The 219,506-nt window shown below is 34.5% G+C and overlaps 3 protein-coding genes and 1 long non-coding RNA gene across 11 annotated transcripts; 2 read left to right on the top strand and 2 right to left on the bottom strand.

The window, feature by feature from the left end:
- The first annotated feature begins 18,998 nt into the window (after positions 1-18,998).
- Positions 18,999-30,588, top strand: LOC102808188 (uncharacterized). The gene is made up of 9 exons (XM_006820075.3): positions 18,999-19,109; positions 20,486-20,950; positions 22,416-22,877; positions 24,193-24,636; positions 25,379-25,831; positions 26,504-26,968; positions 27,528-27,989; positions 28,211-28,406; positions 30,080-30,588. Exons 1-9 carry the CDS (start codon positions 19,016-19,018, stop codon positions 30,096-30,098), a joined length of 3,060 nt encoding a protein of 1,019 aa, XP_006820138.3. The 5' UTR covers positions 18,999-19,015; the 3' UTR covers positions 30,099-30,588.
- Positions 30,589-31,700: 1,112 nt separating this feature from the next.
- Positions 31,701-176,438, bottom strand: LOC100370078 (tensin-1-like). 8 transcript variants are annotated; one of them, XM_078011753.2, is made up of 29 exons: positions 176,108-176,438; positions 95,024-95,138; positions 94,312-94,349; positions 74,457-74,495; positions 68,157-68,198; positions 67,837-67,895; positions 67,605-67,663; positions 66,863-67,011; positions 66,454-66,576; positions 64,756-64,820; positions 64,192-64,391; positions 63,860-63,920; positions 63,472-63,544; positions 62,211-62,337; positions 61,089-61,268; positions 56,957-59,723; positions 45,740-45,927; positions 45,116-45,342; positions 43,198-43,501; positions 39,287-40,721; positions 38,628-38,779; positions 38,134-38,217; positions 37,707-37,835; positions 36,781-36,954; positions 36,078-36,164; positions 35,569-35,737; positions 35,306-35,374; positions 34,892-34,930; positions 31,701-34,759 (listed from the first exon to the last, which is right to left on the bottom strand). In XM_078011753.2, the coding sequence occupies exons 1-29, from the start codon at positions 176,276-176,278 to the stop codon at positions 34,612-34,614; spliced, it is 7,473 nt and encodes a 2,490-aa protein (XP_077867879.2). In that variant the 5' UTR covers positions 176,279-176,438; the 3' UTR covers positions 31,701-34,611. The 8 variants fall into 8 exon arrangements, with proteins under 8 accessions (XP_077867879.2, XP_085351651.1, XP_085351652.1 ...); XM_085495525.1 differs by having other exon boundaries at positions 45,740-45,843; positions 67,605-67,666; XM_085495526.1 differs by having other exon boundaries at positions 43,312-43,501; positions 67,605-67,666.
- Positions 176,439-184,148: 7,710 nt separating this feature from the next.
- On the top strand, positions 184,149-188,178 carry LOC102808311 (uncharacterized). Its single transcript, XM_006820076.3, has 6 exons — positions 184,149-184,272; positions 185,394-185,436; positions 185,617-185,650; positions 186,113-186,195; positions 186,594-186,659; positions 187,908-188,178. Exons 1-6 carry the CDS (start codon positions 184,179-184,181, stop codon positions 188,056-188,058), a joined length of 471 nt encoding a protein of 156 aa, XP_006820139.2. The 5' UTR covers positions 184,149-184,178; the 3' UTR covers positions 188,059-188,178.
- A 3,876-nt stretch (positions 188,179-192,054) lies between these two features.
- On the bottom strand, positions 192,055-193,362 carry LOC144357709 (uncharacterized). Its single transcript, XR_013421693.1, has 2 exons — positions 193,314-193,362; positions 192,055-192,185 (listed from the first exon to the last, which is right to left on the bottom strand). It is a non-coding gene; the product is annotated as an uncharacterized LOC144357709 (long non-coding RNA).
- Between the last annotated feature and the right edge of the window lie 26,144 nt (positions 193,363-219,506).

The following is a 219,506-nucleotide window of genomic DNA, read 5'->3' on the forward strand; positions in this document are numbered from 1 at the left end:
GATGCGCAGTAACTTATATAAAGGTATAATATCAGGTGATTTTATACAACCACATTGAATATCATACATCAATGTTTCGCGTGCAAGTCTGTCTACCATTCCAGATAAAATGAAAAATGTTCTTATTAATCTTTTTCTGAAATATCCCTTGAAACACAAGTCATTCTCATCAAGAAATCAAACTTAGAGACAGCTGGACTTTTAACAATTCGAATTTTACCCAAAAAGTTTAAAATTTAAAGTTATTATCAAATTCTCTAATGGTTCAGTGTAATTTATTGTTGCTGCCCGTTTATTGTTAATTGGCTGAGTTAGCCAGTTTATGCCAATTAATTTAATGTTTCCGTGTTTCCAGTTATTAATCCAAATTTGTAGTCCTGGTGAATTGTGAAATCTTGGGTTGTCGTCAGCACGTGGGCCGGTCAAGTCGTCAGCAAAATAGTCTTAACATGTTCACTGTCTACCCGAATATACGTACATTTTGAATTACATCGAATGGCAACTAAAGGAGTTTCAAACGCTAATACAAAAAGGGCGCGGTGAACGAGGGTCACCTTGACGGACCCCCCCCCCCTCCGGAGATTGAAATAACCAGTTGTGTGCCCATAATCGATAACCGAGGTCTCAATGTCATTGTAGTAGGTTTTAACCTTATGAGGGATATTCAAAAATTGAATGCATGAAAACATTAATAAAGGTAAATCAATTCAAGCGAATCAAATGTTTTTTTTGGAAATCAATCGCAAGCAAAATACTTGGTACGCCTTGTTCATCGTCATAGTTTCATCGAACATACGTTTATTTGTATTGGTGTCGATAATGGTATCTAGTGTTTTGCTTTATTCGCACAATGAGCGCTGAACTTGACTAAACTTTCTACTTTTCGCGTTGTTGCCTACATTCGTCTTTTTATGTATAACAATTACAAGTATTTTAGACACAGTGCGCCATAATTGATGAGATCCTGCCAAAATGTGTGACACGACAACCTCACTGCTTTAGATGCTTTCCGTCTTTCTTGCTTACATTATTACATTATATGGATGCCATCATGGTACAACAATTAAAATAAAATGTGTGTGCTTGGTACAACTTTCTTGCTCAAAAGTTGGGCGTGCTTCATGATGTCTTCATGACTAAGATTCTGTTCTGTGATCAAGTGTTTGGCTCCTCCTTCACGACCATTGTGGCTATTTATAAATATGCTAATTACTCCAGTTGTGAATAGAATTATTTTATATGCGCATACCTCCATGATATGCGTAATAGACGGAGGTCAAGTAGCCACACCCAGACGACACACTTCAGACAAGTTCTTTTAGTAGCTCGTAGACGAACCCATAATGACCCAAATACCCCCTGCACATACCACACCTAACAACTTATAACAATCTAACATGTTTACGCATTTTGGAATTCATGTACCCAACGCTACGCCCATGGCGTCTCAATCCCCGGTATTGTTAAACCATCGATGAGGGCGCCATCTTATATAAACCCGATGACTTCGCTATGAATATAATACAGCCGATCGTAAATAAAGTAAATGGACTATAGTTTATCAATTCCTGATCGATAAGTCCATGATACTGTTTTAACGATGTTTGCATCAAAGTGTGTTAAAGGGCGACAGTTGTCGACGTAGCGACGTACACACGATGTACAATACATTGTTTGTTTACATGAAATTCGAACACGCGTCAGTGGTTTTTGGATGATGCGCTATGGAAATAAAAATTATCCCAGTACTAAACACAGTAATTTTCACCGTCAACGAGTTTTCAAATCCAATCAACTGCACATGCGCACTAAAGCACCACGATATAACCTCATCGTGGCAGATAGGAATCGAGTCGGTCCTAAAGAAATACCTAAGTGTGTTGCGCGTAACTAACATTCCCCACATACCCGATTAACCACTGTCCCTCTATCCGCCCGGGTTGCAATGAGTGCGTTTAATCATGTAGTTAGCTCTATGGTTTAATTCCACAAGATAGATTCAACTGAAAATGTATCATTAAAGGATGCTTGCTTTCTGATTACACGATGCACTTTGTATATTGTGCGTGTTCTTGGCAAATATAAGTAGTGTAAGAATCATGATAAAAAAGGATCTTTTCTGTTATCATTATTTATTTACGAAGTGTCCACTACATAATATAGCACAAGATGTAATAGACTTGAAAGCAAACGAAACTGCTGCAATTAGCTGTAACTCAATCAGTTCACTGAGATGATAGTATATTATCTAAACACACCCCACTCAGTATCGCGAGATGCCTTTACTGTACATTGCATCACATCTAAGCGTCCAACAATCCCATACAGGTTGTCTTTGCTGAATTAGCAACATCCTGAATTAGTAGCTACATTACAAACTGAAATGGTGTCACCCGGTAATCACAGCCGCGTATATTTCACTTCGTAGGAGTCTGAGAACCACAAATGAAGAACCTTTGTTATAATTGTCCCTACTTTCTGTTTGTTGCGCTGAGGTATGTGGCGGAATATGTGTTTCAGCCAATCAATTGGGCATACTATTCTTTTATATTTGCTTTTCCTTTCACAACACCACAGTCACCTTGAAATCTATTCGACCGGAGACGATAACGACCGACGTGGTAGCGTCATTTATCCAACAGGAGTCATCGTACGTGTGTATCGCAATGAATAACGGGTCAATGCTAGAAATCAGAGCTCCAACTCCTACAATATGATGGTTTAATTTCATGGCAACTAACAAAAAAAACGAACGCGTTTTCTTAAACTTGATATTGTGTTTTCGGAATTTAGAAGAAAATAGAGAAAAGCAATTCCACGAGTCCAACGACAATTGGTTGGTACAAGACGATCAAACGTTATTGTTGTAATATTACTATAACGGCTGGCTATGGGGAATTGTATTTATAATTTGTTGGAACTTACTGTATTTGCAAGTATTGATTGACCTCCCTTTATGACCTCGGGCGTTGAAAATGCCATTGCACAAAAAGAATATATTGAATGCTCTAGCGAGTCTGTATTGAAAGGCGTATCTCCCATTGAACGCGGTGGTCATTCAAAGCTGTCACAGGGTGTATTCCTGTACAAGAACAGTTTATTGCTGTTTATGTGTTATTTTTGCTTCTTCCATCTAAGACTGGAGATCGTAATCTGCTGGTCACTAGTTGTCGGTTGTTGTATTGCTGTTGGAGTGTCAGCTGAGGTACTGTGTGTGACAAAAGGAAAAGGTCTGTCACGCCCAATGCTAGGCGATCCGAACCCGCTGACGTACTAGTCACTCCGTCGCCAACGCAATGTCGTGTCGCTGTCGAAATTAAATTCAGGTGAGAATTCCGAAATCAAATTTGTACATTATACGGTCTTAATATCTCAGGTGTGTTATGTATACGAAATCGTAACAGTGTTTGGTAGTATGTGTTACAGAAAGGTGTGTATAAAAAGTGACACTGTTACTGATATACTGTTGAGTGCGTGTGTACACGTGTTTACAACTTACTGTAAGCATCGATTGTATCGACCTCTATACATTAGTTCGTCTGCCAATACGGCGTATGTCAGACTAGTTTCATTGAGTGGGGTCGTCATGTATATGGCAACCTCAACTAACAATTAATTGATTTCAGGGAGTACACCCCTTGAGGGCGCTTAGATCAACGATTATAGGCAATCAACCGGTAACGCAACACACACGGACTCAGACTGAAGCATGGCATGTTTGTATTGTAAACTTAACTACTACATGCGACCGACCCGCCCGTGATTTGGGTCATGCTAGTAAATTTGTTTTGTTTGTTTGATCACTTGATGTGGTGATTGGGCACGGATTATATAATCACGTTACTCGGAAAAGAAATGCTACCACGTACCACACATCATAGTAACAAGTCTGTGGGACGTAGGCATGCGTACTCTGTCAATGTGCACTGTACAGTGAAAGTAATAACTGCCAGACTGAACTGCAGAGAAATTCAAACACCGTGATTACACGTCACAGAAAGAAGGATGCTATAAGTATATTTACATTGACAGTAAAAGTAACCACTATCGGTTTATAAACCAAGATGGCAGCTCTCATTGAAACAGGTCGAAGTCTTGTCACATATTGGCTGTCGTAATAAATCTTAATATTGTAAATTAATGAATAATTTATATTTAAATATCTCGAATTTAAAGAGAAACAATCCCATTCATGTATCAATTCGCAAATTCCGTATATACTACTACCGTGTGGGTCATACAAACCACTTGTTACGATCATGGTTTTCCTTCTATACAGCGAAGTGCATCAGATACGCATGTACAGTACGTCCATACTTATGTTGTGCTGGTATATTGTTGATGGCGATGTCCCAGGTAGATAGTTACATTCATTCTTCCAGGTTGAGAAATTTACAGGGAAAGTAATTTGTTATAATATTACAGCCAACTAATAAACCTTATTGGTCAGTCACGGTGTTATTGCAAAAAATAATAATCTTGTTGTTAAAGCGAACCTAAATGCGGTCTTAATTTATAGTTGTGTATATAGTTGTGTATTCGAAATAATATTGCAGTGGTTTAATTTTGTTTTAATTATAACTGTAGCTTGGATAGGCATTTGAAGTGCTCGCAATTAAACACCATGGAGGCCATTCATGGAGGGGAATAAATAACGAACGAACATGATTTTTATATATAATTTTCTATAAAAATGTGCAAATTGGGGGGAAACCTCGAGCGTGTTACCAGTGATACTGTATGTTACTATCCATTGTTATGCAAATAAGGGTCAAGGAATAACCATTGTCAAACATTACTGTTCAACAACATTAACTGACTGATTACAAATAAGCTATAGTTCAAGTGCGTCTCATAAGGCACAATACACCATCAAATATATATGAACTTCGTCTAAGCTTCCCCAAAACAACATAGTGCAACCATGGAGGTATAAACTGTTTATACATCCATGGTTCAACAAACTTCATAGCAGTGCTATTTTTTAATGTTTCAAACTCATTTTGAGTAACATTCCAACGGACTTCAGATTTTAAACAAATCCAAGAAAAAAAATGCGTCTCTTCTCACTACTTTAACTAGTAATCCAAATGAATTAATTGCCAGAAATTAATTAAGTCAACAACACTGCTCGTTAATTTAGATTTCCCAATAGATGAGATGGTTAGGGCAACTGACACTCTTTACTAGTAGTTGTTCCTTCACGTATGTTTACCGTTGCGTATAAGAAGCCCACACCTTTCCCTAATATTGATTTATTCTATTCATTCGTCTCACCCATACAAATAATTGTTCACTTTTAGACCGTCCACTCTTCATTCAAAGGAAGTTTCCCTGTGAAGAGTTGTATATACAAAGCAAGGATCGTGTTTAACCCACGCCAACGCCGTCCATAGAAACGAAACAAGTACGCTACCTGATTATAAGTTGCTTGTCGACCGCACCCAGTAAATTTGCATAGGTATGTTGACACGATGGCTGGAAAACAACAAAACGACGAAAACGCAGTGCAGTGACCGATTGTTCCACTGTGTTCGTTTCTACCTCAGACCACTTATTTTAGCGAAGGTGGAGTTTCTACTCGCAGTATGATTGTTAAGAGTACAACGCCCTCTTTACTGTAAATTCTATACTGGGCGTGGCTTGAAATACATGTGTTGTGCAATATAATTGTAATCATGGTGAGACGTGGTTACCGTACACAATATTGGAAACATTGATATACAAGTTGTTCGATTTCAAATTTAGGTCAGTTGGAATAGATTATTAGGAGGCCCATCGCCTAGTTAAATTGATATTCATTTCTCTTTTAAAAAATCCTTTATTAATAGCATACATACCTTACAAATGTATGATCTATGTACTAAATTTGAATGAAAACTGACAAAGCATGTCCAAAATACGACATTTTCAAAAAACAAGATGGCTGCCAGTCGGCCATCTTTGATCCAGTTGTGAAATAAATCATCATGGACATGTATCCTAACATGTATAATCTATGTACCATCCCCGTGTGCTCTATTCTGTAAAACTTGTCATTTTAGCTTACATTTTATTTTAGCTTATTTAGCTAATCGATAACTTTGCTATTTCAAGATGTAGCTATAATAAATTATATTCTCACAGTGAGATTGTTGGTACTTAAGCTAAATTAAAATTATGTTAATTTATACATTGAGTCAAATTCGCCAGAAATTACTTGTACCTATTTCAACATGTTTACATTATGTCGTCGTTTGCCACGCCCTCTAGCGGTGGCTTATTTGTAGTCCTGTGTTTTCGTTATGACCGATAACGCCATTAAATTGCCATACTCTCCATAATATTTGACATTTTTCTCTAAAAAAGTATTTATAGTGAGTAAAAGAACATTCAGATTAAATTTAAACGATTAGTGCTACATTAAGCGAACGTATGAGAAAGCATCTCTCCGTCCACGCCCAATAAAGTATAACCAAAACAAAACTTCAGAGCACACTCTAGCATAGTTTTTTTTTTTTTTTTTAATAAACGCAATTATTATCCGTGTTACAGAGCGTAAAAGAAAAAGATGGCACAGAGAATGTAGAAAAAAAATACAATGATTCAATTGGGGAGAAATTCTTACAGTAATAATTGCCTATGCTACTTAACTTCAAGTTGAATACAAGATGACAACTAATCATGCATTTTTGATGGAACTTCAAAATTTACTCATTTGCGCTGCTTTGGTAATAGTGTTACGGCGGAGATTTACCGGCGGTGTTCTCTTCATAAATAATGCAAGTTATCGGCCATCTGCTCATCCATGAATATCTGAACAGTCATCATAATTGCAATCTCTCTGTCCACGCTTACCTGAACACTTATGATTTGAATCTATCTGAACAGTCATCATAATTGCAATCTCTCTGTCCACGCTTACCTGAACACTTATTATTTGAATCTATCTGAACAGTCATCATAATTGCAATCTCTCTGTCCACGCTTACCTGAACACTTATGATTTGAATCTATCTGAACAGTCATCATAATTGCAATCTCTCTGTCTACGCTTACCTGAACACTCACAATTTGAATCTATCTGAACAGTCATCATAAGTGCAATCTCTCTGTCCACGCTTACCTGAACACTTATTATTTGAATCTATCTGAACAGTCATCATAATTGCAATCTCTCTGTCCACGCTTACCTGAACACTTATGATTTGAATATATTTGAACATTCATCATAATAGCAGTCTCGCCGTCCATGCTCGCCTGAACACTTGTGATTTGAATCTATCTAAACAGTCATCATAAGTGCAATCTCTCTGTCCACGCTTACCTGAACACTTATGATTTGAATATATTTGAACATTCATCATAATAGCAGTCTCGCCGTCCATGCTCGCCTGAACACTTGTGATTTGAATCTATCTAAACAGTCATCATAAGTGCAATCTCTCTGTCCACGCTTACCTGAACACTTATGATTTGAATATATTTGAACATTCATCATAATAGCAGTCTCGCCGTCCATGCTCGCCTGAACACTTGTGATTTGAATCTATCTAAACAGTCATCATAAGTGCAATCTCTATGTCCACGCTTACCTGAACACTTATGATTTGAATATATTTGAACATTCATCATAATAGCAGTCTCGCCGTCCATGCTCGCCTGAACACTTGTGATTTGAATCTATCTAAACAGTCATCATAAGTGCAATCTCTATGTCCACGCTTACCTGAACACTTATGATTTGAATATATTTGAACATTCATCATAATAGCAGTCTCGCCGTCCATGCTCGCCTGAACACTTGTGATTTGAATCTATCTAAACAGTCATCATAAGTGCAATCTCTCTGTCCACGCTTACCTGAACACTCACAATTTGAATCTATTTGAACATTCATCATAATAGCAGTCTTGCCGTCCATGCTCGCCTGAACACTTGTGATTTGAATCTATCTAAACAGTCATCATAAGTGCAATCTCTCTGTCCACGCCTACCTGAACACTTATGATTTGAATCTATTTGAAGTCATCATAAGTGCAATCTCTGTCCTCGATTACCTGAACACTTATGATTTGAATCTATCTGAACAGTCATCATAACAGCAGTCTCTCCGTCCACGCTTACCTGAACACTTATGATTTGAATCTATTTGAACAGTCATCAAAGCTGTAACCTACTTTAATGCTGTGAGGTTTAATTTCAAACAAACACATTTTTAGCATGGCGCTGGGGGGCACAGGTAGGTTCTATTTGTAATCTTCCTGTGTCTTGGCATGTGTGGGTTTTCCAGTCTCTACTTTTTTATTGTTTTGTTCTTGTTGTTGTTACAGTTTTGTATTTTAAAAAACAAAAACAAAAATGGAAGCAAACAAATATTAAGATTATCTAGAAATCAAAATGACAAGGGGTGATATAAGAGTGATATCTGCAAATGTTAATGGGATGGGAAATTACAAAAAGAGAAAGAAAATTTTCTATCCAATCAAAAAGCCAATATTGTCATGCTGCAAGAGGTCCACTGTACACACAAAAGTGAATCATTCTGGACAAAACAATTCAAAGGCCACATGCTATTCTCTCACGGCTCAGAAAAAAGCAGAGGGGTAATTACGATTTTCAGAAATGTTGATTATGAGATCAACAAAATTATATCAGATACCAATGGTAGATACCTAATTATTGATACATTATTGAATGGGGTTAATTTTTTGCTTATACAATAGCTACGCTCCAAATGATGAACAGCACTATGTACTTTTTCTGAACCATCTTAAAAATGTTCTAGGAGACAATGTACTAGATGAAAATGCAAATGTCAAATGGGGAGGTGATCATGATGTGGTACTGGATGCAGAAAAAGACAGACAAGGGGGAAATCCCAGAATATGGAAAAATTCATTAAAAAGTATACAAAACATAATGGAAACATTTGGTTTGATTGACATATGGCGGGTGAGGAACCCTAATACTAATTCCTATACCTGGCAGAGGCTCAACCCATCAGTAATACAGAGTAGATTAGACTACTACTTAATAAATAATGACCTTCAAAACTGTATTGACTCAGCATCCATACTTACATGGCCACTCTCTGATCACTTCCCAATAGTACTCACTATCAGGTTCGACAGTGAAGCAAAAGGGCCTTCATATTGGAAACTGAACTGCAGTTTATTGAAAGATGATAAGTACACTGAGTTCATCCGAGACCACTTCCCGGACTGGATGAACGAAGCTAATCTATTGGGTGATCCTCGATCCATTTGGGACTACATTAAATATAAAATAAAAATGTTTACTATCCAATTTAGCAAAAAGAAAGCCAAAGAACGCAAACATAAAATCAACATGTTGGAAAAAAAGTTAGAAAGCCTACAAAGGGAACTAGAGGATCATCCACATAGAAATGTAGTGCAGCAGTATGAACAAGTCAAAAATGATATACAAAAAGAATATAATAAAACAATTGAAGGATGTATAATCAGGTCACGTTGCAATTGGCATGAAATGGGCGAGAAAAACACAAACTATTTTCTACAATTAGAGAAATTCAATGCAAATAAATCTCAAATCAATAAATTGATAAGAACAGATGGATCTACTGCTGCAAAACTACCAGAAATAAATCATGAAATTAAATCATTCTATGAAAAACTCTACCACTCAAACAGAAAAATTGACACAAAATTAGCAGAAAACAACTTTTTACAGGCAGACAATATTCTAAACTGAATGAAAATGTGATGCAATCATGTGAAGGTCCCATTACCTTGGCCGAAGCCACTGATGTTATGAAATCACTTGTCACCAATAAATCCCCTGGGAATGATGGACTGCCATGTGAATTTTACAAGGAATTTTGGTCACTAATTGGTCCTCTGGTTGTAAATTCTCTAAACAAAGCATATGAGGTAGGAGAACTCTCTCCATCTCAGAAACAAGGCATTATTGCATTGATACGGAAAAAAGGGAGAGACGCTAGATATTTAAAAAAAACTGGCGGCCAATAACACTTCTAAACTGTGACTACAAAATAGACTCCAAATGTTTGGCAAAAAGATTGGAAAAGGCACTACCAGAAATTATTAATGAATCTCAGACCGCATTCGTAAAAAATCGCTTCATAGACGATGTTGTTCGTCTGGCTGAAAGCATACTAGATTACACAGATGAAGACAACTTACCTGGCATCCTCATAACCATTGACTTCGAAAAGGCATTCGATAGGGTGGAATGGAACTATTTGATGAGTTCATTGGGGGCATTTGGATTTGGTAATGGATTTATGAAATGGATCAAAGTACTGTATTCTAACATAACAAGCTGTGTCATGAACCGGGGGACTGGTACTGGATACTTCCCTATTGGTAGAGGAGTACGCCAGGGAGATCCCATTTCACCATTTCTTTTTATTATTGCATTAGAGCTGTTTCTGATCAGACTATGATCCTCTGGAAATATTAAAGGCATCCACATTGACAACACTGAAATTAAAAACGCTGTGTTTGCTGATGATTTGACTTGTTTTTTAAATGACACCAAATCTATAGCAAATCTTTCCTCCCTACTAGATGCATTTAAAATCATTTCTGGTCTATCCATAAACCCTGACAAATGCGAAGATGGAAGGATCGATTTGATAAATCAATGAAAATTTCATGGACTAGTTTCGTGAGGATCGTAGGCGTGTTTCTATCTTATGATAAGAAAGTAGCAACAGATCTAAATATAGCTGGACCATTGCAAAGTTTGAAAAAATGTTTGAACTTCTGGAAAATGCGTCAATTAACACTACTTGGAAAAATACAGATCATAAAAGCCCTTGGTATATCACGTTTCCAGTATATTTTAAATATAGTGGATATCCCAAAACATAATTTAAAACAAGTCAATAAACTTCTGTACTCCTTTCTTTGGAATGGACCAGACAAAATAGCAAGACACACCATCACGGGTGAGACAAAGGTTGGTGGTCTAGCAATGCCAGATATTTTCGCAATACAAAAAGCTCAACGTATTAATTGGCTGAGAAGATTCTGTGACAACTCTTTCTCTCACCCCTGGAAATTATTTTTGTCTCGTAAATTACACACGGTGGGAGGAGTAGATGTTTTACTGAAATGGCATTATGATTTGAAATTCCTTCCGGCCAAACTCTCCCCATTTTTTCACAATATGCTTAAGACATGGATCTCGCTGCGATATGAACCACATGAACAAGAATTATCAATTAATGACTGTATTTGGAATAATGCTAAACTTTTGATAGCACGAAAGAGTTTCTTTCATAGAGATATGTTTGATGCTGGTCTGATGTATCTTGGCCAATTGTATAACAATGGTAGGTTACTGCAGTGGGAAACAGCAAAACAAAGTTTAAATATTTCCAGTCACTGCTTTTTAAAATGGTATGGTATAATTGCCGCGCTCCCGAAGGAATGGAGAGGGACTGTTAACACCTCTAATTTTAGACAACCTCAAAACGAGGAACATCTGTATCTTACATTTTTAAACAAATCTTATCATTTGAATAGTTGCAAAACCAAATATATAGCAAACGGAATTGTTTCCAAATACTTTATACCCCCTAGATGTGAATTGTACTTTACTAATCTATTGGATGAAGTAATCAATTGTTGGGACAATATATATATAGCAGAATATTCATACTAAATATAGACACAAATTTGATGACACAAGTTTCAATGGAAACTGGTAAATAATATCCTATACACCAATGGAAAACTATACAAATTAACTCCCCCTAGAGAAATATCAGCAATGTGCAGCTTTTGTAATGCAGAAATTGAGTCGATCCTCCATCTCTTTTGTGATTGCGATTATACTAAGGCATTTTGGGAAAACTTTAATTATAAATGGGGTATTCATATTGGCCTCAGATTGAGATCATTGTCAAACAAAGATATTCTTCTTGGAAACGAGGATTATTCATTACTACTGAACTTCCTAATAATTTGTGGGGAAAAAAATATTTATACATGTAGAAGGAAAAAGCAAAATCCTAATTTCACACATTTTAAAAACTTTATTCAGGAGATTCAATACACTGAATATATTATTGCAAACAAAAATGGCAAATTAAACTCGCATAATAGGAAGTGGGGTGAATACCTAAAAAAAGATTGTTTCAAGAAATAAGCAATTTTTTGAGCCATAACCCATCTCTGTATACTACTTGTACTTATTGTAAAATAATGATTTTGCCGCCATGTTGTCTTGTCTACCAGTGACCACTGGGTAACTTTATTTCTCAAACTGAACGTAGATGTCAGTATTACATAATGGTATTACATGCTAAATACATAGCTTCCATGTAACATACATCACATGCCCCTTTTCACTTGATACTTATTATTTATGAATAATGAGTTTGTACACAGTTTTGAATGGTATACATGTGCTTACAATACTTAGAATCAGTCCTTGGACTGCATACACTAGATCACATACAAGACAGTATTTTAATTTGTTACATAACTTGAACATCAAAGAAAGCAAACTCACTGAGAACTATTTTAAATAACATTATCTTTAGAACCTTGGTTTGCAAAATTGACCTATCAAAATAAACTTGGTTACGCTTAAGGAATTCATGTGATCCTTTGTAGTATAAAAGTGATGGTTTGTTTTTATATTACAGTGCAACAACTGTTCAACTAGTCAATACATAATACAAATTAACTCATAACAGTTAACAATCATTTGCAAAAAGAAAACATTACAAGTTTAACTGGGTTTTCCCTTTTGACACTCTACCACTACCAGTAGTAATGTCTTGTCGAACCTTAACATGTTCATATTTTGTTTTAGTTGGAATGTTTCCAACATTTGTGCTACTTGATAATTTATGTTGAACCATTTTGTCATTTAAGTCTGAAATTGGTTTATCGATTGTTTCAGGCGGGTCTCCATCATCAAGCAATTCTGCTAGTGGTGGGACTTCACATGTTGGGTACATGTGTCTGCAATTTCTTTTGTACAATTTTCCTGATGTAGTTTCAACAAGCACACTTCTAGGCTGTGGTAGTGTTTTCTTTACCACACCATATTCCCATTTATTCCGAGGGTTTCGAAATCTTACAGACTGTCCTGAAATCGGTTGGCGAATGTTATGGCTTGCTGTGCGGTCATAGTAGTATTTCTGCTTGCACTGCCTGGCCTTTAATTTATTCAGCATAGGGGGAACAATGTGAGGTTTGATCAGGTTTTCAGCAGTTGGAAGTTTTGATTTGAGAATTCTGCTTTTTAACAACTGACTTGGGGCAAAACCATCTGTTCCATCTAAGGGGGTGTTCCGGTATTCTAACAATGACATGTACGGATCTTGGCCAGCTTTAAATGCTTTTTTCATTAACCGCTTCACAGTTTTTACAGCGTTTTCTACTTGGCCATTTGATTGAGAATAACCAGGACTAATTTTGATATGATGGAACTCCCATTGGCGAGCAAAATCTTTATACTCCTGGTTGTCATAGCAGGGGCCATTGTCACTGATTACTGTATCCGGAATTCCCTCTCTGGCAAACACAGATTTAGTTGCTGATATCACTGCATGGGCAGTTTTGTTTGGAATTCTGATTACCTCCGGAAATTTAGAATAGTAATCTATTAAGATTAGGTAATTTTCTGTTCCTATTTCAAACAGGTCGGTGCCGATTTTAGACCATGGGTGGTCTGGTATTTCATGCGGAATCATCGGTTCGCATGGCCTTTTACTGCGAAATTCCATGCATGTAGAACATTTAGAGACTATTTCTTCAATTTCGCTATTCATACCTGGCCAAAACATAATTGATCGAGCCCTTTGTTTAGACTTTACTATTCCTTGGTGACTTATGTGTAGTTTTTTAATGATTTCAGGGCGCATACTTGAAGGAATTATCACTTGATTGTTGCGAAACAACAGCCCATTAGAGTAAGTGATTTCATCGCGAAATGTATGAAAAGGTTTAGCTTCATCCGGAATGCGTGTCCTACAATTTGACCACCCTGAAAGGACAAGGTTAATGACCTTTATCAAGGTGGGGTCATTCACGGTTTCCTCTCGTAACATAGCTAGTTTCTGGTCAGAAATGGGCATTTGATTTATGATACTTAGAACGTCGTTGTCATCATTGACTTGTGGAGGAGCATCCATTAATGGGGCTCGACTAAGCATATCAGGTACAAACATGTCTTTCCCTGGTTTGTATATGACTTCTAAGTCGTATCTAAGGAGAGTCATGCGCATGCGTTGTAAACGAGGGCTAAGTTTGTGCAGCGGTTTTTTGAATATTCCAACCAGTGGTTTATGATCCGTCTCCACTATAGTTTTAGCTCCAAATATGTAGTCATGAAAGCGACTGCAACCAAAAAGTATAGCACTCATTTCCTTTTCTATGGGTGCATAATTTGTTTCAGCATTATTGAGCCTCCGTGATGCATACGCGACTGGTTGTGAATCTTGGCTAATCATAGCTCCCAACCCTTTGTTACTAGCATCAGTTGAAACCGTGACAGGTTTTTTAGCGTCATAATATTTAAGTACGGGAGCTTGAGTGGCTACAGTAATTAATTTGTTAAAGGCTACGTCATGCCTATCTTCCCAGGTCCACTCTATGCCTTTACCAAGTAGCTCACGTAGCGGTGCTGTGAGTGCAGACAGGTTTGGCATAAATTTAGAAAGGTATACCATGATACCCAGAAACGTTTGGAGATCTGATTTGTTTTGAGGTTTAGGCATTTCTGTAAGAGCTCTAATTCTACCTGGACTAGGTTTCAGTCCATTACTTGTTAGCAGGTGACCTGAAAACTCAACTTCCTCTACACCTATCTCGCATTTTGGACCATTGAACTTTAACCCAGATCTTTGTACCCTTCTCAGAAATTGGGCAAGACATTTGTCATGTTGTACATTACTATCTCCATACAACAACATGTCGTCTACTATAACTTCAAACCCTTCAAGACTGCCGAATTCCTCAACCATTGCTCTCTGCCAAATTTCCCCTGCTGAACTAATTCCAAATGGCATCCTTTTGAATTTGTATCTCCCCCAGGGTGTGTTAAATGTAGTCAATTTAGAACTCTTTTCACTCAACCTGAGTTGCCAATATCCCGAGGTCGCATCAAATTTTGAGAATACCTTAGCGTTTGGCATTCTTGTTACTATGTCTTCCAGCACGGTAGTTGGATAGTGCTGACGACAAATCGCTTTATTTAATTCTCGCGGATCAAGACACACACGAACTTGGCCATTTTTTTTTTATGACCGTGGTAATCTGACTAACCCATTCAGTAGGTTCAGTGACTGGTTCAATTACATCCAGTTTAACCATTCGTTCCAACTCAGTTTTAACCTTATACCGTATTTTGTGGGGTATCTGGCGTGGTGGCAGCTGCACTGGGGGAACAGTGGAGTCAACCTGAATATCATATTCACGGTTTTGCAAACACCCTAACCCTTCAAACAGATCCTTGTTGTGTCCAAGTAATACTCGTGCCTCCTTGCTTGCTTTGTGACCTACTAGGGGACTTGATTTAGTGTTAGATTGAGGCATATTTATATTATTATTTGTCATACTATCAGATGAAGTAACATTCTCTTTCTGAACAGCAATGCTTGATTGTATTGTAAACACCCTTTTCAAAAGACCAATACTTTCACATGTATCTCTGCCAAGAATTGGTACAGCGGTATCTTTGACAACTTGAAATGTAATAGGAATAGGTTGGCTACTTATAACTTTGCCATTTGTATCAGATCTATTCACCTTCACTTCTAACTTTACCTGCCCAACAGGCTTGATAATATGATTGCTATAGGACCTCAAAGTGATAGTAGTGGGCCGTATTTTCTTAGCATGGTTTGGTAATGATATATATATTGACTCTGGGATAATATCAACCTGTGACCCACTATCTAATTTAAAATCTATACATGTACCTAAAATGTCACAACTTTGTGACCAGTCTTTTGCTTGTTGTCCAGCTTCAGTTTCTAAAGTTCGTACACTTGTTATGTCATCTATGGTGAATGGAAGTGAATCTTCATCACTGGTATCCTCACTGACTGTGGTCTGTTTAAATACTTGTTTCTAGAGCTTCGAGAACTTTTTGTTGACTGTTGTGTTTGTTGAGTACCCAAGTTGTAACGCCCATTGCTACGACATTTACTGGCAAAATGGTTGGGTTTACCACATTTTCGACAAGTTTTGCCCTGTGCGGGACACTTATCCACTTCATGTTCATATGGACAGTTGCGACACTGATTTTTATCAGATCTTAATTTATTTCCAGGCTTATAATTTGACCTCCAACGAGACTGACTTCTTTCTGACGTTTTCATTTCATGCACGTCCATTGAGCTGATGGTATCATTTAGTGAAAGAGATTTCATCTGATCAACGGATATTTCTGCTATTTTGCATGCGTCGATTGCTTTTTGCAAGGTCAAGTCGTCAGTTCTGAGCAATCTTTCTCTCACCTTCTCATTTCTGATTCCACAAACGATACGATCTCTTAAAAATTCGTTCGCCAAATCCGGGGGAAGGCTACAGTCTTTCAACAATGTGCGCAATGCGGTCAAATAGTCCGTGAACGTTTCGTTTATCTTTTGATGTCTTGTGTTAAATAAGTAACGAGTTACTGTGATATTCTTCTTTGGTTCGCAATAACCAGCGAATTTGTTTATGACTGGCTCGATTTTCTTCTTATCATCGGCGTCAGTAAACTGAAATGTTTCAAATACCTGTTGCGCTGCGATCCCGGCAACATGGAGGAATGTGGCGACTTGTACTGTCTTGTCTTTTTTATTCAGTTCTGCTGCTAGAGAGAACAATTCCCAGCTCCGTCGGAACTCCTTCCAGTTCTGTGCGACGTTGCCATCCAGGCTAAGGGACACTGGGGGTTTCAATTGTATGTTCGAGAGTGCCATTTTATCCGTCAACTTCTGACACCATGTAAAATAATGATTTTGCCGCCATGTTGTCTTGTCTACCAGTGACCACTGGGTAACTTTATTTCTCAAACTGAACGTAGATGTCAGTATTACATAATGGTATTACATGCTAAATACATAGCTTCCATGTAACATACATCACACTTATCATTTCATTAGATATACTATGAATGTATACCACTTGTACTTATCACTGTCAATAAATACTGTAATAGATAGGTAACACTGATATGTAATTATTACTTGATTCCAATAAATATAATAATTTTGTCTTTTGATCTATAATCTAACTGTAACTTAAAAGGCGGTGGTCGTCGCGCAGCGCGTGTTCGAATTTCATGTAAATAAACAATGTATTTTACACGCGTTGTATACGTCGCTATGAGTCCCATATCGAACAGGGCGCGGCGCGACGACTGCCGCCCTTTAATGTTAGTAGACGACGAAATTGACGCAAATATTATGATTTGAATAATGGTTATTTGCAGTGATCGATGACGTCATACACCAGTAAATTACTTTTACGGAATGGCGCCCTCACACAACCCCTTGACGTTAGTGCTGTTCCTTCTTTTCTCCTGCTTTCTGAGGAACTGTCAGGCTGCCACAGCTGGTAAGTACAACTTCCGAGGGACTTTGATGGTCAATTATTGGTTCTAAAATGAGTTGAGATTATTTCATTATTTCACAGGACGTCAACTTGCAAATATGACCAGGGAGCTACAGTATACATTGTAGCTGCAGTTCTGTAGCCCTCTTGGTTTCGTCACAGGAAGCCCAGGAACTATGATCAACTGTACGCACTCCCTATGAGCGGGGGGGGGGGGGGGTGTATCGGCTGATATCTAGTGTAAGAAATAGACAAGGGATGAAGGCTCCAGCCAGCTCATATTTTTTAAACTAGAAAAAACTGACGAACAGAATAAAAAATAAAATCTATAAATAATACCAGGTTGAAGATTATTAGTTGCTCTTTCAAATTTCGCCAAAGCCTTACCTATATTTTACCTATATCTGCAGAATGAATCAAGCAAACTACACAAATTGACTTCATTTACGAATACTTAACGGTTTGCCGGATCGCACGGCACAATTGGAAGCGAAGAACCAATCACAAGACTGGTTACGAACCAGTTGAGGCTAACTTCAATGTGGTTCGTAACCAGTCTTATGATTGGTTGTTGACAAATGCTGAACAGGCCACACCTCCAGGACATGTATTGGGGGGGGGGGGGGATATAAAATTACATTAGGAGGCTTGTGTTTTAGGATTAAGGTTTAGGTTATGGGCTTCAGGAACTGTTTCCACATCAAAACATATTGATTGATCAATACAATCATTATCATAGTTTATAATGTTATTTGGGTAAAGATACAATTAATAGGTATCAGGATTATTATAGAAATCAGTAAAAAAATATATAATTTTGTACATTTGTTTCTAAAATAGTATCGACAAACCCATTCCCTGCTTTCTCATAAGTATTTATTAATTTCAAAATTTAAACTGCTTTGGTGGTTTCTATTGCCCAATGAAATATCATTTGATTTTTTTTTCAAATGATGCCATTTGGCACTGTGCTCTATTTGGCTGGTTGGATTCAACTATCATTGAAATTTATATTTATAAAAATAAAGTACATGGGTTTCTTGTGTCAATAGTATACGCACAATTTATACATTTCACTTTTTTTGTGCTTTTTTTCAGACCTTGAAATAACGTTTTTTGTAGTAAATGGATTTTTCGATAAAATTCCTTTAGGAGTGGACGTTCCAATTTCACCAACAATTGATTTCAAGAATCTTGGGCCAGATGCAATCTTGATATCAAGTGTTCCACATTATAGTATCAAGGCCTATTTCTCAAACACTGGTGACCCCAACACTGCCACCTATTGGCAGCATGTGGGTCCATTGCTGCTGAGTTCGTATATATCAGATTTATTCAAATCAGCGTTACCTGTCGGATTTTCAGTGGGTGGAACCAATTCAGATGCCATTATAAGCATCCCTCCAGTTGACTGTGAATACGTTGAATATTTATGTTTGGAGGTTGTCTTCAATAATAATGCAATGTACAATGATCCAAATCTGGACAATAATATAGCGTGTGCGCAGTTTGGACCACGATCTGAACAGAAAATTGGAGAAATAGAATGTTATATTGGTAAGTGTTATACCATAGATTATATTGTTGCGTGTAAACCATGAACTAATTTCAGCACATTTGTATTTGATAATAAGATCTAATATTTTTTACCTTGCATGTACCTTTTTGATATTATTCACCACGATGTATCCACAGTAACAATTTTGACAATGACAATTTTGTTATGCAGATCATGGTTTACACAGCATGAGATATGCTACCAAGGTTTATATGTGCAATTACGATACACTACATGATTCTTTAAACTGCCATGTGTTGTACATCTATTTCACCCAGGTCAAAACTCAATGCATACTTGCCATGCACCATATTGAATTCTTAGTAGAGTGCAGTGCATTGTGGGAAAATCAATCTATGATATCAACACAAATCTGATGCATGCATGCATGGCATCACCGCCTTGTACCATATCCTATGAAATATACAAGTGTGTACATTTATTTGGTGAGCAACAATTCTCCAACATTCTGTTGAAAGATATTACATGTACCAACAACTTGCCCAAATGTTTATTAAAAAAACGATTAGCCGAAAAATGGCTGAAAATTAATGAATATTCTTTTTTTGGAAATGTTCATTGTATACATCCCATCATTACCCAGGACAACACATGCTGACTTTAAGGTAATTTGCTACCATTAATTAAATACTTAGAAATTCTCAAATCCAGCAAGCGGGTTCAGTTACTGTCATGTTCAATACTGTAAAATACTTTATTTTTTTGCTGAAGGGATGAATAAAAAAAAAATCCAGCGATTATACCTTTTTTCCTATATTTCACATTCAACTCATCAAAAATCAATGAAAATTAATTACATACAAAACACCCAAAAAATCTTTTCAGCAAAAATTAATTCCAGCAAAAATACAGTATACTAAAATAAATATAAATGGTCATTAAATTAATTTTTCTACAAATTATCTTGAAAATTGAAATGTGTTACGTACGGTAGTTTACAATTAGTTCCTGTGTCAAAAACATGTCGTCATTTTGTAAAAAATTTGATCGGTCAGCTATTCTAAAAAAATGATACTGGGTATGTCGTGTTATAAGACAAATAACAATTTGTGAATTTTCAATATTAGTATAAGTTATCCATGGAATAATGTGTTTACATGGAATCCTATGGAAAATGCTTTTCAGATTATTTTGCTTATGTTTTCTTGAAAACACATCCTTTTTCATAAAAACTTTAAATATGTATATGAAGCATTACACAACAATTTTTGAATGATTTACTGTGATCTTTTTTTTTCATGCTTTAGTGGTAGTGAAATACCTTAATTAAGGTTTCCCAAAGTTGCATCGTGGGTGATTGATATTATTTTACAATTTATTAATGGCATTTACATATTTGTTGTTCATCTTCTAGATCTACAGCTAACCAGTCTAACAGTCTTGAGTCCATTGTCGCTGTCTTACACGCCTGGGCTACCTTCCATGTTAACCGTACAAACACACATCAAAAACGGGGGATTACATTCTATACAAGAAGCTTCAGCCGGACAACATAATTTCGCTCCAAGATTCTACCTCACAGATGGCGACACGTTAGCGACTTCCACATTTAACATTATACAAAGTGATCCAAATGTCTATTTTGATATGGCCCTCTTGCCTGACGAAACCATTTTACTGCCCTCGTTTCAGGGCGAAATAGTTGTGCCATTAGATCATACGTTATGTACTCTTGTAACGCATTTATGTGTGGAGATAATGCTAGTACGACCTGAATATGTGGATATAATAGCTGGAAATGAAATCCAATGTCTGGAACTCATAGCTGTGGATCAGGGCGGTGCTGGATTTAAACTCGGATGCCCAGTGGATGGTTTAGGTATGTGCAGTACCAGTAGTGTTTTAACAGTATGTCACCAGGATTCAGTAATGATGTGCAATTTTTGCCAGTATGATATTTTTATTTGAAAAAAAATGCCAATCGTCTGATTCACATGGTTTTGCAGAAGCCGGTGTTTTATGGCCGTCTTAACAAACCTGCGCATTGGGTATACCAATCAATCAATTTCAAATTTAAATCAATGAATTTTGTCGTCTTATTACATGCTTATCTGGCAAAAACATGTGACTTAACGCTCGATTTACCATGAAAACGCACCAGAACATACCAGTTGTGTTTTATTATTGGCAGTTAATACAGGTTTATAGTTGGAATTAGTATATTAACGTTGAGACAGGCAGATAAATGGATATAACGTGCAAAAATTCTATTTTGATATATGTGTCATGAGATTGTTATCATTCTAGCTAAATACATGAAAAGACATCAGTTATCACTCAGCGTGTTCAAATTAACAAACACATGTATGGAACTCCTATTGAATGCAATTCGATGTTATGAACATTAACATATCAAACTTCATTGTTGTGCTTTATGATTCTGTTAGTTCATGAGATAAAGTGAGGTATTGTGAGAAGCATGCAGTGTTGATACATTCCGAGCTTGGAGCGGAAATCTAGTAGGCAGCAGTGGAGAGAACAGTGCACGCACAATATGTTTCGGGACATGCACATTATTGTTTTGAAATATGCAAATTTATGTGGGAGACTACTATCAAACATAGTACGATTTGCCTTGTTGAATTACGGATTCAAAATAGATCTTAAACTGCAAATGGTGGATTTAGTACTGAGTAAATATGAATCTGTATGTTAATTAAATTTGTGAACAATTTTAAATTTGTACAACTATCCACATTAGCAAGGATCATCAAAGACTGTTGTTATTATAGAAGATTAAACAAGATTCCATCTTACTGACTCGCATCTCACTGACTCACATCTCACTGACTCACATCTCACTGACTCACATCTTACTGACTCACATCTCACTGACTCACATCTCACTGACTCGCATCTCACTGACTCACATCTCACTGACTCACATCTCACTGACTCACATCTCACTGACTCACATCTCACTGACTCGCATCTTACTAACTCGCATCTCACTGACTCACATCTCACTGACTCACATCTCACTGACTCGCATCTTACTAACTCGCATCTCACTGGCCGAAAACGTGTAAAATATAAGTCGGAATATTAGGTTATTGTCAATATGGATTATGGTCATAATTTCATTTGTGGATTTGGAGTTTCGCTCTCTGCGCCATTATTTTTTTTGAACTGTGGGTAAAAACATAACGCCGAGGGCAAAAAATAACATTGGGTCAAAAGATAATCTCTTTTGAAGATCAAATATTGCAAAATATTACCACAGTTGAAGCAATAGGAAACTAGTTACTCATATGATCATTGTTATGTAAATTTTTTTTTTGCAGACATTGTTATGGAGTCTTTCCAAGTATATGAACCTTCAAATATCCTGTATGATATTGGGGCATCTATCACTATTACCATGGAAACCACTTTCACCAACTTAGGTAGTGAATCCATCCCAGAATCCTCAACAGACAGCAACTACCAATTTGAGTTGGTTATAATTGATCATATTTCCGATATCAATTTAAGTTCAGATTCTGTACTGTTTTTCCTTGACACATCCACGGCCACAAACCTAGGAGCTGAGTTGATCTACGGACTTCCTGGTGTTACTGTTACACCGCTAGTTGCAACGATAACACTCCCTAAACTAACCAGTCGTTGCCGTGCTTTTCAAAGTATGTGCCTAAAAGTGTTGCCACAGTTACCATATATTGATGTTGATCTTAGTAACAACTATCACTGTCTCACTTTTGATAACTCAAACGCCGGTGAGAAGACATGTCCGGAGTTGGATGTAGGTGAGGAAGTCTATTTTCCTTTAAATCTTGTATTTGTCAAATTAAGTTCATCATAATATGCACTACAAATAAGAATATATATTGAACATGGTGGACAAAACATTCAGTGAGTCAGTCACAAGTTGTATTCAATGCATTTGCATACTGTCTTTATGGGTGTATTGCAGTATGTCCATCATAAGCTAATTATCATATCAGCCATCTTGGAAATATTGCATCATCATGCCTTATTTAGTATTTTCATTCCCTAATAAGGTAGGATACATCTATCAGCCATCTTGGAAATATTGCATCATCATGCCTTATTTAGTATTTTCATTTCCTAATAAGGTAGGATACATCTATCAGCCATCTTGGAAATATTGCATCATCATGCCTTATTTAGTATTTTCATTTCCAAATAAGGTAGGATACATCTATCAGCCATCTTGGAAATATTGCATCATCATGCCTTTTTTAGTATTTTCATTTCCTAATAAGGTAGGATACATCTGTCTGCCATCTTGGAAATATTGCATCATCATGCCTTATTTAGTATTTTCATTTCCTAATAAGGTAGGATACATCTGTTTGCCATCTTGGAAATATTGCATCATGATGCCTTATTTAGTATTTTCATTTCCTAATAAGGTAGGATACATCTATCAGCCATCTTGGAAATATTGCATCATCATGCCTTATTTAGTATTTTCATTTCCTAATAAGGTAGGATACATCTGTCAGCCATCTTGGAAATATTGCATCATCATGCCTTATTTAGTATTTTCATTTCCTAATAGAGTAGGATACATCTGTCTGCCATTTTGGAAATATTGCATCATCATGCCTTATTTAGTATTTTCATTTTCTAATAAGGTAGGATACATCTGTCAGTCATCTTGGAAATATTGTAGCATCATGCCTTATTTAGTATTTTCATTTCCTAATAAGGTAGGATACATCTGTCACCCATCTTGGAAATATTGCATCATTATGGTGGAGGCCAATGTACAGATGTCTGTCTGTCTATCTGTCCAGATGGGTCAAATCTTGTTCCATTAGTTTCTCATTTCTGGGGCATTGAAGTGCAGTTTGGTACACAGATACTTTGTTATGAACTCCAGATCTGATTATAGATTCTTGTAAATATATGCATATAAATTAACTAATAATTGCAGTAAATGTCATATTATCTGGTGATGCTAGCCCTAAGTGTACACATACCAACATACTCCAGATAAAGTATCTCAGTTATTTAGAGTTGTTTTCTGAAAATAAAATTTGAAAGTTATATTTTTTTAGAAAACTCATATTTTTCCTTCTTTTGTATTTTTAGATATTTTATCTGCAAACTTAGATGTGTCCGCGGCACAAGACAATTATCCAATTGACCAGGCTGTGGCTGCCAGTCTATCCTTCACTGCTACAAACCGTGGTCCTGGAAGTATCCCCGCTGTGATCGGATCCCAAAATAATTTCATAATTGAGGCATTTTTAACTAATGCAGACAATCTGGAGAATGCAACTATTCAGATTAAAATTCCAAACTTCAATATTCAGTCGGACCAACTGCAGCAAGAATTTGCCATCAGTGATACCATCCTGTTCTCCACATCATCCATGCAGATTACGATACCTTCTGAGTACTGTGATGACATCTCGCATATCTGTACGAAAGTTACCATACCAGATTCTAGCCTATATACTGATATTATTCCTGAATTGGCTGATACATGTTTAGCATTCGAAGGCAGTGCCGGGAATATACACTGCTATATAGGTAGGTGACCTTATAAGGCCAACACTGGAACAATATTTCTGTATATCAATGTGTATTTCAACAATTGGCAATCTCCAATATTCAGTTGATTATATTGAAAACAGCATCCAAGCTATTCTGAATTTTGTATGTTGATTTTTGGAATGAATGGTCAAGGCTGTGACCACCTGTCCATAGTGACCAGCTTTATATAAAGATCACCTGCCAGTATGTAAAAGCCACTTGTCTAAATGTGACCAGTGACCACACTTTTGGCACTGGCACCAGTTTGGTCAAATAAACCTGAGTATAAATGCCAAAATAATGAAAGATAATTACATGTTTAGTGTTTTACAATTTAAATAAAACGAACATGTTTATTTTTATTCATTCATTATCTGTTGCTAAATTGCCTCCTTAAACGGGAAATGATTGTAATATTTTTATGCACAATTTCATTAATCAAGTCTCATTCAAAGACTGTCTATAAAGAACAATTGTTGTATTCACTACACAGGTTTTAATACCCATTGATATTTGGCAGTATGTACATAAATTTAGTAGAAAAACTATAAATACTTGCAGTTACACATTGGTATTAGATGCATAGTCACACATGAATACATAATTTAATAATGAATTTTTTTACATGTACTGATATGAAATGTGTGTTTTTCATTGAAATACAAATTTCTGATTATGGTCATTGATGAACCACTTACTAGATTTGCTTTTTTCAACTGTGTGTTTTTTGTATCCTTAGATCTTGCTGCCACTGATCTTGACCTTGCAGTGACCTATGATTTGACCTATGACCCTGGATATCAACAGAACATCTACTTACAGCTTTCTGTCACTAACCTAGGGGGATTGACCCTAGTGGAGTCTATTGACTATAACTTCAAACCGACCACTTATCTGACAGATAGTGGACAATTTGAAAGTGCTACAGTTTCGATCCAACAAGATGATCTTGGAACAACGTTCAACCCGAGGATTAATGGAGATTCATCTGTGAACCTGCAGGAATTCCCAGTGTCTGTTACCATACCAACTGTGAAGTCTGAATGTGAATCGATAAGCTATCTCTGCATAATGATTGACCACAATATAAACCATTATACAGATATTGATTCCAGTAATGATGACGCATGTATTCAGTTTGGTGAAGTGAGTGCAGGGAATGCTGGGACTTTTTCCTGTAATATTTTGGTTGGTGAGTCGCTATTCAAATCAGTATTGTCTACCAGTCAGGAATTTCTAATTTCATATTTTCATTTAGTTAACAAGTTTCAGGCGTTGATGGATTTGGTTAAAACTTTTTGAGATCTTATTGCACAGTATTTTTTTTGGTGATATGATCCAACATGGCTGACTTCATCGAGCAGAGTATTAAAGTCATATTACAGATTGCGCATCATCGACAATATCAATTTTTTAATGGCGTCCGCGTCAACTTTTTTCTGAAACGTGCAAGTCTGGTTGCTTTGATAATTGATATAAATGTACCTCTGGTGGACCTCTGTCAGATTTTGTGATGATATGTTCAAAACTCTAATTTTGATGAACATTTTCGTCATTTTTGATAAAAAGTAATATTCTCAACTTTTTCTTGAAACTGCAAGTCTGATTGATTTGATATATAATATGTAGGTATCTCAGACAGGCCTATTTTGGGTTTGTTCATTTAGTTATGATTGTAAATATTTTTTTCGAATTTCAAAAGGAGATATTGTTCGTCATTTGATGTGACAGCTAGTATTAGAATTATTATAATATTCCTAATAGTGATTTCTAGATATGAAACTTTTGTTTTGTGTAACCTTTCCAACCATGACATATTAATAAACATCTTCTTAATTAATTCATAATCTCTTTAACCTTACAGATCTTGAGGTTGACAACTTAGCATACACACCAACCCAAGATATGTACCCATTTGACACAGTGGTGCCAGCTGACGTCACGCTTCGAGTGACCAATCGCGGCTTCGGGCAAGTTCCCCGAGCTCGCGGATCAGACGTAAATTTTGACGTGAAGACCTATCTAACAAACTCTGGCAACTTTGAAGATGCCACAGTGAAAATTGAACAACCAAACTTAGACATTGATGTTGTACAGCTCCAGCAGCAGTTGTTGTCAGGCATAGGAGAAGAAATTGATCTCTCATTTTCAGTGGATATTCTGGTACCAATTCAGAACTGTCAGAGTCTAAGCCATATTTGTTTTATCGTGACTCTCCATAATGAAGATAATTTAGTGTTTTATGATGACAACAGTGACAATAATGATGTGTGTATAGAGTTTGGTCCAATTCAAGAGAGTAAAGCTGGCAAAGTTCTTTGTTTTATTGGTCAGTAATTTCATGACATTATCTTGTAATTTTCTGATCACCCTATGATCATTATACATTTTTTACGTTTCTCAAAATAGAATAGCTGCACTTTTTTTAAAGTATTATAAACATTTTAGATTAAAATTGCAGAAAATTCACAGCAGCGTGCAGACAGTAGAACTAGAATTTTGTAGTTAAATATGAATACTCTAAAATATGTTGAACTATAGCTACTAAAATTTATAAAATATATAATCTTTATTTAGCCAATATGCCTAATTGTAATTTTTACATGTCTGGAGCTGTTTCTCAGAGATGACTATGCCAATTTGGATCAAAGTTGGTATGATGATCAAACTAATATGGATGACTGGTGGCCATTTTGTTTTTCATGATACCCATGAATGCAATGAACATTTCTGTTTAAATTTTGTACAAAGACAGTATACCAATAGATACATCAACATGAACAGGGACTGTATCATTAACAATGACTTGTAGTAAAATAATTATTGTGATAATTGGGGTGAACAATTATATCACACAATAAAATTTAAAATATTTTGTTTTGTTTCAGACATTGCTGCTATTGATCTTGAGATACAACTTGAATCGTCTAACACCTTGACCTATGAACCTGGAAAACCATCACAGGTCATGGTTCAACTCACCGTCACCAACTATGGTGGGCTCGACCTCACAACAGCGCCTTCAGGTACATACAACTTTGGAACACAGGTCTTCATAACGAACACCGACAACTTATACACTGCAAGTGTGAAAACAGAGCAAGATCCTCCTGAGAAAATTTTCATGCATGAAGTAGGAGCTGGATTTATAGTTATTCTGCCCATATTTGCGATAAATATAACGATACCAACAGATATAAACTGTCTGAACTTGAAATACCTGTGTCTGCTATTGAATCATAACGTATACAGATACATTGACAGGAATAGTTTAAATGATTTTGTATGTCTGGAATTTGGTTCGGTAAAAGCTGGAAAAGCGGGAAGACTACCTTGCAATGGCCTTCCAGGTAGGTTTACTATTTACTGTGGTGAATGCAAATATATATACATATCTACCGGACGTTTTCTCACCTTAAATGAAATAAACCCTATCTTTATTTTCTATTTTACTAAATCACACTTTTTAATTTGTTTGAACAAAACATTCCTATTATCATTGTGACATACATTTTATCAGTTTTGTTGCTAAAGTGTTGTATATCATTTACTGAAACATTTTATTTTCCAGAACCAATGACAACACCTAAGCCAATCACACAAACTCCTTTAATATTTGAAACATTTCGTCCTGCAAACTGGTCACATGGATATGGTACTGGTAATTTTGGCAGACTTGAAACTGATGGATTAGCTCTTCATTATGTCATGATTATCACTACGCTGGTTTTCATCACTGTTATCGTAGCTGCTGTAGTTCTCATAAAGTAAGCATATAAATTCTGTGACAAAGACTATGCAAACGTAAATGCCTTTGATTTGTATTAGCTTTAAATCTGACATTGTTATATTGACACTATGTTGGACATTGTTGCACTGACACTATGTTGTACATTGTTGCACTGACACTATGTTGTACATTGTTATATTGACACTATGTTTGACATTGTTGCACTGACACTATGTTGTACATTGTTGCACTGACACTGTTGGACATTGTTGCACTGACACTATGTTGTACATTGTTGCACTGACACTATGTTGGACATTGTTGCACTGACATTATGTTTGACATTGTTACATTGGCACTATGTTGGACATTGTTACATTGACATGTTTGACGTTGTTGCATTGACATTATGTTGGCATTGTTACATTGACATTATGTTTGACATTGTTGCATTGACATTATGTTAGACATTGTCACATTGACATTATGTTTGACATTGTTGCATTGACATTATGTTAGACATTGTCACATTGACATTATGTTTGACATTGTTACATTGGCACTATGTTGGACATTGTTGCTCTGACACTATGTTGGACATTGTTGCTCTGACACTATGTTGGACATTGTTGCACTGACACTATGTTGGACATTGTTGCACTGAAACTATGTTTGCAATTGTTGCACTGACACTATGTTGAACATTGTTACATTAACATTATGTTTGACATTGTTGCACTGACACTATGTTGTACATTGTTGCACTGACACTATGTTGTACATTGTTGCTCTGACACTATGTTTGACATTGTTACATTGACACTATGTTTGAAATTGTTGCACTGACATTATGTTTGACATTGTTGCATTGACATTATGTTGGACATTGTTGCATTGACACTATGTTGGACATTGTTGCATTGACACTATGTTGGACATTGTTGCTCTGACACTATGTTGGACATTGTTGCACTGACACTATGTTGGACATTGTTACATTGACATGTTTGACGTTGTTGCATTGACATTATGTTGGCATTGTTACATTGACATTATGTTTGACATTGTTGCATTGACATTATGTTAGACATTGTCACATTGACATTATGTTTGACATTGCTACATTGGCACTATGTTGGACATTGTTGCTCTGACACTATGTTGGACATTGTTGCTCTGACACTATGTTGGACATTGTTGCACTGACACTATGTTGGACATTGTTGCACTGAAACTATGTTTGAAATTGTTGCACTGACACTATGTTGAACATTGTTACATTAACATTATGTTTGACATTGTTGCACTGACACTATGTTGTACATTGTTGCACTGACACTATGTTGTACATTGTTGCTCTGACACTATGTTTGACATTGTTACATTGACACTATGTTTGAAATTGTTGCACTGACATTATGTTTGACATTGTTGCATTGACATTATGTTGGACATTGTTGCATTGACACTATGTTGGACATTGTTGCATTGACACTATGTTGGACATTGTTGCATTGGCACTATGTTGGACATTGTTGCACTGACATTATGTTGGACATTGTTGCACTGACACTATGTTGGACATTGTTGCACTGACATTATGTTGTACATTGTTACATTAACATTATGTTTGACATTGTTGCACTGACACTATGTTGGATATTGTTGCTTTTTTTTCTATATGTTTACATGTACATTTTCTCTTTGCAGATACTGCAGAAAGAAGTGATGAAATTTATAACTGGTTTTCAATGAATTGGAAAAAATGGTTGCTTACAGTGAACTGGAATTAATAAATTGCTAATGTGTCCTAACACCAACAGTGAAATAAAAGTGTTTTATTTGGCAACAGAACATCAAAATATAATAACAATAAGAAAACTAAAAAGAAGGAAACAGTTAACTATCAATATTTGAAACTATTGTATTGTTATATTAGGATGAGAACAATAAAAATGTGACAATTTACACAATTATAAGCTATGAGGAAGGTAAAATAATATAATAAAAATTTTACATTTGCTCATTGGTGGAATAACCAATCAAGACGTCATGCTATAAGCACCAAATATATAATGTAATTAATTATGTCACACAACGATGGGCTGTGGTGGGGTTTATCCTTATTGCTGGTAATTAAATTTATTCATGTTGAGTTTAATATGAAATTTAACTCTAAAATAATATTTACAGTTATTAATAAACTTTCTAAAATGTAATGGGAGTCACAGTTTTTCAGAATTGTTTAATGTGTGTATTACTGTACGTGTGATTCTCTTCATTTAATGTCAAACTGAATTGCCTCTTCTATAAAATATACACTATCAATGCTATGCCTCGGGTACCACGTTTATGATCGACAACGATAGACTGAGAACTGGTCGGCCATATGGTGGCGTTGCTGTCTTGTGACAAAAATCCATTACTGAGTTTTTTCACATATCTGTTAGTCAATATAATGGCGATAGGCTTTTAGGCCTCAATCTGTGGATTGTCATGACAACATGCATTGTTATCTGAGCTATTTCTCGAAAATCACAAGTATTATTGACAATTGTGTTAGTAACAGAGTATATGTGATTGGGACGCTGACCCAAAGAAACTGTTTCGTAAAAAGCTCACCTCTTTTTTGTGCTGATAATTGTTATATTTTGTCTGATTAGCGATCCTAGACACGCATATATATCTGTTTACGTACATCAGCGAAGCGCATGACACTACATCTTGGATTGACCTTTGTATGTCATCGGTCTCTGCACACGATGCCATTCAATCCGTTTTTTTACCTTCCAATAACTACAGTCGGCCAATGCTTCAGTTACCTCCAAGCTGATCAATACTTCCAAGCTACCTACCAGCTGACTAAGGTTGGTCAATATTTCCTCTACTAACTAACGAGAAGGAACAGCAACGAACTGACAGGCCATGCTTCACAGCTGTGCGCCAGCTGGCTAAAGTCAGTCATGTAATTTTGTCTTTACTTTAGGATGGAATCAAATTCTCACTCTAACCTTGGCCACTGCTATGCGACTGTTCAGTTCTATTGATGCAAATAAAAGTATAGTTCTGGCTGTAAACACGTTTCCTTCAAACTATCTTTATTGAATCACTATTAATTTGTCTGTTGGCTCCAAAATTAGGGTTCATTTCGAGAAATATTAAAGAATTATAAGAAAAAAGTGTAGGAAAATGTTCACAAGAAAGTCTTGTGGTGAAAAGGCTAATAGGAATCAAACTAGCGGAGTTTATCGTGATAACAGATTCCAGTTTAGGGATGTGTGCATTTCTGTTTGTCAGTAATAAAGTAAATAAAACTCTCACAACATATGCATTTACAGATACTTAAAAATTTATTGATAAGAAAATCTGCTATTGCCATGGTAATTGTTGCTATGTGGTTATGGTTTCCATGGTAACTAGAATACCACATATATGTAGATATATATTTTATCACTAAAACTCATAAAATATGTTTTAAAACTGTAAATACTGGTATTCATGTTTTGAATTCCCCACAAACATAGAATCAGTCGCCAGTGTGAAAACCCCTCCCTTATTTCTAAAAAAAACACAATAACAGAGCATTGTATTACAGTGGATTATCTTTAAGCGAAAAAAAGGCAGTTGCAATGTGAAATCTACGTTTAAGTATGCAGACTTTAAATAATTAAAAAAAAGCATTATATTTGAAAACATACATGTGACAGCAAACTGGATAAAAATGTGTGTTTAACTAAAAAATAAATAATATATATTACTCATTAATAAATGTATATAGCAAAGCAACTAAAAGCCCCCTTTGCATCGTTGATAAGTGAAATACATATTCACTGTGAATTGCAGCCCACTCTTATTTAAGCAGCCATGTTGAATTTTATTCTAAATAAATTCAAATTATTGTGGTTTCAAAGTTTTTTATGCAAACAAATTTCTCAAATCCACCATTTTTTTATGTTTACAGATTCATTAGGTTTCTGATTTCCAAAACAAACAAACAGGAATTGGTAGTCATACATGTGCCATTGGAAACTAAGTGTTTTCTTCCAAAACACATAATTTTGTGTCCAACTGCTACAGTTCTGACTTTGTTGAGCACTTGAAATAAATTGTTGTCAAAAGATCAAATTGGAAATCTCCGGTGTATCCCAATGCTTTGAACACTTTTATGGATTTGCCGAAATGTTTGTGCAATACCCTCTGGTACTTCGCACATTTTATGGACATTTGAGAAATTTATTACTAGGTAGTTGGTACTCATTGAATTTCCAGTTGGTTGCCATGTATCAATACATCTGGTGAGCACTGGCAAACTTAAGTATTATTTTATGTTTCAGAGGATGATACTTCATCCCACTTTCTCACGTTTTCATTGAAAATATAATTATACATAAAATCATAATGGTATGGTATTAATTAAGCGAGTAATGATAAAAGATTAAAATTACAGTGAAAAACACATTATATAATTTTTGTTCCCCTCCAGAGATCTTAGCACCATTAAATTCTAAATATACATAACAAAAATAAACAAAAAGCGTTACAAGTCGCCAAGTGAATGATTCACCGCCACATTCATTTGTACGTCTTAATGGAACACCCCTGTGTTATCAAATGTACGATTCACCACACCACGTCTTTAAATTAAAGACCCCAAACTGGTAAATGTGCAATTGCTGAAGGCACAATGAGTAATTTTTAAAAGCTTATAATAATACTTTTCAATAATTATAAAACACTGGTGAATAGGTGGGATGACGTAGCACTATTTTGGTAGCAGAAAATCACTTCTATCTACACTCCTTATATGGAGCTAATTTGCATATACCCATGATGCATAGTAGATTCGCATGTACCTCCATGTTTAATCAGTCTATCATAAATCAGATATAGGCTAAGGAGACTTGACTCCCTAACTTGATAAAGCAAATCATTAATATTAGATATGCAAAACAAGTGATTAATTATGTGTTATTTGTTACAAAATATAGACTATGTGATAAAAATAAATTGCATTTTTTAATTACGCTGTCACAATACAAATTATTGCTTCCATACAAAGGTAATGCAGAATACACTTCCAACCCTACAGTTCTATTTTTTTTTTTTTTGCAATTAAAATTGAAGACTACACAACTTTACAAACAAAAATGTCACAAAACACCAAATGTTCTGAAACTGAAAAATAATAATAATTTGATCTCTCTTTCCAGACTGTGCAGATGTTTTATTTTCCCTGTTTAAAAAATACAGCATTGGTAAAATATTTATGAAATAATTTTCTTCAGGAAATTTGAACTCAGAACGAGAATCAGAAGTCTAACAAAAAAAATCAAAAAAAAATTTCTGATTTGGATAAGCATTTCAAATAACATAATATACAACTTTAGCAAGTTGCCAACAAAATTGTCAGATTTTTATTTCCCCCATTGATGATAAAATATGTCCAGTTTCATAATTGTATGTATAGAGAGCCACACTTGAAATTAAAATGAGGTCATAACCTGAAAAATGCATTTATAATTCAATGCATAACCAGCTAAAAATATAAGTATTAGGGAATAAATCTCTAGATACAGTTACAAAAATACCATCTATATATGTTCACAAAGTCAAATAATCAAATTCAGAAAAGTTGAGTTTCTATACAGAGATACTTACAAATTATACTATTAGTATGTTTGGGATTAAACAATATATTTATAAACATACTACATTTTTAATCTTTTTATTCTTGCTTTTTAGATAAAAAACAAATCTTTGAAAAAAAAACAGGCTGTCCGCCATTACTATCCCCTTTCCGGCTAGAATCATCCATCATTTGGTTATTTACAAAAAAAAAATCTTTTTCTTTTTTTTATTCTGACAGAAAAATAAAATACTGTCATAATTGTCATGGTTATTTTATAATCGTCATTGTATTATAGTTTTATATTCATTATCGTATTAAAGTTTGTTTATAAGTTGTTTGTTTGTTTGTTTGTTTCTCTCAGTTTGTCACGACCAGCCCTACATTTGTACTTTGTGTTAGTTTGCATATTTCATACCAGTACAGGCTGGTTGGAATCCAATATTGAAGCTTGGAGAGCTCATGACAGTGATTACAGGTTTGAACTGGTTTCATCAAGTATAACTAGTCTGAACCGGTTTTATCCAGTATTCTATTACTAGTTTGAAGTGTTCGCATTCAGTATCCAACTACTGGTTTCATCCAGTATTACTGGTTTGAACTGGTCTCATCCAGTTTATTTATGCTGTTGAGAACTTCCAAGCATAATCTTTGTTACAAAGTTGACAATTGCAGATGCTGGCTGCTCAGGCTCATGTTCACAAAACAAATGACACAAGTTGTCAGTCAGACTTCCTGGTTTTCGAGCAACAAACCCAAAGATCCTACAAAATAAAAAAAGACACAAGGTTACTTAAAATAAAACAGCCAAAAATATTCATGGCCAATAAGGTAAAATGGTTTCACTATAAAGATATTTTTTTCATCCATTTTATCACCACAATAAAACAACTTACTTTGCATCAGCAACAGTTGAATCTTCTGTCCTTGGCCACCTTAAAAAATATAATATTTCACTTAATATTTATAAATGATGAAATATAATAATTATGCACATTTTTAATCCCCCAGTCATGAGAAATCCAAAACTGTCACTATGACCATCAACCCATTTTTTAAAATCATTTTTTCGATTATGGATGACAATTGATTTCACTATCTGAGTGATTAATTTTTACTATAATATCAACTTTGTAATATTTCATGCGCTCCATTAAACTAACTGAGCCTAATTTGTCAAAGCAATACACATGTAGACACATTTTCATTGGATAATAATGTTATCCAGTGCAGTCCTTGAAGGAGAGAGGGTGATAACAATAAAGATAGAGAATAAAATAAAAAAAGAATAAAAAGTACTAAACACTTACCTCCTGTTTTCTGGATCCATTCCACAATAAGTGACATTATTTACCGCATAGTGACGCCTGAAAAATAACCTAAGAAACAAATTTTATACACAATTATTCCAAAATTTTAAAAACCGAAAACACATGAAATGCAAACAAATTTGTGTCTGTTTTTTTTAAATGTTTGTCCCCTAAGTTGTTGTGATTGGCAAGCATTTGCACTTTATGTCTGTGTATTTGCTTTTTGCTATAATACTATCTTCAAATAAATTTAACTAACTCACTTTTTCTCATTATCTGTAAGCGTGATTCCCTGGTAGTTAACTTTGAAATGAACTACTGTAGTTTTGGGACGGGGTTTCTTGAGCGCCACTGCTGTCATTGCCTTGCGGACAGCATTCGGGCCTGTTAACGATTCCATCTCCTCTGAGTGCAAGTATAGTACATTACAGGCTGTAAAACAACGAATACAAAATTTGGTTATCGATTACATGTGTTTGAATGTATGATATTCGCTTGATTAAACAGAAATACACAACTGTACATGTATACAAGTCAATTACATCAATTGTATACTTGATCATTTAAATAATATTTTTATCGGCCCACTACTCATATTTATGTGATTATGCTACTAATAATAGAGCAAATATCACGATAAAACCAATGAAAGGTTTTGAATCTAAAAATAAACAGAAATTACTGCACTAGTGTGATGTCCTGGATTGTAGTGTGAGTTGTGGAGCTATTAAAATAAATTGTACAGTAGAGTATACCTAGCCATGTAGCTTACCTGCTCCCTGCGCCAGCAAAGCTGAGGGAGAGTGAGGAATATCAGATGAGCGAGGGCTACTAGCTGCACTGCTTGGGCCAGATGGATCTAATAAAACAATAATAATAACATTGTTAGTATATATTATGGGCTGAAGAATTGAAGATCAGTAATGCGTCTTAGAATTTCACATTTTTATAATAACATATGTCACGATTACGAGATCTAACTAAAATTATGACACAATGTTTATGTGTAAAAATCAGTAGTTGATACAAAGTAGATTAGATTGAGTGTTAGCAGTAATATGTTTATAAAGGTAATCTTGCTACCAGATGTTCCACAATTATATCTTTACCTATAACCCACTCTTTGATCTAGATTTTTCCAACTGTAAACCCAATTTACACGACACCCACTTAATCCAATTTTCTCCATCTGTGGAAACCAGTTCACCTAAAACCCAGACTTGAATACAGATTTCTCCACCATTGGGTTGAATTTAATTGAAACACACTCATCGATCCAGATTTCCCCGATTGCAAAACGCATTTAACTTTCAAAGCATCAAGTTCTTGATCACTTATTTGGATTCAATAATTGAAATTGTGATAATTTTACAATTCGCATGATTTCAATTGATATCTCTTTTTCACATTAGTTGCATATGCTATTTTTATTTTAAAACTCCATACTATAATAAAATGATCTAATATCTACTTACCAACTTCAGGCAACAACAGTTTGCAAGGCAAAGCTAACGGAGTGATAGAATGTTGATACACTAATGCTGACAAACTACTGAAGGTAGGCTCATTGCTGCAACCTTTCAATCGCACGCCGTGCGAATTCGGCTCTATCAAGAAATGCCGCACCAGTTCATTTGATAAATCACCATCTAAAAACAAAAGTTACATTAATTATCACAATCGACACTAGAGGGCAGTATATACTAATAATTTCCATCACAAAAGTTTTGAATAGTAGCATCGTGACTGTGCTATAGGTCTCATGCCACTAATCAACCAATGACCGTTTGTAGCCCTCAATTTAAATGCCTTGCAAGAACCAATGACATTTTTTAATATTTTTTTTCTCAGGTGCCCTCCCTGTTTGGACCAAATATGGTCTTTTGTTTACTACTTAGCGGCTGTGTACCTGTTGGTTTATTCTGTCTGTATTTGGATATTCTAATCTTGGTGTTTTTCCAGTGATTTCTCAAGGTGCAATAGAGTAGGTGTGTCTTGTTTACCTGAGATTTGCAAGAGTTTGAGCTGGCCAACATGTTTTTTTCATGTGGTTGATTACTGGCATGCTGATTTCCCATTTTTGAGCTATGTTTTCAAGTTTGCTTATCATTTTCCTATAGCAATCTCGTCATATGTTAACATTGTCGTCTATGAAGTTTCAATTAGTAGTATGAGCCCTATAGGCTGTTTAATAAATCACCCCCAAAAACAAAGTTCATCATAACACTTGACACTAGAGGGCAGTGTTCGTCACTGAAAAAATAACTGCATAATGTAGCATTTTTGCAAGTAGACATTTTTGAATATTTAAAACAGGACATTAATGAATCGCTCAGAACAATAAATTTATTTCACTAATTTTGATGAATATTTATTTTAATTCAAACATTGTTGGACTCACTCTTTTTGTTCTGCATGACACTTGGTGGTGGTGTGGCTACTTTCAGTGCCAGGCCAAAGGCACCTGGAAAGGAGTTACTATCTCGTACAATGAACGATCCCGGTGGCCTCTCCTTTAGAATGGCTATGGCTAGAAATAAAAGAAAAAATTAAACGTTATATTATAAGACAAGAGGTGACATATTCCAAAATCACTTGTGCACTTGTGACACATGTACATGTATACACCAGTGCACTAGTCGTAGAATCCACATATGTTACCAGTCACCAACCTGAACAGTGATATTACATCATTTGTACAACTTATACTCCAATGTAATAGATTAACAAAATTAATATTTATTCCTGGAAAAAATACCATAGTTACTAAGTGTCAAATTTGTTTAAAGAGAAAAGTGAACATTGGTGTAATATAATAGCGTGCTTACCTTCATCCCTGGCGATGGTTGGTTTGTACCAGTAACCGGAAATGTCTTTTACAAACATGGGATGCTTGTGTATTATATCGGAATCTATAAAATAGAGATATGATAATGAAACAACATAACATGGGTAAAACAAAAGTCAAACTTTGTTTTCTCTCTGTATCATAACTGCTTATCTTGGAGATATCCATTCACAATTTTCAATAAGTTAATGGTACCCCGAAATATGATACATTGAGAGGGCAAATAGAACCAGCCAGTCTCACCTGACAACTGTTTCTATGGCTATGTACCTTTCCACTAAAAACTAGATTTGCTGTTAATATTTGCATATTACCCACGTAAATTTAGTGTAATGTCACAAAGAATGGGGCAGTCGCACATTCGTCCCCATGGTAACTATCAGTTGATATAGCATAATCAGAATAGCAGCTGTAATGTGAACCACTTTAATTTTCCCAAATGTTCGCAACTCAGTTAAAATTGTTACGACTCACCACCGAGGGAGAAACCGCTACCACGGGATGACATAGGGTGATAATACAGACTGGCTGGTGAACTTCTACCGCTGTCATTGATGCTACCATTGGTGTAACTTCTAACAATGCCACCACCACTACCAGGAGGTTGTGGTGAGATGCTCCGTTCACTGTTGAAGTGAAACAAATCAATTTTAAATATGAACCTTACAGACACCCGTGATCGAACAATACTTCAAACTTGTAAATCAATCGGAAAAAATTTTCTCACACCTGCCAGATCACATTTTAGAATTTTCTTTTGATATGATTTGCACCAAAAATAACTTCCTAAGTGCATACATAACCATTGTTGACTGTTGATTAGTATCTGATTCAATGTTTGCAATATTTGCTTTGAAATTTCTGTATTTTGTACATTGTTTGAAGGACATTCAAAACGAGTATAAATGCTTTGGGCAGAAAAAAAAAGAAGAAAAAAAATCATATTTTTTTCCCATTCAACATTAGAACAAACAAAAATTATTAATAATCCCATGATGAAGATTTGTTATTGTCTGATCTAACCATTAAAACTAATGGTAATACAAGAAGACTGCAAACACAGTAGTTGCCACTTCCACTATATTGGGTTCGCATATGTGGTGTTCTAGCAATAAAGTGACTTATTTCCTCACCTGCCAGTTAGACTGCCTCTCCCATGAGATGAGCCTGGTGATACCATCTTCCTGGAAGTGCTACCTAGCACACCAATGATGTTCTCACCACTCCCTCCAGAACCTATTTGTGTCATGTTTGGGCTCTTCTGTTGATCAGCTGCATTCCCTCTGTTATCATATAACGTATTATATGTTGTATTCTGTTCTACAGTAGTCAGTGTAATGTTTCCGTGCCCTGTTGGATTTCGCTGATCCGGACCCTTTGATCTGTCGCTGAACGTTGTATATCCCGGTTGGTGATTGGGTGCACTGCCCCTACCTTTCGGCATTTGCTGTTGAGGGCGGGACCGATCGCTGTAAGTAGGGTAAATATTTTGTGGTGATTGATGAGGGGCATGCAGTTGCTGTGGCTCTTGTTGCTGTTCCTGTTCCTGCTGTTTATGTAACTGCATTCGTTCCTTCATCATGCTGTTTGACGTCGGGAATGGCAACGTTGCCTGCTCGTATGCAACTCCAGAGTTGTTCTGTTGCGGGCTTGCACTAGAATCACTGGGTGTGCATGTACTTGTATCCTCATCGATATGCAAAGTAGTAAAATGTTCTTGTCGTGTGTGACCAGGACTGCCGTGTTCATTATGCGGTAAAATATTCAAGTGTTCTTGCTGCACATGACCGGGTCTGCCGTGTTCATGATGGGGGGACACTGTAAAATGTTCTGGTTGTGCAGGACTTCCATGCTCATGGTGTGGTTTCTGTGTTGATAAAGATCTGGGGGCACTGTCCACATGCTCATGAGTTGTTTTCTGCATATGTACATGCATAACAGTTCCGTGAGGTAGCGCATTGTGACCGCCAACAACACCTTTTGAAGGATCTTGCTGGCTAATTTGTGGTTGGTACGATACTAATCCCTGGGAAGCTATTTGGTTGGGCTCTGCAGCTGAAATAGTTGGGTAGTTCTGATATCCCGGTGAATGTTGTTGTTGCTTGGGCGCTTCCATATGTTGCAGTTGACGTGGCAGTGACTGTTGTTCGGCAATATTTAATGTTGGAACAGGCGCACCCCCTGGCATGACCTTCTTCTCGTATGTTTGTGTTTCTATATACAACTCCCTCATTGGCTGTTCTTGATCTTTATTGTTGAGGGCAGCTCTCTGATCCCAAGTCATCATGTACGGTTGACCATTCGGTTGTTTTGAGGAGCTGTGTTCATGTAAAGGCCCACCATTAATAACAGTTTCCAATGGCTCTCCTTCTCTCATTTGGTGCCTATATTGAACCTCTGTGGATGAACCATCATTTCCCGGTGCATTTCCAGGAAGCGACTGCTCGTAGCCTCGTGCAGTGTTCGGCAATCTATCCTGAGTGGACGTCGCAGGATACATGAATACGTTATGCCTAGCATGCTGATTGGTTGGTTCTTGTTTTGATGTTGGAAAGTAATTTGTGGTATCTAAAACAAAAATTGAAAATGTGTTATTCATCTATCTTTGTTTTGTAACAACATCTAAAGCTTTATATTTTCATCAGCTGCTTTGATTCCGATAAAACCAAACAAATTATGGTGATATAGTAGCACTGAAAACATTTTGTTCTAAATTCCAGTGGGACTCAAATAAGTCACCCAGAAGATGCTACAAAGTCACTAAGAAAATGCAACAAAGACAGACAGGATAAGCAACAAAGTCACACATAAAATGCAACAAAGTAAGACAGATGGTGTTATCAGATGTGTACATTTCAAGGTGATATGGTTATACAAGTTCTTAGTAAAATTCAACCAATCATGATCTACACTAATAAAGCACTTGTATGTCATCAAACACTATTGCTGGAAACAAATCATATTACAAACTAACAATTACATTACAATTTTTTTTTTTTTTACCTTTTTTCTCTATGAGTGGCATATGTGCTTACATGTACTAACTAAGGTATATGGTCAATTTCAGTTGTATTTTAATGATTCAACATATATTTCTAATGTAATTTCTAATGTAATTTCATGTGCTTTTCTTTTGTTTCTTTTGGGACACGTGCTTTGAAAGGATGGTGGTCGTTGAGTCATGTATGAGCGACATCATGTGTTGATAAACATTGATTTTGAAATCACGAGTACGAGTTTTGACCTGTGTGCGGTTTGAAAAAATTATCGTTGATGAATCCTTCAATATCTTCCAATCACCCAAAAAAATACCTCATTAAAGTTTGATAACGTCTCTGTTTGTACACGCTGGTGTACAGTCAAACTCTCCATCATTGTTTATATGAGACCAATATCTTGCGCACACACGGCACAATGACCCTCGGTTTTTAATAGAGCAAATACAGTAACTATTTAACACATGGACATAATATCCCACTAACTGTGAGTCTTAATAAACATTTTTCAGAAGATTACAGAAATTACTAATAATGTGGTTAAATCTGTGAAAAGTCACTATAGTTGACTTTGACTTTGGTCACATTTCATAATTTTTTGAAACGTTTTTTAAGGCTTTTAAACACGCAGCTGGAGAGAAATTACATCCATTTGGACCAAAATCACCAAAGAAATTATGAAAAAATACTTTTTTGTCAATAAATGTGCAAAATTTGAAGATGGCATTCTAAGAACTAAATGCCAACACACATTTCATCAAGTAGGTTCAGATAGAAAGAACAATTACAGATTAACAAGCAATAACAATGAAAACCATTATAATAAATACTTAACCAATAAATAAAAAATGTATAATTTATAAATTATAATTACAAATATAAACTTATTTTTGTTTAAATTATTATTATTTAAAACAAAAATAACTAAACTTAAAAATTTACACATACATGCTCTATAAACTCTATAAACACACAACAAAAATAACAATAAGTTTACCATGCAAAACTGTTGAAAACAGTTCTAGGAAAAATTGTGAAATTAAAAACAAGATTGGATGGAATAACTAAAAAAAATCTGAAATAAATGTTATATCCCTATTTCCTTATATATCTAACAGTACCTCGGAATCAGATATAAATCTGATAAAAAAAACGAGGTCAAAAATATGTTTGAAATTTTCAAAAGGGACATTTTATATACAAGTGTGTAATCTGATATCATTCAAAATCTAAATAATAAAGACTACAGGAAGAGTTGTGTAATTACTGAACTATTCCCAACCAATTACAAAACTGTAAGGTGATAGAATTACCCAAGAAATGGATCAATGTCAGTTACCGTAGTTACAGTGTGAATTCGCGCAACCTATCGTCATTGTAGTACATGTATCTGCACTGTGCATTTACCTTATTAGCATACCCATTTATTGTTTTCCACCATACGCAAACGTTACACATAGTTTTGACAGATGTTTGAATTTACTAACTTACCTGTAAATAGACTGGTTTTTTAGGATATATCAAAACAGTTATCAACATGAAAATAATTTTGATGACAGTGCAGTTTTGGGACAGCTTGAAACAGCAAATTTTGCAAATACCGTACATAAAAAATTTTTACATAATCAAATTTAGCCGTAATATTATGTAATGCACTGTGAGCTGCAAGACAAAATTAATAATTTGTTGCTAGTAAGGCAGGATCGCAACCTAGTTGTTGGCATCTCTTGGCATAAAGTCTCAAGCACTGCATAGGTAGCATTTACTTTGATCCATTTCATGTGAGTATACATGCATTATTGTCTATATCACTGACATTGTACAAGTGCTGTGCTGAACATTACATTGCTGTGAATGTCACATACATGACACAGTTAAAAATACAGACAGTGCAGCTATACTTGACATACAACTTGGAGAGATGCACTGGTGACGAACTACGACGAATCACATCAATTATCAAACGTGCAGGATGAACCAATCAGACCTTTGACACCAGTGACGTGCAGTGAAGACATTCTGTAAAAAACACTGCAAAACAAACATACCTATTGTCTTGGTGACTGAATGAGAAACTGATGAGATGGTTGAGGTGGGGCTTTTACAAGTTACCATGGAAACAGGGACCTCCGTTCTCAAAGTTCCCCTTGGTTGTCTCATACCTGCTGTGGAGTTCAATGGAGCTTTGCGTTCTACGACAGCAATGGGAGTCGTAACCATGTTAGCATATGGTGTGCGGGGTACCATGCTTGGGGTGACAGGAAATTGTGGCGTTGTCCCGGTGATATCTTCGTCATCTTGCACAGTTTCTGGCGATTTTAATCCACTCCTCTTGTCCCAATATTCACTTTCCTGAAAATAAAAGTTTAGGAACAATTTCTCAAAAAAAAGCAGTAGCCAGGATTCAGTAGGCAAGGAAGTTGAAGACAATTACAAGTTGAGAACAAAACTAACAAGTCATTGAAAATGACACAGTTCCCGTTAAGTTCTCTTTGTGCTCGTCATATTAAAGCGGAGGGGTTGTCGCGAGCGTGTCCTTGAAACTTGAGTTCCAAGTGGCGTATACAACAGATTGTTTATTTACATCAAAACACGTGTTTTGTGTCATAGTAATATGGCCAAAATAAAAACAGCCGTTATTCAGCCATCTTTGATCTGATTATGAAACACACTGATATGTATGATGTATGTGCCAAATACGAATGAAAATGGTACATAAATTGTAGAAATATAGTAGTAAGGCCAAAAAGTCAGATGGCTGTCAATCGGCCATCCTTTGAAACAAATTGTCATGGACATGCATCCTAACATGTATAAAGTACATGTATGTGCCAAATTTGAATGAAAACTGACAGAGCACGTCCAAGATACCGCATAAAAAAACAAAAACAAGATGCCTGCCAGTCGACCATCTTTGATCCAATTGCGAAATAAATTGTCATGGACATGTATCCTAACATGTATAATCTATGTACCAAGTTTGAATGACAACTGACAAAGCATGTCCAAAATACAACATTTTCAAAAAACAAGATGGCTGCCAGTCGGCCATTTTGAATCGAATCCCTAAACCACTGCATGTGCATATGTCCCACATAAGGTACAAGGCACATGCAAAGAATGAACAGAATCGGTCCACAGGATTCTGAAATATGACGTTGGATAGACTGACGCACGAACAGACGGACACACGGACAGACTCAGGAACTCATGGACGGTCGGGGACATGTATCCTAACATGTATGATCTATGTACTAAATTTGAATGAAAACTGACAAAGCATGTCCAAAATACAACATTTTCAAAAAACAAGATGGCTGCCAGTCGGCCATCTTTGATCCAATTGTGAAATAAATCATCATGGACATGTATCCTAACATGTATAATCTATGTACCCAGTTTGAATGAAAACTGACAAAGCATGACCAAAATACAACATTTTCAAAAAACAAGATGGCTGCCAGTCGGCCATTTTGAATCGAATCGCTAAACCACTGCATGTGCACATGTCCCACATAAAGTACTAGGCACATGCAAAGAATGAACGGAATCGGTCCAAGGGATTCTGAGATATGACTCCGGACGGACGCACGGACACATGGACGGACGGACGCACGGACACACGGACACACGGACGGACGGAGACCGAATTATAAGTCCCCGTTTTCGGACTTCGTCCGAACGGGGACTAAAAACACACAATGTATTCTGAGTATTGTCAAGAGCAACCAAGTTAGTCCACTATTGAGAAAAAACATTAAATTATTAAAAAAAATAATAAAATAAAATCATTCCATATTTTCACAATTTTTCAAATTTCATTGATTATGATTATAAAAAATGTAGAATTTGGAATTATTGACCTAGTGAAATCACATGCTTATTGAAAATATAAACACCAACAGTGACAATGAATGCCACTATTCCTTGTGACATTCATAACAAGTGAGACGGAAATCAACGTACATATTTGGGTTGGCCACCAGGATTTGTTATTAACATTTCAAAGGAAGGGCTGCGAGCACGTCTGCGAGGAACTTCTTCTCGTTTTGGTGCATATCTGTTGTACGCACTCTGTGAATCGTATCCACCAGCACTTTTTGATCGCTGCACTGGGTGTGTTGGCGGTTGACGTTCAGGTTGGCGTCCTCTTTCATATTCTAGTTCTTCTCTGATTAACTGTGCGTGGTAACCTGTTTACAATGAAATGAAATTAACATCACTCTTCAAAAAAAAATGTTGTTTGAATCTCACCGGCGTAAATGTTTTGTAGATTGGAGTGAATAATTTTTTGAAATTTCACTCACAGCCAAATGACCCATATAAAATGTATGATACTATGCCTAACATGGGGGTCCACCATCAAATACAATGACCACCACCCTTTTAAGAGATGTTTTCATCCCAAGAACTAAAATGCAAAATTTGTATTATTTCAAGGCTGGCGAAAAAATTCACACCTATTATAATTACATGTAATTTACGCTGTGCTTTTTAAGATAACACACGATTGGCTACTCGAATCCCACTACCTAACCAGTGAGCCAATCAGAAAGTACATGTTAGATTTAAATTGGATGAACCACTCACCTGCTACTCTATTGCGGACCAAACCAGTCAGATTGGGCTCTTCTTGCTGTGTTTTAGCAGACACTATATCATCAGCAGGCTGGCTTTTATGTTGATGTGACGACCTATCAGATAACAGGGTAGAGTGCTGTGACGTGCTCTCACTGAAAGCTGGCAGGTAGCCGCCTCGAGGAGAAATATTTTGCGGACTGAGCGAAGAAGAAAAGAGAGAAAGATTCTGAGAATGCATAGTAGAGTCAAGTTGCTCAGTTTGCGAGTATGTAAGCTCATATGGAGAGGGCGCTCTTACATTTTGATTAGCTACTGAGTATGATTCTTGCGTTGGAGAAAGCGAGTTTTGTGAATAGTAAGAGGCTTGAGAGATAGACATGGCATACGTAGGGTTAGTTAAAGTCACAGTCGTCACCGATGGGTTAGACTCAACAAGTATTGGTGATGCAATTGAGTGAGCACTGGCTTTCTGAGATGGTGAGGTTCCTGCTATGGTAGAATAGCCATAAGATGCTGGGATTGAGGATGGCAAGCTGTGGTTGGGTGCAGGTGATTGGCTTGACTGTGGCATTACAAGGTATCGTGATAATGAAGGCATTTGGCGATTGGGCAATTGTGAAATTGAGTGTGCATTTTGATTATACATTTCCTCATAGTATTCTTGCTTTTTCTCTGGTTGGCGTGCAGCGGCAGGCAGCGTGTGATGTGTGCGTGATGGGCAAGTAGTCAATTGATGATTTAACGACTGCACAATATCTTGAGAGGGAAGTGCACGTTGATGGATATTCAATGAATGATGACCATGTGAGATTGATGGATGGTATGATGGTGAGTTAGTATTATTAGGATATGGGGATGATGTGTTAGTTACACTGTAGTTGCTATGCACTGATTGGTAGGATGGACTAGTGGTTGGAAACTCAGCTGATGAAGAGATAGATGAGGAAAGAGTAGGAAGAGTTGAATAGAGATGTGAGGATGGGAAAGATGATGATGGAGTTGCACCCGACTGGAGAGAAGTTGCTGAAATGTCCCTAGGAACGGATGATGAAGACAGAGGTGTGAGAGTTGAAGAGGAGTACTGTGATGGGGAGGAGAAATGACTGGATTGGTAGACAGGAAGTGATTCACTGATCAGCCTGAAAATATCAAAGAAATGAAATGAAATGAAAGACAATAAAACACCCTTTCTTACAGATATTAATGAGGACTACAGAAAACAAAGGTGATAACACATGTTGCATGCTGGGAAACTACAGTACGGCTTTTCACTTCCCAATTGTAGATTTATCATCATACTTGGGTCGTGTAGTCATTATTGTAACTTTGGCCATAAGAATGGTGCATTCATTGCATTTCTATAATCTAAACTTATTGTGATTTTGGAGATCACTCTTGTCTGAAATACATTCTTCCATGAATAAATGAACACATAAAACAGCGTCCGGATTACTTTCGGAAATTCCGTCGCATTTCGGAAAGTTTTAATTTTCAAAACTTTTGAATATTTATTTGTGCTTTTAGGTTAGTGAGGAGGTTATAATAATTTTTCATTTCACTTTAACTTTGTTTTTTACACCCCTCAGACCCCTTTAAAAAGTCACTTCTGGCCATTATAATGGCCAATATTTTCTTAATGGCCAGAATATTGACCAGAATTTTTTAAGTGGCCAAAATATTTACCAGTGTTTTTAAAATGGTAGTTTTAATGACCCATGTTTTTTATACTGGTCAGAATAATTACAATTGCTTTTTAAATGATGAAGTTGATGACATTTTTTTTTTTTGATGGGCAGTATAATGGTCATTTTATTTTTCATTACATACATAACATGACCAGTGTTCATGTCACTAATATAATGGCCCAGAAAAAAACCTTCTACCTCGTGTGAGTCAATATACATGTGGGAATTTATTTTTTCAAGTTTCACTGGCGCTTGCAAGTACACTTAAATGAAATTTCGCGAATAATGCCTCGATCCCCAGTGAAATTTTATAGTAACGCTGATGCCAGTGACTGCTAGTGGACTACATAACCTGCAGAATATTTAGATGGTGTTGAATCATAGGACGATTGCAGTACTGCAACTGGCACATCAAGGTATGAATTTGTAATTATTTTACCATTTTACAATGACTTCAATACAATATTAGATACTTTTGTTGTTGTTTATGTAACAGGATAGTCTTTTGGGGCTTTCGTTTTTTTTCTTCAAAAATTATATAAATTAAAAAACACTGTGGCATTTGCTTTATGTACTATCATACCTATTTTTTGGAAAAAAATAAATTCGCAAGTTTTTGTTCAGTTGTGGCTCACTGTGTAAGTACTGTTTCATTATCATTCATAATTGTCAAACAACAAGCTCAAGTAGGTGTTAATGAGGATTAGCTCCTGTTTGTTAATACAAGAAAAGTATAAACAAAGGTTATTTCCAGCTCCTGAAATCTGCAAAAAAACATCAACGTAAATTTTTTTCCATTCATGGCAATGTTTTCAAATTATTAATATAATTTAACTGACTGCAAAATGTTTTTTTTTTCAAATTTTCAAAGATTATGTATATTGTTTTTTTTTCTCTTCAGACAATACCAGCAATAGTGTACTGTACATTGGGAAATCTCACTTAGTAACCATGTATGCACTATATATATTATTCCCATAACGTCAAATACCATACAGAATCCCTTTTTCCTGTAAACTAGTATAGATGATATATGCCCACAGTGTGCAACAGTTCATTTTCTTTGCGCACAAAAAAAAACTCCCATACTCAAAATAACTTTTAATTTAGCATGGATTTAAACTAAATTTCAATTAAATCTAATATTCTTTGCCCATCTTTGAGCCCAATTTGATTTGAATGAGTTGTAGAGATCAATATAAAAGGGAAGTGAACCTAAATGTATGCGCCTAAGGAAGGAATAAACAGAAGACACTTATTAGTAGTATTCAAGCAGAGCTCTTTAGCAAAGACTAAGAGGTCCAATACCTTAGCCTGTGCTAGAAAATATTTGCATAAACACAGGCTAAGAAATACTAAGTACAGAGTAAAATCTGGTCAGTCCAGAGCCTTAGCACAGGCAAAACAAAACATGCATGAGCGCTTAGTTCGGCTAAAAAAACCAATGTATTCAATGTTCATTTAGGAGATTTACTACTATATTCATAACTTTTTATTTCGGTGTGCCATTTCCTGCATGACAATCAATGTTAACACATATAGAGAGATTTACTCAAGAAAAAAATGACCTGATGATGAGACTCTGTGCTACTTCCTGTTATTCTGCAATTTGCACTTTCTGAATTTGCTTTGGTATTGTTTTATAACTGTAGAACTAACCTTCCTAGTTCCTCTAATTGAGCAATCATAGTTAAAATTCCTGAAGATTTTGCCTATTCTTAATAAGTTTGGGTGTTCCTTACCCCGTGCTAACCATCGTTTCCTTCTGTGCATGAACTCAAACATTAGCTTACGAGATTAGCTTAGATCTTAGCCCGTACATTGTGTAGCATGAACACTACTATTGAAGATCCAGGGGGCAAATGGGTGAAAATTAAACAAATTATGATGAAGGTGCAATATGCAGTCAGTAAAAGTCCTGACCTGGGTCAGTCAAATTGATCAAAACTTGGACAAAAAATATTTAGTCTACTGTGGAATACTTTATTTTCGCTGGAATTAATTTTCGCTGATTTTTGTTGAGTTTAATATGAAATATAGGAAAAAAAGTGTATTCGCTGGATTTTATTTTCACGAAATCATCCCTTTAGCGAAAATAAATTCCAAGCCAAAATAAAGTATTCTACAGTGTATAACGGGAACAGGGGCATGCTACTGTGGGTATCTCTTTTAAGTAACCTTAGTTATAGTCCTCTACTAAATTAACACCTTAGAGAAACTGATAATAAATCTATGTCAACACCAGTTACATCCTCCCCTGTTTCATAAGCCAAACATGGCTGCCAGGGAGTAGCTACACAAAATGAGACAATTTTGTGGTTGGAATATAATCAGAAAAATTAAATTTGATCAAAACTGAATAGCCAAGTCCATTCTATTGATGCGAGTGAAACTAAAAATTAATAGTTTTTATTCCACTATGAAATCAGGAAAGGCAAACAAAAATGGTAAGTTTCTCTGCAAGGAAACAAAACTGCCTAAAAGTAAACAATGACCTGTCAAAATTTGTGTCATAACAAGTGGATTTTTCATCATATTTAGAACAGATATAGCATAGTGCACTCGTTATACACTGACCAATGGGAATACTAGTAAAAACTGTTTCAGATGTATAAATCTTCTAGGGAGGTTATAACCCACATTGTACATAGGAAACTTGGATTTTCTTTTGTCTCAGACAGAAGTTGCATGTCCCTGTTTTTTAAGGTCCATGCTTAAATCATAACCATCTGAATATCATTATATCATTTTTCAAACTAAACTGTTTTTATATTTTTAATATCATTTTCTTGATTTTGAAAAAAAATATAGAAACAATATTACACTTACCATAATTACTCTATTAGTATTAGCAGCACATGCGCTTAGGTAAATTACAGGGATCTTCAATGGTCGAAATAAGTAATATTTTCATGATTTAGTATCCACAAATGTAATTTTAGAGCAAATATGGTATTGTATTGGATCATAATTATAATACAATTATTTATTTTGTAAAAGTACCAGGGGATCGATGAAGTTGTACATTCATGGTAGCATTCCCATTGTGGAGGGACTCTATAATTTTGTATGTACACAGCTTCCTACTTTGGGAGACAAAATCATGCAGCTGCATTGTTACATAACATTCTTTTGTCTCTTGTCTTGTGGGAAGTTAAATCCCCCTATTGTTCTCAGAAATTAGGTTCCTAAGTACAGCAATGTACTGTCCTAGTCTCTCAAGAGACAAACTGTGTGTATATATGGCACAACCCCTTAATATATTCGGTTAGGAAACAATTTTATTTTATTTTATTCTGTTGTCTAGATGCATTTTTCGATATTTATATTTTTTTCAATCAGAATGTACAGGGTATCATTTTTTTTGGAAGTATATCTGAGTTGCATAGGGGAGAAGATGTCATTTTATCGATATTGCTATTTGTGAGGACAGAAATATGCCAGCATACACAGACACCACAAATTTTTGTTTCCAAAATTGGTTACAAAGTGTATTAATTAAAAACTGGTCATTGTAAACTAATAGCAAACTGAATTATTTTTTGCAGATAATGACAATTTAAAAAAAGGAAAAAACTATATATGGGACGTAAGAAGTTGAAGAACCAGAATTTATGGACGTTAAGGGAAGAAAAAAGTTTAACCAGTATTGATAGATGCAATGGTTTAGCATTTACATGTTTATCAGTTTTACGCTTGCACACAGATTTTCCAAGTTCCAAGTGTGTAGAGTCACTGTACATTGCTTTTCTATGTTTTCCCTCAAATAAAAGTGACATCTTTCAACTGGTATTTCAAGATTTTCAGCTATCTTATATACTGTGGAATACTTTATTTTCGCTGGAACTAATTTTCGCTGAAAAGGCTTTTTGGGTGTTTTGTATGGAATTTATTTTCACTGATTTTTGATGAGTTTAATGTGAAATTATTCCCTGGATTTTATTTTCACGGAATCATCCCTTCAGCGAAAATAGCGAAAATAAATTCCAAGCAAAAATAAAGTATTCTACAGTAGTTCTTCTTGCTGACCCTTTTGTATACACCCACACTCCCTCCACAGTCTTTCATCTTCTTAATAATAATTAACAGGAAAATATTATTGAAAAAATCTAGCAGAGATCAATAATAGGAAAAAAAATTGACACGCCTACATCTTGGGGAAAAAAATATTTTACACTAGAAAAAGAATAGCACAAAACAAAGAGGAGAAAAAACATTTTGCACAGTCCCCTCCTTAAGCTAATCGCCTCTCAAGAAAACTTGATAAATATCTGGAGGAGTATGACATTGCAAACCTAAAATACTATTATCCACTAAAACAGTCTCTATGGCTGTGTACTACATCAAAAACAAAACATGGCATACTTTTAATATTGCTTACATATACTTGTTTTGTCTAATGTTTTCATTAATTATTCAATTTCTGTACTTCATGTGTTTGTACACTGAGCTGAATAATTAAGATGATGTTTTGAAGCAATGTTTTAACCCCCTCCCTCCCCCATATGACTTTTTTACTTTGCAAAGCTGTACCTCCCAGATCTTTAGTTGTTTATGCATAGACAGTCTTTGGTTATAAATTATTTACTTTCCAGTCATTTTTTGAAGCGTAAGCCTTTGTCATACTTTCGGCTGTGGTGACTGTCACTATGCTTTTGTTTCCCTTTGGTTAGCTCATGATGGTTAGCTAAACATATGAACGTCTTGTTAAAAATCACACTTGGAAGTAAGAGTTTCTAATGGGATAGCAAGCAATCTAATATATTCCTGAAATTGTTAAATTATATATAGTGTTATCTGGAAATGTAAAAATAAACTTCTAGAAATGTGTTATTCAGTTCAAAAAATAAACTGGCTGCATGCAGAATCTCAGAGAAACAATTGCATGTACATGCAGGAATAGACGGATGTTGCAGCAGCAGAAGTTTGGGCCTGGACATTCCAGTCGCATTTTTAAAATGATTTTAAATAATGTATGTATTCTTAACAAACTGTTACATGAGAGGGGGCAGAGCATGAAATAATATTTTAGTTTTGAAAACTATACAAAGATGTGTGTTCCAGTTCAGTAATTCAATACCTTTGATGAGCCATTATTAATAGCACACTAAGGGTTAGATTTGAATAGATTCCTAGTGAGATTAGTGCATTCTTAATTCAAAAAAACTTAAAAAGTTTTACTGCTACTAAATTATACATATGTTTGGTATAATTTATTGTAAAACATTAATGTTATTGTGAAAATAGTTTTATACAAAACAGTAAAAATTTGCCAAAATCCTTGTATGTGTTGCCAGTGATATGCTAGTTTCCATTGTTATTTAAATGTACTCATCAGGGAGGTAATCCATTACAAAACATCACTGATCCACAGTAGTCTGGTTTCAGGCTACACCAAAAATTAAGTCACAGTCCTTAGAAGGACTTTGACCAAGTACAGGCTAAGATTTAAGCTAATCCCAAATGTTTGCATATCAGCTATACGCAATTGTGTTCACTCACAGGAGGGCCCAACAGTTATAGCGCAGGCCACAGTCTTGAGGGTCTGTGCACTGGCTAACACCCAAACTTGTTTCCCAAGGGAGGCAGCAATTATGAACAAACAATTAAACAGCAATGGTACAGTGCCATAACTAAACCAACCACAAATTATCGAACCAACCACCATATATTTTTCTCCTTTAATATTTTTTTTTCATTCCTTTTCCATGTTTTATTGATTTATAATGCTTATAATGTTTCGTTTTAAACCATTGTGGTCCTTCCAATACGAGTTTGCTGATAGTTGATAGAATGGAATTTTTGTGACGTTGATTGGTACACTCAGAAGCACAATATCACATGTGCAAATTTACATTACACCCCAAAACGGCATGTGCGCCCATGCGAAACACCATATCTTCGACTTCTGGAAAAGTTGTCTACGAGTATCCCACCAGTCATTACTCCGTACACGCTTCCACACTGATTGGGTCGCTGTAGTAGAGCATACAACAACTGCAATTTGGTTCGCTGTCTACGACATGCACTAATAAAACTCTGCATTCTGTAACGCCGTTATATACTGTTCCTGTGCATCCAAATAAATCGGTCCATCTTCGCTCGTGTTCCAGAGTACGTCGCTTCATAAATTTTAACGAAAAATGTCAGCAGCAGAAATTTTGCGTTCATAAACAGCTGCTTAACAAAGGTCATCTCGCACCGACTGATGGCGCCCCTTAGCTCGTGCTAGCTGGACTGGCCCTCCCAATGCGTGGACGCAATTGGGTCTAGTCAAAATGCAAACATCAGCTTAAATCTTAGCCAGTACTTCATGTAGCATGAACACTACTATTGTCCAGCATTATAATACCGTGAACAAACAAACGTACATGCCATTCACTGCTAAGTCAGCTAGCTAGCTACACACATGGAACTCTATGCTAGACCCCCCCCCCCCCCCACATATAACTCACTTACTGAACCACCCAACACCATTTTGTACACATGCAGTAGTCGTGGAATATTTTCACAGATATTTTTCATATCGCATTAAACCATTCATAATAGAGAAAATAGCAGAATATAAAAATAAAGCAGAGCATCATGGGTATTTTTAGTTGATTGTGTCTAAGCCACTTTAAAATCACCTTCCATCGACCCTTCAACATAAACTTCTACAGTTTATAAGACACATTATGAAAAGTTAGGGACAACGTAAAAAGATCGATGTCGGATAAAAAAACTTATTTCCTTTAGTTTGGGAGTGGGGGGTTTTGACCTCAAAAAGTTTCCATCCTACAAAAACGATTTTATTTTTTAATGAAGTCAAAACAATCTTGGAGTATTTGTAGTTGTTGTTTTTTTCTATCCAATCATGGACAGAAATAACCGAAAAGGGAAAAAAAAACAGAAAAATGGTTTGGTTTGAGTGTCAATCTGTGCGTCAAATGAGGTGCATTTGTAAAATCATTTTACACCCACCCGACAATCAACTGCTATGCAATACTACTGTCCGATTATCAATTTGTATTTAATGGTGAATGTAGTCTGACGCCATGACCAATATTTATCAATTAAGTTTCAGTGGGGGGTAGGGGGGTTTGGGGTTTGTTATCCGACATCGATCTTTTGACGTCGTCCCTTACTGGTTAAGTATTTCAATGTAAAATGTTATAGTTTGGGTGTATTTAAAGACTGAACTTTAGTTTTTTGTCATTATTAAAATGGGAATTTTGTTTATGTTTGAGCTTAACCCCACTCATAAAGACATTCTTTTTTCGGATTAATAACTCACTGTTTATGTGACTTTTTTTTGTGGAAAGTCAGTTGCTGAGTATTTTGGGGGTTGCACACTGAATGTTCAGTAATGAATGTCTTGCTTGTTTGTTCAAGCACCGTCCCTCAACGGTGGTTCAAGGTATTATAATGATAGACATTGCCTTTATAAGAAACAGGAAGTAGTACAGAGTCTCATTGTCAGTCCATTTTTATCTCAAGAATAATGTCACAGAATGTGCTTGTATTGATTGTCAAGTTCAGTATAGTTATGAATAAGAATAGTTATGAATATAATAGTTAAATTTACGAATGGACATCAAGTACGATGGTATTTTGGGTGATCAGCCTGGGCTCATGTTTGCACAAACTTTGTTAGCGCCTGTGATAGGGTCTAGACCGTATTTTGAAAACAGGTCATCTTCTATGTTCAATAACCTATTGCATTATACTATATATTATTAAGTCAACAGTATCAAGTGCATGATCTGTTGTGATTTTAAAAAAATTAACCCAAAACTTCATATTTTTTCAAGATATATAATTCCATATTTCAAATTTGTCAAAATCTTGTATTTTACGTTTACCTACAATTGTACTGGCTTAAAATTGAAGCAAACTGAAGCGAGGGAGGAAAAAGAGGAGAGCTGTCAATCCCCATGTGCCATTACCGGGTATATCTGTGACATGAAAAAAAAAATGACCATTTTATTCATGTAATGAAAAATTAAATGATCATTATAATACCCATTAAAAAAATAGATTGTCACCCACTCCATCATTAAATAAAAAAATACTATTATTCTGACCAGTGTAAAAGTAGTGGTCATTATAACTACCAGTTTGAAAATACTGGTCAATATTTTGACCATTAAAAAAGTTCTGGTTGATAATCTGGCCATTAAAAAAATAGTGGCCATTACAATGGCCAGAAGTGACTTTTCAAAGGGGTCTGAGGGGTGAAAAAAACAGAGTTAAAGTGAAATGAAAAATTATTATAACCTCCTCACTAACCTAAAAGCACAAATAAATATTCAAAAGTTGTGAAAATTAAAACTTTCCGAAACGCGACGGAATTTCCGAAAGTAATCCGGACGCTGTTATAAGTTTTTCTATAATAATTTTTAAAAGCTGTTCAAGACCTGTTGCCAAAGACACACTATGAACACTTTGATTGAAATTAACAAATTATAGAAAAATCATAAAAATGTCTGGAATGCTGCCCCAGGATATTGGCAGAAAAAATGACAAACATCAACTTTTTGTGTTCATTTCATTTAAATAATATGCTATAATGTAAGTAGAAATGGTTCCACATGACTTTATGCCATACCGCATAGGAATTACAGATAGTATTAGTGACAGTGTATAACAGCTGTGATCACCCACATTTATGATAGATATGGGACTACACATGCACAGACAGTTGTATCAGAAGTTAACATAGACTTCATAACAGTCTCGACATAAAAAGCCATTCCAAAGATTGAGATCAAAGAACATTGCAAGAGTAAGAAGAATAGGACTTAAACATGTATAACTTTTTCCATGGTAATTTAAATTTTTTAATCTGAATCCTGTAGGAAATACTGTTATTGGTGTAATCTTGTATTCATTTATTAATAATGATCAATTTTACTAAAAATGTAATTAACACATTGCCTGGTAAAAGCCTCCATGTTTAACGAAAATTAATGGGTAAAAATTACCTCAGCAGTAGATGGTTTAAACAGGAATAAGTGAACCTCCTTATTTTATAATAGACTATTTCTTGTTTATTGAGATCTCGTATTATACAATAAATTGAACCAAAAAATGGAATAATCAAACATTGTATGTGGCGTCAAAACGTCATTTGGGATTGCACAAACGTGAAAGTATTTTTTGCGTCTTGGGTATTTTTTGCCTAGTAATATGTTGTACACATTTGACGATGGTCAATTATGTCAAAGTAACGATATCTCAAATACAAATTCCTCTCAAAAAAATTGATATTTCAACATTAAACTATTAAAAAAGAAAGGAGTTAAGGTTCAACTTCAAACCAACCGTTTTTTGTGGCAAATGTTTGATCAACGACGTTAGCGCATTACTTGAAATGAACAGAGTATCACTTATTAACATAATTTCACCATAAAGTTGCAAATAAATATTAAACAATAAATGTATTTTTTCTGAATATATTTATAATAATGATATTCACTGGCCATGGCTCATGAGTCAGAAGTGAAATTAATAGTGTATTTGTAGAAATTCCTTGGAAATAATTCATGTTTTTGTTTACCTTGATGAAGGTGGTGGTGCTGAAAACAATCTTCCGTGGAACGGTGAGGCGGTGACTGGTGCTTCAACAGGTTGTATCGTTCTCGGTTGTGAGAATAACAAGCCGTTATAAGGATTTGACACCACTTGTTCTTCCGCAATCTGTAATTCTCTGTTTGGTACAGTACTATCCATGGAGGTAGGTGTGCAGACTCGACCAGAATCGGTTCTTCCCAGGCGAGGACTCGGAGGTGGTAACTTTGTTACATTTGTGTTCATCTCATAAGGTGAGTACGGTCTTGTACTGTTGTTTGTTCCTTCACTTCTCTTAGGCGTTGGCTGCATCCCAGGTCGATTTTGATTATGCCACGTTGTTGTTGTTGTTGTTGTTGATTGTTTACCCCAAGGATGGACTAGTGATGGTGAAGTTGGTCCGCCATTATAACTATTCCCTGGACTCAGTTGCATTGTAGAGTCCTGTAACGACAACGCTAACGCTTCCAAATCATCCAAATTAATATCATCAAAATTAACATTAGAAGGCGACTGGAGGTTCCCTTGACTGGTAAGTTTTGATTCACTAGGTCTGACTTGAGTTTTGAAAGAATCACTTGGATTACTGTTTTGAGAGGTCATTGGCTTGTGCTGCTCTTCTGTGTATGTGTAAGTAACAGTTTGATGTTGATGACCGGCGGGTTGACTGGTTGATACAATCGGGTAATGGCTTTTATCTGTAAGAGTGGCATAGTGTTGTCTTTGACTGTCTTCCAATGGAGGAGAATTTTTCTGCTGTCGCTTCTCTTCAAGTTTTTTCTTCTGCTTTTCCAGCCAAGTCAGGTTGTCATCTGTTGTATGTGATTTAGCCGGTTCTTGCTGTGGATGACCTTCCAGTTGCTGTTTCTGTTGTTGGTACATAGCCTGTTGTGACATCTTTTGTGGTTCAATAACTCGCTGCGGTGAAATTTGGTCATACTGCTTTGATGGCGAATGTTGTCCAGACGCAATATGTTCTGGTTGATGCTGATGTTTAATCTCATACTTAGTATGCATACCATACTGCGAGTTATTGATATTAGGTCGTTGACTCCCAACAGCTGGGGGATTAGTTGCAGCCAACTGACTCTGTAAAGGATGGACCCCAGACGAACTGGCTGGTGAGCTCTGATTGGCCAGGTGGTGTACGTCAATCACACCAATTGGTTGATTGTGGTCAGATGATGAATGCACTTGAACAACCCTGGTGGTTTGTGCGTTCTCTGTATTGTATCCGGGGGAGACACTTGTCACGTGACCCGGCGATCCAACCTCAGCCCCTGGTGGGTGTAGATGATAGGGATAAACTTCAGAATCTGAATTTAAAGTTTGATCCATTGAAAAGGCTGGCTTTGTTGGATGGCGAGTGTGATTGTTACCGGTAGCAACAGCTGGTGATGTTCTTTCATTTGTTGTAGTGTACTGTAGAGTATGGATGTCATGCCCGGATGGATGGATCACCTGCTGACCAGATGGATGCTGCACCGAATGGGCTGTCTGATGACCAGGACTGGACTGGACATGATGGCCTAAGTGCTGATCGGAGATGTTGTGATGGTCTGACTGTTGTCCAGGAGTAGACTGTACAGTATGAATTACATGTTGACCAGAGATGTGCTGACCTGGATGAGTTATATGCTGACCAGTTGCATGCTGGTTGGAATGACCCTGACCCTGGGTAGAATGACCAGGCTGACCAACATGCTGCAAGTCAGTAACTTGTCCTGGGCGATGATGGTGATGGACACCCACAAGGTGTTTGCCATGTTGACCATCTGTTGTTTGACCTTGATGGTGCATATGTTGTATATTGGTTGAATGATCATGGGAACTGTGGTGTTGAACATGATCAGGAAGTTGACCTTGAACTCTGTGAGTGTGTTCTATGGGACCAATTTGCTCTGTACGATGAAAATGTCCAGAATGACCAGAGTGGTGTTCAGTTTGTCCAGGAGCACCATATGATTGGTCACTCCTATACTGATTGGGTATTTGACCGTCAACATTACTATAGCCATGCATAGCAAAATCTCGCTCAGTAGGACTGACATTGTTTATCATTTTCCCACTGGACTGGGATGAAGCACCGTAAGTTGGATTTGTTACTTCACTCAGTGAACTGAATGAACTCGTCTGCGGTGGACCACTTGTCATGGAAGATGTTGGAGAAGAATGAGGGTAATCCTGAATCTCAGCATATGGATTCTCATCATCGCGGAAGCCACGGTAGCTGTGCTCCCTAGGGTAGTTCCGATTATCCTGCGAAAAATTGCCTGACGCTTGTGGACTAGTATGATTTTGCTGTTGCTTCGTTTTTTCTAGAGATGGCGGTTGAGATATTTGATCATCCAGACTATTAGCATGTTTATTTCTGTCTAATGTTCTATGTGTATAGTTCCATGTTGTGTTCGGTTGCTGCCGACTGAACCAGGTTTTTAATGTGTTCGGCTTTGGTCCTTCCTTATGCACACGTCTTTTGATTGTTTCTGTAGGAGACTGGACAGGCACCAGACTCTTACTTTGTGGGCCTGGTCCATTTTGGTTGTTTTCAATTTTCAGACCATCCATAAAATCATTGACTTCCTGGTCTAATTCTAAGGTCATTCCGGGTCCACCATGTCTGTGCGTCTCAGGACCATTGGGTATGTTGTGTTTACCACCTTTCTTGGGTATTTGTGCATAAAGACTCCCATCTACAGGGCCGTGGGTATGAATAACTTGAACTTCACCTCTGCCATCAGATTCATTGAAATCAGCTACAATATAAAATGAAAGAAGTTAGTCGTAATACACCACAGATAGCCAAGGTGAATACACCACAGATAGCCAAGGTGAATACACCACAGATAGCCAAGGTGAATACACCACAGATAGCCAAGGTGAATACACCACAGATAGCCAAGGTGAATACACCACAGATAGCCAAGGTGAATACACCACAGATAGCCAAGGTGAATACACCACAGATAGCCAAGGTGAATACACCACAGATAGCCAAGGTGAATACACCACAGATAGCCAAGGTGAATACACCACAGATAGCCAAGGTGAATACACCACAGATAGCCAAGGTGAATACACCACTTGTTGAAAGCATTCACAGATAGCCAAGGTGAATACACCACTTATTGAAAGCATTCACAGATAGCCAAGGAGAATGCACCACTTGTTGAAAGCATTCACAGATAGCCAAGGTGAATACACCACTTGTTGAAAGCATTCACAGATAGCCAAGGTGAATACACCACTTGTTGAAAGCATTCACAGATAGCCAAGGTGAATGCACCACTTGTTGAAAGCATTCACAGATAGCCAAGGTGAATGCACCACTTGTTGAAAGCATTCACAGATAGCCAAGGTGAATATACCACTTGTTGAAAGCATTCACAGATAGCCAAGGTGAATGTGAAAAATGGCATCTGATATATTAAACTTTCTCACCACTAGACTTTCTCTCCTAAATTTGACTGCACTTTTTTTTTATATTCTTCAATATTTAAGGAAATGAACCTCAATTTTTAATTTTTTTGTTCTAATCTTCTGAAAGTGCGGACTATAAACAGAACTATTTTGTGAATTTGTGATGAAAAGAGAAAATTGGTGGTGAAAAGTCTTTCCAAACAAACAGCATAGCAAAAATTTGACAAGATGTGTGGTTAATTTTTGTTTTACCATTAATTGAAGACAATCACCAGTATAACAATAAATCAAAAATCAACTATTTGATTTAACATCTACCAATCAACTACTGGTCACTGAACTTAATCGTTTACAAAACATATAAGACTACCAATGACTCAACTAGAAGTAAGGAAACAGACATAGGTTTTCCAGTCTGCCTACCAATCAGATTCCAGTTTTCACATCAATCCATCCTCTACCAGTCAATCAACTACCAGTCAGTTGAATACCTGCCAATCAACTAGTCAATCAACTAACCAGTCTACCAGTTAATCAACTATCAGTCTACTAGTCGAGCAATTATAAAAAGTGTGAAGGGAAGGTAACAAGCTACCAATTTGCTAATGGAACTACTACAATTTAATAATTCATTATACTTCTGTAAGACTATTCCAATCAACTAAATATAGCAAAAACTGTATTTGCAATAAGCCAGTCACCTTCATGTTCACTGTCCTCTTCATGTTTATCAAAGTTTTCATAGGAATCCCACTTCATGAGGGCTGTGTCCGAGTGATCCACTGGTACATGTGGGTTCACAATTCCCTCTAGACCCTGCAGTTTCTCTGCTGTGTCTGAGAAAATCAACTCCAACTTGCAGTAATCTGGAAACCTGGAATCTGTGGAGAAACAATCAACAGGTGATTTTCTACTCACTGTGAGACTTTACGTAATGTGTGAGAGTCACAGTCCATTTATCTTCTGCAAAAATCAAATGATTTACCCATTGAGATACCCATACTTCATCAAAATTAATCATCATAAAATGTGTACATACATTGCATGGCATGGAAATACCCAAAAAATATACTCTCACGTCGTCACATGTCAGGAGATGCTTTGACACCACTACCATGCTATGATCTTTGTTTTTTTCTTTTTCACATTTGATTTCATGTATAACACAAGATGTCAAAAAGGGTTTGGTATAGAAACATACATGTACATAGGTTTTTTTGTTATCCTCCCAGCCAGCACCCCCCTCCCAACCAAAATGAGTTTTTTGGCATACGGTACTCACTGAGGGTACGGGTCAACCCCTTGTTCAGTTTCAACCTGAGCTAGGATTTGAACTTGGGATCTACAAATCATTAGTCCAGTGAAACAGACACTCAAATACAGGTAAATGGCAACAAGGGAAATATTTAAAATAGTAACTGTACTTTTTATGAGTTGTAGCAAAACAATCTTCTTATGTGAAGTGTATTCAATTCGTGGAGCAATATAAGATTGTCTAATTTCACAGCTGAGATATCAGCAAAACATAGCCAGTGTATGGAAAAACTCTCTTTGTAAAAACTTTGCTAGTTGTTTAAACTTGTATAGACAGCAACGATTATTTTTATTTATAGTAAGTAAACTTTCCAATTTTGAATAGTCATCTCAGCAATATGAAGGTACATAACCTTAAATACTTTCTCTAATTCATAATAAGTAAAAGCACAGTGATACTGTGATATGACATATGTATGGTTTGAACTTTTTTAATGACAGCAAAGAATACTATGTAGTAGTAAACTTTCCATTTTGATAAGTCAATTGACCAATATGGATTTACATACCCTTAGAAGCATCATCTAATTCATATTTGGTAAAGGCAAGGTGATACTGTGATATGGCACATGTATGAAACTGACATCGAAACACAACATCCCGAGAATTGGCTTGACTTCTGTGATAACACTTGACCTATTTGAGTAAAGAAGAACCAAACATATAAACTACAAAATGACAAGAGCATCCAGGATGTAGTTCTAAACACGTTGTTTTTTTGCTCTAAGTAGTTATAATATGACATTACCAAATATGTGTATACAGTGGAGAAGTACTCATAAGATATAGTATGTTCTCTGTCTTAGTCATGGTGCTAGAAACGTAACCTTTAATGTGTACAATCAGAGGTACATTACTTGGGGTTTGCAACTACGGTGACATGATACCAAGATCTCGTTACAATCTCGCTCTCGCATAAGCGTTCCAACTCAGAAAAATGCGAATACGCATGCCTGAGGTAACTAGGATGTCCAGGTGGATCAAAATAGCTGCTCACGATATGACAGATTACGAGAACTATATTTTCTGTACATTTTCGATGTATTACATTTTTCACTACGATAGTGGCAAGAAAAGTTTTATTTTTTCATTACAAACCTTGAACATTGATATATATCATGTCAGAAGGTCGTAGCCTCAGTCTCGCTATCTACAAGATGAGACTTGAATGGGATCTTGACATGATGTCAACATACAGTACTATGCGAGTTGCAAACCCCAAGTAATGTACCTCTGGTACAATCTATGTCGTTTGATTATCGTATTTAATCTATTAGTATCGCATGTACTTTTATAAATGACAGGGAGGTATCTCAAATGATTCAATATATAATACATTGTAAATGCAAATTTTGGTTTATATACACTTCTTTAGAGATGCCATTATTTGATAAACACTATGATACAACTGATGTTTTAACCTTTTCACCACCAGACTTTCTTGCCCAACTTTTTCTTCACTTTTGTATATTTCTGGAAATGAACCCTAATTTTGGAGCCAACAGACAAAATTTGAGTCAATTTTCAATTTTGACAAAAAAATGTTTGCTACTTTTGTCCCAATCTTCGGAAGGAAAATGTAGACTATAAATGGGACTATTTTGTGAATTTGTGATGAAAAGAGATAATTAGTGGTAAAAAGGTTAAGTAGAAACTGGTATAGGATTTAAAAAAAAAAAAACAATTCTTCAGATTGCTGCATCTTGAATATGAATTTGTTATCAATCATCACGTGTTTCTATTATTCACAACAAGGAATATAAAACTCACCAACACGTCACCTCTGATCTGTAATGGTGGGTCGATTACTACTCCTAATTTTCCCATATTATTTGTCAATGTACTGCGAACAACAAAAAAGATTGTGAACTTGAAAACAAGAACATGAATCCATGAATGTTTAAGATTATTCCAGCACACGTGTGCATACATATACCAATGTTGTGATTCTATCAATCCTCAAAATTATCATAGACAGATTCTCATGCTTTGAACTTTCGCCAACACAAATATTTTGAATTCATAGATATATTAAAAAAATATTGATATACGAGAGGGAAGGAGAGGGAGGCAGGCAGGAGACGGTCTGTTTTTAGATACTTGATACAGCTGCAAATACATCTAAATTTGATTAAAATCTTGCATAAATTATACTTACTATACACCTGAGGTGAATGAAGGCTGCATGGATTGGTATATTTTAAAAAATGGCTGACAACCTAGAATGCAAATATAAAAACGCAGATATTAAATAGATGCCAAAAAATGTACCACACATACACCACAATGATAAAATAAATTGATTATGGTTTTGGCAAAGTGAATAGCATGATAATAATATGACAAAGTTATGTGTAGCATGATTATGATATTGCAAAGTTAGGTGAATAGCATGATTATGATATTGCAAAGTTAGGTGAATACAATCAAATGATATTGTATAGTTAGGCAAATAGCAGATTATGGTATGGTTAGGCCAATATTACATACCTCCTTTTGCATCAAAGTTAGGGACTCCATGTAGTACAAGATAATGTAGATAAAGTGGCGCATTATTGATTTGTATCGCTCCTGACAACAATCCCGAAAAATAATTCACATATCTCATTTGAGATGACTCTGTTGCAGAAAATAATTTCTCATCAAAGAAACGTTTCAAATTGAATCTCTCGGTGTTCTGATTTCCATTGCTGTCAAAGAAATTAAAAATAAAATTAATTTTTCTAATCCTAGTTTATTCAACTCTGAGCAGTGTTGGACATGGCTACAGTACTTAACAAGAAGCATGCACTATAATACATCAATAAAACAGGAGCATGTACTATAAAATAAAATAAAGGATACAATCAGGACACACAGTCAGATACATTAAGGTTAGGGTGAATGTGAAACATTGATGAAGGCTGTTTTGGTTGTGAGAACCAGAAATGTCAACTCTCATTGAACTTCCATCGAAAAACAGTCACAGACAATGACAATGCAATAACATATACCGGTAGAAGATGGGCTGAGAGACCATTGCCCCTAACCTCTGACCCCTGACCCTGTACTCACCCATTGCAAATTATAATGTACTGCATATATGCTGCTATGACAACGCCTAGTCTACCAAGACCTCCCTGCAAGAGACAAAAGTCAAACAAACATCATTTATTTTAAGTCCCAAATCAATATTTTGAATTTTCTATTAAACAAACATTTAATCAACAGACTGAGAAACATCTGGAAAAGATATCACTTTGACCTTTATATGACATACTAAGTTCTGTGTTCCCAAGGTAACAGTTGCTATAGCAATGTGACATCCAACATCATTTTGTCATCAATATAGAACAAATGAAATACTTTTGTTTCTTGGAAGCAACCTCTGCCAACTGACAGGCATCATAGTCACTGGATACAAGGATAGGATGACGAGATAATGAACCTAATCCTCTCTATTTTGAAAACAATTTTTTTGTAAGGGATGGAGGGCATGCTTGTATTTTGGATTCAAGTCATCATGGGTTTATTTAATTTTGTTTTTTCTTCCTCCGCCTTTTTTCAACAAGCTGTCTTGAGAAAACTGCTGGAAGGAATGTGATATGCTCGACTTTCAGAATTTTGATTTTGATTTTGGTTCGGTAACCACATTAGATAGAAGTTAAATCGGAATATCATTTTTGTACACATTCTGTGGGTCTAGGAATTCTCAACTTTTTGTTTACTTTATTGGGATATTTGTTACCTACATTTGTATTTCACAAATGAAAACTTTAACGTTCACATGACTTAAAAATCTTCTTTTGAACTAATGAACAGATATTTTTTAGCATCTATGTTAAAGCACACTATCGTTGACCTTTTTGCAGTTTATCATATGTTTTGACTGCCAAATTGGATTTTTTCTGAATAGGAAGAAGTTTTTTTAATGACGCCTCAGTTATCCTGTTTCTTGAAATTTATCATGTTGCATCAAAACTTCATCAGACAGTAAAACAAATAATTTAAGTTAGTCGCGTGATTGCAATGTCATTTTTGATTTTAAACAAAAATGACCAAAAGTTTGCTCATTTGTTTATCATGAATGCTTCAAGCAATCAACTTGATATTTTGTACATAATATGCATGGCCATAGTCACATGGTTTGGCAGTCTTTTTTGATTTTTAGTGATAAAAAATTTGGGGGATGTGTATTTCATGAATGTGAGATATGGGTCTCATATAAACACAGATGTCGTTTTTGACTGTTTCGCACACCAACGAGTACAAACTAAGAGGTTACCTAGCTACATGTATAATTAGGTATTTTATTTGGGGTGATTGGAAGGTATCAAAAAAGTTGCTGGGAGTAATTTGTGCAAGTGTGCCCAGGTCAAAACTCGTACTCATGATCAATGTTTATCAACACAAATGTCCAACATGCTTGGCGTGACGTATACCACCCTTTAACCAATCACCTTGCTATTTTACATGTAGCATCTTTTAAGAGAAATAACATATATCAGTGCATATATATTAAAGCATTGTCACCTTCAAACTTTGACAAACAAAATAACTAAAACTACTCTGTATACTGTGGAATACTTTATTTTCACTTGAATTCATTTTCGCTGAAAAAGGTTTTTTGGGCGTTTTGTATGAAATTTCACTGATTTTTGATGAGTTTAATGTGAAATATAAAAAAAAAAGTATATTCGCTGGATTTTATTTTCACGGAATCATCAATCAATTCCAAGCGAAAACAAAGTATTCTATAGTATTTAATTTTACCTTTGTATGTAGAACAACTACATTATGTGGGTCCATTGACAGCCATGATTCTATGGCTTTACAGGTACTACACAGTTTTTCTAATGGAGGAGCTAGGTGGTCTGGCCATCCCAAATCAAGTACCTAAGGAGTCAAAATAATTTTGTTAGATAACAGTAGACGAGATCTACAGATCAGGATTTCAAAAAAAACTGAAGACAATGATTTGGTGCTGTTTGGAAACAGGTACATGGAAACTTAGGTAGAAACAACCACCACCCATCACCAATCTCCAGAATACACTCATACATACCTATTTTCAATGAATGGTTTCTCCCTCACACAGAACAACATTAAGGTCATTCCAAAATGTCACAAATAATGAGTGGTAATCATGCAGAATGAAGGGGCACAATCTGATCAAACTTACCTGATTATTTAATTTCACAAGATCACATCTTTTTTTCGATAAATTTATAACAAGATATTTTTCTTGATGTCTGTTTTTTAAAGTTCTAGCTGCATCTTTTAAGTTATTCCTATAAAGCAATTCATGACCACTAGCTGGAAAGGATAAGGCTGTGAAGAAATTAAGATTTATTACATGATCTGATTGGTCAGTTCCAATCACATGACAACTGCTCAATACTCTTATTGGTTCATTTCAATCACATGATTCCAGGCAAGGATTATTCATTCTAGATCAGCTATCTTATTGGTCAGTTTTAATCACATGGCCACTATCATCACTCATGCTTACTCAATCTGCCTCAAAAAAGCACAAACAAAAACGAAAAACTAGAAAATTCAAGTTCAAAACTTGACATGAGGTGTTGTACTACATATAATAAAGATAAACTATGAGTTTCAACTCAAAATATTTTAATATGCAAGGATAAAGAGACATTATCAAATGTTGGTCCCACACCAGTACTGCAAAACCATTTATTCTCACTGGCATTTACTTTCACTATTTTGATATTTTGAGCAATTTCACCGAGTTTTAAACTTATGAACTGAGTTCCAGTGCTATTGCACATATTCACATGAATTAAATTTAGTGTATTTTACTTATCAACGAAAATAGCAAAAATAAAAACCAGTGAATAATTAATGCATTTACAGTAAATAACGAAATTATTAAATTGCTATTAAATGATCATGCTACTCACCAATTATTCGATCAGTTATGTAAATAATATCAAGTTGCACAGAGTCTTCATTTTCTCTCCTACTAAGAAAGTTTATGAACCATTATTATTTTGTGTTTGTTAGAAAACAAACAAAAAACTAAAAATATCAATTGCATTTTTTCTTTTTTACATTTTCATTTAACAAAACAAAATCCTTTTGTGAAATCTACTTCGATATAGGTGCAGGAAAGTAAACTTGACAGTTACTTACGAGGGAAGTTTCTGCTGCGGGTGTGTCATGACGTCTTTCTGTACTGTCGGGTTAGTCTGCTGTGAACATAAAAAAACAATGAATAAAATTATAACAAATGTTTGTTTAATTTATTGTCTAATTGGTTTTACAAAAAAAACAACCATATAATGACCTTTGCTTGGCAACTCTGAAAATTTGGTAAATTAGTTACGGAAGTTAGTAAAATAAAATGCCCTGAAAACAAACATCGTAGTCCCCATTGAATTAGATAAAATACTGTGTTCGCAAATAATAATTAAAGTAAAAATTAAATTTCATGCAAACAATATAAAACTCACCATTCTTAGATAACCATGCTTGGCAAGCCGTTCATTACTTGGCTATTAAAATAAAGCCAAAATAATAAGAGTTAGTATTACATCTGGTTAGTTTCAGGCGGACTACGCTGGTATGACAGGATACATGCAAATTAGTAGTATTATAAGCAGGAAAACACCACTGCAAAAGCATCCATTCTTGGGATAAGAAAATCATTGGAAATAGTGGGCTAGTACATTTGAAAAAAGGGGGGTTGAAAAAAGTATTATAAACAGTGGACTATTCCCCATTCTCCAAGGTATACAAATCAGTAAAACACAGGAAAACCATGAGGTCATATGGTGTGAATAGCACATGTACTTTTGAATAAATAAATACATTTTTTTTTTCAAAAATGTAACAAATTGATATTCATTTTTTTTTATTTTCCACACAATATTAACATAATAATTTACAGACAGAAAATTCACATTTATTCATTTGTTAATGGTGAAACAAATGGACCTAAAAACAAGCTATGCTAATTGGCTTCAAAATTAGAATGAAAATCACAAACTATTGCTGATCATGATGCATTGTGGGAAGAGTTGTGAAAGCACACATTGGAAATGGAAAAAATTCATCATTGAACAGAAAATGGAACAAGTTACCTATGACAAATACATGTATACTCTGTAAAACTACAACACAAAGTTGAATTTGAATCATGGTCATCAAATTTAACACACACTTTTTACATCAAATTTCACCTAAAATGATGCCATCCATGAAGCTACTTATCACCATGGCAATAGGATTGATGTACTGAAGTGGTCAACTCAGCAAATGTATTAAACTTAATGGTTTAAGCAAAGTGACCAGTAATAAGCATCACAACAAGACTTGTGTCAAGCAAGAGGTAAATCATCACAATCATCGAGCCAGTGTTTTGGGTTGGTATTACTAACTATATAGAATTTCCTTCTCAATTTCCAAACCGTATCCAAAGCAAAACATCTGATTGAACATAATCAGGTACATTCCATCACAAAAAAAATACAGGCTTTGCGGCCAACCATTTTACTGGATTCCTCAACAGGGAGAAGCGCAATTTCAGCAATTACTTTTCAAAACAAGCTTCACGGTACATTACTTTACTAGTGTTGATTTCTTTAAACGAATGAGAGAAACCCAAGCAATTTAAGGTCTAGTTTCAATCCCTTTTTTTTATTTTCTTTTGGACAATCTGTGCAGCTCAATTGACACCAGCGGGTCTTTGCATGCATTATTGTGTAAACGATATAACTCAATTAGCGGTCAGTGCTTACTTTACGAATTAAAACGATGCCAAGAGTTTATATTGTAGGGAAATACAATTCAAAAGCATAGCAGCAATTTAATCAGAACCCCCCCCCCCCACACACACACAAGCTTTCAAGCAGTTTTTCAAAACAGTTTCTGACAACAATGCATAAACAGTGCAATAGAAAATTAAACAGTCACTGCAATGTCATGTTTTCAGCTATTACTCAATGTCAATCACAACAATTTTAATGAAATTGAATCAATGGAGAGAGTTGAAAAGCTGCGATTCAATACATGTAACACATATTTTTTTTTTTGGGGGGGGGGAGGTAATACTTCAAAAAAGATCAGAACTACAATGTACATCATCAGAGTGAAAGCTCAGACATCTGATTGTCAGTTTGTTTTTGAAGTTTCAACTATGGTAGTAGAGAATTAACATGCCATGTTTTATAACATGGAATTCCACTAAAGTATTTCAAGCACCCTTAAGAATATATGTTTTCACTGAATTTTAATTTTAGGTTATTTAGGGCCATTTGTGAGGAAAACATTTCACGGAAGCTACCAGTGAAACACTGCCACACAATATGACTTGTGAAATTCATACAAATTTTTGTGAATTTTGTAAGTCACTGAAAATCATGAAAATTTACTTAGTGTCATTGACTTTCAAGAAAATTTTTCTGCACAAATGCCATAAAATACTAAAATGGTAAAAATTTCATGGTTTGCAGTATGTCCCATTTTATAAGACTTTACAATTTTCAGCAACACCACAAGAACACATGCAATGATGCAAGTGGAACTAATTGACAGGAAAATTTACATATCCTTAAAAGGAATGCAAGTTGATTATCTGTCACCATGAATAGCTCAGATCTGCTTTTATCTACATTATACATTTGTGTTGCAAGTATATGTGTTACATGTTAACCTTTTCACCACCAGTTCTCTTTTCATCACAAAATAGTCCCTTTTATAGTCTGCAATTTCCTTCAGAAGATTTTTGAAAAAATAGGCAAATTTTTCTGTAAAACTGAAAATTGACTAAAATTTTGTCTGTTGGCTCTAAAATGAAAGTTAATTTCCAGAAATTTTGAAGAATACAAGAAAAAAGTGCAGAAAACATTGGGCGAGAAAGTCTGGTGGTGAAAAGGTACAGGCACAGAAATACTCTAAAAGTTTTGAAATTTTGTTTAACTATAAAATTCTATAAATGTCACACTGCAATAATATTTCAATGTTAATATTTCAAAGTTTTAATATTGTCGTCACATGAAATGTTCTTTGGCTCCAGGACACCATTGAAAGCAACTGAAGGGCCATTGACTTTAGAAAGCAAGACGGGCATTAGCGATAACTTCCAAAACAAGAACTTGACCAAGTTGTCAACAAAACCAACAAGAGCATTCCAAGGAAGCTTTACAACCGATCAAATGTTGCAGATTTTTTATATTGGGGCAACTGAACAAAAGTCAATTCCAGTGGAAGTAAAAATGCCATAAACAAGGTCATATCCATCATGACAAAAAACCAAAAACAAATTTATTTTTGCAAGCTGGTTACACAGTTTAGTTTCACCATACTACATCTACTTTTTAAACTATTAAATGAATTTCCATTTGAGTAGGATAAATAATTATTTTAATTCTGTTCAAAGTCTGTTTATATTAACCCCTGGCTTTATCCTAAACTATTGAAAAATGGCCGCCACTGAAATGAAAAATGAATAAATATAGATCAATTCAGAAAACAAGCAATATTCTTAAAAAAAACAACACAAGTTAAATGAAACTGTCAACTCCCGAGAGGTTCATACAAGTTTGAGCAAATGATGAAAAACAAAATCTTTTTTTACTTCACACTCACCTGAAAACATGCAAGACTACATGTACCTCCAGAACTCAAAATCAAAAGTGTTTTCGTTGAAGAAAACGCAGGTCAATCGTTGATGTTCCCAAGACTATTCATGGGTCAGATTACAAATTATTGATTAGAGCGAAACCTTAGCTTTAGAAGAAACACTTCAAGGGTTCCAAAGACTTGTGAGAGGCTTGTATGTATGGTTAACAACTCAGTGTTCTAACATAGGGCAACAGTTGAACCATGTCCACTGACAGATCTCAAGATACAGCCTACTTTGTACAGTATGAACTTTGACCTCTACACACCACCCTCAAGTAAACCTAGATACACTATTTAAGTTTTCTACTCTCGGTGCAACAAAGGTATTCCCTTTATTTTTATAAATTTCATAATAGAAACTGAATCGAGATGTTTTTATTGGCCAATTGAATAACATTTGAATGATATATTGCACTCTGTGGTCAGAGATTTTCTGGTTTGATTCAACTACTATTGAAATTTATACATATTTATAAAGATGAAGCAAACGTCTATGTTGCACTAGGAGTACAATAAGGAGACCATCCATTTGAAAGCATGGGAGGTGTTTGAAAAAAAATTGCAAGCTAAACACAGAGAAAAATAAGGGTAGCAGGGAAAAGAACAAGACTAAATTAAGGAATGCGAGAAAAGATGAAGATGATGAAAAGTGGAAAAAAACAAACTTGCTATTTACTTATAATCCATCAAGATTATCACTGTCATTAAACAAATCCATTTAAACATAAATCTGTAATCCTAATCCCACGTTATTAATACCATGTGATATTTATCACTTTTTATATTTCTATGACAACTGGCTGCAAGTATTGAATATTAGGTTACTGGTTAATGATGACAAGAAAAGTCTGACACAGTCAAGATGGTTCATATATTTTTGTAAGCAAGTATATGTTAACATAATAGATGGCTGAGTCATCCCAACATATGGATAGAGGGAGAAAGGAATATAAACTTTTTTTTATACCAATTCTAACATTGAATTAAAGACACTGTATTGTGTCAAAATTGGTTCCATTTGTCACATTGTTTACTTGAAAGTTGAAATGTGACAACTATGATATTTTAATACTATATTTGCGCTAACAGAAGCAATAACAGTAGACAATGTTAGCATAAATGAACCAATGTGAAGTTACAGTACTTAAAATAATATCCAAAACATCAATTTTTTGACGAAAGCAAAGACGATACTGTTGAAAGTATTTTCATCTGCAATACTTTCAGACCTATGAGTAAGTACTGTACATGCATTAATTATTCACTGGGTTTTAATTTCGCTATTTTCGCTGATAAGTAAAATACACTAAATTAAATTTACATGAACATGTAAAATAACAATAGAACTCATTGTATGTGGGAATCCTTGACAAATTCATGAAATAAAATGTAGTGATTTCGCTCAAAACATCAAAATAGTAAAATGTCAGTGAAAATAAATGGTTTTGCAGTAGAAAAGTCTTTATTATAAAGCACAGTGAAAAATTAAATATGAAATGAGTTGTGCATTTTATTGCTTTTTGATATACATGTAGCCATCTTATTATTAGAACACTTTTAAGGAAAATTAAGGTTTATCTCATTTAGACAATATCTTTGAATTTTGAATGAAAAGACAAACGTTTATTTCAGCTTATTCGCTACTACATTGTATAAAGAGTAAATACTGTGAAATACTTTATTTTCGTTAAGAATTAATTTTTGCTAAAGAAATGATTCAATGAAAATAAAATCAAGCGAATATACCTTTTTTGAAAATAAATTCCACACAAAACACCCAAAAAGTATTTTCAGTGAAAATTAATTCCAGCTAAAATAAAGTATTTTACAGTACGATATTTGTAATTAACAATGTGCCACATTCTGATGCCATTGAAAAACAGACATGTTTGCTCTAATAGAGGAGAATCACTAATAGAAGCTAAAATTAGATTAAAATTAGATTTATTATATATTGGGTCATTATTTTATTTGTTATTTACGTAAGCAGATGCACTACAGAGTAATCAATGATGCTGCACATATTCAACCACCACAAGATTCCAAAGCAGGTTGTGCAATTTTGTTTTCAGGATATGAAACCATACTGTCATTCCAATCTAATGAAATTGCTGCCAAATATTCAGGTCAAGTATTCGCTAACTATGCAATGAGATGTCAGATGAGACAGAGAGAGTTAATAATCATTCAGGTCAAGTACATATCCTGGCACATGACTGTGGTCTATCTTAAACTCATCATCACCACCTGGAATTAGTCATTAAATTATAAACCATATTAACCCACCAGTATCTGAATACAGGTAAATCCATGTGCTTGGAAATAGCAAAACCATTAAATGGAAACTAACAAAAACTGACAGTGGGAAGCACACCAGCTGTTTCCCTACTTCACCATGTAGTATTTTGTTTACTGAAGACTTTAAATATGACAGAATATCCCTCCTGACTTTCTTTTATGCGCGAGTTAATTCCTAAATCATTACTCGGACCACAGTCCCTCTCTACACAAATGTATCTATAATAGATGGACTGTGCTCGGATATAATCATAATTTTTCCCTACAAGAGATTCTTTTGCTAAGTATTCATTTTCAAAACTCACAAATGTGATTTAACTTTATCCAATGCTTCCACATTTAGTATCTTGAGAGACATTTTCGTAAGTTTTGCTTGCTGGGACAAATAAGCCAGGTTGGTTTTACATGTCTTTAATTTTTTTATGCATGATTACAAGAGAAACAGGACATCAGGACAACAGGACATCATGGTAGCCAGATACATCAGAGATCAAGATACCAAAAAATCAATAACTTGTTTTTCTCACTGTATGACAATGCCAGTGTGACTTGATTATTATTAACACTGAGCACCAAAGACAACTTCACAAACCAATCACAAAATGGTCCCATTTCACAAAAAATATTGACAAAAATTTCAACTTTTTTGATCAAAAACTTGAAGCGACATCACATTTATGTTTTTAGGTCGAAAATCAAAATTTAAATTCAGTAAAAATTACAGAAAATGTGAACCAATTTATACAAATTCAGACGTGAAAAAAATTGCCTTATTTTAAGCAAGAAATAATTTGGCGCCCAAAGGAATTATAAATAATGTTTGTACTTACCAACTCATAATTAACTGGCGGCACACAGGTAGTCATTACCTGTAAGACACAAGAAAAGCATTCATTACTTCATTAAATTCATAACAATAAATTTACAATAATTCATACAAAATAAAAGTTGGTAGTATTTATGTGGCAAATAAAATAAAAAAAAAAAAGTTATTTCAGTCATATAGAATATAACCATAACAACATTGACGATGCTTGAGTCTGGAAAACACATTACATAACAAATTTTACTGATACATAATATCGTTTCCCACGATAAACTCATAAATTCATTTTATATATGGAATCTAAAATTTTATGAATTTTTCCTTGACTTGAATAGTTTATCAGTACCTGTATATCCACAGGTCTAACAGCTGATTTCGCACCTATATTTTTGGGTATCGTTATTTCCATGAGTTAACAATACAACAAACAGTGGTATATATATATACATATCAGTGTCTATTAAAGGAAATCATCCACCCAACATGTGGCGCTGACTAGGAGGCTATACACAACAACTTTAATTTTAGGAGTTCCATAACAACTTGAAATACGATTCCATGATACAGGGGCCCCATAGAGGGAGACAGCAGGCCTGAGTCCAAAGTATCCACAGCAAGGCTTAAGTGAAGACATATAAGGAACCAGGAATATCATTACATGTTACATTCCGAAGATACCAAGGAAGGTTTAACTTGGTATACAGAAAGTGACGTGGATGAGGGAAGAGACATTCCCATATAATGGCTAAAAATACACCGGAACAAAGCAATTGGTAACAGTAGGACTAATTTTGGAAAAAAAATCGTGCAGGGAAAAATAGAATTAGCCGCTGGGCTTTTGTCAATGAACTGCTGTATATTAAGTTCATCACAATCCTATCACTCATTACGAAAGAATTCCCACTGCACAGCTGAAGAAAACCTTTAAAAAAAAACGTAGGATTCCAGTCTCTAAATTTTCATTGAATCTTATTTTCATTTGCTCATTATTTTGAATATATGAATTGCTACGATGAACGTATCGAAAGAAAACATGTAGTGTCATTTCATACAGTGTACCCTTATTAATTAAACATGTTGAATTGAATCAGGAATATGGTGTGATTAAAATGCGAAATCTACAGAAAGATGCAAAAAGTGGGAAATCACTGATTATAACCTTGAAAAAAAATTGATGGGTTGATTATAGAATGACGTAAACTCTTTTAAACCACCAAATTTTTCAAATTTGCTATAAATAGCCTACATCCTGGAAGTACACAAGAATTAACAGCTGAGATTTATAACTTTTCATTTATAGTCTCCAGAGGGGATTTCTGAATTACAAAATTAGATGCCAAACAAGTAATACAATATAAATAGTGGAATGTAAAGCCAATTAAATTGGTCAATTGGGATTAAAAGGAAAATAACTGATTATAATAATAAGTGATCTCAGGGAGTAATGTATGGTGCATGGAGAAATGTCCGGAGTATGGAGAAATGGTGGGGCATGGACTAATGTCCGGTGCATGGAGTAATGTCTGGTGTGTAGAGTAATGTCTGGTGTGTAGAGTAATGTCTGGTGTGTAGAGTAATGTCCGGTGTGTAGAGTAATGTCCGGTGTGTAGAGTAATGTCCGGTGTGTAGAGTAATGTCCGGGGTGTAGAGTAATGTTCGGGGTGTAGAGTAATGTCCGGGGTGTAGAGTAATGTCCGGGGTGTAGAGTAATGTCTGGCGCATGGAGTAATGTCTGGTGCATTGAGTAATATCTGGTACATGGAGTAATGTCCAGTGCATGGAGTAATGTCCGGTGCATGGAATAATGTCCAGTGCATGGAATAATGTCCAGTGCATGGAATAATGTCTGGCGCATGGAGTAATGTCTGATGCATTGAGTAATGTCCAGTGCATGGAGTAATGTCCAGTGCATGGAATAATGTCCAGTGCATGGAATAATGTCCAGTGCATGGAATAATGTCTGGCGCATGGAGTAATGTCTGATGCATTGAGTAATGTCCAGTGCATGGAGTAATGTCCAGTGCATGGAGTAATGTCCGGTGCATGGAATAATGTCTGGTGCATGGAGTAATGCTCAGTGTGTAGAGTAATATCTGGGGTGTAGCGCAAAATCGGCATCAAATCTGGTCCATTACCCAGCATGCAATCTTTACAATGAGGATCGACGTACATGTAGATTACACACCTTTGACTTGCATATATAATCTTAACTGTGCTGCGTCCGATTCAATCATGTAACAAAATGACTCAAATACCAAAAGCCTTAGGGAGCCAGAGACTGTTTTAGAAATCAAACTATTTGTAGAATATCATATACATTTGTATATCTCATGAGTGTTAAAATAGTGTTGAAGGATACATATGGCAATATTCTGCAGATACAGTAAATCAGAAATATAATTCCAAGTGGATCAATGCATGTTATAATACCCATATTTCCTTAAAATAGGCCAGCACTCAAAATTATTAATATTTAAACCGTTTTGTTGTAATCAGTCTTTTCATTTAAATATCCATAAAATAACTTACGAATAACTAATCATCCGTCAGTATTCCATCTACCAACCTGGACATTATCAAATCCAAGTTCTTGACCTAGACATACTTGAGCCAAATTGACTTACTATTTGTTTTGATCAAAATGACATTTAATCAATCTTCAATTGGTCATTCAGTACTATGTGTTGCCAGGTCTTGTATTGCTATGAGAAACCAAATGAGCCAGCAATGCAATAATTTTCCATATCGTGCTCAGCCCTATTTGGACAAATACATTTCTTTTATAGATTTAAAGCGACATTTACTTTGAACGGGTTCAAGCTAGTTACTGGTATTTTGCGTTATCACTGCAAATTTGTTTTAATTTTGACATATTGTGGGACTTGCCTTTGTAACACATCGATTACATTACCTATAATAGTACAACTACCTGTCAGATAAATAACGATATATTTAGAGTTTAAGAATTCAATAGAGGTTCTTGTTAAAAAGAGTTGAACGAGTATTGTCAAGCATAGAAATGCCAATCCACACATTCCTTAGTTTTCTAACTCTACTGATCCATACGATATTTAGAAGCAAAAGTTGATATTGAATCTCCCTCCCCCAGAAGAAGCTTCCCCCAGTATTCCATCTCTATCAATCAATAAAATATCAAGAAGCAATTTTTGATGATGCCCTCCCAAAAAAGTTGAAGAGGCACCCCTTAGTGGACTGACTGGATCCTTAAGACTTCAACTCAAGCAACAATGATACTAATTAACCCCCCCCCCTCCAACAAATTGTTGAAGAAACTGTTGGTCCCTAAGATTTCAAGCAGCATTGTAACTAATCCCCACCCTATCCCCCATAGTGGCATCCCTTAGTAGACTACCTGGATTCCAAAGACTTCAAACAGTATTGTTACTGAAGCAAACCTCTACCAAACACTAGAAGAGGCAGCCCTTAGTAGACTGCCTGGATCTCAATGACTTCAAACAGTATTGTTACTGAAGCAAACCTCTACCAAACAGTAGAAGAGGCAGCCCTTAGTAGACTGCCTGGATCTCAATGACTTCAAACAGTATTGTTACTGAAGCAAACCTCTACCAAACAGTAGAAGAGGCAGCCCTTAGTAGACTGCCTGGATCTCAATGACTTCAAACAGTATTGTTACTGAAGCAAACCTCTACCAAACAGTAGAAGAGGCATCCTTTAGTAGACTGCCTGAATCTTCAAGACTTCAATTCAAGCAATACTAATTAACTGATACTAATTAATGCCCCCCCCCCCAACAAACTGTTGAAGAAACTGTTGATCCCTAAGATTTCAAGCAGCATTGTTATTAATCCCCCCCCCCCCCAGTAGACTGCTTGGATCCCAAAGACTTCAAGCAACATTGTTACTAAAGCAAACCTCTACCAAACAGTAGAAGAGGCATCCCTTAGTAGACTGCCTTGATCCCAAAGACTTCAAGCAGCATTGTTGATCTTGATTGATTGACTGGCCTATCACATTTCAAGGTTTTAAATCAGTCTTATCAATTGATCTACACATGGTATTGCACAACACTTGTTCATTTACAGCTATGCTAACCTATCCTGTGATTTACTGACTGCAGGAGTTAGTCATGTGTCAAGGCTGCACAGATGGATAGCATTTCAACTTGCAATAGCTTGGAGTGTGTCCATCCTATTCACTGATGGAAGTGAGACATGATCTGCTGACGTATTCCACAATATTGCAAAACATCGGCTAATTTTGTATTGGAGAGTCACGACTTTGCTGTTGTGTACAGCTGATATAGTCTTCTCCATCCAGTAACCATAGTAACCTTCTCTGTCGCCCTGCCCATCCAGCCCTAATTAACCAACTATCATACCCTTTCAACCCATTCTATACAAAACATTCAACTTTCTGTACATCTTAAACAGTTGTTTTTAACTGTTTCAGAATCTTAAATAGCATAATGATGTTAAAGACATTCAGAAAAACAATTTAATCTTGACTTCTGTTCCTAGAGAATCTCTAACACGATTCTAACAGACTTCGCCTGGAGCTAAACATTACTAAGACAAAATTCTTCTGTGTATGCAAGTGAAAAGTTATTCTTTATATTAAAAATGTATATATAATATTCAGATTATTCTATTTATTTGGCAGAAAGCAATCTAGAAAGCCCACACAAAGTCTTGAGAAGTACTGGAATATCTGGCCAACGTCACTTAACGCTTTGTGTGTGGGTGAAAATATGAGACTTAGAAAAACGCAAGTATGAGAACAATTCCAGAAATGTATTAGTCAGCTGTGACACTCACGCTAATAATATTACAGTAGCCAACCAGTTGACCTGATATGCATGATAGCAAGATGTAAAAACAACAAGGTGGTAGTCAGTGCTTTTCTTTAGAAAATGATCATAATTGGAACTGTTGTTAGTATTTAAAGTTGTCTGTGGGTACAGCTGCTGGTGAAGTGACTTAGGTGAATACAGGGGACAACACCACTTCACAAAAAATTCTTAGGGTACAGAAGTGCATAAAAGAAAGGTTGAATGACAATTACGTCACTCAGACTTTCTAGTTGATCTAGGCTTACTGTATTAAATCTATTAGAAGTACATCTCCAATAGAATCACATACAAACCAAAAAATCAATAACTTATGTTGACCATAGAGACACCTCTGTAATTTACATGCGAATGCGCTACAAATAGAGCAAGTACGCTAATTGTTGTAGAAAACTAATGGTTAGCAGCTTTGGGAGAGAAGAAATTGATGTCAACTGAACAACGTAAGCAACAATGTATTATATAAAGACAAGATATACAGTATTAGTGGATGGAAATATATACTAAATTTCTAAAGTTATGAAAAAATTTAAATTCTGAAATTTCTCAAGTATGCATCCAATCCTGACAAATTGTCTGAATCTGTGAAATACAGATTAAAGCAAACCATAGAAACGAAAAGATCCTAAACAAGTAAATAGCAGCAAACCATAGAAACGAAAAGATCCTAAACAAGTAAATAGCAGCAAACCATAGAAACGAAAAGATCCTAAACAAGTAAATAGCAGCGACACAAATCTGAATTCTTCTAAAATTCAAAAATGTTTGTAAAAGTTTAGTATTTTTTTTTTAATGAGAAAAACACTCTTGCGATATACAAATATTTGTGATGTAGTTTGTTTTAAATTTCTATATAAAGGTCACCAGTGTGGAGTAGGAATCTGGCCTTTGAAATTAAGGGACACATTATGTCGACGACACATACCCAAGTCAAAATAATTTAAAATTAAAAACTCATTACACGTTGTAATGTATTATCATAGTGCTGGGAAATAAGTCCGCACAGTAATAAATTCTTTCTTTTCAGATGCAGAACTTTAAACCGAATAGTAAAAAGTGTACTCTGAAAGTCTTCACATCTCCATCATGGAAACTCCAAGTTGTATTAAAACATTGCTGGTATAATAATATAAACATCTGTGACAAGAGTTGAAATCTACAGACATCAGAAGTGATCAACTGTTGACAGTTCACATCACAAGACTGAGCAAGAAGATTCTTCTATCTAACCCACCATCAAAGTAAATCTACTGAAACGCTTACCAAAAAATTCTGACATACCTTTAGGTGCTGTTTTCAAAAACTTTAGTCACACAAAAAATCCAGAGTTTAGATTGAACGGAGAAAAAAAAAACACAACGTTCTAGACTGAAAGTAAACAGCAGCTATGTCTCCAACTGTTAAATCAGGACATCACATATTTACAGCGAACTTCAGCTTCTTCTATGAGACCTCTGTTATGTACAGCCAGCTATGAAAATGAATTCTAGGTCATAACACTCTCTCAGCTAAGCCTATCCTGCTATCCACAGCACAAAACAAGCTGTAACTAAAAACTGAGCCAACATAAAAATATACTTGGTTTTAGTCATGCCAGGATCAGCCTATGACCTGTATGAAACAGCTGAGTGTAAAATAAAGTTCCAACGAAGGGCCTAGGAAAGGATTTCCATAAGGCATAATCAGGGGCATGTCATTCACTTTTTGGGGGTGGGCTAGTTTGAGAACTTTCAACGACATTCTGGGAACATATATCTAAGAAACTTATTTCTGAAATGTTGTACTTGTGCAAACCATCACGGATCTGAATTTTTGGAGATACTCCCATTGCATAATTATTGTTTCTTTTCTACATTCATGGTTATGTTTAAATAAACTGATCCAGGATATTTAAAGGGTCAGCTAGAGGGCCTCAAGGGGGAAAAAACCTTCTAGGCAAGTCTGATAATTATAGAATGTCAGACTGAATATTTTCTCTGACGTAAATAGTTAGTTTGCTGGACATAACTTTCTCTCTTTAAAAACATTATAGTTATAGTGTATCAGTTAAGAGAATTTAATGGTGATTTATACAAAAGAGTAACACTTTTTCTTTCTCAATTATTACTTCTTAGAAACTTAACTGTAAAACATGCAGTCACATATAGAAAGTAAAGAAGGGTAGAGCAGGAAAAAACTTATGAAAATGTTTTTATAACTTTTCATGCAGATATTATGTAAGTATAATGTAAAAATGATTAGTAGCTCCATGATGTCATTTAGGTGGAATTTTCTGCTTTCAATGACATGTGTATATAATGATTTTCCAATCACAGCAGTTAATCCTATTTCATCTTAAAATGTTAATCCAATTTAAATTTCACCATCCTACAGACAAATTAATGTACTCTTTTTTAAAAGAAACGGCATCCGAAATGCCAGCATTTGATAGCAATAGAAATATGTTTCCAATATCACAAACATTATTTTGTTTTTACCAAAAAATGTCTTATTTTATCATTAGAATTTACCTTATTGTCGCTATTTTCACAGAGGGATTCATTGACAATAAATATTACAAATATACCTTTTTCCCTATATTTTACATCCAACTCATCAAAAATCTTTGAAAATTTCCATACAAAAAGTCTCCAGCTTAATTCCAGCCTTAATAAATCATTTCACAGAAGTGTATTTGCCATATTAGTAGGGAATGCACATAAAATGTGAATAATGTTGGTGTGTCTACAGTTAGAATAAGCCATGTTTTAAGGATTCATCATACAATAAATCCAATTTTTGAGTTATGTGCATTTCATTTTGAGATGCGTTTCTAATAGAGCCAATACTGTTTAGGCATATGACAGATTAAAAAACAGAATGAATAAAATCCGGACACAGTTTGAAAATGATAGCATGTTCGCACAAATAACTTGCAATCTTTCGAAGAAATGTAACAAATGTATCAGTACGAGTTCATCATCCAGTACGTGATGACATTACAACACAACTTCCTATATCTCACAATAAAATGCCAGTTATGTAAAACACTAACGTATCTCTTATTTTTATACAGTAGTAGGAAATAAAGTCCAGCAATGCATGTTTTTAAAATACAAATTATATACATATCCTTCTAAATTATTACTTTTGAAAAATTTACAAATATACATTCAGTCATGTATAAAATAACCAGTAATTTGAAGACAATAAGGCGACAGGCAATTTATAGCTCTTTATACAGATATATGGAGAAGGTTTGGATGTGTAATTGAGGTGGTATTTTAGCTCCATTTCAGCCCAACGCCATGTGTTTATAACAATGCCCACATCATAGCTGTAATCCTATTCCATTGAAATCTTATTTTCAATTTTTAGAAATGTACAGACAAATTATTGCACACACAGAACATTATTTTTCAGTATTAGAAACAAATTTTCAAAATCATTTTTTTTTTAAATATCAGTCCTTCCAGAAAACTGGAACGCAGTTTGGAAATGACAGCTTGTTCACAATAACCCACATTCTTCACAAGCAGCAATGTATCATATTCCTATACGTGAGAAGACAATATGGAGCAGGATACATGTACATCTCAGTATAGGATGAAAGTAACTATTACAGGAACATTCTTTTAATAGAAGTAATAATTCAACTTTATACATCCGGACACCCACATATACATGTACATTAATATATCAACCACACTTGTTAATCAGTCGTAGACAAATTTTCATTCAAAAACATTTCCCAAATTTATTTTTCATCAGTATGAAAATGTTTACAATATTATCAAATCTGATCTGAATCTGATGAATTGTATCGCATGATTTTTATTTTCTTTTCTTATGCAATGTTATTTAATTTGTACTATAAATTGTTATTATTTTGAAATGTTTTGCTGTTTTTTACTACCTACATTTTATTTTGTATTATTTTTAACTATCGTCACCTTGTGGACTTTCACAATTAACAAAGTTTCCAACAAATAAATAAGAACTTAAAATATATAAAAACGTGAAAAATAAATAATTGAATACGAAAAAAAATTCCAAACTAATATCTTACTTTAATCAGATTGGATATTATCCAACCAGATGTGGATTGTAAAATTTGATTAAAACTGACAGTTGGCAAGAAACCACTAAATGACAGATAATCTATACAGCAAGAGAGCATTTCAAAAATATCCATTCTGTGAGTCAAATTAGCATCAAGATTCAGATTCAAATTTGGATTCAGTAGTTTACAATATTGGATTCAAATTCAATGTTAAATATGAAGAAAATATAATATTGATCTTTTCCAACTTGTACATAAATTAAATTAGAATTTGGTAAACCTCAATCTTAATGCAAAAGTTTTTCTATAAATTTCTGAAAGTTTTAAATCAAAATTTCAATAGGTGTGAATAGATAAGTAATTTCTGCAGGAGACAACAGTTTTTAAAAGTGGTGCATCTGCAACAATTTCTGACAGAAACAGGAAAAACATTAAAAAAACTTTTATAATAGTATATGCATTGAGTACGCCTGAATAAACATATTTGATCACCGCAAAACAAAAGGGAATTTGGTCATTCCTGACCCTGTGTGTGTTTGTGCCACAGATATGAAGTGCGAGAGAAAAGCATTCACTTTGGATGTGTTTTTGGTGGATCTAACAGGTAATGTACAAATGTAAAGATTTTGCTCATCCAATATTCTCATTATTCACCTCCGGCCATCACGCTAAAGATATCACACAAAATAGCGATATAACCACCTACATGTATAACCATTATTGTACAACAGATATACATGAAATGTATTATCACTAAAGTATGCAGGTATGCAGACACTCCCAAAGGATGCATGCATAATTGCGTATATTAATGGTATGTTTTCATCCAGAGATGCAGTGTGTCTAAACTATCAAAAGTATAAGAACCATCTATTATCACTGGGTCTAATCTCTAAAAATATCAACTCTATACCAGACACAATAAGGTAACATAAACCCTAAGTAATTTTAAGTAATATTTTGAAGAGTGAAAATGTATGACTGTCTCCATCCTAGTTTCTTAAGAATCTCATCCAACAAATTCAATTGGCCCCCTACTACCAGCAATGAAAATATCAGATCATTTACAAAAAACAGAAAATCGTTGATGCAGTAAATCAGCTGAAATTAGTATTAATTAACTGTGACCTCTGAAAGCAACTATCCAAAACAAAGAATTAGTATTAATTAACTATGACCTCTGATAGAAAATATCCCACACAGTGATTACAGTGATCCTGCCAAGACATGCTGAGATGTTCCAGCTGCTGGAATTAAGTTTAAACAACAAATTTAAAAAAATAAACGATTCCAAATATCAAATTTCAAATTAAAGAAGAGACATCTCCAGATACAGATTATCATTCAAACTCTATTTTAAAATTTATAATAGCAAGAAAAAATTAGATTCCAATAAATTCAAAAAATACCTATTTTTATAAATGCACATGATTACCAAAACAAATATTTTTTCTGACTCTATTGAAAAAAAGATAACAAACAAATTTTGAAAGATTCTAGTAAGAGGACTGTCTTTTAAAAGAATACTAAGCATAAATTTCAAAGTTTTGAAAGTTCACGGTTTAATTTTAATTACTTGACTTCTTACTGGTAGATCAATAACACTTCCAAGAATTGTCAATATCATCTCTGTGTCAAATAAAGTCAGGTGTTTCATGCTCAACACCGAGCCGCTTTCAAGAGTCGCATTGAGTAAGAGTTTCAGAAAATATGCAAATTAGTCTAAGAAGTTATATAAAACTTGGTGAGTTTAATAAGGTTAAACATTTATTAACTCATCTTAATAACTACTAGTAATTATTAATTATTTTAAAAATAATTATTTAATTTTTAAGGAAGTGTTAACGTATAAGAACTCCCCAGTTATAACAATGGAAATGCTTGTTTCTATATATCTGGTTAAATTTTTAATGATTTATAAAATTATTAAACCCCAATGTGAGAAGAATAAAAGTTGCTCTATAATGATGACTTGGTAATATTTCTAGAAATTATTTGATATTATGAAATGCGATATTATTGAAAATGTTGATTACCGTAGCTCGTGCCACGCCAACTATGGAAATGTCGGCAATAGTTAAAGCTAGTGCTTCATAACTCAAGCTTCTAACTCCACCCTAACTCACTTCACAACTCATACCATATGCCATCCCAGTCAGTATCTTAAAATATGCTTGGTATGTCAGATTCGTAACCATCTTACCAGGATCAGATTGGCTGACTTTCCAAACTCATTACCATATGTCAAAGATTAAACTGAAGTTCAACATCCAGTTCTCCAAAGAATCAAAACACATTTTCAATTAAATATCCAACAATTAAGTCTTCTTATCCAGAGTACAATAATGTGACCTCTGACTTTTCATAGCCACAGACCTTGTTTGATTTTTTTGAAATGTTTTACATTATTCTGCTACTGCCACTTTCTAAATTATGATCCAAATATGTTACGACTTTGTGATCAATTTTGATGAACAATCTCATCTTCTGCATGGATAATTCAAATTAATTCATTTATTTTTTCAGATTAAATACAGAATTTAAATTTTGATGGAAAACAAAATAAGTCCAAAAAGCACACAGACAATTCAAATTCAGCATAATTATTTTGATGGCCAAAAAAGCTTACCAGTGAAAATAATTTTTATATCATAACTGGAAATATGAAATAATACAACCACTCAAAACATTATTGAATCTGTCAAGTTCATTGAATGAATGTGAGCTGTTGCTAGGCAACTATACATTTAAAGACACAACTACAATCACAATGATGAACTGACTCTCCTTAAACTCAAAGTTTAAACAGGGACACCACTCATCAGACTAATACGATGTGCTTACTAGATTTAAATATCCGTGGAAGAGATAGTATTTTGATATTGATTAAAATCACAAATAATACAACACAACTAACAGCAATGACAACAAAAAACCAGAATCCCAATTAAAAACATTACAACTATGCGTCGTGGTAAAATATTTGTTATTAACTGCTTTTATTTCATGAGACAAATTTTCATGAATATCACATATCAGTGAAAATCATGAAATCTTGCAGTAGTGGAAATTTTCTCTGGGGTCTTACGACATGGAGTGTCATTAACTTTTGCTGTAAAATCGTCAAATTATGAATATTCCTAGCAGTAAAACTTAAGCGGTTTACGCAAGTCTCCATACACATTTCCTGCTCAGCTGTCAAATAATGTAAAATAAGTAATATTCATTTTAGTTTAGTTTTAGTGAATTTAATGTTGCATAGATACTAGGTTTTAAATTCAATGGGTTGTCAAGGAAACAATACATTCTATTGATAACTTATTTACTTTTAATATCTCCTGTCAGCGAAAATAAAACCAATTTGAGAAAATAACTATACAGTGATATTCACAATTAATATTTACACATATTGCTGCATAAAATAGCATCCAAAGGAATTCCCAATTGGGAAAAAGTGAATATTAATAATATTGTTTTGACACAACACTGATTTTTTATCAAGTTGTTTGTATCTGCTGATAGCCAGTACCTATTTAATTGTCAATGTTACACAAAACTATGCGTATACATTTTCAAAATTAGTTTTGTGACCACTATACGTGTTCACACAATTAAGCAACCATGCTAATTTGTAAAATGATTTAAGTGCTCCAATTAAAATGTTTAACTTTAATGGCAAGTTAATTTTCTCCACAGTATGTGTCGACACCTGTAAGTCATTATAATTTATGTCCATTAAAGACAGAAATTAAACAAAAAGTACATCAAAATATAGCGAAAAGTAAGCAAGTACTTTTAGTCACTACAATACTAATTACTACAGAACGGCATTAATTTATAAAATGGCCCATAAGAATAAAATAAAGAATATCATAAGGGAACCTAAACAAAATCATTGGACATAAGGCAATAGCTTTGATGCCTTTATGATCATCCTGAACTTCCAAAAGAAATGCCCATTTAAAATTTTTTTTTCTTCAAATTTTTGTGCCAGGTGGCATTCCCACTGCTGGCCTTCCTGATGTTGCTAGTGCAAACCAGTCTCCCAAGCCTATCGTTGGGTGTTATATAGTGCTGAGTAAACAGTTGCCTTGGGGACTCAAACCCAGGACCTTCCTATAAATGCAAGGCAAACATACTAACTACATGTACAATCTGATTTATCGTGATGTAATAATTTTGTAATTGTTTTTATTATTATTATACATCTTATTTTACATTATGCAACACTTTTAAAAATATGCAAGCAAATAAGTAATAAATTGAAATAAAATAAAGTGAAAGAAAAAGTATGATAAAAATAAATACTGTAATTAAAAACATATTTAAAAAAAAATAAAAAAAATAAAGCCCAAACTAGGATCATATTTTAATCAGTTGATGCTAAAAACTGTTTCAGTTCTGACAAAGAATATATTTTCATAAAATTGTCAGTGGTGAGAAAATTACTTGATGTGGACAGTAAATGTGAATCCATACATATATTATATTAAGAGCTTCTTGTATATTTATTACTTAGATAAACCGACAAAGAACCCAATTACAGACCAGCAAGCTTCGACTCTTAGGAGAGCTTAACAACTCAAAGCATGGACATCTGCTAAACCGTTTTTGTAACTAGAAATTATCAAAATTTCATAATTATGAAGGATTTGCAAGGTCAAAATTTTGCAAATATTATTTTGACTTGCTGCTTTTAAGATGCCAATGAAATATTTCATTAATTTTCAGGACTCATGGAATTTGTGAGAATTTTTGCAAATGTGCATGATTCATTGTAAACAGGTTTATGCTTACCTAATAGGGGAGATGAACCCCAATACTCACAATCTCGCGTGCTCACATGAACTAATATTTTCAGATATGTGTTTGTTTTGTACTTAATTTGATTAATGGGATGCAAGACTGTGTGACAATTTCATTCCATCAAAATGACCAGCTATTTCAAGCCAATCCCTTCAGGCAGAGTAAAAAAAAAAACGAATTTTTTTGCCTTAAAAACTAAATTCTAAAATATTACCGGTACCGGTAACCTTTCAAGACATGACTAATCAGGCAACTTAAACAAGTCATTGAAAATGACACAGTCCCCGTTAAGTTCTCTTTGTGCTCGTCATATTAAAGCGGAGGGGTTGTCGCGAGCCTGTCCTTGAAACTTGAGTTCCAAGTGGCGTATACAACAGATTGTTTATTTACATCAAAACACGTGTTTCGTGTCATAGTAATATGGCCAAAATAAGAACAGCCGTTATTCAGCCATCTTTGATCTGATTATGAAACACACTGATATGTATGATGTATGTGCCAAATACGAATGAAAATGGTACATAAATTGTGGAAATATAGTAGTAAGGCCAAAAAGTCAGATGGCTGTCAATCAGCCATCCTTGACCAGATTTTGAAACAAATTGTCATGGACATGCATCCTAACATGTATAAAGTACATGTATGTGCCAAATTTGAATGAAAACTGACAGAGCACGTCCAAGATACCGCATAAAAAAACAAAAACAAGATGCCTGCTAGTCGACCATCTTTGATCCAATTGCAAAATAAATCGTCATGGACATGTATCCTAACATGTATGATCTATGTACTAAATTTGAATGAAAACTGACAAAGCATGTCCAAAATACGACATTTTCAAAAAACAAGATGGCTGCCAGTCGGCCATCTTTGATCCAATTGTGAAATAAATCATCATGGACATGTATCCTAACATGTATAATCTATGTACCAAGTTTGAATGAAAACTGACAAAGCATGTCCAAAATACAACATTTTCAAAAAACAAGATGGCTGCCAGTCAGCCATTTTGAATCGAATCGCTAAACCACTGCATGTGCATATGTCCCATATAAAGTACTAGGCACATGCAAAGAATGAACGGAATTGGTCCAAGGGATTCTGAGATATGACTCCGGACGGACACACGGACACACGGACGCACGGAGACCGAATTATAAGTCCCCGTTTTCGGACTTCGTCCGAACGGGGACTAATAACGAAATCAATTGAATGTGGATTTTTGAAAGCACTACGGGAGCCTTGGGCTGATATACCCACCAGAGTCAACCGAGTCTTAACCCTAATTAAGCTATAATTAACCTAAGATTTAACCTTATATTTTTACCTGACATGTTACCGTGAAAATGTTACCGGCTCCATAAAGGGACACATCATTTTCTACATTATAAGGAAGCGATCATACTTTTGGAATTTGAGTTTATAATACTGAAAGTTCCATGTGTCAATTTTCAAGATTGGATGACGTTTGTGAGGACATTTCACAAAAGTCATAGTACCCAAGAGAAATTCTCACTGATACAAAATTTCATTATTTTCTCTAAAATTTGACATTTTACAGTATATGATCAATTTTAAGTCAAGTAATCCTGTTTGCAATAGTATTTATTGAAATTGATACTTTCATTTTAATTAACACTGACTATGCAAATAACAGTGTCTGTTTTACCTTGGGTATGGTATTCATCACTGATATTTACCGCCAGAATTTTTTGTGCAACATTATGTATATATCGGTACTGATTTTTTTTTTTTTTTTTTTTTTATTATTATTATTTTGGACCAAATTTACTTAATTTCTCATTGGCTATGGAGTCTTGAAAATTATTTTTATCTGCAATGAATGTGAACACCCTCCCCCATTTGTAAAATCTGCATTCCCTAGTGTTAGTTTAATACTGATATGTCAAACTTTCTGTAAAGATTTTGAAATGTCTTCACAAAACTTACAATTGTCTTACAAAATTAAATTACTTTACAGTATACAACACGTGTAAAACAGTTTGTTTGTACACAATATCCCATGATGCAATATTCATTCTGAAATGTCAAATATTCAGAAAGATTTGAAATTTTCTGATGTGTGGTGACACTATGACCTACAGTATAAACTGTAAAGCCAACTAATTTAAAAGCAGCATACAGGTTATCAATCAGAATCGTATCATTCTGTAAACATTAAAATATTCTGTTTCGTCCCAGGAAGCAATCCTTCATTCTATAATCACTTCACAAACGGAAATGACACCGGATAGCTGAAATCTGGAATCAATCCAGGTTATAACCAAATTGAAATCAAAGTATTTTTTATGATTTCTTTGATAATTATTTACCAAATGTACCATTTACTGCTTACAGGTCTTAACCAAATTTTTTTTAAATTGTATGTATAAGTAAAAACAGTATTTATATAAAGTGCATTTCAATAATTTATTTGAAATTCACCAACATGTATTCTTATAATAATATCGTAAAATTAAGGAAATAAACATCAGGTGAGACACCAATGCATGATATTTTCTACAGAAATCGCCAATATACGACATATTGGCTGTTAATTTACAATAGGTGGTGTGGTGCTCATAAAAAATGTAAACTAGCTTTCAATGACTTTAGCATAAAAACAAGGTTTGTGGATTCAAAAGTTTGATTTGAGTTGACTTACTATGAAATCATATACACAAGAAATGTCTCTCACAAAATAAAACTGATACAAAATGTACAATACTAGCTACACACAGAACCCATGATTGGGACACTCAAGATCTAATCCTACCTGGGGCTGAACACCATTAAGGAACAGATGACCGCTACTCTGGGTGAATATAGCACAGACCCAATGGTTTGTCAATGAAGGCAGATATTCATTGACAAACAGATGCACTTTAATTGGTAAAGGTACAAATGTGCTTGTATTCGACTGGACCTGCCTGACCCCAGGATAGTGCATTAAACTTTCCATAATGTCTTTATGACATGAAGATGGTCACACAGCCCTGTCACGTACATGTAATTCAAAACATGGATTTTTGAATAACACAGGTCAATCACTGGGAAAATAATTAAATCACCAACAAAAGTAGCATGCAAATTCTAAAGCCAACATTACGTGCAGAAGCAGAGTTTTTTTTTTCTGTTAAAAATAAAGTAGTACTAGACTGATGATTAATTCATTGATAATGTTTCTAGTACTTTCTGAGAGAAAGTTCCAACACTGTAAGAGCATGTGGAGAAGACAAACAAACAAACAAACAGTTTTCATCTTATAGCAAGATTTTCAAACAACAAATTTGATTGTATTTATTTACTGAGCAGATTAAAGCCTCAGGCCCTTTGAATGAAAAAAAAAATGTTTAGGATATTTTGAAAATTCCTGCAGTTTAAATAACATCTGATGATCGAGAAGATATTGCAGCTTGTCTCAAACCAGATGGAATGACGTGTCCATATGTTCTAAGTGCATAGAACTGACACTCTGTGGTCAGGTCACTCAGCGTAAAAGGAAGTGCAGGTGATCATGCATGGAAATTGTGAACAGATAATTATGTTTCACATGTCCAGCTGAGTTCTGACCTTAATACCAGAACATTAATTAAATTGCAGCAACTAGAAAACTCTGTCAAGTTCAGCATAGTTTACGAAGACGACCTAATAATGAATTCTGCAAATAACTGTAATTGGTACAATCCAACAGGAGGTCATCATTCTTGAATGGAGCCCCAATGGCTGTACAACATACTAATTAATTTGAAATAAATTGGTTCAATGACAAACTAATTGAAATGAACACATTTTTTCAACATAACTTGGAAATTCCAGAATCAAGAACATCCTGTAATGTCCTCCAGTAGGAAATAATGTCATTCAGTCAGTGAGTTAGTTAAAAGTTAGTTTATAGCCACTCCCTCCCTCCCTCACTGCCTTCCTCAGTCACTCGCACATTAACTCAGTCAGTCAGTCAGTCAGTCAGTCACTAACTCAGTCACTAACTCACTCACTCACTCACCCACTCACTCACAACCTTCCAGAGAATCACAGCAACTCTATCAATCTGTCAGTCAGTCAATCACTGCCTTTCACAGTAACTCCCAAAGACAGTCATTCACTCGCTCACTCTCCAGTTGCTCTGTATCAAAATTAAAAAAATGTTTCCCACAATATACTAACACCAAAATGTAAAGAATCCAGAACACATCTTTCTTTACTACATGCATACATGTACATGTAGTTGTATTGCATATTTCCATATGCCCTATAACCTGGGGGGGGGGGTCAATCAGTAATGCATGAACTATCATAATGCCTTAGGGGAACCTGCTACTAGTACATACATGTATGATTACATTACATAATACAGGCACATATGTACAGTAATTAATTAGGTGATGGGAAGATTCAATCTAGGGGGTCAATTAAGAAAACAACCTACGGTAATTGATTACAAACCAAGATCCTATTCACCCACATTCTCCAAGGCATAAAATAGCATAACAACAGTTTAATATATTTTGTAAAACACCAAATATATATATATATATATAGTATATAGTACATAGTACATGTATATAGAGTGTAGAGTCACATTTCTTTAAATGAAATTTTTTTTGTCAAATCTTAAGTTGATGGCATATGTTCATATTTAAGAAAAATTCATTATCTCCACATATGGAACCTATATTGAACACAACCTGTATTAACCATTTAAATCAGATTCACATATTAAATTATTAACTATATTAACCTACCAGTGTCTGGTTCAAAACACTGTGTTAAACACTTGCATTCCTAAAGCAATTTAAACTTTTTTTATGAACACATCTGACACTTGTTAATAACTAGTTGTTGTATTTTCTAACTTGGTTTGTTTTTCTTATTTCCCGATGCATGACTGGAAAAACACAACTCATCTACTAACAAACGAAAAAATTCCTTAGGAGAAATGATCCATGGAGGAAAAAAAATTGACTGATATCAACACTGAAACACCGCCCTCAATAGTCGGGAAATGGACAATCAGAAGGTGGAAATTAATATGCAGGACACTAAAACCTAGTCATAACAAATTTTTCTCAAGCTGAGTTATGCAATAGTCCATAAAAGTTTTGTGGGAAACCATGTAATCGTAAAAACCATGTTGAAGTCACCTGCTGACTAAGCCACTCCAATTCACACTAGTTCTGATTTTACATCTACCAATTAAAAAGCCTGATTTATGTATTTTGTGACAAACATAAAGCGACTACATAAAACTCTTTGATGTGTTTCATTATCCTGAGAACAATTTTAAGTCCTTTCAATAAATAAGCCTTTTTTTTATGCAATTTATTCACTGCATTTCAGGGTACCGGGGTAATAATACTTTATATTAAGCAATTTTCTGAAGTTGACGATTTGGTTGAAAACGAGACCCAACAGTCGTTCAAAACAATTCTATTGTTGTTCATTTACAGAATTGTAAATTTGATAACAGGATTGGAGAGTGACACATTTTGAGTTTGGAATTAAATCAACCCAAAACGTCAATGTCCGCTTGAAAACCATTCTTTCAAGATAAAAGGTCGAAAATGGCAATATCTGCTGCAAATGATGACACAGACATTCTGAAATGTATAAGTCGTATATTACACAAGCTGTCAATGTGTTCATATTCCCTACCACAAACCACAAAGATATGTACAAGGGGTTATACCAGTAATACAATCAGCACCGACAATCTGGTTATTCTGAACCACAAATAAATCATTTAGACTATGTTCACATGTAGTTATGACAGTCAAAATTGTTTATCAGACACCAGGGAACTTTCAAATTATACCAGTCCTGCCAGAAAGTCACCCTGCATTAAAGTTTATTTTACAATACTACGTCTTACTAAGCCCCAGAAAAACTCAACATTCTGCTGAAACACAAAACAAATTTCATTTTTTGTTGCACTATCTTTATACCAGCTATCAGAAAAGAATGATGTCCAACTTTATCATGAAATAATATTAATTAATAAAATTGCATTTTACAAATTTATATCGAAGCAGACCATGCACGAACTGATACTAGACCACAGGGGATGCAAGTTTTAATTTGTATCAGCCCAACTGGAAAGTTACCAATCTAGGGCATATGGACTGGCATTAATTTCACTGGCTGTCACTACGGTGAAGTAGAGTTACATAAAAGTTCACTCACCTTGGATTCACACTTCTTGTGGCAGGCATATTTACACACTGTAATACAAAAAAAACATACAAGTAGCAGTTAATCAAAATATACCATATAATATCACAATATAATTGCTGACAACATAAGTTACTAAACCTGGAGAAGATAGAGCACTGCCAAAACTTGTGTACGTTCTTTTAAGAGAATGGGGTCACCTCATTGAAATACAGCGCCCTCTATAGGCAATGCTGTAAATGACTACCCAATTAATTTTGATCAAATGATGACATAGGGAAAAATCAATATTATTACTGATCTTAATTTCCTACAAAGGGAATCAAATGTGTAAATTATCCCTTCACAATGAAAACTATGGGTGCTGTGGGGGTTACTATAGAGAGAATAATATTAATATTTATACATTCAATACAGAGACAACAAAAAATGATCATCCATAAAAATGTATTTCATTGTAATTTGTATCATGCTGCAAAACATTTCAAAAATTCTTTATACCCTGAAAAATCAGTAAAATCAAGATTGGGAGATGCACAAATATAAACTTTTACGATAATACAAAGTTTGCACTAAAAGTATCATGGTCACTTTGACCTCAATTATAAGTTAACATTATACGTAACAAGTAATGTATTTGCACACAGACTTGGCAGTGTTCTTGCAATACTACTCCTAGATTATTCACTTTCAATTTTACAGATATTTGTTTGTTATTGCTTACCTCTACATTGTACAGCGTCGCTCCATATAATCTGTTTACATAGATCACAGTTTCTGGGATGTCTGTAAGATTTGATTCTAAACGTGTGACATTGAGAATCTATAATATCCTGAGGCTGAAAGAAAAAAAGAAAAGAGAAGTCAGAATCAAATTGTTAATTTCTGCCAGTGTTCTAAAATGAAAATATGATTATTTATATGTATGTCTGACAAAATGCAGATTTTCATAGTTTTGCTAGCTGACTGTACGAGGTAGAAGAAATGAGATGTGAAATTGAAAGCCAAATGGTTTCCTGGCAACAACAATAGCGCTCCCTACCATCCAATGTTGAATTGGGTTTGTGTCAACTTATAACTACACCTTGTGCACATACAATTGAAGTCTTACTTTGACTTGCAATTCCAGAAAAATGAAATGGGGATAAGATAGTGTGATATGTAAGCAGATTGAGGCGTTATCATGTTTTTAGAATGACACACTTCCTTTCACTCTGCCTGTTAAAAGTTCAATACATGACCTTTTGGCATTGGTGGTGGATACGTTTCCTGTCCAGGTGAAATGAGACATTACCAAATTATCCACTACTATTCATGAGTGGGGAAAATGGTTATTGTTGTCTTTATCTTGAAAACCGCAAGAGTGATTGCTTTTATATCTGATTTATCGCTCCCTTAGTTGGACCTCTAACAGATGTGTATATTTTGTGATATCTTTAAATTCTCGTTTTCCAGTTAATGGAAATACTATTGGGAGAGGAAGGGGGGGGGGGGCGGTAATATATTTTCAACTTTTTTTTTGAATGTTTTTGTGCCAGGCGACAGTTCTCGACATTGAATGTCACTGCTGTCTCTCCTGATCTGTTTTTTTTTTATATGCAAATTGAACATGCAAGTGCTGTCACATAGTGCATTTTTGCCACAGAAGTGTAGTCATCTTTCTATCAAATGGTAATTTAATGCGCTATACTGGCATAACTAGGCCCAATCAAACAAGTATTTTTTTCTCAAAAATATAATCATACTGATAATTAATTATTTGTTTAAAAATATTTCAGAGAACAGCACAGAATATTCCATTGTGTAATGCAGCACTGCAAACCGTGGGTACTTATACTTTTAAAAGTATTGTGTTCATCACAATGCATCTTAATATTGGACACATGTAATGACAATCTGTATTATACAAGCATTTTGTGTTGTATCAATTTTTGTCAGTTACCGAGCTCACATTCATATGACAAACTCAGACAAACTTTTACTTTCACCACACCATGTATTAGTATACTCATTCATTCTTACTTTTATGTATTTTAGAAAGTTCCCAGATTCATGCTTCCACACACATTGAAACAAATAACATTTAAACAAAAAATCAAATGAAAAGTCAAAACGATATACATGTATATGCAATAAAATTTTATGATTTCAGAGAACACAGTTCCCCTAGCCTGGTAATTCATGTATGATTGAAGTCTATTACACAATTGATAGCCATATGTGATATACATGTATCACGTCTATTTTTAGGTCCAGGGAGTGGTAGGAGTGGTGCTTAAAAGTAGAAAACAAGAACTACAATTGTTAAAGGGATTTAATGCAGACTTATCAAAGATAGACATTGCAGGAGTACATTGGTAAACAACGGTCAACCTATCGACAAGCTTGTACTACTAACAATGTGATTACTAGACTCCCTGATAAATTATAATATAAATTATACTATCCAAGATTGGTATCCGATTCTGTGGATATATTATAAACTGTATTAACCAGCCAGTGCCTGTCAAGTGAGAGTTTTAGTGCAGTGCGTTAATCATCTTTCTAACATCACAAAAAAAACTTTTAGTGTGCACAAAAATTAACAATAGAACTTACTCACTCACTCACTCTCTCTCACACACACAGGGTAATTACAATGTAAAAGATAAAAATTCCTGTGAATGTTAGAGACTCTCTGCAGTATAAAGACTGACCCATCCTTACAGTCAGAGTAAATATGTATACCTTACACCTACAATTGTGAGATAGAATTAAAATAGTACAACCAACCTTGAATTCAGATTGTATTGTGTTTTGTGTTAATGGGTCAAGGGAGGACGCTCCCATCTTACGATTACACCCATTGAAGTTAATCTAGTGCTTTGTGGGATCCAGACATCGCTAGTTAAATATAAATGTGTTTTTAAACAAGCCTTGCAGCCTGTCTGCTGATAGTGTGCATAACATTGCAACTAGTAGTTTTCAAAAAGGCATCAGAAATAGTTATTTGATACAAAATTGACAAAAAATATTCAGACAAATTAGAAACCTTAAAAAAGCAACTTATATGTTTTGCTCACTATTTTTGTACAAAAACGACTTGTTACTTTTTATAAAATTAAACCCTAATCATTTTACTTGTTATTTTCTGTCTCAAACGGGATTATTATCTATCATAAATAGTTGACCTTAAACTAACATATTATGCATCGTGTTGATCTACTGTGTAATGTCATTCAAGTAACAGTTTTAATATAAACCATATACTACTGCATGTCAAATATCTCAAACCATTTTCTGTTCACTACGAGATTCAGTGTTATGTGTAAAATGGAACGTAAAAACAGGACAAACAACAGTCACAATGTTGTAGTGGTGTAAAATATCGCACAGGATTTAACAAACGGAAAAGTATTTCGGTATTTCCATACTGTACACATTTGACGATGATCGATTTTGCTTGAGTTAGTATACTTCAACATCATAATGGGCCTTTAACTTGAAATGAGCCATTAAATTTAAATAGGCATTTAACTGAAATGAGCCTTTAATTTGAAATGGGCCTTTAACTTGAAAGCTTTTGAATCATGTAAAAAATTAACAATAAAAAATTCACAGAAATACCACAGATTTTAATCACCCAGAAATGAATTTATGTTTCTGTACACAATTTACTAATGAGTTGGGAAGTAAATTATTTATCTCTATTTATTTTTAACTGAATGCGCAAAAAATGAAGCATGCAGCAGAATTACAGTTTGTGTAAAAATTTGCGCTAACTAAAAAATTGGATCAAATTGATAAATAAACTGTCACTTTCCGGTGTTGGTAGCATGTATGAAAGAATAATGAAGAAATTGTATGGGTTATATATAAGCCATGTCAACGTTCCCATGATTTTATGGGTCAAAGGTCACCAAATAGGCATAAAATGATAAAAAGGCATAAAATTATAAAATCTGCCATTGACATTGAGTATATAAATAGAGAACATTGGGATACTAAATAAATAAATAGCAAATCAGGATTATCACCTTTGAATGAACTTGAGTGAAAAATTGATTTAAATAGTTGCATTAAGTATCGCAGACACCAGCTAAATTTAGGTTTAATCACAAATTATGTAGTGTTACTTTATACCACTTGTTGACATAGTATTCCTATCTATAAAGCACATGTTGTTCCAATCAACTTCTCAACTTGGGGCTCTGATTAAGGGGATTCATAAAATGTAGGGACAGAAATATGATTGTAAATAGCTGTGAAAAGTGAAATATTGAAGGATTTACTGCATATACGGCGAAGCAGAATTTTGTCTCAGATAGAATATATTAGTCTGGAAAGATTTGCTTCAATTGTTTTAAAAATTTATTATTCAAATTCTGAATATTTTGGTATAAAGATTGTTGAACATTTGACCCCCCAGTAAAAGGACATCCGGGAACCAATTCAAACATTGATATAGAGGGACAGATCATGTAATTTTCAGGGATGGGTAGAAATAATACACATAATGATTAAACTAAAATTAGTAGATTTGATGAAAAACCTGGGTTTATTTGAAATAATTCAGTGGACAGCCCCTTATAATCATCTTGCCCTATCACGGCTACAGAAATAGATTTCATGTCATAATCTTTAACATGCAGTTTATCGTTGTCGGAAATCGTAAAATCTTGATAAGAGCTTTGTCAATATTTACATGTAACGCAGTCGGAAGTAGAATGAAAACAACATAAAGAGAGTATGCAAGAAGAGAGAGGAAAGAAAAAATAAAATAGACATATTTAGGGGTAAAATTAATTATCAATAAATATTTATTTATTACGGTAATTAATTAATTAATTAATTAATCAAATTATTGTGAAATATTTTAAACCTTTTTAATTCATGAAGAGACAGATCAACATAAATTCAGTAAGAATCGTGAAATTTTGCGGCCGTGAAAATTCTAATGGTCTTCTTATGACAAGAGTTACATCGACTTTCACGGAATTTTGTCTTGACAAATTTCTTTAACTTATCAAATCATAATTAATTCCTAGCACAACATTAAAAAGTATACAGTATTTTATGTGTAAATGCAATTTAATTTTGATAGGCGTAACAAAACTGCAAAAATAGCATTTACAGAGGTGAATTTTCTCCTTGTTTTTAACTTGAAAGGACTAAAAATAAATTATTTGCAATACACCAAAATTACTGATGACATCATGATCACATCAAAAACAGAAACCAGAAACAAAGACAGCAGCATGAATTTGAGACAGTTCAAAAATTAGTTATGTACATTTCAGATAGATACATGTATGTAAGTACATATAGTTCCCTTTGTTCTTACCTTAATTAAAATATTTTAATTTAAATATGAAACGAGAACAGATCTTAAATATGGTTTTACAAATCATCACTGTAAACAATGTACATTCCAAGAAGGTTCAAAAACATACAAATACAGATTAATAAAGTTGATGTTAATTGAAATCTACCAAGATATAACTCAGAATGAGCAGCAATTCTTCAAGATTAAGTTATTCAAATAACTTTGAAAGTAATACCACAGGACATTTGATTGACGTGTAACTGAACTCGTGAAAAGTCACAAGTCTGCGCTAAAAAAGTTATTGTTACCTTATAGGGAACTATTTTCACCACATACTGGAAGTTAAATCGAGTGTTGAGAACCATCGACATAGCGTCCACATAGCCATGGCAAGTTAGTAACAAAGAGGTGGGACTCAACGCTCCCACATAAGTACGTACGTAAAGTATTAGCAAAGATATGATTGGGTATTTTTAGAACGGTAGTTAAGAATGCGGAAATTGGATAGACGTGATATTATTAAAGCATGCACTGCAGGTCTTTCAGTAGGCATAACAAACAAACTACAGAAGGTGTCCTACTGTGCGTACTAGTGGACACACACAACAAAGGTTTTGAAGACAGGATATGTCGACCTCACCAACTCCCATACTCAGTCTTATGTATATCAACCAATATTTAGGCACTGGTAGATTAATATTTATGCATAGAGTATTTTGCTTAGCATATGTAATTTGATAACTTTTTATGGCAATATATAGGCCTATTAAAACCCTTTGAATGACATAAATTTTGCACAATTTTGTGTATTTTACTATAATAATTCTTTTGTTAATTTGGAACTATATAGACATAATTTCCAAAAAAATCATTCAAAGGGATAAAGAATTTCTAGACAATATTGTAAACGTACTGATCTGTTCAGTAGACATTATTAAACTTATTGACCTATGCTGCAGATAATATCAAACTTATTGACCTATGCTGCAGATAATATCAAACTTATTGACCTATGCTGCAGACAATAACAAACTTATCGACCTATGCTGCTGACATTATCAAACTTATTGACCTATGCTACAGACAATATCAAACTTATTGACCTATGCTACAGACAATATCAAACTTACTGACCTATGCTACAGACAATATCAAACTTATTGACCAATGCTACAGACAATATCAAACTTATTGACCTATGCTGCAGACAATATCAAACTTATTGACCTATGCTGCAGACAATATCAAACTTATCGACCTATGCTGCTGACAATATCAAACTTATTGACTAAGACTACAGATTATCAAATTTATTGACCTATGCTGCAGACAATATCAAACTTATTGACCTATGCTGCAGACAATATCAAACTTATTGACCTATGCTGTAGACAATATCAAACTTATTGACCTATGCTGCAGACAATATCAAACTTATCGACCTATGCTGCTGACAATATCAAACTTATTGACTGAGACTAGATTATCAAATTTATTGACCTATGCTGCAGACAATATCAAACTTATTAACCTATGCTGCAGACAATATCAAACTTATTGACCTATGCTACAGACAATATCAAACTTATCGACCTATGCTGCTGACAATATCAAACTTATTGACTGAGACTACAGATTATCAAACTTATCGACCTATGCTGCAGACAAAATCAAACTTATCGACCAATGCTGCTGACAATATCAAACTTATTGACCTATGCTGCAGACAATATCAAACTTATCGACCTATGCTGCAGACAATATCAAACTTATCGACCTATGCTGCTGGCAATATCAATCTTATCGACCTATGCTGCTGACAATATCAAACTTATCGACCTATGCTGCAGAAAATATCAAACTTATTGACCTATGCTGCTGACAATATCAAACTTATTGACCTATGCTGCAGACAATATCAAACTTATCGACCTATGCTGCAGACAATATCAAACTTATCGACCTATGCTGCTGGCAATATCAATCTTATCGACCTATGCTGCTGACAATATCAAACTTATCGACCTATGCTGCAGAAAATATCAAACTTATTGACCTAGCATTATCATAGCCCAAGTTGCTATTGGCCAAAGCCGCAGACTGAAGCCAATAACGACCACTTGGAGACACAGTCTTGATATCCACCACTGGGGATAGTATTTGAATTAAAAAGGCCTCAGGAGACAATGAATCAACCGATTCCGCAGATAAATGGCTGTTGACACATTCATGTTCCAATATCAACTCAGGCAAGATTAATATTTATAAATTTTCATGTATTAACCAATCAAAGCAACTATGTTTTGATGGATAATAAGGAGTAATAAATCACTAACCTTATTAATCCACCAATGTTTGTACATGAACAATACAGAAAGTATTAGATCACAGACACGCAATGGGGCGTGGGGTCAATGCACTGTATATACAGCAATATTATTATAATAACTCAGACTTAAGGAACTGATATCAATGACTATTTGTTAACATGTTGCACCAGTATTGTTATTACAGGTGTGTAGAACCACAGTAAACGTATCCATTCCCTGGTAACTCAGAAAACTATTACATGTTCACACATATACCATGGATATAAGCAACTTCAAATGGTTTCACTCAGTACACAAAAAATAGCCATTAAAGCCCACAAAAAATAAATAAATTGTTCTGGTTAGTGAGCATATCGGTTCAAAGGTACTGCTCACAACTTTTTTTTTCTGGTTTTTGCCAAAATTACATAAAAACAGCAACAACAAAAATAAAACATGAACAAAACGTGCATCCCACAAATCTTGAAATAAGAATACACATTGGGTAGGCATTCCTGTAAGCATGTTCTATGGGAATCCCTGAGGGCGGTAGACAACTATAGCGAGATTGCAACATCACTGATAGTTTATACATGTAATGTGTTGATAAAGGTAAATGTGGGTATATGCTAAAATTGCAATCCCATCAAACCTCATACAACTTCTAAGACATTAAATACATTGTACTTTTCAGGCTTTTAAGGAAACTTCAATAAAATTTTATTCCAGTTCCTTTTTTTGTAATTTTATTGTAGTTGGGGACATTTTTCCACTCTTTGTGAACTTTTATTGATATCCTGTCTGCTTCTCAGCTATTTAAACTACTTTCCAGCCATTAATCTTTTCACCACCAGTTCCCTCTTTCCATCACAACTTTTTTTGAGGAAAAACTGAAAATTGATTCACATTTTGTCTGTTGTCTCCAAAATTAGGGTTCATTTTTAGAAATATTAAAGAATACAAGAAAAAAGTGCTGACAAATTTGCGTGAGAAAGTCTGGCGGTAAAAAGATTAAAGACTGACAAGTCATTTGACCAAGCATATAGGCTAGCTCTAATCAGCTGTGAAAAAGTCATATATTATGGTCAACAGTTTTTCACACATTACATTGAACACCTATCATTTGCTGGTACACCTATCATAGATGTGTTTTTGTACATTGTATGTCTATAAAAATAACTGAATCATGAAACCAGTCACTGAATCCATAAATCAAAGTCTCCAATTTTACAAAAGTGCTATCCCAGTGACATCTAGGTCTGTTTGAACCCAAGCACCTGTAAGCCTAATTTCTCCCTGAAGTGAAGGATTTTGGGCCAGTGGTTTAGACCTCCCATTAAGCCTCCTGCACATTCCCCAAGGAAGGTTGTCGAACCACTTCTAGTATTTAATCTCAGAACCTACCAATCCTAGACCTGGCAACAACTACTACACTAACATTGATTTCAGGTTTTCCAGTTCAGATTCTCTCAATTGTTTGATTTTATTCTGATTACCAAACATAATTTAATCATTAGAATAATTAAATTAAAGAAAATTATATTATCCTTGCTATAACTTTATTATTAATTAAAAAACACAACTTAACTTTAAATGAATCGTTTAATTTTTCCTCTATTGTACAAAATTATAAAGTCAGCATACTGCTTCAACTCAATTCCAGTGACATAATAGAAAGCTTTGCGACTCAAAACATTACTTAATAATAGGCATGGACGAGACAGGCTGACATGTTCTACTCCAATTGATAAGCCTCAACTGATAATCAATGGAGTTCTTAAAAAATGTAAATGCATGACCTACTCACTGGGTTTTCAGTACTTCCGCTGAGATATAAAACCTCACAATTTAAATTCACATGAACACGTAAGATAACAATAGAACTCATCGTTCCCGTGGCAAATTTGTGAACTTATAACCCAGTGAATAAGCTCAAAATATCAAAATAGTGAAATTAAATACAAGTGAAAATAGAATGCTATAGAACAATTTAAGTCAACTCTTGTAATGTAATAAAATACTGTATTCTATTCACACTACACTGAAAAAACTTGTTGCTAACAACTTCTTTATTGCAATAGTATATTTTGGGTCTAGTATACGACTTACATTTACATGTATTAGTATTGGTATGCCTCAGGAACATATGCCACATTTTAATGATCTAGTAATACAATAAATTGTTGATATGTGAGCTGCCGCTATTTTATTCCTTCATTGCCTCCGGGGAATGTGAAAGCGTTAATAAAATTATTATTGAAGTTGTGCTTCTAATAGAGCAATCATGGTAGTGTGAATTACGTGAAACACTGGAATAATACAAAATATTCAAACGCTCTGATTCACATACTTTGGGCAAAGGATTGACCCCAATTCCTTACAACGATGTTACTATACCTAGTTCTTTACAAACAGTTTAAATCTTAAAGGTCAATACCACCACACAGCATTGCAATGTATATAGATTGTACATCATAATACCACTAACAACCCTCAATATTGAATTTAGGTTAGAGGTCATATTCTCAAGTACATAGGAAGCAAGGATGGGAGATATAGGGGGATAATCTGGTAGATTATCGAAAAATAACAAAAGTAGACAATTTCCACTCTGTACCTGTGTGCTCACTTATTTCTGGTTAACTTTCACCACTTTTTTTTCATCAAAAAGGACTTTTTTTTTTCTTTTTAGATTACAGTTTTTAAATTTCTTTTTATAAGACCCTTTTTATCCTTTCCTAAGAATTTTATGCGTCTAATAAATATTATTATCATGTAGTTTACATTATTTTTAAGGAGGCACGAGGACGGATATTATGCTCGACTTCACTGACCTTTAAATTCCCACAGTCGTGAAAACGCAGCAAACAAACATGAATCACATTCCAAACAAAAGAATTATAATTTGCTATTCCTGTTTGTTTACCGCACACAATTAATATCCGCCGAAAGTGAAAGAAATTAACCTCATAAACCAGTTGAACACTTGACGATAAAAGGATAGATGAGGAATTGAATTGACCATTCACGTAATAGTTACCTAACATTGGAATGATTTCATGACTCAATATGTATACACAACTAAAGTGAATTACATAAAGAGAGTTTAGGACAGGGTTAGGATTGCAAATGGATGGATGGATAATGGTACAGTAAAATCTGTATTAGAAGCCACATCCCTAATAGAAGTCCACCCATTCATTTTGAACAATTGAGAACCAATAATTCACCATTTCTTATATGCGTAGGTGCTCTAATAGAAGCCGCGGTTTCTAATACACATTTTACAGTAATAGTAAAAATACATTGTACAAATAATGGCATGTAACTTGTGATGATAAGATTTTCAAAGTTTTCAAAAGTGGTCAAAATTTAGGAAACCACACAAACAAAAGTAGCAATGTCTGTTTGAAAAAGAATTGGTGAATAATATTTCTATTTTTAATAAACTTACAATGCAAAAAAATATTGCAAAAAATATGTTTGCATAAATTTGAAAGAGATAAGCAACCAACATGTTCAGGGTTGGTCAAGATGCTAAAATGACCACTGCACTGCACTGCACTGCAGACACACTCCCAATAAAAAAATTATTACAATTTAACAAACTGTTCACTGAAGTGTTATCGTTTGCGCAATCACTACATAACACAGCACTGTATTTCATGGTGTTGTGTACATTGAAATACAGGATATATTTCATAAGTACAGGTATGTAAACTCTAAAATTTACCAGCCATAAAGAAATTTATCTGTGTATACACTTGTGTTTATCAGGTGTGTCCCAGGTGAGCCAATATAGCGCTATTAAAACCATTGTCAGTGTTGACATTCAACACAAGTCAACAAACACTCCTAGCCGTTAACACACAAACATAACAGTTTGTTTTCTGACACATAAACTTGTAGAAAAAGCCAACATATATTGTTTTAAGTTCTATTTTTGGAACAGAACGTTGAGCCTCCATTACTGGATTATATTGCGAAAAATAATAATGGACTTAAGTTACGCCCTTAAAAACACAAAATAAGAGTATGTTTCATTTGGTGAAACTGGTTCACGACTGGACTTATATTTAACCAATTGGGTTCCAAAGTCAACTTACTATTCATAATTTTAAAACCCACATATTCCATAATTTTGAACATGACTTGTAGATAAAATAAAAAATTATCTGGTCCAAAGTTATCAAAAAAAATTACATGAAAATTTTGATATTTCAATTGAGCTAGTATATTGTTGTCTTGGAGGTCATGATACTGTAAAATACTTTATTTTAGTTAGATTAATTTTAGCTGAAAAGTGTTTTTAGGTGTTTTGTATGGAATTTATTTTCACTGATTTCTGACAAGTTGAATGTGAAATATAGGAAAAAAGGTATATTCACTGGATTTTATTTTGACTGAATCATTCCTTCAGCGAAAATAGCGAAAATAAATTCCAAGTATTTCACAGTAGAACAATACCAAATGCTTTTAACAATATACCCCCCCCCCTCCACGAGGTCAGCCACAAATAGCCAAAGACAAGAACGATACACACTACATAGCATTGGATTTTTACAAACTTCAGTTTAAAATGAAGGCACATAAACGCAGAGCAGAATTTAAAGGTCATTTTGAAAGCAAGACACCAGTACATAAATCAGAAGACAATGAAAATAAAAGCTGTGATTGTGCATGAAGAGAAAAATAAATCCTTGGGGAGGTTGTTGGCATGGTAGAATACACAAAAACAATTATAAAGCAAAACAGTTGAAAGAAAGAAGGCGTCTCAGAGGTGATAGGTGGAAAATTCACTGCACATCGACAATCAATTCTCAGGTCACTTGCGCAACCATGATGAATAAGACTGTTTTATGAGATCTGACACATGCAAGCTAAAAACGTAGTTTTGCTGAAAGTTACAGTGCAAGAAACAATTTCTTGTAATTTTTATTTATTTTTAGGCCGATAGAAATTCTAATTCCTTTACATGTGTAGGCAGTCAGGTTTAATTGAAAATTTTGATATTGCAGCATAGGTAGCACCCAAATCTGTAAAATCCTCAACGAGTCCACCATACATCAGAACAATACAATATTTGCTCTATTAGTAACACAAGTGCTCAAATGATGAGTTCAAGAACAAAATAAGTCATATTTTGATGAACCGACATATAATTGCAATTTCAGGTGTATATGTGTGCATTAATTCAACATGCGTTTATATATAAATATAGCAAATATCTCTGCTGGAGTCTTTAGGACAAGAGGAAGTGCCAAGGTCATAAATTTATTTAAATCATAAATTCATCAGCATTTTATAGCCACAATGTTTTCCAGTGTATTCTGAATTAATGTCTGTGTGGAATGCAAGATGGCCACTTGTTGCACCATTCATCACAATGTGATCTTTTCACTATATTTTCATATTCCTACACCACTTTCATTAACCCTTTGAGCATCGCTAATGAAAATTGTCATCACCTATAAAATGATTTGGTATAGTCTGGTCCATGATGAAATGTTGATAAAAAATGTCAAACCTTTTTACCAAAAACCAAAATCAATATTTGAAACATTGTCCAAAATGATGATGAAATTCAGTGACAATTTGGCAAAGGGAGAAAATATTAGCATTGAATTTTGAGCAAAAAAAATTTCTGGCGCTCAAAGTGTTAAACTACTGTGGATAAACATATCACAATCAAAAGAATATTCTCCAATTATTATTGTAAGATATTATCAAAATTTAAACCAAGCTGGAATCAACTATAACTATTTGTCATACAAAGTTTTTTTTCAATATGTCAGACAGACAGAGCAATAATGCAATTGGGAAAATCCTGTTTCCATGGACACATATTTTGCTACACTTTCTTAAAAATCTGAAATGTAACTAGTACAATAATCAGAAAAAGAGCAAAATGTGGAATGCTTAACTACAGTTTAGAATACTGTAAAATGACGTATCTACACTCATTCCAACATTTTGAATTTTAACCTATGAGAGGAAACTACATGCACATCAACATTGAATGTGTTCTCGGTTATTGACGTTGTTTCCTTTGTTGACAGTGCACTAACGCAAACGTTGGCAGAGTGCAAAATGTTTTATGTTGTCATTTTAGACTTATCTCTTAGAAAAAGATGTATAAGAATAAGATTTATGATGAGAATGCTGCAAAGTGTGCACTCAGGCAGTATGGGAATGCATCAACCTCTGCTACATGTCGTTGATATATCGTCATACAGATTTCATGACTAATTTGCAATATTCTTTGTCATAATAACCTCATACCATAAACAATAAAACAATTAAGATAAATCTTCTCTTAAGAGAGTTTGAAAAAAATTCAAATTTTACATTACTGGATATTTAAAACACATTTTTTGGAAAAATCATTTTCTAGCTGTATTTTAGGATTGAACCATAGTAATGAAAGTTGTATACAGTATACTATAGTATACTAATTTCGTTTTAGAATGATTCAATGAAAATAAAATTCAGCTTTTTTCCTATATTTTACATTCAACTCGTCAGAAATCAGTGAAAATAAATTCCATACGAGACACAAAAAGTCTTTCCAGCGAAAATTAATTCCAACTAAATTCAAGTATTTTACAGTAGTTTAACAAGTGGTGGCCTGCTGTCACAGTATAGTTCCAGGTAACACATGCATCTTATATACGAGTTCTCAAGAAAATGACATCTTTATAAAGTGCCTCCAAGCACAGATTTGGCACTTGTATAAAGTATCCAGTGCGTATACTATTTAGGTCAAAGTTCACTTTACCTTCTAAGGGTGACATGCATACCTTTGTTGAATAAACTCAGCGTTAACTCTCTCTACCTGAGGTTAAGAGCATACACTTCTCATTACAATGATTAAACGCAGCAATGGATTGAGCCTATTAACCCATACTTGTGCCAACTTTCATGCCAATTCTCAGAGTTAGTGTCCACTGACATAACCATAGACTACAGATGAGGACCAGTGTACACTGCCAAAAGTATTGCAGTTGGTGGTGACCTTTGACATGACCTATGACCCAGCAAATTTACAACTCACTAAAGCCTCCACAAGGCCAGGTGACGTGAAGGAATGCTTTAAGTTTGTTACTTTATAAAAACATACAAGATTAAAAACATTTTTCTTACGTTCAAATTTTCAGCTTCTGTTCGTATAAATTTCGCTCTTCGTGTGGATAAATAAGAATCTTTCCAACTTGCTACAAAGACAAAGAGTGCATTGTGGTTTGTCAAATTCCACGCTAAAGAAATGGACGTGAATTGCATACCAAGACGTACATTTAACTTTCTAAACAAAGTAAACATAAACGACAAACTGTGAAAACAACATAGTCTGAAACAGTAAATTATCACAGAACACGAGTGGGACTTCCACCTGGGCCTCCACGATGATTGAAACTAAAAAGAATTAAGTCCTGGATATATATCAATTTAACAGGCAATAAATAATGAAATTGGCATCGTTTTGGGGGCTTTGCTTCTTCCTTTAGGCAATTTTCCCATCCAAGATAACTGTGTTTTAATTTATGCATATTTTTATTGTATTGTTTTTATAGTTTCTTTAGTACTGTTTTTTAAATACCTACTTTTCACCATCACTTCATTTACCATTGTAGTTATAGTGCTCCCCATTCTACCTTGTAGCTTTGCTACCTACATATACTAATAAATTCTTTGTAGTGAATACCAATGTATCTACCAGCAGAGCTACCTCTACTATATATATAACATTCCTGTATTTACACTTCTTTGGGGACGCTGCTTCTACCGTTAACTCTGCAGTCGCAGTCACGCTGCTTCTACCTGTACTCTGCAGTCGCAGTCACGCTGCTTCTACCTGTACTCTGCAGTCGCAGTCACGCTGCTTCTACCTGTACTCTGCAGTCGCAGTCACGCTGCTTCTACCTGTACTCTGCAGTCGCAGTCACGCTGCTTCTACCTGTACTCTGCAGTCGCAGTCACGCTGCTTCTACCTGTACTCTGCAGTCGCAGTCACGCTGCTTCTACCTGTACTCTGCAGTCGCAGTGACGCTGCTTCTACCTGTACTCTGCAGTCACAGTCACGCTGCTTCTACCTGTACTCTGCAGTCGCAGTCACGCTGCTTCTACCTGTACTCTGCAGTCGCAGTCACGCTGCTTCTACCTGTACTCTGCAGTCGCAGTCACGCTGCTTCTACCATATAGCATTGTAGTTGCAGTCATGCTACATCTACCAGGACATCTCATTTACTAATTTTAACCCATTTTTTTACAGGGATGATGCAGAGTTATACTTTTCTTTATACATTTTACTATTCTGATACATTTTTAGAAACTCACCGTATGCTCACATCTCTCTGTTAGTTATTGATTCTTCAGTGCAGCTTAGGTGGGATTCGGTGAGCCCCCCCCCCCCCCCCCTTATTGGCAATAAAATATTTTTCATCGTACCACAGCGTCATGAATAATGGTATTGGCCATGAGGAGAAAACTTTTCAACAAATAAAAACAAGAAATGTAATTCGTTTCAGTCGCTTAATTCTACCCCTAAAACACAAATGACTGAACCCTTGAATAACAAGTTACATAATATAAATCTGCCAGGTTCTCACATACCCGAATCAAAAAATCATTGAAATCATACATTTAAACATAAAATACTGAGTATCAGATTTATTTATTTCATACTAGATTGAGATGCCAACAACTGAACCATGACTACCGGTACATTGAAATTCTACTATTTCAAGTATTTTGAGGGGATTTTCACAAATACATTTGAAAATCAGTAATTAACTATAACTAGAGAATGCAGGTATCACCAATGGGGCAGTGTGTTCACATTCATTGCAGAATATTTTTTAGCCTCCATAGCCAATGAGAAATTAGGTAGATTTGGTTAAAAATAAATGAGGAAAGCATATATTTTATATATTGGTAGTATATTTTAAAAATCCAAGTTATTACACCAAAATTTTGGCTGGGGTAAAATTAGGAATGACTACCATACACAAGTGACAACACATACTATTACTTGCATAGCCAGTGTATTAACATAAAAGTATCAATTTCAACAAACATTGTTGCAAAACAGGATTATGTTTTTTTTCTTGTCTTATAAATTGATCTAATACTTTAATGTGCATTAATTATGTGAATCAAATTTTTGTGAATTTTGTTAGTCAGTGAAAATCGTGAAATTTGCTAGCAGTAATAATTTCTCTGCTGTCCTATTACAAGGCTTATCAGCAACTTTCATGATATTTTGTCTGCACAAATTCCATAAAAGTACCCCATTGTGAGAAAAAAAAATTGTCCTGGAACGCTTTTTTTTTTTTTTATTTGTATCGTTTATTGTCGTTCATATTTTGGCAGGACCAACCACCAATGACCACCCCTTCCTACCCAAACATGTGATGGACATTGTTCAAAAAGACGCCGACTAGATAAATTTTAGTTTACCTAATAAGCTTAAACCATTGCAATGAGATTACTTATTTATATCACCCCTGCTGTTGCGTGCATTATGTGCAAGAATTTTGCAAAAACTAAAAAAAATTATTTTACAAGCGTTGTTTATGTAGCATGGGACCCACATCATGGTGCTTTATTTGGAGATTTGGAGCATGCAGTTGGGTAAACTAAATCTTGAGGAATGAATTGCAAGATTCTGACAAACACAAAAGATAAGCATTTTGTGTTGAGCCAGCAGTTGAGTAGGATGTCTGAAACTGGTGAATCCAGGCGGTAATTGCCGGGATCAAGAGGATGAAGGGAATAGAAAGTGTGCACTACAAAATAATAAATATGTTTATATTACACATTCTGATCATAAACAAAAAGAAAAGCTTAACACATTTTATTTTTGGGTGAGATCCAAATTCCTGCGAGTCAGGAAACCATAATAATTAGGATCTTTATAAAAAAAAAACAGAGTCACATTCACTTATTTCCTTTCCCTTGATAAATCAAGTTTTGATAACTCACTTAATACCATATGACGTTTGTTTTTGGAAATGCACAATTTGTGTAAAAGTTGGAATTGTTAACACATGTAGAACAGTAATTATTCAGTCCACATTGTTGCATATGAATAGTAACTTCTAGGTATTTCAACATCACCTCTAAGACTAAGGTTTCAAGTGATATAGAAACTAGTACAATTATCAGCGTTTTAAAATTATAGCAGAAAAAACGTTTGATCACCCCACTAATAATAACTGAACAAATTCTGGGCATCACTTTTCTATTTAAACCTATTTTAACTAATTTCTTGGCCATGACAAAAAAGTCGTCCTGAAACCCATAAAACAGTAAATTTATTCTGCATGGTTATATTGACTGACAGTAACTAACATATACATATATAAGCAAAGCTAAGAATCATGGGAAAGCACTCAAAAGTAAATATCCTGTTTCACTACACGCAAGCCACACATCAATTTCCAATATTTGTTTAATTTTAACAAATAAAAGTATAAATATCAAATACCAAGTAGGGGGGGGGGCTTTCCCGTAATATTCTACAATCTGCTCAGGTGATATTTCTGTTTTAATGTATTTATTAAATCAAACTACAAAGAATTATAAAGTTCGTAAATGATTTAGATATATTTGTATGTATTGTTGATATCAAAACAACAAGCTTCAGATAGGCTAAAAGATTAAAGGTTAAACAGTGGTGTCAAATGTATTGATTGGTTAAATGATTTTCATTGCTATAATGTAAATGTCAATCTTGGGTTTTGAAAACTATGATAACTACAGTATGTTTCACTAAATATACATTTACATACATGTAGAGATTCATAAATTTCATGGGATACTAGTAGTTGATTTCGCTGTCAAAATGTCGATATTACACCTGTACTGTAAAATATACAGTAAAGGAATAAAATCCAACAAAGGTACCGGTACCTTTTTTTTTATATTATACATTCAACTTCTGAAAAATCAGTGAATATACAAATTGCACACGTTCAGAAACATTGCATTATGGGTAAAACCTGCACATTTTGTAAAATGTACATGTACGTTTAATTTCTTTCTGCGTGTGATTCAGTGTATTAAACCTCTCACCACCAGACTTTAACGCCCAAATTTGCCTGGACTTTTTTCTCATATTCTTCAATATTTCTTGAAATGAACCCTAATTTTCAGACAACAGACAAAAGTAAACTTTCAGTTTTTAATCAAAAAATTTGGCTATTATTGCCCCAATCTTCTGATGAAAAGTGCAGAGAAAAAATGGAACTATTTTGTGATGTAAAAAAAGATGGTGAAATGGTTAACTAGCAGTCTGTTAATTCAACAGCCGGCTATTTTTTTTTTTTTTTTTTTTTTCATTTGTTCATTGACAATTTTGTCAAATATAATGCCCAAAATCATCCTTTTCGCTTATTTCTGAAAGACACTTTCAAATTTTTAGTTGATACCATGGTATGATTAACAATATACAAATTATGCAAATATATGTAAATGAATAAGTTCAGGTGCAACAGCAATTACAACAAAATTTCAGTTAATTTTTTTTATATTTCAAATTAATTGTTCATTCTGAAATGATCAAAATGTTATATCTTGCAATTTCCCTGGAGAAATTTACATGTAAATTTATACAAATGAATGCAAATTAATATCAAGTCAAATTAGATTCAATCAAAAATGCAATATCTATTTTTAAATTATGATTGTTGTAACAATCTAATTTTTGAAAATCAGAATATCCGGGGGAAAATGCGGTTCACATAGTTTTTGAATTACCTACGAGGGCCTGTAAGTACATGCAGTCAAAATTACTTTCATTAAAAAGAAAGCAATTACTTACATCCCGTTAAATAATACAATTTTATATGTATACAATTTCTATTCTTTATATCATGACTGTTTTTGATATCTCGTCATCAAGAAGGGTTGGTTGTATTTACGGTAATATTCAGTAGAAATTATTGAATTATTTCACACCACTCCTAACAGTTTCACTCAATCTTGAAATTTGGGAGGGGGGAGGGGGGGGGGGGTTGCAGTTAATAGCAAACAGAGGCCATGCACTGTTTTACACAATAGCCTTGGAGCCAGCAGGTATCCATCTTAAAATATGTACAGTCTTGGGATAGCACTGTGAATTTACACAAAAGTATGAATAAGATTCAAAACAAAACTAAAATCAACAACAGTGTCTGGTATTTTAAAAATGTTAAAGTTACAAAAAGAATTTGTAGATATCTCTGGTTACAATTGAATGAAATAAATATGGAAAGTTAGTGTGACCTACTTTGAGGAGAGAGCGTATAAAAAAACGAATACTTAATTTGTTTACACTACACAAAACAGCCGACTGCTTACTGCAGATTGAGAAATGACACGAATTGCGAGAATACACCTACATGTAGCTTTAATACATAGTGAACAGGTTGTGTCAAGGAGTAAACAACTAATAATATCTACCTGAAGCGTTGTCTTGCGCTTGGAAGCATAAACATGTGTAATTAACACCTTCCAAGTTATACAAAAGCTGCTGAACCTGAGAGATGATCTCGATAATTTGAATGTCCGTAGGATGTTCTTGTCCAAAACAGTTATGAAGTTGTTTAAAAAAGTCCGCAACAAAACCTGCCAAAGGTAAGATTCAAAAGAACCCTTCTACTAAACCTTACTTGTATTGTCCTTGGCGTTCAAATCTTTTCATAGGAACTCCCTTTCAGAAATCTACTACCTATGGATCCAAATCAACTGGAAATAATGACTTAAGTGGCTGCCATGGAAACACATACTAGTAAGAATGCTGAGGGGGTGGGAAATGGTGGGAACTGGTAAGGTTGAGTCACCATTGAAAACAGAGTACTGAACTGTTGAAGAACTAAACAAGTTAAAGAAATGAGTTTCCTGTTATCATTAAATAAAAGTTTCCAGTGGTTGTTTAAAGTAGTGAGTACTGTAAATAGTTCGCTGCTAAGAATTTCCAAGATTTGAAAATTTGTGACATTCATGACACGTTTCAAAGGACCCTAAAACAATTTGTGACATTCATGACACGTTTCAAAGGACCCTAAAACAATTTGTGACATTCATGACACGTTTCAAAGGACCCTAAAACAATTGTTGTTGCGACAAATATTCACAAAATTAATTTCCTGTGAAATTGAATTGGCTTAGGAACGACGTCAAAAGATCGATGTCGCATAAAAAACTTATTTCCTTTAGTTTGGGGGTGGGGGGTTTTGACTTCAAAAAGTTTCCATCCTACAAAAATGATTTTATTTTATAATGAAGTCAAACAAATCTTGGAGTATTTGTAGTTTGTTTTTTTTCTATCCAATCATAGACAGAAATAACCGAAAAGGGAAAAAAAAAACAGAAAAATGGTTTGGTTCGAGTGTAAATCTGTGCGTCAAATGAGGTGCATTTGTAAAATCTTTTTACACCCACCCGACAATCAACTGCTATGTAATACTACTGTCCGATTATCAATTTGTATTTAATGGTGAATGTAGTCTGACGCCATGACCAATATTTATCAATTAAGTTTCAGTGGGGGGTAGGGGGGTTTGGAAAAAAACTAAAGGAATTAAGTTTTTTATCCGACATCGATCTTTTGACGTCGTCGTCCCTTACAGTCTCTTCTCTCTGGTAACAGCTACAAGAATGACCTTGAATGTGACAATCAATCTGTTATAAACCCACATAGCTTTTCCTATTATACACAAACTTGTATTTCTTGTGCTTTTGTTCACAAATGAAAGGTAATTGAACATCCTTGGTTCATGCTTCAACAGAAAAAAATGCACCACAGTGAATTCTGCCCTTTACCTTTAAAGCACTTGAAGAAATGCTATTATTTGTTATTTTTAGATCTCAAATGACCAAGCTTACCAACACACCTTTGATTATGGTAGCTCCATTGAAAAACCTGTTTTCAACAGAGTTTTAATATTTTGCCAACACTTAACTTTGGATTGATGAAAACTGGTCATCACTATCTTCAGGCAAATATTTTGAATCAAAATCAACAATTTCAGCCTTATTAAGTTCTTTTGTTGGAAATTTAGTTATTCTGGTATACTTTATAAAATAAAAAGATAATAATTTGGCATGTGAATCAATAATATAAAATGTTTTAAGAATTCCTGCATTTGAACAAATCTTTATCACACTTCCACTAGGATTCCTCTATCCTTATAACAATCATGTCATTCTCATCTTATTCTCATTCTCTCTGTACATGTATGTATTTTCACACGTCATTTGAGAGTAGGTGTTCTATGCACTATGCGTAACTGAAATGCAAGCGTCCACACTATAACAAATCATTCCTTATTCTTAAGCATACCACTGTGTGCATTTTAAATTTCTCAATATTTCAACGTTTTGGAGTATCATAATTGAATTCTGTATTGCCCCATGATAACAGGGATGTTTTTGAATCTGTCTCTCTTATTATTGCAAACATACCCGTACTTATCACACAATAGACACAGTGGTGGCACTATTTTCCACACATACCAACACAGGTTATGTAGTAAACCATACAGTTGGTGATTACACAAATACCAAATTGGCATTACACAAATATCTCTCTTCTGGTTATACCTTAAAATATCAGGTGACTGAGTAAAAAGGTCAATGATAATTGCAGACATTACGGTCTCGATAATGGTGATATGCAACAAGATCGACTAACAATTAACTTTGTGTGCTCACACCCAAAACTAACAAGACTTATTTGAGAGTTAAAAGGGGTGAGCCAAGACGATGATCGACTTCTACAGTTAATTTCTATGAGAAAGTCTCAGATTTCACTGATTTATCTAACACAATACTGTATCTATTCAGACCAAGACGAAATCGTAATAATTACGTCCATGGTTTCCGACGAAACCAATCTAAAACCAATTGTACTTTGATAGAATAGGGATGTTCACTTTTAACAGCAACTCCCACAGGCACCTAGGTGAATACAGTATTATGATAAGAACTTGCTGGTTAATACAGTTTATGCTTTATCAACACATTAACTGCTGAATAGATCTACTGACAGAAAAAATTAATCGTCAGAAAAAAAGTTTACAAAGACCAACATTTTCTACGTAGTTCTAAAAACCAAGGCAGATAATAATAAATAATCCTTGTTCATAACTTCAAACTTTGTTAATCCATTAGGGTCTTGAAGTTGTGCTGCAAGGAATCTTATTTGCATAATAATAAGAATGTCACCTGGGAACAAACATGTATGCTTCAAAAAAGTAGGTGATAAAACTTCTCAGACAGGAAATGGAAATTTTAAACCTCAGAGCACTACTTTATTTGTGGTTTATACGGTATAAAACAATGTTAGAAATATGGGAAGAAAACTAAGTTGATAGATTAGTCTTGTGCTATGACCAAACTATAGCTTTATGTATAGATGACAGTGTGAAACTTAAAAAGCAAATGTGAAGTACAATCAAATCAATTGAAAAGAATTGAAATCAAACAGTATTTGATTTGTCAATGGCCAAAAGTTGATTTGATTGACTATACAGGTACTGCAAGCCAAAATATAACTGTAATTACGCTAACACACTCAGTTTACTGAATTCTCAGGGTGAAAATATCAGCTGTTATCATCATCCTGCTCATATCCTGAAGAACCCAATGTCAGGTGTGAGTCCATCTACTGTGAAGCCTTGTCAGCTGTAATTTGATCCATACATTGATGTGAATTTCATGTTCAACATTTTACCATGATCAGCCAGCTTGTGTAAAGGCTCTTTAGTGAAAAAGTTCCGAGAACCATATACTCCAGGGTCCTTAAGGTAGTATGGTACTCACAAGTTCGCATATTAAAGTGTACACAGGAGTTACAATATTTCTTGTCCGTATTTTTGGTTCACTGTCAATTGGTAAAATAAAATTTCATTTTAGCATCGTTTCCATTGACCACGTTTCCTTACTAAAACCCATTAAATGTTTGTAAATTTGTTAATACTTCTAAGACATAAAGTAATAATTAATATATATTATTTTTATCACCGTATGTGACCAAGAAAAATTTTGTAATATTGAGTTATATTCTTGCAATAGGAAGCAATATGCTAAAAAATGCCCTAAAACAAACAATTTCATATGTTGATTTTCTCCGAAATGAGTAATGCCACCCCACATTTCTAAACCATTTTCTTCATTCTGATGATATATCAAATGCGTAAAAATAAAGAAAAACTTATCTTCTGACTTCTGTCTTCTAAACAACCTTGTTCTGATACCAAAGCACCAAAAAAACCGCAAAGGATAATCCGTACTAGAATTGTTATTTAATGAAAACATCAATATTGTTTATTTTCTATTTATGTTTGATTTTTCTTAACTGGGTATTGTGTGCATTGCATTCACAAAAAATATGGTAACAGTAAATATGCAAATATGGGTAACAACTTGAAAGACAGACTAACGATGTTATTAGAGCAGGAATGTTGAGTACGTATTAAAATGGTGCCTGGTTTCCACAAGTCCAGGTAGTCAATGCCTCGTTGGGCATCACCATGGCAACACCGGAAGAAGATGACAAGATTTTATACCCAACATGCACATCTATTTAGATTAACATTCTCCCGTAGTTAGTTTCACAAGTACCAATCTGGTCAGTCACCGACAGTGATCACCACATGTTTTTTTGTTTTGTTTTGTTTTTCTTTATCATATGTTCACTTTGATTCAGATTACCGGTATTCGACCAGAATTACATACATGTTCTCATTGTCGTAATTTTAATTTAAAGGGCGGTGGCAATCGTGCCGCGCATGTTCGAATTTCATGTAAACAAACGAGGTATTTTATATTCATTGTGTACGTTGCTATGAGTCCCATATCAAACTGGACGTGGTGTGATGACCAACGTCCTTCTACATTTGTTTGCTCCAATAATGTAGACATATAAAATTAATAGCACAGTACAAGTAGCATAACTATTTTTTCTAGTTTATTTAATTTTCAGTCATTTTTTAGAAATACTATCAAATACTATTTATAGGCATTTTGAGTCAAATGAAGTCCCAAAAATCAAGTTAGGTCAGCTTGCTTAATGGTTGGGGAAAAAGGTCTTCAAGAAAAAGAATCAAGATTGTATTGACTGTAGGTGACATCAGAAAACACAGCAAAGCTGTTTTGACCCTTTGATTTACTTTTACCAAATTGCAAATTCATCACCTACTAGTATACTAAAAATTTTTCAAGGTAACTTTTTCAATTTATGATTTTCTATTGAGTCAATGATGTGCGATAAGCATCATACCCACATGTAGCTGCATCACAAAAAATCACAGTGCATCTCTGACACATCACATTGGCTTAGAGGGCGCACTATTCGTAAGTTGATCAATGAGTGTTTGCAAGATAATAACAAATATCATTCTCTATTTTTTTTGTGAAACTGTCACTTTTTCATCGAAATTTCATGACTAATTTTACATCGTATATTTACGACACATTAAATTCCAAGCGCTGCACGTTTTACTCTGGTAAATAAGCGAATGAGATTCATGGGAAAAAAATGATACAGTGCGGTGACAGGATTCAATGTTTGCATGGCATACCAACATGCAGGCTACAGGAAATGAACAATCATTAAAGAATAACTGGTTGAATGGTCCTGACCCATCAAATAAACACTTGAGAAAACTATCTGAACAGTGGAGGAGGGAAACTACAATCAAACAATAAATCAAACTAATTATCACGATTGGACAGAGGCATTTCAAACTTCCCAGTCAGTTGCTATTGCACCGTTGCCATATAGACCCCTAATTGTATTATAAACCCTGAAAATATAAAAACAAATTTTCATACAAGACAAACAATGTGATTGGTTGAAAGCATATTAGTGGCAATGCCTTTGCAGATTTCCTATCGTAAAAATGTACTCATTGACAACAAAATGTGGTTCATTACCTTGGTCAATGGAACACAAAATCAACTGTTGTGAAGTGTGTTTTTGTCAGTCAGCCTAAGGTGTAAGACAGCACAAGCTATTGGTTAAAATTTGAAATTGACGCGATTTCTTGTTACAGGAATGCTGATTGGTGGATCCAGCTGTTTGGTGTACCCAATCAAATCATTCGATTTAACTTCAATGGTGAAATAGAGCTTATTTTAACGTGATCATGTACAAGTTTGTAGGGAATCGAAGGCCATAGATGGCAGATTCAGAGATACAAAGCGAATCAGAATATGCCATGTAGAAAAAAAAGATCATATGTACATGTACTAGTACCTCCAGAAATGCCATTGCTCTGAATGCAATCACCAAAAATCCTACATTATAGCTACATTAAAACCACTGACCAATATTTTACACCATAAAAAGCTGAGATTGAGGATGGAGTAATTTATTATTGGAGAAATTATCTGCAGAATATAAATTAAGGTGAGCTTCTTAAATTAAATTATGGTAGATTTGTAATCAGTTGACACTTACTGAGTGACATGTCTGTAAGGAATAACATACTCCAGCACTCTTGAATCGAAAAGAGTGGGAAAGTTATAAATATATAATATTTTTACCTTATTCTGCGAGTAATGTTTCACATATTTGCATAATGAAATGCAACTTTAACCTTTTCACCACCAGATTTTCCCACTCAAATTTGTCTGCAATTTTTTCTTATATTCTTCAATATTTCTGGAAATGAACCGTAATTTTGAAGCCAACAGACAAAATTTAATTCAATTTCAGCTTTTAGTCAACAACAAATATGGCTGTTTTCGTCCCAATATTCCAAAGATAAGGAAAGTGCAGACTTATAAACTGGACTATTTTGTGAATTTGTGATGCAAAATAGGAACTGGTGATGAAAAGGTTAAAGCGGGAAGATCAGCATCTGTGCACGCGCGAGTCCCAAGCGACGATAACAACACACGCTAAAAATGGCCATCTATGGCCATCTGACGCATGCGCAGGTGACGACTCCCCCGCTTTAATTCACTGTACGAGTAGATTCTGCTATTCTGTTCTTTGTTTTGTCTTATTGTGTACACTACACTATACAGGTCATTAAAATTCAATAAATATAAACCTTTGCTCGTAAGTATTACTATACTTTATCTTCATTAAAGCACTTAAACTATGACAACCACAAGACATAATTTTGACAATTGTTTGAATTAACTAGCTTGCTTGTAAATGGGCAATTGATTTTTAGCAAAATCTGGTATATGAAAAAATTTGTTTCTGTGTGAGCCTCCCTATGTACTACATAATTATGTCAGTAATTGCCCCATATGTTATAATTTTACACAAGCTACCGGTACGTAGGTTTGTGGTTAAAAACAGTATGGCTGCATATTATACAATTCCTGACAAGTATTGGAGTTTCTTTATTTAGTTTGGTGAGAAAGACAAGATTTACAAGCAGTACACAGATAAGAAATGATTAGTACTGATAGGCAGAGAGGTCAGTACATTGGTCTGACACCCATTGTTGTTGAATCAATTCATGTTCCAAAGTTAAAATGTGATGTCAGAATAATGGGACCACTCCAAAATACTGAATACTGGAAAAAGTAAAGGTCAGAACAACTTTGAACTCATGGCTCAAGATTGCACTTGTGGCAATCAAATTTAATTGAATGTTCCCTACTGCCGTTCAAAGTGCACAAAAATAAAAGTCAAGGACAAACTAAAAAAATAACGCTGAATGTTAAACTGAAGTGCACACTCAACGCCACTTTCAAGTACTTGTACAAAAATTATTTTCCCATGTGAAAAGATTTATTTCAATCAATCAAGCGTTTAGCACTTCATTCTGTGATTGAAGCTTTAGAGAAAATCAATAAAAAAACTGCCCGTTCATAGCATTCTGGCGTTTCCCTCCGAGACGCTATGTCTGAACGCTTTGTGGAGAGTGTAATTAATGGAGACAAGCAGACTGGTAGCGATAAATGCGTTTTCTGATTGGAGAAGATATTAACAAATTAAAGTGTTTTTAAATCTTTGAGGTACTGAATAACGCAGACGCTAAGACTTGATTACAAAAAAATAACAATCTCCGGCAATTATGGTGCAAACTCTCGCACAAATGAATCTATCAATACCTATATAACCCCCGACCTCAATGTGGAGGCTGAAAAAAACACAGAAGAAATTAACTGAGTAATTTGCACAGAGTGCTGAACAGGAATTCTTGTAAAAATTCAAATGTTATAACCATTATTCTAAAATTAAATTTGAATGAAGACTTTTCTGTTGGTGTCTGCGCTTTGAATGAATATGTATAAATCACTATCACAATACATACATACATACAGACAGACAGACAGACAGACAACTAATTTAGCAGGCTGTTCATATCCTACAAGTTTAACCATCTTATTTTCTAAATTCTCTGTGTTGAGCAACAGTCCCTCTATTCTAGCGGGAGGACATCCAGACATTTTCATTGCCTGGCAACCATACATGTAACAGTGAAAACAAATGCCGAAAACTCTCAGAAAACGATACTTTGGGATAGTTGTTTAGACTCTCCTGAACAGACTAACAAGATGTTGGTGATGTCACTGAGAATGTTGGTGATGTCACTGAAAATGGTGGTAATGTCACTGAGAATGGTGGTAATGTCACTGAGAATGGTGGTAATGTCACTGAGAATGGTGGTAATGTCACTAAGAATGGTGGTAATGTCACTGAGAATGTTGGTGATGTCACTGAGAATGATGGTGATGTCACTAGAATGTTGGTGATGTCACTGAGAAAGTTGATGATGTCACTGAGAAAGTTGATGATGTCACTGAGAAAAGTTGGTGATGTCACTGAGAATGTTGGCGATGTCACTGAGAATGCTGGCGATGTCACTGAGAATGCTGGTGATGTCACTGAGAATGTTGGTGATGTCACTGAGAATGGTGGTGATGTCACTGAGAATGGTGGTGATGTCACTGAGAATGCTGGCGATGTCACTGAGAATGCTGGCGATGTCACTGAGAATGCTGGCGATGTCACTGAGAATGTTGGTGGTGTCACTGAGAATGGTGGTGATGTCACTGAGAATGGTGGTGATGTCACTGAGAATGGTGGTGATGTCACTGAGAATGGTGGTGATGTCACTGAGAATGGTGGTGATGTCACTGAGAATGGTGGTGATGTCACTGAGAATGGTGGTGATGTCACTGAAAATGGTGGTAATGTCACTGAGAATGGTGGTAATGTCACTGAGAATGGTGGTGATGTCACTGAGAATGGTGGTAATGTCACTAGAATGTTGGTAATGTCACTGAGAATGATGGTAATGTCACTAGAATGTTGGTGATGTCACTGAGAATTTCCACAAAATTATTCACTTTTACCATACCATGGTATCGAAGACTGTTGTGAATTTTAGCTTATGTAAATAACAGAAAATGAAAATATCTAGAGGCAAAATAGAAATGTCCACAACCAGATAGACTGTTGATTTATCCACCATCAGATTACAGGAAACATACACAAACAAAGTCATGCTGCTTTCACTTAGATTGTTTATTTATTTCCAACAGACTGACATAATTTATTTGTATAAGAGTAAATTGAATGGATGTGTGGTCTCTATTCTACAAAACCACAGCACATGTATGGAGCAAGAGAAAATCAGTTTGTCTTGTATGGCAGGTATATTATGTAAAATTGGCAGCATAGGGAGTAGACAAATGCACGTACGTAATGTGTAGATGGATGAAGATGCAATTATCAGACTTAAGGGGTTAGCATACGTTCACTGGTGCACAGACTGAAACATACATTTTACCCATACATGTTATAAACCATAATGAAGATCTTGTTTCAAACTTTGAAAATATGCCATTTGTTTTAATTTATGCAAATACCAAGTCACATGATCGCAAGAAAATGCGAAAATGGAAAAACGGTTAATGACGCAATTAATAATTAATTTGCACCAAAATTTAACATGAGGTCAATATGTGATCTTGTAACCCTAAATCAGTGGTCAAAACTGAAAGAGGTCATGAAGGCAATTGTCTTGAAGCCTTACCTGACTGCCTTGGTGTCTTTAAATCATCACTACACAATTTAAGTAGGGCCAAGTTATTTTTCAGAATGTTTTGCCTCAAAAATGGATATCTTAACAATTCTGAAGTTCAAGCCGTATTATTTATGTAACCTGGCCTTGTCTGTAATTTGTTGTATGCTGTGTAAACACCGCTAAACTGTATATTATCTTAGTAGTGGCTGCTGGAGGAGACATCCCAAAGGCATTTATTATTTATTCTGTAAAAATGACTTTTACACTGAGCCACAAATCATATTTAAATTTACAATGTTTTTTTTCTCATATTTTTGTATTCCATTCACTATCATATCTGGTTACACTTGGCCATTTCATTTATTTCAAAAATGACAGCATTTGCAAAATGATGAAATAAGATAAGTCAAAATCTATTCAGTTTTATGGCCATTGTGCACATGTGACTCTGATTTTCAAAAATAAACAGAAGAAAAATTAAATTTTTATAAATCAATAAAATGACAATTGTAATGAGTTTTTAAAATACAAAATTTTAAAAAACAAAGAGACCAAAAACTTTTAACATGGATGTACCAGTACTTTCATTTCAGCTTTGACAACGAACAGTTCACAGACAACTAAACTGTTTAAATACTACATTTAAAAAACAGAAATGTTTTACTCAACTTGATGTGAAATTTATTTAGTGCGATGCCAGTCCACTGTGAGATCATGCATAAATTATATAAACACCATTTTAAACTATAATCCAATGTAATGCAGATGAAAATAGTTGGATAAATGCTCTAAACTTGACATTGAACTTGTAGCTGGTCAATGAATACTAGAACATCATAGCCCATGGTGAAATAAGGACATAAAGACAAACATCTTATGTTGTTTGTTGACAAATTTTGTTGACGCTATCAACTAATTTGTTTTTATTGACAACAAGAAAGACAGTGCACATACCAGAGATAGCCTTAAGTGTGTTATCAAGGACACGTGAATACCAGAAACTTACTTGCAGGGACACGTGTCATTTATGAGGCCAAGAAAAAAAAATTCTCTGTTTCTCATTTCCACCTGCCTGCACACAAAAAAACTTGCACTCTTTTTCAGGTGAAAACTCAGAATGACCAATGTCAGTTTCTGGGTCATCATCGCCAATAGCAACAAGTTGAGTATAATCTATAGTGAAAATACATGTACCTCATTCAGAATATGTCTGGTGTTAAATATATATCCCCATCTCTCACACCTTCCAATTCCAATGATAAAAAAACCAGATTGTTTTCATAGCATTCATGTAATAAAATAAATGAGTAACGATCTGATTTAAATAAGATCATATCTTGGGCTTTTTTCCACTCATTTTAAAAAAAAAAATATTTATCTTATTATTTATTTTATTTTATTTGAATCAATTATTTATTTTTTGGCATATTTTTTTAAAGTTCCAGTAGTCATGAAAGCCCAAAAGTATGAGTAAATAGTTAAAAAATATTACAAAAAAAGACGTACAAAATTACTACAATTTTTAGTAAATATCTGGTGAGACTATCCTCATTCAATTACAATATTTGCTGATTATAATCAACACTCAAAATAATTTGGTCAGAAACTAAATTAAACATGCATTATAATGTTGTATTTCACAAACATTTTGGTTCAACACTTTGCACATTTTTAGATATTATTCATTAGTTTTGGACCTAATGACAACATATCTTTAATAATATTTTTGAAAACAATTCAGACAAGATTATTTGCGTTTGTTTTGTATAGATAATAAAGTTGATTTAGAGTTCAAAGGATTGACATACTGTGCTGGCTTGTAAAAAAGGTTTGGAAAGTACATAATGCTATGGTATTCATAGTTATGCATTAGTTGGCTGCTTTGACATGCAGTGTGTGGTCTTCCAGGAGAAAGATGAGAAACTTTAGAAGTGGGCAGATTAGGTTGGTTGCCATTATAAGGTACAATGTCAATGACTTAAAATACTGTGAGGTTCAAGTTCTGACTTGGACACACTCACTAAAACCAAAATGATTGGTAAACTCAGAGGAAATCTCACCATACATGCATATTTTTGAATATTGAATGATAAATAATGAGGTGTCATACACAGAGGAGTTTTCGGTAAATTTGATTTAATTGAATAATTATAAAATGCATGTTGCAAGTAGCATGTAACAATATCTACTGTAAAGGTTCACTATGCCCGTGGTCACACCTTTTACCAAGAGTAATAACCGCAATCAGAATGTATTGTTGCATATATATGTGCATTTCGCTTACTCAAGTACGTTAAGTAGTGTACGTATCAACTTTAAAAGCGTTCCCCAGATTTTTCAGCTGCGAAATAAAAATACTGTTTCAGCAAATAGACTCAAGATTACACAACTGTGTCAATTCCTGAAAATTCTGACATTCCAATTAATGCAAATTACAAAGTAGCAATTAAATAAGCATTGGGAAGTATTTTCACCAAAAACAAATTTGGAAATTGAAGCATTTATTTGAAAGATATATTTACATGCAATAATGGCATGGCAACAAAATCAGCATGGAAATCAAAAAGAGGTATTTTTAGTATACCACACAAAAATAACTTGATAAGCAACAATTTACCATGACCTGACCTCTTTAATTGTTTGATAAGCACATTATAAAGTCCATAAACAGCACAAGAAATACACTTAATAACTAAAATTATAATTTGGAAATTACATAACAGTACCTGTGGTATTACAAAACTTGTTGACATTTTTCAGTCATTAAAACAACAACGATATTTTCAAATATTGCAACACTGAAAATTAACAGTACCATGAATATTCATTGAAGTAATTTTTTATTTACTTTTTGCATATGACATGTAGTCTCCACCAATTTTAATAATTCTATGATTACAAGAAAATTAAAAATTGACACATGTAAACTTCAAATGCTGCTAATGATTGGAACTTCCATTGAATTCATAATCAATATTTATACTATTTTATATTTATATTTACAGTATGCATATGAGAGAGGGAAGAAGATATTCTAAGGGTATTTTTTATTTAATTTTGTTGAAAACGTCACAAATAAAAATGCATAGGTACATCTATTTTTATCAGCCCCCCCCCCCCCCCTGTGAATTTGATGGCATACCCCTTAACTTTACACACTAATTGGCTACAAACTTAAGAATCATCTTCAAACAAAGTTCAGTCAATTAGTGCAAATAACAGAGACTAAATTAACGGTGGTTACTGACGTGCGCTCCTCGACAATCCAGAACAGTGGTGTGAAGTGCTTAGGCTCGGCATTGTTCAAGCATAAATGAAATCACACTAAAGCTGGCCCATGCTCTAAACAGGGGAACAAATACTCAGCATACCAGGCCATGGCTTGATTTACAGCCAATAACAAACCTAATACAAATAAGTCCCTACATACCTGTACACACACAACTTGAACACTCTTCCCGGTGGCAAGACTCGAGCAGCTACAAAAACTTCACCAATGATAGCACAACTGCCACAGTACTACACACAGTTGAGAATTCCTTTACTAGCCAAAAGTATTGCTATATTCCAAACTCTGAAGCAGGAGATAGGATTTCATTCCCTATCTCTTGCATCTGGAATGGGCTCTTCTATCTCTTCTACTGCCTCCCTGTCGTTTCTGTCATTTGAAACCCCAGTGTAAATACAAGCCACTGAGTATTATACTATGTGAAACCCTTATGGTCTTTCAGGGCACTCATTCCCATATAACAAGATTCAGTGTATACAGCACCTAAAAACTTGGCTCCAAGCCAGAATAAACCAATGACCTTCAAGGACTCTACAAAGACTTAAATAAGAGTTCTCTTTTAGAGAGCACAAGGAACTTAAGTGGAGTCAAAGTAGTAAAAAGAATGGGAAAAAAAACAAAATGGTGCGCTGACCGTGAACAATACTCAAAGACTTAATTTCAGATATAGTACAAGTTGTTCTCTTCAATGACTTAATTTATTCAAGCCCCCCTGCCCCACCCTCTCCTTATGATCTGTAAATAGTTGTAAGGTTATATAACGTAATGATTATACCAATATATACTAATTGGGAGGGGGGGGGGGGGTATCTGCAAAGTACTGAAACATATTTGAGTAACACTGCCCTCTATCCACAGTTTAAGAACACTTTTGTTTTTATTTTCAATTTGAGAACATGCATACGAAAGCGCTATATTTGCTAAACTGAGACAAAAATAAGAGATGTTCTCTCATTTGTGGTATTGGATGAGTCAGACAAAACTTTCATGCAAATAATGGTAAGTCTGTCTGTCTGAGACTGTAGATTGTTAGACAAACCATAGACCTTGTCTTTTAAGGTCTATGGACAAACAGCATGCATTTTTAATAATTTATTTTTAATAATTCATAGGTTTCATGGACATATGCTTGAGTGATGAGCTGAATTCATAAAATTTGTTGTTGCTAAATTTTTAGACAGATTTCCTGGCAAATTGGCTCAAAAAATGAGTATATAAAAATGAGTAAAATTGCTAGAAGTAGGGAACTGGAATTGCACTTATTTAAAAAAACAAAACACTTTTAACATCATCGTCATACTTTATCCCATTACCTACTTGCTTTCTTTTTATAGTAGTAGTTATCACAAATAATCTACATTGTTATTAAGTGATAGAAACTTTGTATTTCTAAGGATGCAATAAAGTTATTAATATTATTATTACATATAAACTGTTGAATTTTCAAAGGTAGAAATTTTTGCATTTTAGATAAAAGGAAAGACAAAATTCCAAGTCAAATATCTAAATGGCAATGCTACATAATTTTTCTGATATTTCTTAGCTGAGATGTTAAAATTCTAAAAATTTGACTTTTATGAAAATAAAGCGTACTTAGCCTCTAGGTGAAAGTTGACGAAATCAATATCTCATCACTTCAATCTTACGAGGAATCCTTAATCCTGCAATTTCTTGTAATCACCCACAATAAAACAACGCACAGATTCAATTTACAGACGACTTATTTTAACGGCAACGTCCCACTAAGCATGACTGATTTTTCCCATTCGCATTCAGACATACACTACCTGGCATGCATTACAAACAGATTTAAATTCTTTCAAAATGACCTCAATTTTCTTCTTGTATAAAAGCCGTTTACTTTGAACTACTGCTGGGCTTAATACTTTAAGAAAACAAACTGGGCTATTTTTATCTTGACCTGAGGTCAACTTGGACTGGTGCCCTCATACAACAGGTTTTAGCAAACTTGTATGTCTCATAGCAGTAACTGAAAGCCGAACTAAAAATAGAACTATATATAAGCAGCAGCAGCTAGCAGATACATGTTCTACTCCAGTCAACTTCACATAATATAAACAAATTCATTACACCCTATTCAATAGATTTCAGCATTGGTGGCTAATTAGATCAGCATGCTGCCTCTAGAGGGCGCTTTCACAAACATCATTATTTGCTTGATCTGGTAATGATAAAACCTCATTTAGCTTGACAAGTTCTGGCACAGTGGTCGTTGCCCAGAGCAATATACTACTGAAATTCCAGTAGAATTTGTGCACCAAAAACCGATCAGCTCACATCACTATGTTGAAGTACAGACACAAATGAGAGTGCATCAAGCCATTTCTAAAGAGTGTTATGGTATATATTAAGTATTTATTCGTTCATTCATGAACACTTTAGGGAAACCATGCTTTCAGAAGATAATATTTTGCTACAAAAGTGGTTCAGTCATTAAGAAAAAGTTGGTAAATAATGCACCTTGATCAAAAATGTTGATCAAGATCTGTAGTCAATGGAAACCCATAGAAAAATACACAACAATTTTGCACCAAGATTTTTGATATTTAATACCAAACTGAAAAAAATGAAATTCATCTAAAATGCATAAAGTGCAGATTTAATATATCATATTGTCATACATCTGTCACTGTAACGCCATAAGTTACAGCGTGCCGTAATTTTGCGGTATTTTATGGGGTATTTTCATCCTAGCATATTAGGAAAAACAGATTCCAAACAGTACAGACAGTACACCATCGCATTGGCCTCCGCTGCGCGTCGGCCGATACTGACGCTGTACTGTCTTCATGCATACTTTGAGGTATCCTCGTAATAACCTCATATTATTCAGATAAAACAGTATGATTTGAACACATTTTATGTGTTGTACTGAGAGTGGTGCAAAGATACAGAGAGAAAATAATATATTTACAAAGGGAGAATTGTAATTTTAACAGTGGTTTTGAATTTGATTATAGATAGCTACCAACTGTGTGTTCAAATCTTCCAGGGAGGGAATCACCATATGTGACTTATCAAATGCCTGGTATGTGAACATTCTGAGGAAAAATCCAATCAAATAACAGGAAAAATAACAGAAAATGATACATTTTGCATTCCTTATAGAATTAGCATTTTTTCAAAAATATTTAACAATTTGTACAGCTGCAAAGAATATGATTGAATCATGTTCATGTAAGTTACAAGACTCATCCCAAAAATGTGATTGGCTCATCCCTAATTTCTTGGAATGCCAATAATTAGGATTCATTATATCAAAACAAATCAATGAGGCCATGGTAATTGACTTTTATGTTTACATTCATCATTTTTGTATCATTTTGACCCATATTCAAATCAAAGTCAACTATCTAATAAAATATTACCATTCTTGTATTCCTTGTAAAATAGTAAAAAGTTGTCAATTTGACAGCTATTTAATCACTTATTTATATTTATATTATAATGAATGTAGATTTAAACACTTTTTTTGCAACCATTTTAGTGAAACACAAAACCGTTGTTTATTTACTTGTGTTGCCATGGCAATAAGCAACAAAAATCAATGCATTTAACAAATCTTATAAGGCTTTTTAATTAGTTTTTAAACTCAATAACACGAGTTTTGAATATCAAACATGATGCATGTACATGTGTATGTATATAATTTCTCTAAACAGTGAAAAAAACACAAAAAAACAAAACATTCTAATATATGCATTAAAGTTAATATCAAGAAAACATCCTCTGAAACAGAAAACAAACATTTGTTCATATAGCATACCATATGTGGCACACTTTACAGGTATGCAAAACTGCAAAAACAGTGTGTGGAATGGTTTTGAACTGACAAATGAAATGACGAGGAATAAAACCTTTTTCTTTGCCTCATCTTCCTAGCTGAGTAGATTTATTCAAAGTTTCTGTTCATAGGTCAGTTTAATTGCGGCACACAGGGAATTCCTGCAAGCAGATGATTGACAATCATCCCCTATGTTGACAAAATCTTCCAATTTGATATCAATCATATTTACTGTCAAATATACCTGTGTATGACTGTGTGTGGACGTGGTTATGTTGACCACTGTGTTACAAACATGTAACAATGTAACAGTGACATTGATGATAATACTTGTAGTTATGAAAATTAATTGTAACCGTTTTTTCACAATAATAATTGTTTGTCAAAACTTTTGTTACCACTGTTATCACACACTGTAAAATGTCAGTGATTTTACAAGATTTCATCTTTAATAGAAGAAGTAACCTTGATAAAATTTATTTTTAGCTCTGACAATTTATATTTCTTACCTAAACATCTCCAGTTTCTGATTATATCAGTTACATAAGATATATGTCAAAAAGTGTCAATATCAATTGACATTTAAGATAATTTACTTACAATAGCATGACCTAACAAAGTGTGGCAAGGCGAAAGATTGATGATATGCAAATTATCTAATTAATATGCATAGACAAGCATCAGAAAGGTGGAAAATTTAACAAATGTAATGAAAGTGATGATATGCAAATTATCTAATTAATATGCATAGCAGCATCAGAAAATTTAACAATGGTAATGAAAGTGTCGATATGCAAATTATCTAATTAATATGCATAGACAGCATCAGAAAGGTGGAAAATTTAACAAATGTAATGAAAGTGATGATATGCAAATTATCTAATTAATATGCATAGACAGCATCAGAAAGGTGAAAAATTTAACAAATGTAATGAAAGTGATGATATGCAAATTATCTAATTAATATGCATAGACAGCATCAGAAAGGTGGAAAATTTAACAAATGTAATGAAAGTGATGATATGCAAATTATCTAATTAATATGCATAGACAGCATCAGAAAGGTGGAAAATTTAACAAATGTAATGAAAGTGATGATATGCAAATTATCTAATTAATATGCATAGACAAGCATCAAAAAGGTGGAAAATTTAACAAATGTAATGAAAGTGATGATATGCAAATTATCTAATTAATATGCATAGACAGCATCAGAAAGGTGGAAAATTTAACAAATGTATTGAAAGTGTTGATATGCAAATTATCTAATTAATATGCATAGACAAGCATCAGAAAGGTGGAAAATTTAACAAATGTAATGAAAGTGATGATATGCAAATTATCTAATTAATATGCATAGACAGCATCAGAAAGATGGAAAATTTAACAAATGTAATGAAAGTGATGATATGCAAATTATCTAATTAATATGCATAGCAGCATCAGAAAGGTGGAAAATTTAACAATGGTAATGAAAGTGTTGATATGCAAATTATCTAATTAATATGCATAGACAGCATCAGAAAGGTGGAAAATTTAACATGGTAATGAAAGTGTTGATATGCAAATTATCTAATTAATATGCATAGCAGCATCAGAAAGGTGGAAAATTTAACAATGGTAATGAAAGTGTTGATATGCAAATTATCTAATTAATATGCATAGACAAGCATCAGAAAGGTGGAAAATTTAACAAATGTAATGAAAGTGATGATATGCAAATTATCTAATTAATATGCATAGACAGCATCAGAAAGGTGGAAAATTTAACAATGGTAATGAAAGTGTTGATATGCAAATTATCTAATTAATATGCATAGACAGCATCAGAAAGGTGGAAAATTTAACAAATGTAATGAAAGTGATGATATGCAAATTATATTAGTATGCACAGAAAGATCTAGTTATGATGAAAAATGAAACTGTTGACTGGGTAGAGAATGCGCTAAATTGCTGCAAAGTGAACAAACATGTCTTATTGACACAAAACTAATATACCGATACACAATTTGGAATTTAGAAAGAAAAAAATGTTAAAATGTTGACAATGATGTAAAGGTTGTAAGGTGAATCTAAAATTCACATACTCACACAGCAGTCAGTTCAGCATGAAATGTACTCACATGCAAATGAATATGATAGACAATTATACAAATTCTAATCTTAAAACTGTTCGGAGAGTCAGTGGGAAGCATTCCAGCTTTACAACTTAAATGCTATCTAACGACTCAAAGCTTGAATAAAAACTGATTGAATAATAATTCTTTCCTCGGTCACTCAAAGTTTCACACACAGACATTTTTGTGGTATGCCATATTGTATTATGATTATGTGTATTTCTGAACAACAATTTATAATCTTTTGAAATTAATAAACCTGTATTTATATAAATACCTGATTAAAAGTTTATGAATGAGTAGATATACTAAAGGAAGCTAAAATAAGATTCTCAACATACATATATGTATTTTGATGCATTTATCAAGTATTGAAATAGATTATAGTGTGGTTATCATGCAAGTATTGCAAAGTATGTACAGTGTCAGTATCGTGACTGACATGTAGCAGAGGTCGTTATGATCCCGTACTGTTCGAGTGCATACTTAACATTATTCTTATGATAATCATAATTTAAGTCACAAAACGATAAAATATCCCAACATTATAAAGTATGCCATCTTGTTTTTAAGTTTAAAAACTATTTTATAATTTTATTTACAGTTTATAATTATTATACATCTTTTTCTTACTTGTACCGGTAGTAATAATTTTGTGAGGTTTACATCTGATAAGCACTTTACGAGATCTATGCTTGTGCGATCGTTTATGCTCAGTGACAATACCATGATGAGTTAGTACTGAAAGGTTAGAACGAGACATAAATAATTAATAGGTCAATGTCGATGACACAGTTTTCTGAAAAGAGAAATTTTGAATTAATGATAGCAAATGTTTTAAACTAACTTTTTCCAGACTGCTAGTGTCAGATATTAGTTTGATAACAAAGTTTAGGAAAAACAAATAAATGAAAACACATTGAAACACTCAACATTGTGAAAGTTTACATCAATGATGAAGTAGTAAAAGGGTTAACAGAACTATTCACCCGATATATCAATACACTGACAAGGTAACCAAATCATGGAGTAGTCAATTTCATCTTAACCTTTTCACCACCAGTTCCCTCTTTTTATCACAAATTCATAAAATAGTCCTGTTTATAGTCTGCATTTTCCTTCAGAAGAACGAAAATAGCCAAATGTTTTGAGTAAAAACTGAAAATTTACTCAATTTCTTTCTGTTAGCTTCAAAATTAAAGTTCATTTCCAGAAATATTGAAAAATATAAGAAAAAAGTACAGAAAAATTTTGGTGAGAATGTCTGAAAGGGTCAATTTCACTCATACAAGATTTAGCTCACAGATTTCCGGTGACACCATTACCGGAATTAGAAAAAACATAATTAATACAAATCAAGCGTAACTGAATATCATCAGGCTAATTATACCCTTGATATTGACTGGAAACAAGGATCAAATAACAAAAACTGATTAAAAGACGACTCGTTAACAAATAGAGCAGGTATTAACCGCATATCAAATCATTAGTGTAGATGGATAGCCGACCTTTGACCTTACCTACAGGGTTTCAAGCAAACAAAACAAACTTAAGCTTAAGCTTAAAATATTATTGTTCATTTCCCCTTGGGATCAGAGTAATGAGAATCCATGTTTTCTTTGTTCATTTCCCCCTGGGATCAGAGTAATGAGAATCCATGTTTTCTTTGTTCATTTCCCCCTGGGATCAGAGTAATGAGAATCCATGTTTTCTTTGTTCATTTCCCCCTGGGATCAGAGTAATGAGAATCCATGTTTTCTTTGTTCATTTCCCCCTGGGATCAGAGTAATGAGAATCCATGTTTTCTTTGTTCATTTCCCCCTGGGATCAGAGTAATGAGAATCCATGTTTTCTTTGTTCATTTCCCCCTGGGATCAGAGTAATGAGAATCCATGTTTTCTTTGTTCCAATACCTGTTTATGAGTTGGTGTACATTTTTTTTTAATGATACACACAATGTGAAACAATTTTTACTTCAATGATACGAGTTGAATTATTTTGTCAATTTTTTCATTCGTGTATTGCGGAGACCTTCATGGAACCAAATGAACCCACATGTCTAATGTTTATGCTACAACAAAAGTCATTTTAAAATGAACTGTTGGTTGATTGAAATGTCATTTCCCAGGTATATTTCATATCATCATCAGCATAATACTTACTTGGTATCAAAAAGATAAGTTTGACTCAGTACGCATGAAATTAAAAAACCTGAACAAGTTTGTAAAAAATGGAGCTCAAAAATCATTTAATTTCTTAATATCATGCAAAGTCACAGAATGTCAACCAGGTCACAAAATAGAAAATGCTTTCTAAAAATTGTTATAGTATTCAAATAAAAAATTGGTGATTATATATAGTTATTTTGTAATTTACGAGTAATTTTCAATAAAAATTTTGTAACTGTCTAGAGAGTGGAGTGCCTGTCTGAAATGACTGGTAGAGATATGGCTGGCAAAAAGCCTGGTGTCAACAAATAAATGGAAAAAAAGCAAATTAAAAGTGAGTAAACCATACTTGTTTCCATGGAAACAGACTTTCCTCCTAGTGTCAAGCCCTACTTTGATTTTATGGTAAATTGAACATTGTCAAAATACATGAGCTTCACATTCATAAAACTAGTTTGGGAACCCCAAGTTTTTTTTCTTAGGACTTTCCTATAGCAAGCCACAGGGAATAATTTAACAAAAATTTCCGGAAAATTTGTGTTTCGAAATGTTTAAGCTGGGTCCATCCTTAAACGCAGATGTGAACAAAATTTACTTCATTATGAAAAAGATGAGTGTTTGGATGATTGAATTTTAAAGAGAAAGATGACTATCCCTGGGACTGTACTATGGAATTGTGGGAAACTATTATTCTAGACATTTTTATACTGTCAGTTTTACCATCAATATTTTACTACATTTTGCAGTAGTGAATATTTTCTCATGTGTCCCTGTGTCACAGGGAGGGAGAAACACTCGATATTTAAAAACTTTCGTCTTCACAAATATCCTGCAATTATTTAATTATGAACAATTTAGCAATTACAGCAGTGCAGCTTATTAGGATGATCCTGACTGGACTACGTCAAAATGCATGTATCAAGAACGTGGCAGAAACGTGTTCTAATTCATATACACATTCTTGCATTGGCCAGTACATGGTTAATTTCGTAACAATAATTTAATAGTCATGTTATGTAGGTCGCTGGTTGTCTCATGAACGCCATGCCACATACTTTTTATCTTCAATTACAGTAACGATAAGATATAAAAATTATAAAAATTCCTGTGTCATACATTTTGGGCACCCCTTTTTCGATTTTATTGCTATAAGAAGATTTTGTCTAATCAGGTTGAATTCTTTGTAGAAATGTATGATTGGTACCGTTAGCTGACATACTGTGAAACAAAATTGGCAACTTACAGAGCATAAGTAAAAAGCTAAAACACAGTGTGATTAAAAATGGTTGTAAATGTGAGTGTTGATATTAATACAATTTGTATACAAATAGCAGAAAATAATTTGTGAATCAAAAATAAGCAGAAATTATGGTTACATATTTGATATTTGAGTGATATTTCACTCTGTAGTACGACAGACATCGATATAAATTCTATGAAAAAAATTAGTGAAAATGATTAATTATTATTATTATTAATTATCATTAGATAAATTAAATCAGTGTTATCAGTATCCACAACACATTACTACAAGCTCTGGTACAAAAGAAACATTTGTTGACTAATCGTAGTAAGACTCAAATTGTGACATGATAAATATGCTGTCATATTAGGTATTTCATCTGATCTAATGAACTTTTAGTTTCTATAACAGAGAGAATGTGAGTCTAGTCTAGATGGTGTTTATACAGGGAATATTTCAAACTGTAATGTACGCAAGTCATACAGCGATAATGTAGGCAGGTCAAAGGTCAGAAAATCACATGCATGGCTCATCACTCTTTATAAGGGAACCTCTCCAAAAGTTGTTCAATCACATGTTTTATTACTGATAACAGAAATTGATTGAAAGGATACTTTACATAAAAGCTGCTATATTTACACTCCATCAGGGTATTACAAAAAAAATTACCTTATTAAGATTAATCAATTACCTACTAATCATTCTAATTGCATTCTACTTTACTTGGGGGAGATATTTTTTTGAGAGGATTCCTAACTGAACACTTCAAGAAGATCCCTGACTGAACACTTTTGAGAAGGTCCCTGACTGAACACTTTTGAGAAGGTCCCTGACTGAACACTTTTGAGGTCCCTGACTGAACACTTTTGAGAAGGTCCCTGACTGAACACTTTTGAGAAGGTCCCTGACTGAACACTTTCGAGAAGGTCCCTGACTGAACACTTTTGAGAAGGTCCCTGACTGAACAGTTTTCGAGAAGACCCCTAATTGAACACTTTTCAAGAAGATCCCTAAGAGAAGAACCTTAGCTGAACACTTGAAAACATTCCATACCACAACACTTTGGAGAAGATCCCTAGTGGAATATTTTGGAGAAGATCCCTACCCTAACCATACACTATAAAGAACACTAACATATAGCACTCAAAGCTATCAGTAAACTTAATAACTAAAGATATCAGTTGATAAGATAGCACAGGAATTCCAATTGATTCCGATCCAACTTCTGTCATACAAGGCAACACTGGATTTGTTCCAACTTTTTCAGCTGTTAGCACAGACACACATAACACAAGACCGTTCAGGGATGATATTACAATAAATAATAAGTTCATTAATTAATTTTACAGATTAAACACAAATTAAACACTCATGATTGCCAGCTCCATTTCAGATCCGATTGGCTAGACTTATTTTTTTATTAAATTAAATTATTTATATTCTCTATTGAAAAAAAGCAAATGGCCAAATTTCTTGAAATTTGAAAAAAAAATGATTCTTTGAGGTGAGGTTGATTTTAAAGCAACCATAATATGTACACACTGGAAACTAAAACTTTTGGATTTTTGGCCCACACTGACTTTAAGAAACTGAGCTGAAGTGTATGTACGAAATAAAATACAAATATTGATAAAAATAATGAGTACTATGCTAGTAAACAACAGACAAAGAAAAAACATCAATCATGCCATGGACTACTGCTTAGACCAAACCTTGGTATCCTAATATAAGGTTCAATACCTCCAATATCCAACAGTTTTACGATCCTGTCATACAAATTCCTTTTTGGAAATAATGTCATTGATAAGAAACAACATTACATGAAAATATTTGTCACAGATTATAGCTTTAAAATCTGGTTGTAATTTAAATAAATCTACCACACACTTTACATGTACTGCTTTAACCTAAGGCAATTCATTAAACCACCCGGACTTAAAAAAAATAAAATGAAAATTTGTTCTAATTAGACATCTTAGCCTTAAAAATAATCTGATATGTCGTAAAAAAAAACACAGAACTGGCTTAAAACACATATGCAATAGATGATGGCCTAAAATCTTGTTGAATAATCAATGAAAAAAAAAAACTTTATTTCATGAACCCACAGTGTAAGTCAATTCATAAAATCACTTGGAATGGGAAAAAAAAGCAGAGTATAAGTCCAAAATGGTATCTACCAACAAACTGATAACAAATTGCAGAACCGATATAAAATACTTAAATTACTTAGCAATAAGTTCTGTGGTCCACCAATATAATTTCCAAAATTTATTGAATCATGACCCTAAGACAGTAACTTTTTTGTGCCTTTTCCTAGGCTTATCAAATTGTAACATTATCTAACCTTTATACAAAAATCGTTGAGACAAGGACTCACACTGAAGTCACGGAGGCATATAAATAAAGTTTCCATTGTGATAAATTCATCTCAAGTTACTTGAAATAAAAATTCAATGACACACACACAGTCATAAATGTAGGAGATGAAATATTTACCATGCATCCTGACCAGCAATGGCCCATTATCGGAGAATTTCAACTTTGATCGCCCACCTTGAATCAGAAGACTGTCATTGTGTAATCCATCAGCTGATTATCACTGCCAAACAGTTCACTATCATTCCAATTTACATCATAAATACTATCCTCAAGTCAGCCGATGATAACGATGATGATGGACGATGTTTACCGACTGTCAGAACCCAGCCAAGTTCAGGGATATAAACAGCAACAGAGACTCTCTGGTTGGCAGATTTATACAGATCCTCGTATTACATGCAAACCTATATGGCCCAGGAAGCTCATTATCAAACCTACCCAATAGAGAAGACTCCACTTTAATTTATCCAATGTTCCTGCGTGATGACTACCATCTGTACCCATACCTCACATCTATACATCCCTTCAACAGCTGTTCCGACTGAAACCTCCCCCTTAGTGATAGTGTCCCTAATACTGAATCGCACTTGTTATTAACGATGAATAGTTACCGGGATTCGGAAAATTCCAAAAATTCTGTCAAGTATAATACTTCACACATAAAATACGACTGGCCACCTCGGGCACATGTTGGTACATTGAACAACTCAAAGAGAGGCCACTGTAAATAAAATTCATGTTTCCACATAAAGTAACAACATTAATCAATAATAAGTTTTGGCAGCAAAATATAAAAAAAATGACAAAGCTTCATAAAGTTTATTTAAAATGAGCAGGCAAAGGTGCAGCATTTTTGTGATTCCAGTTTTCATATGTGTATCCTAAGACATCAATCAGTGAACCTCACCTGGGAGACTTACCCTTGAGCTCTTTCCAATAAAGCATTTAAAAAAGGAAAGTGAACTCAGATAAACAAGAAGCTAATATTGAATATCCTGATGGTTAATTAAGAATACTTGACATGTTCAAACCGATTCGCTAATTGGCTTGGGATTCATTTACATAGGGCCCCCCAGTGATGCCAAAATCACCCCTAACCACAGAACAGCATAATGTTTAAGTAGGCTTGCGTGATTTCACCATTCAATTGCCTGTCGCATTATTCAACATGCTAAATGGGTTGAATGTGAAAACAAACTGTTATTTACACGTACGCACTGACGGAAGAGTTAAGATCACCGATGAAATCAGCGATGTGTAAAAGTAGTTGAAGTATGTTCCAAAACCCAGATGGATTAGAAACGGTTAATTTGATATGAAATATCCTGAATTCTTGCAGACAGATTGCGGACAGTACGGTTTCAATAACATCCCCAATCGAAACTCAAGATAAATAACAAAGAAATAAAATATATATAGTGTTCTATAAATCAGTTACTGGACAGTAACAGGAATTAAAACAATTTCTTTACAATAATTAATATTAGCTTACAGTTGAAGAACAAACAAAAACAAATTCGATTTAGGTAAAATATAAACAAATAAGTGTTTATTAAAAAGGTTTTTGGTATATTTGGATATAAACTGACTTAAATGAATGATTTAAATTAACAAAATTTTGTTATTAAAAATTTTTGAAAGTAATATAGGAAAGATTATCATCTGGCTTCTTTTTTGAAAAATATTCTTTAAGTTATGACAGAAATTATTAAATTATATATCATGTACAGGTATATTAAAAATAATAGACTGACAGCAATACACTACAAGTTACCTCCACTATTGACAGAACACTTCTGTGACATCATTTTTGACGTATATGAGTGAAAGCGATGACGTTCAAAATGACAACTGTGTTTTGGTAGTGCAGTCATCCGTCATCCAGAATAAAGTAAAATCTGTCAAAAGCATAATAACCATTGATGGACGATTTAAAATGACCTCGGTGTCAGCAATTTACGTCATAGAAGGGCTGCAGCACTAGAGGGTACGACTTTTACGAAAGGTGAATTAATGCATGATAATATTCATATAACAGACATAATAAATATCTATAACATTGCAACTGAACTTTCATAAAACAAAATGGGCTTGGTACATGGAAGTGCGCCCTCTATGCACTTTTTTTTTTCTGCAATGTATATCAGAAATGTAAGGAATTGATAGAAATCGAAGACGTTTTAGCGCTAACAATCTAATGAGAGTGGGGGGGGGGAGTAATCTCAGTCAGTAGAGATTGGTTGATAGTTTTCAATGAAAAAAAACTTCAAATAACTTAAATCATCAAATATGCTTCTTCCTGAAGGGGAACTGTAACCTAAAAAGTATTACATAATAAATAATTTATAATACTTAGCAGATCGTTTACTAACTATAATCACACAATCTAAAGAAATGTCAAGCAACTCGATGATGATGATACCTTGCAATTTGACTGACATTATGGAATGGTAATAATATCCGAAGACTAAACTGGAGAATAACAAAATCTGCAAGAGCTTGTGTTAACAGGATAGAATATTGAATCAATGTACCCTAAGGTATTTAGGTCACTAATGCAGTGATAAACAATGTCATCATATCACAAACTGCATTTTATCTTGACTTACAACAGATCCTGACAGGTTAATAAGGTTAGTCATTTATTAACTGCCACCACTGTGGTGCAGATAACAACTTATTAGATTTTTTTTTTAACATTATTAACCACACCACAGGCAGTAAATTGCCTGAACTGCCTGCCAGTGTTCTGTTCCACATTAGATACTCCATAGGTATTAAAAGGGGTTTTTCTAGAAAAAAACTGCAAGAGGGAGCAGTGCAATTCAGCGGCGCCACCAAGTAGGGGAGATAGGGTTCTCCCTACCAGGATGTGGAGTTTTTGATAATTCTAACTTAAAAAGGAGCATTCTATGGCTTCCTTGGGGCCAAAATTACTATCAGACAAGTCACAGTTGAAGACTGTGGCCACGTGTGATTCCTGGTCAATCAGAAATTTATGGTTGCCAGAGGACCTGCTTCCCAGGGTAAGGGGTACATGGCCATGGCATGAGGGTGCTTGTTCGCTTATTTAATCCACATGTATTAAGCTAAGTAAACTATTACCACTAACTTGTTAGGCACAATCATGCAGATTTTATTCAGCATATGTAATTAGAATAATAAAATCATTTTATTCAACAGAAAATTGTGATCACAATGTATACACTTGTACAAAGAAATTTCGGCTACTGATAAATTTTACATTTGAAAACTTTATAATAATATCTAACTTAAACTAAAGTAAGCTTCAAATCCCTGATAATTGCTAGATATTATGATTAACATGTTTATGAAGGTGGGTGAGATTATTATTTTAACTATTTATTTATTTTTGTTATTCCAAGCATTTTATATCTTTTGAACACCATAATTTTCCCTGCCAAAATTTGTCCATTTATACATTATCTCGTGTAATTTTTTGGAACAAATATACATAATTTTTTATTGGCTATGATCTTGATTAAAATTTTGAGAAAAATATATCGGTAAAAAAAATGAGATAGGTTCTAATTTGTGACTGGTGTCAAGAGTTGACATCAGCACTCAGTTAAAACTATTTGATTTAAAGTATATATTTTTGCACTGTAATGAAAATATAAAATTACTTCCTAAGCTATTGATGTTTTTTCTCCATTTTTGTTTATGAAATTGTTAAAAATTATGACATATATCCCAGGGCTTGAATTTCACAGTTGAGAAAGTAACAATCTCATATCTAAAATTTTTAAAATTGCTTTTGCAAACAAGAATAATATCAAAGGGGATCAAGACAAACTCATTTGGTATCAAGGCAATGGACCTTGATGTATATGTGAAGTACAGGCCCTGCTACCCTGACAAACTATTGCCACAAAATAAACTATCAATAAACTTAATTTTTTAACAACACTTGTAGCGAATGGTACATTATGTCTATTTTGTCCAAAATTAACAAAAACCTGAAAAAGACATGTGCAAAATGTGGCACCAATAACTCTGACATTCAAAAGGTCAGACTACAGAATAGCAAATTTTCACAAGTTTATGATGTATGTACATCACTGCAAACTGAGCAAAAAGTTCTATAAGTGCTTTTCATTTTTCCAGTTATGTCTTCACCTACATGACACTATACTAGTTGTAACATAAATAGATCTCTGGGCTCATGTTTGTAATTTTGAATTTACTAGCTTGCCTGTAAATGCAAAACTGGCTGTAAGCTATATATTTCCAGAAACTGGTCAATAGCAATACGTAAACACACGTTGCTGTGTGAGCAAATGCATTAACATTTTTGATGAATGTCACTTTAAATTCTAGTGCTGTTAAATACCTTTACACAATCAGACATTTTTCTATTTAGAATTCTGTTTGCTAGTCATTCAATGTATGCTTGTCTGCATGCAGTTGTTTTTTCTAAAAACATTTCGCACAGTATGTTTGATATAAAAAGACAACCACAGTATACAATCAACATGGATTAAGCATGTAGACAACATATTAGGGGAACACGATGTTAATGAAATTGAAAAAAAAATTATTGTGAGTAACAGTAATCAATTGTCAAAAGTAATTAAATTAAAACTGACAAATGATTATATTTTGTCTTTGAAAAATCAATTAACAAAAGCAAATAGTAAGGATTGTGAAAGGAATAAATTGAGGACTTACTGTTTATTTAAAGAAAATTTTGAGTTTGAAAATTATCTGAAAAATATAAATAATTTCAACCTTCGAAAAATATTAAGTAAATTTAGACTCAGTGATCACAATTTATAGATTGAACTAGAGAGAAGGAACAAACCAAAAATTTTGTTAGATTTCAGAACATAAAAAAGATGTAACGTAAATTCTCTTGATGATGAGAAGCATTTTATCCTTAAATGTCCTTCCTTTAAAAGTGAAAGGAAAAGACTTTTTGAAGATTGTGATCTCAAGTCCAATTTACCAGATGATATTTTTATTGAGGTAATGAAAAATACAAAAGCCCTTTCACTATAGCTTAAAGATACTATCTATAAATCTCCTGATTAAAAGTTGCGAAAATAGTGAAGTTTTTATTTTGATATTTCTTTAGTCTTTATTTTTTTAAGTTTTGTTTGTTTTTATTTCATTTGTTTATTCTTGACTTGCTATTCTCTTCACCTTACTAAATCCTCTGATGATTTAGTTGTGTAATAAAGTTATTATTATTATAATTCACAGAAATATCTGTCTCAATATTTTCTAGTCACTAGTGAACAGTAAAATGTAACTTGCTAGAGTTTTGTGATGAGCTGTTGGTCAGAATCAAGTTTGTAGACCCGTGGAATTCTCTCAAAAAGATTTCACTGTTAACTACTTGTTGTTCTGCAAATCCATGGATAAATGATCAAATATATATGTAATCTACATTCAACAAAGCTACCTTGATCAAATATTGAGTAAATTTGATTGGTAGATTGAAAATTTAAACTGACCAATGAACAACAAGTATTCTTGTGAGGCCAGCCTATAATCAGTCATGTTTGAATATATTTGCATAACTAATAAGATAAATTGGTTATTGTTCCTAGGCGACTACAGGGATTGGATAAAGAAAAGTATACAGACTATACATGCACATGTTGTTAAAAACGCTTGTTTTTTGTTGTTTTTTTCTGTGAAAACCATCTCTAATCAGTGAAAAAGCAGGGAATGAAATTCTTAAAAATATACAAGCAGCCAAATTAACATTTATATACTATTCCACATCTTTCAGACAAATTCAGTGCTATTGTTTAACATTCAAGAAATATTTTCATTACAAGTTGGTGAAACAGGGGTGACCTCGTAAAGTTTCCCCTACAAATAATATTAAATAGACCTGACTATGACATTAAACTAAGACAAGCATTCTGAATGCAGTACCAATCTTTATTGAAGTTTTAAAGATTCAAGTCCTAACACATTGTAGGACATCTGTTATATATTAGATCAGCAGTAAAATCACATATAAATAAATTATAGTGATAGCTTGCATAAAACTGACTGCACTGCATGTGTATTTTAATATCAACATAAACACCGAGAATAAAATATTAATACACTGTACCTGAATTCTTTGATGTCAATTTAACTTTTCTTTTACAAAATAAACTAAAACCTTTTTTTTTAAATTTTATCAAAAATGTTGCTTAAGACAAGTAGGTAAAATAAAGCAATTTTAATGTAGTGTAATCTAACAAAGAAATTTTACAAAAATATATAAAATTGTGCAAAAATTGCATCACCGTTTATGCAGGAAAATTATGGCACTGATAATCTTGAAAATTGTAGACACACCCCCACTGGGAATATAAAATGTCAGGTTTGGTAAAAGTGAATATTTTATCAATTTGTATTACATGCATGTACAAATAGTAGAGGTCAGAGGTCAAGACAGTTGGAGACAGGGCATACTGATAAACAGACCAATAAATGAGAGACAGTTAAACGAAATGTTATTATTACTTGAATATAAACTAACTATAAAATACAAAGTAGGAATGCCAAATGTCATTCGATCTATCAAACAGAGTTTTAGATTGAGTGAATCAAGTCTCATGCTCCATTAATCTAATTCCTAACTTGGCCACAGAGGGCATACTTGATGCTACTGTCAGAGAACTGGACTAATACAGACAGCCCCTTCCAAGGTAATACGGAACAGTCCCTGTTCAATAGCAATCAAGACTGATATGAGCCAGCCATTTTGAATTAGAGCTTGAAACAAATGCATTTTAATATGTGTGACATTATGTACAAGGTAGCTGTTAAATTTGATTCCAATCAGACTCTGGAATAGCATTCGTTTAATGTCCGCCCATTGGCCATTTTGAGTCTGATCTGAAAAAGATTATGTGCATTCAGTTTGATTTTAATGCATTTTTAGATTAATATCTGCTATTCGGCCATCTTGAACCAGCCCATTATCAAATGAATGTATATGCAAATGTGTGACATGATGTAAGTATAAAGCTTTAATGTGATTGGTCAAGCCATATCAGACATATGATTTCAGAACAGCATTTATTGAAACAAAACATTTTGATTTCAATGTAAAAACATGCATCAAGTAATATATTAACATATATTAAAATGAAGCTGACACAATTTCACATTTAATAAGTTCTTTTATTGTCTTGCAAAATCTTTTAGAAAATATATATTTGAAAGAAATCTGTCCATACATGACGAAAATACAGTTTTGGATTGATTGTTTTGTGAGATTTTTATAACAAAAATGGCTTTCACTAGTTTCACAGCAAAAAAACAAAGAAACTTTGAGTAAAATTTACTTGAAAACGCAAATAAATAAATATAACAGGTTACGCACTTTCCAAACAAGATAATAAGTCACAGATCAAACAGTTTGAATAAATATTTCATCAAAAACTGTGGATTCAATGAAAGTGATAAGTCTTTTTCTACCCCATAGCTTATACCCTTCTAATATTCCGATTATTTCCTTCACTGTTCTTACCATTGTTAACACATTGCCTTCTGAGAGCTTTCATAAATGAATGGGAAAAAAAGTTTAAGTAATAAACCATTTACCATTTTAACCGTCCAGGACCTAAACACATCTCAAGAGAAAGCTATTTTGTATCAGCTCCGACTGTCGTTACTCTGTTAATAAAAATGATTGATACAGTCACAGTAAACACAAAACCTGACAAGCAAGTTCCCAAAAGGCACAAGAATCCATCAATAATATAATAAACTATATATTAAGCAGATTGGTAGTTGTGGTGTCCATAGCATGACTCCCTCATGGCTAATTGGGATTCAATGAAGCAGAGTGAATTACTATGAATATTTAAATTAACATTGATTCCAAAAATGCCGGCTTTCATGTGTAATTCTATAATATTTGATATGTTGCCTCGTGAGAATTATTTATTAAGTTAGAAGATGGGAAATTCTATATTTGCTCAATTAGAATGAAAAGTACTTTTCAGTTTACAATTGTATATTACCATCTCATAAAAACCATGTTGCTGAAAATTTATCTATTCAAATGAACTTGACACAATTTAATAAGTTCTTTTATTGTCTCATGTATCCATTTATTTAGAAAATATATACTTTATCAGTGCTTGAATATGCACGGTAATTTCATACGAAAGGTATATCAGAAATAAATTCAGAACAACGTTTTTAAAACAAAATGTCCACTCAACAGCCATTTGAATTCAATGCCTGAACCTCACTCTACACATCTATTTTTGTAATAAAAAAATTATCAGTAAAAATATATAAATATAAAAACAAACTAATTAATGTTCGAGAATTTGCGACGACCAAACCACTAAAGTTTGAAAGTTCACACCTAAAGTTCAAAACAAACCCCCAAGCACAGTGCCTTGAAGGAGGAATCAGGTGTGACAATTAGAATTCTAAAATGGCTGTGTGAACATCTATCAGTCATCATCGATCACAACAGTTTACCGACAAAGCAATTCGACACACTTAATTACACATTACCGCTGGCAACCATCCAATAGATATGATTCCACTTCTCCAAATGAGGAAATCAATTTACCATATTTGTGAAGGTATATGTTATTCAATTATTCATCACCAGTGTGTTGTGAATTTCCAGTCTATTAGGCACTATTATTGAAAGTATCAAATATGTTCACCCAAAGGATGATAAAGTGAGCATCTTCAATTATCCGGTTACTTGTTAACGCTTAATACCTGTCACTTTAACTCTAGCGTTATGAGACATTCTGCGGTTTATTTCAATGGATTGGTACGATTAAGTCATTTTTAAAGATGCAGCGATAGCCAACATTTTTAAATGTTCTCTAAATGGCGACCAGATTGAATTATCAAAAATCTGTATAAAAAATGGATGCAGCTAAATCAATTTAGTCACAGGATTATTCTCTGTTTTTGTCTGTAAATGTAAAAAAAAAAAGTTACTTAAAAATCAGTTTTGAATACGTTGGTCAAATTTTCAATTCAAAATTAAGACTATCACAAGACCATTGTTTCCATGGAAACATGTTAGTGTATACTCACAATTTTTTTTCATTTAAATGCAACTTTTACTGAGAAAAATATCAAATATTGTAGAGTTTCTAAATTAGAATGAGTTATCTGAATTCATCAGTAATGTTAGTAATGCTTGAACTAGCATAAAGTTGTCTGTCTGCACAATTTAATTAATCCAGAATAAATGTATTAATGCAAATGTTGTATGCACGGTCTTAATATAGCAAGTATCAGGGTTTTTCTAGAAAAAAACGCTAACAGGGTGTGGAGTTTTTGATAATCTTAAGTTAATATTCTATGGCTTCCTTAGGGCCAACATTACTATCAGACAGGTCACAGTTGAAGACTGTGGCCACATGTGATTCCTGGTCAATCACAATTTTACAGTTGCCAGAGGATCTGCTCCTCAGGGTAAGGGGGCACATGGCCATGGCATGAGGGTGCTGCTCCCCTGTTCCTTTGTTTAAAAAAATCCCTGGCAAGTATAGTTTTAACTAATGCTGCAAAACAAAAAAATATTAAAATGACCTTATCAATTACAAGTAATTGGCAATTAAGTACAAGAATATTGATGACGTTAAATTTAAACTAATTGACATATTTTAAATTTTATTCAGTTGAATTTTATTTTAAGGAGAGAAACAAATATATTTTATAGGATGCCTCCATAAAATCGAAGTATTTCAAGCTTCTATGTAATCAATAGACCTTGCACGGTTGTATGTTCTCAGCGGAATAAAGCTTTTTTATTAGGCATACTTTTCTAAAATAGGTGTCCTCGAAATGTACATTTTGAATTATTGAACACAGTAAAATACTTTTGGGGTGTTTTGTATGGAATTTATTTTCACAGATTTGAATGCAAAAAATTAAAAAAGTATATTTGCATGATTTTATTTTCATTGAACCATCCCTTCAGTGAAAATAAATAGCAAGCAAAATATTGTACACTATATTAGAAGTATAATGACTGTAAAATGACTAATTTTCACTGGGTTTAAATTTCGCTTATTTACCATTTCAGGCATATTCAGTGGGTTTTAAATTCACGGTTTTATCATTAAGATAATGTGTTCTATGCTAAATTTTACATATTCACTGGGTTTTATTTTAGCGCATTTTCCAGTCAGCGAAATACCCCTGGGTAAGCAAAATTAAAACCTAGTGAATAATTAACCCTTTTACAGTACCAAACATAAAGAACTTTTGCAATAAAACTTGACAAGCACAAATGGGCCTATTTCGCGGAAGGAGACGAGAGAAACCACTAACTGCGAGCAACAAGATTCAAAAGTTGCAGTAAATATTTCTAACAGTCTCTTGGAGGTCTCCTAAATGGCGCCCTCTAGTGGTCATTCTCACCCACATTATGAAAAGTACCGGTAACAGGAAACAATAAGTGAAGTGATGACAAAACAAATCCGGTCAAACGCATACTTCAAACTTAAAATTATGCAGCAGCATGTATTACATAACTCGTTAAGAGTCAGTGACTTCCTGATTTATGTTTAATTCTGAGATGTGCTTCTAATAGAGCATATACAAGAATTACCGATAGTGTCGTTCTACACATATAACCAGGTGGGTATAATATTATTATTTTATCATATTACAGTGTTTACATAATAACTAATACATAATGAATTATGAGTGCTCAGATCCTACAAGAATGTAATTACACAAAAAAAAATGAGTTATTATCAATCATACTCGAGTTGCCGTCAAATCAGTAATTATTTAGAAAGAACATTTTTAGGTACATAGAATACAGTTTAACTGAGAAACAAAAATGATGTCACTTAAATTTACTATCATATTTTTGAAAAAAAAAAACAGATTATACCCTGTAACCAATATAATGGCTATTTGGACCAATATTAAATTATATAAAAATAAATAAAACTGCAAAATGTTGAACTGAATTTTTGGCAAAAAATATTAGAGAATAATCGATGTTAAAATTTCATTGACATTTTCAGACATAGCGCCAACATTTTTTTGATATTTTTGGACCATGAAAAGGCAGCATCAAGTTTCACTTGAGCCAACAAATAACAAACAAACAATTTAGCTGAACAGTACAAGCATGCATGTACATGTATACTGTGAAATACTTTATTTTAGCTTAATTTTTCGCTGAAAAGGCATTTTTGGTGTTTTGTATGGAATTTATTTTTACTCATTTTTGACGAGTTGAATGTGAAATATTTTATTTGGATTTTATTTTCACGGAATCATCCTTTCTGCGAAAATAGCGAAAATAAATTCCAAGCAAAAATAATGTATTGTACATTAGTCAGCCACAAAATACATGCATGCCATTCATTGGATAAACTATGACATGTGACTATTGTTGATAATGACCAGTTTCAGCAGTTAAATCTCAGTATTTGGTATTGGTATTCAGCGAAGTAAGTGAAATGTACATCCAGGACCACTGTAATTTCATGGAGTACCTAAGTGGGGCTAAATTATTTAGAAGTAAAAGTTCAGTGTCTCTGACACTACAGTTACCCTGGTGTAACAAGAAAGAGGAGACATTCGTGATCCAGAATGAATAAACAGCAGAAATTTAAAACTATCAATTAGAAAAAAACAATTGAGACAGGAAGTTTTGGCGGAACAACAAAACAGGATCCGGTCACAGAAGAACTATATTTTATCTGTGACAACAGACTGTGAAATTCTGATGATCGGTCAGCAGTAGGGAATGCATACACCCCTCAATTAAAATGCCATGATCCAAATGTTCCCACAGGTGAAACAAAAATTACTGGCTAGTAACAAGTTGTATGAAAAGGTGAACTGAATTGATGAATGGGTGGAACGAAGCGTGAAAGTCACACGGTAGAGTGATGGCAAAGTGTTCATCTGTCATGTGATCGCCATTAAGTATGTCAAATCGACCTCTGATCCTCGGCACACATCTACAAAGTTTCGCACCCTCATTTATTTGACCCAAAAAAATAGGAATCGGGTAGTGACCAAGACTGTCACAATAATTTTTAAATCTTTTTTGATGTTTTCGAGAAAAAAGGAAATGTTAATTCTTAAAGTCAACGTGCTTACATAACATATTTTTAAAGTTAAGATATTTAAAAAAAAAAATTTGTAGTGAAACTGGCCACCAATAAAAGACAAAAAAAAATCACAATTTTTTCCATAAAACTTTTTATATACATTTTTTCACAATTTTTTTTTATAAGGTGCGTAATGAGCGAGGGTTCTTTTATTAAATGAGAAGGGACATATTAGTATAATATCAGATTTGAAATCAGAAGGAAATGATATATGTGTACCTTTGGGCAGTGTCTCCCCCTATTTTGAAAAATCAGCAGTCACACCTCCATTTTAATAAATCAGTAGTCTCCGCCCCTATTTGCATAAATCATAGTGACATCTTCTCTAAGTGCTTAGCTGATCAATGATGCTTATACTCCCAGGCTGTGAAACCAGAATCAAACAAAAAACCTGCATTGCAAGCATAAATCAGATCTTTTCAGAAAGTGGCAGAGCCAGTAAAAGTAGTTTTTGTTTTTCACTCAAAGGCATATAGGTCATTAGTAGGGCACAAGTACGCAATAAATCTTACTTTTGAAATTTGTTCAACCTTATCTGGATTTTTTTTTACTTTTTGTTGTTGCATTTCAACACTCAAATACATTTTACCTGCAGAGGCAATGTTTTCTAATTTTAAAAATTCAGAGACTTGAATATAAAGTCTCAATATTGCATGAGCTTAGCAGTTTAGTATCCCAGGGGAGTAAAAAAGCTTAGCAGTTCAGTATCCCAGGGGAGTAAAAAAGCAGATATGTGAAGTGGCTGATTAGATCATCTCAGGGGAATGATGGAATTTCATTAAATGTACAGAATCAGAAGTTTTATAATAAAACAAACTTTGCACACTAACTGCTACAGTACTCTTGAACAAAAATAAATTGTTTCAGATTATACATACCGTTATTGAGTGTACTTGTTTTTATGTAAATGTACAAATGTAAATGACAAGGAAAATCTCGCGCAAATTGAAGAAGTCACACAAAATGCAAGATCTCGAGATCGTACATTTTTGGAAATACTAATGCGTCTAAGAACTGGGTAATCAAAAAACTAAAAAAAAGACATTGTATTTTGTATTGACACAAAATATTAAGAGTTAAATAAAACTAAGGGTATACAACTTTGATACGCGATGATGTCATGATATCACGAGTTTCATGCAAGTGTCAAATGAACATATTTTAATGAATAGCATTGAAAAATGCAGATGGAGCTTGGTAATTTTTGATTATGTAAACATAAACGACGAAAATAATCATTGTACATTGTATTATAAAACAAAAAGGGCACATTATACAATGCATCGTGAATAAAGCAAGGACACAAGAAGGAATAGTTAGAAACAAACACTAAACATATTAAAGATGAGAGTTAAATGAAAGTTTCTTGTCATCCACAACTGCTTCCAGCCACGCATAGTAACACGGGAGCAAGAAACCCTTCATATGTGAAAGTCTGTGAACTGAACCTGATAAATCAGATCATACTGTACTGATAAATCAGATCATACTGTACTGATAAATCAGATCATACTGTACTGATAAATCAGATCATACTGTACTGATAAATCAGATCATACTGTACTGATAAATCAGATCATACTGTACTGATAAATCAGATCATACTGTACTGATAAATCAGATCATACTGTACTGATGGGAACAAAATTGTCAAATAATATCATGGAATAAACAAAGGAAGAGAAATTGAAGAGGACACATTTTGGTATCATAGTATCTATCTGTATGTCATCAATTATATTACTTCAAATCAGGGAATAACTTTTTTCATTTGAGGTAAACTTAAACATTGTGAATAGATTGTGGACAAACCACTCGGGATTCCTTAAAGAGTATGAGGAATACACACAAAAAGTTATTGATTAATCGCTGGCTTTTAAATTTGACGATTTCATTAATAAGGAAAATCCACTAAATTAAATCCATGTGAACATGTAAAACAACAATTGAACTCATTGTTTCTCGCCAAGTTTGTGAACTTAAACTGAAATTGCTCAAAGCACTAAATTAGCAAAATTAATTGTCAGTGAAAATAAAGGTTTTCACAAGACTGTAATGTTTAGTTTTTTGGAGGTGACAGGGACAGATGCAAGGAGAGGATGTGACATCCTTTTTATAGGATGTTCACATAGACAGTAGTGTATTGTATGGGGGAGAGATAGGCACCGACAATCTAGTGAGTCCCTGTCACCTCCCTAAAAAATTACCTTGTACACATATGAAATTTTGGTCTCCTAATTTTGGGTACAAGTATTATAGGCAATGGCCATTACATACGAATTTGTCATTCCCTCAATCATGACCACTTTACACAGAACCTACACTAATTTTGTTCAAATCACTTCAAATAAATCAGTTGCAGACATAATTCTTCAAATAATACAAGGAGTATTGTTACTACAGTTCAGTACAGATTGTTTAAATTGTAAAACATATTAACCTTCAGGTGACAGGCTATAGTCTTAATGGGGAAATACATGGCTGGAATTCTCTATGGATGACAGTTATTTGTTAAGATGATTTGAAATTTGTAAAATGTTTAATTTACATAAAAAAAATCACAGCTTTCTGAATTTGTTGTGTGAAATAAAATTGCCACCACTAAATATCAGAAAATTAAAAAAATACAAAAAGAAATCATCACTTTTTATGTTCTTTTGGTCTAAATTACAAACTTGATAATTTTATGAAACCAAACACACTCGCCCAACCTTGAAAACTGTTGTTTTTTTTCACAGTATTCATGAAAAAATTGATGACCTGATTAGTGCCCCCTGCACCAAGTGAAGAGTAAAGAACAACAAAATTAATGTGTGTAAAAACTCTAAAAACTTTGCATATATAGATACTCAAGATTTCTACAGTAATCCAGTACAGTAAACTCAAAATATCACGAAATTTGAGAAGATAGTAATTACACCACATACAGATAAGACGGGAAGGTTTCTTACCTACATTTCAAGTTTGTGTGGGAAAAAGTTGAATATCTTGGTAATAAAACCAACGTTTTGTGGTGAATCCTGGCCTCGACTATACACATACACTATAACAGGAATCCAGAAAGAAAACCATATAAGCCTACTTTTAGTCTGATCGGTTTTCATAACAGCAGACGTGCATGACCGCAATGAACACAGCTCTCCACTTTGTGTTTCAAAAACTCCACAAAGTTTGAAGTACCTGGGCTTTCTTTCTTAACTCTCAATAATTCACCCTACCATATCATACCCACTGTTGACGATCTTTAAGAGGTTACTTACTTACGAGGAGTTTGCACTAGACTGCCAGTCAGTCCATGAACGGTGGCTTTCTGTACTCTACCATATACTAGTTGCCACTATTTGCAACTATTTCCAAAACAAACATGGAAGCAATGTACAGTGGCAATAATCAAGGCTTGATTGTGTTTATCGTACATGACTAGAATAAAAGATGCAAGTCCCTCTACGATTACAACCTACTCTTAGTTTTGAATAGTAAGTAGTCTGGGTGGGGACACTCACAACTGACCTCGTCCTCAACTCATAAACAAGCTTTCGATTTAATTATAAGAATCTGGACTCCAGCAAAATATAAAAAAAAATTCTCAGCTAATTATTCATTTGATAAACCATTTAGCTAATGAGTAGAAAATCCCATTATAGAATAGAATAGAATAGAATAATGCTTTATTAATACCGTAAAGAAAGAGTTAACATTTCTTTTTAGGTTTTCAGATTAATAAAGTAAATAATAAAAGTACATGATATTTGTTCAAAGTAATTAAATCTGAAATTAATTTGCCAGGTTGATAAAACTAGAACAGCAAGATAATTGGCTGAGCCATCTCTATGCTGGTACATGTAATATAGAATGATGTTAGTTTGGACTCGGAGGAGGAATGAAAATGTTTTGTGTTTCCAGGTAACACAACCTAAGGATCATTTAGGTACAAGCATTATGATTGGTTAATCAGGTGTGATTTACAACAGCGAAGCAAACGATTACTGATTGGTTGATCAGGAGTTCTTTACCATAGCTAAGCAAAGTGATTTCTGATTGGTTGATCAGGAGTGCTTTACAATAACTAAGCAAGGTGCTTTCCAATTGGTTTATCAGGAGTGTTTTACTGTTCATTTCTTAATTGTTAAAATGAAGAAATCAGTCATTTGAAGCTTTTTATGAGAAAGATGACAATGACTCTGGGGACTTCTGCTATACAGGCATTGGAACCTAATTACGTACGTAAGTTCATGTCAAAGTTATTGAGAATGGAATCAGAGCATGTAGAAAAAACTCCACCAACAATTTCAGCTCAATAAAAAACACAAAAGTTCCCGGTAGTCATACAATACACAACGTGAACAATGTATTTTACATGTACATGTGTATATACAAATATACCGAGTATATTCATGTGCTAAGACATGTTAACCTTTTCACCACCAGTTTCCTCTTTTCATCACAAAATAGTCCTTTTTATAGTCTGTACTTTGCCCGTCAGAAGATTGGGACAAATATAGCCAAATTTTTTGAGTAAGAACTGAAAATTGACACAAATTGTGCCTGTTGGCTCCAAAATTAGGGTTCATTTCCAGAAATATTGAAGAACATAAAAAACAAGTACAGACAAATTTAAGCAAGAAAGTCTGGTGTTGAAAAGGTTAATCCATAAAGAATTAACTGAAAAATGGACTGATATTAAAATGTGGCCACAGTCTTCAACTGTGACCTGTCTGATAGTAAATTTGGCCCCAAGGAAAGCATAGAATGCTCCATTTTAACTTAGAATTATCAAAAACTCCACACCCTGGTAGGGAGAACCCCTATCTCCCCCACTGAATTGCAGTGCTCCCTCTTGCAGTTTTTTTCTAGAAAAACCCCTGTTTGGTATGCACTATTTAGATTCTGTGATTACCATACAAATCAACAAAGACTTGCTTTAAACATAGCAAATGCTGAGTAAAATAAATCACAGACATTTTATGAGAGGCCATCCTCTCCCATCAAGTATATATTTTCACCAGTCCATAATTCAAAACTCCATGTAAATCAAAGCCAGAATTTATGACCACAATCACAGAGTACTGTGGAATCACAGCAGGAGACTTTTAAAATATTTGTTTTCACACTATTGCGATTAAACTTGTAAAACCAGGATTTTATGTTATTTATTAGTCTTGTACACTTGGTGTCAGAATGCTGTAGAACTCATTCTAAATGAGATTATACACGTGTACTGTAATATGGCTGCTTGCAAGGCTAGTCATTAAATTTTAAGTCAGGGTAAGAGAAAATAGCTAAGCCATCTCACTGAGGAATGTGCCATTCCCACAGAGGATATAGCAAGGGGATAACACAGAATACTTGTATCCATGTCAACTAGCATGTCTCCTAATATAACATTACAGTGCATACATCAATATGATTGTGTGAAGAATTGATAAACACAAATAAAAATAATAATAAGATGCTTCATATTTGGCAAAAATGAATTTCAGAGTTGCAAAGGATAAACCCAATAATACCTATGATGGGTCAAGGTCACCAGATACTACATAAATGAGAGAAACAGAAGTGACAGTTAACAATTAAATGAGTTTACTTTTACAGTAGGATTTACTACACTTTCAATTCAACAGTGATACTGCCCTCTATAGGTCAATGTCAAAAATTCTTGTTTATTTTAATTTTTTTTTTCATAGATTTTATTGTCTCTGTTTTATCACTGGTCAATGGATTGTCAATGTGACCATGACAACCAGCAAGGTAAAAATGAACTTTTTTTAGGTTTCCTGATGCTAATACAATGTGAATTGTGAGACACCAAGCAGTGGTTAAAGGGGCACATGCTGCAACTATACAATGATAGATAAAGATTCACTCAACATTATTTTACCAGTTAAAAAGAAACTCTAGATGTTCAATTAAAAATGATTAATAAATTTTAGTATACTACATGTACTTGTGCTTTCATTACATGTACATGCTAAGATGTATTTTGATTTTTGTCATTAGTGTCAATGCTGTCTCTCCTGATGTCCTTTGCTAATAGACCGTTTTCCACTTACTGCGAGATCCCGCGTTATGTGTGAAATCGAACATAAAAACAGGACAAAGAAAGGTGATAGCGCTGTAATGCCGACAAACACCGGGTTTCGACAAACGCTAATGTATTTTGGGGAATATTTCCTTGCAGAATAATGTACTGTACACATTGATGATGGTCAATTTTGATAAAGTAAGGGTGTTCAAACGCAATATTTCTCTGGAACGGACTTTTGATGTGAGCTACAAAATAAATAATTCAAGTTCAAATTCAAATCGTTCGATTTTTGTGGCAGACATTCGTCGTGCGTCTTTCATGTACTTCGCGAGATCTCGTAGTTGTACGGAAAAACACCTATTACAAGTACACATGTGAATAAGCACGAGTGTTTGCAAGGAGGGCAGACTGCTCTGAATTATAAAGCTGGTTAAATGAGGATTGAATGCAGAAACTTCTGATATGAGACGAACACGTTAACTACTATACGGATGTCCATATCCTGTTAAATTTTGCTTATACCACTGACTGGAAAAGGCACTAAATTAAAACCTAGTGAATATGTAAATTGAGCATAGAACTCATTATCTAAATGATAAAAACGTGAATTTAAAAACCCACTGAATATGCCTAAAATGCTAAATTAGTGAAATTTAAACCCAGTGAAAATTAGTCATTTTACAGTATTTTGCTTAATGCATAAAATTTAAACAAAGTGAATATACAAAGTTATTTACAGAAGATGGTTTCCTTCATAAACAAGTGGATATAAATTAGTGAATATATTGGTAACATAAAATCCACTCAAATTAAACCAAGTGCATATTTCTCCTTGTACATGTATAAATTATAGCTGTATCTTTTTATATTGACAAAAAAAAGCCGTAAACCTCATCGCAATTTTACCAACATTTCACAAACATGTGGCATACATATGCCAACACAGACATCTATTCTCTCTAGAAGTGGTTTAAATATTGACTCTCAAACAAAAACTCCCATACCGAAAACTTTCAAGTGAAACTTCCATAAGAGGAGGGAAGAAGTTTTACTGAGAAAAAATACTGACCAGTATTTTTGCATGCATACCTAACATAATTGATTGTAACCGAAGAAATGTAAGTTGCTTCCTTTCGCCCCCCACTCCCTCCCTGATTCCAGATGGCCATCTCAGTATCAAAACAGAACACTTCAAGAATAATAATGTATAACCACTATTAATGGAGTGTAAACTTCCTGACGTACCCACAAACAAACAAACCTTTAACCTCTGTGAGGCACATTACCCCAAATGTTTGAAATGCACCATTTTATGCAAATAGTGTCAGAATAACGTTAACATGGTATTGCTATGGTTACATACCCGGCAGCTACAGTCCCACAGGTACTAAGCAGCTATGTATAGAAGGACAACTACTGTGGAATACTTTGTTTTCGCTGGAATTAATTTTCGCTGAAAAGGCTTTTCGGGCGTTTTGTATGGAATTTATTTTCACTGATTTTCGATGAGTTGAATGTAAAATATAGGAAAAAATATATATTCGCTGGATTTTATTTTCACGGAATCATCCCATCAGCGAAAATAGCGAAAATATTCTACAGTAGTTACTATTTTATAAAATAAATTATTTAAAAATATTAATTACATTAACCATACATTGACTGGGAGGAGGGTACTGTCAATCACTTCCGATGTTAGAATAATATTTTTAGGAGAGACCTATTCACTGTCATACTTTACAACTAATCACTTCCGCAAAATTCCATCCTAATAAACACCTTCAATTCATAAAATCAAGAAACAATTGCACAAGATTAACTACCCTTGTCACCTTAGTTTGACAAACTTTGTGAATGTTAAAAAACAATTACCGGTAATACTGATTTATTATACAATACAACCTTGTGTATAGTAATCATGCAAGTGACTTCATTGAAATGATTTGTATAAACAGGTGATTTTTATATGGTGGTTGGATTATGTGCAAAAATACATATTTTATATAATACTTTGATGGTACTATTGCAACAAAATGCACATTTATTTCATTTGACCAAAATCAAAATTGGTTTAAAGAACTTATTTTTTTTTTAAATTAAAATACTAGTAGTAATAATCAGGTTTTAATTATAAAATATTTTTAGTAATAAATGAAATTTGCTATTTTACATCCTCATGAACATGTAAAATTACAATAGAACACATTATTCCCTGGCAAATTTATAAATTTAAACCAACTGATAAAAATAAAAATGGAGAAATCATGGTAGTTTATCCTGTTCATGCAACCATACATGTACATACCAGTACACAAGTATGACACACAGTAGTAAATCTCATAAATAAATAACTTTCCATAATTTATATCCTAATAAATTCATATAAAGACCAATAAACTATTTATGGAGTAATAATGCACTTTTATTGCTCTACGGTGTTAGCAGGTTGCTGGCAATGGACTGCAAATAACTGAACACAGAGATGATGGAAAACTGAAGACAGCATTCCTTTACGAATCTATTTCTTGTCTATAATGACTTGGTAGCTTACTTCGGTAATACTGAATAAATTAATTCAATTTATCTGCCTACATTAGACCATCTGATCAAAATCCTAGGGGAAAGCCTGCACAGCTCAAGTTGTGTTGAAGCATATATACAAGGCAAAATTTGATACATTGAGGAAACCTGTTGACAAACAAGCTGCTCTCTGATTGGTCAGACTTTTAGATGTTGGGTAGCCAATCAGGTACAATCTTGTGAGTAATTAGGGTTGCTAAAATCAATAAAACCACAAACAATTATTAGAATATTACTGGCACTGCTACATGTGATTAACAAAACTTAACCCATTTTTGGAAACGTTGCAGAGCCCCAATGACATTTTCATTTACACCATGTCATTATTTTCTCTGACTTGCAAAATGTCTGTCTTGCGCAATCAAGATTTGACAGCAGATAAAGTTATAGGCAAAAACAGAGAAGAGATAATTCTGGTAGTTTTACATGTGTCTAACTCTTTGAAAGCCATGACTTTTTTCACTAAAATTTTGGAGTAATATTTTCTTGACTTATTTTTTAACCAAATTTTGAACCAAATGTACACACTTTACCCCATGCTGCAGGTCCTGAACAAAAACTTTAAAAAAATATGGAAAAAATAACTCAGTTTAGGAAAGATGACAAAAATTTGCTCCGGAGTTCAAAGGGTTAACTCTAGTTTTTATGCTGCCCTCTAGCAACAAAGTATTTTACCATTCTGAACTTTGCAGCATCATTAAGGCAACAATAACCACAGAGGTTAACGACGATACCAACCATTAAGGCAACAATAACCACAGAGGTTAACGACGATACCAACCATTGTTAAGTTCTAGACTTGACTACAATAGGTTAGAACATAATAACAAAATAGTGACAATTGTTCTGTTTCAAACACTACTGAACAATGCTAGGCAGTGGTAAATTCAGACAAATCACCTTCAATCAACTGTTATTTACACTTTATGTTTATTTAGAGGAGCAAAATCACAACCTTCTTGATAGTATGAAGCATTCATCCATGCATAACATGTTGTGACCACGAATTTGAATTTCTACTTTACTTCGCCTCTCTTAATCCAACTTGAACCCTTCGTAAACATCCAGCTCTTACACCCCCACCAAAATTCAATTATCTTCTAGATAACTATAGGTATTCTCAAGAGAGGCATAATACAATTAATTGGGGGGGGGGGGTTAAAGATGGAAGGGGTAAGTTTAGAGTAAAGAATATGGGTAGAAGATAGCCCCCCCCCCCCCCCATACTGATAGATATTAATTCCATAAATACAATGCGTATACTATTATACCAAATATCATCTATAGGATATATACATGAGATATATACTATACATGAGATATATACTATACATGAGATATATACACGAGATATATACTATATGATATATACTATACTATACTATACTACATGTTGTATAAAGTGTATTTTTCAGAAAATTTGACGCTTTTTTTTAAATTTTTGGTTCACATGGTCATAATAAACCATTGGCTACAGATCGTGATCAAACAATTATGAGATTCAATTGTGGTTGATTAAAATAGATTCAAGGTGACAAGGTACGTGAAGATGTACATGTACGTATAGGCTATCATATCTGCTGGTTAGATCGTAATCAAAATTTTTGAAATATGAGAAATCTTACGTAGGTTCAACTGATAAATGGCGCGGTAACTTCCAAAAGATTCTGGATGACAACGTACATGAAGATTTACATGTATGTGTAAGCATACAATTTTCGGTGTATGGCGTGTGTTTCTAATAGACCATTATCGGTTCACTGCAAAATCCCAGGTTACGTGTGAAATCGAACGTAAAAACAGAACAAATAAAGGTCATAGCGTCATAGTTACGTCAAAACATCGTGTGAGATTTGACAAATGTGAAAGTACTTTTTGAATATAATGTGCTATACACATTTGCTTCATTGTGATGAAGTAGGAGTATCTTATGATTTTCAACATTTTCGAAATAGAAATATGAAAAAAGAAATTTAAGTCGTCGATCGCTAAAATCGTTTGATTTTTGTGGCAGATGTACGGTCTGCGTGTTTCACACATTAGGCCAGATAGCACAGATAATCACCAATAGAGCAAAAACGTTCTTTATTACATATAAGGCTTCTTAGTAGTTTGAAATTTGAACATAACAAATAATAAATTCAATAGTGGGTATGGATTCAAAGGCATGGGAATTTACAGTACCGTTTTGTAATGGCTTTGTTACAAGTGACAGTATATGGAGATAGACAGGTATTTTATTTTAATGGGGGTTACAATGCGGGGCACTGTGAACTCAAGTGACTGACCCATGCATATACTTTAGGGGGCCATGTTGGTCACTTGATTGAGTAATGGCTATTGATTGGCTAATACAGGTCATTGACACTGTAAGACAGCTTATCTGTAAACGCATGGTATGGTGACATAATACAATTTATTTATAGTATATTGCTGATGTAGCTGAAACGCAGCCGTGGTCACGTCAACTTACAATGAAACATAATTACCCAATCAGAAATGACAACAAGATAATGAAACTGTGAGTCAGTGGCAAATGAAGTGATGACGTACATGGATGGCGAAAGAAAAACGACCGTGTAAATCTAATTATGATTCTGTATTGCCAAGTACGCGAGATGTTTGAGGAAATTGAAAACTAATTTCTTTTCCATCATTTGATGGTTAGATGAAATGGTAGTTAAAGTTTACATGTCCATAAAAACTGACCTTGCAGTGCTAAAACAGAATTCTTTTTTTGTTGTTTATTTTTGGGGGGGGGGGGGGGGTCACACTGTACAAATACAGTCAGTGCAAATTCAAATTAACTCATGAAACCCCTACACTATGCATTCGATTAAAAAAGAAGCATATCTAATAGAGTTAATATGGTACATGTACGCTGTGTCTCTGCACAAATTTACAAAATGGCTGGTTCGAAAGTTAGCAGAATCGGCTGAGCTGTGATGCATGGTTACCTTTTCACCTCACAGACAACAGTTATATTAAAGTATGTCTTGTATTTTAATTAAATTAATAGGATATTATTCTATTTATAGCGAACCAATCAATCAGCAGTTCTTGCATCAATCATTAACCACTATCGTAATATAATTCACAGCAGTGTCACAAATATATTAATGAAATTACTGCAAATTTTGTTCTATCACAATCCACAAGAAACTTGATATGTCAAAGAAACTTGATATGCCATTTCGAATAGTATTCAAATGGAAGCATTAGAAATATTTCAAATTATCTGAATATAAAAAAAGTTTCTGAAAGTGGGAATCAAGGCAGCAGTTTACATGTATGTACACAGAATAGAATTGAGCACATGTGTTGGGTTTACAGATTACAGATCAGCTATACTCCTTCTCTTTATGCAACTTTCTTGTTTACGATCACAGTGTTGTCATTATGAAGTAAAGATCACGAATACCAGCAGTTATAACAAAACAAATTGTCTGTGCTATCTATAAAAGTGTGTTGTTTACCTATTTTGCATAATGTTTACTCACAAACTGAAAACCCTGTTACTGGTCATACTTTTAACACATATCTAATTATGCCCTGATATTTTCTCTGAGGTTGACATGTTACATAGAATTGACAGTAGAATCCTTGTGTGCATTGTAGTTTTCTATGTCATACCTTGCATATCCTGTGTGGTGATTCTACTCATTTGTGATATTTGATTTTTAAGTTGTTTTTTTAACTTCAACTGATTTTTTAGAGGGACTGAATAATTGCAAAATACACACATGAACTTGCCAAAATGAACAAATGTTGACATAGCCCCAATGTACAGTCTACATGTATAAAATTATTTATTCTTTGGCAAAGCAAGGGGGACAGACCATGGAAAGATTCACAGACAAATTATTAAACAGGATTAAAGTGACCTGTTCAGGTAGCTCCAGGGTAAACCCTCAGGAAGCGTGAAAACAATTAGATAAAGTAATAGACTAGAAAATTACACTAAAGAAATTGTATACTGAAGTTTGCAACTAAATAAAATGGGGGTTAACTGTTATCAAGGCAATGAGGGCTGCATGTAGAAACACAGTGGCGGGCTGTGACTATTCAGGTTAGATTTGCCGCAGTGAGAGCTGCAGCAGTGTTAGGCAGCGAGGGCTGCAGCAGGGTTAGCAGCGAGGGCTGCAGCAGGGTTAGGCAGCGAGGGCTGCAGCAGGGTTAGGCAGCGAGGGCTGCAGCAGGGTTAGGTAGCAAGGGCTGCAGCAGGGTTAGACAACGAGGGCTGCATTGGAATGTATAAAACCTGCAAGCTCCAGACAAGTTTGACAGTATGTTATGTCACACTGTGGTTATGTGGGTTTTTAAACTGCTTTGTGTTATGTCACACTGTTAGTGTGGTGATATGCAAACTATGCATGTGATAATACAAACTACACCAGGAAACTCTTCAGTTCAACTCGCCTAGTTCTGTTCCCAATAAAAATAAAAATCTACAAATGCAATACCCAGCGGTAACATTTTGGCTAGCAAAGTGTGAATATTATTGTTTTCAGTGTATGGACGTAACTGGCAGGCTGACACACAACATGCTTTTACACTCCAGTGAACTTAATGACAGCCGCTCTGTGGTCACATGTTACATGTGTGTGTTTGTGTTCTATTCACTCCAATCAAAGCCTTTTAAATTGACCAATCGCATTCAACAAAGCATCACTGGCTATAAACTATATTTATGCAGCTAGAAGTTACCAGGATTTGTCAACCAGCCAAATTCACATGTGGTTTACAGTAGTACCAGGGTCAATAAATGTAGTTGATAGAAGTTTATAAAGTGCTAGGCTTTGTGCAGTATGTATTGTATTTTACATGCATTAAATATGTAGCATGGGACCCACATTAACTACTGAGCAATAATCAAGTATATATTTACTCCTACAAAAACATTTAATATAACACATACAATATGTATAGATACTAAAGTGTTACCACAAAAACTATTCTGGGATGCTTCAGCAATATACCCGGTACTGCGAAATACTTTATTTTAGCTGAAATTAATTTTCGCTGAAAAAGCTTTTCGGGTGTTTTGTGTGGAAACTATTTTCACTGATTTTTGATAAGTTGAATATAAAACACAGGAAAAAAAGTATATGTGCTGGATTTTATTTTCCCTAAAACATCCCTTCAGTGAAAATAGCGAAAATAAATTCCAAGCGAAAATAATGTATTCTACAGTAGTCCTAATATATTCAGAAGAAAGGGACTATAATTTGTTCATGTAAAGAAAAGCTGAATGTTGTATTTGCTCTATTACATGTAGAAGGCAGGGGTAAAAAATAAAGCAGATTTCAGTCGGGACAGATAAATGAACAAAATTTATGTGAATTACAGAGGACTTTCTGTCGTCAAAATAAATTTGATTTTAAAGATTCAGTATTCTATGAATGCAACTTTTTGTTTACCTGTTCTATCTTGAATTGAAAATGTGTTTATCATAAAACAAATATGGTACATTTTTATTTTTATTTTAATTGATTTCTGTCAATTTAATTTTAATAAACTTCTTTATTTAAGTGTTGGATTTTGAACCTGACCTCAATCGAATGACTTTTGTCCTAATTGAGCTGATCCCTAATTTGATTAAAAGAAAATCTCAATTCAATCATCAAGCATAATGTTGTACACCACCCATATAAATTACCATCTGATACTGATAATGTGTTGAAGTGGTGATACAAATTAAGATATGACTTGGTCAGTGCCCAAAACTAAGTCAAATTTTAAATATACACACAAAATAAAACATCATTTCTCAAACATGCCTGGAACTATTTTATTTTTTTTGTTCCATTGACCTTTGAGTTAATTCTATCATGACATTTGGTTTCAACAAACTATTAAACCAAGAATATTAGCCTTTTCACAACCAATTCTCTCTTTTCATCACAAATTCATAAATTAATTCGGTTTATAGTCTGCACTTTCCTACAGAAGATTGGGACAAAAATAGACAAATTTTTTGGGTAAAAAATAACTCAAATTTTGTCTGCTGGCTTCAAAATTAGGGTTCATTTCCAGAATTATTAAAGAATATAAGAACAAAATTACAGAAAAATTTGGGAGATAAAGTCTGGTGATGAAAGGGTTAAGTATTAAACTCCTGGAAAGTAAATGTGTATCTGTCTATTTAGTCATCTCTGAACTGATTTTTGGTGAGTTGAATGTAAAATATAGGGAAAAAGGGATATTCGCTGGATTTTATTTTCACTGAATCACTCGTTCAGCGAAATTAGCAAAAATAAATTCCAACTGAAAATAAAGTATTTTACAGTATATTGTTGTTATATTTTTGTTTATAAAGCAAACAGAGAAAATTGCTTTGTAATTAATTCTTTGGGCAGTATATTTTTTTCTGCCAAAATTTTGATGCAACAATTTGCCCATATTTCTATAATTTTTTTGATCATTTTGGACAAAATGAGCATAATCTTCTTTTAGCTACAGATCTTTATTAAAATTTTGCAAAAAATTAAGTGAAAAATGTATTTTATTTTGTGAATGATGATGTTAGTTGACTTTGGGAGCTCAATGGGTCAATGGAAAATATTAAAATCAATAAAAAAGAAAAGGTGAAATTTGAATAATTTGAAATGTATATAGAAATAGTCGTAATTGTATCTACAATATACCCATAATGCATTGTGGCATGCTCTCACATACTTATTGTATTACAAGGTTACACATAGAGATTGTTGTCACAAATAGAAGATGATACAGCATAATTGATGTAACAACTATCAACCAAATTTAACAAGTTACATCAAGACAAAAATTTTTCTGGTTATTGGTTATTATTGTTCATGTCAGTTTAAAAGATGCTCCTTCCAATTTTTTCTATGTCCAAAGAAACAAAAAAAGGCACACCACTCTGATGACCTGAATCAAACCAAATACCATATTAGCTCTATTAGTGGCACTAACATAAATCACATCAGTACACACATACAGAAGTATTTTAATAACGAACCAGCATACAATAAATGCATTATGTATAAATTGTACATGTATTTGTGCTTCTATTGGAGAAACAAATTCTACAATGTATAACAGTAAAGACAGTCAATATTTTATAACATACTAGTTTGTAGATTGAACAAAACACAGAAAATTGTTTACTTTTTAAATCACAGATTAAGTGTATTTTTATGTGTTGTAATTATGCAGTTTGCAGGAAACAACATTATTTGTGTCTTGTTGCGATTCCTCCCACCTATCAATCAATTACATAGTACTTCCTATTAGAATTGTCAACAGACTTTTAAATTATTATTTTCATTCCGGTAAGGAGAATTTAACACTAAACAAATATTCACACACCATATTTGCTCCATTAGTGACATACCGGTAACCTACATAAGAGATTTGTATGGTCAATATAACTAATATTTTAATTATTTCTTATGCGAATACAATTTTTAGCTTATATGCATGTCTATTGGAAATGTGCTTCTAATAGAACAAATATTGTATGCAGATTACAGCTTGTATTTTGTAATCAACGAGAAAGCTAATGTGAAACACTACAAACTTTAAGTAGGTATAAGCATACCCAGGACTACTAACGATTACAGTGTTTTATGTTTGATAGACTTTGAACCTATTACGTGATAATTAAACTAACCTGTCAGAAGAGATTGCAAAATTGTTTACAATTTTACGTTGCTATAATTCTAAGACAACATCACTCAAGTGAATATTAATAAAATACGTGCGTTTTAAAAATTCATCATATTTTGGGATATTCAATTTTGTTGTGTGAAAATATAAACAATGTATTTCATTTTTATTAAACAATCTGATGGTAATCAAAATGCACATATAAATATATACAAATGAATTTTAGAATTTAATTATAGGAAAAAAACACATTAAAGTACAAATAAAATATATTACTATAATGAAGATGTTCCTCCTGTTACTATAGTAACTTGAACATTAATTAAATGAAAACAAATATTTACACTATTACTAGTTACCGGTATATGCATAATTTATGAGTATGTATGTTATGGCGGGATAACAACCACACTCATTTCAGACACAATGTGACAGTACACAATTATATTCAATTCTACAGTACAGCACTGAAGATACAAATCACATGTCAATAGTGCAATCAACCAAATGATGAAATATGACAAATAATTCAGAAATCATGCAACAATATCCTGTTCACAAATTAATACAGCAGTATATGTGTGACAGTGAAAGTTTTTTGTTCAATAGTTTCTATGGTTCATCCATAGAAATTATTGTTAAAAAAACTTTGTGCATTGTGGTACTCCCATGGTGCATTGTGGTACTCCCATGGTGTATTTTGGTACACGCATGAAGCATGTGGTACTCCCATGGTGCATTGTGGTACTCCCATGGTGCATTGGGTACTCCCATGGTGCATTGGGTACTCCCATGGTGCATTGGGTACTCCCATGGTGCATTGGGTACTCCCATGGTGCATTGTGGCACCCCATGGTGCATTGGGTACTCCCATGGTGCATTGTGGCACTCCCCAGGTGTACTGTAGAATTCCCATGGTGTACTTTGGTACTCCCACAGTGCATTGTGGTACTCCCATGATGCGAGTGAAAGTAAATAGTTCACATTCTCACAATATTCATTCCACAAAACTTCCAATGATTAATAATAAATAATGATAATAATTGACTAACATTATTAATCTAGTTAGCTCTGCATTATGACCACTGTAAATGTAGCTTTAAAATGCACATAAAGTTTGCATAATTCAGCAGTTAATTAATATGGTATTGACCTACCACTGACCTTTAGTGATCGAGAGAGTTGAACTCAAATTGTCAAGTCTAACAACAACATCCCCATTCACTAAAAAGTACATGCCTTCTCTCAAGTCAAGTAAATGCACAACACAACACTTTACCATATAAATAAATTCAAATAACAGGATCACAAGGGAATAAAAAAAAATATACAAAAAAGTTTTGCAGTGGCTTGAGGCATTTGATTGTTGAATACTGCTAGCTTAGTAAAGCCATTCTATTTTATAATAAAAGACTTTTATTTATTGCGTGAATATAGGCTTTTTCATGTACTGGTGTTAATTACACTTTCCCACGAACTCTCAAAAGTTTGGGTCTGATAGCATTTTAACTCTTGGATTCGCCATTTTGAATTATAAATTCTTATTGCTTTAACTAAAACAGAGCCTATCACTTCGAGAACAGCATAGTCGCACATTTCATATTTTTTTATTCATTTCTTCAAATTATGCTGAAAATAATTATTTCGCTTATATCAATGATTATTCAACTGTACACATATAAGCCTGACTACTTCAGGGGCCATACATCATTCAAGATGTAGTTTACTTAAGGAGTGATTTTTTTTTTTAATGGCGATACCGATACCGGTAGTATCCTAGGCAGCCCCATGACCTATTTTTGTTATTTCACCAATATGTCTAGAATCAATGCCAAAGCAAATAATACTAAAATCTATCTGACAGAGCTAATATATATGCCATGTTAATGGATTCTGTTTATTCACAGGTCACATGACATAATTCACATAGACATCTGTGTCATCACTGTTTGTAGACAGAATGTTACAAGGGCTACAATAACATGTATAGATTTGTTTTGCTTTAACCAGTTCTATTATTTTTTTTTAACAATCTTTTTTTTGGTTTTGCTTAATGAAAGTCTAACACTTATGCACAGGAGATACGTTATTTGTCCCCCCTCCCCCTCGTGTCAAAAAATTTAAGCTCCTATAATTTAGACCATGTTTAAACACATCTGCATGTACATTTCAGGTTCGTGTTTTTAATAGGATTTGGAAAATGTTTTACATTCATTCAATTTTCTAGTTCCTGTTTTGTGGGTTTTTTTTCCTATACATGGATTGTGATTAATCTGTAATTTTGATGTACATGTAGAGGTCCAGAAAGAATGATCTCAATGGTGACAGTATTTCCAATTTGAATGTACCCGGTAGTCAAAAAATAAAATAGTTTGTGCTTTACTAAGGCCAAGAAAAAAAATTGCTTGGTTTCTATAACCTGACCCATACTATTTTTTACTGCTCGACCGAAAACTTGTTTTAGCCATATTTGAAAAAACATCACAAAATTGTGGCAGTCTTTGAATGTGAATCTATATAAAAGTTCCAAACTTTGCAAAACTGGCGTAAACAACTTTAAACATGAGTTATGACACTTGTATCTGCAAAAACAGTTCTTATGTACTCGTCCCACTTAGTGGCCAGGATACTCGGCTCTAGAAATCATCATAGGGGATAGGTGTTCACCCGAGCATGGACGCTAAGTCGAATGAGTAAGATACTTCTATATAAAAAAAAGGAAGCGCTGTTGTAACAAAGAAAAATATTTAGAAATATAAAAAAAATCTCTATTTGTAAAACATGTTAAGAATCTCAACATTTAGGTATGTTTGACTGTGTTTGGTCTACTACATGTAGTAATCAGGATTTTGTTTCACAATACTAAATTAATCTTTACACCACCCTTTTATTAAATGACTCAAGTTTCATGTGAGATAGTCCCTATATTACATCACCAACTTAAATGATACCACATATCACATTAGCCAACTTTGCAAGTCAAACCTACAATCTCTCTCAAAACAAATCTTGTGCAAGGTTTGGTTGACTTGATATTCTGCAACCCAAACGCAACTGAATTTACAAAAATGCTAGTAGTTTTCGGCTATCTGCAAAAAACTTTTGAACTAGAAATCTCGCAAATACCACAAATGTTGCATTTGGTATTACGATATTGTAAACTGCTTTTTGATATGCGCGAGACAAATTTTCAAAAATTTCGGTAGTTTGTGAAAATGATGAAATTTTTCAGCCAAAATTTAGTTTTCATGATCACCATCAAATCATACATTCAGCAGATTACAGAGAATGACACAAATGATAATGTACTTCATAAGTCTAAGGTTACAAACAAAATATATCCATAATACAACTTTAAACCCTCCAGGAATGCCATATCTTTTCCAGACAAAATTTTCCTGCAAAATTTTTTTTTTACATAATTTTCTCGTCCTTTATGCCATATTTTTGAGAAAATATGGAGTAAATGTTTAATTTTGTAAAAGTCGATTTTAGCATCAAAGGTCAAACCAGTGTTCGAAAGGTTTAACCTATTCTCCGGATTTTAATATAAATAAAAGTGTAACAGGTCAGACTAACTGATAAAACACCGGAACTATCCATGTAAATCAGTATGGTCTATTTCTAAAGTTGCATTTTGTACATGATGGTATTTGGGGGTGTGGTGCATATCATACGACTCTATATGCAATACATGTATGGACATTCACATACTGTAAAACACTTTATTTTCAATTGGAATTAATTTTCACTTTTTTTCGCTAAACGGGTGTTTCAGTGAAAATAAAATCCAGTTCATATACTTTTTTTTGCCTATATTTCACATTCAACTCAAAAATCAGTGAAAATAAATTCTGTACAAAACAAACAAAAAATATTTTCAGCGAAAATTAATTCCAGGTAAAATAAAGTATTTTACAGTACACAACGCAACACCATGCCTCCCCTCAATGCAGCTGCTCAGGACTCAAATTCTGGAATGCGATCAAGTACATTTGGAATAAAGTATGCCAGTTCGTATCAACGTATACAATAACAGTGTCGACCCCAGCACTTCAGCATACATTTCTAGATCGCATACATATGCATCTGATATCTAGACAACAACGCCGAAATATTCTAACGCAAGACGAAATACAAACTTGCACCTGGAAACCAGGATTAAAAATAATCTTTTAAATCTCTCTACAGTACAAGAATGAATCATTACCATTGCGATAAATCATTATGTAAGTGATCAGTTGTATTCTAACAGCCGCAAAGATTGCAAATGTCACGGATAATTTACGACTCAGTGCTTATAAGGCCTACCCTATATATTACATTTACTGAATTTAAGACCAATGTAAATGTTATTTCAGCACTGGAAAATATTACTAAGCTATGTTAAAAAGGTGTCAATAAACATTACGGTACCTACTGTGATTGATTAGATTGTTTGATTCAAAGCTACATTTATATTATAGATGACAAAATTGGAATCAGTGAGAACATAGTGTTCAGGAAAGGTTTAATCCACTGAACACACCAAAATGTATCTTTATTACTACCTTATAACAAAATATGTTTGGATATTTAGAGTAATGACAAATTCCCACTTCCGGTCCGATCAGACTTAAAATACACCACGTTATATTCACTTTTGAAATATAATTTTTGGTATGTGTTGGTTCTTGGATATCTTCGTTGTCCTTTACTTCGTTTAGTAATTCAAACTTCCCAGTTCGCGTAAAAGAGTAGATGCCTTGGCTTCATTATTTGCTGAAGAAATCTCGTACATTTTCAGTACAATTACATGTAATTAAAAACTGAAATACTTTCATTCTATTTTTATACCAGAAAAAGGGGATTACGTCTTGTATTAAAGCTTATTTCTGAAACTAAGAATGCTCAAAAATATGTAAATTAGATGTCATGTGTTGCTGCGCATATGAAATGAGATGCTAATTTATTCATGCAACAAAGTGACATCACAATCAAGAAACAAACATACCAAAAAAAATAAGATTATGAAATTGTATGACATTTGAAAGTGGACAACGAAAATCACAACTATATAAAACATCATTTCAGAATAAAAATGTTTTTTGAATTAAAAAAAAAAGAAACATGGTTATTTTGTTTTTTGCGACAATTTATTTATTTCCTTTCTATTTTTCAGTTTTCATGAGTCGTTCATATTGAAATGTACATTAGGGCAAAGTTTAATAAGACAACCTGAGATACCAAAAATATGAATTAATGAAAGTAATCATTAATAGAAACCATGTAAGCAGAAAAATAGACCAAGATACAACAAAAAACCAAAAGAAAATACTAAGTAGGTAGACAGAGATTTTTATAATATTTTTATTTTTTCCAAAAAGTAGTGGACCACTTAGATTTCTGCCGATTCTGCGAGAACATAATCATGGATAACAAGAGACGTGAAAATTATATTTAATACATTTCTAACACTAAATGGCAGTTATCCACCACATATAAGTACATGAAAATTGGTGAATTGACCATAGCTTTTTGCATATTATATAGGAAAACAATTTTCATCTCATTTAATTCCAATTTTTAATGACAACCAACATGGGTAGGTAGCGTTACCAGAGACACAGAATTTATTTCATTTACCTACATGTAACATTCCTATGCTGGCTGCCAGTTTTTTTAAACTGATTCAGTCAGCATTTTTGAAGTAAAAAACTCGCAATGTTCATATTAATTATATATGAACCACGAATTGAGGTGGTAATTTATATTTCTTACAAGTTAACCATCACATGTCACATTCAGTCAGTTGCCATGGTAACAATATGCTCTGCAAAAGTAGTTGAGCAGTCAACTACGGGGAGAAGGAATTAACAAGTTAAATGGAAATCGTTTTACAAGATAACCTCATCATCACATTGACAGCACCCACATCGGCACAATCAAAGCACATGGTAATATAACATCTAATAAATGCATTTTATTGAGCTCACTGTGGGTACAAGGTACTGCAGGAAACTAAACAGGAATTTAAAATAATGAATAATATGAATTCTAGTGTGTGAAATGGCCAAACATTAGTGAGCTGAGATGCTTTACAAGTGTAATAATTTATAAAATTAAATATTAAAAAAAATGTCAAGATAGGAATGAATTGATCAGACTACAGTACTAGAATAGAATAAATTAAATAAATTAGAATAGAACATTTTTTTGGCAACCTTGCTCAACTACTATTTTCAATGTTTAAACAATGCACAAATTCAAATTAATAACCATCCTGACTTCATCTGTGTTGTAACAAACAACTGGTGACAAATGTGTGTCTGAAACATAAGAGCTTCAAATTGCGCGAGTTTGTTAGATTACTCAGGTAGCTGTAGATAGTTTGAAGAACATCTAGTACATGTATTATTTTGAAAATGACATTTACATTCTAAGTACGACTAATTTTGCAAACTGAAAAACTGATTGTGTGTGCCAACTTATCTTGTATGATTTTGAACCTCACAACAAGTTTTGTCCATGGCAGCCTAAATACCTTACAAAACATTTATTGAAAAAAAAATGTCCAAAGCATTTACATCAGACAAGGAGTACACAATCACAAAAGCAGCTCTATTATGACATCACAAAAGGTATAGCTATCCCATCAAGTTGTCGACTAACTTCCCCCTAGGATTTGCATTTACATTTTTGTATTAAAGCCGAGCCACAAAGGTGATAATAATGGGTAACCTAAGGATATTACTTACAACTATTTTGAGTAACAATTAGAATTTGTATGATTAGTGCTTTTTACCATGTTTGTGTTATATACTCAATTCAACATACTCTGATCATTTTTCTGCCAAAATATTGTATTTTTCTATCATTTTTTGGTTAATTTTGAACCAAAAGGATATAATTTTGCATTCTGTGAGGGTTTTTTTCGAGATGTAAAAATATTTGGTGAAAATAGTTATTTTATTGACATTCAAGGGATTAAACAAAACTGAACACATTAAATCCAACTTGCCATAATCGGGATGTAATGAGAAGTACACAAATACTGGCTATTTACTACGACAAGGCAAAGTTTAAAATTATTAATGGTAGATTTGAAAACATACTCAGAAAAAAGAAATGGTGAAATTATGATCGCAATTACTAGTTAAAAATCTAAAATTGAAGAAAATACTTGTCTCGCGAAATATACCATGTGTTATGCAGTGCCCCATCAATGATTTAAAACAAAACAGGTAATTGCTCTTTGATGTGACAAATAAACCAGATTTTGAAGAAAAAAAAGCCAATATAAAAAGTAGGAATTTTAATGTGGAAAACTGCTCTAGAAAAAAAGGGAAAAGTAAGCAAAAATAAACAAAAATTTGTCAATCTTGAATCCTAGGTAAGACACTGGGTATGCGATTAACCTGAAGAGCTGCTTTGTACACAACAACCGATTTCTGCAATTCTCACTCACTATACAGGTCAACGTAGTACAACGACGACCTATTGTTACGACGACGACCTATTGTTACGTTTAATGACACTTGTTATTGGTAAAAAACGACTAACCAATGGGCCCCTCAAAAATGAATCAAGCAGCATGAAGATAGAGTCTTATTAAGTACACACATATGTGTATTTTAAAATAACCAATTGGGTGTCTTTGATACTTCAAGTTCAACATCTAGGAGATTAATCATTTTGTTCTATACTCTGATTGCAAAATAATGACTGTCACAAAAGTAGGGTAAGATAGCCTCAGATCGATTGCATTAATCGTTCTGAAAATAATTACTTCATATATCACATATCAAAAATTAAATTAATAAAATAATCAAAATACACCCCCAAGCCAAGCATTCCCTAATTGTTAATTAATATTAGTGGCTGACGAACAAATAATATACATTAAGTTAGGCACAAGAAAATGAAGCTTCCAAAGAAAAGTATAATTGGTGTATTACCCTTTAAAAAAAGAATAATTGGCCATCAAAAGTCTAACATTATACGTCCCTTACATGTCTTGGTCTCCCCTTAACCGGTATAAAATTGACAATTAACAAGTAATTGAATATTTTGTTAGCAACAATTACAATTTAATACCACAACATTTTAATATTTTGTATCAAAGCTTTCTGACATTTCCTGATGCAGGAATGCCACCATAAATACACCTGACCTGCAAAAGTGGGAGGGGCCAGTCTGAATCTGAACTTTGCAACTTGTCACTTTAAAAATCTTATCATTACCGATTGCCATTAATTGGCCAGAAATTAGCAAAACGTGCCATAATTTAATGCGCTGATGTAAACAGAAGTATTGACACATCTTGCCGTAAAACGATTGTACCATACTGCAGCTGCAACTTTACTGAAGTTGTTGATTTATTTGACGTATTCGCCGAGGCGGAAGAGACAGGCCAGTCCAGAGCGCGTCATTAATGTCTGTGTAATGTTTCCCGGTGTACGAATCTAATACACGTTAATTTATCGATATTCCTACCGTGCATAAATCAAGAGACGAATTTTGGATTTTGACAACTCGTACCAACATTTGTGTTTACAACGACGTTAAAGTTGACGCAACCATTTTTTTCAAAGCGTGACATTGTTTACAGTGCAGTTACCATTGCAGTGTCGAGTTTCGTGAAGCTCGTCGACTCGTTACCACACACTTAGCGACGTCAGTGCCTCCAAGTAGCAACATTGATATGTTCTTGACCAGGGGTATTAAACTGATAGGTATAGGGGTTAAATAGGTCCCGCTGATTTTAACACGAACATGACAGGATACCATACAGCGATTGGCAACGCAACAACACAAGCCAAGCCAAAAATTTACACACGAACACTTTACAACCGATTTTCGCAAACTTCGAACTTCAACTTACCACCGAAATGCCATCATTCGAATCCAGCTCTTCCACTCGTCGGACATTCAGTTCTTCGCCAAAACTATGTTCCTGGACCCAGTGCTGTTCCATGTCCAGCGCCGAGGTGAAACCAATCATACACACTGGACAAGTAAAACTTCCACAAAAGTGCGCATGTGAATGAGCCATTTTCAGTGTTGACAGATTAAATAGCGTCCATGACCAGGGCTTAGAGCTTTGATAATATCGAATCCTTCGATACGATGGTCAACTTAATAGTTATACATTAAATGTACACAAACTCTACGTTGTTTGTAACACGCACGAATCTCATTCACCCTCTTACTATCCAATATGGCGCCAATTTAAATAAATGACCTCATATTATGCAAATTGGTTTACTGTTTACTTTTTTTTCGACCTCTTCCCTCCTCTTTTTAACGATTTTTTTATTCGATCAATACAAGTGAGACTTTACTACTTACTACAGTTAACTAAGAAAAATGCACATCGCTGGAAATATAATGTGCAACTTACTTCCAGTACTAGAAAGGAAATAAAACAACTGTTTTGAACACTGAGGTCGCTCTTCAATAACACCGTCTCCAGGTTTGGCAAATAAACAAAGTTCATTAATGTGACCTCAAACGAACCTTATTCAAATCCTATTTGCCGCTGACATAATCCAACTTATAGTCGATTCGATGGAAAAAGAACTATTCTCAATAGCAACCAACCGATGTATGTGGAATGGAGAATAACGGTGATATTGCAAGTATCTGGAACACTATGATAAACTGAAGACGTCCCGTTTTCGACAAGTTCTTTCGTTTTTTTGGAGGAGGGAAGGCAAAAACCTGGAAGCAACTTCAAAGAAAATTCATAAATATATTATAAATAATGTTTAACAAAATGTATTCCATATGCACACTAATGATGATTTTCATTATTACATATTACACAATAATATTACAGAAAAACAAAGATAATTCGCTATATTCTATGTATTTTTGCATTTTGTTTGTCTTAAATTATGACTGAAAGTAGCTGAATGGGATTTCAAACTATGTAGTGTGTTTAACAACTCATGTATGAACAATAACTTTAATAAATATTATTTTACTTTTTCTGCATAAAAACGAAAGAATATCACAATGTCGAAAAACGGAATGTCTTTATTGCAGTGTTCCGTGTATTACTAAAACTTAGAAACAATCATTCGAGGTGAGGCATTTTGTAAACAAAAATTACCGTCGAGGATGTTAGGAAAATACTGAACATTAGCGAAAAACGAATTTGAAACCTATTTATTGGTCAATTTTGCTACCGACTCTCAGAATACAACCTTTAATATTGCTCAAATAATCTGATTGCGTTTATTCGGGATGTACCGCCTAGGATTTGAACCATAGTTTGCTCCCACCAACGCTCACATATGGAAAAATATCCTAATGATTATGGATATATACCCCCATATGATACTAAATATATACTCCATATGATACTAAATTAATGCCCCATGTGATACTAAATTTATACCCATATGATACTAAATTAATGCCCCATATGATACTAAATATATACCCATATGATAATAAATATATACCCATATATGATACTAAAATATACCCATATATGATACTAAATATATACCCCCATATGATACTAAATATATACCCCATATGATACTAAATATATACCCATATGATAATAAATATATACCCATATATGATACTAAATATATACCCATATGATAATAAATATATACCCATATATGATACTAAAATATACCCATATATGATACTAAATATATTACCCATATATGATACTAAATATGTACCCCATATGATATTAAATATATACCCCATATGATACTAATTTAATGCCCCATGTGATACTAAATATATACCCATAAGATAATAAATATATACCCATATATGATACTAAAATATACCCATATATGATACTAAATATATTACCCATATATGATACTAAATATGTACCCCATATGATATTAAATATATACCCCATATGATACTAATTTAATGCCCCATGTGATACTAAATATATACCCATATGATAATAAATATATACCCATATATGATACTAAAATATACCCATATATGATACTAAATATATTACCCATATATGATACTAAATATGTACCCCATATGATATTAAATATATATCCCATATGATACTAAATTAATGCCCCATGTGATACTAAATATATACCCATATGATACTAAATATATATCCCATATGACACTAAATATATGCCCCACATGATACTAAATATATATCCCATATGATACTAAATATATATCCCATATGATACTAACTATATGCCCATATACTACTAAATATATAACCAATATGATACATAATATATACCCCATATGATACTAAATATATACACCATATACTACTAAATATATACCCCCATATGGTACTAAATATATACTCCATATTATGTTGAAAATAACCATTTATGATGCGTAATATATATTATCCTGTGGTAAGATGCTGGATATATACCCTGTAATAGTAGGATGATGTTAAAAAAGGCGATTGAACATCATTTCAGGGATTGAAAATCAACAGGCCTATTTCACACGTTTATTTCGTATTCGATTACATCAAGCGGTGAATGGCCTGACCTACTTTTTTTTAATCGTCCATTGTTTACTTACCAGAGTACTTGTCAATTCCAATCACGCAATGCATCGCGATAATGCGCGTAACCTTTTATCCATAGGTCTGAATATGTCAAATATGTCAAATATTATTTAGTATTTTAGTGATTTTGTATTATTTAGTAATTTAGTGATTGTATTTTGTTATTTAGTATATTGTTTTTATATTGTTTTTTTTTTGTGTGTGTGTGTTTTTTTTGTTTTTTTTGTACCTTGTGACCATTTCCCCTCCCTCCGGGGATTGTGTAAGAGTCAATAAGTAAATAAATAAATAAGATACCAATCTCATAGAAGTATGATGAATTTGTTTGCACGTACCTGTTGATCGACTTAATTAGTTGTTTACGATTGAATGGCTGTGTTATGTCTGTCATCGTTTAGACCCATGTGAGATTCTGGACGGAAATCGACTCAGTGATTTAGAACTAATTACGAGATAACCGTCGCTATTCGGACTACTATTTCTGACAGTTTGGTATTCGCAGTTATTAATGTAGTGAACGATTAATCAAAAGATATGACGTGTTCAGTACTTAGTGTGATTGGCTGTATGATTGAAGGCCACGCCTTAGAGTCTTAATACTTCTTTGTAATTGGTTAAGGTTTTGAAAGTGAATAAAGAGTTTTTAGTTGGTCTTGGCGAGTACACCAGAACAGAGGCAGTCTTGGGTCAGCCTTGCGATAGTATTGGGGACTTTTCCCCAGGGCGCTGTGTCTTACAGAGTACTCGACTGACCGACTAAGACGAGAGTTGAAACGTATTTCGTTGTGTGTGTCTATTTGACTGTAAAGTTTAAGTGACTTTCCCGATCCCGTACCTCAAGGGGACGTGACAGAGAGACGAGACGAGATTCTCCCCTGACACGTGTGGAGAACCTCAGAGGAGAAGGATCCCCCCCCCCCTGATAGAAGTGTTCAAACGCTCAAGCCAGACAAAAAATACCCGTGTAAACAAACAATTACAACAGCGATATTTACGTCGCCGTGGCACCCACATCGAACACGACGAGCGCGAGACGCGCTCTCTAGCGGCGAAACCATTCTGGTTTTATGTGATGTCTATACATTCAGAGGCGGCGGCACAACATTTTACATAGAGGGGTGAGATCTGCTCACTGACCTCGCACCAAAAACTAATACGCGACTATACCAGGGTTCCGGGTATGCTCTACCTCAAATTTTTTGAAATTTAGAAATTTTGAGGGGCAAATTTTGCTGACACAAAGGGTTTCAGCTCGATTTTGGAGAGGCGACGCCCCCAACATTTTTCGAGGGGGAGAGCCCTCCCCCCCGTGCCGCCGCCACTGACACTAAATAATAATGAGCCTTTAATCACTTATTCAATACCATTCAGCGAGATTATTTAGAAAGGAGAACTCTTAGTTTGTGGAGACTTTCAACCTTGTTATAAACGTGGTGGTAAACTATCAACACATCAGCGCTCTCATCAAAATGTGGCTTAGCAGACAGGTAGACAGAGGTATATCTTAACTCACGTAGGTACACATAGAGACAACAAAACTCACCAGTGTATTGAAGACTAGATATTTTCTTGTTATCTTTCAGTCTCCAGAAAAAAACGGTTAAGGAAAATATCACCCTGGACTTTTATTGATATATATTCATTTAAAGTTTAATGACTCGAAACAAGGGCCAAGAAACGAAACTGAATGAAAAACGAGCGAAACGGAAGAAAAGAATTCGTTACCATTCCCAGTAGCAACGATAAGATTGGAAATCGACATTATGAGAGCGGAGGGACGAACACGAAATAAATTTTATCTGTCGAAAAACGTTACGGGAACAAAACTATAAATAAAGATGTTTGCAAAAATCACCACAATTTTAAAGGGCGATGGTCGTCGCGTCGCGCATGTGCAACATTTGTGTTGATAAACATTGATATTCCCACAATTCAATGCTCTCTTCTAATGAAATCACGAGTACGAGTTTTGGCCCGGGTGGGATAGAGTGGATGGGTTGAAGCAATTTAAAAAGCAGAAAATGTCACATCTTGCATTGTAGAATTCTTCCACGAGACGTCCCATTTTACTCGGACCCAACATGCCCACTAATTAACTGCAGGCAAATTGTCTATTCTCTTGAAGAATACATATGATATTGATGTATATGTTATCACAATGAAGAAGGCCCACCAGAGAGTTCCAGCCGGTGGTGCACTTAGAGGAAGACTGTAATTTCACAATTCATGTACTGGTGAGAACTTTTGTACTGAGACTATCTGCCTTTCGCATACATGCAACTTTCTCTGAGTAAATGGAAATCTTGGTCCCTAAGCCTTAACCACAGGTGAATGCACGGGTGAATATAATCGAGAGCATAGGTTGTCCATTTTGAGGAAGAAAGCCAAGATTTTCTGAGACTGCATTCGACAGTTGTTACGAACAAGCAGTCAAGAGTCACTGTGTCTTAAGGGAACAAGAACTGTGGAACATTTATGAACAAGCAAGTCATCAAACCAATATCAGCAGCCATGGGCAAAAACAAAGTAGTACTGTTAAACAGACAAGCACAAAAGTCAAAGAAAACAGAATTCAATATCCTCATAGGTGTACCATTTTTTTTTTCGTAAGGCAGTATGATGCATGTCAGACAAAAGATGATGACCTAGTCAATTTCATGAATTGCCACCATCTCCACTTTCGTATTACAATTACATATGCGGGATAGATAGATAGATAACATAAATAGAAAATAAGAATAGTAGTGAGAAAGTCAAGACAACATGGAATTTAAATGCAATTTAATAAAAGATATTATCGAGTTTGGCAAGTAAGATATTGTGATAGATACTGTCAAATGTTTTAGAGAAGTCTATGAAGAGCCCATGAACTTATGAGTGAGATCTTTGTAATGTAATTTTTTTCTAAAGCCATATTGGTGTTCATAGAACATGCTATGACTATCAAAATATTTAACTAGCTGTTTATTCATATCTTTTTCAAATAATTTACTAATTATAGACAAAATAGATATAGGTCTGTAATTTCCCATATCCCCAGATTTCCCTTTTTTGTGTACTGGAATGACCCGTGCTGTTTTCAAATAATCGGGAAAGAGACCTTGTGATATAGAGAGGTTAATTAGATAACACAGTGGTAGGGATATAACACAAGCTCTTTTAAAAGTCTGACATTAATGTGATCATATCCTGTATCCTTTCCATTATCCAGTGATACGATCATATCATGAACGCCATGCTCAGTTACAGGTTTGATAAAGAGTGAATATGGAGGTGAAGTGTGTAAATGAGAACGAAAGTCTCTACTTGACAATGGGGTTTTTGTTTTTGAAAGGTTTTTACCAATATGTTCAAAAAAGTTATTAAAATCTTGTATGGGTAATTGTCTTACTGCCAGACACCACGTTCAGCTGACTTAGTACTTCTAAATTCTTGTTTTTGTTGTTACCATGTAAATCATTTATTATAGTGACCCATGTTTCTTTCATGTTGTTATGACTTGCAATGTAAACAGTTATGTAGTGTAGTTTTTTTTTTGCCTTTTTCAGTATTTTCGTAAGAATATTTCTATATTTTTTTTATAATGAGTGTTATGTATCACTAAAATTATTGCTGACAAGTTTATGGTAAAGTTCACGTTTTCTTTTAATAGACTTTCTAATTGGTTTAGTTATCCAAGGTGTGTCTTTACATCTACGTTTACTCTTACCCCTCGGTTTTAATGGTGCATGTTTTCGTTTTGTAAAATGTCTGGCTAAAATTTCGATATATCTGATTTACATCATTGCAAGTCAAAACATTCTTCCATGATGCATTTCGATGGTCATTAACAAAATCAATAATTCTATAATTTGAAAAAATGTTGGTTAATGTATTATTAAGCAGAATCTCTTGGGATGCATTGAACAACATTTCAAACAAGAGATGATAACTTATCCAATGTCATCAATTGGCACCATCTCCACCGTCGTATGTACTATTATATATGGAGGAAAATCGAACATTCTGGGATGCCTTGAACAACATGTCAAATCCCTACGTGAATCAAGGCCGGATTTGACAGTGGGCATCACGGTTAATGCAGTACATTCTTAGCTATAGCGAATATAAGACATATCGTAAGTATCTCTATGCCATGTTACTTTAATTAAAAAGAAGTAACGCACTACCGATTGAGTATAGCAGGTTAGCAGTCATCACTGTTGAGGTGAGACACTCTCATCACAGCAAATTGATATATATTGAGCAAACGCTCACTCACCCACTCATGTAATCGGTGTGGATTAGATTTTCAACATTTCTTTGAATTTTTGGACTCCGAGTTAACGACTCAGTGAATAGAATATAAAGAAGATCACAACGTTTACACTTATACAAAAATTGTGGGTGACGTCATTACAAATTTCCCGGCAATTTTATAAAGTCCATGAACATATGTAATAATTACAAAACAAATGGCATGGTTTGGATCATGAAGCTCTGTCATATAAAGTCATTCCATTTAAATTGTTCTCACATTTGGGAGTTGATTTTAATATATATTAATATATGTTTCACAGACTTACAGACATGAATAGTGTGACATTCCATCTTATATCAGGGCCTTGACTGTTGTGATCGATATTTAATACATTCGCAATATTTTTCACGAGGAAATGTGTCTCGTATTTCAAACACTGTTTGAAACTCACGGTTCTAAACCCTTTATAGATTTTCATATATACATTTTCAGCAAATCCCATTAAATATTTTTCACGAAATTCGTAATAGGAAAGAACACAGTGCCTATAATTTTTAATGGAATATGCTATAAAATTCCCCGAACATGTGTTACACTATGCATGAAGTAGTACACGTGTGCATGAGCTTTGATGGTTTGGAATTCATGGTCATGGTTCTCGTTTAATTTTCATTCTAAAATTAGGGCTCGGTCGTATATGCAAGACCTGCATAGTGATCAACTCATGAATATTCATGATGTACCATGAATGTTTAGTGTATATAAAAGTTCCGCAATTAAGCATTCTGATTTGTCATGAAGCATTTTGTGTGACTCTTAATCTTTCCCACAAATAAATGAGAAACTCATTTTTTTCTATCTCTGTTTTTTAAAAAAACGTATTTTTTTGGAAAAAAAGTACTAACTCAGCAGAAAAACATCATCCCTAATCAGATTTTTTTTCCAGTACATACTACGCATGACAGGAAAATAACTAGGTATAACTAAGCATATTTTATGTACGTATGTACAACTTCAACAGCATCACTAACAATATTGATTTTATTCCATCTTCATAAATTGTACGCACTTCATGGCCCTTAACAATATGAACCATTTAGGTCTGCTGAGTGGAACTGAAACACATCGTCACCATGCATGAAGCAAACTTAGAGGGCGTCAGTCCTAGTCATGCGCATATGCAATCCACATGTTTGCGTCAAGTTGCAAATGGATATTTCAAGTTGGGGATATTTAACGCCAGATAAGAGAGGGGGAGATGACAGTAAGTCTACACTATATTGATATAACGTCATATTAACTAGTCAGTATTTTTAATCTTGTTTATGAGTGATAATTAGAATCTTCCTGGGGCAGCGATGAAACTATGAACAGCGTGGGGATTGTTACGTAATATTCATTCAATGAAATATTCAACTCTGTGAGTTGCATGGCGTCGCCTACTAGGATCAGCTTTTTCTCTGAGTTTCGTATCCTCATTTTCATTTATTTTCATTTTTGCTCCAAATTGGCAGCGATCAACCCGTTAATTATATTTGTTAATTAGATTTGTCTTATTAATTGACTGACTTTGTCATAGAATAAGCAATATTATAACACATTGCATATTTAATTGGTTTTATCGATTTAATTAAACACATCATGACATGAAATTACTTGTTTTCTTCCACTTGTATACCTCAGCATGACGAACGTGTTTTGTTTGGAGTAAGGAACAGCATTGGCTCTTCTTTGAGTTGATCAAACGCTGGCAACACATTCCTGCACCTGAGAATGTTGAGGACTTTTTAAATATTTTTTTTTCAATCCAAAGTTTCTTTTATATTTATATGGTGAATTTTTGATATCGATAGCTGTAAATTGTATATAATGTGAGTAGTTTTTGATGAGAGTGATACTGAATTCTTGTTCAGAAACATTATACAAATTTTGGCATCAACCAATTTTCAGGCTTCAGTAATTGTGAAACAAACGATTAAGACCCATACGTCATACGTTGAATACCTTGCTTGGTGTGGCCGGTGTTTCTACTGAGTTTGGAGAACTTTGTAATCGTTAATTGGATTTATTTAAATTGGTAGGCTGGCAGTACGCACTTAAATCGTTACCCAAAGGTAATTGGTTCACAATTACAGGTTTATCTATCTTTTCGAAAATCAATATAATCTTTACATACCACAATGCAACACTGTTCCTGTTTTTTTGCGCAATAACGTATTAATAAACGAGATGCACCCTGGGAATATCACCAGGTTATTCGATTACGTTCATAAATGTTTGGTTTATTTATTTTTTATTACTGGGTGGTGCTCTAACCTTTCTGTGTGAGATTTATACACTCGTTTGAAATACTTGTCTGACTAATTATTTTCTCTTCGCACAAAGGCGAGTTCTTTTCAGTGGAATTTCTAACGGCGGAGAGCAAGAGGTAAGCTTATTACTCATAAGTTTGCACAATTTATTCCAAACTAGACACATCCCATCAATTCTAGTACAGAAAAAAAAACGTGCTTGGTATTTGGTATTTATCTCAATTTAGTTGGATTTGTATGACGTGTAACAATCAGGCTAGTATTAATGCGTTCCATGTCGTATTATTCATTATCAGGAAGCTTGACTTCTCATACGAAGATAGTCGGTATGTAAGTGTTCGTAAATTTAATATTTCATTCACACTTCATGGAAATGTTTGAAACATATAACTATTGAGTCGTGCGCCCTCTATGCGCAAAAATATTTGCAGAGTAACCAAGTTTATTGATGTCAGAGGGCGCACTTCCACATCTAATTATAATATCTTCGGTGACTGCCGATTGTTGTCTGTTGAAGTAACAGCATGAGAATAAACGAACATGGCCGTAGATATCTCGTTTTGAGCAGGAGAACTACATTGCATGTTTATCGCGTTCGATCCGTAGTTTCCATTTCACCCATTTTCAAAAATGTTCGTTGAAACCCACTTATACATGAAGTCTAATGATTTCATCTTAGGGATTCCTCTGTTTTGTATCTCAAGTGATATTGCAGTCGCATTGTATCAACATGTTATTTAGAAGAAAAATATATTCATATTTTTACACCATTTTTCGTCCATCGATATCTAGACCCACATGACACAGAAGGAATATCTAAATATAATACAGTCTCAAGAAAAAACAATAAATCACCTGCAAAGTGAATTGAAAAAGTACGTATACACATTTGCTGCTTAAGATTATGTAAACAAATTAAAGGGCGGTAGTTGTCGCGCCACGCATGCGCGAGATATATTTGTCTCGTATAAACAAAGATGGCGATTTTGACTGTTGCGCACTTGGCAGATCAACGAGTACAAACTGAGACCCTACTAAGTTTCAAATAGGTATTTTATTAAATGTTTAGAAGGTATCGAAGAAGCCATGAGCGGTAATTAGTGCTAGTCGCGCCCACGTCGAACCTCATACTTGTGATTTCCAATGGAAGAGCGCATTGGATTGTGGGAAAATCAGTGTCTATCAGAGCGATCACTACCGCCTTTTAACTCTTTGTTGCAAAATGGTTCTGGTAGAATTCGTTCTCTACATTATCTCACATTTTACTTCTTAGGAGAATAGCTGAAGAGAGGGATAAGAGTATGCAAATGTATTTTCAACTGACGAAGGAAATTGAGGAGTAAGTAAACATTGTAATTTCTAATCAATTATTACAAGCCATTACCCCAACCGTCGCGAATATATTAACAGTTGTCTGGTGAACAAAAATAATTCAATGGTGCGACTACTCCTGTAAAGGTTGAATGATCACTGTGCACGTTTTGTGAAGTATTATGACAATCTACCGTACATATACATGACTTGTGTGATCCAATAATATTACTCCGCAAGAAATAACAGAACGACAATATTTCAGTATACATCACGGCTCGTGTTGCTATACTGCTTCTCAAGGGAAAAGCATAAACACTGGAAATTACTAACTTCCACTTACTCGCTGCGATTTCTTTGGTACGTAATCTCTAGATGGCGAGAAATGAGACCACTCATCACTTTAGGTTATCGTTGTCCCAAAAAACTAGTTCCGATGAATGTAATGAGGCATTTCAGAAAGTCTGATGACAGTGGATAGAATGCAAGTCGGAATGAATTAGTTTGAATTTTAGAGGTGTTTACGACAATACTGATATCAAACGGATTGCAGATCGCTGGGTGTTGTCACGGTACATGCTGAACAGTTTGATAGGCCTACGTATCATCAATGTCTATCAATGGACATGGCATATGCTAACCACGTGCTATTTCATTTCATCGAGGTTGCCTCACCACAAGTTAGTCATTGAGGAAATTGTTAGTAATAACGTTTCTACCAAAATCTCTTCCAAAAAAATCGGTTACCACAAACAATTATTTTTTTTTTCATTTTTTTTCAACTTTTTCAAAGTGTGTGTGTAATGGATGAATTACCGCGTACTGCACAAAGTACGAGTACTGTTATTTACAATACACATTTGAGTATGTTTTGGCGGTGCCCGTTTTTGAGCTCACCAAAACAGCACTGTAGTGCAAACACTACAGATTATCGTTAATTTATTATTATAAATATCTGATTCTGGGGAATTTTATTTTATTTTATTTATTTTGAGAGGGCAGAAATAATGGATATTTTTTGGTATTTTGCCCATTTGGTTTTTCGTAATAAAAAAACTAACATTAAGTAGTTTAATAGTAAACTAAAGTTTATTTGGAATTAAATCAATTACTTGATCTATATACACGTTTAATAATATGTGTTAGACTATCGGTCGTATAGAACATATATTTAGTATTCAGGTTTCAATTATCTTCAATAAATAAATAAATAAAATAATTATTATATTGTATTCCCCTTGAAATTAACTAATAATAATAATGAAATTGTATTTAGGTACAGAAAAGCAAATGAGTATTTGAAAAATGAGCTGAAACAGAAAAGAAAGATAGAGGAAACGAAGAAAGAGAAAGAAAATGCTCCAATAAACGTAACAAGAAAATATCCGAGACGTGTACGAAAAACCGTAACAAGATACGGTTTTTAAATATTGTCAAATGTTATTGTTTTTTTATTACCTGTTTCACTTATTTTGTGATGTCATTTTAATACAATTGTCAATACTTTTTTGGGTTGTTGGGAAATGAATAAATTATATTTTAAATAATATGAACGTTTGAAATTCTTCATCTCCAACGTCAAAACGTTGATTTGTATTCGCTGGTTTGTCAATTATGAAGAATTTACCCCAGCCCCCACCCCATCCCACCATCGGTAAACACAGCTTATACACATACAGCACATGTATTTGTCGTGTAAATAAAAGTAAATCGAAGCAATAACAAGTATGTTGTTTGTAATGCGAGACTGTATAAAAGTTTTGACATGAAAAAGCGAGTTTCGCTCGAAAAGGGACACCTTTAGTGTACAAGAAGTCTTGTAATAGAGCATACTTGAGTACAATTAAAGTAACACACTGTGCTGGTGTCTCCGATTTTGGGGAAATTCCTTGTACGCTCGTTTTGTTCCCCTTTTTTGAGATCAATATACCTTAAACGCAAATAGCCAGTGAGATCTCGTAAGGAGCAAGGGAACCACGTGACCCCCTCTGTAGATTGTTACCTTCTCTGGCATCATCGAACTCACTGTTCTAAATTCCATTGCGATATAAAACATTGGACGCCATGATGAGAGGCAATTATTTAAGGACCAAAAAGTCGTTGTAAACGAGATCTCTGTGGCAATTGGCGTCACATAAGGTATATTGTGTAATATGAACGGCATACTTATTTAGGAGCAACACAGGTTGCATAAAACCTGAGGTGAAGTGGTGCTAACTCGGCTCTTAACGGGAACACTGGAAAATACTCGTACCACAACGTTCATGAATACTTTTCAAGTTCTTATAGATCTTCGGTGACATGCAGACCTCGTTCTGGAATGAGTTACCTAAAATGAAAATTCTATTTTAAAGGGAACAAAGCTTTGGTGATGTCCTGTCATGCCCGTGTTCAGTAGAATTGTTTATATAATAGAACAATAATGTGCGAATGTCTATTGCTGCACCAATGTGTCGATGTAAACACAAAGTAACAAGTAATTGCATTACACAGACCCCCCCCCCCTCCGTGAGTTATGAAGTTTAGGAATCGAGATATTTCGCTGGCCAGCATTCATTAAAACAAAATGGCCCCTAAGCCTAGCTTTTTTTTAATCTGACCTGTAGAACAAAATGACGTCTAGTTTGAATAGAATCATGTCCAAGATGGGGACGGAAGCGCTCATGGACGTACATATTTCAATAGGTCCACTTTTTAACACTACAACTTGAACTCATTGTAATTTGTATATGTTACCACATACAGTATACGTGATTTATTATTGTCAACAATATATTCACTATATTATACAAGAACCTTTTCTAGCGTGTTAACCACACTCCAGGGTCAGTCATCATTTTTTACCAGGATCGCACCCGAAATACTTAGAATACGAAGTTGGTTGTTGGTGACATTGTACGTTATTACATGTCAAATCATTTATAAGGATAGTTATGGCCAAAGGTGTACATGTTGTTTCACGGCAATTATTGCAATCCTATTATTTGACAATATTTTTTTACATAGCAGGGGATATTTCTCGTTATGATATCGTTGAAAGTTCATCTGATTTGTGTATTCTGTTTAGTTTGCTTTGGGTCACCATTTAAACAAGTTGAATAGAATCATGAATACATTTTGTATATGGAATAAAAACCATTTGATATTCCATATATCCACAGAATCGTCCGGTGATCACTGTGTCGTCTCCAAGGTTACAGATGAGACGAAGCGTTTATATAAGGCGGAATTAGATACGTCAAACAGAAACCACCAACAAACAAGATCCTCTCTGATTGGTTTTACTGTTATAATCCTAGTAGCTTCGCATTGACTTCAAATTTAAGCTTCTCGCAATCTTACAATGATGGGCATTTGTTTTCAAAGATCCCGTTTACTGAGAACGTTTTTATTTTGAAATTATGTACATGCCTTTTAAACCCGTTATTTAACTATTTGTTTAAAAACATGTCATTGCCCAAAAAAATTTATGTTTCTTTGATGATTAGCTTCATTAAATTAGCCGCGCTCATATCTAATACAGTACTCTGTAATCTGTCCAAAACTTACCGCGGTTGCGGTTAAAACTTAACAGTTGTTTTAGAAGCACAACAACACCAGGCGTGTATAACGACTATTAACCGACAAGATGGCACCGACTGATGGCGACAGTGTCTTGCATGCTCTCATAATTTTATCTTTTTAATAGTTTTGGATCATTGGACTGGAATCGGGACTATTCTAGGAAGGATTTACTTTATGGAAGGCCCCAAGATGGTCTTTGTTGCATCTAGCCAATGATTGTATTATATATTGTATTTCAAGTCCAATCCAATTTCTATGTATATTTAAATATATTTAGCCAATAAACTATGATTATTTCAATAACATTCATTCGATTGGAGCTTCTTGTATGACATATTTCAATTACATAACTTATTCTAACCATCAATATGTATTAAGCAACATATCGATATACAACGAGCCAACAAGTGAAAGAAAAGAAATATTGGTTACAAAATTATAAGATGTTCACTAGGTTGTCTTTAAAACAGATGTAGCCAGATGTGTCCGGCACCCTGTCTTGGTCTCAACTATTCAGTCTATTACTGCATCTAGAAAACATTGACCACCATTCCTGTATTCTAAACCGGCATTTTATTTTGCTTGTAATTCTGAAGTGTATACATATAAAAGCAATGTAAATAGAAGTACGCGAGTCAAACCAGATTTTAGCACACCTTGGGTGCGAACTGATTCATTTCACACATCGCCACGTACATGACGATTGGTTATTTCTCGCAGCGTCCATTCTAAGGTAAACTGAATTGCATTTATTTAGTAAATAAATAATAATTACACAATGCAATTGAGTAACAGTAGACGTTCACTAATTCACGTAATTATTGTTTGAAAACGACCTAGCCTATCCAGAATGAAAGCAACATGTATCGAATGATAATCGTTACTGATAACAGCCATGATACGAAATGACCACAAAAACATAATACCGATATTTCTTGGCAACAAATGCACTCCAGTGCAGTTGGCATCACGTTGCAATTGACACGAACACCATTCTCTGCATTTCAGTCTGTCCACATCAACACCGACTTCCGATTCATCACCGGAACTTTCAAACATTTTCTGCCATCGCCTGCACAGTACGTTGAGTACAACTGACATGATTTTATAACTGTTTTACCATACATGTCAAATTCCGTTTTATTTTCATTTTTATATTTGCTAACGCTGCAATTTTCCATCGAAACAAGCGCTTTGTGGAGAGTAGATACTGTCTCGGGATAAACCGTCAGCGTATACTGTGATAACGCAACTATTCAGTAATGACGTCACAATTTAACCCTCTACGGCCAGATCTCGCAATTGTGAGCAGCGACTTGACACCAACTTAATTTTCAAACCCGTGTTATGAAGCAATAAAAGATACATTATAATAAAAGACCTATTTTTGTAATTATACTTTATCAAAAGGCATCAGATAACATGAATATAACATAAAATCTTAGAGTTTTTCACCCTTTAAGTACCAATTAAACATGTGAAATGTGGAGGACATTCAATACCATTCCACCCTGCCTAGTCTCAGCCCAGACGGTTTTAATCGGACGTTCTTTGCGTGAATTTGTCAACCGTGTAATAACACTCCCCAATATATTAGGACTATGGAAGGTACTAACGGTACCGTTAGTACATCCCATGTTACGACCAACAGATGACGCCCAAGAATAAATAACTGCACCCTTTTTGGTGTAAACATGTTATGGTAAACACTGCGTTGAATATAACACGTGTGGTGTGAGATCTGTAACAATACTATAGGGGAGAGCCGTAAATACGAGAATTGCATTTTTGAACATGCGTAGTATAGAGTATAGAAAGCGCATGCGCTAATTTAAATCACAACAAGGACCACGTGAAAGTAATCTAAAACTGTTATATTTATTGTACATTTCATACACCTACATATAATATTATTGTGTATACACTCAAAGGATAATTATTCTACATTAAGGGGTATACCGTGTTTCCACCACCGTCTGATATCGTACATCTGGAAAGACATAATAAGTATAGATTCAAATTAATCACACATTCCATAAATATCAGACGTAATGTCCATGCAATTTGATTAAAATATTTGATTATGCGTAAATTTAGATATTCAAAATTCACTTAATATAGTTAATATTGATTTTTTTTTTTGCCTTTATGGTTGTAAATAATTGCAAATATAGAGTTAAATCACAAAACTGATAATTATTTTGACATTGGCAGACGTTGGGGGTGTTTTTGTAAAGTTTAGTTTGCTGTACTGTGTTGGTATAATCTATCTTTGATTGACATTTAATAATGGACCGATTTTGTATGTGGTTTTCTGCCATTCAACCGTACTGTTAGACTGGCGCAGTCGGGCGATTAATTTGTTTTTTGTACTTTAAATAAAATAGCAAAATTCGCAAAATGGAGGTGTTAGCGCGAAATCACCCCGACTGGTTTATTCTGCAGGAAATTCATTGCTATTAAATATTCATGAATGCACATATTATAATGAGATGGAGGCGGAAATATTTGCATAATGAGGTCAACATGTTAAAGGTCATACTGCAGACCCAACATGGCGGCACGTTGAAAGTCGTCGTAAATAGACTTAAAAACTAACTCGTACTAGTCGTAGAATAAAAAAAAATCGGCTGCTACAATCAGCCGACGTCTTCTCGGACAGAGGTCAGTTGAAGAGACGTTGTGATTGGCTTAGATGATTGTCAATTAGAACACTCATTAACATAATTACCCGTTGAAAAATCGACGGGTTTCTGCAGTGTGGATAGAGGGCCATGCAGAATAAACCAGTCGGGATGATTTCGCGCTAACACCTCCATTTAGCGATTTTTTCATTGTATTTAAACTACAAAAACAAATTAATCGACCCGACTGCGCCAGGCTACCGTACTGTGTGCAATGTGTGTTTCCAGCAATTAACACATAATCAGCTTAGAACACGTCGGCACCTTTGACTAACAGTGAATATAATTAACAGCAGTTGTGACCACTTCTCTGTAACATGTACTGTACTATACATAAGCTGAAACACGCCGCTCAATTGAATCCATAGGTTAAGTTGTGTCTAAATAAAGAAACTCAGACCCTAACTTGTTTGAAAATTGTTACTGTTACTCACCGATGAGGCAATTATACGGTATTTGCTGATCTCCCACATTTCTAAGAACCTGTAGATAAATTCAAATTGGTGATTAATAACTGATATCCTACGTGAGCAGTGAGTAAACGAATGACAAATCAGTATTCTCATGTTGTGCCATGAAAGCGATTATTATTTCAAAATTCAAATTATGCTATAGGAGTAGTCAAATAACAAGCAGCCTGTCGGCTGAGATAGCTCCGCTGTTAGCAATTCACATTTCAATTAAAGAACTGAAGATATCATTAGAAAATGAACAATATGTATACATGTAGTATCAAAGCAACGAGACTTGCTGTTTTCAACAAGAATTCAAAAATATCACTTTTCACTAAAAATGACAAAAATAATCAATCATTAAAATTAGATAATTGAAGATATCACCACAATATTAACAATTATGAAAGAGGTCCACATGTAGTACCTATATATGTAATATAAAAGCAATCAAAAATATCACTTTTTACCAAAAGTTACAAAAATATTCACTAAATTTAGAGAATTAAAGATATCATCACGAAATGAACAAATCTGAGATAGGTCCACATGTAGTACCTGTATATATGATATCCAAGCAATTGGACTTGCGGTTTTTAAAAAGAAGTCGAAAATATAACTTTTCACCAAACATGACAAGAATATTCACCAAAATTAAAGAATTAAAGATATCATCACAAAATGAACAAATCTGAGAGAGGTCCGCGTGTAGTACCTATATATGTAATATCAAAGTAATTGGACTTGTGGTTTTTAACAAGAAGTCGAAAATATCACTTTTTACCAAAAATGACAATATATTCACCAAAATTAGAAAATTGAAGATATCAGCATGAAATGAACAAATCTAAGAGAGGTCTATCCAATGTATATATGCACCAAGTATCAAAGCATTAAGGTTTGTAGTTTTCAAGAAGAAGTCGAAAAAGTAAAACATTGACAGGGACGACGGACGACGACGACGACGGACGACGACGGACAATCACTCATATGATAAGCTCTGCTCGACAAAGTCGACAGCGGAAAAACTCGTGTGATACTAAAACCAATAGAGTTATTGTTGATTGTTTTATCACAATGTACCTTCTTCGGGGTATTTAGATAAGTGTATACAAATATGATTTAGGGTTGAACCTAAAATAGTCGACAGTAGAAGTATTTAGTGGTTAAAAGTGGTTAGATATTTTAATAATAAAATGTCAACAAAAGCCATGTTGAGCGCACGTAAACATTAACGGTTGTTTTGTTGCATCTGATAACAGCCTTGTATAACTCACATTAGATTCCCCTTCTCAAACAAAAAAGATAGACATACCGTATTTTGGAAATCAGGGTTAACCACCTGTATAAATGAAGTGATATATACAATCAATACTTGGTTGAAATCGACGTATACAATGCGTGTAAACAACTTGTTTATTATCATAAATTTCGCACGCACGCTGTGCGAAGATGACTTTTTAAATTTTAAAAACGGTGAATGTACATGAAACGAATAAATGAAATGAAGTGAGAAAGAAAGAAAAATATATTTGTAGGTATCACAGCTCGTATCATTATTTCATTTATTATAATTGAGTAACGTTGCATTTGATAATAGACTACATACTTGATAAAAGAGGGGAATATACTCACAATAATAACGGACTACGAGATGTTTTGGTGCACTATTGCAGGGGTCGCCAAATACAGACATGACGGTGTTCTTAGTACATGTTATCTCGCCATCGCATAAATCTTTCACTATGTCTAAGGTGTCGGTTGCGAAACACTCAGCGGGTTCCATAGTCGGGTCACCACATTCCTCACCCAGCCCATCGCCACGCCCATAGGTTGCAGAAAGAATCTGAATTCTGCCATGGTCACAGGCGAGATTCATCATTTCTTTTTGGCATGTTACACTGGTTTTGACAAAGGCAAAAACAGACCTGGACGATAGGTCGCCATCAGCGGATATACTACAGTCATTCGATGGCCCATGTTTGGCATAGGTATCGGCTGCAGTCAGACCTGAGAAACACTTACGATTGGCCATCAAAGCAAATATTTCAAAAGCATCATTCCGTCGGTGGATCTTGGATGCACAGTTGAGAATTGTCTGCTCTGGTGTAAGGTCTTGCGGGAGCTGTCCACCGAAACTAATAGGTATGGCCCTGTCATCCAAGTCTTCTTTATAACACCCAACGTAAACATATTCTAAATTATCAAACAATATATACCTTTTTATACATACACCGCACCAAAGATTACTGCTTCGGGGTATTGAGATAAGTGTATTCAAATATGTTTTAGGGTTGAACCTAAAACAGTCGACAGTGGAAGTATTTAGTGGTTAAAAGTGGTTAGATATTTTAATATTAAAATATCAATAAAAGCCACGTTGAGCGCACGTAAACATTAACGGTGAGTATCTAAAAGACTCGAAAACGATTGTCAAATGACCATAGAATGAAATGCACTTTTCGAAATAGGACAATATCTTGAGACAAGATCAGTTGTTCTGTTGCACTTGAAATGCATCTGATAACAGCCTTGTATACCTCACATTAGATTCCCCTTCTCAAACAAAAAAAGATAGACATACCGTATTTTGGAAACCTGGGTTGACCACCTGTATAAATGAAGTGATATATACAATCAGTGATTGGTTGAAATCGACGTATACAACGCGTGTAAACAACTTGTTTATTATCATAAATTTCGCACGCACGCTGTGCGAAGACGACTTTTTAACTTTTAAAAACGGTGAATGTACATGAAACGAATGAATGAAATGGAGTGAGAAAGAAAGAAAAATATATTTGTAGGTATCACAGCTCGTATCATTATTTCATTTATTATAATTGAGTAACGTTGCATTTGATAATAGACTACATACTTGATAAAAGAGGGGAATATACTCACAATAATAACGGACTACGAGATGTTTTGGTGCACTATTGCAGGGGTCGCCAAATACAGACATGACGGTGTTCTTAGTGCATGTTTTCTCGTCATCGCATAAATCTTTCACTATGTCTAAGGTGTCGGTTGCAAAACACTCAGTTGGTTCCGTAGTCGGGTCACCACATTCCTCACCCAGTCCATCGCCACGTCCATAGGTTGCAGAAAGAATCTGGATTCTGCCATGATCACAGGTGAGATTCATCATTTCTTTTTGGCATGTTACACTGGTTTTGACAAAAGCAAAAACAGACCTAGACGATAGGTCACCATCAGCGGATATACTACAGTCATTCGAAGGCCCATGTTTGGCATAGGTATCGGCTGCTGTCAGACCTGAGAAACACTTACGATTGGCCATCAAAGCAAATATTTCAAAAGCATCATTCCGTCGGTGGATCTTGCTTGCACAGTTGAGAATTGTCTGCTCTGGTGTAAGGTCTTGCGGGAGCTGTCCACCGAAACTAATAGGTATGGCCCTGTCATCCAAGTCTTCATTATAACATCCAACGGCAACATATTCTAAATTATCAAACAATATATACCTTTTTATACATGCACCGCACCAAAGATTACTGCTTCGGGGTATTGAGATAAGTGTATCCAAATACGTTTTAGGGTTGAACCTAAAACAGTCGACAGTGGAAGTATTTAGTGGTTAAAAGTGGTTAGATATTTTAATAATAAAATGTCAACAAAAGCCACGTTAAGCGCACGTAAACATTAACGGTGAGTATCTAAAAGACTCGAAATCGATTGTCAAATGACCATAGAATGAAATGCACTTTTCGAAATAGGACAATATCTTGAGACAAGATCAGTTGTCCTGTTGCACTTGAAATGCATCTGATAACAGCCTTGTATACCTCACATTAGATTCCCCTTCTCAAACAAAAAAAGATAGACATACCGTATTTTGGAAACCTGGGTTGACCACCTGTATAAATGAAGTGATATGTACAATCAGTGATTGGTAGAAATCGACGTATACAACGCGTGTAAACAACTTGTTTATTATCATAAATTTCGCATGCACGCTGTGCGAAGACGACTTTTTAAAGTTTAAAAACGGTGAATGTACATGAAACGAATGAATGAAATGGAGTGAGAAAGAAAGAAATATATATTTGTAGGTATCACAGCTCGTATCATTATTTCATTTATTATAATTGAGTAACGTTACATTTGATAACAGACTACATCCTTGGTAAAAGAGGGGAATATACTCACAATAATAACGGACTACGAGATGTTTTGGTGCACTATTGCAGGGGTCGCCAAATACAGACATGACGGTGTTCTTAGTACATGTTATCTCGTCATCGCATAAATCTTTCACTATGTCTAAGGTGTCGGTTGCGAAACACTCAGTTGGTTCCGTAGTCGGGTCACCACATTCCTCACCCAGTCCATCGCCACGTCCATAGGTTGCAGAAAGAATCTGAATTCTGCCATGGTCACAGGCGAGATTCATCATTTCTTTTTGGCATGTTACACTGGTTTTGACAAAGGCAAACACAGACCTAGACGATAGGTCACCATCAGCGGATATACTACAGTATTTCGAAGGCCCATGTTTGGCATAGGTATCGGCTGCAGTCAGACCTGAGAAACACTTACGATTGGCCATCAAAGCAAATATTTCAAAAGCATCATTATTATTGTGGATCTTGCTTGCACAGTTGAGAATTGTCTGCTCTGGTGTAAGGTCTTGCGGGAGCTGTCCACCGAAACTAATAGGTATGGCCCTGTCATCCAAGTCTTCTTTATAACATCCAACGGCAACATATTCTAAATTATCAAACAATATATACCTTTTTATTAACCTTTGTCCTCTAGCGATCAAAACAGTATCGACGATGTGATTGGCCTTTCACTAATTTTCACCCCAGAAGCGCTCCGTCAATTGAGTGTGTGATTTAACAGGAAAGCTGTATTGTATTACGTAATAGCCTGGTGATGTTTTTGTTTTCGTAGATTTTATAGGTTTGGTGAATTTCTGGGCAATGAATATACGATTCGCTTAACAGTTTATAAGTATAAATAAATAAAACCGTGGCGGCAAATGGAATTAATTAATTGTTTCAATAACGATTTGTATTTTCGAAAGAATCAAAAAGATCGAAAAAGTCCAAGACTTGTAGCTTCACTTCATGGGTGATAAAATATGTACATCGATTATGCAGTCACTGTTTTCTAAATCAATGTTAACTTACCGTCCAGCTCGCATAGTGCAGGTACTACTGCCAGTAGTAAGACAATCAATGTTTTCATGGCTGTGAAAAAGTGCAGTACACATGTGTTAATAAGCGAATATATATAAACCGGATGTAAAGAGTGTATATTTATGTTTATCGATTCCAATGAACAACTACGAAGTAACATAGCTCATCTGATCTGATCATTAACTATCATAACCGAGAGTCTGAGTTCAAGTTTAAGTTTAATCAGATCTAGATTCCAACAAGTATGGTATTGTGTACTTGTTGTGAGTGTATAACAAACTTATCCACCAAAGATTTTATTCAGTCACTCATGCTGATAGTTACATAATCCTGCCATGTAGTTCCAAACATAAATCATGTTCTCTGCTGCAATTTATATAATATCACAAGTGTATATGAATCGACGACATCCAACGAGGCGTATGTCACAAATTGAACTTGATCAGTGTGTCAAAATGTATGATATATATTGCCACTGTGTGTGAACAAACCAGCATTGCCATAAAGTGGGCCATTGGAATATCCCACATATTTGTTGTTACCTAAAGCATGACACGTCCCACGCTAATCTGATTTCAGTTGTACAGAAATCATGAGTCCCATTAAATTTTGATATTTTGGAAATTGCAGGGTTTTGAATTGTAATAAATTTCGCCTAAATGTTGCTCAAACTTAATTATCACAATGAATTGACGGTCTTGTGAATAAATATATTTGAGCAGAAACAATACTCCGCGTACCGACTTGCACCCATAGTCTTTTAGTGTTAACACGTTGCTAGATACCCATCGTATTTTCTCTCACATTAAGCACCGTGGTATATGACCGCCCCCTCCAACATAGCAAAACGTTGTACCCGAAATAGTAACTGCAAATGTTATATTCACCTTCAGGTTTTTTGAAGTCGAGCTTCCTCGGGACAACGTTTGGATTTGGTCACTGCAAGAAATAAAATGATCTCGTTAGATAATGGTGATAAAGCCCAGATGATAAATGTAAGTATTAGTAGTGTATTGTAGAATACAGAGAAGTTATAAGACAGAATGTAGTAAAGATTCAGTGTAAGTCACTTACGTGAAATGTGAAAATTGGCGTAGTTGCTGCTGCTGACTGTTGACAAACTGTGTCCTATCAGTGAGATACATGTACCTTTAAAGCATGCTCGGAAAACAGATTCCACTGTTCTTTGATTGAGCAAAACAAAGAAAATGAATTAATGAATCACAAAACGGTGACATTTAGCTCAAATGTGCCACGGCTCTATAGTCATACTTTGCAATTAGTTACTGTTGCCGGTGTTCATGAACCACGTCATCGCAAGCTTATACATATTTTGCAAAGAAATTTCATCTCATTATCTCATTTATTTATTGTAATTGCGTCAATTATATAGTTATGTTACACGCGCAGATATGAATCAAAGCATTTCAGTCAAAACAGCGACAGGCATCAAATGATACATTGTTATAGTGTGCGTGTCCACACATGTACGCACGTCGCCTTTCTTAATATTCAACGTACAACTGTTAAAAACAAGTAATATCCCTGCCCACGGGTGGAAAAAACGCAACATATGGTGCATTGCATGGTTAAATTTTCATAAAAAATATGGGGAAGAATATTGTTTTTTGTCGGCACAATGTTGCTTAAAAGTCACTTATATTTGCCTCCCAGCATAGTTATCAAAAGCAGATATGAGCAGATTAGTAAACAACTCATCCAGTCATTGCGATTGAATCTTTCTTATCCAGTACATTAATATGTCTGTTTGGAAATATCAGTAACAGTAATTGATACAGCGATAATATGATTACGGATGACACTGGGTCAAAGGGCAACAGGATGACGTGCGACTTTGTCATAACTATTCACGATTGACAGTATTCTCTCTGGAAATGTATAATAGTGCAACTGACCTCGTCTATTGATGGGAAATTGAGCGTAGAATTGATAGAGAAACACCGGCAGAATGCAAAAAAAAAATCGACTTACAACTTATCTGTGACATTATGTTTGATAGGTATGCAAGCGAGCGTTGTACACGCGTATGGTTTATCCATAATTACACCATACCAGTTTATGATTGTATATGTGAATTTATATATCTCAGCAATGTTACCATATGGTCGATAATTTCTCAATGTGCCTGCGCATTTAGAAATGAACAATCTTAGCTCATCAGACGAAAATTGAAATTACAACATTATTGAAGAGTAAAAGTTCCATTTTTTTGCCTACCTTTTAAAGTTGACCATTGACACCCAGACTCGTGAAGCACATTTTAAATTATTATTCTAACTATTGGTAAAGTCCATTTATCACTTGGAAAACAATACTGCCAGAGAAAAAAAATGAGAAACACTGTCAGGAATGAATTGAAATTCACAAAATATTAGATGCACTTGATAAGAAATATATATTGTTTAATAGTTACTGAAATTACCGAAAAAAACAGTATTGAAGTTTATTCGTAAACCAATTTGAAGACAAATATTAACTAACAAGGTATTCCCACAAAAATGCTGCAAAATCTATATGAGGCAGACTATATTTAAAACAAAATGTTAAAATCTATATTGAAAGAACCCTAAGACGAAGGGTAGTAAACAATGATTACTTCGTCACAAACGACGATAATACCGAACAAAATGAAAGAAATAATTATAAAACAATGAAAATATCATGGCGGGAACAGTATGATTTAGTATATATTTTATTTTTCAGAAGCATGACTTGGAAGAGACTGTTTTTCATTGAAAAATTCTGACCGCCGATTGCTTTATACTAATCACGTGTTGTTAAGTTGTTTGTTATTTGATATTGTTAAACTATTTTTTATTCATAGGTGATAACTTTGTCTAATGGACAAAGTAGGACTTCGTCAAATATGGCAAATAATAAAATCACATTAGATCACAAATTGATTTTGTGATTGATTCTATTTATCTGAGAATTTGTTGAAAGTTGATATATTATTGTTGAGCAGTTATTGAAGCGGGAGGGTCGTCACCTGCGCACGCGCGGGAATTGAGTCCCAAGCGACGGTAACGGCACACGCTAAACACGCAAAGGCTCATAGGTAGACGCTTGTTTGTAAACAATGATACGCTATGGCTACTTGACGCATGCGCAGGTGACGACCCTTCCGCTTTGAGAACAATGATCAGCTGACAAGCGGGGGCGTATGAGATTGAGAACAATCTGCATTTTTTGTAATCGTTTGACCTCTAAAGAATATAGAGGAAGATGCCATGGTGCATCTCTTTCATTACTGTGGTGAAATAACGGAATTGTGGAATTATTTTTTTTTTGGGGGGGGGGGGTCGGTCATCTGAACCTTTCTAATGCACAGGAAATTATTCATTGTGTAATACTTTACATTATTGCAAAATGTTGTCTAAAATATGGACAATAAAGATAAAATACTTGTCGCTTTATAAAAAAACATATTTAAAATAAGGATTTTAAAAACGGGAACAGTTAAACAAATTAAAATCGAACAAGGGTTTAAATTGTTGAGCAATCTCCCTTTTTGAAATCGAAGAGGCAGTTAATATTTACTGCTATTTCTTTTGATTGGTTTATCAACAAACACACTCGTTCTAGATAAACAAAACTATTACATATAGACGTAACTCAACATACTGTATAAATGAAATGCATTCCCCGTCGTATTCGGCGCACATTCGATTATAAAATCTTGCATTTTCGCGGTAATATCCGACGTTTCACGAAGAGTGAATGGGAGGGGGATTTAATGGTACGTACCTATAAAAAGGGCAGTCATTTCTAAAATATTCAACACTATGAAATATAATGTTGAGTACATGTTGAATACGGAATTCTCACACATAGCTAAATATCTATTTGCATTGTACAATAGAACAAAGGACATACACGATATATATAAACTCCAGTCGTTATGGTAACCACTAAACAAGCGGGGGATCAAAGTTTTTTTATTGAAAATGTCAATTGCACCAACCATTATATGCCATCAAGTGGGTGTATCACAATTATGTCAACATTAACAATCAACATCACTTGAAATGCGTGAAACGGCTTCCAATAGCAGTGATTATAAGGTTCCATCTGACAATTACTAATGCGATGAAAGAAGGCGATACAGCGCACCGATTGGTGTTAACAATTGACGGGATCAATAGGCAATTTCTGGATAACATTTAATATCGTTTTAGTATGTATTGAATAAACTGAATAAAGCTATTACAAAATGAAATAAATGCGTATTTTTACTGAACGAAACATTGTGTCAGACACGTCTGAGTCGGTTGGCACTCACTGTAAAATTATTTTGATATACTGCGTTATCGAGTGTATCTATCGATAAAACAACAGTCGCGAAAAGTTCTTTAAAGGTAGGTAGTCGTCGCGCCACGCATGCGCGAAATATATGGGTCTCATATAAACAAAGATGGCGACTTTGACTGTTGCGCAGATCAACGAGTACAACTGGGATGTTATCAAGCTTTAATTTGGTATTTTTTTAGTGATTAGAAGGTATCGAAAGAGCCACGGGCGGTAATTAGTGCAAGTCGTGCCCAGGTCAAACGTCATACTGATTTCCATTGGAAGAGCGCATTGGATTGTGGGAAATTTAATGTTTATCAACACAAATGTCGCACATGCGCAGCGCGACGACCACCACCCTTTAACAAAGCTCAATTGTTTATATTGTGTAACTAAATTTTGTCTTTGTCCATTAGGCATGATTAGGCTGCCAAGATTTAATGACGCAGCAGGATGTTTATTAAATCAAATCTCCCAGATATCGATCATCGATAAAGGTCTTTGAAATAGTATACACTAACCACTTATGCATTCATATGATCCACTTCAACTTGTGACAGATTATTTTGATGGTTATAGACACTACTTGTGTTAGCGAGAGTTGACAGCAGTGTTTGGCATATGCGTTGACATTAGATGTATTTTAAATGGTGGTGAAGCTATTGTTGATCCAATTGAATTAATTATATAGCTCAGTACTAAGAGGTGCTACTCCATGCGTAGAGTTATTTGGAACCCAGTGATATTACAATTTTATTTCATAATAACAAATTCATAGATTATTTAGAATGACAACGTTAACCCCAGATGTGACATGATAGGGTGTTAATAATACCAATGTAAGCGTATATGATTGGCCTAATTTAAAATTTGATTAGTAATTACAATCTGATTGGATAGAGCTACTTCAGGGGGCAGCGTTTATGTCAGAATCTTCTAGAATATGTAATGGTATATGCTTTTGCTAAGGATTTGAATAAGAAGAGTATTGACGACAGGCACTGATGGGAGCTACGGCCCCGACTCTTCCCAGAACAGGCAAAAAACCGAACCTATCGAGGTGTGTGTGTAGTTGCTGAAATGAACAAGTTGTTATCTCTGAGAAATGTTTGTTGACGAATTAGGAACTAACCAATCCTGAGTGACCTAGATGTCAACAAAAGATTTATTTGTCACAAATTTATCAATACCTCTGTGCCAATGTTGGTTAAACGGAAGAGTACTTTTTAGTGAGTACGGTTGAGGGCCTTTTTGTAGAGATGGGCAAATGAACTTTGACATTGCACCTGATTCATGTACGTATCACAGTAAATGACATGCTGTATTCGACTACGCTTCACCTGTTTAGATCATTTAGTAGAGTGGCCGTGCTTCCAGACAGCTCGTATATCATGAAATCTGCCTGTCAATGACGCTTGTATTTCAGTTGAAAAGCACCCGACATGTTAAAGCACGTTCGTTAATAATTCTCCAGATGAAAACAACCAGAAGCTTTTAACGTGAACGAATCGTGAATTCTTACAAATGTACAACGGATATGACCGAGTCAAGCACGATTGTGTTTGTATGTTCGCACATTGACCTCAATTATCTTATTATAACAAAACACGTGGTACAGATCGTCCAATAGAAACCCGGCGTTTCAACCCAGTAGGTGTACGCTAAGTGATAAATATGGTTGAATGTTCTTATCAACTTATCATTTTAGAACATGAAAAAATAAGTAATAATCATAAATTAGAAATAACATTAGGCCCAATGAAACGTTGTCTAATTTAAAAGATAATAAAAAAACTAAAACAATCCATTAAGAATCCCTAAAACATATGTCGTCACTATAAATACTTACGAAATATTGCATGCTAATTGTGATGTTACCGTTCAGTCCTACTATTTCATATGCAATATAAGTAACACAGCGATCTCGAAACATACTACTTAACATAGATACAATATATATAAATATTAACAATTGTTTGTTCGGCAGATCAGAAACCTTTTTTTTTGAAAATATTAATCGTGCCAATTAGTATATGACACAAAGCTGAAAATATGGTTAAGCATGTATAGTCCCAGTAATTATTTTTACATTCATATATATAATATTACTTATTTAGAAATAAATTACCCATTTCCGATAGGGGCCAGATTAGGGCCACTAATGAAACACGAACATTGCCATGCGCACAAACCACATCGATGTATTTAGGTAAGAGTTTATCTGAGAAATCTAACATTGAGGACAGTGTTCATACGACGTACGTAAGCGAAACAATGCACGTATTGTAATTTAGCCAGATTTCCACCCTGTTTGTTTCGTTCCTTTGGTACTCATAATAATCCAATGCGCACAGAAAACCCGTTCAAATCTTTTTTAAACAACATTTAATCACAACTGGCCTATTAGTTTATACAGGCTAACAGTATGCTCACAAGAGGAAATAATTAACATACAATTACATGACAAAGATTGAGTTCAATTGAATAATTGACCATGTGTTTTATTTTGAAGAAGATTTGTTGATAAAAAATTATAAAATTTTAAATTAAATATACCAGACAATTTTAAATACTAATATTGTCTCTCGCCTAATTGACAATCTAATCATATGTTGTTCTCTCAGTCATACCATGCTTAAAATTGGTTTGGACCTTAAAGTTTCTGATATATTTGTGTTGACCCTATTTGTGTACGAAATCACTATCTGAATATATGACAAGTGATGTTAGCAATCTGAAACTTTTGCAAGAGCAACACTCGTTTTGGTAAAAACACATTGTTGCCTAGTTGTATGTAGGTATGTGCAATAAGGATACTAATTAGTTGTCTAATTTGAATGATGATTGCACATGATCAATATTTTGATACTATTCATGAATATCATTAAAGTCATTTTTATAAATTACTCCATGGCACGAAACAAAGCTTTATACACATTTTACATGCAAATTACAGAAAAATTAGAAATTAGAAATGTAAAATAAAATTTACTTAAAATATAAAGCAAGAAAACAGACACACGGTACAATATTTAAAATATTTAAATTAAGTTTCCCATAACCCCTTCTTTATTTACGCATAGTGAGATTTCCATTTGTTTTCTCGGCATTAGTGTGTAGTGATTTAAAGGGCATGTGGCTAATCATACATTTTTAGTAGTTTAAACCAGATTTGAGACATATCTTATATGTATGCAAGACATTTCAACTCCCAAAACTACTTCATCGGGTGTTGATGATTTTACCCAAAAGTGCTTTACAATATTTTAGCTGTACTCTTTTCATCACCTGGTATTTACTATACCCCCATATTTCAGTCCCATAGCTTAAAACAGGCAAAACCATACTATCAAATAATTTAAAATAATCTTGGTGAGGCAAGCTCCCAGTTTTTCTTATCATACGAAAAATTGTGTACATGACCTTTTGCGCTTGTTGTGCAAGCGTTGTTACTGCTTTGACCAAAGTGTTTTTACTTGAAATAAGTAAACCCAAATATTTATAGTAACCAACAGTATTTACAGGATTGCCATTTAGAAAACATTTTTAAGTATCCCCCACTTCTAAAAGCTATAATTTGTGTTTTAGTCATATTTACTGCCATTTTCCAAGTTGAGCATAAATAGTCTAATATTTCCAAAAGTATCTGCAGCCCAATAGGGGAGTTACTAAATATTGCAACATCATCAGCATACAAGAGTGAGAATAAATTAATCAACTCTTGTTTAATTTGTATTCCTCGATACCCTGAATTTCTAAGCATATTATTTAGTTCATTTATAAAAAGTGAGAACAAAGAGAGGCTAAGCATACACCCTTGTCCTATGCCAGCATTACATGGGAAATAATTTGTAATACCATACTGGCACTTCATACATGATTTGACTCCTTATATACAGATTTTAAAATTTTCCCACCAACGCCATCAATGTAAAGTCTATACATCAGTAAGTTGTGATCAAACTGAATCAAACGCCTTGCTGAAGTCAACAAACACACAGTAGAACCGTCCTTTTGATTTATTAAAATATTTCTGTACCATAACATGAAGAGTAAAAATATTTTCAACAGTACAATGACCCTTTCTAAAACCTGCATGGGACCCTGTGACACACCCAATGGAGTCTGCCCATTTTACCAGCCTTATATTCAAAATGTACGTAAACATTTTACTTAGGGAGTTTAGTAACGTGATTCTTCTGTAATTTTGGGGGTCATTTATATTACCTTTTTTATGTAAAGAAACGATAAATCCTTTAGCCCATTCCTCTGGAAAATACCTGCGTTAACTATTGCATTAAAAGCAAATTTCAAAACTGGAATAAGGGCATTCTTTGAACACATGTAAATTCATTTGGAATACCATTTGGTCCTGGTGATTTCCCAGGTTTCAATTCAATTAATGCTTTCACAATTTCGTCTTCTGATATAGTCCCGTTTAGTTCACCTAATATTGGATCGTGAAAAGTAAAATCCAAATTTTCAAGGTATTCTTTCACAGTATTGTCAAAAACAGAGTTGATCATCATGATTTGAAATATGATCTATGCTGTCATCAATTAAATATTCCATATCATTGGCAGTACGAGCATTGAAATCCCGCATGAGTAACCAGTCACTTCCCGGGTACCTAGCATTTAAATTTGTAAGTTGCTCATCTAAACTTTCTATGCCATTTTTTTTCTATTAAATATGTTTTTGAATACTCTGGAGGAATGTACAAACACCCAAGAATGATATCTCTAGGCCATCCAAAATAGTTTGCATTTAACAGCAGAAAAACAGAATCTGTCAGGTCCACAGAAAGTCTGGTCACTCCTGGTTCACGCCACTTTTTAACAAAAACTGATAAACCTCCCCCACTTCTACAAAAAACGTGCAGTCTTTTTTCTCACAAAGTGAAAACCTGGTATAATCACATTTGGTAATATATTTTTATGAAGCCATGTCTCCATTATACAAATTATATCTACATCTTTGATAGAATTTTGAAATGAGTTGTCATTTAATTTATTTAACAATCCTTGAAATATTCCAGGAAAGAAAGATTAAATTTCTTCGCGAAAAGTACCTTTCTAATTTATCTTGTATTCCGGGTGAAATCCTCATCAATTGAGATATTTGAGCTCTTTAATTTGAATGCACTTCTCCGTACTAATTTCTTATCTTTATATTTCACAAATCTAGCTACAACTGGTTTAGAACCTCTCACATTCAAGTTTGGGGCATTATTTATACGATGTGCTCTATCGATGTCCATGACTGATGCATCAAGCTCCAACTTATCAGATATAATCTCCTTTACCTTATTTTCCGTCAGCTCACAAGTTTCATTTTTATCTTGCTCAATCCCGTAAACTACTAAATTTGATCTCCTCACCATATCTTCATGGCTATCATTTACTTTCACTTGTTTGGACAAACAAATTTTTGACTTTTCATTCTCCCCTCTTAATGCTTCGACCTCATGTTTTAACGCCTGTATCTCCTTGTTGTTATCATCCACCTTTGCATTCAATTCCTTGTTCATTGTTTTTATCTGTCTTTCTACGCTATCTTCTCTCGAACGCATGTCCGCACCTTACGACTTCAATGTTTCCATAATAGCAGCATTTGTTACGTCACGATTTTTTTTCCGAAGTGGTGGCCCCACTTTCTTTTGGTTCTTTAGCAAATTATAAAGTACTTTGTCTAGTTGTTGGACCCGGATTAGATTCCACGTCACCAGAGATGATTAGTAATGTGAGAATCAACAATCGTATTATAATTGGTACCTGTTTTATGTCCATGACTGAACACGGCAATGACTGTCCAAGATGGCGTTCTATTGTTCTACTCGCACGCTGACAGAAACATCCAACACGTAATCATACTAGTAGTAATAGAACAGAGACATAAATGTATTCACCAGAAAGCCATGAAGTCACAAGATAAGTCAATACTGATAACAATGAGAGGACATATACAGGTATTGAGACAATTGATATGACTGCTGCTGATGAATTCCGTTATCATAATTTATGTATGGTACGTTAAAAACATAAAATAAAACAATGTAACTAGTAGTATAGATCACACGTACATGTGTATGATCAAACTTATAGCAGAAATATCAGAAAGATTAAATAATTAAAGACAGGTCTGATAATTATACATAAGATGTATATAGATAATACTATGTCAAACAGAGCTGATACAAAAACACGTTTTGTTAAACTATTTGTGATAATCTAGCTAAATATTTCTTCAAAAGTGAAAGGCAAGCTTAGTCTGTTCATCTACGATAACTGTAATGGAAATGTGTGCTATTGCAGCCCACATACTACTCAGAAGTTTTAATAACAGTGAGTGTGATTCATATCCATTGGTATAACGAACGATGTGGCAAAGAAATACAGAGTAAAGATGCAACAAACAAATGTTTATGAACCTACTCAGGGGAAGAATTAGAAATTTCATATAAAGCAGCTTTTGAACATTGGTGGATGCTGTGATTGGTGATGATGTCAGATTTCACCTCACAGAACTGCAAGATAATAAGGTGCTTAATGTTACACAGCAGATAATGGATCAGGTTACTATCGTAGCTATTCCAAAACATGTAGGAATAGCAATACATATATTGAAACAGACTGGCAGAAGCCTTACTATGTTTGGACTCCCTAAGATAATGTTCAAATGTACGTTTTAACCATACAATAGACATTTAATCATAAAATATATATTCCATCACAGAGTGTACCAGACAGGTGTACGCAATGTGCATTGGGTTACCTTGAAAATAACGAAGATAGTTCAACACACCATGCAACGACCCATAATATATACCAATATCAAGAACACCACCAAGATGTTCCCTCTACGCTGTGAAATGCATTTAAGTCCTGGTTGCAATCAGAGAATATGGGCGAGGCAATATAGTTAGGTAGTCATGTATTTGATCTTAGTGCTGCATTGGAAGTTATTTAGAGGCAGTTGGGTCTCAACTTGAAGAACTGAAACTGGTATTCACAGACATGATGAATCCTGTGGGTACGTGAAGTGTAACTGCAACATAAACAGTGTTCGATGTATATTGATATGGTATTGATACTAAAATTATGCATCGATGCAGAGAGTTGGACAGTGTCAAGAACACTTAAATAATCAGTATCATCAAGCCATACAAAGAACAAGATATGTTTGCCATTACATCTGAAATACATGATAACCCTTCCAAAGGAACACCCTAGTGTATATGACAACTTTATGAATGACCACTTTGCAGTGCATCATATGCGTCATAAGTTCAATGGTGTGTCATTGTCGCATACGACTTGTTTACCACTTCCGTGTGACTGAGAATGTTCTAGAACCGTACTGTGTCTGGGTGGAATTTTTAGAAACTGGTTGAATAGGTAATAGAACACTGTAGGAGGCAATAGAAGGTAATGGAACATTCTAGAAATTTGTAGTAAGTTCCAGACTCATTATGTATGCTGATGTAATGGTCTATTTATAGACAGTGTGGGTATATATAGGGGAGTTGTTCAGCACTGAGATCAGATCGGAGATCTCGTTGAATTGTATTGGAGTTTAAGTATCTAGTCATTGGAGTAGTGGAGTTTTACCGCGTTATTGTACTTGATGTTTGCAGAGTATAATAATACCAGTACCAGTTGAAACCTCATCTGTTGGCTCCGTGTTCGTATTTTATCATCGCCGCCAGGGAAGTCTTCTGCTACTGTTGCCATTTTGGTATTTGAACCATCACACCTGTACTATACCAATTACGGTAATATTGGCGATCCGCTCCGCTAGGATTGCCTTTATAATCACTTTTGTCGTTTTGTGTGTGTGTCTGTGTGTGTACATTTCCAGTGTTTTCACGTATGATTTCTTCTGTGATTTTTTTGACTTGGCCGATTTCGTTCAAACTCGGCAGGTAGGTCACACCTTCACCCTAGTTATTAGGAAAAATCTGAAAAAAATTGTTTGGCCCACCGTTGCCATAGCAACAGCCAAAAAACTGATTTTTGGATAGCTTCGCGCCAAATGTATCTCCTCCTACAAATTTGGGATAAAACACTTCAGACATAGCTCATTCTACTCAGCTTGAGTGTGGGCACAAAGTTACTATTTGAATTTTTGATATCTGTTTTCATTGCCGAGAAATTTTACCCCAAAGTTGGGGTAACTTTTCACCAGCAACGGCTTTTAACTCCTCTGTGATTTTTTCGGCTCGACTGGTTTTGTTCATACTTCACAGGTAGGTCGTGCCGTCACTAGTTGGAAAAAAATCCTGGCCCACCACTACCATTGCAACATCCCAAAACTGATTTTTGAATACTTTCGCCCCAAATGTATTACCTTCTACCAGTTTTGTACACAGTCAGCTGGCATCGGTGTCGCTGGGTGTATATGATAAAGGGTAGCCCTGCGTACAGTGCTGTGTGTACGGGGACGCGTTCGGTTGATAGATGTCCCCACCACAGTCCTGCGAACCTCCATAAACAAAGTCCGGGACTTTGAAAAAAATATCTTTTTTAATGAAATAGCATGCCCAGGTACCAAAAATGATGATCGATTACCAGATATATACAGAACTATCAGTTCGGAATCCAATTGTGGATGGAATCGGCTACTTTGCCCTAAAAACAAACACATTCTCTTGCGTGAATGAAATTAAAAATGGCGGCGTTTGGTGGACAATTACTCCGGTACCAACGCGTTTACATTTTGTCCGTCTTTACACTAGTATTTTTAAAGACATTTCAGTTTCAGATAATTTTGTAATGGTTGTTACGAATAACTATCGTCATTTCAACCGATTTCGGCTGGGAAACTACTTATTTTTAACTTGCGCATCAATTACGGTGCACTCCCGGACTTTGTCTATGGAGGTACGCAGGGCTGTGGTGGGGACATCTATCAACCGAACGCGTCCCCGTACACACAGCACTGTATGCAGGGCTAGATAAAGGGAAGTTGTGCAACCAAATTTGCCGAGTTCGCAGTTTTTCGCCAATAAAAAAATAATTAAGGCAACAACTCACGGTTTTTCAGCATTTTTGTAATAAAGACATTATTCTCTATCAATAATCCGCTCAAAACAGGAACATTTCTACTAATTCTTGTGTTTTTTCGTCGTTTTTCGAAAAACCTGCGATTAGGCTGCGGAAGTAGAACATTCCGGAGGGGGCGAAACGGAAGAGCCAAATTTAACGCGTACAAATAGAACGCGTATTTTGACCTATATGCGGTCGTTGCCAAAGGACCCTGCGTCCATCGCCTGGCGATGCTCTTCCGTTTCACCAGTTGCGTTTTTTTGACTAAAATTTGGGCAGTACTGTCAGTCACGAAAATTGATGAATAAATTAATACACATAAAATATGAATCACGGGCTAATTCAATGGTCACTGAACACTCCACTACTAAACAATCTGTGGCAAGATAGTAGCGTACTGTATATTTGACAAGCGTGGTACAGTTTTTTTGCGCGTGTCCGTAATAACGCGCACAAAGGATTTGTAGTATATTACTCTTAGGTTATGTAATATACCAGATCGTCGCTCTTACTGCTATAAATTAGAGGACTCAAATCAGAATTGAATCGTTACACGGAAGGAGACTTTATTTACCAAAACTCGCAACGAGGCTGTACCCAGCATGCAATACGCCTAGGCAAACCCAATACATTACATCCCTCCTTTTCTTGAATGAAAAACACACATGTACTATGTTTGGCTTAACGATATGTTTGAAACAAGTTCACATGTTTTGTTACATAAAGTACAGAAAATAACAGAAACATAACATCAACGTTCAAATAAATTTCAAAACAGTAAAATATTGTATCACAGTGTTCATCGAACTAAATATTCCTTTGCTATCAGTTCATGATGAAATCGGTAAACTTTGATGGTGTTTTCTTCAACCTTTCTGATTTTCTGACGTCTGATTGTGGTAATGAAGATTGTGTGACTGAATCTGTTGTTTGTTCACCAGGTATAGAATCTAGTGACGGCTTGCTATCACAAGGAAACCTCAATATCACTAATTGTGGCTCTGCTGGGGTATCACTCACCCTCTTCCCATTTCCACTGGGTTCATCTGATATATATTTTCTAACGTGTGTGGTATTTCTGGAATACTGAACACCACAGGGTGACTCAACAATAACACTATTGCCCGATTTACTGACAATTGTATGAGGTACTTTGTTGAATGGGGTTGAGAACTTGTTGACTTTCTCCTGTTTGAGTAGAACTTTATCCCCAACTTCAACATTTGAATATTGGGCATTTCGACGATCATCAGCATATAATTTGGCTCTGCCCTTCTGCTCAGCATCTTTGTCGCGGACTTCCAAATCATTATGATCGTCCATGTTGAAATCTGGTAATTTGCCTCTGATCTTGCGATTAAACAAAAGTTCAGCAGGACTTCTGCCCCTGGTAGCATGGTTAATACCTCTGTATTTAGTTACATATCTCCGGAGTTCTTTTCTCCAGTTCAACCCTTCTGCTTGTGCAATGCAGATTCTCTTCATCAGTGATTTATTTTGGCGCTCAACTTCTCCATTTGCCTGGGCTCATCTTGCAGTTACTTTTTGATGCACAACTCCATTGTGTTCACAGTACTCTCGAAATTCATCGGACCTAAACTGTGGACCATTGTCTGATTTGATTGTTCTGGGAAGTCCATGTCGACTGAAGATCTCTTCCAGGCTGTCAATCAGTTTCTCTGTTACAGTCGAAGTCAAAATATCATATTCATAATAGCGGCTGTAGTAGTCTACTACGACTAATATGGATTGTCCACTTGGAAATGGCCCAAGCGAGTCAATCGCAATATCCTGCCATGGCCCATTAGGGAGCTGTGTAGGTCTCAGTGGTTCTGGCGGATCTGGACGTGCTACTAATTGACAACCATGACACGCCCTACAATACTTCTCTGCTGCCTTGTCCATAGCAGGCCACCATACTTTACTTCTGAGATTTTGTTTTGTTCCAACAACTCCCAGATGTCCTTCATGGGCTAAAGCTAATGTTCGAGGTCTTAAAGTGTTTGGCATCACAATACGAGTGCCCCTGAATACAAGCTTTCCAATTATACACAGTTCACCTGCTATCGGTGCAAATTGTTTACATTTCACAAACCTCCCAGTTTGAATCGCCTCCCTCAGCTCTGTCAGCTCGTCATCAGTAGAGGATGCCTCTTCCACTTCTTGTGTGGTCAGTGCTTTGGGTGTCGCGTTAAAGCTTCTCGTTCAGACGGGGAATATCTGCGTTCACATTCTGTCAAGCTACGGCTAGAATAGCACACTGGTACCAGCTCACCTGCTTGCTCTTGCACCAGTACCGCTCCCAGCCTGACTGGGCTAGCATCCGCTATCACTTTTGTTGGTGCATCCTTAGCAAAATAAGCAAGTGTGCATGCCCTGGCTAGACTTTCTTTCAAAGCACGAAATGCAGATTTCTGCTCAGTACCAAATTTAAATGGTGTGTCTTTTCTGGTAAGTTTTCTTAAAGGCTCACCTAGTGTTGCAAACTGTGGTATGAAACGGGAACTATACGTGACCAATCCCATAAAGCTACGTAGTTCTGCAATGTTCTCTGGCTCTCTTGCATTCATTACAGCTTTAACTCTATCCTCTGTAGGACCTATGCCCTTTTCTGAAAGTAGCATGCCCATGAATACTAACTTATCCATGTTGTAATGACATTTGTCAGGATTCAACGTAAGCCCACATTCATGTAATCGCTTCACAGTATTACGTAATTGCTTGTCATGACTTTCTTGGTCCACAGCGTATATTATTATATCATCAGATATGTTCTGCACACCGTCAATACCAGCTTGTGCAGTGCTATTTCATGTTGATACTGCTCACTGGCTGATGACACGCCAAATAACAATCGCTTATATCTAAACAGTCCTGCATGTGTAGCAAACGTAGTGATTTCACGAGATTCTGGAGTCAACTCCAACTGATGATAGCCCCACTTCAAATCTAATTCAGAAAATATCTTCGAACCATTCATATTTTGTAGGAGCTCATCCACCGTTGGAATCGGGTGTCGGCCTCGGATAATAGCCTCATTTGCAATCCGCATATCTAAACACAAGTGAATATCACCACTACCTGGCTTTGGAACTATGACTACTGGATTTAACCACGGTGTTGGCCCATTCACTGGCTCAATAATAACCAATTCAAGCAGTTCTTTCAATTTGGCCTCTACCTTATCTCTCATATTAAATGCAGTTCGCCGAAATGGCTGTGCCACTGGTTTAACAGAAGTGTCTATGTGCAATGTTACTTGTTTTGTTTTGAGCTTTCCAACCCCAATGTATACATAAGGGTACTGGTGTTTTAATTCAGTGACCACATCTGTTACCACTGCTACATCCATGCCTATCTTTAAGACACCCAGTTTCATAGCTGTCTGTCTTCCAAACAATGGTATGCCCTATCCTCTTATGACTAGAAACTCATCTTGGACACTTGAATCTCCTACACTGGTATTACATGTGAAACTACCCTTCATAGATAGTGAACTACTAGACCCATATGTGTACAGTTTCTTTTCTTGGGGGGCAGCATAAGACTTACACTTTATATTGCTTGATTTCAATGTCTCCCATGTCGCTTCATCAATAATATTGCTGGTGGCACCAGAATCTACCATCATTTTTAAACTAACACCACCAACACAAATTACAAGCATATTTGATCTATCACTGCCTAATATAGTAAACGCATATTCATTTGAGGGGTCATTTTGTACCTCCTCAATTTGATTTACATGTGGTTTATCTCTTTTCGATTTACACACCCTGGCAAAGTGATCCCTCCCTTTGCATTTTCGGCATGTTTGACCTTTTGCAGGGCAATTTGCATCCCTTCCATAGTGTCCAACTTTCCAACACCTGTAGCAAGATCTGTCCGAATTATCCTTGAATTTGCTGTGGCCTTTATCCCTTTTCCGCATGTTGGCTTTTTCCATGGTTTTTCCATAACCCTGTTCACGGTTACTTCTCCTCCTCTGACTGTGCTGAGCGCTGTCATGTGAGCTTCAACTTTCTCACATTGATCTGCTATTACGAGTGTGCGTGCTAAGTTTAACCCCTGACCTTCATCCAGCAGTTTTCGGCGTACATAATCAGAAGTGCATTTATTCAGTACAGCGTCTCTGATTTGATTATTGTTGTCAGCAGCAAAATTACAATCTCGGGCTGCTTTCCGCAAACGAGTAACGAATTGTTGTACCGTCTCACCTTGTTTCTGTGCAATCTGGTGGAAAGTCTGTCTGGCGAACGCTGGGTTTACTTGGGGCACAAAATAGGTATTCAGCGCTGTGACGGCGGCATCATAATCAGTTACTTCTCCTGTTAACGGTAATGTAGAAAATATGTCCTGTACATCAGGTCCGTCCGAATGTAACAGTAATGCCCGTCGCCTCTGTTTTACAGCGTTTTCTGTGTCCTCATTCACAATTAGCCCTTTCCCATCTGCGTACAGTTGAAATGACGTCAACCATCTTGACCAGCGAGGCCCCAACGTAGAAGGTTCGGCGTAGCATTCAAAATTTGGTATAGCGTTTTTCTCCATATTTACCTCACTATTTTCGTCTTTGTGGAGTATCCTCGTCGCCAGTGTAGTATATTACTCTTAGGTTCTGTAATATACCAGATCGTCGCTCTTACTGCTATAAATTAGAGGACTCAAATCAGAATTGAATCGTTACACGGAAGGAGACTTTATTTACCAAAACTCGCATCGAGGCTGTACCCAGCATGCAATACGCCTAGGCAAACCCAATACATTACAGGATTGTGGGACAGAGTCCTTTATTTGCTGGCATTCTTGACTTTTGACTGCAGTTCTTTTTTTATATTTTAGAGTAAATGCTTCTGATATGCTCTTAGGTTGCTTAATATCCGTCTGAAATTCTGGACTGTGGTCATATTTTTCGATTAGGAGTCGTATATTTAAATAACACACCGTGACTAGTGGTTTGCATTATGAAGTATATTATTATGAAGGTCAACATACTGTACTTTCGGTAAATATTTACCATTTCGTTATTTCATTATTTCGCTTTCCAGCATTTACAAACGGTTGGAAATAAAAAATGTAGCACAATACGTCCTAGCACAGTCACTCTACTAGTAGAGTGACTGTGGTCCTAGTAATAAACTAAGTGACTTCTAAAGACTGAATGGTGTTTGCGAACTTCGTATTAGTTATAAACCGACGTTAGCTTCACGTTTATGTCACACCATGGAAACAGCCAACAACACGTTGCTTGTTTTTGAGCGGAGCGGATCGCCAACCAGCCTACCGGCTTGTTACGTTGCGTGTGACAGTCATGATTTATTTGTATTTGTCTAAAGATCGGTCACTGATATGTCTTGATAGCTTGTTCCATGTGGAGTGCTAGTTTACATCATTCAACACATTCCCATAACCGTCATCATATAAGGTTTATACAAGGTCCTGGACAGAACTTGAGTCAGCGAATGGAACTAATTACGATATAACCGTCGCCATTCGGACTGCTATTTCTGACAGTTTGGTATGTGTAGTTTTTAATAAAGCAGGCGATTAATCAATAGATATGGTGTGTTGAATACTTTGTGTGATTGGCTACATGTGAGTAGGATGGTTGGAGTCTACGCCTTAAGCTTTTAAACTCCCCTGTAATTTGCTAAGGTTTTGAAAGTGAATAAAGAAGTCTTGGTCAGTCATGTGAGCTAGATACACGAGGCGAGCCAGCCTTGGCGGGCAGTTCCCACAGAGCACCGAGACGAGAAGTGTGTGTCTTTGTTCAGTGAGAATGTGGCGAACGTAAGATCCCTGGTACCTAAGATGAAGGTTTAATAACACGAAAATTAGGCCACCATAAGTGTGTGGTCTGACAAGGCTTTTAAGCAGACCTACACCAAGGAAGCTAAAATATTGTTATTCAAAAGCATACCACAGACATCAGCTACTAGAGAGAAATATGTGTGGACATAACATTCTTAACAGAGGTATCTGAAAGTGTGAAGTCCATGGCTAGGTTGTGTCAGGAAAATAAGCATTAGAAGATCAAAAAACCTGTCAAGAGCAAATGATAAACCCATCTGTTTGTAAGAAGCCCAATCTAAAGACATAATCGCATTGAAGTGCTGAAGAACAATGCTCCAGTAAGATTAATTCTTCTAATTTGGTAAACTTTTCCTCACAGATGTTTCAAAATATTGAAAAAACGGTATTTGACCAAGATTTGTCAGGAAGAAAGTACAGTTACACATTCAGAGTTTCTTTCAGGGCGCTGGTTATGAGACAAGGCATATGGTGTTTTCACGCGAAGAGGACTGTAAGGAACCGCCTTGAACAATCTTCGTCACTCTTAGATGTACCTTATGCGTCTTTTTCGTTTTCAAGTTACTGTAGTGAAACCAGACTCTGATTTATTGCCTGCTTGCGGGTTACTGCTTGTCTCACGAGCAGTATTACATTGTATTAATCTACTAATATTTGGTAGTGGTTTGCGTGACATAAAAAAAATCGCATGGGAACTATCTGTCTTATCTGTCGGAATGGAACAGAATGCACTCGAATAGGCAATATTCTAATCATCGAAACATGGCGATTCTGAAACCAGATCCATATCCACTGCAAGTTCCTGTACTTTTCCTCCTTCTGAAGTCGCTATAACAGTCAAACAACTCACAATTATGTCAAATTTGTGGGATGTCAATCGTGTAAACGACAAAGCATTAATTGCAATCGCAGCCCGAGAAGCCCCGCCTAAATGTTTTTATTATAATTCGGACATAAGTGAATGTCACCATAGCAACACTTTACCTTCAGTGCGGTAACGTCTGAACCTCTCCAAAAATGTCAGGAAACACGGATAAAACTTGCAAGAAATAATCCAGTACAAAGAACATTTCACTAAAATGTAGAACACAGCTATGTGACATACAAGCATGAACACGCCATGCACACCAACCAACATTCAATAATAGAATAAATTTACAATCCTTTCAATATAGTTCTATTGACGTATCTACCCAAATTGTTGTGACGTATCTACTCAAATTGTTATGACGTATTTTCCTAAAATGCCATGACGTATGATTCAATTTTCCCTGATGTCCTTGCGATATAATCAAACAATAGTTGATGTGTAATGTCCATGCTAATTGTAGTTTGTTTAAGCTGGTAAATGTACTACATCTATGGAATAAATCAATCAATTTACTGCTGTTGGTTTTTAATTATAATTACAACTGTATAATAACCTTTTATGCATAGAAGGGAGGACGTAATCAATTCGGCCATTATTAAAACAACAACGATTCACTATATTCTAAACTCACACAATCTATCAAAGTTGTATATGTCAACGACATTGTGTATCTACATCATTTTGACGTCACAAAAACACTTCGATGCGTTTATAAGAGGCGAGGCTTATAAGAGATGTATGTGATAATGATTGCCCCAATCAAAACAAATAATCACACACGCTTATGAATGTTAACTGCAGGAGACTTTCCAGTAATATTTAACTAATCCACGTTATAGATAACCATCGTTTTCATTGATAGTCATTGATGGTGAAATACACATTACTTACCTAAAAGTAAAGATGGCTATTGTTATATACTGTTTTCCACAACGGCTTTATTGATTGAATAATTGATTTTTCCGAT

Source organism: Saccoglossus kowalevskii, chromosome 22 (assembly GCF_978046115.1).
Source record: "Saccoglossus kowalevskii chromosome 22, keSacKowa6.1, whole genome shotgun sequence".
Taxonomy (NCBI): Eukaryota; Metazoa; Hemichordata; class Enteropneusta; family Harrimaniidae; genus Saccoglossus; species Saccoglossus kowalevskii.

What these genes read in the sequence shown, in the direction of transcription:
- LOC102808188 (XM_006820075.3), top strand. Translation starts at nt 19,016, where the DNA reads ATGTACAATGATCCAAATCTGGACAATAATATAGCGTGTGCGCAGTTT. An exon ending in GAATATACACTGCTATATAG is followed by an intron (nt 24,637 to 25,378) that starts GTAGGTGACCTT and finishes TTGTATCCTTAG; the next exon opens with ATCTTGCTGCCACTGATCTT. An exon ending in TTCCTGTAATATTTTGGTTG is followed by an intron (nt 25,832 to 26,503) that starts GTGAGTCGCTAT and finishes TTAACCTTACAG; the next exon opens with ATCTTGAGGTTGACAACTTA.
- LOC100370078 (XM_085495520.1), bottom strand. Translation starts at nt 176,278, where the DNA reads ATGGCTCATTCACATGCGCACTTTTGTGGAAGTTTTACTTGTCCAGTG. An exon ending in CGCCAGTTAATTATGAGTTG is followed by an intron (nt 68,199 to 74,456) that starts GTAAGTACAAAC and finishes TTATTTTAATAG; the next exon opens with CCAAGTAATGAACGGCTTGC. An exon ending in ATGGATCCAGAAAACAGGAG is followed by an intron (nt 34,931 to 35,305) that starts GTAAGTGTTTAG and finishes ATATTTTTTAAG; the next exon opens with GTGGCCAAGGACAGAAGATT.
- LOC102808311 (XM_006820076.3), top strand. Translation starts at nt 184,179, where the DNA reads ATGCGCATATGCAATCCACATGTTTGCGTCAAGTTGCAAATGGATATT. An exon ending in CTAACGGCGGAGAGCAAGAG is followed by an intron (nt 185,437 to 185,616) that starts GTAAGCTTATTA and finishes ATTCATTATCAG; the next exon opens with GAAGCTTGACTTCTCATACG. An exon ending in CTGCAAAGTGAATTGAAAAA is followed by an intron (nt 186,196 to 186,593) that starts GTACGTATACAC and finishes TTTACTTCTTAG; the next exon opens with GAGAATAGCTGAAGAGAGGG.